Consider the following 240850-nt stretch of genomic DNA (forward strand, 5'->3'; position numbering starts at 1 on the left):
GCAGCAGGAGCTGCAGGCAGCTCTCTGAGGTGCACAGAGATGCTCCTGGGGCTGGGATGTCTCAGCCTTTGGGGCTGCTTTACCATTACAGCTCTTTCTGCCAGGCTGCTTCAGCAGCTGCCCGGAGCAATGAGGCTTTTTCCCCTTCTCTTAGCACTGGCAAGAGCCAGACCTCGGAGCAGGAGTCAGGGAGCAAAAGGCTATGAGGTAGGTGAAGGCAAAACACAATTTCAGTGACTGTGTAACCCTGCCTTTCTCCATATGTGCTTTTTCTTGCTTTTCCTCCCAGCTTTCAAGAATCTGTCACAACAGTTTTCCACTGAAACACCTATCCTGGCAGAAACCTGACTTTAGATACCACTATTTGTATCACTAAGGAAATTCTTAGTAATTTCCTAAGAATATATGCTGACATAAGGACTTGCCTACTTGTTTAAGGTCACTCACCCTGCAGTGCATCTGCCTATCAGTACCAGGGGTGTGTGTAACACACAGAGAGAAATTCTCAAGAACGGGAGCTCGGAAATCAGTCCCACCAGGAAACTGGGACAAAGGGAGATATTACACCTTCCCTCGTTATTGATCAGAGAAAGAAAAAAAAAAAGTTGCAAAGCAGGAAGAGAAAGGGGGTTGTGTGAGTAGCAGAAAAGGAAAAATAATAGAGGGAAAATAAAACTTTTTTAAAAAGTGCAGAGAGAAGGGAAAAAAAGAAGGGGTAAAGGTGGGGGAAGGCAAAGCCACCTGTCCCCGTGGGCGGTGCCCGGGCTCCGTTGCTCCATGGCTTTGCAGCAGGTGCTGCTTTTGATCCCACATCCTGCAACGCCCGCAGGAGCCCTGCCAAGAGCCCCATCCCAGAGTTTATGGCTCCTTCTTGTCCCCAAAGGATCTCTGGGCGTGCAGCCCCAGGGACACGCTGTGTGTGGAACCACCCGTGAGGACAGAGCTGTTCTCCTCTGCTCGGGCTGGCTGGAGAGGGAAAGGAGGGAAATTTGGGAGATTAATGGAATAAAAACGCCCTGTGGGTAAACTCCAGAAATCCCGTGGAGCTTTTTGTAGGATTAGCTATTCCCTCTGCATCATCACCCAGGGACAGATGTGCCAAACCACCACAGGTTACTGTCACTATTGAGGTCACCTGCAGGAGCTACTCCGGATTCCCTCTGATAGCACAAACCTGAGTCTATTCAAGCAATAGAAAATAAGACAGCGCTGTGACAAATTTCTGAGCTACTTCCCCAGTGCTTATCCCAGCCCAGGCATGAATCCCCCACTGCTGCTGTGCTGAGCACACGGAGCAGGGGCTGCCAGGGTGGGCACGGCCAACGTTCAGGGAAAATACAGGAAAATACAAAAGTCTCCAGTGTTTGCCCGCAGGAATGGAAATGATGTTTGTTTTCTGATAAAAAGGTTGGTACTTTGCTCTTTCGAAAGGTGCTTTTAAAAGCAGGTACTCTGGGGAGGGATTTAACTCCTTCCAATGAGCTCAGCCCCTGCCTCTGCCCACAGAGGTGACACAAAACCTCGGGAAGCTCCTGAATACTCCAAGATATCCAAATCCCCTCGCTGAGGGGAAGGAAATGAAAGTCCATCCCAAATAAAAGTCATTACAGCTGAAGCTTTTAGGAGTCTCATCCCTGAGAAAAGTGCTGCTGGGCCTGGTGCCTGTGTCTGCTCTCACATCTCCCCGGTGGGAGGAGGAAGCCACAGGGACCATTTGGGATGCACAGCCCAGCCCAGCCCCACGTGGGGACTGCTTCCATGTGATTCACATGCCATGGGAGGAGTGGTGGTGCCCAAACCCCTTCCTTTGGCTGAGGCTCTAACTGGTTAATCAGAGAAAGTTGACTGGGAAAAAAAAAAAATTATAGCGGTGAGCATTCTTTGCCAAGTGACAGAAAAAAGATGGTGATTCATTTCAGAGGGTAACTGTAGTTCAAAGCTCCTCAGAGAAGGTTAACTACTTGTGACAATATGCCCAGAAATAATTTATTTGGCAGCGGATGAGAAAAGATTAAAAAAAAAACATAAAAAGTGGAATAAACTATTTTTGGATAGTGCTGGGGAACCAGGACCAAGGAGCAGAAGGTACAGATGGGGTGGTGGGTCCCACACACACCTGCACCCACAGAACATTGCAGGGACAAGCAGGACTGGCCCTGCTTGGATCCCTGTCCCTGAGTTTCCTGCTCCACAGTGGGCACAGGGCCAGTTTGCTGGAGGAGCCTTGGAGAAAGAAACCTTTGGCCAAGGGTAAAATTCCTTGGGAAGTGAGAGCTGTCATGGCAGGCAGAGGCAGAGCAAGAAGCCTGTGATTAGTGTTCCTAGAGCTCTGCACTTTTTCACGAGAGAAGCACCTACATTTAGCAGCCAGAGTAAATATCAGGCCTCGATATTGTGTGTTAATAGACTCGCTTCTGCAGCTACTGATGACTGTAGTTTCGGAAAATTTATTGTTGCTATAAAACGAGTGTCTCTCTCTCTCTCTCTCTCTCTCTGCCCTCTCGCTCTCTCTTCTGCTAATTGACAAAGAGGCCCAGTAATTAAAGGACAATAAAAGTTTTCCAGTAATTAGTTTCTGTTGTTTGGTTACAGGCCATCAATTGTTCTTTAATAATACCAATCGTTAGCATGCAGTAGTCAGTGGGCTCTCAAAGGCTTCTGGGGCACAACCACTTACCAACACTACACATTCCATTCCCATGAGGGCATCCTGCATCCAGCGGGAGATTAACCCTCTCCTAGGATGAAGCATTCCTACCCTGCCTTCGTGTTTTGGGGTAAACAGCTCACATAGCTAATGAGCAGGAGATGGCAATTAGGGGAAGGTAATTATCTGTACCTGGGGGTAGAGCAGCTCACGGGGCAGGACTTTGGCAGCCTGGGGTTCTACGTCTGTTGGGAGGTTGCCCTTCAGCATGCCCTGCCCTGCTAAAATTCGTGGCAAAATATTCTTTCAATTCTGCAGAGGGGCGTTCCCACTGATTTCAGCAGGATTAAAGGATGAAGTACTTGAGGGGGTTCTATAGGAAAGATGGGCACAAACTTTTTGGCAGGGGTTGTTGAAGCAGGACAAGGGGAAATGGTTTTAAACTAAAAGAGGGTCAATTTAAACTGGATATAAGGAATTTTTTTTTTTTTTTTTTTTTACAATGAGAGTGGTAAAACTCTGGCACAGGTTCCCCAGAGAAGCCCCTGGATCCCTGGAAATGTCCAAGGCCAGGCTGGATGGGGAACACTCTGGGACAGTGGAAGGTGTCCCTGCTCATGGCAGGAGTAGAATGAGATGAGTTTTCATGTCCCTTCCAAGCCAAACCACTCTGGGATTAAGTGACCATACAGGCAATAAACAAATCCCAGATGATTACAGCTTCATATCTGCCTCCCTCAGTGTTGCATTTTAAGCTTGAGGCTGAACTTTTTGGTGAGATTTGGCACCCATCTGTGAGGGCTGGAGACTGCATTCCCTGTTGGCCTCTCTTCCCTTGCTGGGCCCAGCTGAAGCTGAAATGAGAACAGATCCAGAGAGGGAGGCTCCAGCAGAGACCTCAGCCTGCAAAGATGTCAGGCTCTGATCATCCTACAGCAAACTTTACCATAAAATGAGATCCTAGTATAAAATAAGTGCTGGGAATTCCCTAATGGTGGAAGATCCCACATCCAGATGTTGTCCCTGACAGCTCCTCCTGTCTGCTGCTGGTGCAGGTATCTCAGCAGTCCAGGTGTCCAGCCTGGACTGAGATCCCAGCCAAGCTCCCTACCACTCACCTGCCTAACTTTGGGATAGATGGATTTGAAAGAAGTATTTAACAAGCAAAGAAGAAAGTAAATTTTCCCCCTCCACAAGGTTTTTCACAGGTACCTTGTTTAAACACCTGACTCACAGTTCATTTGGAAGTTGTCTCTCCAATGAAATCCTTGTTTGGTTCTGTGAATGCTGACAATCTCCACTGGCACTGGTGCTGCTGTTTTTTTCATCACAGGAATCCTTTGGAAGCTGTGGCTCCTGGAGCTGGGTCCTGCCTAGCAGTGCCAGCCACCGAACAAACAGAAAAAAAACCAAACAAAAAACCAAACAAAAAACCAAACAAAAAACCAAACGAAAAACCCAACAAAACAAACCAACAAAAAAAAAAAAAAAAAAAAAACAAAAAACCCGAAAAAACCCACTAAACAATAAAAAATCCCAAAACAGACACAAAAAAGCAACAAAGACCCGACCAAACCTGAATCTCAGCATTGTAAATAAAAGATTAAAAATATGGTCTTCAAAATTCAGGAATAAAATTTAAAGCCCCTTCCCATCCTTTATTCACACCGAGGTACAGATAAATACTCATGGATTGTTCCTGTAAGGCAGACCCAGTTTGGGGAGACCCAACTCCCAATTTCTCAATCCTCAGGGTTGCAGTGGAGGGGAATTTTGCACCATGTCCTCAAGCTGCAGCTTTTCCCTAACGCTCACAGCAAGCTGGATTTATTCGTTTGTTCTCATATTCCATTTTCTCCTCCTTGCCTCTCTCAGCAGGTCCAGTGGGAGCTGGGAGAAGCTCTCCAGTGGTTTGATCCCTGAACACACCTCCCTGATGGAGCTTTTACAGCCAACTGCTCTCAGGGATGGGGTAGGATATCAAGGGGAATCCAGTGGAATTTGCTCCCAGGGGGTAAAAGGGATCCCTGTTCCCAAGCTGGAGTCCTCCCTGGCCTGGAGGAGCTCCTGCCCTGCCTCTGCTTTCCATCAGAGATTCCTCAAGTGCCTCAGCTGAACAGCCTGGGAGGCTCCCGTGGAAAAAAAACAACAAAAACCTTGATTTTGCCTAATCAGAATTTTCTGACATTTCCTGGAAGATTCCCAAAGAGCACTCAAACCCTTCAGGAGCCTGGATCCTGGAGATGATTCCTGTCCATAAATAGCCAGGCTGAAGTTCAGTTAAATAATCATGGCATTCAGAGCTTGGCACGGGTTTGTCCCCCTGAGCCAAGCCCAGCGAGTTGTGCTGGGGTGTCTCAGCCTTCCCTCGGTCTCTCTGGCCACCATTCCTGCCCAGCTCCTCTTCCTCACTGTGTCCTTTGGCTCCTCTTTCCCTTCCTGGGCACACTCTTGCCCCAGGAGGTGCTAAGGGACATCAGGCCAGGTTTCCACAGCCCTCCAGGCTTGTGGAGCTGCAGGGTGGTGGATGAAATGTGGGCAAGTGCCATGAAAGGCTCCCAAGGCTGGTTTGTCTCACTGCAGGGCACGGGGGAGATGCTGCTGGGGCACACAGGGCATTACCTTGGGGCACAGGAACTTGGCTCTAGTGCAAAGGAATACCCAGCAAAACCCACACAGACCCCAAAACCTTCTCCATGCAGTCCTTGGCCGTGGATTTGCCTGCAGTGAGTCCAGGTGAAGCTGCAGGGCTGCACACAGACACCTTGTCCATAAAAGCATGTTTCAAATTTAGCTACAACTTCTCCCCTCCTCGTTTCAGGATTCCCTTTGTCACAATGTTCTGAGGGACCTGCTGGTGTCCCAAAATGCTCTGGGCACCACTTGCAGGTGGACACCAGAAGCTCTCTGGGAGGAGCACCCAGAAATGAGCCCAAGGCCACTGTAGGGGACCCTTCATCCTCCTCACTCCAGCCCAAAGAGTGCACAGGTCCTGCTGACACCTCCCAAGGGACTGAGCTGCTCTCCCTCAGCCATGGGAGACTCTTCCAGGTCCTCTTTAAGCACCTGCTTTCCCATCTGTCTCCTACATATTCTGGATTAAACAGGAGTTGAAGATCATAAGCAGAGAAACAACTCTTTTGGAGCATCGTTCTTCCTCTTTTTCAGCCTCCAACAGCTGATTTTTTTAAGGAATCAGTCTAGCTCCATCACAGTTGGTGCTAAGGCATGGAGCCACCCAGCACAACAGATAAATCTGAATGTGCCCTTCCTTGTGCTGTGAATGGATCAACCCAGTAAGATCTTTCTCTGTCACCGTTTTCCTCTGTGGCATCAGATTTTGGGCCTCTGCCAGCAGCTCACTAATGGAAAAGATAGAAATGCAAGGGAACATGGATATATAGTGATGTGTCTGCTGTTACCTGCCTCCCTAAACGCTCCCTGGGAGGGAGCTCATCAGAAATGGGGGGTTGTACTGGTTTGAAAGCAAAACCAGTGAGAGACTCGAAGTCAGAAAGACATTTAATAGGAAAAGAAAAGAAAAATAAAATACATGCAATGGTACAGAAGAAAGCCACTGTCAGAGCCAGAATCCAAGCTGACAGCCCCTAGTCAGGGTGGTGGTGGCAGCCCAGATGAAATGATCTTGTTGAAGGGGTGATCCTGTAGGAAGCTCTGGGAGCTCTTGTCCTCTGGGATGCAGTGGGAAAAGGCTGCTCTGCTGTTCCAAATCTCCCCTTTGATCTGGGTAGGAAATGCTCGGCTCCTGCCCTGGCTGGAGCATCTCCCCATGGGATGATGGAATTTGATCAGCCCTGCCCTGGGACTGCATGGCCATGAACAGGAGAGATCTCCTGGAGGGAGGATGGGCTGTGGGCAAGATAAAGAACCCTGCAACAGCTGGGTGAACAGCTGGGATAGAGCACACACTGCTGGGCACAGCCTGCATTGGAACCCAGGACAGGGGTGCAGATTCTTCTTCAGGCATCTCAGCAGCAACACCCTCTCCTTCTATAACAGCACAGGAACGTGCTTTAGCCAATGCTGAGTAGCCTCAAATCCTGCAGCAAGCTGCCAGGATGGAGAAAAACTTCTGCTGCACAAGACAGGGCCATGCATGAAGCCAAGTGCCTGCCATCACTTCACCTCTATTTTTTTTCAACAAGAGAGATGAGTGTTACAGGCAAGTTTTTCACAAGTGTTTTGCCCAGTTCTGCCTCTGTCTGGCAGAGGTGGGGAGATCTTAGAGACTCAGATTCAATTCTTCTTTCCTGATGCAGTCCTGGCTTGAATCTGTACCTTATCCTTGGTTTCAGGGATTGCAGAGTGAAGGAAGAGTTACCTGTGTGTATAAAGAAATAATTCTCTATTATCTGCCAGCCTGGAGGATGTGATGTGTTCCTGTGGGCAGGGCTGAGTCCATGCACTCCTCTCTACATCTTTAGGGAATTATTTCAATCTCTGTTTAGTCTGAAGGGAGCAGGTTGAAAGGAGAAAACTTTGGTGCATGCAATTATTATTTCATACAATCAGGGAATATCCTTGAGCTGGGAGGGACCCCCAGGGACCCCCAGCCATCACCCCCACCCTGAGCATCCTCCTGGAGCTCTGGCAGCCTCGGGAATGTCACCATTCCCTGGGGAGCCTGGGCAGTGCCAGCACCCTCGGGGACAGGGAAGAACCTTCCCTGACACCCACCCAAAACCCGGGATGTTGATCAATACATGACAATGTGATAACCATCCAGATGCTGTGGGAAAAGGACAATCAGGGCATGAGAAGCTGCTGGCTCAGTGCTGGGGGGCTGCAGAGGGATCACAGAAAGACTGGCTTTCTCTGTTCTCCCTGTTAAAATGAGCTTCCCAATGTCTGGGTTTGGCCTTGCTGCTGGAGCCCTACAAAAAAGGCTGGACACATCCTCAGCCTGTGCAGATGTGGTGCAAAGCCAGGGGAGGAATGTTTTTGGCAAAACCTGAGGCGTATCAGACAATCCATTTCTGAGACATGGGTCTTAGGGAAAATAAGTGTAATTCAGAGTGTTTGAAGCATCTCCTAATGCTTTTTCATGTCATAGCTCAGAAATGGCTTGGCCTAGAAACTTCAGATTTGTTTAATTCAAGAGCCCTTGACGTAATCTAGCACAGATGAGGGCTTCTGAGAGGCTGCAGTGCTTATTTGGAGTTATTCTCTTCTGAATTACAAATATATTAGTGTTTCACCAGCAGCTGTGACAGTGAAAAGTTAAGACAGGCTTTCCAGACTTTGTAAAGCAACCTTGGAGTCCTTTTTCAGGATCCCTGTGTCAGACTTGTTTCACCCACAAAAACAGTGCAGCAAGGCCTGCTGAGAAGCACTGGAAACCAAAGCCAGCCCTGATGTCTACATCTGCCAGACCTCCTCAAACCTGCTTTTCCCCCCAGCTAACAGAGAATTCCTTTCTCCTGATTTCAGTGTCCCACTCTGGTGTCACTGCTCCCTTGCCAGATGTATGCACAGCATCATCCAGAATGGTTTGGCTTGGAAGGGACCTTAAGAAATCATCTTGTTCCAACCCCTGCCATGGGCAAAAACATCTCCCACTGTCCAAGCCCCAATGTCCAGCCTGGCCTTGGGCACTGCCAGGGATCCAGGGGCAGCCCCAGCTGCTCTGGGCACCCTGTGCCAGCCCTGCCCACCCCGCCAGGGAACAATTCCCATCCATCCCTGCCCTCTGGCAGTGTGGATCCATTCCCCCTTGTCCTGTCCCTGCAGGCCCTTGTCCAGGAAATGCTGTAACAGACAAGTTCAATGCTCAGGCAGAACCCAAATCCCTTAGGAGCCCTGCCAAACCTGTGCCACCTTCTTTTCATGGCCCAAAGTTTCCTCTCATCACCCACATCCCATTTCAGCGAAACCTAAATAAAACTAAAAAGTGTCAGACAACTCCTGGCAACAATTCATCTTAGAGAAGGAGGAGTGAGGCAGCATGAAGTTTGGGAAGAGATCTATTTGCAGTAATATAACTAGAAAAAAAAACCCCAAACCCTACTGAAATTCATTTCCTCTCTAATGGCCGGGGTGGCTGGGGAAGCGTGGATTTTTTTTTTTTTTTTTAATTTTTAAAAATAATTATCAGAGCTAAGGAGAGATGTTGCAGACAGGGTGTTAATTAGACCTGATATACTTGGGTATATTGCATTTCATTAGGAGAGTAAATAACCCCAGCAGATTTGAATCCTGCTGGCAGTTGGCCAAGTGCTGCAGAGGGATTATCCTGGAGGGTTAAAAGGAGGCCAAAGAGCTAAAACACCCTTTCACCAAAGGAGAAGGCCAAGGATGCAGGCTGGGAGTGGTAGGCCAAAGCTCTGGGATAATCAGATTGAATTCCTCAGCAGAAAGTAGACTAAAAACGAGATCAGTCCCAATTGCCTCGTTTCTGCAAGGAGGAGGGAGGGGAGTGTGAGCCCTTTGTCAGCTGGGAGGGAAAGGAATCCTGATGTTGTTTGTGTGATCAGCCCCAGGGATGGAGCTGGGGGAGCTCAGCAGCTCTGCCAAGGAATCCTGAGGGCAGCAGGGACCCCCCAGGTGAGGGGACAATGGCCTTGGGGTGCCACAACACCCCTGAGCACAGGGAACGTGTTGGATCCCAGAAATCTGGGATTTCTGAGCTTTCTGTGCCTTCTGGCACTGACCCCCAGGAGAACACTGCTTTGGACCTGAGCCCTTGGAGAAGGCTCCAAATTTGAGTGGTGGAGTTAAAATCACTGGTGTGGAGTTAAATAGAAGTGTGTGATTGCACATGGTGAAGGGTTTGGAATTTGGGGTTTTTATAATACAGTAATAGGTGTGGGACAAGATGAAGGATTTTGGGAGGTGTCTCTTTCAGTGTTCATCTTCCTTCTTCAGTTCTGATGAAATATTCTCATCAGCTCTGATGCAAATATTTCTCAGTTATTAATGAACAACCCCAGCATTCATTGATAACAATGAAATCTGTAGTTTTTATAGCACTTTTCCACATTCATCACTCAGCACCTGTTTTCTTGTCATCTTGAAGGCAGATCTTGCTGAAGTTGATCACCTTGTGTTCACTGTCTGAGGTCAGGGCCCATATCAGCAAAATTCTTCCTATTGGTTTCATTATTTTAAAGCCATAAATGTTTCCTAGCTATCCATATAACCTACCCAGCTTTCAGGCAGCAGTTTTGGGTTGGACAGTCAGTGTCACACTGAGGGTCATGGGAATTTGGTTATTAGGTTAAAAGGATAAATAATATAGGTGTTAATTCTCTATTGGACTGTTTAGCTTTAAGAGACCTTGCAGCAGCTGGATCTCTCTCCACTTTGCTCACTTTTAGCTGGTAGCTTGAAGTGTTGCAGAGCTCTCTGTACTTTAAATAAGATTTAATAAACAACCAAGCCCGAACACGAGAAAATTCATTTCATTTGTGTGTTTTTAAATCCTGACTCTGAGTGAAGACAGAAGAAACTTCAGACAAAGCACAAATTAAGTGATACAAAACACCACCACCATTACAGGAAGAAATCTCCCCATGGAGAGGTCACCCCAGAAGCCTTCCCAGAGGTGTCACACACTGTGTTTGTGACCCCCGAGGGGTGACAGTCATTCCCTGGGGACGAGACACTCAGGGCAGAGCAGCACAGTGACCCTGCTTTGCTTTGGGTGGGATTTTAGGGCAGCAGGCACCAGCCAACAGGGATTTAGTTACTCCTGAGCTTCTCTTGGAAAGGCACACGTGGAAATGAAACCCAGAGGTGAGGTTTTAAATCGACAGCAAAGAGTTCCCAGTCCTACCTGGTGCCTGTGGTGCAATTGCTCAGAAACTGGGGGAGCTCACCCTGTGCTCCCCCTGGATTTATGACAGAATCACAGAAATGGTGTCTGGGGAATCTAAAAAAGGTGTCATTCCCTCCTGGGGCTACTCTGTGCAATTATCCTCACTCACTGGAGAGGAATCTGGGTCCCTTCTCAGCTGCATTTCCATTGAATTAAGCTCTGTCACAGCAATCCAGCCATCCTATCACCAAACTCCAGGGGCTTAAAAAATCATCCTGCTCCAGCTCCTGCCATGGGGAGGGACACCTTGCACTAGTCCAGGTTGCTCCACCAGCCTGGCCTTGTTTACTGCAGCTGCTGCTCAGGAGAGATCGATGGACTGAAAATCAATGGAAAAGGTGCAAATAAAAGGTAAAAATGAGACCTCAGAGCCTTCAGGAAGCAAAAGGAGTTGAAGGAAGGAAAGAGGGCCTGCCCCTGGGTGAACAGCCATGTCCCACTGCTCATCTGCCTCCTTACTGCTGGCAAGTTTTGAATGTAGAAAATCACTGCTGGAAAAAAATCAGGTTTTCAAAACTTATCAGCCTGGAAATGAGGGAGAAATTAATTTTTGTCCTTTTCATTTGGGAGCATGACGTGTAAATCACTTGGAGAGCTGTTTCAGGGCAGGACTGGAGTTTGGTGATAGGATGGCTGGATTGCTGTGACAGAGCTTAATTCAATGGAAATGCAGCTGAATGCTGAGAAGGGACCTGGATTCCTCACCAGTGACAGCAGAGAACTGCACAGGAGGAGCCCCAGGAGGGAATGAAACCATTCTGTGATCCCAGCTGTGGGCAAAGCTGCTCTAACCCTCCTGTGCCCACAAGCCATGGCAGTGCTGGTCCCACAAGGATGCCTTGGTTGGAGAGAAACCGTGGGAAAACCAGTTTGTTAAACAAGTCAGAGAACTGGAGAAGAGCACAAACATCTAAACATCTCCATCCACTGCAGCAGGGATGGGAAGAGCTCACTGGAGAATGAGTCTCTTTGGTGTCTGTGGTTCCTCTTATCCTTAACTAGGCTGGAAATGCTGCTCATGGATCCTAGACTTTATTTAAACCAATACTGCCAGTTTGGATCTTCTCCTCCACCTCTGTTGCAGTGGTCCTTTGGAAATGAGAGGGGGATGAAGCCAACCCAAAGGGAGGAGCAGATAGCAAGGATGAGTTTTGCTTTTATTGAGTGATCAAGCCTAGGAAATTGTTTCCTTCCCACATGGCTGCTCATAATTCCCCTTTGGAGACAGTGCTCGTTAATGCCTAAGAGGCTTCAGTGCCATAGGTGGATGTGAAATACCAGCAGAGCATCTGTTAGGAGGTCTCAAAATACCTTATGTTTCCACATAATCATTGCTTCTAAAACTGAGCAGCAATTTGGAACGTTAAAATTGGGGAAAAGAAATTAAATCTAGTTTCAGCTATGGGAAAGGCCAGATCTCAATGGAAGAGAGCTCCTATTCTGTGCCCAAGAGCATGGCTGATCAGTTCAAAGGGTGTTTGCTATTTCACCATAGGAGACAATATTGCTAGAAACAAAGCATTCTGTTGATTTCTTTCCATCTGTTAATTGAATTTATTTGATACATTTATTTGTATTTTATTCATATGTTCAGATACAAAAATCTGCATTTGTATTTATTTAGAACATTTCTAGGAACGAAATCTTCATCCTGTGTCATACCTGTTACATCTCTTATTCAGGATAACAATCCTCTACAAAACTTGATTTTCGGGATAGTTTTCTGAAACCACCATGATTTAATCACAACATTAAAATTAAGAATATTGAGTGTTTTCCTGTGCCTGACATTGATGCTGCCCATGCCCAGCACTGCTCCCTCGAGCCAAAGGGAGGCTAAGTGGGGCTAGAGATGAGAAAGCATCAAAGCTTAAATGACAAAATCTTTTAAATTATCTACAAGAGACTAAACTATTCATCACATAGAGCTGCTCCTAAAAGCCCCAAACTGAGGTGAAGAGGTGATGGGTGAGGAAGCACAGGGAAGAATAGGGAGCAAACAGCAAGAAGGAGATTTAGGGGCTTTTGGGAGTGGATGACTCAAAACTTTCACCTGTGAGCCCTGACTCAGCTGCTGCTGGGGAGCACTGGGTGGGTACTAAACAGCCAGAGTCTGAAAAGAAGGATTTTAGCAGTGCCCACATAGGGGATAAGGTGTTTCATTGCCCAGTGTTTTAAAAAGGCTCCATCCTTTAAAATATAAGGGAAAAGATATAAAATATTAAAGGGGTTATTTCTCCAGTTTTGTGAGGCGTGTGTGATTCCCTCTCTTGGATACCAGGTAGGTGTAAGTTACTGATTATCTGTTCTTTTGGGGCTTTTTTGCATCTTCTGGGTTTGAGGGCAGGTGATAATACCTGGTCCAGAGAAGGAACAATCAGGCTGCCAGGTGTCATTTAAAAAAGAAAAAAAAAAAATAGAAGATGGAGCAGTAAGTTTGGGAGCAGAGAGCTGAGGGGACAACTTGTTCAGTAAAAAGACCATGGAAGGGAAGAGGCCTCTGAAGAACATCAGGAATGTTTATTCCTTGAAGTGTCCAAGTTGGAAGAATTCCTGCAGCCAGCAGGCAAAACTCTGCTGTTACTGCCAGCCACACATCAGGCTACTACTGAACAATCAGCACTGTTTGCAGGTAATTCAGAAAAAGTTCTCCTGATTAAGGAATTTGGGGCATCTCATTAGAGACAAAACCAAATTCCATGTGATGGAGGGTGTCCAGTCATAATAAAAAAGCAGTCAGGGAAAACCTGCAGCTGAGGTTGTCTGTGTGTCCAGCTTGGCTCATGTCCCAAATTCTGGCCATACCAGGCTAACAGGAACTCAGAGTCAGTGCCCACCTGGTGCCAGGCAGGTTTGAAGCTTTGCTCAGTGGTGGAAAATTCTCCCTCCTGTGGCCTGCCCTGGGTTGGTACTTGGGGTGTGCTGTGGCTGTTGGGCTAAAATCAAGTTTTCCCATAATAATCGACTTGAAAAGGATGCTCAGGAGGAGATGCCACTGGCTGCTGGAGGTGGCACAGGGATGGGATGGGACAGGAGCACGAGCACAGGTCATTTAGTGCCCAGCTTTGCTCAGCAGGGAGCAATTCCACGTTGCCTCCATTGGTTTCAGGATGCAAATGAAGCAAAATGAAGTCAGCTTTCAGATTCCTGGGGATAGATGACATTCATTGACTCTGGCATTCAGCTATTTCTGTTGTTTACATTTGATGCCTCTTATAAATACACAGTTTCTGATTAAGGAGAAATCTCTTTCTAAAGGTTTGCTTAATTTTTCACTTCAAAGTCAGTCTTTAAAAACCTCTCTGCCATTATCAAGCCTGCAATGGTTTCATCCTAATCCCTCTTACTCTCTCCATTCTTATCCTTTGCTGAAGGGAAATGATAAAATTTTTTCTGACATGGAACTTGGATCCAGTGCTGAAAGATAAGCTGTTCCAAAATAAAATCATGGATTTCAATTTCAAGCGTTGGTTAATATTGCCATTTTTATAGATCCTTTCCTGTTGCAGATTGAACAAAGCATATTAGCTAAAAGGCCTTCTCCTGAAATAAGAGCTCATGCTTTTCTAACCCTCCTCCTTCATTCTGAGTTTCCACTTCTAAGCATTGTCTTTCTATAGTAATGAACATCCAGAGACCAAACCCAGCTTTAAAATTAAAAATTCATTCAAAACTAGGTCTGGGAAACTTCCAGTAGGTGAGAAAGCTGGAGGTAAATTTAGGTTTAATTTGTGGCTGGGTTTGTTCTAAGACTATTTTAAGGTGCTTGAAGCTTCCCTTTCTTAAAAACAGGCACTTAGATTTTGTCAGACACATTGACAAAAAGAGATTGGAAAAGGATGCAGGAGTGGCCTTGAGCACTTTGCAAATTCCATGGTGATCCAGGCAGCTTGTGTGGAGTAAAGGCTGGGAGTGCTTCCAGGTAACATCCAACAGGGTCTGCCCAAGGGTTTGGAGAAATTGTCTAGTGCAATGAGCTGGCCCAGTAGGTTTTTGGGGTTTTTTGGGATTTTTTTGATGGATATGACCTGTAATAGTTTCACAAGAGTCAATAGCATCACCAGCTGGGGAGTGCTGAAGCAAAACTCATAGGAAAATGTAGGCTCATAACACAGATTTAGTTAAATGTGCATCTTCTGCTGGAACCAGAGGGGGGAAGGTCTGCTCTGTTTATGCTCTGGCTGTTTTACTTAATTTTGGGGTGAAGCAAAGCATCCCTGACAGTGTGTAAACACACCAGCCATGAGCTGGGCCTACAGGGTAGGATTCATGGCTTAATATCAAATATTGAGTTTGCTGCATCCTTACTATCACCAGGGAAGTGTGAACCCAAGGAGGGAGGGATGGTTCTGGAGTTCCACTTTCCCTCACCCTGTCTCTCCATTCCCTAATGGACACTAACATGGAATTAGGGCCTGCAAAGGGTCAGAGATGAGCCCAGTGCCTCTGGGCTGTTTGTTCCTTGTTCAGCAGCTAAAAAGTCTCTTCAGCAGCTGGAGTTGTCCTGTTTGGATTGCAGCAGGACCGTGCCAAAGCACAGCCTGCCATTAATGGTCCCCTGGGTCACTGGCACAGGGTCCTGCCCACCTGCAGTCATGGAATATCCTGAGCTGGAAGTGACACACAAGGATCTGTGAGTCCAGCTCCTGGCCCTGCCCAGGACAGCCCCAAGAATGTCACCAAGTGCCTGGGAGTGTTTTCCAAATGGTTCTTGAGCTCTTGGCCGTGGCTACAACCACCAAAGCATTCCCATCAATCATCTACCAACTGTGATCAGCAGCACCATATTGCAAATCCAAGTGGGAAATAGTCCTGGAAACTCTTTTCTTTAAATCCAAGTTCAGCTGTGGCCAACACTAGGTTTGTAAAAATCTGGCAAAATCCTGCATTGCTGGGAGCTGTCCTGGTGAGTGCTGTGCACCAAGAGTTTTGTGTAGCTCTGAGGAACATCTCTGCCCCACAAAACCTTCTGAGGTCCCCAAAATGCCCCTGCAGGAGGACAAGAGGGTGTCATGGTTATAAGAGGAGTGACAATAGGGGTGTAACCAATCTGTGTATTCTTCTACCCATTTTCTGACAGATTGTTGGTGATGGGTCAGGTGCAGGAGCACCCCTGACCCCTCAGGCTCTGAGCTGGGTGTTAGATGAGAGAAGGAGGGAGAGGAAAACCGTGGCAGGCAGGGCAGAGTTTCTGTTTCTTCACAAAGAAGGCAGCTGTGAAAACTCCCCCAGGGAAGCAGCAGTCCCACTCTGAGGGGTTCTCTGCTAAAGGGACATCATGGAACCAGGGACAACTGCAACCACTGAGGGCCCCCCAAAAATACCCCCTAACTCCATCATTGCATTGTGAACCCCCCACTCTGGCCCAGGGGGAGGCACTGAACCTTCCTGCCTGAATCTGAGCTGATATAATCTGGATTTTTGGGGTCTGAGGACACCACCAGCAGCACTGGATGGATCCAGAACTTCCACAGGATCACTCAGTTCAGCAGGACTGACCAACAGGGTTGTACTCTGAATTTGTGGGTTGAAGACAATTTTTCTGCATTGCTGCATTGATTGTAATCTTTCCATCAAATTGTAACTCTGACCTGAAATCTCTCTCAAGGTGTTTGTGTGGGTTCATTTCTCCTCCCTCTCCCAGTTGACTTTCAAAGCAGCACAAAGGTCTTTACCAGCTTTTTGGGGTTTAGCAGTGCTGAGGTAGGCAGAGACTAACCCCCAGACCCCAGAAAAATCATATATTCCCTAATAAACCACGGAACACCTCAGGTCAGGTGTCTGACCAGGAACTTGGACCCATGTGATGCACAGAGAAGAGGAATCAAGGACTGTGGGGTTGCTGGTGTGGGACCTGTGGCTGCAGCTTTTTTCCATGGAACTTCATATTCAGGAGAGTCTGAGAAACATGGCTCATTCTTTAAAAATTTTTATATAAAAGTTTAATGAGGGATAAAAAGGGAAAATATCCAGCGCTGAGGTGTTTAGCAATATGCCAAAACCACACCTAAACAATGTTCTTTATATACTGTTACCTCACAGGCTGTACATGAATATTCATACCAGTTTATACATATTCAAACATTCCTGTGAGTTTAGGTGTTTTATGAATTCCTTTGCTTGGTTGTAACCTTTGACTTGTCTGCATGGCATCTCTCAGATTAAATCAATATATTTTATTTCTTCTCATGGTTCCATCCTGTTGTTTTTACACTCCCTGATGACAAGTAAATTGGGTTCTGGTTTTTGTCACTGTTTTCTTATCACTCAGTCTACAAATGCCAGGAATCACCTAATTATTTTGCACTATTCTCTGAGCTAATTACATGAGTAAAAGCATCTTAACATCACAGTCTCTATTTTAATATTATGCTATGGCCTAAGATATATTTGTCAAATTACTATTTACTATTTATATAAGCTATACTGGCATACATAAACTCACAGGTTATATTGTACCAAAAAGCAGTTAAAGGGATTAAATTCCCATTAAATTTCAATTAAAGGGAAATATAAATTGTACCACATCAACATTTTTGTGATTAATAATGATATGTAAAAGCTAATACAGGAATGTGAAAGCCAATACTACATTGTCATTTATAACAAGAGGTAAATCAATGAGGGTGGAATGTCAGGACTTTCAGCTGCTGGTGTGGAAAATGAAGTGTGAAGCCACAGAGTCATTGAAGGGCTTATTTACAATGTGGAGATGCTTGCACAGGAGCCATGGGTGGAACTGTACATCAAGAGCCCCCTTGTCCCATATTCCACTGTCTGTCCTCCCCCAACCTAATTCATGCTCCGTGCTCCCATCTTTGATCCAAATTTTCACTGCTGATCAGAGAAACCTTTTCTCAAGCAAATTTTGTCAGAATCCATATGTTCCTAACATTTAGATGAATCCTAAACGCCTGATTTTTAAGAAGTGTCACCCAGAGCCCCGAGCCCAGGCCCATCCTGATGTTAATGAGTTCTGAATTGTTGCTTTCAAAGCGTGAAATTGGTGGTGATATCTCAGGACTGAAAATGATACACAGGGCAGCGAGCTCGGTTTAGTTTGAGAGGGGAATTATATTTCACAGCATTGATGGGTCTTATTTGTTGTGTTTTGTACATAAAACCTCTCTACCCTTTAATGACACCAGGAGGGGCTTTGTCCACTTGGGTGACTTTTGGGTTTTAGGGGTTATAACCATCAGTTCATCTTTGTTCCCGTCACGCTCCGTGTTTTCTAGTAACCTTTGGGAATTGTTCACTTCAATTTTATTCACCAGAGACAAAATGCTAATCTGCTGGCACTTCACATGGTGAGGGAGAGAAGGAGGGGAAGGAAGGAAGACCTATGTGATCTATTCATTCATTATTCCACGGTGCATGGGAAGTCATCTCTTTACATGAGTGACCTGCCCGGGTTTGATTACAACACACAGCTAACCTTTTCCAAATCTGCTTGTGTCATACAAGAGAAGGGTTGAAGGCTGTTGCCATGGCATTGAGGTATCTCACGAGAAAGAGGAAGGGGGGAAAAAAAGAGAGAGAGAAAGAGAGAGAGAGAGGAAATGATGCTTCTTTACTTCCTAGCCAAGTATAAACAAGAAACACACGCACATGTTTTTGTTTTGGAAGAGCTTTCAGCTTCTTATCGAGTCTCATCTCTCACTGTGTTTCCTTGGGAAGGGAAGGAGGAATTGTCTGCTTTGCACATCAGTGGGAGGGGGGTGACAATTGGAGGGAGGGAAAAAAAAAAAAGAAGAAATCAGTCTTGCCACTATTCATGATTTATTCATGAGACACGTGAGTTTTGCATTTAAATGTGACATTCTCATGATCTCAATATTGTATATGCAAATCTAAAGATTTCTGCATCTCTCCACATGCCCAGCTTAAGTCTCGCCTCAGATCCACAGCTCTGCAAATGTAAAAGCAGAGAGGTTCACACAGCTTCTGCTTCTCTCCCTGTTAGTTCTGTGCCTCAAAGGCTGGAAGCAACACCACACTGCTCTTAACAGCAGAGCTATAATTTAGATGTCATTATTTTTTTTTTTTTCCTGATAGTGAATGCTCGCAGTCAGGAAATTACCTGTGGGTTCATGAATGGTTTAACTTTCTGAGGTCTTGCTTTGCCTGAGCTTTCCTCCTAAGGCAGATCACTTGGGATTAGCACAGAGCAGTGCTGAGCCACCCTGAACAAAGAACTTACACCTTGAGCAGAGCCTGCTTCCGTGCTCCAACAAAAATGTGGCAGTTGTCTCTCAATTAATATGGGAAATGATCTCGTTTGCAGGTTTTTAATTAAGACATGATTGATAGAGTTAAAACAGAAGTACCAACTAAAGGCCATGGACGAGGCTTTGAGCACCCTGGTCTAGTGGGAGGTGGAATGAGATGAGCTTTCAGATCCCTTTAACCCATTCTGTGTCCCTGTGAAATGTGCTGCTGTAGAGAGGACAGGCTCAGTGTGGGACAGAACCTGAACCCTGGTGACATCTCTGTCCCCAGGAAGGCTCTGACTCCAGGGCCACTGCACAGCAGTGAAGGCAGGACTCTGCAAAGCCACACAACCCCTGCTCCCAGCTAGCCCAGGATGTCCCAGCTCCTGCCCAGGACAGACCTCTGGGCCAGTGTGTGCAGGAGTGAATTTGTGTAGGGAAAATCCTGTCCTGGGGCTTCACCTGATCACTGTCACTGCAATGCTGCTTCATGATCTTCTTACTCAGTGAACCAACCAGAGCACAAGTATTTTTATATGTTTTTGGATCAGCTCTGATGCAAATATTTCACAGTTATTAAGGAACAACCACAGCATTCATTGATAACAATGAAATCTGTAGTTTTTATAGCACTTTTCCACATTCATCACTCAGCACCTGTTTTCTTGTCATCTTGAAGGCAGATCTTGCTGAAGTTGATCACCTTGTGTTCACTGTCTGAGGTCAGGGCCCATATCAGCAAAATTCTTCCTATTGGTTTCATTATTTTAAAGCCATAAATGTTTTTTAGCTATCCATACAGCCTAATATCCCATCTCCAACAATGACTGCTTCAGGAAACTGGAAAAGAGACAGTGCTTGTATTCAACGACATTTCACAAGAGTGTTTTCTTAGATTTAGGAAAATCTGGATATAGAGACTTCCTGATGTCATGTATTCAGGTCCAACTAATTGCTTTCAAGAGCTTGTCCCCTTCAAACCCACCTGCACATTTGCTCCTCCAGCGTGGCAATGAGTGTCACAGTTTAATTTCCTATGGGGTGGACAACTACTCAAGTTTGGATAATTTAATGTTGTTGTACTGTTTTTTTCCATTCCAAGAGTTTATAAAAGAGTTGTTCCTGAGCATCCTTCTCCATGCTGCTCATGATTTTAGGAGCCTGTGTCAGAACTCCCTCAACAGTTTCATCTCCAAGCAAAAATCCTTATGTATCTTACCTATCCTATTAGTATCAGCTCACAGCTCTGATGCTTTAAGACTGTCTCTATAAATTTTCTGGTTCTCCAATATCCTTTGTGAAAGGGAACATTAGGGCTGCCTGCAATATTTACAAAGATGCTGCAGCAGGAATTTATGCACTGGCAAAATGACTTTTTCTGTTCAGTGTCTCATGCCATGAACTCTGGCATTCGTGGCACGTTTTTGACCATCCCTGATTGCTGAGCTGATAAAGGTTTTTGGGAGACCCGAGATCTTGGTGACCCATCAGGCACAGCCTGTCTCAGGGCTGGAGCTGCTGTGCTCTCATCTGCACTATGTGGCATTTCTTGCCTCTGAATTCCCTCTGCTGCTGCCTCTTGCTTGGTTATTTGGGAGGCTCTCCCACACCCTTCACCTCCAGCAGCAAAGCTGGGCTAGGGAAACACCTGGATCCTTTGACTTGTGTGCAAACATCTTTGTTTTGGTAATTAATCTCCTTTCCAGAGCAGTGATGAGCACACAGACCCCAGCCCACATCCCTGTGGGGTTCCACTGGCCACCTCTTGCTCAGGTGGGACCATCCTTTTCCCCCTGTCTTTGTTTCCCATCTCCAAACAAATTATTTATCTCCACGAGGGAACCTGCTTCTAGGCCATGCCACTGGCTCAGAGCCCACAGTGTGACTGTGTTTTCCTCTCCCAATGATCTCAAACTTGCATTCAGCAGAAAGGGAAAGATTAGCAGTGGGGGGAGGAAAGTCTCTGGAATTAAAGATTTTTTTAAATGGTGATTTTTTTTTTTTCCATCATTCTCACATCCTCTTATGCCTTGTCTTTAATACTGATACAAGCACCTGAAATAGCACAATTCATAGCTGGCCAGACTGGGAGCCTTGTTTTAGCAGGCAGGGAAAAGAAACTCGTGCAGGGATTCCATTGTTATTTAAAGATATATTATCGGTTTTAGCCCCTATTTAAAGGCTGAGAGAGAAAAACATTACTAAGAAAAAAAACCCCAAAACGTGTTGTCCTAAATTCAGACTGAGTTTCTTCATTTTCTTGTGTTTAGCCTGGATTTAATGGCCAGGGTCTGCAGCCACGGTCAGTGGTGCTGAAACAAAGTGGTTTATTCCTAAAAATGCCCCAGGGATGCATTTCCTCCTGCCCAGGGCTCTCTGCCCCTGAGCAATGTGAGAGCCTTCGTGCTGAGGGTACTGCTGGAACACCTCTGGACATCATTTAGGGCTGCATTTGTGAGGAATCATGAAATCCCACCATGGTTTGGGTTGGAAGAGCTATAAAAGATCATCTCATTCAACCCTCTGCCACGGACAGGGTCAGTTTGCTCAGAGCAAGGATGAAAAGGGACAGGGGAATAAGCAGAGCTCACACCTTCAAACATGATTTCATTCGTGCAGGTGGCATTCACCTTGCTGCATTCACATGGGGCAGGGCTGGGCTCTCCCCACACGTGGAGAATGCAGTGCCTTGCAGACCTTGCTTGCTGTGAATGTAATCAATGCTGTGCAGAGCTGCTGAAACCCAAAACAAAGCCAGAACGACCATTGTGCTAAGTTTGGGCTCCTCATTGTTCATTGAATTACATCAGTGTTTTCTTTAGTTGCACAGTCAGCTGGCAAAGGTTTGTTTGAAATCTCGAGACTCTCCCCTTTCAGGGGAAAACATGAATTTCCGGAGATGTGGGCTCTGCTCTGCATCATGGTGCTGCCAGGGCTGAAAATGCAGCCATAGGACAAAGAGTTCTACTTTTTCTTTCTTTGTATCTAGCTTCATTTAATCTGCTTGGGAAAAAAAATAAATAGTGATTAAAATTTATTTTCTAGAGAATCTCTCTCCCCAGCTCATGGCCAGTGTTTTGTTGCACTGGCATTTTGTTAAAGTGATCCCACGGGGTAAAAACCTTGTTTTCTCCAAAGACTCTTGGATGCAGAGAGTGACAGATGGGTCTCCCTGAAACCTTGATGCCCTGCCTGGTGACATGGTGAATGGCAGTTGTGTCATTGTAATGTGGGAACCACTGAAATTCCCCCAGGAATATCAGGATGGGAATCAGAGAGTGGTTTGGGTTGAAAGAGACACTAAAGATTATTCAGTCTCATCCCCCTGCCATGGGCAGGGACACCTCCCACTGTCCCAGGCTGCTCCAAGCCCCAATGTCCAACCTGGCCTTGGGCACTGCCAGGGATCCAGGGGCAGCCACAGCTGCTCTGGGCACCCTGTGCCAGCCCTGCCCACCCTGCCAGGGAGGAATTCCATCCCAATATCTCATCTAACCCTGCCCTCTGTTAAGGGGAAACCATTCCCCCTTGTCCTGTCACTCCAGGTCCTGCCCAAAGTCCCTCTCCAGCTCTCCTGGAGCCCCTTTATGCCCTGGCAGGGGCTCTGAGCTCTCTCTGGAGCCTTCTCTTGTCCAGGTGAACAGCCCCAGCTCTCCCAGCCTGGCTCCAGAGCCCTTAGAGCATCTTTGTGGTTCTCCTCTGACCCTCCATGAGCCCCTGCAGCAGCTCCACGTCCTTTGGGTGCAGTGCTACAGGTGGGGGCTCCTGAGAGAGGAGTAGAAGGGGGAGAAGCAGCTCCCTGAGCCTGCTGCTCACAGCAGCACACAGCTGGCTTTGGGGAATGCTGCCTGCACGTGGGAAGTCCTCCAGCAGTGCTGGGACAGGGAAGGACTGGATGCTTTGTCTGGCTCAGTACGATGGAGTTTGGGTGTTCCCATGTGTGGCACACACGTGCTGCTGGATGGGATCCACTGCTCATTTACATTTAACTTCATTTCCCTCTAAAACTCTGATTCCCATCATCCACATCCTAACTTCCCCCAGAATCACAGCCCATGCTGTCAGAGCAAACTCTTCTGGAAGGTGAAGTTGCCAGAAGAAGAGCTGCCGAGTGGTGGGGTGTGGCTCTCTGAAAGTTGTAGTTTTGTTTGATCCAAAGGAGGCTCTGAGGGGCTCAGCCTGCACAGCCCAGCTGATTCCAGGCTCTTTGCTTTGCTCAGGGATGGGCTTCTTGCCTTTTCTAACCATGTGGAGGAAAATAGGTGATAAAAATGCAGAATCTGGGATGAAGTTTATTAAGAATCAAAGAAAAATCCATCTCGGAGGAAGCTGTACAACATCTGTGTTTCCTAAGAAACATGCACAATTTAGGAAACTAAGAAAGGAACTTAGTCAGGTGTGGTGATACTGCTTCTGTTTGGGGGGCAGGCCTTGTATAACAACATGGAGAAGTTGGCCAAGGTGGAACTGCAGCTCAGAAAACCAAGGAGAGGAGGCAGGATGGAGAAGAGGGCAGCAAGGGCAGTGAGTAGGGAAAGAAAACCAGGAGCAGAGACTGAAAGGAAGAGCAGGGTGCCCAGAGCTGGGGACCGAGGTCTCTTCAGCTGGGCCTGAAGCTGACAAAGCTCATCCTGCAACACTGGTGGGAAAAGGCACCATTGTAGTGAAATCTGAGCTTACCAAGGGTAGCCAGCTTGTGATTTGTATGAACTCTGCAACTTCTTTCTGTAGAGAAAGAGAGGCGGGGCAAAAAAATTGAAAATATTCAAAATACCTGATTTCACTTTTAAAAATGAACTAGTTTCAGTTTCCACTTGAAAAAAAGGCCTCTGTCTCCTCAGCAATGTAATTATCTCATGATAGAGAGGGCAGGAAGTAACCTGACACTGAGCTGAAGTTCTGTGTCAGACAGGGGATGTTTGGGGGTTAACCTGTGATAATTCCCCTCACCCTCCCTGGCATTGCTGGACTCTTTAGTTCTGCCATTGAAATGAAAATCCATTATTTGTCTGGCTCAGCTAATAACACCAACCAGCATTTCCATGGGCAGCAGAAACCCTGGAGGAAGGCTGCCAAAAGCCTGGGAGTCAGAGTTCCTTTTCATGTTCAAAGCCTCAGCCTCTGAAATGCTTTAGCAATGCCATTACGAGCTCCTAATGTCAGAGCTGTGCCCAGCCTCTCCCCTCCCTCACTCCATTAGCCCTGCAAGGATGATGACAAACCATCTGAGGAGGCAGGAGGCATCCCAGGTCAGGCAGAAAGAGCTCTGCTAATCTCCAGGTTCATTAACATTTTTGGTTTTTAAAAGGTAACTTTCTGTCGCTGGGAATGTGGAATATACAGCAAGTGGAAGCTGGGGGAGGTAATTTTAGCCTTGGTTCCTGGGGCAGTGTGTTCTGGGTTGTGGAGCAGGGGTGCAGCCTGTCTTCATGTGTGGGAATCCAGGCAAAACCATTTTTAAAGTGTAGTACATGTGCTGTACTTCAGCTCAGAGAAATTCCCACCCTGCCCCAAAATGCCCAGTGATGATTTGTTGGGTGAAAGCAAAAGCAGAGACTTGGAAACACAAGAAAAATAAAACCACAGCTATGAAACGGAGCTAAAATACATTCTGACATTTAATCCTAGATCAAGTGGCAAATCTCACAATAGATACTTTTTTTCTTGTCACCTTGGCAAAGCAGAGCCATGGGAAAGTAGCTTAAAAAAAAAAAAAATTAATTTTGAAGATCAGCCACCAATCTCTTCCCTGGGCTGAGGGTGAGCACGGGAGCTCTCCTGCACTGTCGAAATATTGAGTAAGTTTAGAGAAATCCCAACTATTGCAAGCTCAGGAGATCATTTATAAAACAAAAGTCACTCTTTTCTGCATTGAGGAGCCTGAGAGCTGCTCTGAAGAAGATTAATTTTCTGGGTAGAGGAGGGGAGTGTTGGCTTCACCCCTCAAAATGAACTGATGAGATGATTCAATTGCTTCACTTCCCGAGACATTCACTCCCAGCGTGGCTACAAGAAATGACTCCTTTGCTTCAGGAGGAAGAAACTGAAGAAACTGTTAAACTTGGTCACAGTATGTGACATCCTTGAAATCAAAAGCAATACTTCTTCTCGGCGACTGCACGGTAAAATTAAAGATACGAAGCCAAATTCATCTCTGGTGTAATTCTCTTGCCAGTGGCTGGGAAGGCACCTGGGATTAATTTCCTCTATTATACAAGTGGCACAAGACCCTGACAAATTATTTTGAATGTTATTTGTAGCACTTAGTTAACAGAAACCTTATTCACTACGTGTCCCACAGCTGGGAAATGGAATGGCTCTGAATTTGCCTGGCTGAGGATGGGATCTGGGGTATCTCTCTATTCCTGAAATCCTGTTTGGTTTTGGGGTAGACCTTGCAAACTCTGTGTGAGATGCATTTCTGTTCCTGCACATCCATTCCCATTCTTTGCTTAGTTTTGCCTTGGGAAAGTTTCTGTTTTCCTGGAGGAATTCTGAGCAGCAGCGTGGTGTGCCAGTGCTCAGTGTGCCAAGGTGAGAGCTGGGGCAATGCTGCTCCAAAATTCCCCCAGATGGGTCCAGCCTTCATCTGCAAACAGTCCTGGGTCCTCCCTCCTCTGCAGCCACCCTTATCTTGCTGCCTCAGCTTCACAGGACCATCCCTGGCCAGGTCAGGTTTAAACAAGCACAAACCATTCAGAGTCTCTCCTTCATGGAGCAGCACAAGGAAGCTGTTCCTCTTCCCTGGGAGATGAGGGTCTCAGGCAGCCAAACAGGCAAACAATGACCAAAGTCAAATGCAAGCTCAGGACACATGGAAGCACAGAGCCTGAGCTTGGGGTTTTCAAGGAAACCACTGAAGGTGCCTCCCAAGGTCGCTGCTGGCCAGGAAATTCATCTTCTGCCCATCTTGGAGGCTTTGATGCTTTGAAAAATCAGGAGTGACCCTGGGTGTGAGTTTAAGGAGATGAGGTTAAGGACAAGGTTCTCCCCTGTCTCATGTGTTGAAACCTCTGTGACCTTTGGGAAGATCCTGAAGGCCAGGAGGAAGGTTGCCCAAAGAATGTGGTGGCCCCATCCCTGGGAGTGTCCAAGGCCAGGTTGGATGGGGCTTGGAGCACCCTGGGGTGATGGAAGGTGTCTGTGCCCATGGCAGGGGGGGAAATGAGATGCTCTTAAAGGGTCTTTTCCAAACCATTCCATGATTCTATGAAGAATGGTTCCAAGGTTTGCTACATCAAGGTATCCAAGCACTTCTATCATTGTGACCACGAGAAGAAATTTGCTGATGTATTTTACAGTGTTGGGACCTTTTGTCTTTAGCATACTCCTGCTAATGAAGATTTTTTATTTGCTTATATGCATCAGCCAGGTTGGTGTTTGACCAAAGGTGAGATGTTTTCACTCGGGCAGAAGAAAATTGTCAGTTGATGTTGTGTCCTTAATACTTCTCTGTCATGTTTGAGCTTGTTTTGTTTTGTTGTATTTGGGTTTCTGGAATGTTTTATCCTATCAATGACATTAATTATGGAGTAATTGCCTTAGTAGCATGTAACAACTCTCTTCTTTTTTTTTTTTCAAAGAGATTTTCACACAATGTGTAAACTTTGCTGTATATGTGCTACGTTTCTTGTGTCATGAAATAACGTGTAGACAAAATAATGTTTTTCCTGTCAGAAATTCAATGGGCATCTAAAGCAAAGTGACAGGTGGTTAAATAGCTGCATTTAAAGGATGTCAAGAAGATTTTTTGGACAGGTACCAAAACCCAATGCCAAAAAGAAGGCCTAATACCATCTGTTTTGTTAGCAGAGAGATGCAATTTCACATTAGATTTTAAACGACACGAAATGCCAAATTTATAACCTTGATTTGTGGGTCAGATCTAGTTTATCTAAATTGTGAATGTTTCTATTTACCAGCACAGTTCCTGACCCAGAGCCCACACAGGTAAACGAAGATGTTTACAATCAGCCCAATTTTAAAGTCACAGGAAGCTCTTGAGCTGCATTCAATTTTGTTTTGTATTACATGTAAATCCAGATGCAATGTGGATTTAATTAATCCAATTTCACTGCATTTAAATGTACACATTTGCATTGTGTATATTGGCAATTGGGTTTATCCATTTGTTCAGCATTTTTTATGACCACTGAAACTACTGAATATTTAGAGATCCCTCTACTTTCAAATGGAAACAAGGAGTGCAGCTCTGAATTAAATCATTCTCAGCCATAAACTGGGGATAAGACTAAAATGTCAAAATATAGCTGCATAATACAGTGGGGAAAATGATACCAGTATTTTAAAGTAATAAACTGCACCGTGCTAAATTATTTTAAAAATTGTTTTAGCAGGCTTTTTAGATGGTTTGTTGAGAGAAGGAGGACTACTTTGAAACAAATAATGAAACTGATAGATTCTGAGGCTTTTTGCTGCTTCTGAAAGGTGCCTTTGAAATGATGATTGTTCAGGTTTAGCCTAATATTTAGAAATACTCACTGTAGAGTTTTCCCTTCTTTGTGAGGAGTCCGTGTGGCTTAACTGGGATTGCTGAGATAATCACACTCTGCTCTTTCTGTTCCAGGCTAATGTTAGCCATGAAATGTGACTTGTCATGTTGGGAGCTCCTCTTTCAGCCACCCTGCCAAAGCAACTGCAAACGTTCTGGGCTTTTGGGGGATTCAGCTGGGACAAGAAAGGCAAAGATCCTGGTGTTTTCAGTCTGCTGCCTGCTTGGCTCAGCCCTGCTGGGGATCCTGCAGCTCCAGTGGTGTTGCTGGCTCCCTTCAGCCATCCCAGACCGCTCCTGTCGCCTGTGGACACTTCGGGAAAAACCCAAAGTCTTGACCTGTTGTGGTGTCACGGCAAGCCCTGATAACAAATCTGTCCCCCTCAAGTCCCCCTGGAGCTTTCTCTTCTGCCAGCCTGGCTCCAGAGCAGATGTGCTCCAGCCCCGGGACCACCCCCACGGTGCTGCTGATCCCACCTGGAGAGGTGCTGGAGGAGAGCAGGAGCTCCCACAAATCTGCATCCCCCGGCACACTCACATTTGCTCAACAGCAGAGTGCCACGGGGACAAAACACATTGGAACACGGGGAAAAACAGGCTGAGGGAGAAAATTCAGTGAGGCTGGGCAGGGCAGGGGCTGCTGATGCACGGGCAGAGAATCAGGGAGGGAGGCTGGAGGCACCCGTGGCTCCCCAGGTGCTGCCCAGGGGCCAGGTGAGTCTCCACTAGGATGTCTTCTGACAGTCTGAGGAGGAGGAGAAGCACTGGAGACACGAGGGGAGCTGTGAGATCATTGCTGTGATGAGGAGCATTCCTTCTGCCAGCTTCCCATGGCATATAGATGTATGTATATATATATATATATATATATATATATATATATATATATATGTAAGCATTCTGGCTATTAATAGCAATAACACTTTGTGATGCTGGGTGTCTCACATCAGTCTCTGTTCAAGGCCTAACAGAGGCAAAAGAACATGCAAAGTTTGACAGGGCTGAGCAGTGTAAATCTAAGAAAAGAAGGCTTCAATGGGGAAAAAAAGGAGCTTTGAGAGGGTCTGAAAGGGAGTGATGGTGGGGCTCAGGCACTGCAAATAAATCAGGTTCTATCTGCTGCACGTTTGGTGACGAAATGTGTTCATTTTTGTAGGAAACAGCAGAATTAAATCCTGCTTTTATTGGGAAAGTCAATTCTGCCTTAACTGCAAAGCCGCTAGCAATGACTCCACACTATGAGAAATATAATAATTATGATAATTAATAAAGATAATAATACAGTCAAACCTTGCTAATGACTCAGAGGCTGCTTACTAATTACTGAATTTTGTGGATAAACAAGCCAGAATAATGCATCATAAAATATACTTTGTTCCATTATTTTGACATCTCTCGTTTAGTTTTAATTATTTATACTTCATAATATACCAGTCACTCTACTTGGGAAGATTTTACAAAAATAATGAAGCTCTAATAATGTGACATGTCAGTTCAGTATTTGCTGAAACAGGGAGACAGGAAAACCAATTCTTTCGGGGGCTGTGTAAATCAGGAAGGGCACAGATCAGTGGAGCTCAGATATTCAAAGTTTTAATGCAAAATATTAGACATCTCTATTATGCCTTTGACTGGGAGCCCTCGGAGCAGATTCCCTGGTGGAGAATTCCTGAAGCCAACCTGCTTCACTGTTAAATGCAGAAGGATCGATGCTGGTTCTCCAGAAAAATCACACCGTTTGAAAAATAAGAATAAATGTGAAGTAGGTTTTGTGCCCATGTCAATTTTTATCCTTAAATCAATTTTTTCCACCACCACGAGGGCTGAAAGCTTGTTTTTAATTTAAATGAGAGCTGTGATTTTTACATAATCACTCGATTCCTGGAGCTGGCATTCCCTCGAAACCCCAATCCACCTCCCCCCTCTCTGAATTTGGCAGGAATTGGCCCCACTCTTGCAATGAAAGATGCTGGAGGAAGAACTCAGCATTTATTTAGCTCAGTTTTCCAGCTCCAGAGAGTCCTGAAGGGTGCATGTTGGAAATAAGCCTTCAGAGTCAGTCAGGAGGGCTTTTTTTAAGGAAATTAAAAAGAAAAAAAATTAAAATAATAAAAAAAAAGAGGCAACTTCTCTGGCCAGCAAACTGACTCCATCAGCCCTGTCCCAGCTCTTTGCCAGCACGTGGGGCGCTTATTGCGACTTTCAAGCATTTCCCTCTATCTGGGGATGGGATAACACACTGCAAAAACACTCTGTATATAATATTTTCTCCCACTGGGCTGTTTTTCCGGAGGGATCTGTTGGGAGCCGCTGGAAGGGAGCGGCAGAGCGCGGAGCAGGGACCCCTGCACGCCCAGGCTGCTCAGCTGCGAGCATCCTCCCTCCCCACCGCCACATTTGGGATTTCCACGCTGCTGTGCCCTGGAAGTCCCGGCCCATGGGAGGGGGATGGCCGGGAGGGTGCTCATGGATGGAGCTGAGTTATAAACATTGGGATGTGTGGAAAGCCGAGGTGGGGGGAGAATGGGGGTCTCCGTGCCTTGGGCAGCAGGAAGCCAACGCCTGGTGCAGAGGCTGAGCCTGGCTGCTCTCTCCAGGCTGGGAGAGCACGTGGGGAGGCTCAGACCTTCTAGAAATAGGGCCTAATAGAACCCCTAATAGAAAACAGGGGTTCTAAATGAGGGAAATCTTCGGGGTTCCTGCTGGGGTCCAACTGAGGCTGGACCAGCGCGCTGGAGAGCATCCTTCATCCTTCACGGGTGGGCACAAGGTGCAGAGGGAAATGAAGCTGCTGGGCCCCGTCCCGCGTCGGGAGAGGGCACACGGGGCACGGAAGATGTGACAGGGTCCCCGGCGGGCCGTGTTTGGGGGCCGGGCTCCTCGGCGGAGCTGCGGCGGCGCTGCCCGCGGTGCCCGATCCCCCGGGCGGGAGGAGCCGCCCGGCCCCGCCGTGAACAATAGCGGCCCCGGCGCGGGGCGGTGCGGAGCGGGGCGGGCCGGGGGCCGCCGCCCGCCCTGTCCCCGCCCTCTCCCCGCGCCAGAGGCACCGCCGCCGCCGCCGCACCGGGTCCATGCCCGCTGGAGCCCCCGCCTGCCGCCGCCCGCAGCCCCGGCATGGACGTTCGGTTCTACCCCTCCGCCCCGCCCGCCGTGGGCTCGCTGCCCGGCGCGGACCCCACTTGCCTCGGCCCGCTGGATTATTATCACTGCAACAAGGTACCGGCGGCTTCTCGCGGGGGTGCCCGGCTCGGCGCGTCCCGCCGCTGCTCCGCGGCTTCGGGCGCGGGCAAGGAAAGTGCCGGCGGCTGCGGGAGGGAATTTTGAAAGTGGTCTGGAAGCGGAGCGGGGGGAGCCCGAGCCCGGCCGGGAGCGGAGCGCGGTGTCCGTGTGTCCGTGTGTCCGTGTGTCCGTGTGTCCGTGTGTCCGTGTGTCCGTGCCGGGTTAGCTCAACCTGCTCCGCTCCGGGAGCGCTCGGCCCGGAGCGATGCGCGGGGTTGGGGGGGTTGTTGTTGTTGCGGTTGTTGTCGGGTACTTTTTTCCTGTTGTTGTTCGCCGTGTTGTTGTTTTGCACCTTCTCCGCGAGCTGCGGAGCCGCCGGGCCGGGTCGCGGCTCCTCCCGAACGGGGTCCGGCCCCGTCCCCCGGGTTGCCTGCGCGCCCCAGCGCTGCGCTCCCGCGGAGGGGGCGGCCAGCCCCGGCCTGGGCTGTCCGTGTGCCCCCAGAGCCCCAGCACGGCGGGGACACCTCCCTCACCCTCCTCTTCCCCGCTCGCTGCAGCTGCGAGCACCTACAGCACCTACAGCACCCCTGCGCTTGTAACGGGAGGAGGGATGCGCAGGGGATATTTGAGAGCGCGGAGGTGCTGTAGGAAATTTCCCTCACCCTAGAGAAGGCGAAGCGAAGGGGACAGATGCTACTTCAGGGATAAGGAGTTCTCTGCGAGTATCGCCTTGCTCGCTGTGGGTAAACAGCGCTGATGTTTCAGCTACAAAGCCGTGGGATCCAGATCCCTTTGGAGGGACGGGGATCATCCCAGATGTCATCCTTGCTGCCTTCCGGGCCAAATTCGGGTAATTGAGTTGAAAAAAGTTAATAAAAGGAGAAAATGTTCTCCTGCGTCGTGCAGCAGCTCAGGATGCTCTCGGCTCATCTCACTGTTGTGATACTTTGGGATCAAACTCTTAAAACACAAGCAGAGGGAAATGTATGTGGCTTCCCAGACGCGGCAAATTAATCTTTATGTCTGAAGACATGTATTTAACTGTTTCTCTGTCATTGGGTTATTTATCTCTTTTTATTGAGTTGTAGCAAACCTAATAGTTCTCGTTTATTTTGAGAGGCTGGATTATACTGAAAGGAAACAACTTTCATTGTTTTCGCCTGTATCTGCCTAGTGCTGGCTTCGAAGTGTTTTATTATCATTGCCATTGCTCTTAAAACACTATATATGCTCTTAAAATGCTAAGGAGAGCCGGATCACCTGGGAGCAGGACATTTGTCCTGCTCAAACATCAGCCCGTAGTGTGCGAAAGCAGAAATCTGGGATCATGTGAGCCTGAGCCGCTGGCAACTGCGGCTGCCCCCAAATCCTGCTGCCTTTCGGAACTCGCTTTTACCAAGAAGTTGTAGGATGCCAACGCGATTTTCCTTTGCCGTGGGGTGTTCGGTGCTCTGGGTTTGTGGCCGTGCCCGCAGTTGTCTCGGGCTCGGGGCTGCTGGCCCCGTGTCCCCCGGCAGCGCCCGCCCGAGCCTTGGGGCGCGGGGCCCCTCGTCGTCAGCTCATCCGTGGCCTGAATCCCTGAGATTAGTCCCGGATTAGGAGCTCGCAATTGATCCGCGGGCCCTCGCTGCCGCTGCTGCCGGGAGGCTGCGGGCAATGGGCTGTGCTGGGGCGGCAGCGAGCTCAGCCCTGCGGAGCGGCGCCCATGGGTGCTGGTGATGGGACACCGGAGAGGAGCGCCCCAGGTACTGACCACTGCCACCAGATGCTGCTGTTGTCACTGCTACCGAGGATCTAAAGGCAGCGGCAGAAGAAAGGAAGTGACTTACCGTTTGCTGATATTCAGGGCGCTTTTTTTTTTTTTTTTTTTTTTCCCCCTCCTCCCCTTCTTTTCTTTTCTGAGTTATCAAATGACATTTGCTTATGCACAGCCGTGCACGTTTGTCCGTGGCATGAGGCCGCTGGGATGAAGCCAGGGATGGAATGGGTCGAGTCTTTCCCTGGCAGACTGCAGGTGTAACTTCAGCATCGCAGCGTGGCCCCGAGTGGTGCGGGAGGAGGTGACTCCTGCTGCTTTTCCTTTGGATAACTCCGGCAGGTGGGGTGGCATCCAGCCGAGGATCACCAGCAGCGTGCTGTTCTCTTGTGCCTGCCATGCAACAAGAGTTTTCCTGCTTCCTGGAGCCACAGGGATACTCTGGGAAACTCCAGAACCTCGCACCAACCCCAGCCCCATTGCTCCTGCCCGGTGCTGGTGGCTCAGCCCAGGGCTGGGCTGAGACAGTGTCTGCCTCAAAGCATTTCCACTTAAAAAAACTACAGAGGAGGGTAGGGTGGACTGGAAAAATCAGAATTCTCCCGTTATGGTGTGCAGATATCCCAGATAAAATCATTCTCTGGGAAGGACCTAGGCAAGGAGCACTTATAGGCTCTTTGCTGTCCTCCTGCTTCGCTGAGTTTATGGAGCTGCTCTAAAGCCCTTTGATTTAAAAGGCTTGTTTTGTTCCGTTCTGGTTTTTTTTTTCCTTTCATTTATTTATTTATTTCTTTAGAGGGGAGGCAGCAAAGCTGGGCTGTGCAGTGTCACTGTGCATAAATAACTCGCTGGGAGCACGGCAGAGCTTTGCCATTGCCGTGAGCTGCCTTAGCCCAGAGCAGCCTGAAATGTTAATGGAATTGTTTTGTGCACTTACTGGACATGATATTGTTACCAGGAGGTCTCCAATCTCTCCTGCACGCTGCAGTCAGCCACAATTCCTCTTTGCAGCTTCGCAGGGGCCTATTGCACATCAGCATTTCCATTTCTGAAAAGACAAGGGATGTTTAGAGGGATAATGAAATGGGAGTGTGTTCAGCCCAGGCCTCCCCAGAAGGGAGGAATTTGCACCCTTTCTTTAACTGTTTCCACAGCATCCCTGTTTTACCTGGACGGGCTGCCCACTGGGAGGGATAGAGAAGGTGGTGAGGGGCTGGACACCCACGAGTGGATAACAGGAGCCCTCCTGCTCCATCAGGCAGGGTGGGAAGGTGCCTTCCCTGCTGCTGACTGCATTTGGTGGAGAGTTCTGATGGATCAGGAGTGTTGGTGGCACCAAAGCTGGGGAAAAGGGCTCTCTGTGTAAACCAGTCCCTGTCCCTGGTGATCCTGCATGGAGCAGCCTGCCATGGCAGCTGGGGAGAGGAGCCAGCCCCAGACTTCTGGTGCCCAGGGAGCTGCTGCTCGCAGCCTGATGCTCCTTGGCAGGATTTTTAGGGCTGCAGAGTTCTCAGCCCAAGGTGTGGGGGTGATCAGGAGCCACCTGAGAGGACAAACTGCAACGAGCATTTCCCACTCTGGAGTGCTGGCCCCTCCATCCTGAGGGCTGGATGCAGGAGCTGCTCCATCACTGGGACAGCAGGGACACCTCTGGTGTCTGCACAGTGGCCACCAGGGATGGGGAAGGTTCAGCTGAAAGTGTGAGGAGCCCTCATCCAAACTGTGACACCCATCCCTGTCATCAGCCCCCTGAGCGCCACTAAAGGAAACACCTCCCTCTAGTTTGGATTCCTGGCTTAAATTTGGGTCTAAACCCCTTTGTCTGTCCCCTCTGGCCACTGGTATCTGCTGCAGAGCCTTCCTGCTCGCTTGCCAGGAAAGCTCTCACAGGGTTTTGAGCTGCTCGTGTGTGGTGCCGGGTTTGGGGTGAGAGCAGAATGTTCCTCTCCCACCTTAGGGGGTGTTGCTCCCGGGTGGGGCATTTTCCCACCCCTCCAATTGCTTTGAGAAAATGTAGAAGTTTTTTTTCCTGTTGGAGCTCTAGGGAGATTCTGCAGCTGTATTTTGCAGTAAATAAATCGTGGTAAAAAATGTGCGTTTTAGTAACACGGAGGCTCGTTCTGCTCTTAGCACAGCTTTAGTGACAGGCTCTGCTGTGCTGCTGATACACCAGCATGCAAGGGTTTTTCCTAGATCCTAAATTGTGTGTGTGGGTCCACGAAGCTCAGGAGGGTGTTTTTCCTTCTCAGCCCAAGCAAAATTGCCTTGGCAAGGGAGGCTTGTGACAGGAATCCTGCCAGAGCACGATGCTCTGTCACACTGGGTGTGCAGGGATGCTGTGATGCAGGAGGAGTGATCCTGCTCCCCAGGGGCATCTTTGGGGAGTGAATTATCATCTCTATTCTTCCTGCAGAAATGCATTTAAATAGAAATTCTTCCTGCTTGCTTCTGGTGTTACAGCGGTCAGACTGGGTTAGCACGGTGCCCGATTTCCAGCCAGTGGAAACGATGGGGGTTGATGATGATGATGATGATGAGGAGGAGGAGGATTCAGCCTGGGAATGACAAATCCACGCTGCTGTGAGACCCTGGGAGTGCCCGTGGTCCGTGGGAACCCCCGTGCTGGGGGCCCTGTTATTAACCCTGCAGGATTCCTATAGGATTCATCAGCACCACCAAACCTTCTGAATTTTCTTTGTATGATCCTGCAGCTTTGCCTCTCCAAGCACACCCCCTCTCACCTTTTAGCTGATAAATTGACAAAAACTATTTTGCCAAGACACCATTAAAATCTGCTGCTCATGGGATGGGTTTTAATCTGCAACCAATGCTCTCTTCTTTTTAAGAACCTTTCAGAAATGGGATCTGAGCTGGTACAAGCCTGAGTCGATGTAGCAAATCCATGTCTGTGAAATGTTCTGTTTTGACTTTTACAATAAATTGCACATTGCAGTGATAAACATGGTCCCTTTTTCCTTGTTCCAGCACTGCTTTGCCATTCTGGAAGATAAAATACATTCTTTCCCTTCCTAGTTCCGAAGCCAACTCTGTTTTGAAGTAGCATAAATCTTTCTTTGGAGATGGAGCATTTTGGATGGAGAACAAAGTCCAGCAGATTTTTAATTTGGGGCTCATTTCATTCTCATTTGGCAGGCAGCTCCTGTTGATTTGCAAATGTAGATTTTTAATTTTTTTTTTTTTCTTTTAGGCCCTGAATATGGGCAAGGGCTTTGTCTGAAAAGTGGTTGAGTTACTCAGTGGGACAAACCTGTGTTGTCCAGAGTGGTCTTTGATGGGTTGCACAGCAGACACTGCTTGGAACTCCATTTTTTGCTTTGGGCTTTAAGGGACTGGGAGCTAAATAATGAATGTCCATCCATTGGCAGAAAATGTTGTTCTCTCAGACAGGAGGCTTTAATCAGGTTGTTTTGGGAACAATGGGAGATGTTTTGAGGACCAGTCTGACTTGTGTGTTTGTTTGTTTGGGCTGCTTCTGAATAACCTTGTCAAGGGCCTGATTCGTGGAAGTCCTTGTAGCAGAGGAGACATCAAGAGACAAAAAATTCACGACCAAAACTGTACAAGTTTCTCTGATTTACTGATGATTCTTCAAATCAATAATTGTCCCCTGAATCGGTGTTCCAAAGCTTGTGGATGTTACAGCACCATAACTGCAGGGTAAATCCATGAACTGCTCTGCCTTGGACCTCTGAGCCTGCAGCAGGCACCACGATCAGTTTGTGCATCCAGAACAGAATTCACATTCTGTTAATAAACGATATTTTCTTGTACAGACCAGAGCATCCAATAACTTGGAGGGTGCATGGCTGATCCTGGTGCCAGGGCAGTGGGAGAGCACCTGGAACCTTGAGGAGCTCTTCCAGCATTTCCTCCTTGGAAGGATGGGCACTGCCAGCTCCTTGCCTGGGGGTCGTTGTTACCACTGTGATTTTTTCTGAAGTATTGGCAGAAAAAAATCTCTCTTTTCATGCTGCCTTCACTTTGCATCTCTTCCTTGCTGGATACAAGGAGCAGGGGGTGAGGATGCTCCACCACCACAGACTGGCCCCACTGGGAGGGGGGAGCGTTTTCCCCTCAAGGTGCAATTTTTCCCTATTACCTTTGTACTCCTCTGTTTGTTTTTTTTTTTTAATAAAACGATCTCGAAATGCTTTTTACCATAAGTTGGGTTATATCTTGCAGTCTAAATGAAGCATATAATTGTGTTTTCCTAACAGCTCCACATTAAAAATAAGTTATTGTGTTGCTAATGTGTTTTTCCTGACAATTTTCCATCCGGTGAGTGCGAGGTTTCTGTCTGAACTGCTGTGTAGCAGCACCTCTGCCTCCTCTTGAGATCTTATTCAGTATTCCTCAAGTCAGGCTGAAGTGTTAGTGTGATTAGAGCTTTCAAACTATTAATTCCTAATTGGAGGTTTGAGCGCTAATGTTCCACCTTTGTGATTTTACACTCGTTTTAATATAATTAAATAATGCATAATGTATGTTCTATAATATTGCACATAAATTATAGATGGCATATACTGTATTCTAGGGTGTACATCAATTATCTATTATCTAATATACGATATAAATTATGTATGATATATAATATATAATCTATAATATATAATACATAATATATAATATATAATACATAATATATAATACATAATATATAATAGATAATAGATAATTTAATATATAATATATAATAGATAATAAATTATATATAATAAATGATATATGATATATAATATATAATATACAGATATATTTAATAGATAATATTTAATAGATAATATGTATATAATTATAGTGTATAATTAATTATAGTGTATCTTTGGGGATACACAGCTCGGCTTCAGCAGGAAGAAATCTCCCAACAAAACTTACTGGAACAAGCACTGATCATGCCACTCTTTTTAAAAAATAGAAAAAAAAAAAAAAAAAGGCAGAAAACAGCCTTAAATCACCTGATTTTGCAGCTATATGACCAGATCTAAATATCTTAATTGTCTGCCTCCCCCACTCTTTTCCTATTGTTTCCCTCTGGAGGTTTTGTTCTGATGGATGCCATTTCTTCCCTGAAAAATGGCCCTGGCTGCTGCAGTGCTGCAGGCAGAATCCTTTCCTTGTGCCACAGAACCTCTCTCCACCACCCCCATCTTTTGCATGGATTGCTTGACCTCTGCAGATATAATTAAATCTCTTCCTGACGACTGAGAGATTGCAGCTCGGCTCTGTGGAGAAGGGAACTGGGAGGGAAGTGTTAAACGGGGGCCTGAGCCAGGAATTGTTCTTATGGAGAGATTATTGGTTTGTGTTGGTGGCTGCACGTGGTTTCAGAGGAGCCTGATGTGCAGAAATCAGCCCAGCCTTGCTCCGGGCCAGCTCCATGACCTCTCATTCTGGGCTGGACCTGGGCACAGCATGCTGAATTTTGCCAGTGTTTCAAATGTAGAAGGTTTAATTTTTTTTTTTTTTTCCTGTTGCTTTGAGGACTCAGCCCCTTGCTCTCATGCTGCCTTTTCCCCCTGGTTTTCTGGGGATCTAGGTGCTAGGGTAAGGACCTGTGGGATGGGTGGCAGAACTTGCTGCAGCTCTGCTCAGAGCCCAAGGAGCATCATCTTCCAGGCAGCAGAGACCCCCAGCCTGGAGGAGAAGGTGTGGGACAGCCTGTGGTGCTCAGGGGAGATGGAGGATCAGCCCTGCCATGTGCCACCCTCCCCTCTGGTGACGTGCCACCATCTCACTGTCACCCAGGTTGTATTTTCCCCACCACCCCACGGATCCTGTCCCCCCCTCCAGTGGCAAGGAGAACTTTTTGATCGGATTAGCAGGATCACATTGGCAGGTTTCTCTTCCCACAAAATCTGCAGATGAGTCAGAGTTTCCATCCCCATCTGGGCTCGTCAGGGAGGCTCCATCCCCTTTCTCCCCAGCTGTCTGCATGTGCACCCTGCTTTTCCTCTCCACGGTAGAAAAAAACCAATCACCTTCCTCTCCATCTCTGTTCTAGCCAGTGGCCAAGGTTGGGAGATAAGAGCTGTGTCATGCTCTGCCTTTTATCCTCTCCAGGAACTGGCCCAGGTCTCCCTCTCCAGAAGCAGCAGCTCAGTTCAGGGCCCCCAGACATGTGGGGGTTATTGAAAGAATAATTTGAGCCACCCTGAGCACTGAGTATTCCTTGCAGCAGATCCAGGTCCATGGAGAAGTGCAAGCAGAGCCTGGGACATCTGAAATGCTTCTCTCTTCCAAAGATGTGGATTTCCACATTTATACTGATGAAGGAAATGTCACCTTTCCAGCCAGGAATAATATTATTATTCCTAAACATCTCCCTCTCCCTGGGAAGGTGGTAGGGATGTGTCAGCTCTTTAGGAGTTGTCAAGCCTTTTGAAAATCCTCAAATGCAACAGTTTTAGTGGGAGCAGTGATGCTGGGAAGAGGAGAAACAGTTTTCTTGGGTGCTTTTTTGAACAGAGGGGTTTTATACACTGCTTCATCCCAGAATATTGTGCCTGCAGTGGAAGAATGATTTATTTTTAGGGAATTAGATCTGTTGTCCCTACTGTCAGAAGAGGGGCAGTGTACACTGGAGTCCTCAGCTAAAAGAAGAGAAACTTTGACAGCATGGAAATGAAATGTATGAAAACCTTAGTGAATTCCAGCTGAATTATCTCGGTTTGTTTCGACTTATGCAAAGTCCCAAAAAAAGCATTAGAATATTGTATGAAGAAGAAAAAGCAGAAGTTTTGAGAGGGGAGGACATAAAGAACAGAAACTGGGGCTTGTAGCAATGGAAAATATTCCCCCCCCATCGGATCCTACTCTGTTTGTTCATGCTCAACCCAGGGAGGCAACTTTTCCCCTGCTGCATTATCTTGTCTCTAAATAGCGTTCAAAGGAGAAAAAGAATGTGCTGTTAAAAATATCAAACTTTTGGGAATGGCTGGCAGACTCAAGCACTGATAAGCGTTGTTGATTGAAGATCAAACAGGCCTTGAAGAAAAACCTTCCAGCAGCACCGTGGGCCCAGCCCTGCAGCCAGACAGTGAGGTCAGCCTTCAATCCATGGATATTTAGGGACTGACACTGGAATTATGGTCTGGGCTCCTCTGCTCCAGAAGGATGTTGGTGACACAATGGTTTAAACTTGATAAATCTGTCCAAGCTGACACCAGCGTTTATTACATGCCAAGAGTTTGCATTGGTAGGTGGTAGCTTTATATATATATATATATATATTTTATTTTTTCCCTTCACTTAAGATAAAGAGAAAAGGCTGCAGGTCATAATGTGAACTGAAGACTGCTGGCATTTGTTTTTTAATTAATTGACAACCTGCATTTCTGTGTCATGGTGGCAAATTAATAGTGGGTGGCCATCTGTTTGCAAAGCAGATAGTTCTGGCTGTGCCAAACATGTGGAGTATTTAACCATTTGATTTAAATCAGACTAGAATGGTGGTTTTGTGAACACTCTATTAAATTGGGTTTTCCACTTAAGAGTTAGGCTTTGAAAAGGAGAAAAATATTGAAATGGTCTTTTTAGCTTCATAAACTTGCAGGACTTTAAGTGAGTTGTTTGGCATATTTGGCCTTCTTTTTAAGAGAGGCCAAATCCTGGTGGGAATAACAACATGGAGCTTCAGTCACCTGTGGAAGTGGGATACCAAATTTGTGTGAGAGCACCAAAGAAACAAATGCATGTTAAAAATCATAAAGTAGCTCAAGCTGGAAGGGACCTCTGGAAGTATATTTGAACTAATTTAAATAGCACCTTCTGGGATTGAGATGGCAGAAAAGAAAAATATCAATAGACTTTCTGCTCTAATACATTGAGAGTCTCAGTGGTGGTGGCTGCAATCAAATGCTAAATAGAAAGTTTGCAATAAAAAGGGCTTTAGTTAGAATTAATAAAATGTGAAATGCCTCGTTCCTTGGAAAACATGTGGTATTGACTGAGATTTAGGATCTGTCCTGGGAGCAGGGATCTGGATAGCAGGCTCCAGAGCTGGCTTTGGCATCCTCTCCCTGCATGCATTAATATTATTCATTTATTATATTTTTTTAAACTTTATTTTTTGCATGGAAAGGTTACAATGTGCAAGTTTGAGAGGAAATCAGTGAAGAGCTGGAGTCGAGGGTGGCCCTGCACAAAATTCTCATCCTCTTTTCCCACTCCTTCCCCTTCCTGTGCTGTGCATGGCAGGGAGATGTTCTTTAAGGTCCCTTCCAATCCAAATTGGATTCTAAACCAGAATCGTTGAATCTCAGGCAAACCCAAGGTTATTATGGAAACTTTCCTGATTAAGTTTGATTTTTTTTCTGCTATCCAGAGCTGCCCTCCAGAAGCTGCACATGAAGCCACAGATAGTTCCCATTTTCAGGAAAGCGCTGCTTGAACTCTCTGGGAAATGTGGATTTTAACATCCTCTTGTTTTGAGGAATTTTCTTAGGGTGTTCTGAAGCTCATCTGGGACTTCTCGTTTGCTGCCAGAGCTGGAAACCTTGGATAGCTCAGAGGCAGGAAGAGCCTGGTGCTGGATCTGGGGCTTGAGCTTGTGTCACTGTCACCGTGCCATGAGCACGGGGACGCTGCCAGCTTGGAAGGGATGCTGTGCTTGGCACAAGGAGGTCTGGAGAACAGGCTGCTGCTTCCTTGCCTAGCACAGACAGAGCAGGAAGGCTGCAGGACCCACGGGCTGCTGGAGAGCTGCTGGGGCTCTTCCCATCCCTGGGACACCAGGTGCCAAGGGACCAGGAGTCCTCAGAAGCTGTGACAGGGCTGCTGGTTGCTGTCCTGCTCTCTAGGTGTGGGCATGTGCTTCCAAAAACGTGGAGATGTGGTGCTTGGGGACGTGGTTTAAGGGTGGCCTTGGCAGGGCTGAGTTGGTGGCTGGGCTCGATGATCTTGGAGGTGTTTTCCCACTTCAGGATTCTCTCATTCTCTGGTGGCAGTGTGGGACATCCAGCAGGACAGGGGCAAGCTGGGCCACCTGGAACTCCAGGTCTCATCTCTTTGGCCATTGTGGAGCCACTGTCGAGGCCAGTGGGGTGGTCCAGCCTTCTCTGGGGCTTTTCCTGGGTTTGGTTTGGGATTCTTGGGGCTGTCCCATGCCAGGCCAGGAGCTGGACTTTAATGATCCTTATGGGTCACTTCCAACTCAGGATATTGTGTGCTAAACATCCCAGAGTGAAACCCAGCAGCACCAGGCTGAGCTGAGTTAGAAAGGAAGAAATTTGTGTGATTGGAGGTTTTGGAGCGTGGTGCAGTGATGGAGCCTGGCTCTGCAGGGCAGGCTGGCCAGGGAGCTCCATGCCTTGGCAGTGAGCTCCATGCCTTGGCTGGCCAGGGAGCTCCATGCCCTGGCAGTGAGCTCCATGCCCTGGCTGGCCAGTGAGCTCCATGCCCTGGCAGTGAGCTCCATGCCTTGACAGTGAGCTCCATGCCTTGGCAGTGAGCTCCATGCCTTGGCTGGCCAGGGAGCTCCATGCCTTGACAGTGAGCTCCATGCCTTGGCAGTGAGCTCCATGCCTTGGCAGTGAGCTCCATGCCTTGGCTGGCCAGGGAGCTCCATGCCTTGACAGTGAGCTCCATGCCGTGGCAGTGAGCTCCATGCCTTGGCAGTGAGCTCCATGCCGTGGCAGTGAGCTCCATGCCGTGGCAGTGAGCTCCATGCCGTGGCAGTGAGCTCCGTGCCCTGGCAGTGAGCTCCGTGCCCTGGCTGGTTAGGGAGCTCCATGCCGTGGCAGTGAGCTCCATGCCCTGGCTGGCCAGTGAGCTCCATGCCGTGGCAGTGAGCTCCATGCCTTGGCAGTGAGCTCCATGCCCTGGCAGTGAGCTCCATGCCTTGGCAGTGAGCTCCATGCCTTGGCAGTGAGCTCCATGCCTTGGCAGTGAGCTCCATGCCCTGGCAGTGAGCTCCATGCCTTGACAGTGAGCTCCATGCCTTGGCTGGCCAGTGAGCTCCATGCCTTGACAGTGAGCTCCATGCCTTGACAGTGAGCTCCATGCCGTGGCAGTGAGCTCCGTGCCCTGGCAGTGAGCTCCATGCCCTGGCTGGCCGGGGAGCTCCATGCCGTGGCAGTGTCACTGCCTGGGCTCCTCTGAGCTGCTCCTCCCTGGCAGCCCTGGAGCCCCGTCAGGCTCAGCTTTCCCTGAGCGTGCCTGGAGCGCCCGGGTGAAGCTCAAAGCTCCGTCCCGCGGGGGTGGCGAGGAGGTGACAACGCCAAGTTTAATTCCCTGCTTGTCTCAGCCACGATTCAGCCTTGGTTTCCCTCTCCCTCTCTGCTGCCCAAGCGTTGCTTCTGTTGCATTTGTTATTTATTTTCTTCCTAGCCCGGGGGCTGCTGCGAGAGGTGTCTCTTTGCTCTGCCGGCTGTTCCTGATGCTTCCTTTTCCTCGCTAATACCAATTGTTTGTGCCAAAAGCTCTCGGTGGTGTTACGTAAACCTCGAATCTCACGCTAACGCTGCGATCCGGGGGCTCCCAAGGCGCTGGATGGGATTCGCCCCCGCGCCGGCTCCGCTGCCACCAGCCCCGGGCTGTGCCAGGGTCCCTGGGCTGCTGAGCCAAGGGCTGCTTGCCACTGGCCACCACAAACCCGGCCACCTGAGCCAGCACGGCCACTGCCACCCGCAGCTTTGGTGGAGGGCAGGAAAGCTCCCTGGGAGGCGCTCAGGGCTGGGTTGGAGCCGTTTGCAGGGCGGTACCTGCAGGGCAGAGCTGCATTTCTGGCAGTGTCGGTGGATGCCATGGGAGGGTTCTGCTTCCCCTTGGTGCATCTCCACCCCATCCCTGTCCTCAGCCCAGGGCAGAGCCTGCCCGAGCAGTCCCTGTGCTTGCTGATGGAGCTGGAGTTCCTGGGGCATCTTCATGGAGATGTTTTGTCCACTCTTACATCACTTCTCCTCAGCCAGGCAGTGTTCTATCCAAACCAGTTATTTACCTGGAAAGTGATATTAGCAAAATCTTAATGAATTTCCAAGTGCTGCTTCATGTGATTTGGCAGCCAGGATTCTCTCAGAAAGAAAATAAAAGAGAGATAGAGAGAGAGAGAGAGATCCACCATTGCTGTGTGACCAACCTCTTCCCCATCCACTCCACTGCTTTTGAGAGATTAAAAAGAGATTAAATCCTGCTGAGCTGGCAGGTGATGTTGATGAATGTTTGGAGGGGATTAGGGTAAATCCATTCCTCCTTCTGATTTAGCTCAAGATTTGAACTCATTGATAAAATTTGTCCAGGTTTTACCTCTGAAACCTACTTTGAGCCAGTGAAGGTGTAAATGAAGGCCGAGCTTGTTTTTGGAGCAGAGAGGATAATGAATGAGCCTTTGTAAGATTGCTGTGCATCTACAACTATTGCAGTGTCCAGTTAATCCTCACTGCCACAGAATTAGAGGATGCCCAGGCCGGTTCCTTGGCTGGGGGAGTGGGGTCTGATGTGAGATGTGAGATGCTCTGCAACAACCAAGCTGCCTGTGGAGGACACTGTTTCCATGTGGCCCTCGAGTTCTCACCAAAAATAGCCACTTCTCAAACTGGGGATGACATGGAATGGACACAGCTGTGCTCTGGGGCTCAGGGGCTGCAGCCAGCCCAAGCTGTCTGGGTGTTCTGGCACTGTTTGGGTTCTGTGGTGGCATTGCAGTGGGACTGGGGGGTAGAGAGGGTGTTGTGGCAGCCTCCAGCAGCTATTGGACCTTCTGGTCCTCCATGCATCCTACAGCATGGGAACAGGCATGGTGGGACTCCAGAGGGTGTCCCAGCATGCAGAAGATTGGCCTCTGGGAGCTCTGAAACCTGCAGAGTTGCCTTTTGGGCTGGGACTGGCACCAGCAGCATGGGCTGGGTGTCGTGCTGGGGCTGCAGGGGAGGATCCCAGTTCCAGGGACACATTGGGAACAAGGCTCAGCATCAGCACTGAGGGACTGTCCTGGTGGTGGGAGGAATAATCTTCACTGCTCTGTGTTGCCCGTGGTCCAGTGAAGTCCTCGAGGTGCAGGAAGATCTGCAGGAGGTCACTGATGGGCCTGGAAGGGCTCTATAAATCAGGGCAGGGCATTGGTGCCAGAGCTCTGCACTGCCCATGGCAAGGCAGAGAGGGGAAAAGCTCTGTGCAAAGGCACTTGGGTGGTTTTGGGGAAGAGCTCCCACCTGCTGCCCTGTTTGGAGTCCTGCCTTGGACTGCTCCTTCCAGAGGGCATGGCTTGGTCACCTCAGCATTTCACCCCCCTGTGCCCTGTGGGGAAACCACAGAGTGGTAACTTTGGGGTAGCAGCTTTGCAGGTATCTCGGTGCTGCTTAGCAAAACTGCCATTAGAAATCACCTGGATACAGGTGAAGGTGCCAGGTGACTGATGCTGGGTGTGACCTGGAGCTGCAGGCTCTGTAAAACAGGGCTGAACATTCAGAGATGGGCTGAACGAGCAGAGCTGTGGCGTGGAGGAGACCAGGATCAGCCTTGTTCCCTGTGGAGCAAATCTCCTTCCCCTGAGCTGCTTTGGGTTTATGCAGCAAACTCAGCCCCCTCCCAGTCCTTAAGGATGCTGTTGGGGTGGGTAGGAAGCCCGATAATGTCACAGACAGCTGGGAATACTTTCAAGAACATAACTGGGAACAATTTCGAAATAATTTCGAAATAATTTTTTTTTTCAGTGTGTCGTTGGAATGTATGCTTTTCTAGAAAGTAGGAGGAAAGAGAGCTTGAAATTAAATGTATTATTAAATAGACCTTTCTTAACTCTCATTAAGGAAAAGGATTTGGAGGGAAGTGTTTTCCAGTTTCTTTATCATGTTGCTGCACAAGCTGGTGTTTACCAAGCTGGTGTTCTTGACTCCTTCAAGAAGAGCAAAAATGAAAGTTAAATTCCTCGTGTATTGGAAAAGAATATCTGGTATCCGTTGTTTGTGATGATGGTAGTCTGTTTAAAATAAAGTTACCTTTGTATTTGCTTAGTTTGACTCTAAACAGGAAAATAATGGCTTTTGTAATGTCTCTATTAGAGGAATATTGTTTGAAAGCACTTTGGGCTTACATTAGTTGAGTGCAAAATGAATTCCTGCTCTGGAGCAAATAAATCCCATTGGGGCTGGATGCTGGGAGCTGCCAGTGTGATGTGGGGATGTGCATCACTCAGGCCTCTGGGGACCAGTTCTTGATGTAATTCTTCATCCTCCTCATCTCCCCTCCTCCTTTCCCTCACCTCAGTGATGCAGCAGCTCACCCCCACAAACTGGTTTCACATTTCCATCTGAAACTGGGGGCACTGGGCAGTGTGAGTGGGGCCAGGAAGCTTTTCAGTGCTTTAAATAAAACTTCTCCATGTGTCAGCACATGAGTAAACAGGCTTTGCTGAAATATCTTTTATTTTCTCATCTGAACGTGCAGTTTGGGGGATTTCTTGGTTGTCTTTTTTCCTGGCTGTGATGGGGAAATGGGAAGCAGTAGGGATGTGCTCCCTGGTGGTGCTGGGTGTGTCAGGTGTTGTACCTGTGTGAGGTGCCTTGCATGAGCACCAGAGGCTCCTGTGCACCCAGGGGTGCACACACAGGGTGGGAGGCTGCTGCAAACTCGGCACGGCTTGGCTTTCCAGCAGCATCCCATGGTGTGTCTGCCCCCGTCCCTGGCAGTGTCCGAGGCCAGGCTGGGCAGGGCTTGGAGCCACCTGGTGGGATAATGGGAGGTGTCCCTACCTGTGGCAGGGGGTGGAACAAGATGAGTTTTAACTTCCTTCCAACCCAAACCCCTCTGGGATGATTCTGTGTGACACAGCAGGAATTGGGAGAACAGCACCTGGGGGCTCTGCTGTCCCCATGCCCACTGCAGGCACTTGTTCAGACCTAAATGTTCAGTTTAGTCACATAACGGCGTGGCTGGGGACACATGACACACGCAGTCAGGACCAGCTGCTCGCCTCTTTTCCTTTCACATAAAATAATCAAGACGTTTTTGTAAAAAGCAGCTAAATGCGTTAGAAAGAGCAGCCGAGCTCTCTCTGTGCAGAGGTGTCAATGCTTGTATTTAAAGTCTAATGTTGCATTTAGTTTGTAACCTACAAAGTATAAAATGTGGGTGGAGATGACTCTGATGCCCTGCTGGAGGGATTAGTTGCCCACTGTGAGCAGGAGGTGTTTTCTGTGCAGGGCTGGGTGGGAGATGCTGCTGGGGCAGCTCTGGACTCTGGGGCTCTGTCCCACAGCATCCCCCGGGATGCAGCACATCCCAGGGTTGATTGTGGCAATGCTCCTTTTTGTGTTCCAAAGCGAAACAGAGCTCAGAGCTGGTGTGAAGCCATGAATTCGGGTGATAAAATGCTGTGCAAGCTCCAGCTCTTCCATATTCAGTTCTTAAAGGGGGCAAATAAAGATGGGGACAAACTTTTCAGGCAAACTTTTTTTCCTGTTACCACAGGACAAGAGGTGATGGTTTTAAACTAAAAGATGGTTAATTTAAACTGGATATCAGGAAGGTACTTTTGAGGGCTTTTTATTGAAACACTGGCACAAATTGCCCAAAGAAGCTGTGGCTGCCCCATCCCTGGACGTGTTCAAGGCCAGGCTGGGGCTTGGAGTAACCTGGGACAGTGGAAGGTCCCTGCCCAAGGCAGAGGAGGGAAACTGGATGGGCTTTTGTTGGAACCCTGGAGCCTGGGAGTTTTGAGCTTTCTGTGCTGTGTGGCACTGACCCCCAGGAGAACACTGCTTTGGACCTGAGCCCTTGGAGAAGGCTCCAAATTTGAGTGATGGAGTTAAAATCACTGGTGTGGAGTTAAATAGAAGTGTGTGATTGCACATGGGGAAGGGTTTGGAATTTGGGGTTTTAGAATATAGTAATAGGTGTGGGACAAGATGGGGGTTCTTGGGAGTTGGTTCTTCTTCCTTCTTGTTCCTTCTTGATTTCAGGTAGTGGTTTGTGGTTGGATAGAAAATCCTGCAGTGCAGGTCACAGGTGTTTGGTCATTGGGTCAAAAATATAAATAGTAAAGATGTTAGCTTTTAATTGGATAGTTAGGCCTTAAAAGACCTTGTAACAAGCAGAATTCACCTCTATTTTCTCACTTCTAGCTGGTAGCTAGAAGTGCTGTGGAATTCACTGTATTACAGAAAAGAATTCATAAACAAGTGAGTCTGAACATGAAAATCCATCTCTCGTGCTTCAATCCTGAGTCTGAGTGAAGGCAGAAGAAAAAAGAAGGTAACCACTAATACATGGTGCCACTTAAGGCTTTAAGGTCCCTTCCAACCCAAACCATTTCTTGTGGCAAGAGGATTCAAACATCCCTGACTGCTTTGCAGGCAGATGTGTGGTGGTGGCTGTGGAGTCTCCCAGCTCTGCATGAGCAGAGGATCTGGATGAGCTCTGCTGGCTTCCTTTGTGGCTGCTGTGGCTACAAAGCTCTGTTTAAACTCAGGACCTGGGCTGGTGTGTGCTACTGCAATGATGTGTGAGCCAGCAGAGCTTTGAGGCTGCAGCTGTAAAACGTCCTACTGGGCACTTAGGAAAGGATGGTTCCTAAAAAATATTGCTAAGGTGGACAAAGAGTGTGGATGTGTGTGGGTATAAGGGAGAGAGAAGTCATTGTTACCAGGGAATTTCTTCCCAGGGTTATTTCTCAGAAGAATCTGTGAGCTGTGAGCTGTGCATTAGCAGTGTGTGTGACACATGGGACACCAAAGCAGAGCCCTGCCCTGTGCTCTGGGAGAGGTGTCTGACACCAGCCTGCTCCTCCCTGTCCTGGGCAGGGAAATCCTTGCAAGGCTGGGGACATTGCAGCTGGGCTGTGGCCTCTCCCTCTGCTTTGATGGGGAGTTTGCACTCTGGGCAATCGTTAGATGATCATAAGAAAGTACAGGGGTGATGCAGGTGAGAAAGTGTGGTTTAAGCTCAGCTTTAGCTCCAGAAAACCTCTGAGAATGTGGATGCCATCAGCATCCTCCAGCTGTGGTTTTCAGCAGCACTGACCTTGGGACAGGCTCTGAAACAAATGGGACTGGTGGGTTCAAAAATGGGACTTCAGGCATCAAAGAGTCAATTCCACTTCTGAATCCCTGGCCACTGTGGTCAATTAATTTGTGGAGTGGGTTCCTGAGGCGTGTGGTTTTGGTTTTACCAAAATCATCAAAGCTGAAAAATTCATCACACTTATTCCTTCCTCCCAGTGACCACACACTTGGAAAAATTCCCACATTTTTCCTTCCTCTTTCTCTGTGTGTGAGCTGTCCAGCCTTCTCACATGAAGGGCTGCAGAGATCAGGATGCCAGAATGCTCCGTGTTGAGCATCTTGTCTGCTTCTTTTCCTTTTGGAAAACTGTGGAGAAAAATAGTAAAAGAAGAACTTACCCATTTTTGAACTCTTGCCTTGCTCCAGTGGTGAGAGGGTTAATGGGGGAGGTGGCCCCTGGGCTGGTCACCACTGTCCCTGTGGGTTTTACTGAGTTCTTAGCAATGAATTTCAGAGCTGGACTGAGATCCGTGTTGGCAGTGAATGTCAGGGATTGCACAGCTGCCCTGTACCCATAACACCGTGGCTATGAGGAAGGTGGTGCTGGCAGACCAGGGAGTGGCCCAGTGGCTGCTGAGTGACACCAGAGGAGGGTCCCTGGAGCCCCCACAGGGCCAGGACCCGGGTATGGGCTTGGATTGGTGTGTCTGCCTCTGCCTGAGGATGGGGGAGCCGTGCAGGGCAGGAAGGGGTTAAATCAGTGGAATGGCCCAACAGGAGCAAGCACCCGGACACTTCTCTTGCATTGTCCCCTTCCCATACAAAGGAGGGCAAAGATCAGTGGTGGACCAGAGCAGAGACCCCATCCTGAGCCCAGAGCCATCCCCAGGCCTGGGTCTTGTCCTTTAAAGCCTTCTCTGGCACTTTGGGACTCCAGCTCACCTTCCCACCTTCATTGATCCTGAGCACCAAGGAACGTGTGAATGGGAAGGAAAGCAGTTCCAGTTCACCCACATTTGTAAATTTGATGTGAGAACACTTTATAATGAAAAAAAACCAAAAAACCAAAACCAAACCCAACAAACAATCAAAGAAAATCTAGCATGGGTGGATTTAATTGCTATTAAGAGATGTTTGGTAATGCCCAGCTGTTTGTGTTGGTTCAGCTGTGAGGCAGCAGCACAGCCTCACTCCTCTTGCAGCTCATCCCTGAGCTGTGGAGCCCCTTCTCTTCTTAGCAAAGTTTCTCTGGTGTCCCCATCTCTGTCCTTTCCTCTTTGCTTGTCCCACCAGGCTCCAGGAGCCCTGCCAGCAGCATCCACAGGGATGGGAAGGAAGGTTTCCCTGGGATGTCCATTCTTTGGTCAAGATGCCACTTGCTGTTAGACATGAACCTGCAGCCCTAAAGCTCCTGGTTTTGGGGAGTGGAACAGCTCCTGGCACTGCTCCTCCAGGTGCCAGGGGGTTGTGGCCTGAGGTCAGGCTAGGGAACTCAGCTGGAAGTTTTGTGTTCACTGTTTAATTAATCCCTTCACATTTCCTATCACAGCCCTTGATGATGATGATGGTGATGATGATGGTGATGATGATGAATGCTTCTCTCCACCAAGTCACTTTTGGTGGTGAATTAAATCATTGCATTTCTCCCCCTCCCTTTCCAGTATTCAGTGCTCTGAGCTAAATTAGAACAGAAACCTTTTCAAACCGTTCCCTTAATAAAAGTATTTAGTTAATAGATGATGCATAGCTCACAAAGCTTGCAAGAATCTGACATGGGGTATCATAATATTATGATATTTAACAGCAAAACCTACTGCATTATCAACTTACCTCTATAGCATGGAGGAGGCAACAGCTGAGGCATAAAAACTAATGCTTCAGTGTGACAGAGCTAAAATTGAACTTGGCAATTACTGCGTGCCTGATTCGCAGTATTGTGAAGTGAAGCTACTATATAAATCAGCTCCAGTAATCACAGGGTTTAAAATTAGTCAGTTACTATTAACTCTGCCAGTGTTAGCATATGCTGAAGAATTATAAAAGTGAAAGGTATGGAATATCTAAAGTACAGGTTTAAAGTAAACCACTTGAACAAGCTCCCAGTGGGAGGATTTGAAGTTCATGCAGAAGTAAGGTTTTGGATACTCTGACAAAAGGTTGTGGAACACATTTAATTGCACATTGCTGTCTAATCTTTTGAATGCTTAACATCCTTTCGAAAGCACCTTTTCATGTTCCCAAGACTTTCACAGTTCACAGAGGGTAGAGTGATGATTGAATTTAATTTTTCCTCCCCTACAGGATTTTTTTTTTTTTTTTCAGAGCAGCGCAATTCAAATAGTTATCAGAGCTCTTCAATGCCAGGCATAGAAAAAAGGAAACAGCAGGATAATGTTTAAAAATCATTATGGGGAAGTGAAAGGCTGCTCTGAGCACAGCACAGAAATTAGCAACTGCTATGATTGCTAAATTTTTATTCCATGCAAAATTTATGGAATTTGCTGCTATGAAAAATAGGGGAGTCAAGTTGTTTAATAGGATTCTAAATTATGTAGGATGCACAAATATTTTATATGGGGCAGTGAGTTGTGTGTGTTTCTGTAGGAGAGCAGGAGCTGGGAGCAGCTCTGCTGGGGTCAGGGGGCTGTTGCCCTGTCCAATCCTGTTCCCTCCTCCTCCTGTTTCATGTCAATATTTTTAGCTCCATTCTGGAATTAATGCTGGTTTGGTCTCAGGGAGACCTGGCTGTGTTGAGTGTGCTTGGGTTTGTCACCTCTGGAGGCGTTCTAGGAGGGGTGGGGACAGGCAGCTGCCTTGCAGCAGGCTCTGTGCCCTTTGCTGGCTGTGTCAGGGCATGTGGCACACGTGGCACCTCTTCTGATCACAGGGACTCGTGCTTGTGGCTTTTGTTGTCGGGGCTGTGCTGTCCCGGGTGACTCTGAGTGAGTGCATCCAGTGTCAGAGTGATGGAGGGGATGGCACACTCCCCTGGCTCTGTCAGCCTGCCCTGGGCTGTCCCTAAAGGCTGCTCTGGCTCTTGGTGTCATTCTGACCCCTGGGCTGTCCCTAAAGGCTGCTCTGGCTCTTGGTGTCATTCTGACCCCTGGGCTGTCCCTAAAGGATGCTCTGGCTCTTGGTGTCATTTCAAATGCCTCAGAGCCTGATTTCTGCTGCAGTCTGATGGGCTTTCCTAGCTGGATGCTTTTTCTGCCAGTGGATCTATCCCCCCTGTTTCCTTAACTTCCCCACAGCATCCCCAGCACTCCTGCAAGGCAGCTCCACCCCTGGCTTTGCTCTTTTCATGTCTGACCTTCAGATTCCCACATAAGTCAACAATGACTTTTGTGGGTTTTCTTTCCCTCCTTGCCTCCTGTCCACGCTGTTTTGTTCAGTCACAGCCACATCTGCTTTTCCAGAATGGGTACCTTGTGTCTTGTTTCTGACTCCAGTGAAGTGGAAACGTTGCAGCAAATCTGTGCTTTAGTCTTTCTTTACTTTTAGTCCCCCCATGTGTCCTAATTATTTAGTGCAACTTGTTCAGCCAGTGGTTTTGAAGATGCTCCTGCTCTGGCAGGGATAAGGATCAGATGAGACTGTTTTTTCTCTCTTTTCTCTTTTTCTTTTCCTCTTTCTTTCTTGCTTTTTAAAATAGAGAAACCAGAGGAGTGGCAGCAGCTGGACCATGCCATGCTCCCGGGAAAGAGCACACAAATGCTTTCATAATCAAAGTGCAGCCTGAGCAGATGGAATTAGAGAGTCACAGAAAGGTTTGGGTTGAAAAGGACCTTAGGGCTCACCTCATTTCACACCTGCCATGGGCAGGGACACCTGCCACTAGCCCAGGTTGTGGGAGGTGACCTGGCCAACCTGGCCTTGGACACTGCCAGGGATCCAGGGGCATCCACAGCTGCTCTGGGCACCCTGTGCCAGCCCTGCCCACCCTCACAGCCAGGAATTCCTTCCCAATATCCCATCCAGCCCTGCCCTCTGGCAGTGGGAGCCATTCCCTGTGTGCTGTCCCTCCATCCCTTGTCCCCAGTCCCTCTCCAGCTCTCCTGGAGCCCCTTTAGGGGCTCTGAGCTCTCCCTGGATCCTTCTCCTGTCCAGGTGAGCACCCCCAGCTCTCCCAGCCTGGCTCCAGCCCTTGGAGCATCTCCACGGCCTCCTCTGGGCTCATTCCAGCACTTGCACATCTCTCTGACACTGGTGGAGGCAGCACTCGGGGTGGAGTCTCAGGAGAGAGCAGTAAGGGGCAGAACCCCCAGGATGAGCCTGAGGGATGGAGATGTGAACACCCAGGGCTGTTTGGGTGCTGCCCTGCACCTCACCACAGAGTCTGTGCTCTGGGATAAAGATTGAAGGCTGTGAAGGTCACTGTGCACTGATGAGCCTGTTTGCCATCACACTGGGGACTTTGCACGTTGGAAATATTATAATATTATTGGTCCTGTCCTCAGGAAGGCGTCACTTTATCAGCCAGAGTTAAACCTTGCTGCGTTCCATTAGAGGGGTTTGAAATATATATAATTTTCAATTGACTGGTACAGGGTAAATTGCCCCCATTCTCTCTGCCAATAACTTTAAGATTCATGAAGAATTTATCAGTACATTTAACACTTCCACTGAAACTCTATTTCGGAGGTTATGGAAATGAGCTACAAATGAAAGTCACAATTCAGAAAGCAGGAAACATGCCTGTGAGTGAGGAAAAAGCTGTCACTGGCATTGTGAAGAAAGAGAGGTATAAATAGGGCACTGGGTTAGAAAGCAGGAAATCTGTGTGCTGTGGGTTTTACTTGGAATTTCTTCTGGTGACCCCAGATAAGATTGTTAACCCTTGTGTCTGCAGGCAGTTGTACGTGCTCGCTCTGGGCTCTGCTCCTGCCTTTTGGGACTGTTTGAAAGGGGAGCCACTCCATCAATCATGGCCCTGTGGTTTTCGTGCTTAGGAAGGATCACTTCACCCAAGAGAATGGATTTCTCAATATTTCCTGTGCAGTAATATTTAGCTTTGTCCCCACACTGCACAGCCTGGGGACAGTGAGCTCAGGGAGAAGCAGCCAGGGGAGGGTGGGTGTCACAGACATGGGGACAATTCCTGCTGCAGATGAACTTGCTGCAGTTGTTGACCACAACTTCATGTTTGGTTTTATTTTGATAGAGAAGGTGAAATAAGACACTGTTAACCAAGAGGGACTTTCCTTATCTCCATGGTGGGCCCAAGGAGAGGCTCCCATGAGAGCCATGGGTGTCCCTGTGTGCCAGTCCTTGCCTGCAGCCTCCTCAGGATTGAGCAGAAATGGTTCCAGGCACAAGGCTGGGTCCTGGGAGATGCAAAATTCCACTTTGCAGGAAAGGACAGGTTTGTGCCCGTTGTGTGGTGCCCTGCTAAGTGTGTAGTGTATCCACAGAGCATGACCTGGTGTTTGTCATGTCCTTCAGTAGAACTTTGTTAAAGTGTTTGGGTTTTTTTTTCCAGCATACACCAGATATGCTGATAGTCAAGGGGGAGCCATCAAGGTGGAGATGTGGAATGGGAAAGGCACAGAGACAGGAGGGATTATTGCCACTAAACAAGGCACTGTGCAGGTTCCCAGCCCAGGGATGTGTGCACTGTGTTATAGGATCACAGAATCACACAATGGTTGGGATTGGAAGAGGCCCTTAAAGGTCACCCAGTCCAAGCCCTGCCATGGGCACTTCCACGAGACCAAGCTGCCTGGAGCTCCATCCAATCTGGCCTTGAACACTTGGGGTTCAAGGGTTGGGGCATCCTGGTTCATTCTAGGCAACCTGTGGTTTGCTACCCTCATTGTAAAAACTTTTCTAATATTTTACCTAAATGGACCCTCTGGCAGCGTGGAGCCATTCCCCCTGGTCCTGTCACTCCATGCCCTTGTCCAAAGTCTCTCTCCATCTCTCTTGGAACCCCCTGGAAGGGGCTCTGAGTCTCCCCAGAGCCTTCTCCAGGTGAGCACCCCCAGCTCTCCCAGCCTGGCTCCAGAGCAGAGGGGCTCCAGCCCTTGGAGCATCTTGGTGTCCCCTCAGGGGAGATGTGGCCGTGAGAACAGCATCCCACTGTGGTGATTAGTGCCTTAAAACCCATACTGAGACAGAGCTAATCCTGTGAGAAGGGGCCTGGCCTCTCTGACAGCTCTGCCTTCAGTTCCTGGGCTGGCAGCTCCAGAGCCCGTGTAGGTCATGGGGTCGTGCTGGCCTTAAATAAAATGACAAGTGTCTATGATAGCTCTGCCTGTTACCAGTTGTAAATTTGGCCTAGGGAGTTATTTCAGGTTTGTGCAGCCTAAAATTTTCTCACAGCCTGAAATCACATCTCCAGTAGAAATAATAACCTCCAATTGCTGCCATGCCCGTGTGCTCTGTAATAAACCAGTGGTGCTTCCCTGGAGGTGTCACCCCAGGAGCTCTGGCATCGAGGAGTGCTTGTCTCATGGAGGAAATTCAGGAGTCAGGATGCTTCCCATGCAGCTCCTCATCCTGGAGAAGCTGGCAGCAGTGGGTATATTTTGGTCTTGGCTCTGATCTCTGATGGTTAAAACAAAAAGAAAAGTGATGGTTGCTCTGTACCTGGGCAGGGGGGCCTGGTCAGCTCTTGCAAGCTAAGTCTGAGTCTTCCATGGGGAAACATGAAGGATGCCTCATGTTTCTTATTCTTTGATGTCCCTTGTCCCCAGCACCATCTGGCTGTGAATCCCAGTGCTTTCATAGGGATATTCCTTGTGCCAAACCTGTGAACTGGTGACTCCATGCAGAGAATCACTTTCCTGCCTTTGACTACAGTGAAACCCCCAAACCTGAGCATATTTGAAAAGGCTTTGCTCTGCCTGCACTGCCCTTTGCAGAAGGTGTAGCTGGAACTGGTGGGGACAGAGCAGCCACACCCCCGTGCAAGCAAAAGCAGAATTTGTCCTGTCCCTGGAGCACACAAACTTTTGCTCTGTGGGCTCTGCTCTTCTCTGTGCACAGGTTGTTTTGTTTCCTGTGGTGTCTGTGCTGCTGTTGAGGCAGTTCCACGAACCTCCTGTTTCTCCTAGGGCTTGTTTTCGTGGCAGGTGTTTGCTGTGATAAAATATTGATGGGGAGGAGGAAGGAAGGCTCTGTGCTCTGGCTGGCCCTGCCTCTCGTTGTTTTTCAGGTGGGAGGTACAAAAAGGGTCACATGGTGATTTAAAAATCAGCCAAGGTCGGGATGGAGAGTCTGAATTTGTGGAATTTGTATATAACTGGGTTTTGGTGCAGCTCAGGATAACTCTGTTAAATGCCTGCCTTTGCCAGGAGTTGAAGCTGGATTCTGGCAGGTCTGTATGGCCAGAGGGGCAGGTGGCAGAGGCAGAGAGGTGTCCTGTGATGATTTGGGGTGTACAGCAGCACATGCCAACCTGTGCCCCTGCACTGGATGTCCCAGCACTGAGCTCACCAAACGCCTTCAAACGCCCCGAAATGCAGCGTGTTCCAGCTCTTTGTGTCTTTGCTGATGTCCTCAAACTGCCAGAAAAACCGAAAAGGTGCCCTAAAAACCAGTGGGCTCTGATGAGCAGAGCAGCTGCTGCCCTCTGGCCTGCCTGGATCCTCCAGGAGGAGATTGCAGGGTGATGCCAGCCCGTGGCACATGGTGGCCACAGGCTGAGCCCAGCCTGCCCGTGGCAGGGGTGTCTCAGCACCTCCAGTTTGGCAGCAGAGCTGAGGGGATGCTGCTCTGCCCCCCTGCAGGAGCCATTGCTGATGGTGAGGGGACACCCGTGGGGCTGGGACAAGAAGCTGCATTCATTCCCTTTTAGACTCATACGTTGCTTCTTTTGTGTTCTTGTCCAACTCTCTCCTGCCTTTTCTTCTTGCCTGCTCTTCCTGCCAGTTCTGATTTTCTGTCCCAGCAGGCTGAGGCTTCCCCAGCTGTAACTAAAGGTGGAGCACAGCGTGTGTAAAGTGATTTTGTATTGGACAGAGATGTTGAATATTTAATAACCAACCTGGAAGGTGCAAGCAGGAGAGCTTCTCCCCTGCATTGCACATGGCAGGTTGGGCAGGTAGGATCTTGCTCTATCACATTTCTGTTTCTTTCTGTAAGTAAATATTTTGGATGATCCTTTTCCCTTCCCAAGAAAGAGCAAACCCTGATTCCTCTGGACCTCTGGAGTATTGAGAAACATCAGTGGGAAAATTAGTGAAATGGTGAAATCAGGAATGAAAGGAGGAAAACCACATGAGACAAGTGTGAGGGTGGAAAGTTTCCCCTGTCAGTGGAGAGGGGACCATGCTGCACCAAGTGCAAGACTGAATGGGGTTTTGAGGAGCTCTGGGAGAGTTGCACCAGTGAAGCTCACGGGGTGGCTGTTCCCTCAGCTCAGCAGCCTGGCCTTTGCTGTTTTATTTTTAATACACATCTGAAAATAAACCCTGCTTTTGTCTTTATTGAAACAAAAACAGGAGGTGAGTGCCCCAGAATTTTAATGTGCACAAGCTTGAAGTGGCTGTGGTTTTTGTTTCTAGCTACTTGTAACTATCTGATGAACTATTTCTGCTGGGTTTCTTTTCTATTTTTTGTTTCTATTTTCCCTGCATGAAGAAAGGCTGATTTTTTTTCTGGCCAGTGTGTAACTCTGCTATTCCCAGCCTTTGCCATTAGCAGTTGTGTTCATCCTGGGTGTGAGTGAGTGTGTCCCAAATCCACGTGCCAGCTCTGAACATGACCTCCAGGCAGGATTTTCAATGACTTTAAAAGCCTTTCTGCAGCAGTGCAGGTGTAAAACACCCCGGATTTGTTGCCAGCTCTGGCAATAACGTGAGCTGCAGGGTGAGGGCTGCAGTGCCTGAGCAGCTGTGCTGGAATTCCCAAGTGCCAGTGGGATCCAAGCACCTCCACATGGCCAGAAGGCACTGCCCACTCCTCTGTGCCCTGGCTTTGGCTGGGATAGAGTTAACTTTCCCCTCAGTAGCAGGGAGCAGCGCTGTGTTTTGGGTTTGGTGTGCTGAGAACACACTGATGTTGTAGTTGTTGCTAAGCAGTGCTTACCTAAATGAAGGAATTTGCAGTTTCCCAGTCTCTGCCAGCGAGCAGCAGGGACAATGGCCAGGACAAGTGACCCAGCCTGGCCAGGGGGATATTCCAAACCACAGGCCATCATGGCCAGTATAGAAACTGGGAGGAAGTTGGCCAGGAGGGACCCAGGTGACAGATTACTGTATTGGGCATCACTTGTCTTTCTTTGGTTTCATTCTTTTCTCTCTTCTGTTCATTACAATTATTATTACTACTATTAATTTTTGCTTCATTTCAGTTATTAAACTGTTCTTATCTCAAGCCATGAGTTTTATTTCTCCCCATCCCACTGGGAAGGGGCAATGAGGTGGCAGCTCCCTGGTGCTGAGTTGTTCTCTGGGGTTAAATCACCACATACCTGCCACAATTAAATACCTGCTAAGAGTTAAATAAATGTTCACTCACTCTTAGTACTAAGGAGAGACTCAAAGGGACAACCAGTAACTGATCCAGGAGTTTGGGGTTTGTGTTTTGGTCATTACAGTGAACACTTCTGCTTCATAGTTTTTCTTTCTTCATTTCTATGTTCCTTTGGACTTGCTGTTCACTTGTCACTCATGAGCTGTGCTGCCCAGGGACTGCTAAAACCCAGCAAGGGCTTTTCAGAGCTTATCCCCAGAGTTGTTTCAGCCTTTTACAGTTCCTGTATAAGAAGTTTGGGCTCTTTTAATCTTTCCCAGAACAAGGATTCTTTCCAAAGAAACTAACTGGCCTGACGGGCTGCAGCAGATCCCATAGTGCAGGATTCTTTGAAACTACACTGATGTGACTGCTTGGCTAAGTTGGCATTTGGATGTGGAGAGTAAATGCTGGAGCAGGGAGGGAGATCTGGCTGGAAAATGGGAGACACTTCCTCTCTTCAGTATTCTGCTGTTCAACGATGGTAACAGGATGATGCCTTTTACTGGAAGCAAAGGAAATGCAACAAATGTTTACCTGGTTGCAAAACTAGATCTTGTTGAGAAAGGGGATTAGCAGCTTTTGGGGAGTGCAATTCCAGCTGGTTTTTAGTTCTGTGTTCCTTGCACAGTCTCAAAATCACAATACCCAATGACCAGCTTAATAAACCACGGATTAAAAGTGCCTAAGTCCTGTCTAAACCTTTGAACCTGGTAATCAGAGAATCACAGAATGGCTTGGACTGGAAAGAACCTTGAAGAGTGTCTGGTTCCACCCCAGTGCCCTGGGCAGGGACACCTCCCACTGTCCCAGGCTGCTCCAAGCCCCATCCAGCCTGGCCTTGGGCACTGCCAGGGATCCAGGGGCAGCCACAGCTGCTCTGGGCACCCTGTGCCAGGGCCTGCCCACTGTCTGAGTAAAGATTTTCTTCCTTATATGTAATCTCAATCTCTTCTCTTTCATTTTAAAACCATATTGTCAGCAACTGACGGAGCACAGACTCACAGCTTAATATTTCCAGTGCTTGGTTGTGGTTTCTGCATTGTTCTGCTGGGGACGTGCTCAGTGTTGCTCATAACTCGTGGCTGGCATTGAAATAGGCTCAGGGAGGAGCTGCTGGTTGGTTTGGTGGTGGTGAGCAGAGGCAGGGAGCTCACCTCTGCAGCTGGGACATGTCCCACAGCATGGGGACCTCTGTGAGTGCCCTGTACCAGCCCAGCCTGGGGCAGTGTGCTGGGCTGACTCTGCTCTCACCCAAAGACATGCCAGCCCCTGCCAGTCACTGGCATCTCCTTACAGAGAAACGCAGCTATGTCTTATCAGATAGGCATTTCTGATAAAGATATGAAGACAAAGTCTTTTAGATAAGATTTGTGAGAATTATGAGGCCTCTGAAAATAGCTCGTTCTTAGAAGTTTGCAGCCACTCGTGTGATGCAAGACAGAGTCCTTGTGCACCAGTCTGGTGGCAGATGTCAATGCAGGATGTGCTCAGTGACTGTGGGTCAGTGCAGGAGGAGCTCAGTGACTCTGGGTCCATGAAGGATGATCTCAGCGACTCTGGGTCAGTGCAGGATGTGCTCAGTGACTCTGGGTCAGTGCAGGAGGAGCTCAGTGACTCTGGGTCAGTGCAGGATGATCTGAGTGACTCTGAGTGAGTGCAGGATGTGCTCAGTGACTCTGGGTCAGTGCAGGATGTGCTCAGTGACTCTGGGTCAGTGCAGGATGATCTGAGTGACTCTGAGTGAGTGCAGGATGTGCTCAGTGACTCTGGGTCAGTGCAGGATGTGCTCAGTGACTCTGGCTCCCTGTGCCAGCAGAACTGGGCTCCTGGGTGAGGTTCCTGTGCCTCTGGCTCTCCTGGCTGCTCACAGCCTCGGTGTCAATGCCATTGTGTTTCACTGAAAGCGACGCCCTCGAGGTATTGTTTAAGGAGCAGTTCTGTGTGCCTTGCAGCCTGCTGGATGTTTGCAGGCAGTTTGGCGTGGTTATTTATTGGTTTTCGTGGGGCTTGTGCACAGCTGAGCAAACGAATGCTCATTCCTTGGAGGGTTTGCACGAAGCACAGCTTGAACAAGCAGCCTCAGCCTTGCTCTTCATCCTGTCAGCTGTCCTGGGCTGCACCCAGAGGGGAAGGCAAAGTCTTTTCCTGGAAAGGAGAGTGGAAAAAACAGTTGTCTCATTAATAAGTCAATCGGCTTGTTAATGTATTTCTTAAACTTTATTTGAAGGCTTCTGACGCTGATTTCCACTCTGTAGCCCTGTTCTGGTCAGAGGTGTTGCTGCCTCGTGCCCCGAGCTGGGCTGTGGCCATTCCCAGTGGCCAGCCTGGGCTGTGGGGTCAAAGCCAACAGCTGGGGCAGGTCCCACTTGGGGCATCCATCCACTCGTGGGAGCAGAAACATGAATTTCTGTTAATGGAAATACTACTTATTACAGGAGACAAGAAAATAAGAAAACGAAAGGTATTTAGGAGTAAGAAGCCCATCAAATTGTGTCATGGTCACCAAAGGTTTGACCATCCTACCTTGTGGTGAGTCCCACCTTCCTCACAGCCACAGAGCTCTGTGTCTGGCTGGCACACCTCTGGTCCCCCACTCACCAACAGCTCATCCTCCTCCTTCAGAGCTGCCTGTGCCAGCCCTTCCCCTGTTCCTGGGCCACAGTGGGGTTCCCTGTACCCTGCTGGGCTGTTCAGGTGAGAGCCCTGGCAGCAGCTCTGTGCCCCGTGACCCACATTGTCAGCATGTGGTTGTGTTATGTTCTGTCTCTCTCAGTGGGAAGGATGCACCCTGTGAGAGGGGCCAGGCTGCAGCACCTTCATTGTTCTGGCCACCACACACCTCAACCACATGAAGTCGTCACTTGCAGATCGTTATCCTGCACTTCTGTCACATCCTGTAACCACCTTCCTCTTCCCATCTCGAGAGCAGTGTGAGATCTGCAGGGGAAGGGCACTGACATCCCAAACACAGAGGGTTTGAGGCTTTAAACACAATTTGCTTTGATTCTTCTGTTGTGCCACGTGGCTCTGGTCCAGTGGGGGACTCAGAGGGCAGCAGGCCTCCAGCTGGGCAACATTTCAGTGTTGGTTTAAGCCTTTCCATCGGGCATGGGGCATCTGCCATGATCCTGTTAATTTAACAAACCTTTGGGGTGATTACTGCCCTGCAAGTCAGGATAACAGCATCCCTCAGGCAGGCAGGTCAGCACCCAGCCCAGCAGTGGCAGAGCAGAGATGAATGAAATGATGCTAAAAGCCATGGGAGAGGGTGGTGAGCATGAGGGATCCTCCTTGGGCTGGGCCTTGAGTGGGCTCCTGGCACCATGAGCTGGGCTCTGTGTCAGTGAGCTGGGCTCTGTGTCCCTGAGCTGGGCTCTGTGTCAGTGAGCTGGGCTCTGTGTCCCTGAGCTGGGCTCTGTGTCCCTGAGCTGGGCTCTGTGTCAGTGAGCTGGGCTCTGTGTCCCTGAGCTGGGCTCTGTGTCCCTGAGCTGGGCTCTGCATCTTTGAGCTGGGCTCTGTGTCCCTGAGCTGGGCTCTGTGTCCCTGAGCTGGGCTCTGTGTCAGTGAGCTGGGCTCTGTGTCCCTGAGCTGGGCTCTGTGTCCCTGAGCTGGGCTCTGTGTCAGTGAGCTGGGCTCTGTGTCCCTGAGCTGGGCTCTCTCCATGAGCTGGGCTCTGTGTCAGTGAGCTGGGCTCTGTGTCTGTGAGCTGAGCTCTCTCCATGAGCTGGGCTCTGTCTGGATGAGCTGGGCTCTGTCTCAGTGAGCTGGGCTCTGTCTCTGTGAGCTGGGCTCTCTCCATGAGCTGGGCTCTGTATCCTTGAGCTGGGCTCTGTCTGGATGAGCTGGGCTCTGTCTCTGTGAGCTGGGCTCTGTGTCTGTGAGCTGGGCTCTGTCTCAGTTAGCAAAGCCTACAAAGAGCACATGCATTATTTATGCAGCCCGGATCCTGGTGTGACTGTGTGCAGCACAAAAGCTAAAATGACAGTAATTAGAATGGATCTGCACTCAGTGACCCAGGGAAAAGTGAAAACCTGTGAAGATAATCGTGAACGAAAGAGGCAACACACACCACAAAACAGTGATGGTTACAATCTGAATGAGGAAACGAGCTCCTAAAGCAAACTAGCTCCTGGAAATCCCATTAATGCTGACAAATATCCAGCTCCAGGATCCGGGAAGTATCACAGTGAACATCTGTTCAGGTAAATAATGAGGACAAATCCAGTTGCTGTTTGGAAACGCTGCCTGCTCCCCTGCTTGAGGTGAGCCTGTTAATGTTCTCTGCCTGGTAAAAGCACCTGTGCTCATTACAGTGCTAACAATTATAATATTCTCTGTGGTTGGGGATTAGGGAACACCTGGCTCCCACATTAACTGCAGTGCCAGGGATAACCCCCACCCCTCGTATTAGGGATGATGGATTGCCAGAGGAGAGCTGGGGAGTGGTTTTAAACGAAAAGAGGAGAGATTTACATTAGATGTCAGCCCTGACAGAGTTTGCCCAGAGCAGCTGGGGCTGCCCCATCCCTGGAATTGTTCAAAGCCAGGTTGGACAGGGCTTGGAGCAGCCTGGTCGAGTGGAAGGTGTCCCTGCCCATGGCAGGGGGGTGGAACCAGATGAGCTTTGGGGTTCCTTCCAACCCAAACCATCGTGTGATTCAATGAAAATGGGTGAGATTACAGTAAATTCAAGTCTAGATTCTGTTTTGATATGTTCACTGTTCCAGCTGGCTGTTTCAGGTCAGGTTTAAATGTGAACAAATTTTCTCCTCTGATGTCTCTTCAGTCTGTCTTGGGTTTGTTTCCTTTCCATGAGGAGACTCAGCTCACGAGCTGAACAAGTCCTGCAAGGTCCCCTCTGAAGACAACTTTGCCCTCAGTTGGCTGAAGAAGTGACTTATTCAGCATCACCATTTTGCAGGCATCCAGCATAAATAATTTATAGCCATAAAAACAACTCTGGAAAGGAGCCCTTCTCATGCAGGAGCACTGGAGGCATTGCACTGGCTCTGCACATGGCAGCCCAGCTGGACTCTCTGAGGTTTTTGGTTGGCTTTGAGGTTTGTTAAGATAAGTGGAGGTGGATCAGATCTGTGACTCCTCCAGGACATGAGGGATCGTGTGTGCCCTTGGGAGCAGCCTCTCCTCTTGGTGACACAGCACGTGGCACTGTCTCAGCTCCTTCAGTACAAAATTAGGACAATTTGGTGCAAGCTGCCTCTTGGGCAGAGACCAAAGCTGTGGCTGGATGGGGAGAACGTTCCAGGCTGCTCCACATGCCTGGGCAGTGGCAGGGCAGGGTCAGGTGCTGTTCCAGGGCTTTATTCACGTGTGAGGCCCATTCATGTGGAAAGGAAGTTGGCAGCTCTGTGTGTGAGCCCAGTGGTCCTGCCCTGCGCCCCCATGAGAAACGTGAACATTTTTCATGTACTGTAGATTTTCAGGGTGCCAGTGAGAGCAGCAGAAGCTGACTCCTGTTTAATCAGTCATTAATCCCAATGCTGAGGGGCTCATGGTCCATCCTTGTCCATCCCTGGCTTGGTGGTTTTTATCTGGGACAGGCCAGTGGAAGATGTCCTTGCCCGTGGCAGGGGATGGAACGAGGTGATCTTCAAGGTCCCTTCCAACCCAAACCTTTCCACAAATATATGATAAACTGAGTGAGGAAGGGACACACCTAAACAGGGAAGGCTTTTTCCTGAGCTGAGGTGTTTTGGCTGGAGCTTGGTGTGCAGAAACCAGCCCAGAGCCAGCAAGCTGGGGTCACTTTGATCCCCAGAGCATGCAGAGCTGCATTTCCAGGTCCTGGTGCCATCCCTGCCATCCCCCATGGGGTTCTTTGCCTGCAATAGGACACCAGAATTTCTCTCTTGGTTCTATTTGCTCACCAAAGGCAGTGCTGCAGCAGGACAAACTGCAGGAAGGAAGAGTTGGAAGAGATCCTACTTATTTTCTATTGTTTCATCCTTGTAGCAGGAAAATTTTTTTTTTTTTTCTTTTCATGTAAATGCTAAATGTTTCAGAAGTGACAGGGCTGGGCTGGGACCCAGCACATGCAGAACAAAGCGTGTCAGTGAGTCTCTTGTCCCTGGGCTGGCTGACAACCCTCTGTTGTGGCTAATTTTTGGTGTCATCAATCACAGGCAGCCTCGGTGTGCCCTGTGTGCAACCGTGGAGCTCATTGAGTGACCTATTAGTGCTTCCAGTTAATTCTGGTGACATATTTATAGCAGGGAGATCTACAGCACCGATTTCCTACAGGACACATCAGCCTTTGACATCAGATTAAGTTATAGAGTCCCTTTTCCTGGCTGGATCAATAGGCAGAGTCAAACAGAGCCTCGTCTATATGCAGATGAGGAGGATTAGATTTGAATCAGCAAATGGCAGTAATGGCTGTTTTTCCCACCAAGGGAAGAATAGGCAGGGAAAAATTTCCATCATTAATAATTGAAGTTTATAGGGGGGGGGGGGAGAGAAAAAAGAAATGAACGTATCATATACCACTCCTGCAGATAACAGGGCCCTGTTTCTGCTGATAATTCTGTCTGGCAGACAAGTGCTAAAAAATTATTATGATTATCACTGGGTTTCTGAATCTGTTATGAGTCTTCTGCAGTCATGGAATATTTTAACAAATGCCTTTTTGTAGCAGAGCTGAAAATACTATCAGTAGTACAAAAGTGTCCATAGAAAAATACGGACAAATAGTTGGAAAACAGAGTTGGTTCAGTTTGCCAAAATGAGGAGAATAACAAATTCTGATGGAATTCTCTCTGGCTGCAGTGAGTGGCTGTCTCCCTCAGCAGCTCCCAGCGTGGCCAGCAATCCTTCCCTGATCCCAGGGGAGAGCACTGGGGCTTGCTGGGTGTCACAGTGCTGCTCCAAGGGACTGCCCAGGGGTGACAGAAACTTCCAGAGGCAGTTAAAAAAAGAGCCTTTTGTATTTATTTGCAGCACAATGTGTGAAAATGCAGAATTCTTACAGGCTCGAGGAAGACTTGACTGCTCTTTTTTGTGTTTTCAGGGAAGGCTCCAAGTGGTAGCCCAGGGTTTTCATGTGCAAGCCATACCTGTCAACTGTGCAGGCAGGGACCCATCAAGTGTCCATAAAACATTTTGGTTGCTCTTCATTGCTGCTGCTCTTCCTGCTGCCAAGGATTTCTCCAGGCTGCAGAGCACTAGAGGTCGTGGTGCTCTGCAGCAAAGATCTGTGCTCCCTGCTCCCTTGGCTTCCAAGAGCCTCAATCCCAGCAAGCATTCCAACAACAACAGCCCGTGTAAATCATGCAGGAAATAATACATGGGAAGGAGTCAGCGTGAATTTCTAATTAACTGAATTTGCAACTGGTGCACACAAGTTAAAGGGCATGTGATTTATCACCTGTCAGTAAAAATATTGGTTGTAGCTCGTGCTTCTAGAGCTGTGGTGTGTGCAGAGCTCAGCTGGGGAGTTAAAGGGCATCTGATTTATCACCTGCCACGAGCAATACTGGTTAGAGCATCACAGCTGGGGTGGCACAGACACCACGTCCCCATTGTCACCAAAGGGCTGTGGCTTGGGTATTTCTCCAGCAGAGAGATGGGGAAAGCAGGTAAGGAAAAGAGAGAGTGACAGCTGCTTTGTCAGTGCCAGGTGGGGCACAGGGGGCCTGGTGATTCCTCAAGAGTGTTGGTTCCATCCTTGGAAGTGTCCAAGGCCAGGCTGGACAGGGCTTGGATCAACCTGGTCCAGTGGAAGGTGTCTCTGTGCATGGCATGGTTGGAATGAGATTATATTTGAGGTCCTTTCCAACCCAAACTACTCCATGATAATTCTGTAAATTAACTCCTCTTCTTTGTCCTTGGGGGTTTGGGTTTGTTGAGACCAGACTTTAGGAAGCCCCTTTAATTCCAAACTCCTTCCCATGTATTAGGAGCTCTGCTTGTGCTTCCTGGCCTGAGCAAAGCTTAAATTTTTCATACTTTCAAAACTTAGAACCTTCCTATTGCCAGGAAAAAGCTCAGGCTGTGTGTGGGATGCTGTGGCCTGTTCCCTGTTGCATTCCAATGCCATGGGTGCAGATGCAGGGAGTTCAGTGCCATTTGAGCATGACCAGGTCAGCCCAGTTACCTCCCTATGTCAGACCCAGTTTGGAGGGGTTTGTGAAGAAACCAAGGGTTCACTGTGCATGGAAAGTTGGCCAAACTGGATTCCAGCCCTTGGCATCACAGACACTTGGAAGTGTCACTCTGCATTTTTGTGTCTGGGATCTCCTCGTTCTCACCTGCTAGACTCGAGGAAAGGTTTGGGTTTTACCTGCCTTTCTCAAGAATTAGGTGCTGTCTGTGAAGAAGCAGCTGTAGGTGGAAGTGGAATGGATGAGTCCACCCTGGAGCAATGGTCCTGTCAGGCACAGGAGCTGTGCTGCTGGGGAGGAATCCTGTGAAATGCTTCTTCCCAGCTCCCTGCCACCTTCAGCAGGCACTTTGGGTAGCCCATCCCCTCCTGGGGTCTGGTGGGTTCTGCCACATCTCTGTCAGATTTTGGGATCAGTGGTGTGAGAAGTGAGGTCCACCACACCATCAGCCTGGATCACTCTGCCTTTAGCTGTTAAGGTAGTCTGGGGTGAGGTTTGTGTGTGACCTGACAGTTTCTGGAGTCTCTAATGGAAAACCCTGAAAACTTTTCTCTCAGTGTTTGTGTGTGTAGTCACTGCTGTTGGCTGCAAACTCAGAGGATCAGTGAGAAAGCTCTGTGGACCACAAAAACCTCATTACCTAATGTCTGGAAATACAAGATATGTATGAGTTCAAGTAGGAGCTACAGTAAATCACGAGGCTCTTGAGGATGGAGGAAACTCTTTTAAGTGGGTTTTAATTACCGAGCTCAAAAAATCTCCCAGCCTAATGCTGAGTAGCAGTCGGTGCTGACTGGAAGGGTTGGGTGCTGAAATCGGATGTTTTCAGCTGAGTTGGTTCCTGGATGAGGCTTCCAAAAAGCTCTCAGATGATGAGCAGGAGCTCAGGGTGGTGGGAAACTTTTCCTCACCTGCTGCTCCCCATCCTGCAGGTGAGTTAGAGCAGGTCCTGTGAGGGGCAGGGAGTGAAGCCCTGTCTCCAGTTCATCACCCAGCTCTTCTCCTGGGCTCTCCACTGTAGCCTTGCCCTAATTCCACTTTTTCTCTATGTCCATCTCACCTTTAGGTTTGCTCCTTACAGTCCCTGTGACCCACATGCCAAGATTTAGCTGCTTTGGAGTTTGTTTTTTTAAAGTTTTTTAGTCTTCCTCTTGCTTTGTGTTCTGAGTGTTTTGCAAACCTGGGCAATTATTTATCCAGGCAACCAAAGTGCCCTCCTAACAAGGGAAATATTCCATCAGCTTTGTGTCTTTTCTACATAAAAGAAAAGTCTGGTGGGGTCTTCCCCATTCCAGGGTCTCAGAAGGAGTGCAGGAATGAAAAATGGGCAATGCATCAGCGTTCTGCTGCTCCCTGAGCTGAAGGATGGAAGGAATCAAGGCAACACGTTTGCTTGACAGGGAATGTTTTGTGTACTTGTGTAATCCGTTGATCTGAAAATTAAATCACTTTCTTCTTCACCCCCCTGCCATCGATCTCAGTCATTAGTGGAGGTACAAGGTGTCACAGTGACAGGTCCCCAGCCCTCCAGAGCACAGCATGAGCTGCAGGTGCTTTATTGGGGTGACTCACTCTGGGCTGGGCTTGTCCCAAACCACGACGAGGGGAAAAAAAAAGAAGGGTGGGGGGGAGTTGTAAGACTCGTATAAATTTATTCAATTTTCCCTAATAGTTCCCCTTTCCCCTGGTTTTGGAGCTGACTGCCATGCAGTGCTGCCTTCGAGCTGGGCTTTGTGGCTTTACAGTGGGTGCAGGAGGCTCCCACAGCTCCTCATTTCCCAGCTCTGTGCCTGCCAGGCTGCTACAGCACCGAGGGAGCAAATGGAGCCCCCAGGCTCAATGTTAATGTGCATATAATTAACATTATTAATATGCATATAGGTACACGGGTGGGGCCCTTGTGCTCTCTCCATGGGTGCATATAAATATAGAAGTGTATAATAGCAGGCCTGGGTGTGTGAGTGTGCAGAGTATCATTTCATTTCCACAGTATTTTAGCTCAAACTCACTTACAGTTGTACACTAATCACAGAAACAATCAATTTGTGCTTTAGAGATGCAAACAAAAATGAAAATTTGGGAAAGTCCACCAGAGGACTTAAACAATTGCTTTATTTAAATAGTTGCTCTATAAACAGCATTCAAGGTGACCTTATATTTAGATTACATTATACTGAGATTTTTAGATGATTTAGATTAGATATAAGGGAGTTCTTTATGCAGAGTGTGCTGAGGCCCTGGCACAGGTTGCCCAGAGAAGCTGTGGCTGCCCCTGGATTCCTGGAAGTGTTCAGGGCCAGGTTGGATGGAATTTGGAGCAACCAGATTTAATGGAAGGTGTCCCTGCCTTGAGAAGGACAGAGGATGGGTTTTGGACAAAGCATCCCAGCCTTGCCATCCATCATGGCAGGAGTGGCTGTGGGTGCCTTGCCACCACCCTGGGGCTGGCACCCTCTCCCAGCAAGTCCCCACTGAGCTTTCAGAGAGGAATTTTTATGCTGCTAAAGCTGTTATTTAAAACTCTTTTCTGCTGGTTTATTCCAGCTGTGAGTGATCCCTTAAAAGCCACAGGCCATGAGTGCTTTTGGGACAGAGGTGGGACCTGAGCAGGGCCAGGGAGTTCTGTGCTGGGAATGGATTAAAGGAAGGTGTTGAAAACATTGGGCAAAATAACACAGCATGTGGCATTTGGGATTGAGTCCCCCAGCTGCCTTCAGGCTGTTTTATTGCATTTAATCCCTGTCCCACAGGGATGGACATGACCAAAGGTGGGCTCACTCCTCACCGTGCTGCTTCCCCTGCACCCTCCTCCTCCTCCTCCTCCTGAGCTCCCAGGTGGATTTCCTCTGTCCAGCAGGGTGCCAGGTAACCAGGACAGGTGCCAAGAAATCAGCCCCATGCTCCTGCCAGTGCAGAGCATTGTCCTGGAAAGCAGAGCACAGGGCTCGCTGTCTCCCACCACTGGCAGGGATAAAGAGAAGGGAAGATAAAAGAAACAATAATATTTTTACACTTACTGTAACTCAGGTTCAGTTTCATATTTCATTAATTATTGTTTTGTCATGTTAGGAGCCTGGGGAGGAAAATATTAATCACAGGTTTTGCTGAGTGCTGTTTCAGTAAGTAAATTAATTTCAGACAGGAAACTTGTTTGTGGATATTTGGCTCCTTCCCAGTGTCAGCAGGCGAGCTCACCGTGCTTCCCAACACCCTGCCGAGCCCCTGCCACCCCCTGCCCGACTTTTTGGCACATTTTTGCTTCAGGATTCCCTGTCACCACGGCAGGAAGAGATTGCAGGTCCCCTTGGGTTTTGTTTTGCTTGCTTTTGTTTGGTTTTTGTTCTTTAGTAACTTGTGGCAGAAGCCAAGGCCATGGGATGCTGGGTGTGTCTGGGCAGGAGGTGGGAGCAGCTCTGGGATGCTGCAAAAACCCAACCTGGTCTTTTCAAAACTCCTCTGGGCCCAGGCAGCTGTGTGAGAGGAATGTAATGGCCAGGAAAGAGGATGGCCCAAATGACATCCCAAATGACAGCTCACCCTGGCTGCACCCCACATCCCTCCCCATCATCTCTGTTTGCCCACTCGTGGCACTGGGGAGATTCCAAAGACGCTTTTCCATCTGTGTTAATGAATCAAAGCCAGCATTTCTTTGTCAAGAAGGGAGCCCTGATGCAGAGCTGATTGAGGGCACTCAGCAGGTTCCCCTCCTCCTGTCTCAGAGGCAGGCAGGGAGCAGGGTTGGCTGAGAGCAGTTACACCTCAGCTCCTCAAGGCAAACCTCCCAAGGGCTTATTTTGGGAGAGGGCTTTGCATCCTTTCTCACTTCTGGAGTTTGTGACCCCAGGCAAAAATAAATACCATGAAACTGCTCCTGCTCTGGGTTATTTCTGGCAGCAGCACCAAGTAACTGAATTTCAGAGGGCTGTGAGTGTGTGTGTGTGTATAAACCAGTAGATCTCAGTAAGATAATCAATTATATGCAAGAGGAAACCAGAACTTTTTCCATTGGTTTTATCAGATATTGTGGTCAGTCGAGGCAATTCAGAGCAACTCGGAACCCGATTACATTCATTCTTCCTATAATCACTCCATCTCTGTTTACCATATTCAGTTAGAGTGGCTTGTTTGCTACATCCGCTCTGCTGCCAAAATAACCTCATTTACTCCTGCAAACGCCTTCTGCTGCTGCTGCTGGAGTGTTCCTGCACTGCAAACACACACTTGGCCACAGCCCTGAGCTCTGGATCTTTCTGTTCTTTGAATCCTGACTGGGAGTTCATTGGTTGGCAGCTCATTCACTTTCGAATAGCATTTGAATGACAGGAGGCTGGTTTGGGGTTTTTTTTTTTTGGAAATGTGGGCTTTGCTTTCACCTGCTGTGGAGCTGAGCAGTCTCTGAGCTCCAGGCTGCTTCCTTGGGGTGTTGGTGCTTTGTTATTTTTTTTTTTTTTTGTGGTTGCCGTTGTTTTTGTTGAGTTTTGAAAATTGACCTTTGAGCAGAAGAGTCTGTTAAAAATACTCGGGTTGCTGCTCGATGGAAAGTTGGATGCAGAGATGGCAGGAGCCTGCTGCCACTGCAGGGTGCAGGGGAGGGTTTGCACAGCCTGCAGCCTGGGCTCTGTGGGACTGGGCTGCTCTGCTCATTTCCTCCTGCCCCCTGATTTTTTATTTTTTTTGCTGGAATCACGTGTGGGAAGCACCATGGGATGGGTTGGTTTGGTGATGCTGGAAGAGCTGTCCTGTCTGGGGGAGCCCTGCCATGGTTTGGGTTGGAAGAGACCTTGAAGATCTTAATCCCCTGCCATGGGCAGGGACACCTCCCACTGTCCCAGGCTGCTCCAGCCCCAATGTCCAGCCTGGCCTTGGGCACTGCCAGGGATGCAGGGGCTGCTCTGGGCACCCTGTGCCAGCCCTGCCCACCCTCACAGTGAGGATTCCCTTCCCAATATCCCATCCAGCCCTGCCCTCTGGCACTGGGAGCCATTCCCTGTGTCCTGTCCCTCCATCCCTTGTCCCCAGTCCCTCTCCAGCCCCCCCTGGAGCCCCTTCAGGCCCTGCCAGGGGCTCTGAGGTCACCCCAGAACCTTCTCTCCTCCAGGCTGAAAAACCCCAACTCTCAGCCTGTCTTCATGGGAAGGAGGGCAAGGAAAATTGGGCAAACCTTTTAAACCCTGGAATTTTGCCTTGCATCCTCTCTCTTTGCCATGGCCCATGTTGCTCCTCACCCTGGCATGTATGAGCATTGTTGGTGCAAGCACAATTACCTTGCTCCAGCAGCTCCTTGGTTTCCAAGGACCATTGGCCAGCTTGGATAGGGCTCGGGGCAACCTGGGCTAGTGGAAGGTGTCCCTACCCATGGCAGGGGATGGAACCAGATGAGCTTTAACCCAAACCATTCTGGGATTCTGTGGTCTCACCCTGTGCTGCTCCATTTTCTGTCACCACACCTGCCGTGGGGGAAGCAGGTGGTGCTGGGCACCAGGAGCCTGCTTCTCATGGTGGGGTTTTGTGTGGCCTTGCTGGGCACCTGGATCTTGTCCTCTCCCTCCCAGCTGGGCTCAGCCCTGGAAACAAAGACCCCAGAACAGCCCCAGGCAGGGATGGTTTTATGGGGCTTTTGAGTTTCTCACACCTCTTGGCTCAGAATGTGATTTTAGTGCTCTGAAATGAAACTGCCTTGAAAACATTGTGGGGGTTTTTTTTTGGGTTGTTTAGGTGGGTGGAGTGAAACTGCTCATAGAGAGAAATCTAAAGCCAGAGGTGAATTTGTCCCTTTTTGTTTTCCTATAAGTATTACCTTCTGCTTTAAGATATGTATTTTTTTTAGCCTGAAATTCTGCTTTCAGTGTACAGAGCCCTGATTTGTTTCATTATGAATCGTGGCTCTGACCCAGCCCCCGGTGGGAGCTGCTTGTGCATTACAGAACTGGAGACAGGAGGCTGAAGGGGCAGGACAAGGGGATTCTCCTTTCAGTGAACTCGTGGGGCTTTGCTGCTCTCAGGAGCATCGTGAAGTGATTCATTGCTGTACTGGAGATAAACACTTCTCTGGATTTCACATGTGGGGACATTGATAGTTTCTAAATGAGCCCGTTTGGGGCAAGATTAGAGCAGTTTTTCCCAGGGCACTGGGAGTCCCACCAGCTCCTCATGAGACCCTTTCTCAGGAGCAGCACCTCTGCTGGGGACTTGCATCCCTGCATCGAATGATGGGCCAAAATTAAAGATTTGATATGCTGTCATAGGTCTCTGCCACCTTCTGTTTTTGAGAAAACAAATCCTTTTTCTCCCATGAAACACCTCTGTGTTTCAAATGTCTTCTCTCTCCCCAGGGCTTTCCATCTTCTTTCCCTTGTTTTCTCATCTCTGTCTGCTGAGAATGGGGGGAGTGGGACTGAATTCAGCACCTGGAGCAAGTGTGTGCTGACAGTTTGGATAACAGTGTTAGAGAATGTTCTGTGCTCACTTCTGGCCTGTGATTTTTGCACTCCATCATTTTGATATTGCTGTGCTATCAGTGAGGTCTGCATGGGGCAGCTGACATAATGGTTGGTCTTACCACTTACTGCTCAGTGAATTTACTCCCTGCTAAAGCCTAGAGGGATTTCAGACCTCAGACCCCTCCTTCCTGCATGGACTGTTTTGGATTTGTCATTTTTTTGGGTTTCTCCTGCTCTGATGTTCTCTTCTGCTTGGTTAGGTGGCTCAGAAATTCCCAAGACTTCGTCATTTGTAATTAACCTACATAATGTTCTTTTCATCTGCAAACTCTGTTTCAGTCTGCAGCCTAGTTCTCAGGTCATTAATAAAGATACTGAGCAACAGGAGACCTGGTTAAATACTTCTACCCATGTGTTGTTAATTTTTGCCCTCACAAATAAAAGTCCCAGGTTTAGTTTTGTCAAGGCACTCTCAGGTCTGTGTTCAGTGTCACCCACATCTAAAGCCCAGTTTAGTTAAACCAAAGCTCAGCTTGGTATGGGAACTCTTCACACAGTTGAGATAATAATTTAGGTAATAATTTAGGCTGAAGTCAGCTCCTCACAGAGCAGCACTAGAGAAATGAAATTTCAGTTGAGAGCATCCAGAGCAGTGGAAAACAGATCTTTATTGAACTGAGCTGAAACTCGAATGGAGGTGGGTTCAAAGCTTTGTGTTTTCTTTGTTGAGAACTCTGAGAAGAAACCTTGGAAAGCATCAACACACAGGTTCTCTCAGACCCTCACTGCTGAGGGTGAGCCCCAGGATGCTCTCTGGGACCACTGTGATCTCTTACAGCTCCTCTAGCTCTGTTTTCTTGTCTCCAGTGTTCCCCACCCTACCACAGCTGTCCCTATTTTCAGGTTTGCTCTCCAAGTCTCTCTTAGGGCCAGATGTGGCATTTACCAACCCTGAGCTCTTTTTCAGAGCAGCTGTTTTTGCTGGTGATTTTGTGCCTGTCACATTTTATAGGCTCCCTTGGGACTGTTGTGCTTGGAGAGGCAAAGCTGAGGATGCTATTGCTCTGACATGAGGTGGAGGTTAAGCTGGTTATAAAATGCTTGTCCTAATGGGATGTTTGGGGTGGGTGATGTGGATCCTTATCCCCCAGCGTCATTGCAAACCTTGGCTAGGAAGCCTCAGAGAAGGGCAGAGGGATGTGGTTGCTGCCATCCTCCTCACTGCCTGATGGCACGGTGCCTTAGCAGTGGTAGGAGAGCAGAAAGTCGCCAGGAGAGGCTCAGTGGGGTGGGCAGTGGGGCTGGGCACCCACCCCTAAGGCTTCCAGCCTGGCTTTGCAGCCCCTGTTTGGAGGTGTTGGCTGCAGCTGTGCTGGGGGCCAGGATCCATCCCAAGGATAAAATTGTGTTTGTGTGGATGAAAAGCAGACCCAGCAAGTCCACACACAGCATCCCTCAGGTGCCCCACGGTGGGGAAGAGCCCAGCCCTGGAGTCCCTTTGGCTCCTCAAGTGATGTTTTCTCCTGTGCAGAGGGGATGAAGCCCAGGCAGGGGACAGCTCTGACAGCACAGCCCACATGGTCATGGACAGCAATATTCCATAATACCCTTCACAATGGTTCCTTTAACAGGCATTGCTTGGATTATGTATAAGAATTAATAAATAGAGTGGATTTAAGAAAGTGGATTTAAGGAAACCCTTTGGTGTTGGTAATTGTGAGTGGCAGGCAGCACCTCTGAGCACAGCTCCTCTGTGTCCTGGCAGGATGAACATGAGCTTCTTTTCTTGTAAAGCCTGTGCTGGGCTCCTCAGGGCCATTCTGGTGGCAGCTCCAGTGTCACCTTTGTGGTTTCTCAGGCAGGGTAACAGCACTGGAGCACAAGGATTTCAGCGGGGGTTAACAGTTCTTTGTTAGTGTGGTGGTGCTGATTAGTGCCTGCCCCCACACAAGTGACAAACCCATGGCAAACCCACAGCAGGCCCGTTTGGGGGGTGTCACCAACCCCAGAAATCCTGCACGATCCCAGGGTGAGGCTGTGGGAGCTCAGCTACTCAGGGCAGTTTTACATTTTCCCTTTGTCAGCGTGAGCTAATGTTGAACAGGGCAAATCATTCCCCCCAGAAGGAGCCTGGCAAGACCTTCCCTGTGAATATATGAATAGCAGTTGGGTAAACAGTGCATCTGAATTTATGAATGATTTGACACTGACAGGCTGGAACGAACTCTGTAATTTTATTGTGGTAGATTTAGTGGGTCAGACATATACATGCCAAGTCAAAATGACCTAGAAAACCTTTCTAGGTCAAACTATTGCTTGAAAACTTCTCTTTTTCAAAGGCAAGGCCATAAGTTTTCATGCTTACCCTGACACATTTTCCTTCTGAAAGTGTCTTCAGGACAGGATTTGTCATGTCCTACACTGAGAAGAGAGAAAGAAACCTGAAGAAGGGGGATACTAATTTCTTAATGAAATTAGAATGAATGGCCTTTTCTGGCCACCTCTGTTGTCCTGAGATAGAATGAATGTTGGACACCTGGCTGGCAGGAATTTAGGGCAGAATTTGCAACACTGATTGTATTCACACTGTGCTTTTTCCAGTGGTGCTAAAACCTTTCAAACTCCTGGGTCCAGCAGCAACCAGCACCTCCAGCCTGCCTGTGGAGCCCTTCATAAGAGGGGAAATTATTTATGAGGAGCTTTTTCCCCCCTGAAGAGGTTCAGGGGAGGCAGGTGAGGTTTGCATGGGATGGCTCCTCACTGCAGCTTTGGGGTGGGGCAGAGCCACCCTCTGCTGCCCTGGACACCCCAGCCTGGCAGCCACAGGGGTGGGTGAGGTTAGAAGGAGCCAGGACCTCAAAGTTGTCATCCTGAAGCTGCTTCCTGCTCTGCTAACTCCTGAGTGTGAGCAAAGGCAGCTTTTGTGCTGTTAGCAGGAAGCCTGAGCTGCCAATAAAAGCTCAGCTCTTCTTGAGGGTTACTTATTTCATAGTGCAGGCAAAAAATAACAGAGCCAGGGCTTCAACAAGAAGTGCAGGGGGCTCCCCACAACCCTCATTATGTTTGGGGTGGGCTGAAGTGTTTTTGTCCTGTGGTGCTTGTGGCTGTGCTGTGAGATGTGGCTGCTGAGGACCTGGGCTGGGGCTGGACCCAGCTGCTGGCTGAGCTGGCAGCATCCTCAGAAATGCCCAAATCGTGGAATATTTAATGTTGGGAGACACCTCCCAGATCCTGCAATCCAACCTTCCACTGAGTGCCACCACGCTCACTAAGCTGTCCTGGGACATGGCACATCACATCTTTTGTGTGTTTAACACTTCCAGCAATGGAACAGCTCTGCCCTGGTCCCAGCAGGAGCTGCCAAGCAGAAATTCTGCTTCCCAGCTGTGGCCAAAGGCAAGCTGCTGGCACATCACCCCCTGTGGCTTTACTCCCTTGGAGAGTGGGCATCCATCCCACTCCCCACCCCATGCCCAGGGAAAGGTTTCCCAAGCCCAACCATTCCATGGGTCTGTGGATGACCCCACAGCAGGGCTGGGTGCAGGTGGGAGCCATCACAGTGGGCATCCCAGCATTCCCACTGGAGCAGCACCATCCCAGCTCCACAGGCTCCAAACTGATTTTTCAAGTCCTTTTCCTGACCTACTTGAAAGTAGCTTTTGCCATGGCAGGGAAGTGGGTAATGGGAGGCTGCAGTGCCTTCAGAACAATTACAGCTCACAGCAGTCCAAATGAAAATGTTTGTTGAAAACAACATGTGCATAATTAAGGCTTAATGAGCCCTTGTCTGTTTGGAATCTGCAATTAGATTTATAATAGAAAATACCAGCAAATGCCAAATAGCTTTAAAAGAAGACGAGATAAAAGATAATTTTGCTGCAAATCTATAGTAATACTGTAATTTAATGAGCTGGAAGTGGTGCAGAGAAAGACTGTAAAAGCATTGGACAAGTTTGTATTGTGTGTGTTTATCTTATCTGCCCATTTCCCTATCTATAAAGCTGTCAGTCTTGCTTTTAACTGCTTGGAAAAAGGCAGGACTTTGCTAAAATCAGGAAGACTCCCTTTGTTTATTTTTATTTAAGTCATTAATTAGGCAAAGCTGCTTTTTTCTCTTTCTCATCACCATGCTTTAAACTTCTTGTTAGGGTTAATAATAGTAATAATAATAATAGTCATAATAATATCTTTATTCAATTATTTACAGTGAGGCAGGGGCATAATAATAATGATGATCAGAGGTGCTTTTTTCTGATTAGTTTCATTAATTTTAATGAGTTTTTAACTGTCTTTTTAAGATGTTGGCAATTTCCAGCACTAAGGGAGATATTGAATGAGTAAACCTGAGGCCAGCTTGGCTGCAGTAAGCACAGAATACCTTTAGCCCTAATGAAAAAGTTAGAGGGTGGAAAGATTAATAAAGTGAACAGGGAGGTAGCAAAAAAAAGGAAGAGAAGCTGAAATTAGAAGTGCTTGAGGGAGATGGTTGGGGTTCATTTTTTTCATATTTGATAGTTGAGGTTGGGAATGAAGCTTTGGGTGTAAAATGTGGACCAAGGGAGCCAAGGCCAGGCCAGGCCAGGGCAGTGGGGTGAGGGGGCTGGGATGTGTGCAGAGCCCTGGAAACAGCTCAGCAGCTTGGTGTGAGCAGCCTAAGTCAGCTCTTGGTGGAGCAGAGCCACGAGGATGAGCTGTGCTGCTGGGGAGGCACCTTTGCCCCTGTGGGAATCACTGCTGAGCTTCAGCTTCTCTAAAACCCTGCGTGTGCTCATGCTGGGCTCTGTGTGTGTGAGGTTCCAGCCCTGGGGCTGTGTTTGCAGCTTGGGCTCTGCATGTCCAGCCTCAGCCTTGCCACTGTGAGGGGAGCCTGAGCTCACAGGTCTGCACCTTCGCAGCCCTGCCCCATCACAGGATCACAGGCTGGAAAACACCTTTGACATCATCAAGTCCAACCTATCATCCAGCACCTCCTCATCAACTAAACTGATGCCTTAGGATTTTAGCTTTACTATTTTCCATGTATTTGTAACCTTGCAGTTCTTTAGTGTGTAACTCTAAACTCCATATCCAGTGTGAGCTGCTGCTTTCCCATTTTGGTCAGACACAACAATTCCTCTCCAGGCTGGGAATCAAGGACACCTCACTGTCTCAGGCCCCAAGAAATCCAAACAAAAGTGAGTTAGGTAGGAGCAAACTCGGGGTAAATGACTTCATTACCTGGAGCTGTAATTGGAAGATTAACCCCCAATATGCAAATGGACCAAACTTATAAAAGTGTGAAAACCCGTGACCCATTTTTGGGTGTAGCCTCTGGGTGAGCTTCCTCTGCCCTGGATGTACCTGAAGGCCATTTAATAAATATAATCACTTTTTATTCTCTTAATTTTGTCTGGCCTCTGTTTTGAGGTAGTCCCACAAAGGCATCAAACCTGACCTTGAAATTTTGGGAACTACCTTCCTATCATCCTTGTTTTAGGGCTGGGGTTTATTTAGTCTTTAAAGACCTCCCTCATTAGTTTTATTCTTTTTGAGTCAGGAACATGTCCAAACATTGTGAAATGGATTGTACTTAGTCAGCTCTTTTTTTTCTTTTTGTTTTTTTCCCCAAGTCATTCTAAGTACCACTGCAAGAGTATATTTGCATACAAAGTGGAGTGCAGAACCACAGAAAGTAGGTTTTTGCTGGTGTCAAATATCTGTGTGTTGGAAACTATTTTCTAAATGACTGACATGGAAGATCTCTGATTTATTGTTTTTTCCCCTCCCAACTAGCTGATTTTGCATAATGTTCTCCATGGTCTTAAAAAAATCAATTATTTGCTTCCCTTATGCTTTGCAAGAGAAGAAAATAGACAAAATCCTGAATTCTGGGGGGCAGAAATGTACTTTTGCTTGGAAAGAGGTTTGGGTTGGAAAGGACCTTAAAGCTCATCTCATTCCATTCCTGCCATGGGCAGGGACACCTCCCACTGTCCCAGCTGCTCCAGCCTGGCCCTGGACACTGCCAGGGATCCAGGGACAGCCACAGCTGCTCTGGGCACCCTGGGCCAAAGCATCAGCATCCTCTGAGTAGAGAATTTCCTTGTAATATTTCATCTGTGCTGAAAGAGCAGGGGCTGTGGGGTGAATTAAAGCTACTGTTTTTCTTTGTGAATATCAGTTGAGTTGCATGTGATTTTAGGAATTATTGGAGTAAGTTAGGAGGTTCTTGGGATCCAGGCTGTTGACTCATGCAGCTGCCAGCAAGGCATTGGGATTGGAAGGAAAATACATGGTGTTTGAAAAGTGCCCAGCTTTGAGGCATCCCCTGCTCACTCCTCTGACAGCTCCGTTCCTCACTTCGTTATTTGCTCGCTGTGCAGGTGAGAAAAGACAAACAGAGATTTCCAAACCCATCCCTGCTCCAATGCATCAAACCCAGCGGCACCGGCCCCTGCTGCTGCTGGCAGCTGCTGCCTTTGCTCCCTGAGGAATTGCTTTGATGCCATCCAGGAATTCACCTCGGGTGTGTGGCTGAGCATCACTGCCTGTGCTGCACCGTGCCTGGGCAAAGGGGACCAAATTACAGGGTGGGAAAACTTCCCTGCTTAAGGTTTCTTCATTCCCTCGCATCCTTGGCTGTGCCAGTGCCCTGTGGAGCCCCTCTCCTGTGGTTCCTCTGGCTGTTGTTCTGCTGTGGAAATCAGCACTTCCATAAAAGATTCCCAGAGCAGAGCCAGGCTGGGAGCTGCTTCCCAGGCTCACAGGGATCAGCTCCAATTTTATCTCAGCCGCGAGGTTTTATCTTGCAGAAAACAATGTTTCTCAGTGCCTTTGACGCCGGCACTGTTGTAGCACAGACTCTCTTCTTTTAGATCTTTGCATGTTTTCTGCCTCTCTCGGTTTCCTGTGAATTACAAGTGTTGCTGGAGGAGCAGCACAGTGCAGTTATTGCTCAGTTATTTTATTTATTTCACACACACCAGGCCAGTGCCACGATGGTTCTGCATCCCTGTACCCTCCTCTCTCCCCTCACCAGGTTCCCTCAGCTCTCCTGCTCACTCAGCTGCTGATGGGTGAAGGATCTGCTCAGCAAGAGCCTGGTATTTATATATATTTTTTGCATATAAACTCCTGGATCACCTGTGATAAACAGCTCCGGATGTGCTTGTTTGGTTTCAAGAAGGAAGTGATGTACATGGCTGAGCCTTGCAGCAGCAGCGCTGCAAAATCAGCAGCTCTGAGCTGGTCAGCAATGGGCTGGGGAGGTCCTGGCTGAGAGCACTGGGTCCTGCTCACCTCCCTGATGAACATATCCATGCCCAGACTCGGAGAGAAATCAGAGAGGATTTGGGTTCTGGCTGCAGCTCTGGTGAGCTCTCAGTGCCACAGAAAAGGATGGAGGTGTGAGCACTCTGCACCAGCAGCAGCTCCCCCCAGCAGCACTGCTCCACCAGGCTAAAAGCTAAACACAATCATCTGAGCACAGTCAAAATGGATTAGATCAGCATCTGCCCTGAGGAGAAAAACGTGCTCAGCTGAAACCCCAAGCCCTCCTCCATGCACCACGAGGTGGAACCCTGAGTGATTTGGCCTTGAAATTCATCACCTGTTCTCTGAGCATTGTTCTCAGTGAAGCTGGGAGATGGATGATGGATGATGGATGGATGATGGATGGATGGATGGATGGATGGATGGATGGATGGATGGATGATGGATGATGGATGATGGATGATGGATGGATGGATGGATGGATGGATGGATGGATGGATGGATGATGGATGGATGGATGGATGATGGATGATGGATGATGGATGGATGGATGATGGATGGATGGATGATGGATGGATGGATGGATGATGGATGGATGATGGATGGATGATGGATGGATGATGGATGATGGATGGATGGATGATGGATGGATGATGGATGGATGATGGATGGATGATGGATGATGGATGATGGATGGATGGATGATGGATGGATGATGGATGATGGATGGATGATGGATGATGGATGATGGATGATGGATGGATGGATGGATGATGGATGGATGATGGATGGATGGATGGATGGATGATGGATGATGGATGATGGATGGATGGATGGATGATGGATGGATGATGGATGATGGATGGATGATGGATGATGGATGGATGATGGATGGATGATGGATGGATGATGGATGATGGATGGATGGATGATGGATGATGGATGGATGGATGATGGATGATGGATGGATGATGGATGGATGATGGATGATGGATGATGGATGGATGGATGATGGATGATGGATGGATGGATGGATGATGGATGATGGATGATGGATGATGGATGGATGGATGATGGATGATGGATGGATGATGGATGATGGATGATGGATGATGGATGGATGATGGATGATGGATGATGGATGGATGATGGATGATGGATGATGGATGGATGATGGATGATGGATGATGGATGATGGATGATGGATGGATGGATGGATGATGGATGGATGATGGATGGATGGATGGATGGATGATGGATGATGGATGATGGATGATGGATGATGGATGGATGGATGGATGATGGATGATGGATGATGGATGGATGGATGATGGATGATGGATGATGGATGGATGGATGGATGATGGATGATGGATGGATGATGGATGGATGGATGATGGATGGATGGATGATGGATGGATGATGGATGGATGATGGATGGATGGATGATGGATGATGGATGATGGATTGATGGATGATGGATGGATGGATGGATGATGGATGATGGATGGATGATGGATGATGGATGATGGATTGATGGATGATGGATGGATGGATGGATGGATGGAGGGATGGATGGATGGAGGGATGGATGGAGGGATGGATGGAGGGAGGGATGGATGCAGGATTGGCTTCTCTGTGCTGCTCTCTCTTTTTTTGAGTCGCATGAGAAAGGGTTAAGCAGAATTTTGATCTCTGCAATATTTTCATGCTTATACATTCTGTTTCTCATTTCCATGACAAAGATGTAGGAAGAGCAGAATAAGGTACAGAATTTGCAGAGCAATTTTAAGACTGTAATGAGAACAGAAAATAGTAGGGGGAGAAGAATTGTAATTAGAATATGAAATGGGAAAAAAAATTAATCTATTTCCATGTCACTCTTAAGACTAAATTCTGCTGCTCCCTGTAGCTTTCAGTGGATGAGTTTTTTGTGTGTGTATGTGAAGAGCTTGAACTCCTTTGCAGGCTCTGAAAGATCCAGGTAAATGAGTTTAAGGCCTCATTCCCCCCAAAATAATGTAATAACAATAATTTTGTGTGCAGTGTTGACAGAAAGCCAGGCAGTCTCTTAGATAAATGAATGCTGTCACTCGAATAGTGGGGGCATTTCAGGGGAATAAAAGGGGACGCTGGAGATGCTTTTGGGGTGGAAGTCTGTGTGAGTATCACAGAAGCCCCCAAACTCCAAATATTGCCAGTCCTGAGGGACATCTGTGTGTCCTGAGCCCCCCAGGCAAAGCTGGGCCACCCACACGGGGTTGTGCAGCTCCTGGTCCAGCTGAGCTCTGAGTATTTCAGGGATGGAGGTATCCACAATAATATTTAATCACCCAGATGATAAAAAATGAGATTATATCTGCCCACAGAGCTCCCAGGAGCCCACAGGTCAGGGTTTATTACTCATCTCTCATTTGTCCAATTGCTGTTCTGGATCCCTCTAAGCCACAGCATCCTGCAGCAAGAGGTTTTGCTTTTGGGTCCAGTATGAAGAAATTTTCTGGGAGAGTTTAATTTCACTTGCTGATAATCTCAGTGCCTGTCTCCTCGATTTCAGGCTGTTAGAACCCCACTCTCATTTCATTTTTTCACCTACATCTTCACTGAGTCCATCTAACACCTTTATCCCTTCATCAGCCCTTTCTCCTCATCCACACGTGCCATTGCACACCTTGCATCCTCCTTGCAGCTGCCCTCTCTCCTTCTAACAGTACAGATGGCAAAATAACACTTGGTCTTTCCTTGTTTGCTCTTTTCCTGATTGCTTCTAAAACCTGAATTGTGTTTTTGGCAGCTGCTGAGGACTGAAAAAAAAAAAAAATTGGAAGTGAACTCTCCAGGAAAGTTTCTCTTCTGGACAGCAATATCTATTTTAAGGCCCATTGTCATGTCTGTCGTTGGGATTGCTTTTCTTCAGTGCATTACTTTGCATTTATTGACATTAAATTTAATCTTCCATTTCCTCAGTGCCACTTAGTGCAGTGAGAGTCCTAATGCAAAGCTATTCAAAGTCGCTTTTAGTTTCAGCTGGCCTGAATAATTTCTGTCTCATTAATAAACTGAACCCTTCCAGATCAGTTATATACTGAGCTGGATAGATTTTAGTGCAGATGGGTCATGGACCATGATCTTCTGCTTGCTAAAACCTGCTGAGTGTCTTGCTGTGAGCAAGGGAACCTTCCCCTGGGTCCTGTGACCTGTTGGGTTGGGGGTTTAGAGCTGGTTTTTGAGGAACCTTGTGAGAAGTTCAAGCAGAGAGATCAGCTTATCTTTCCTTGGGGTTTGCTGACCCTTCAGCAAGCTCTGGGTGGGCTGTGGGGCACAAGGTCCCTGTCCTGGCTCCCTCTGGGGCGTGCTGGAGTGTGCTGGGGTCACACTGAGGGAGTTGGACATGATGGTTTGGAACCTTCCCCTTCCCACTCCTGTTGGTTTGGGAGCAGAGACAGAAGGTCACACATTGGAAATCAATGAATCCTTCAGGTTGGGAAAGACCTCTGGGATTGCTGGGCCCCACCATTGGCCCAGCACTGCCAAGGCCACCTCTAACTCGTGTCCCCAAGTGTCACATCCGTGTGTCTTTTAAATCCCTCCAGGGATGGTGGCTCCACCACTGCCCTGGGCAGCTGTGCCACAGCTGGACAAGCCTTTCAGTGAAGAAACCTTGCCTGATCTCCAGTTCAAACCTGATGTGGTACCACCTTGAGGCTGTTCCCTCTCCTCCTGTCCCTGTTCCCAGATCCCAAATCCCCCTGGCTGTCCCCTCCTGTCAGGGAGTTGTGCAGAGCCACAAGGTCCCCCTGAGCCTCCTTTTCTCCAGGCTCAGCCCCTTCCCAGCTCCCCCAGCCCCTCCTGGGGCTCCAGACCCTTCCCTGGATGCTCCAGCCCCTCAATGTTTTTGTTGTCATGAGGGTCCCAAAGTTCCCTCACATTGTTTTGGAGCAGGTGGGTGAATATCCCTTGGCCATGGGGGTTCCTCAGGATTTCCTGGGTTGGTTTTTTGTTTTCCTTCTGGCCATCCCAGTGTGAGAGCTTCTCAGATGGGTCTTTCCAAGGGAGATGGTTTAGGAATTTCTGAATACTCACTCCATCAGTGTCCAGGCTGGGCCAGGTCATTCCTTTCTTCCCCTCCAGCCTCTGCCATACCTTGGCCCCACCAGCTCTGCAAGTTTCCTCTTCCTGGTTTATTTGAGAGAAAACTCCCACCAGGTTTTTATCCTGCTTGTAAACTGTTCTTAAAACAAACAAATCAACCAAACAAGCCACTTTTTACTGCAAGGCTTTCAGCCTCAAGACTTCAGCTGTACCAAGCTGCATTTCCCCTGGGGTAATGTGTGAGAATATTCCCTGTCTGGAGCAAACTCAGCCCCTCAAAGCCTCGGTGGCTGCTGTGGATGCTGAGTTTGTGTTGTGCCTCTGACAGTCACCTGCTGTGGGGTCCCTGTTGGTGCCATTTGTCCCCCAAACAAATCCCAGTGCCCGGCCAGGCTGCCTGGGATGGACACGGGCACTCCTGGGGGGGAGCTGTAAATCTCCTGCTGAACTCCTGACCCTCCTGACAGCATCAACCCAGGGCTACCCAGGCATTTCAGCACACACATAAATAATGCTGAGTAGATCACTCCGGGCCAGAGGTTGTGTAAAGACCTTGCTGGGGGAGCTGCAGTTAAAGAGGGGAAGGTGACCTCAGCTGGGAATTCCCTGAAGAGGTGGGATGCTGAATTGCTCCTGCAGGAATTTGCAGTGGCAGCTCAGCCAGCAGCAGCAGCACTGGCAGGGGCAGGGCTGAGGTGAGGATTTCACATCCCAGAGAGGATCCTGAGCAGGAGCAGCATCCCTGGCTGTGGATCCCTCACAGGGATCCCTCACCCTCCTGGTGTGCAGGAACAGCATCGTGGGGATGCAGGGCTTGGAATTAGCATGGCCAAAGTGCACTCACAGCAGAGTGTGCCACCCAGAAAAATTCCTGATAAAAATCAATTGCAGATAAAACTATTTCTGGAACACTTTTTAAAGAAAAGTTATATTTCCCCATGGTGGGAATGGTGCCATTGGAAGCAGCTGAATGAAGCCAAACAACACATGGGCTGCATTTTATTTTCATTTTTTTTCTTTTTTTTTAATGAGGAGTATTAAATACAAATTAGCTGTATTACACAAGTTTTCTTGGGTCCTAACTTTTACTTACTATTAACCTAAAGACATTCCTTGCATGGCTTTACTTTGGGTCACTCTGTCTTGGTGCTGGTGAGAGCTGAGGTGTAACCTGCTGGGAAACAAACCCAGAGCATTCCAAGAATCTCCAGTGAGATGTGACAAACCCAGAGCATTCCAAGAATCTCCAGTGAGATGTGACAAACCCAGTGCACCCAGTTTGGAAATGAGAGGGAACCACTGCCCATCTCCTGGGATGGGTCAGGGAGGCAAAGCAGAGGCAAGTGCATCCAATTTGTTCTTAATTGGTCATTTAGTAGCTCCTTGATGATGTTGGCTCTTAATTATTGCTGGATTTGTATTAACGTTTTCAGGCTTTAGAACCTCAATGGATTTGCAGTGAAGGTGCTGTTGCCAAAAATGAGTATTAAAATTTAGGTAAGACTCCTCCAAAAATAAAATAAAAAACCAAAACGAAAAACAAAACACCCCCGAATAAATAAATACCCCAAACCCACCGCACATAAAATGAAATTAAATAAAAAGTTTGGAAGGCTTTTGAGATCTTGAAAGTATTGCTGGTATGAATTTTGCCCACATATTCTGGTCTAGTGGAAGGTGCTGCCCGTGTCAGGGGGGTTGAACTGGAAGGGATCTTTCAGGTCCCTTCCAACCCAAACCCAATCTGTGATTCCACATTTTCTTACAGAGCTGAAGTTTCCATCTCAGTCCTTGCCTCTCAGGAAATAAAAAGGATGTGATGAGATTCATAATAAAATGGTACAAGCTGGCAGTGCCATCCAGGAAAAAGTAACACCTTCTCGGAATCTTGGCAGGAGGTTTTTGTTTCTTTCCACTGGGCCCTTCCCAGTTAGCAAACATTTGTTCTCCCTGTTTGCACAGAGCTGGAGATCCCACAGCTGCTGCACTTCGGGGTCTGTCCCAGCCTGCTGCCTGCATTTGGTTTTTTTTTTCTTTTTTTATATTCACCTGGTTAACATGAGACCCGTGTGACCTCTGGGCACGTTTACAGGTTTGAAAATAATGCTGTGGAGCAAAAATAACGAACCAAAGTGAGTCCAGAAAAGCAATAAAATTTTAAAAAGTGCTTTGTACAACAACATCTGAATTGAGCTCCGTGTATGGGCTGGTAGAGCAGTGCCAGCTGCAGATCTCCTGGAAGAGCTGTAGTAAAAGAATTATATTTTTAATTAAATTCTCCATTAAAAACTGGATTTCAGAGGGTGTTTTCTCACACTTTTATCTTTTGCTTGGACCCGAAATACTCAGTAGGTTGTCCCATGGAGGGCTGCATTTGTGGTTTGGTCTCCATCACCCTGATGTCCTTGGAGCTCCCTCTCTGAATGGGCTTGGCAGCATCCCTGTCCTTATCCATCAGTGCCAGGCAAAGCCACCTCGAGATGGGCTGGAGTTCTGTCACCAAGGCAGCTCCGTGCTGTTCATTTGACTGCATTGCTGGAATTTGGGGCCCTTTCCCTTCCCTCTCACCCTTTCCCTTCCCCCTTTTTCTTCCCCTTCCCTTTTTCTTCTCCCTTCCCTCCCTGGCTTCATGCTCATTTCAGGCAGGACAGAATCAGCCACAGCCACTCGGTTTTTTTTTAACAGGCTGCTCCTATTAACCAAAGAATAATAAAATGAAGTAATTGTAACCGAGCAAAAGGGTGATTAAGACAGACAACTGCACAAGAGGATGTTCCTTTTGAATTAGGACTTGAAAAGGATCCCTGCCACATCATTCAGTGCAGGCTGGATTTTGGGGTAAAGGAGGGTGATGAATGGCTGTATCCAGGTCTGGAACAGGAGCTAGAGTGAAGGAAAAAAGGGAGAAGGCATTTATAACCAAAGGGAAATATTAAAATTTCTGTTTCGACCATAAATCTACCTGGAATGATGGTGTTGATTGTTTTGAAGTGCATTCCGTTGCAAAACAATAATGAGAAGAGGGAGAGAACATTACTTATCTGCTCTACCTGGCTGCTGCATAACTGGGAAACATCTAATTGAAAAAATATCCTGATGGGAGAATTTCTAATAAATTTGTTTGCACCTTCATAGCCTGGAGGAGAGGGGAAAAAAAATCCAATCAGCAGTGGGGAAATTCCAAAGTTTCCATTGCATTTTGAGTCTTGATTTTCAGGCTCACTGCTCAGCCTGGCAATCAGAGAAATAGTAATTTTGAAAGCAGGATTCATTACAGTTGTTATGAAGGCATCAAGGGCAGAAGGAATTGTAGAATGGAGGTAGGGGAACAGTAGAAAGCCATAAAAAAAATACATTCTGACAAACAGAAGGATGTGGAGAAAGGGGAGGGTTTGTCCTGCTCTGAGCCTCCCCACTGAAGGGTACTTTTGCTTTGCTGAATGTAACTTTCAAGGTAATGTTATTTCCTGGAGACAAAGGTGGTGGCCGGGTGTGGGTCAGGGTTTTCTCGTGTGTAACAAGGGTAGAATGAGAGGAATCAGCCTCATGAGCACCAGGGCAGGTTTAGATTGGATATTAGGGAAAATTCCTTCCTTCCAGGTCCTGGAACAGGTGGCCCAGGGCAGTGGTGAGGTCACCATCCCTGGAGGGGTTTCTGAGAGGTGAGGTGGCACTTGGGGACATCATTCAATGGTGGCTTTGGCTGTACTGAGAGAATGTTGGACTCGGTGATCCTAGAGGGCTTTTCCACCTCTGCTGCCAGTCCAGCTGTGTCTGCTGGGCTGTCAGAGGGGATTTCGGCTGTCGAGCTGGGTCTGGGTTCCTGGAGGCTCCAGCTGTCCTGGCTGTGCACTGATCCTCTGGCAGGTGGGGGAAGCCCAGGTTAGAGGGGATGGTGTCCATCTGTCCTCTGGGGAAGTTTGTCCCAGTGCTCTCTGCATCCCACAGCTCCTGCCTCACTGCTGGATTTCACAGAATCCAGCACTTGCACACGAATCCTCTCCCTCCCTGATGCAGCTGCTGCTGGTATTGCTTGGTGAGTGCCTCAATACCTGCTCCAATTTTGCAGCTTTTAATTGCTTTGCTGTGCCAGAGGACAGGTTGGCAATTAGGGGGTGTCTGAGGCCACGCAGAGCTGTGTTACCCCCACTTGGCTTTACTAACTCTGCTGACTTTAACAGCTAATCCTGCAGCACTCTGAGAAATGGAAGTGTAATTAATTGTCTAGCCTGAAAAATCTTCACCTGGTTTTATTTAGATTTCGCTTTTATTGCTCTTAATATGGCCAATTTCTGTTAAGGCATTACTGGAATCAGCTTCATATCAGAGAGTGAGAGAACAGGCGAGGGGTGAGTGATCTCCAGTTCATCATCCTGCTGGCAAGGGCACGAGGGTTGGCTCTTCCCCTTGTTAAGTGCAAGGTGTCACTCACAGCTGGTACCTCCATCCTCGCCTGGGGAGTGTTTTACGGCACAGCCCGTTTTTATTGCCGTAATTAATTTGTGAACTCAGCCTTGAGGGTCTGCCCCAGCCGTTCTTGGAGCCGGAGACAATCCTGGAGGGCTTTTTTTCCTTCCTTTGAAATGGGAGCGAGTGAAAAGCTCCCGTTGTAGCTAATTAGTGAGAAGAGTTGTAGCTCTCCGTGGGGGTTTAGTGGCCTGATAAGTGGATTAGCAGCTGGGAATCGGGTGTGTGCTGGAGCTGTGGGGACACAGGAGCTTGGGCTGTGCTCAGGCTGCCCAGTGGAGCAGAGTCCTGGCAGAGCAGCAGGGAGGGGATGGATGTGCCAGGCTTTGCACACAGACCCCTCCTGAACGCTCCAGAGTGATTCTGCATTGCTGCAGGAGCTTTGCTGTGCTGTGGAGGGTTATGGTGAGGTGTGTAAGAGGATTGAATAGGACCTGCCCAGGTCTGGACATTTCTCTTGATGGAAGTTGGTTTTTTATATCAGATTGGTGGTCTGGTAGGAATTTTGGCAACAGCTTCTTTGGGGTGATCGTTGCTGCAGGGTGCACCTGTGGCTTCACACATTTGACTTGTTTATTTGGAGTGGTTCATTCCTGATTTCACTGAAAGCATCCCATACTCATGCTCTGTTAGCACATCCCATTGCAGTAACTGGGGTGAAGGTGTGCTCAAACATGCTCAAAAGTGTTCAAACAGCAGCTCAGGGCTTTCCTCTGGGAATTGTGGCTCTTGACATGAAGAGCCAGGAAGGCATTTGGGATGCACAGGAGCGTGGTGTGCAGATGGCATTTTATTAACTCTTTCTTTTGCCTTTCTAGTTTGATGGGGAGAACATGTACATGGGGATGAACGACAACGCCCAGGAGTTTCTATCGGCCAATCAGGTAAGCGTTGTTTTGCCGGGGTGAGGTTTTTAGAGGACTAAAGCACAATTCTGGGAGCTCTCTGTGAATCTGCCCTGCTGGGACATCAGCAGGAGGAGGAGGAGGCCAGAGCCCAGCTGCTGCCAAGCAGCACTGGCTGCACTTGGTGAAGGGATTGGGATGCATTTCCACCCTGCTGCTGGAGCCTGGCTCTGCTGAAAAGCTTTGCCTCAGCATCCCTCACTCAAAAGGAAGGTGCTTTGGTGTTTCTGGTTGCAGTGAAGTTTCCAAGTATTGTGTGTGCAGTTCAGGTGTCTCCTTCCCTCATGTGGACTATTTCCTGTAGCTTAAGAGATCAACAGGGGAGAAAAAGGAATCAAAGGATTCCTGTTTTGGAGCTAGAAACTCACATGTGGGGGACCAGAATAGAAGTGTTCGTGTCTTGCAGGTGCCTGAGCCTTCTTTGGGCTTGGATACACATGGAAAAAACATGGAGTGGGCCCCTAAACCTGTATATAGGTTGGAACAAGGTGACCTTTTAACCCAGCTCTGTGATTCTATAAAGTTAAACCCACATTTAGGTCCTGCTGGGACAGGAGGATTTCAGCACATGCTTTTCTGTCCCCCTGACCTGGAGATGAGAGCTGGTCCCCTGTGCACCCCTCAGGGGTGGCCTGGCATGGTTGGAGGTGCTGCACCCTCAGCATAGAGCATCTCATCACATGCAGCCTTGGGAGGGAAGGTGACAGTTCCTGGCTGACACATCCCGGCATCCCGGTTTTGGTTGTGTTGGGCTGTTTTGTTGACCACAGAAAGCCCCTGGGGTTTGGGACATCACTGTGGATTGCAAAGCTTGTGAGTCATGCACGATGCTCCAATAGCAGCAGGGATTAAACTCCATTCATATCACACTGGGAAAGGGATGAAATGCTCTGTTTGCCTCCTTGGAGCACGGCATGCTCTGGCTCATTGCTCAGGAGAGTTGTTCCTGCTCTGGCAGCTGGCACTGGGAGCTGTCCCCACTGCAGCGTGGGGAGAGGCTGTTCTTGTGTCAGGAGGAATTCCAGGGTGGGGAAGGAACAGCAAACTTCGTGCTACTGAATGATTCAGCAGAAACAAATATGTGTTCAACCAACAACAGTGTGGGGTTGATCCTCAGAGACAGGAATTGCCAGAGGGTGAGTAAATATGGGAAAGAATGGGGTGATGGCTGAGTGCCCCATCCAGGGGTCAGCCCTGTCCCCCCCCAGACTGTGCAGAGCCACATGTTGTGGGTGATCACAGGGCAGTTGTTGTAGATACTTTGCCTTTAAAAACTTCCAAGGGACAAGGATTTCTGTGGGAAGGGCTGGCACAGGGACCAGCCACAGCCCCTGGCCATGATGTGCCTGCAGGACCAGGCTGGATTTGGGCAGAGCCATGGCCAGCATGAACCATTTGTGTTTCCTTCTTGGCATCTATGTCATGCCATTTCCCTCAAGGGTGAGCATGAGGGGGAGGTCAGAAGGGTGCTGTGGGGTAGGGAATGGTTTGCTGCACCTCAAGGAGGAGGGTTGGCTCCCAAAGGAAAGCAGGGATTACCAGGTAGTACAGGATTCATGAATTTGATCCTGGAGAAGGATCAACCAAACCAGCTTAGATCCCTGTAGCCTGGGCTTCATTTGCTCTCTGTTTACTTGCTGACCTTTATTTCCCATTTTGGAATAGCAGTTGAGGATGGAGAGGGAGGAAGGTTCTTAACCCTTGGCAGAGGACAGCATCCACTGCAGGGATGGCTTCGTGCACAGGGGCTGTGCTGCTTTCTCCACCAGCAAAAGCACCATGGAGAGGAACACGGAGAAGAAGTGGGGAAGTTTGCCTTGTTTTGCATCCCCAGTTCCCAGTATGGGACAGTCAGAGAGGAGCTGGGAGTACAGGGTGGCACCTGGGGCTCTGTGGGAGGCTGCAGTGACTCCCCATGACCTCAGCTGGGGTGGCAGGAGTGTAACTGGGAGGGAAGGTGAGGATCCCAGTTCATGTCCGTGCCCTGCAGGGATGTGGCTTCACACCCAGCATGAGCTTTGGCCAAGGAGGATGAGGAGCAGCTTCCTCCTCACCCTCCTTAGTGCATCATCTCCCTGTATTTATCTGCTCATCAGCACTTGTTTACTGGTTTTACAGCCCCAGCCATGACCTCAGCACTAGTGACACAACTGTTATTTAACTGGGGGTTCCAGATGGTTCTTTATTGTTTGCTAAAGCTGTTGTAACCCGAAGGAGTGCATTCAACAGCAGGAGGGGGGTTTCACAATCTCACCTCAGAGGCTGCTGAACCACCACATTCCTTTACAGCCCATGTGGGACATCCAACAGCCCTTGGGTTCCTCCAAGAGAAAGGCAAATTTTATAGAGTCAGAACTGGAACCATCACACTGCAGGTAGGAGAGCCTGGTGGGTTGGGGTTTTTAATCCACCATGATCCTGCAGCTCCTTGAGAGCAGCTTTGTCTCGGTCCCTTGTCTCATTTTTGATCTTAGGAAGTTCTGTTCTGCCCAGGGGAGAAGGTCCAGGAGAGCTCAGAGCCCAAAGGGGCTCCAGGAGAGCTGCAGAGGGACTGGGGACAAGGGATGGAGGGACAGCACATAGGGAATGGCTCCCACTGCCAGAGGGCAGGGTTAGATGGGATATTGGGAAGGGATTCCTGGCTGTGAGTGTGGTAGAAGCCTGGCACAGGGTGCCCAGAGCAGCTGTGGCTGCCCCTGGATCCCTGGCAGTGCCCAAGGCCAGGCTGGACAGGGCTTGGAGCAGCCTGGGACAGTGGGAGGTGTCCTGCCATGGCAGGGGGGTGGAATGAGATGATGTTTAAGGTCCCTTCCAGCCCAAACTTTTCTGGGTTTCTGCAGTTTCTCATGGCAAGAGTGTGGTAAAACCAGGATCAGAGTCCTCCTGCCCCTCCTTCATTATTCCCTGCCTAGCTGCCAGCTTGAGGGGAAGAAGAAACAAAACTCCACCACAAAACCTGTATAAAACCCCCACAAAACACCATCCAAAACATATGGAAGCCAGGTGACCTCTTCCTTCCCCTCATCTTCCTTGTTGGCATGGCTTTAGTGCCATGCCTGCAGCTCCTGTCATCCCAGAGGGGTTGGACTCAGCTGGGGACAAAATGCAGAAATAAAGGAGCCTAAAACCTAATGAGAGCACTGACAGCTCATGCCAGCACAACCTGCTTGGGGAAAAGAATTCCTCTTGTTCCACCAAATAGGAGGGACATTTGACCCCAGAAGTGAGTCAAATGTGAAATGTAATTCAAGCTGCAGCAGAGGCCAGGGTATAAATGCAAGCTGACATCTGATCAAACCACCGTGGACATTTGACCCCCCGAGATGAGTGAGGTATCTCTTGTGTCTTGTGCAGTCAGCACAGCATCATTCCTCACGCCTGTCAATTCTCCTTCTTTCCCACTCCCTTCCCCAAGCAAAGCAAGGAATTAATTAAGTCATTTGAAAAATCCCAAGGAATACACAGGTACGAAGTGCTCTGAAAGATTAATAAAAATGCAACGGTGCTGGTAAAAGAAATAAAAACACCTGCAAAATCAGTGGAAAAAGATATTTATTAAGGTCTTTGTGATAACACCACGAAAAAGGAAAGGTTGGGAAGTTCCAGGGCAGGAATGAGGTTGGTTTTATTTGGAATGGAGACTTTTGCACTTGCAGGAAGAGTCCGTGGATGCTTTGAAAACGTGGATTGACTATGCCTGGGAATCCCCTGTGAGAAGGTGTCATCATCCCACGTGCTGGGTGAAGAAATGCAGGAGCTGCCTTGTCAGGGAGCTGGGGGTGATGTGATGAGGCTGTGGGGACTGCCAGGGCCTGGCATGGCCTTGGGGACCACTGTCCCTTGGCTTTGGGGACCACTGTCCCTTGGCTTTGGGGACCACTGTCCCTTGGCTTTGGGGGTCAGGGGTGTGACTGTGCACCAGCAGTGCAGGGGCATTATGGAACACCTTAGGGAGGGTGTTTGCTGCATTTCACCTCCCTCCATGAATATCTCTGGCTGCTGGCAGGGCAACAGGCAGCTTGAAGGAGAAAAGAGCTGATTTTTTTATCACTGGACAGTTTGGATCCTGTGCTCTGCCTAATCCCAGGAGGTTTCAGTGCTAACTCCAGCTGAGTAACCAGCCTTTTTTTGTCCTAGCAAGTTAATTTGTGTTAATTTCCTCATGGAAGGGCTGTTCAGCACCTCTGTGGTTTGTTCATGCCAGAGAGACTGTACAAGCAGCTCTTTCCTTGTGGAAGTGAGGGCACAGACAGGACCCACTGCTGTGAAGTGTTGAAAATTTGAGAGTTCAGTTGAAAACAGAAGAGTTAAGTGGGCAAAGTTCTTTGCACATCATTTCCTCCTCCTAATGCTCTTGCTGGCAGTCTCATGCTGCCCATCTGTGTGTCAAAAATGTCAAATCTTGGGTGCCAGGTTTACAGCAGCATGGAGCAGCCTGGGGTAGTGGAAAGTGTCCTTGCCTTGCATGGAACTGGGTGGTCCTTAAGATCCAACTCAAACCAGGATTCCAGGATTCTCCAAGTGGAAAAGGAGAATGCCCAGAGAAGCTGTGGCTGGCCCTGGATCCCTGGAAGTGTCCAAGGCCAGGTTGGATGGGGTTGGAGCAGCCTGGGACAGTGGAGGTGGAATGGCAGGAGGTAGAATGGGATGGGCTTTAAGGTCCCTTCCCAGCCACCCATTCTGGGATTCTCTGACTGAAAAAGGCAGGATTTCCCCCAAGCCTGCTGCAGATGACATCAAGTGTCTCACCTGATGTGTAGAGCAGCACAAGGAGCTTTAATTTGGGCTCTGGGCATTGGGGTGAACCTGGGTAACTCGTGGATGGGCTGTTCACACTTATACTGACAGGGATGTGCTTCTGTGGGACTCTGGCTATGTGTAGAACAGAAGGTGGATTTTCCCTGGCTCTGTGTGTGTATGGGGGAGCCCTGCTGGCTGCAGAGGTTTTGCTGACACCCCGAGGGAGATGCAGTTAGGAGAGATGCTGTTTGGCGTGTGTCATGCTCAGCATCTGCCTTCAGGTGTGCTGCAGTGTGACCATGAATGTGGGGACAGCCACGGCCACCCCCTCCTGCCCACGTGGGATCCATCTGCGGTGTCCCCACGTGCCTGCACGTGTGTAAATCAACATTAATCTACTGTATCTATCGCCCTTTATCTCCCTGCCTGCCTGTATCTCCAGGCTGGGGTCTGTACCAGCCATAATGGATACAGGGAGTCACTGATCTGCTGGGTCAAATGGTCAGGGCTCTTTGATCAGCCGTCAGGATCCATTACCACCAGGGCCTCCGCTGGGGCTGGAATTACAACTTACATTTGACTCATTTCTGGGGTCAAAACGTCCCTCTTACTTGATCGAATGACAGAAATTGTATAATTTGTATATATCCCTGAGCCATATGTGCTCTGAGTGCCACTCTAATGTGTTTTATAAAGGCACAGCTGTCTCGGTGACTTATTTAAAATGGGATTTTGAAGTAGTGTTCTTGCCGTTTAATGTCCTCATTCAGGGTTACACAAGGTTTATCAAATAATAAATAACATTTAGAACATTGCTTTTAACATAACAATGGCTTTGCTGGTTATAAGGAACTGGGCGGTCCAATAAAGCTGTGTTTAGTAAATAAGTGATAATGCAGAAAGCAAAGATAGGATAATTAGAAATTAATGATGTGTGGGAAGCTATGGATACCTTCCTCATGTTCTGCTAACGCTCCAGACGAGACACAGCTCGTCTTGGCAGCCTCTGCTATAAAATTTGCCTTCAAACCTTGTCATAACACTGGCAGACGTGTTGTTCCCACCAATCTTGAGTGAATCACAGCAAAATGTCAACACTTGATAAAATAAACGCGGGGCTGGGGCAGCCCCAGTAAGTGCAGGGTTCCCCATCCCCTGGGCACCACGGGGGCAGAGCAGTGTCTGAAGGGGCTGTGGAGCCTGGGCAGGGTGAGGGGCATTGGGTGCTGCCAATGTGTCACTGTAGGCAGAAAGGCACACTGCATTTCTGTTATAACAGATTTTATACCCTCTGCACAGTTTGCACTTAGCCAACATAACATTGATTGGTCTAAAGCCATCTCCACCTCTGTTTTCCATAAAACTTTTCTAAAAAATACTTTTCCCAGCTGCAGGTTTCTTCTTGCTTATCTTCTTCTCTTCTTGGTCTCCAGGCCAGCAGCCTTTGAGAATACTTCCCAAAACAAATCTCATTCATTAACCCTCTCTAGCCCACAGACCAGGGTCCTGCTGTACTAATGAAGGTGTGGCTCACCCTGCCCTCATTTGTGCTCCTCCCTCCAGAGCAGGAGCTGTGAAATGGACCCGAGGTGGATTTTGGTTTTCAGTCCATCAGTGATGGGGCTGCTCTGGCACTGACAGCAACATGCAATTGCTCAGGTGTGAGGTGTCTTCATGGCAGTTGGTCTCTGACCTATCAGATGTGTGAATTTGGAGGAGTTTCCAGCACTTTGTTTGTCCCATAAAGTGCAGCAGGATGCTCGTGGTCACCACAGGCACTGCCCCAAAGCTGGGATTGCTCTGGAAGAAAGGCAGGAAGAGTCCAGGAGATCACACACATGGCTGAGCAATTCCTTCCAGTGGTCCTTCTCCTGAGGCTTAGAAAAAGGTCTGCAGAGAAAATTACAGCCTGTGGTGTGCAATTTCCACTCAAGTCCCATAATAAACTTTGGTGTTTCTAATTCAACCTTTGCACATGAAAAAAACTTGTTTTAACTTTCACAGAATTACAGAATGGTTTGGATGGAAGGCACTCTTAAAAGTCATTTAATTCAAACCCTCTGCAAGGAGCAGTGACATCTCCAATTCGATGAAGTTGCTCAGGGCCCTGTCCATGAAGACCTTGGATGTTCCCAGGATGGGACATCCACAGCTTCTCTGGGCAAGCTGTGCCAGGCTTTACCACCCTCTGGGTCAATAATTGAGGAGACAGAGTTTGGGGGCTCCATGTTCTGTTGATTTTTGGCTTGATCATGGGAACAGATGATATCAGAGGTTGGTCAATGTTAAAGGAAGTCACATAGAAGTGAGGGGTTTAAATAAGGGAAATGTGGCCTCTTTTTTTTTTTAAGGAGGGCATGGAGAGCTCTGGTGCTCCTGAATCTCCAGCAGTCTTGTGCTCTTTGCACTTTACTCTCTTGTGCCTTTGCAGAATCTTGGTCTCTTCCAATCTGCAAATAATCTGTATTTTTGAAGTTTGGAATTGGCCCCATCAGGGGCAGAGCACACCTGAAAGTAAATAACTGATGTCTCCCCAATCCCTTTACAAGGATACATTGCAAATACTGCAAGACCAGGCAGATTTCTGTGTATAAAAGACCCCCAGTGAAGGGAAGAGAAGAGAGAGGTTTGTATAGACTCAGAGTTGAAAGAGGATTACACAGAGTTTGGGAGTGTTGCACTGCAGGCCCCCATGCTAAGATACAGATTTTGCTCTTTCCCTGCTGTTCTTTGAGTAATGCTGTATAATTTCATGTGTTGTGCTGGGGAAGAAAAAATAGAGGGGAGACATTGATAGATACTAAATGCCTTTCTCAGCAGACGATTCAGGAAGAATCTCATGTACTATTTTAGAATGAACAATAGAGTGTTACATGTCATTTATTATAATCAGCAGCTAATGGAAACCCTTCCAGGAGGGGTTTGAGAGTTGAGCACAACTGCAGCTCATGATCCAGGCTTGTGAATTTTGCATGAACTCCTGTGTGACAGTGAAATTTTTGAAAGGTGCAGTCAGGAAGTGATTCCTGTAGCTTAGTCATAGCAAGGGAAGGTTTTACTGCTGCTACAAGGCTGGCTATAGTGTTTAAATAAAATCATAATAAAAAATCCCTTTGTGTTATGAGTTAACATCATCTTCAGCCCTGGGTCTCAAGGGACTCCTAAGTTTTTAGCAATAGAGTGTTTGAAAAACAGCCACCAAGCATCCCAGAGTGAAAAACTAATGCAATTGAGCCACTCCTAGACCAAAATGGATGGTCTCTGCTTCTATTGCACTCACTCTGGGGAAAAAAAGGGAAAAAGAAATAGCATCTCAAACATCTGAAGATGCCTATCAGGTGGCACAGAGCACCTGGAAGGGAGAGGAAACACTGAAACTGCTGTGGTGGCTGAATTTCGTGTGTAGGTATTTCATCAAGGTGATTGCAGATAGGTTTAGGGGCAAAGGCAGGAGGGAGAAGATCCTCAGGTGTACTGGAGGACACACCACTCTTGACAGCCTGAGGGCTGGGCACAGCATCCACCACCCTCCAAGCTCCCCTGGAGTCCACAGCCAGCTCTGCCCAGTCCCAGCAGTGACCTTTCCTTGTCTTTCCTGTGTCTTTCCGAGGTTTTCTGGGATATGAATCAGCTCAGAGAATGTTTTTGACCCAGTGCTAAAGAGTGTCTGTGTAAAGCAGCACATCTTTCTGTAGCCCTTGTTCTGTGAGATGTGGAATCAAAACGTGCCTGAGGATCTTCAGCCAAAGCTGGGATTTCTCTTGCAGTGAAGAGGTCTGTAAACAGCGAAACATTTAAAAATTAATCATAAAAATCCAGTCTGTGCAGGAGATTGGCCCAGGGCTGGAGGCAGCAGAGCTGCAGCTGGGGAGGTGGTGGGAACCTGGGGGTGGCAGAGAAGGAGCAGCAGAACCATGTCCATCCCCTGAGAAACAGCCTTTGCTGCTGCTGCATCTTCATCTGGAGGTTTCCATGTACAAAATACTGATGCCAAGGTGAGTTCTGCTAGAGGATTGGACACGGGTGGTTCTTGGTGCTGAAATTCCATCATGCCCAGCAGTGGGGCTGAAGGAAAGGTGCATCCCAGATCCCAGGAATGCTCCCTGTGTGCTGGAGGGTAATGGAGTGACTGGGACTGCTTCAGGGCACTGGGGGCACAGCTGAGGTCCAGTCAGACTGAGCAGGATCTGCTGCTGTGCAGGGTGGCTGCAGTGGCATGAGGACACATGGCCTGGCTGTCCAGCAGTGCTGCTGGGCTTGTAAAGCCAGAGGCTCATAAAAGAGCAGCAAATGATAGAGGAAGGTGGTGTGCTTCAATCCAAAACGTCACTTTAGCAAGGGTTTCCCCTGTGCTTTTACTGCTGTAAAGGGACTGCACATGGTGTGAAGAGAACCAATGTCTTTGATGGTCAGCATGGCCCAGGGCAAGGTGCAGACCTGCATGGGGACAGCCTGGAGCAGCTCTGGGGAGAGCAGTTCCCCTTTAAAGCCCAGCTCTCATGGTTCTTGTGTGTGCTTTAAACCTCACCAGGGCCCCTGTGCTCAGCTGCTGGGCTGGCTGGGAGTGAGTGGTGGCAGTGACTTCAGCCAAAGGCAAGCCCAGAGCTTTCATCCACAAGCTGTTTGTGCCTTCAGATCCCCCAGCTCCTTGTGCTGAGCCAATTCCTCAGCACTTGTGTCCCCAATTCCTGCTGTGACACAGCGTGACAGGGAGCCACGTCTGTGCATGCCAGGGGCTGATGCTGAGCTGTGCCACTGCAGCCCCATGGCTCTGGGAGCTGGGATGAGCAAGGATTTCCTCCTGTGTCCTGTTCAGGGCTTAGGTTTGGCTCCTGCAGAGGGTGGTTTGCTTCTCTAATGGACCTCTGGGGAGTTGCTCTGGAAAACTCTGTTTATTTGTGGAAATGCAGCTCCGTGGGCCACAGCAGTGTGGAGGAAAATAGCCAGCCTATTGCTCTTGGGGTTTCCTTTCCATCTGATTGATTACTTCTTCCCTGCTCATCAGAGACCCATCCTGAGCCCGTGTTTGGGTCTGCTGTCACAACACCGTGATTAACTGAGGAGCCACTTACTTCCAGCAGGAAAATGTTATTTTCCACTTCAGCATTTGGATGAAGGCCTGGGCAGAAAGGAGAGCCCCTCTGTTTGCTGGTGACAGGAGGAGCCCTTCTCTCTGTGTCAGCTCTGAGGCTGCCCCGGGGAACGTGCAGGGTTGGGCTCCATTCCAGCCCTACAAGGGCAGGGCCATCAGCACAGCATCCGTGTCCAAAACAGTGGCCAAAGGGTTAGGACAGTGATTGTCCCCTGTGCTGGCACTGCTGGGACACCTCGGGTGCTGTGTCCATTTCTCACAAGAAAGGCATTGAGGGTCTGGAGCACCAGGAGGGGCTGGGGGAGCTGGGAAGGGGCTCAGCCTGGAGAAAAGGAGGCTCAGGGGGACCTTGTGGCTCTGCACAACTCCCTGACAGGAGGGGACAGCCGGGGGGATTTGGGGTCTGGGAACAGGCAAATATCAGAACAAGAGGAAATGGGCTCAGAGTGTGCATGGGAGGAATTTCTTCACTGAGAGGGTGGCCAGACATGGGAACAAACTGTCCAGGGACGTGGTGGTGTCCCCATCCCTGCAGGTGTCCAAGGGACACCTGGACGTGGCACTCAGTGCCCTGGGCTGGGTGACACGGTGGCCATCGGTCACAGGTTGGACTCGATGGTGTTGGAGAGCTTCTCCACCCCCAGTGATTCCATGGGGTCAGGGCTCTGCTGGCACTGCAGGGTGATGGGGGCACAGTGTCCCTCCAGCTCCTTCTGCTCAGAGCCAGCTGCTCACTCCACACCCCCTGGGGCCGGGCAGAGCAGGGCACCTGAGCTGCCTGGGGACACCGGGCCACCAGTCCCCAGGGCTGACACAGTGCCACCAGGCCCCAGTGCTCACACAGGGCCACCAGTCCCCAGTGCTCACACAGGGCCACCAGTCCCCAGGGCTGACACCGGGCCACCAGTCCCCAGTGGTGACACAGGGCCACCAGTCCCCAGGGCTGACACCGGGCCACCAGTCCCCAGTGGTGACACAGGGCCACCAGTCCCCAGTGCTCACACAGGGCCACCAGTCCCCAGGGCTGACACAGGGCCACCAGTCCCCAGGGCTGACACAGTGCCACCAGTCCCCAGGGCTGACACAGGGCCACCAGGCCCCAGGGCTGACACAGGGCCACCAGTCCCCAGTGCTCACACAGGGCCACCAGTCCCCAGTGGTGACACAGGGCCACCAGGCCCCAGGGCTGACACAGGGCCACCAGGCCCCAGGGCTGACACCGGGCCACCAGGCCCCAATGGTGACACAGGGCCACCAGTCCCCTGTGTTTCTGGGGACACAGTGCCACCAGTCCCCTGTGCTTGGGGGAAGGCTCAGATCTGCCCCTCTCAGGTGACAACCAGGCCACGCTGGTCAGAGCCAAATTTTGGGAACCAAAAATTTCCCTAATTTTTTGGGAACCAGAATCCAGGGGCTGTTGGGAAGCTTTCCCAGGGAGGTGACCCAGCTGAAGGGTGACTGTCACAGCAGCTCCATGAGTTCCACGTTTGGTCCATTCTCCATCACCTGCTTGGCAGTTCTGTGCTGGGTCTCACCCATCACTGCCACCACTGCCATGATCAGCAGCCTCTGAGCCAGCCTGAATTAAACTTAGCTCAAAGCAGCAAATCCATCAGCTGCCACCAAAAGTGCCTGTTTAGCTCAGGTCTATACATCTGTGTACACAGTAAAGGGCAAAATATGACTTGGCTTTTATTACTTTAATTAAAACATGAGTGAAGAGTATGAGATTCATATTAAATTGTATTTTCCTGGCTGCTGTAGGAAGGAGCTAACTGATCTGATTACCATGAAGATTACAAACTATCAAAGTGAAAAAGAGCTTTTTGCAAGTATTTCATATTAAAACCTTCAAACATAACACTTTAAGAATAATTATAGTTGTATTACTGGAAAATGATTCATGAATTCTGAATAAATATAAGACCCTTAAAGGGAAATGTTCCAAGACCACAGTTTTCATTCCAATCTGATGAAATTTAGTATCATTTTAGAGCTGTAGAATAGAATGAAAAAAAAATGTGTACATAGACTGTATTGAATATATGTCAGACTAAACTAATGAGATTTTTTACATCAACTCTGAGCACGAACGCAGACAAATGGAATAGCCATCCTCATTTTCTATAATAGAAAGCACCAAAAGGGGAGGCAGACAGGATCTTACTGCTCACAAGTCTTTATTCCACCCTTGATTGTTAAATAATATATTTTTTAAGTTCTCATATCTCGCCGGCAGAATGTTTGAACTGACACTAATGGGTATGTAAGAGAAAAGAGTGAGCTCTAAAAAAAAAAAAATAAAAAAAAAAAAAAGAGGAAAGGCTAGGATTGGGAATTTTATCAGTATTTCCAGTGGGCTGTAATAAAGATACTTTTCACACAATACAGTGAATGTTTACAGCAGACAGTTTAGTTTCCTTCCAACAATTATAAGAGAAATTGAATCTCAGGAAATGTTAGTTTTCGCTAAAATTAGACATAACAATAAAGATACCCCTGAAAGTTTATTAAGGAGGGAAAAAAAAAAAAAAAAGAAAAGAAAAGCCATCAGTCTCTGGAAGACCATTTAGCAAATTTATTTTAAGAATTCCAGATGACTTCTAAAGAAAACTGCACACCTACGTGGTGCTGAGGGCTCAGGCTCCCCATGGGAGCTGCTTTTCTCCTGAGAAGCTTTCTTTCCCAGGCTTCATGAATTCCTAGAGCATTTTGGAAGCAAATATCCAAAAGGTGCTCGTTTCCAGGCTGCATCCAGCTGGAGGATTATTTCTGCAAGCTGATTTCTACACCAGGGAGCAGCAGGTCACTTTTTGTGGGTTCAAGTCAGGTTGCTGCAAACCTGGGAACCCACACTGGTACTGAGAGCAAGTTACTGGGAAACTGGAATGCAACTTTAGGAAGGATCTGACCTTGCTCAGACAGAGATGCTGGTGATCCAAAATCAATTTTAAAAAATTTAAAAAGGAAAGATGCTCTGTCAAGTGCAGGAAACTCTGGAGTGCTCTGAGCAGCTCATGTGATGGTGTTTAATTTTTGAAACACAGCGAGTGAAACATGCAGTGGGATTCTGCCTGTCCTGATTTCCAGATTCCTGCATCGAGGAGTGCTGCAATATCCCTGTTAGAGACACCTGCTTTCCTCTCTTTTGTCCATGCAATCCTTGATTTTTGACTTCTTTCTCACTCTGTTTCAATCTGGAAAGAGATTCCTGTTATTTGATATCAAGAATAGGGATGGGAGGAGAAGTGAAAGCTGATGCAGCTTAACTTACACACAGACTTCACTAGTAATCTCCTCAAAAGGTTGTGTCTCATTTTGGCTGTATTTGGGGTCAGACTGGGCTGGTACTTTTTGGAACACCAAGTGGGATTCGAGGTGCCCAGTTTGGTACTAGAATTGGCAATAGAAGCACTTGGCTCTGAGTCATCCCAGGTTTATGGAAATATCTAGGCCTTGTGTGGGCTTGGATTTGACAGATAGCAGCTGCAGCCCTTGAGTACACTGAGAAAATGTGAATTTTTACCATGGGGTTGAGGTTTTGGCTTTGTTATGTGCAGAGCCTCCCCCTCCTCTCCATCAGCCATCTCTCCCTCTCATTTTGACTCTTCCTCTTCTGCCCAGCTTTTTTGGAGCAGTTCAGGTTCTACCTGGTGCTTCTAAACCAGTGAAAATACCAGAACCACCTCTGCAGCTGCTCAGTGAGCAGAGAATTTCAGATGGGTTCCTCTTCTCTTCTGACCTCGTGCCTTGGGTGTTTGTTTGGGCTTTCAGGTTGTGTGATGAGGGTAGGGCAGGTGTGGATGTAAAACCTCCTGCACCTTCTTTTCCTCTGCAAAGCCATTGCCTGTGTCCACAGGTGTTGTCCATGGACTCTAGACCTGCCAGTGCCAGTGCTGGAGCTGGTCCCTGGTGCAGGCTGTGAGCAGCAGATCCATGTCCTGGCTGCCCTCCTCCATGGGCAGTTCAGGCAAACATTGCTATTTTCATTATTTATGTGCTGGTTTTCCTTTTTGCCTTCCCCCTGAAAGGATGGTTCCTACTCTCACTGCTCATTTTGTCCAGGTTGCTTAATGCTTTAGGAGGAATTTGATGAGTGTCTGATTTAGGGCATAGATGAGCCTCTCTCAGCCATGTGTGTGTTCCTGCCTTTTTTTAGATAACATATATAAGCCTGGTTTTATTAAAGAAAAAAAAAAAAAAAAGTTGTTAAAATTGTTAAAGATAAAATCTGTTTGTTTCCTAAAATTCCCATATTGGAGGCTTAAGGCTGAGATTTTCACACCTACACTGGGGATTTGGATACTTGGCCATGCACCACGTTCCAGTTCTCACAGTTCTGTCACAAGTCTCTTGGTGCTTCCTGCTTTCCCTAACAGCCACAGCACCTTTGTGCTCCTGTGACATGACAGCTTCTGCTTTGGATAAGGGAGGAAAAGAACAAAATTCCTGGAGCTGTGCTTGTGAAGGAAGAGTCATAGCTGTGACTGTCAGTAAGGGAGGTAGAGAGAGATGCTGTGTGATTATCAGGACATGCTTTGGGAGGGAAAGGACCTTGAAGTTCCCGTGGAGCAGGGACACCACCCACCATCCCAGGGTGCTCCAAACCTCGTCCCACCTGGCCTTGGACACTGCCAGGGATCCAGGGGCAGCCACAGCTTGACATGGCATGGACTGGGACAACTGGGAGTACTGGGTTCAGGGGGTCAGTCAGAGCTTGGGCTTGATGATCTTGGAGGTTTTATTCAACCTCAGTGATTCTGTGATTTCTGTGATTTCTGTGATTCTGTGATTTCTGTGATTCTGTGATTCTGTGATTCTGTGATTTCAGTGATTCAGTGATTCTGTGATTCTGTGACTGGCACGCTGCTGAGTTGTGCACATTTAGGATCTGCACAGAGTTTGGGACATCCCAAAGCCGAGGCTCATCTGTCACAGACCTGCTTTGGCCAACCAAACCCCATCTCTGCCCCTGGAATTGAGTCCCTGCTGTCTCTGTCCCTCCTCAGGGCTGGCTTTGGCAGAGCTCACTCTGAGGTGTTTGGCTTTGGCACATCCCCCACGTGCCAGAGGCAGCTTTGGGAGGCTCAGGGTCTTTGGGATAATGTGGGGAGCTGATTTATCACCCTGCTGATTCCAGTTAATTTCTTTTCCCCATTTGGGCAACTTCCTGGCAGCCTGAAATATTTGGCAGTGGATGGATGAGTGAAGAATTTCATGCTGCTCTTGGGGGTGAAGAGTAGAGAAGGGAAGGAAGAAGGTGGCATTTTACAAAGCTTTGGTACATTCTTAATTTTAATAAAATAAATGTAAAAAAAAAAAAGGTAAGCAGCACCTCAGCTGCTGAGGCGACAGGAGCTTAAGAAGCACTGAATAAATACATAAAACATATTTGCTGAAGGCATTTGTTGTTGGAAGTTTAAACATTAAACATGCCTTCTTCCTCTGATGCCATAATAAAGCAGGGATGTTCAAAGAGCCATTAGTGGTGCTCTGACTACAGATTTACATCTTCACTCGTGTACCAAGGAACCTGAATTACATCAGCAATGCCTCGGTGAGCTTTGCCCCCAGAAAGGAGGGATTTCAATGTGGGCTCGGGGATTTTTTTATTTTTTTTTTTTTTTGTGGTGTATTTCCCTTTTCCCAGCGATCTGTGTGGATGTTTTGGTTTTGTTTCCCTTGTAAAGTGCTGGGGCAGGTCCAGGGGAGGCAGCAGCTCTGCCTTTGTCCCACTGTCCCCAGGCTCAGTAAGTGCTGGCTCGGGGTCTGATGAGACAAATAAACAGGTTTGTGTATTTAGGTTTTTAAATTACAGGCTAAGGAGGAACACAGATACTCAATCCATTAAGAAATAACTAGGTGGGTGATTCAGTACCATTGTGTAAATGGCACTAACTCTGGTCTGCCTGCACAATTTATTAATACTTCACGGGATGAAAAAAAATTATTTTAATCTCATAATGGATGATGAGCTGTGAAATTGCTTCTGCAGCAGCTGGGCACCCTGGGGGAGGTGCTAGATTGCAGCACATTATGCAAGCCATCCCCACATCCCTGCCTTGCTCGTGCTAATCACACACATCAAATCTGGGTGATGGGCAGGGGGGCACTGCTTCTGCTCGGGTTTATTACTTTTTGATTTTTTTGTCAGTTTGTTTTGGGGTCCCAAGCCTGGTTTGGGAAGCGTGAGGGCTCAAATCCAAGTAGGTTTGTGATGATGTTTTGTACTTCAAAGGAGCTGGTAACAGGAAATAACAAGGAATTGAGCAAAAGTACCAGGTCTGGCCCAGTTGGTGATGATTTCATGTGGCTGATACCCAGATTTGGAAGGGAAGGGTACCAAGAGCTGTCACTGCTCTTTGTGCTGCCTTTACAGGGCTGGGACCATGAGCAGCACCAACATCCCAAGTGCTCTGGATTTCCCACACTGAAAGCAGAGCCTGGGGTTGAGGATTTTGGTTCTGTGTGGGAAGATGCAGCAAAGCAAGGAGCAGGGTGGGGCATTTAGGAAAACATTGAATTTATCCCTTCAGCTCCAGCATGGGATGCTCAGTGATGGTGATGTGCTCTGGCTGGTTTCTCTGTGGTGCCTTGCTGATGTGCTCTGGGTGCTTTTTTGGAAAATGTCTCTTTCCTGATGAGAGAACAAACCCTCAACAGGGTATATTTGAGGAAAAAAATCTAGTTTGCAGATGGGTTGTGTTGCCATTGTGGCTTTGCTGAGGGACCTTGCCACGTGCCACACAAGGACGTGTCTTTTGAGATGAAACTCTGGAAAATGTGGTGCAAAAAAAATCATCCATGTGAAGTGTGGCACAAAGGATTTGTTTAATCCCTTAACTCCACTCCTTCAGTTTTGAGCACAAGGGAAATACTCTCAAACAAAATGTGAAAGGGAGCAAGCATGGTACAGAGTGTAGTTTCCTTCCTGCTCTGGGTCCTTCTGGCTTAGCTGAAGCCAGGTTGAATTAATTTCTTAGAGTGCTTTTTGCTAATTCTTCCTTGCCTGTGCCTGGTTTTGGGCTGCCTTATCTCCTGACCTGCTTACAGTGCATTATACACCATTGTGTAACACACCCCGGGCTCAACACCCCCCACCAAATCCATCCAGCCCAACAATGGATTGCTCTGAGTGCACTGAGCTCATTATGCAAGTTCAGTATGCCATGAGACAAAAAAGCCAATTATGTAAAACCTGTACTCAAATAATTCCCTCAAATGCATGATGTTCTTGAGTAGAATATGATATTCCTTGTATTCATTTCAAGGCAAGATCCTAGGAAAGAAAAGAAATGGATTTATATTTGTCTGGCCTAGTCAGTCTAATTTTAGATCCCATTGGCTGCTGTCTCACTGGATGTACAGTGCATTTAATACATTTTAAAACCAGGCAAAAATCATTATAAACAATTTTAAGGAGGCTGATTGTGAGGCAGATGACAGAGGCTGCTCTTTGGCAGCGTGGAGCAGAGCTTGCACATCTCCTGGCTTTGCCTGGAGCACTGCCACGTTTGCTCTGAGAGGCCGAGGAAGAAGAGCCACGAAAACACAGAGTGAGAGGAAACAGTTCCCTTAGAGAGGGTAGGGAAGGAAGAAATAGGTGAGGTGAGCTGAGCTGCTGCTCTGGCTCATCCAGGAGCAGCTGCACATCAAATGTGCCCCCAGCCCTGCATGGGGAGGTTCAACAAAGGCTTTCCAGAGCCCTGCTTATTGCTGATGTTTGTGTAAACCGATATTGAATTCTTCTGAAAACGCTGGCAGCAGGAATTGAGCCTTAACATCCCGTCTGGATGGGGCTTGGAGCACCCTGGGCCAGTGGGAGGAGTAGAACTGGGTGAGCCCTGAAGGTCTCTCCCAAGGCAGAGCACTCTGGGGTTCCATGACCTGCATGTGTGGGAGGTGCAGGGACACGGTGTTGTCACACAGGGGTGGCACCTGTGGCATGAGGAGGTGGCCCTGGAGGGACAGGTGTCCCAGCAGGCTCACCTGGAGCTCCCTCTGGGACATGTGGGTGCTGCCAGGGCCCTGCCCTGCCCTCTCCTTGCTGCCTTGCCATGAAAGCAAGAAAGGCTGAGATGGCTGATTACATTTTTCTTCCTCTTTATTCCTGGGGGTATCCACTTCCAAAACTCATTTTTGTCTGTGTCACTGGGGAATTAGGGGTCTGTCTGTCTCTGTTTCCTCAGGAGGAGAAGCAGAGCCCTCCTAATCCTTTCTGCACCCCTGCCTGCTGCCCCTTCCATCTGTATCTGCCTTTATGGAAACCGTAACCTTTGCTTGAACCAGAGCTTTTCCTGAACAAGAGCCCTTTGGGATCTGAGTGGGCTTTCCTGGATACATTTTTAATAAACACAATAATTTGACTGCAAACCCATTACCTATCCCCTGTTTGTTCTATGGGATAGTCATTTCCATGCCTGCAAAAGCCACTAACTCACAGGGCAATCAAAGGAGGAATGACAACCAGGATAGAATTGGTCTGTGTTGTGATAAACCCATCCATCTTCACGTCGTGCTCTGGAGCTTTATGTACTGCCTATAAATAATGGCCTCAAAAAGATATTAAATCTTTAGAAAAAAATCGAGCCTAATTGTAACTATATTTTTGTTTTCCATTTTGGTTTATGTACAGTATATGACTTCTGTGGAGACATTTTTATTCCAGGAAAATGACAGGCCAACAAGAAGCCATAATTGCACTGATTTTTAGAAGTGCCTGCATTACTACAGATCTGATGTACTGCAAGACATGAATCAGAAAAATTCTATTAAAAAATCTCTTGAATGGCTGACACAGGAGTATTATCCACGATGATTAATTTGACTTGGTCATTATGAACACAGACAAGTCTGACAAAATTGCATTTCATTCCCCACTGAATTCATAAAATCACTATACACATAATAAGAAGTTAGAGTTCTCTGCTATCCACTATTCTTGACAGGATTCCAGTTCTGGATAAGATACTGATTAAAAAAAAAAAAAAAAAAGAAGAAGGAGAGAGAGAGTTGGGAGCCTTTTTAAAAGCCTACAATAAGGCTGATTTCTTTTGCTATAAATTGTTCACAAAAGTCCGTTATTTTCAGCTTTTTTTGGGGTGAAGTGGTAATGCAGGTCAAGAGCAGCTTGGACAATATCAAACCTGACTGTGAGCTTGTGGTGCCATGGGAAGGGATGGAGCAGAATGGCCAGGCTGAATCTCAGGGATTTTCCATCCTTCAGATAATTATAAATAATTGGTACCTTATTCTTCATTTCCCACCCACACAACAGACAGGTTGAGGCCAGAGGGTCCTGAGAATGTTTTTTCTGGCCTTAATAGCATGGAAAATAACCCCTCCCAAAATGCAGAATTGGATGCAAGCCTCCAATTTTTTTTTTTTCATTTTGGTGTGAACTGAGATTTTCTATTCCCTGTGAATATTGTTCCCTCCACAGCCCCATCCTGCTGAGCAGCACATCACAGCCTTCCCTCTACCAGTGTGGCAACTTCCCAAGGACATCCAAGGTTATTAAGGATAAGCAAGGATGTTTTAGGACCCTCTGTGGACAAATGGTTTTATGAAACACACATTTTTTTGTAAAATGTGTAGAAAAGAGACCTTTCTGAGCTGTCACATTCGGTTGAAACCATCCAGGCTTTGGGAGGAGCTGTGGCTCCAGGACTCCATGGGATCTACAGGAGATGGGAGAAGGTCAGCTCATGTAAATTTAAAGGTATCAACGTCCCACTGAATGAAAGGTGAGGCTGCCCAGAGGAGCTGGGGATGGATTTGTGCTGCAGTTGTAGAGTCTGCATCAGAGCAAAGCCCACAGAGTGGGAGAACTGGGGACAAACAGGGAGTGGGGAAGTTTGGGTTTGATCTTTGGGACAACCAGCACTTGCTTGGGGTTTTTGAAGAGAATAACCTTTGCTCTGAGCCAGGCTGGGAGAGCTGGGGGTGCTCACCTGGAGAGGAGAAGGATCCAGAGAGAGCTCAGAGCCCCTGAAGGGGCTCCAGGAGAGCTGGAGAGGGACTGGGGACAAGGATGGAGGGACAGGACACAGGGAATGGCTTCAAAGCAGGATTTGATGGGATTTTGGGAATTAGGAATTGTTCCCTGGCAGGGTGGGCAGAGGCTGGCATGGAATTCCCAGAGCAGCTGTGGCTGCCCCTGGATCCCTGGCAGTGCCCAAGGCCAGGCTGGACACTGGGGCTTGGAGCAGCCTGGGACAGTGGGAGGTGTCCTTGCCTGTGTCAGGGGGTTTGGAAAAGATGTTCTTTAAGGACCTTTCCAACCCAAACCATTCAGTGATTCTGTGATTTTAAACCCCTCTACTCTGGATATGGAAGAGGAGCACACACAGAGGGAGGAAGAGCCCACTTTCCCTGCTGCTCTGCTGTGCCCCCAATCTCTTGCTGAATATTGTGCAGACACTTCCAGGGCATATTTTTTTCATGGAAGAACTCATTTTTCCCCTTTCAACAGCATTCCTCTAGTAAAAAACCTGAGCATGTGAAAATTAATGTAGCAGGGGCTGGGAACACTTCAAAAACAATTTGTAGATTGTATGTGACTGACTGTTAACAAATACTTCTTTCCAGTATTTATCCACCTCTCCCCACATAATTCATTGACCCTGATACTCCCACAGATCTCTGTGTGTGAGGATGAGGCAAATCAATTTCCATTCCTAAAACCCAGAGCTGCTGACACAGAAAATGAGCTTCACTCCTTGGCACGGGGCTTTGGGAATCCCAGGTGTGAGCAGGAGCCCTGTGCCACCCGTGCCTGGAGAAGGGCTGATGGAAGGGGCAGCCCCCCTGGCAAGCACCCATCCATTTCCCTTGCTGGCCCCAGAGCATTTCTCTGCAGTTTGCAATGTCCCAAGTGGCTTCCACTTTCTCCTGCCACCTCAACTGGCATTTCTGTCCCTGTGGCTTCAGTGCCATGAGATGAGCAGAAAACCCCTCTGGTTTCTGTGCTGGAGACACCTATCAAAATCCCCTTCTTGCAAATAGGATCGTGCCTATGTGAGCAGTGGGTGTAGTGGGAGAGAAGATCAAAGGTTTATGGGGAAATATGGGCGGGTGGTCTTCAGGAAGCTTCAATCTGACCTTTTTCCTTGTGTTTGGACTCTTTGTGTGCCTCAGGGCATTCTGTCAGCCTGCAGTTGTGTTCTCTGCAGTTGGTGTGAGCAGGGGCACGTGGGGAATCTGTGAGATTGTGTAGGGAGTAGGGAATGTGTCTGTATGGCAAATCCATCCGTGTGCTTCTGTGTCTCCTGACTCCAGCTGACACTTCATCCAGCTTTGGAAAAATCCAGATACCCCTAAAACCACCTGGCTGCTTGTGTGCAGCTCCTTCCCTGTGTGGTGCTGGTGGGACAGTGCTCCCCCTGGGATGCTGCCCTCAGCCCTGGGATTGGGGTCCTGCTGGGATTGGGTTGGGGGATTGCCATCACTGCTCCTGGGATGGTGTGGGCACCCCAAAACTTCCACATACTCCATGTGCACACCAGGAGCCCAAGCTGCAGCACCTCTCAGCCTCACTTTGCAGACTTGCCAGGCTGGTGTCATCTCTGAAGTGTCAGGAGGGTCACTGAGCTTTTGCATTAGCTTCAGGAAAAACCCAGTGGGATGAGGGATGGCACAGAGTCCATGGTGGTTTGTGTCCTCTGGATACACTGCAGCAGCCTCCCCGTTTCCTTGCACCTTCCCTATTTCCTTTGTACCTTCCAAATGTTCTCTCTCAGGCTTACATTTACTGCTGAATGCTTTTTGACAGGGCAAATATTTACCTGCAGTAATACTACAAATCTTTCTCCCTCTCACTGTGAAGAACATTTCTCTGAATCAATGCTTGGCTACAACTCCTGGAGCCTCAGGAATAATCACACAGAACATGACTCAGTGGAGAATTGGGGTCACTGGACATTTGCCGCGCTGCCAAGGAGGAGAATGTTTTCCCAGGTTCTGTGATTAATGCCAACATGCAGGGCAGAGCTGCTGCTGCCTGGCTGGGGAGGGTTTTGTGAAGGAGTTCAGCACTTTCCTCCTCTTCCAGGAGGGGAAAGGCAGGAGGAAGCTAAAGGCATCATTTATAGAAATGCTCAGCGTTTGTTCCCTCCCTGCTGAGTCACCTGCATGAGAATCTGTGAAGTCTTTTGGAGCATGGCTTGGCCGTGGCTGTCCCAGCTGGTCCCTGTGACATTCAGACATCTGGACATCCCTTGGCCCATCCTCCTCTTTGCTGCAGTGCTGGGAATGCTCCCCCAGGCTCAGGGAGGTTCTATTATGGGATGTCTGCTGGGAGCTTTATTTACAGTCCAGGTGGAGGTGCAGCACAGGAGCAAAGGGTGGAACAGCAGCAACATCAGGGGAGGGTTTGAGTCCATGGCAGAGGGTCCCTGTGCCCATCAGGCCATAACCCACAGATGTGCTCTGTGCTTGCAGCAGAGGAGCCACCTGCCATCGACTGATGGGTCCCCAAAACTGCCTCCCACCTGAGAGCCCTCTCCTGTGGCTCCTGGACATCCGGGGTGGCTCCTGGCCATCTCTGTCTCCCTCTCCTGAAAAGCCCCAGGGAATACAGCAGGTCTGGGAGGTCTTGGCATGTCCCTGTGGTGGGGAGCAGCATTGGCAGGAGGTGACATTGGGGTGTCCCCCAGACCTGCAGGTGCTTTTGGCAGCTCAGCAGTGAAGGCCAGCCCCTGCTCTTGTGAGGGCTCCAGGAATTCTGCCTTTCCTCTCCAATTATTCTGAATTATTCTGAATATTCTGTGAGCCAGCACAGTCAGGTGACAGCCAGTTTCCTGTTCTGACTCCTCTTGGTCCTGGACATGGCCTGGGTGTCACCTTGCCAGGAACCAGAGCCTTTCTCCCCATCACAACCTTCCCACATCACCTCCCCTCCAGTCCTGTCTTCTGACCCTGAATCTGCAGCTGGGTGGAGATGGTGCAGGGACCCCTGCTCAGACTTGGAGTTCAAGATGGAAAATTTGTTTTAAAATACAATTTTGCTGCTGTTGGAGGTTGTTTGTGCCTGCTTCAATGCCATCCTTTGCAAGCATGGGGCAGAACCAGGTTTATGAGGTGCTGAGCCCCTGGCACAGGGTGCCCAGAGCAGCCCTGGATCCCTGGCAGTGCCCAAGGCCAGGCTGGGTGAGCCTTGGAGCAGCCTGGGACAGGAGAACGTGTCCCTGCCTATAGCAGAGGTTTGGACTGAGATGATCCTTCAGGTCTCTTCCCAGACTATTTTATGGTGCTGTGATAACCCCGGGGCTGCCTCAGGGCAGTTGGATCCTGTCCAACCCCTATAGCTGGAGTACAGGGATACCTGTGGGGCTGAGGGCAAGGGGGACACTCAGAGGAGGGGCAGTGTCCCCTCTCTGCCAGGGCCTGGCTCCATCCTGGGTCTCCACCCCACTGCAGGGCTTCCCTGCTCCAAGCAGCACCCAGCATCTGCCTGGCAGCACCAGCCACGAGAGGCTTTGCAAGGAGAGGCTTCTTGTTTCAGCTGATTCCAGTGTTTTAATTTGAAGAGGAATAATGTGTAATCACAACAACTGTCATCTGTTTGCCAGTGGAAAATCCTGGATCTTTTTTTTTGTGCACAGTAAATGGGCAGCCATTCAGCAGCACAAGCTGCTCCACGCTCAGAGTCCTGGTGGGATGAATGGCTTCAGAGCAGCCCGCTAATCTAATTTGTAATGTAGCCTTAAAACGTATAATTGGCTGTTTAATTTCATTCAAATTAACATAAGAATAGGAAATATAATCTGCCACGGAGCCCACATGGTGGTGGAGAGGAGCATTGGGTGAAGCTGCAGTGGGGTTGAGGGGACAGCCCTGGGCACACCAGAGACCCCTCCTTGTGGGGACAGAGGTGTCACTGGGGACACAGCAACATGCCCTGTGTGTGACAATAAATCACCACATCGCCCCTTTTCCCAGCCTTCCGGTGCCTGTGTGCCTCATCTCCCTTCCTTATCTCTCTGACCATCGATTTCAAACACACTTGGAGTGAGGGCAGCTTGCTTTGGGAAGCTCGGGAGTGACAGGGTGTGAAAGCTGGCAGGCGCCAGCTCTGATTATGTTGATTGGATATTGTCTAATCTGATTTTGATTGTGTACAGCTTTGATTGTAATTTTGATACGTCTGCAAAATGCTGTAGCTATTCGGAAAGCTTTGTGATTTAAACAGGTCTTTTTTTATTTTTTTCTTTTCTCTTTTTTTTCTCCCCCTGGGTTGAATAGAACAGAGGCAGAAACGTGCCTGGGGGTGAGCAGGGTGCTGGGGCTTTGGCACTCTGTACAAAACCACCTCAAAGCCCTCGGGTGAACTGCTCTGCAGCAACACAGGGGACTCGTAATTTTGAAGAGAGCTTTAGGAAACTTTGAGTGGGTTTTACATAATTTAGTTAAGTACAGCAAAGCCACTTGCTTATGTACCTGATACCAAAATAAACCAGTTGGAGGAACAAGTTTGCTGTGCGATGATTTATTTAAATCCCTTTCTGTAAAGCATGGAGAGAAATCCTCTTAAATAACTGGGAAAGAATCAGTGTACCTCGAGGAGCACAGCCCAAATGGAAACCTGGCTACAAGATGTATTAAATGGGATCTCTCTGTCTGCCTTGAGTACATCCCCTCAGCCTTCCTCGTGTCATAGCAATGATAGGCAGAAGCTGAGTGGAAAAGGAGCTGGGCTTTTCCCCTGAGCAGTAGCAGTGGGTGCAGAGCTGTCGTGGCCCAGGCTCTCTCTCGTGTTTCTGTCGTGCTCCTGTTTCCCTACAGCCAGTGGGAATGTCAGGGTTTGGGTCAGAAATCAGAGCCTGCTCTTGAATCACAGAATTATCAAATGGGTTGGGTTGGAAGGGACCTTAAGGCTCATCTTGCGATTCCCTGCCATGGGCTCTATCCCAGGCTGCTCCCAGCCCTGTCCAGCCTGGCCTTGGGCACTGCCAGGGATCCAGGGGCAGCCCCAGCTGCTCTGGGCACCCTGTGCCAGCCCTGCCCACCCTGCCAGGGAAGAATTTTCCAATATTCCATCTACCCCTGCCCTCTTTCAGTGTGAAGCCATTGCCCCTCTTGCTGTCCCTCCAGCTCTTGGAGCCTCTTTAGGCGCTGGGAGGGGCTCTGAGCTCTCCCTGGAGCCTTCTCTGAGCTGAAAATCCCCAGCTCTCCCAGCCTGGCTCCAGAGCAGAGGGGCTCCAGCCCCTGGAGCATCTCCATGGCCTCCTCTGGAGCTCCAGCAGTTCCATGTCCTTCTCCTTTGGGGCCCCCAGAGCTGCAGCAGCCCCATGGGTGGGGTGTGCTGAGAGGAGCAGAGAGGCAGGGTCCCCCTGGGGTCAGCCTGGCACAGGGGGTTCTGAGCTGCCAGGGCACAGGGCTGGCTCCTGTCCAGCCTTTCCTCCACCAGAATCCCCAAGTTCTTCTCTCACAGGGCTCTTCTCAACATTTACCTCTCCTGGTGTGTGCTCCTGCCCGGATCACCCTGGCACAGAGCAGCTCCTCGAGTTTAGATTTGTTGAACCTCGTTAAGTTCCTGTGGCCACACTTGTCCAGCTTGTCCAGCTCCTCCTGGATGTCATGCTGTCCTTCTGCTGTCTCAGCTGCTGTCCTTGTTCCTTTCTGCAGTGGTGAGGGAAGGTGGGAGGGCAGGGTTCAGCTTAGCACAGGATGAGCCTTGTCCAGCCCCAGTTTGTGGGGTGAGGCAGGAGTGACCCCTGCCCTGACACCCCATGGTTCTCCCTGGCACTGCCTTTGCACCAATCCACAGATTCCTCCTTGCTCCCTGCTCCCTCACCCAGTGACTTCTGTACTCCAGTTAAACACAGGCTTTATTTTATTTTACTTGATTTTATTTTATTTTATTAAGGACTTTCTCCCCACAGTCTGCAGTGATGAAGAGCACGAGTCCAGGGGTGAGCTCTGGGACAATGGATTATTAAAGCCTACAGTGCTTAACTGGTTTTTTAACATCTGGGGTTTTGCTCTTAAATCAAGTATTAAGTCCAAATCCAACCATGAAACTAGGTGATCTGGGAAATTTAGCTTTAGCATGTGTGTAATACTATAGCTAATCAGAATTTCATATGCTATAATAATATGTGAAACAGTAGATGTTTAGAATAAGCCTCCTCTGCCAGAGACTCATTATATTCTGCATTGGTAATTAATAATTTTGGATAGATTCACACATCATGAAGAAAAAACGGTTTTGTCTGAAGTGAAAATGATTGCACAGGTGCAATAACATATTTTTATAGAAATGGGAATGCTTAGAAATAAACAAGCCATGAGAAAGCACGGGGAGCACACAGAGTTCCAACAGCTCTGCATGTTCATGTCACCTCGAGGGAGGTGAGGGAATGCTTTTCCAGATGAAATTCGGGAGGGGATACAAGGAAGGACCAATCTCCATGTGTGGTGAAGTCACACAGGATTTCTTCAAAGGGTTTTTTAAAAGTGATGGCTGTGTTTCCAAAGCCCCTCCCTGGTTGTAGCTTCTGTGCTGGAGTTTTGAGGATTCTGAGGGGGTTAGGATGAGAGAAAATGGCTTTAAACTGACAGAGGGCAAGTTTGATTAGATATTAGGGGAAAATGTTTTACTGGGAGGGTGGGCAGGGCTGGCACAGGGTGCCCAGAGCAGCTGGGGCAGCCCCTGGATCCCTGGCAGTGCCCAAGGCCAGGCTGGACATTGGGGTTGGAGCAGCCTGGGACAGTGGGAGGTGTCCCTGCCATGGCACTGGGTGGGCTTTAAGGTCCCTTGTAACCCAAACTGTTCCATAATTCTGTGAATTTTGACCCCAAGTCATTGTTATTTGTACAGCTGTAATTCTCACGAGAATCCCAGCTGTAGGCTGAGAGCTGAGGCAGGTGCCCAGAGAGAGACTTTGCCCCAGGAAAGCAGCAGCTGCTCAGGAGGCAGCCGTGCCCTCCCATGGGCTGTGTTCTGGTGTGCAAGTTCCTGCTGAGGTTTTTGGGACTCCAAGCTGAGGGAGAGGGGAGCAAGGGGATGCCTCAAGTGGCTCCATGGTGTGTTCCTGATGGATGGTGCAGAGCTGCCACACTCCCACTCTGCCTCCTACCCTGTTAGAACCTGGTGTGCAGAACCGGAGGTGCCTTTTTTATTACAACCAACCCGTTTCCACCGGCATCTGTATTTCTTCGAGAAATAATCCTTGCTCTTTGCTGAAGCAGCAAGGCGGTGACACGTTGTCTCTTTGGTGTTTCAGACGTACAGCAGTCAGAACGAGAACAACGAGGACTACGAGATCCCTCCCATAACGCCTCCCAACCTCCCCGAGCCGTCCCTCCTGCACCTGGTGGAGCACGAAGCTGGATACCACTCCCTGTGCCACAGCCTCCCTGCCAACAGCCTGATCCCAGCCTACCCCTACCAGAACATGGACCTGCCAGCCATCATGGTCTCCAACATGTTGAGTCAGGATGGGCACCTCCTCTCCAGCCAGCTGCCCACGGTCAGTGCCTCTCCCCTCTCTCTCTCTCCCTGCCGTGCCAAGCTCTCTGTGCTTCCAGGGAGGAGTAGCTGAGCACAGGAGGCTGTTGCTGTTGAGCTCTTTGCTGTGAGGCTTGGCTTGTGGTGGCACAGGATGTGGTCACCGTGCTCATGCTTGGCTTGGTGTCCTCATTCAGCACTGGGGATCAGGGCAAAGGGCTTCTCCTCCCTGTGTGGAACATCCTCCTGTTGCCTTCTTCCCAACCTGGAAATGAAGCTCGAGATCATTTTAGTAAGGAGATAATATAAAAGAGGATCTTTATTTAAAGGCCTTCAGGGGCAGTTATGAAATCATGTCCACAAAAGCCACCTCCCCACTAGGGGTGAGTATATTCTATAGGTTTTAGGAAATTAGCCTAATTGATAAAAGGCACCAATTAGGAGGACAAGTGGTGATGTAATTCCCCCACAGGTCAAGCCCCATGAAATGGATCTCCAAGTGTTGTTCTTTAGTTTGGTACCCAGGAAGAACCAAGGTAGCACTGGGCTCTTGTGCCCCCCTGGGCCTGGAGCTCTGCAATTTGGTTTTTCTTTCTGTTTAGGGAAAGGCCATGGAAAAGTACAAGGGAAATTATCACGAATACAATTAATAATACAGAGTTACAAATATATGTGTGAAGAATACAGAGAACATATAAAAAAACTGTTGCCTGGAAAGGCTGAGCTGGAACAGAGACCAGACAGAGCAAAAGGAATAAAATCGGGATTTATTGAAAGGATTCACCTGGGGCAGTGCAGGAGCCTGGCCAGGGCTGCACCCAAATCAAATCCAAGCTGGATCCTGGTCACGAGTTTTTACACTTTTATAAGTTTTGGTTCATCTACATATTGGGATATCTACAATATCCAACCCACAATATCCCAATACCCACCCACAGCCCCAGGCTATGAACTCTCAGCCCCTGCCTTGCCCCCTTTCCCTCGCTGTTGTTTCTGATTTTTGGGAACTGGGTGTCCTTGATTCTCCAGCTAGAAAGGAATTGTTTTGTCCAACTCCCCTGTGAAGAGACCTTACCAACACCTAATATGCAGTTTCAGAGTTACACACTAAGCAGCAGGGTATGAAAAACATAAAAGCTAAAACCCAAGGCATCAGAACAAAAGGCAAACCCCAAATGGCATCACTCCCTGAACCAAGCGAGGTGCCCCATCCCCCATGGAAGGTGAGCACCCAAAGCTCAGCCCTGTGTCCTTTCTCCTCCTCCCTGTCACCCGTGTCCCACTGCCAGGTGGCCCTGGTGGCACGGGCAGGAGGAGCACAGACGCTCCCTGATGGATTTCGGGAGGAACTGGATCCCTCCCTGCTCTCACAAACTCCGCCGCCTCCCGGCTCAGCCCTGGGAAGGGGACACCTTGCAAAGTTTCAAATGACTCGTGCAGGTATAAACAGGGCAGGATAATGAAGGAAAGTGAAGCTCTGGGAAGAAACTCCAGGGTTAATTAGAGCTTGTGACGCTTCTGCATCAGCAGCGCTGAGGAAAGGTTGTGACTTGATTTTGACAGTGATATTGAATTAATACTGCTGCTCTTTAGCACCGTTTTCCTCTTTAGCAGCTTTAGCCCCGCGGTTGGTTTCTGACATTGTTTCTCTCTAAGATCATTGATTTTGAAAGACACTGATATCAAACAGAGTTAATTTTACTTAAAGAACATGGCTGGGAGCCTGCCACTGCCTGGCTGGGGAATGCTTGGTGTTGATTGCTTCAATTGATAAGGGCCTGAAAGGTAGTGATATTTAAATATTTAAATGGGATATTATCTCTTAGTCTAGGAAAATCCCAAGGCTTTCTGAAGTGCTGATGAGTATCCGAGTTTCATTGTTAGTGTGTCTAAGAGAAATATCATGTTCTGCCCATCAATATTGAACAGAGGCATATTTCTATGGAATTAAATATTACTTAGGGCTCTGTGTTACCTTTTAGGTTCTTAGGTGATTAAAACATTCATTTCTGAGACAGAAAGAGTCAATTTCAGATGAAATATTTTTTCCCTGGTTTAATTTAAAGCACAGCCCCTTTGCCTGACCCCTATTTTCATAACACGATAATTTTATCCCATGTTGATTGTCTCATTTTTGAGAGGTGATATTGCACTTATAAATCACTTTCTAAAATACCTAAAGAAAAAAAAGAAGAGGGGGATTTATTAAGCAGCTTCTCGGTGTCTGAAATAATTTATTTTGGAGTAGTCCTTGGGAAATGTTCTCTTTCTTACTTTATGGTACTGTTTTACAAATGCAGCACGGTGATGATAAATCAGGGCCGATCCAGAGAAGATAAGAAGGGGACTTAGTGGGCTGTAAATGTAGAATAGAGAGATTAAGATTTGTTTGCCCCTTACCACGAAAATAAAAGTCCAGTGAACCCTGAATTTCCCAGCTGAGAGTGAGCTGAAACTGCTCCGTTTTGGACACGCTCGGAGCTGTGATCCATCTTCAGAGCTCCCAGCAGCAAAGGGATCACAGGAGGGAGCTGTGTTGCAATCTTAGGCCAGAATTAAATCCTGCCTTAGCCTCCCATCACAGCCTTTTTTCCACCTTCTGTCCCTTTTGGTGGGGAACCAGGTCTCCCTTTCCTGCAGCACCAGCCCACGATGGCAGCGCTGCTCCCTGAGCTCACCTACAGCTCCTGGCACTGCTGAGGCCACTGAAGAATCCTGCAGAGAAAACACATTTTAAACTCATCTGGTTAATACCTAATTGCACCTGCCAGTGCCCCAAGGGGCTCCAGGAGAGCTGGAGAGGGACTGGGGACAAGGCATGGAGGGACAGGACACAGGGAATCCCAGAGGGCAGGGATGGGTGGGATACTGGGGAGAAATTCTTCTGTGAAGATGCAGGCACAGGGTGTCCCTGGATCCCTGGCAGTGTCCCAGGCCAGGCTGGACACTTGGAGCACCTGGGACAGTGGGAGGTGTCCCTGCCCATGGCAGGGGGTGGAATGGGATGATCTTTAAGGTCCCTCCCAAGCCAAACCATTCTGGGACATTTTTATCAACACTTCCAGAAGGAGAGGGATTCTTCCACCCAGGCAGTGATGGGAGGCCAGTCTGGGAGTGAGCCTTGCCTGCACAGAGCTCAGAGGGGTGGCTCAGTGTGCACAGGTTTTGGGTTTATTCCAGGAGCAGCATTGCTCATGCACTGCTGCTCTGTGCTGTAGCTCACACAGGTTTTTGCATACACAGCTACATCCTGCCTTGGTTGCCACGTCTGTGTGTGTGAATACAATGAGAAACAACAAGCAGCTCACAGTAAAATGTTTAGACATTGGTCAGAATTCTGCTCTGAAAATGGAACTCGAGCCTTAAGATTTTTTAAGTCAAAAAGAACAAATCTCTAACTGCTGATAAGATATGAACCAGGACTCACCAAGAGCCATAGGATTGGTATTTTTTCCTGAAAGCTCAGAAGTGAATAAAGAAAATCCAGCTGCAAATTGCTGTCCCATGTGTGTCTCTTATACTGGGATATCCTGACATTACCCCCAGTGTATACCCCTGCATTAAACCCCCCAGTGCCTCCCAAGGGCGACCCTGCTGCTCCCGTTGTGCAGGTGATCAGCTCGGAGGGAGTTAAATCAGCACAGCAATTGTCATGGCAGGACAGAGCTGGGGAGTGAAGGTGGATTTGCTGAGTGCCAGCCCTTGCTCCTGGCTCCAGCTCACCCATGGGTGTCAGATGGGGACCCTTGTTTGGGAAACCCCAAATCCAGCATCACTTCTGCTTCCTCACCCCTTCAGCAGCAGCACCCAGAGCTCCCTCCATGGACCAGCTCCACATTTCCATGTCATGACTCTTCATTGCTGCTTCATTTCCCCTTTTTGTCCCCCACCCGTGAGTTTTTAGGGAGTTTTTCAATCCCTGAATGGGGTGCAGGGAGCTGCAGAGCAGGGGTGGATGGACAAGAGTAGGCAAAGAGATGGCACAGGATGTGATGTGTGAAGAACTGCTGGAGGGGGTGTGGGAGGGCTGGGGAGGAGGCAGAGCTGGCTCGTTTGGGGAAGGTTTCTTATTCTTTGTATTGATGACAAGAAACAAACAGAAAATTCTTACTGCAGTGGATTTTTCTTTTCTAGTGATCTCTCTTTTCCTATGGGAATAAAAGGAAGGGAAGAGAAGGGAAAGAGGAGGAATGGCAGGAGGGAAAGAAAATAGGAGAGATGTGACTGTCACTGAGAAATGGGAGTAATTAGGGAAAAGTAATCAAAGTGGAAAAAAACATATTTTCCTTGGGAAGAGAATAATTTTGCTCACTGTGAACATCCCAACTGCAACTTAGCTTCCCGGGGATCCACAGGGAGTCCTGCTGGGCTGAGATCACACTGGGGCTGGGATTTGGGGTGTGGGGAAAGCAGGGGAGGGGGCAAAGATGTTCTGTGGATCAGTGGGGAGGGGGGTGCCCGCTGGGTTAAGGAGCTGCTGGGAATAAATGAGATTTCAGAGTGGATTTGGCAGAGTATTTTTGACAGAAACAAAGGGTGATCAAGGTCAGAGCCCAGGAATCTCCAACGCAGCAAAAATATATTTCCATAAATATTGGATAGCAGCCAAGAGGGCTGGGGGTGCCTCTGCTTGGCAGGGGGGACAGTGCTGGGGTGGGAGCAGCCAGGAGCCCCAAAACTGTGGGGCAGCAGCACCCAGAGCCCTCCAGCACCCCAAAACTGTGGGGCAGCACTGCCCAGAGCCCTCCAGCATCCTAAAACTGTGGGACAGCAGCACCCAGAGCACTCAGCACTGCTCCAGGACCCCAAAACTGTGCTCCCCCCCAGCCCGATCACAGGATAAATCTACACACTCCAGAAAAGCAGCCACCCTGCTTCCTCCTGCTGTGCCGTGGCCGGGGCCCATGTGGGCATTTCTGCACTGGGAAACGTCTCCCTGTGCTGCTCCTGGGAGCCAACAGGAGCTCTGTGGGTGTGTGGAGGGACTGACACCTCTCCCTGTGTCTGCATCCTCCCATTGCTTGTCACGATCTTTGTTGTTCTAAAGGCACAAACATTTCCTTCAGCCCACTGGAGTTACTTCTTTGATGCTCACAGCGAGCTGGTGCCAGGCTTCAGCCACAGCCTGAAAAGGTTTCGTTGCAGTTTGTTGAGTGGAACGGAATTATTTGAAAAAGAAAAATCTTTAAAAGCCTCCGAGGCAAAAAAAAAGAAACATCCATGGTGTAAAATGGCACATTTCCACTGAGCTGAGGAACCTGTTTAGGCAGAGGTGAGAGAATAAAATGGTAAATGGGGGTGAATTGTAGAAGAAAGGTGAGTGCCACTGTGAAATTCCAGAAGTTTTGCAGTTGACTTTGAGTAGCTGCTTCCCAACACAGCAGGGCTTTGGTGTGGAACAGGGAGGAGAGCAGGAAAACAAGCCAGCAGCACCCCACTGTGTGCCCCATGAGCAATGGAGAGGAAAAACCCTTTCCTAGAGCTGGGATGGCCATGCCTGGGATGCTCTGGGGCTCCAAGGATGAGCTTGAGTGAGGTTGTCCTGCAGGAAGATTGCAAGGTCAGAACCCAGATTGCTCCAAACCCCATCCAGGCTGCCCTGGGACACTTCCAGGGATCCAGGGGCAGCCCCAGCTGCTCTGGGCACCCTGTGCCAGCTTTTACCACTCTCATTGTAAAGAGCTCACTATTTCAATGAAATATGGTCACAAAAGCCAAGTGAGCTGTGCCAGTCTTGCCTGCAGGCTGCTGGAAATCCATGATCCCAGCAGGCAGAGCAAATACTGGGCAAATACTTCCAATGAATCAATTTTCAATAATTTTGAGTCACTGGCTACTAAAATAAGTTATTTAAAATAATCCATATCCCAGTGCAGTGTATCCCATTGCCCTTCAAAGCAAGTTCATGCTCTTCAGAAGAGCCTTTCTAAATAAACAAACCAACAAGAGCATTGTTGGGTCACCAGCAGCAAAAACTTCCCTGAGTTCCCCTTGGTTTAAAATTGCAAGTTTTCACTGGCAATTCTGTGTTGTGAGCTTTAAGGTTTTGACTAATTCAGTTTTCTGCTTATTAATGGTTCAGTATTTAAAAACTGAACTCCCAAACATGAGGTGGAAAATAGTAATAACACAACCCTACATGAAGGGTTCTTTGTATTAAGCAGAGCCCTGTTTGCAATTCCCTGCTAGTGTTTTTCTCAGAGGCAATAAATGAAAGAAATATGTCTTTTTAAATTTTATAAAACTCAGAAAAATGGTTTTAAACAGCTTTTCTTCACCTCCTATAATTATTTATTTTCAAACAGTCCTTCAGGGTAATGTTCCGTTTTCTTATTTCACACTCCTTTTTCTCATAAATGAACCATCACTTCAATAAATCATTATGAAAACAGAGACTAACACAAACCCTGAAAGGTTGAAAGATTTATGTAACACATTTATGTTTTCCATTTTCTCATTCTGGTACTCCACTGCTAAAGCTAAGCTAATAAAAGCTGCTATTAATATTTCTTGTTGCCTGGCAACCACAGAGAGGGAGTAATAGCTTTAGCTAGAAAAATAGATGACCGATAAGGAAAAATTCAATTCTTTTATTATCTCAAGGGAAAATGGGCTTTTACTGGAACATTATGATGTACGAGTGTGAAGTTGAATACAAAGGATATTTTTTCAGTTGTTTTTCTATTTTTAATGAACATTATTTTACCTTCACAAACTCGTTTAAGGCATTTGCCCCACCTACTTGTGAGCTTAATTTAGCAACACCCACACGCTTCTGGCTTTAAGTATCTGTTGGCATTTTCACTTGGAAGCCCCTTCCCTCCACACCTCCCCCTGAGCTGGAGGGGCTCGGCCGTAAAATTTTGCTCCAGGTCGGAACCTGAGAGACAAGATCCCCAATCAAAGAGTGAATTGTTCTTGTGTGTGTTCAGAACTTGTTTCCTCAGAGGAAGGGGTTTTGTGTGGAGAGGTGTTTTCTGGAGCTGTAGCTGTCCTGGCTGTGCTCAGGGAGGGCAGGAGTGACTGCTGGTGCTGAGGTGAAAGGTGCAGAGCTGGATCGTGCATGGATCCCTCTGGGAACAGCAAGGCTGGGGATGAACAGATCAAAAACGGCCCTGGGAGAAGGACCTGGGGGTGCTGGTGGGTGAGAGCTGGGCATGTGAGTGTGCCAGAGATGCCCCGAGCCCTGGGCTGAGCCCCCAGCCTGGGCAGCAGGGGAAGGGAGGATTCTGCCCCTTCTGCCCCACTCAGGTGAGACCTCACCTGCAGAGCTGCCCCAGCCCTGGGGCCAGCACAGGGTGGACGTGGAGCTGCTGGAGAGAGTCCAGAGGAGGCCATGGAGATGCTCCAAGGGCTGGGAGAGCTGGGCAGAGAGACTTGGGTTCACCTGGAGAAGAGAAGGCTCCAGGGAGAGCTCAGAGCCCCTGCCAGGACCTAAAGGGGCCTATAAAAAATATGGGGATAGACTTTTTGTCAGGGCTTGTAGCAGTAGGACAGATGGGAAAGGTTTGTAAACTGAGAGTTGGTTTAAATTAGATATAAGGAAGAAATGTTTTACAATGAGGGTGGGCAGGGCTGGCACAGGGTGCCCAGAGCAGCCCCTGCATCCCTGGAAGTGTCCAAGGCCAGGTTGGACATTTGGGCATGGAGCAGCCTGGGATAGGGGAAGCTGTCCCTGCCCATGGCACAGGGGATTGTACTAGATGACCTTTAAAGGTCCATTCCAACCTAAACAATTCTGCAATTCTTTGCATACAGGTCCTGTTCTGTGGGAGAAGTCCTCCCTGGGTTTCCCAGTCATCCTGGACACCAGCAGAAGCTCCCTGTGGAGCAGCAGCCCCTCTGTTCACATGGCTGAGGCAGTTTCTGCGTGGCCCCTTGCCAAGTGCTGCTGTGAGAGAATTGGGGTGATGTGGGTCCCTCTCAGGACCCAGCCCTGTGAGTGCTCAGAGAGCAGCAGAGCTCGTGGGGACTGAGCCTGTGAGCAGGGAACCTGAGGGACCTGGATGGTTGTGTGGTTGGTCTTTAGGTTCAGCCATGGGTATCCCATTTCTGAGATGTGAGTAACCAGGGTGTCATGATAGGCTTTTCACACAAGGGAGCTGTTGTGACAGCTGAGAAGCAAAGCAGATGTGGGCTTTGTTTGGTAATGAAAGAATTTCTCCCTGAACAAGGGAAAGGGAGAAGACAAGGTGTCACTTGAACAGGCAGAGGGTGACTGTCACCTGCCAGGGTGGGAATCTCACATGGGAATATGCCTTATTTCCTGAAAACCATCACAGCCACTCCCTGCAGGAGAGCTCCTCCTCAGCAGGAGATCCCTTCCAACCCAAACCATGTCTGTGTCCCCGAGAAGGGCATGCTGGAGAGCACTGAGATGTGCCCTTACCCACAGCACCTCATCCTACCTCTGTGTGTGTGTGTGTGTGTGTGTGTGTGTGTGTAAGCCTGGCTGCAGATTTGTCTCTGCTGCCTGTACCTCTTCTGGTTTTAGGCTGCACACTTGGTCCTTATCTCCCCATACTAATCTCTTGACCAGAAGGCAGCAGATCTCATCCCCTGGTGTACTTGCTGCTCTCAATGAACCAGCACCTCTTCTTCACTGTTTGCCTTCCTCCTTTGCACTATTCCATGAAAATTCATCCTCCTAAACTTTCTTTTCCTCTCCTTGAGTTGTTCACTGTGTCTCTCTGATGAGCCAGTACCCTTGGGACAGTCCCAGTGGGAGATTCTCCTTATCAGCCACACAATCCTCCAAAGGGGAGGCAGGTCCCAGGTGGGACAGTCCCTCTGTGTCCCTCGTGCTCCTTCTGTGGCACAATTTGCTTTTTCAGCACTTTCAGATAGCTGCTGTTGCTGTAAGGCTAGGGAGCAGAGAGAAAATACAGCAACACAGGCTTTATCCAGAAAGCAGAAGAAGGGATTTATTGTAGGAGTAGACCCATTTTTATAGACTGGTTCGCTGAACCAAGGGCAGAATAAGATCATTGGTCCAAGGAAGGCAACACCTCTTGTAAAGATCAAAACCAAAACATCACGTTCCTCACGCACTCCTCCTGTCCACAACACCAGGTGCTCAACTTTGTTATTCATTCTTTCCCTTCTGTTTTCCTTTGAGTAGCTTGGGAAAACTCAAACTGCTGTTTTCCCTGGCTCTCACCAGCATCCACAAGCCCCGACTGCACTTAAGCCTGAGCTTAAGCAAACTGGCGTGGAGCTGGGATGAGCGCGGTTTCTAAGGCTGGGGAGGAGGAGGAGGAGGAGGAGGAGGAGGAGGAGGAGGAGGAGGAGGAGGAGGAGGAGGCTTGCTCCGAGCAGCATGTGTGTAATTAAAATATCAATTACACCGTGCTGACAGCGTGCCAAGGAACTGCCTCTCGTGTGTGCACTAAACTTCAATCCCTCCAAAGTCTCCTCACAAGACGTGGCGTGGTCGTGGTGCCAAACACGGCCCGAACGCGGCGCTGGTAAAGCGGGGCTGGGATATTATTTTGTGTAATGGTGCCGTGCTCCAGAGCTGGTATCATGTTCTGGAAATTATCTTTTAATGTACAATTTGTATTGCTGAGAAATGTCACTTTACTTCGCAGAACGTCGCGCCGGCGTAAAACCTGAGATTTATTCCTGTCATTTTTTTGTCTCCTCTGTCGTGTTGATAATAAGAAGTCTGCTTTATGTGCGTAATGCCTGTGTCAGTTTGGAAATTTGGGGTTTCATAAAAGGCAGTGGTATAAATAAAACATGATATAAATTAAAAATATAGTGGAAAATAAAATCTCTGAATTACGGGAGCAGATGAGATGAATGCAGCATGAAGGAGATTTTCAGAACAATATCAAATAACTCCAGTTAATATGTTCAAGGAATGGGATGGATCTTTTTTTAAGACCTGATTCTAATCTCAGATGTGTTTGTCTCCAGTGCACAGACATGCAGGTGGATGCCTGTTCTTAGCCCAGTTTTAACCCTTTAGGTTTAGGCCGTTATTCACATTTGGGGTGAAATTTTTTTTCTCCTTCTTAGCAAAAAATCCCACTTCAGCAATTTTCCTGGGTGAGGTTAAAAAAATCCATTTTGCCCCCATTAAAAAAAAAAATCCTGCAAATGACAACATTCAGCATGCTTTGTGAAATGAACTGGAGATTTGGAAGAGAGTTTCTCTGGAGTCTGGGATGTGGCTTTGGGGAAAGAGTGTCCCAGCATGGGCAATTCCCTGTTTTCTGGTGGAGGATTTGTCAGCTCAGCCCCAGGAGCTGGAGTTGGTGCCTGGATGGGCTTTTCCCCAGCTGCTTGGGCTCTGGTGTACTATGGAACCACCTCTGCCACCTTCTTCCTTCCTATCATAATTTGCAAAAACACAGGAAATTATGTCAAAAGTAGGGATGAGGAAAGATAGAAAAATTTAATAGATATATAATGACCAGAAAGTGTTGGGATTACCCTTGTTCATGCTGACTAATCTGGGCATTGTGAAATGTCCTGCCTTTAGTTGCAGCATGAGATAAATTTTGCCAGATGATCTCTGCTGAAAAATTGGTTGTCTTTGATGCAACAGTTTTAGGTGTGTTTGAACCTCAGGAATCCCAATCCCTTTGGGAACAGTAGGTAAAGTGAACAGTGATGTGTTTCCAGGGTCTCTCTGTTTACCAGGACAGGGGTTTCAGCAGCAGCCAGGGCTCTGTGTGTGTGCCAGAACTGCAAAAAGTTCATGTGAGAGCTGCAGGCAGGATCTTCCTCCTTCCTTCAAGTGCTGCCTGGGGTTTGGAACAACCTGTTCTGGTGGAAAGTGTCCCTTCCCATGTCAGGAGAGTGGAACTGGATGAGCTTTAAGGTCCTTTCCAACCCAAACCATTCTGTGATTCCTTTGCCTCTTGCTGAATGTACTCAGCCCTCTCTCAGCTGATTAACCAGAAGCTGCTTCACCCTCCCCAAAATGCTGCCTTTGTCCCTTGTTTTGTGCATGTGACCCAATGGTGCAGGTCATCTGAGGACTTGTTTTTGTCAGGAAAACAGGCATTTCCAGGCAGGAATAATCCCCAAGGCACGTGTCCCTGCCCCTTCTCCTGCCTCCCATTCCTGCTCCTGAGTGTGCCAGCAAAGCTGAGCTGTCATTGCCATGGGAATAATGAGATGTGGGGGCTGTGGGCCTGTGCCAGGGCAAAGAGCCTTCCAAAAGACAAGTGAAGGGTTTTAGTTTTCATCATAACCTCTGCCACACCATCAAGTGTTCATGTTCCCATGTGTGTTCACACCCCACATCATAATGCCACATAAAACCTTCTTTCAAGTGCATCACGCAGTGTAAATGGAACAATTTTTTGCCACTTTTTAACCAGTATCACCTCTGATACATGAAAATCCAAAGTTGCGTGTCTGGCAACTCTTTGCCATCCATCTTGTTCATTTTGGTCAATGTTGCTGCCCATCTTTCATTGCCCTTATCCCCCAGATCAATCATATTTATCTGTAGCTGTCCCTGGGCTCCCCTTTGCAGGTTTCCAGTGTGCATTAACCTTCTCCAGCAGTCACTCACTGCCCGGACATGGAGAACTTTGAGGTTCATTCTCAGCCACACACGTCCTGTGCTTTCCATTGCTTTTCCAGAAGTTTCAGCCCCAAATGGCCTTGCAGTGACTGGTGTTGGTTCCATTCCTGTCCTAGCACAAAAGGATGGAAATTTCCACGGCTTTTGTTTCAGCTGTAGAAGTTATGATGACTGCTCACTGCTGTAGGTGTGTGAGTCTCTTTGTATTATTTCAATGGGAGCCGTTTTTAGAGGCAAATAACAGAAAGTGCTTACAATAAAAATAATGGGCTGTAACAGGCTTTGTTATGCAATGAGGAGATCAAAGAGCCCCATCAGCCACTCGGCTGAGCTGGAGTGACAGGAGGAATGGTCCCTAATTGGTAGGTAAGATTTCCTCAGCTGGTAAATAGAAATGGTAATCCCAGCCCTTTCAGAGGAGTTTTCCCCTGCCAGTGGCCTCGCTGGAGTTTGCTGTGAGTGTGAGTGATGGTGCAGAGCAAGGGAGAGCACAAACAGCAATCCTGGGGCAGATTTCCCTTTCTTCAACAAACACTCCCAATCTCTACCTGCCTTTTGGGTGTGGATCTGGGAAGGCCCAGCTGCCAAATTCAGACCTCATTCCAGAAGACTGAAAGCTCTGAATGTGACAAGCACATCCTGGGAGAAGCTCTGGCAGCCCCTGCTCCTGAGTGGTACAGGCTGAACCACTTCACATCCCCGTAGCCCCGAGAAATCCAAGTTATCATTTAAATGAAGAGTGCTACTTGAGTCCTGCCTCTGTGAAGAGGTGTGGGATGCAATGTCAAGAGAAATTATAATGATTGCTACAGATGCAGCTTGTCAAAGAAAGAGAAAAATGTTTCTGCATCTGATGCATGGCAGCGAGCCAGTTGGTAATGTTATATGTCCGAGTGTTCCACTTGGGCTGTGCTGGCTGGAAAGCATTCCTTAATGCTCTGCCTGGCTGTTCCATTTGTCTCCCAGCTCTGCAGAATCCCATTAGGATCCTTGTGTTTACACCGTGGCGATTGCTCACTGTGTGCTGGGGGCAGTGTGAGGAGGGCTCTGGCTATTGCTGCCATCCTTCACAATTCCACCCCTGCATTTCTCACTTTTCCCTGCTGCCCTGGCCATTCCTCAACAGGGCTCCAGGTGTCCTGGAACCTGCAGCAGGCAGCTGTGGGATACCAGGGTGCTGTTGGGGGGACTGGGATCTGCTCCCTTTTCCCAGGGCTGGCCCCGATGTCTTTTAGTCCAAAGCCTGGGTGTCAATTAGGAGTTAAGGAGTTCAGAGGTGGCTATGGAGGGCCAGCATTGGGCACGTGTCCCACCAGGGCTGTGTTGGACGTGGTTCCCCCCATGGATGGTTCCCCCATGGGTCCCTGTGGAAATGGGCAGCAGGGCAAGTGGAGCTGATGGAAGTGGCAAACTGGGAGGAACATTACTTCTCCTTGTGCTCCTCCTGAGGCAGAGGTGGATAAAATCAGGGCAATTTCAGGTTGTCTCAGTGTGAAAGACAGGTGTCTGCTAAGAAAGGCAGGAGCCTCTTTTTAAAATGGAGAATGTAAATCCCCTCCCTCCAAATCATTATCATTTTGAAATTAAGGGGCTCTCAGGCAAAGAAATAGGAATAGGAATAACAGTTCTTTACTAGGAAAATTAAAATAGAAATCCAGTATTACAAAAAATAACAAACCCAAAACACTGCCAGGGTCAGAATCCAATCTGACACTCTGTCAGTCAGTCAGGGTTGGTGCAGTCCCATTCCATGGTGGCTGCATCCTCCTGCAGTGACAGATGTGGTTCTGCTGGAGCAGGGCTCCTGCACAAGGTGCAGTTTTTCTCCAAAGCTGCAGGGATGATGTGCAAGGCTCTGGTTTTCCTCTGGGATCCAGTGGGAAAAGGCTGCTCTGCTGTTCCAAATCTCCCCTTTGATCTGGGTAGGAAATGCTCGGCTCCTGCCCTGGCTGGAGCATCTCCCAATGGGATGATGGAATTTGATCAGCCCTGCCCTGGGACTGCATGGCCATGAACAGGAGAGATCTCCTGGAGGGAGGATGGGCTGTGGGCAAGATAAAGAACACTGCAACAGCTGGGTGAACAGCTGGAACATGAACAGAGAATATCTACACAGAGATAAGGAACACTGGCCCAGCTGATTTCAACAGATGGGGATAGAATACAGACTTTTGGGCACATCCTGTATTGCAACCTAAGACACAGGTGTTGCCACAGAAAAAAGAACTAGCAAAGTGTCAGGGAGTGGCTGCCCTGAACCAGTAGAGTTTCTGTAGAGAAGAGTTTTTTGCAAATCTCTTCCATGCTTGATGTTATTTGCAAGCACTAGAAAAAGCAGTGATTAAAGACTCGTGCACCTCATGATTTGTAGGGGTCTCTCAAGGTTTTGTCATTACCCTGGATGCTCTGTTGTTTGTGCTTTTGTATTAACGATGCTGAATGTAGGCAGTGAGGGATAAAACTGGAAGGTGACACAAAGAAATTGGACATATTTGGGACAGGAGAAAGGAAATTCATAGGGATGTAGGCATAGGAGGGAAATTGACTGCAAGATTGCAAAGGCAGTTTGCTCAGCATTGATAAATGTGGAATTAATGCATGTTGAGGAGAAAAAGATTCACTATTCATAAAGCTTGCAGTGCTCTGCCAGAAAGCCCCTCAAAAAACCTTGTGCAGGGATAGAGGACAGGAGAAACTCAAGAAGGGGGTGGTTGGGATAGTTGTACACTCTGTGCTGTGTTTGTCATCCCATCTCTGGCAAGAGGGAGGAAAAAAAAAAGAGGCTCAAAGAATAGAAACAAAAATTATTATGGGTATGGAAAGATCCCCTGCAATGGTGGATGCTCAGTTTAAGAAGGAGGCAAATAAAATAATTGAAAGCATAAAAGTGCCTGGAATACCCAAGTGAGAGCAGCTACATCAGAAAACTTCGTGGGAATTGAGATTTGGAATTTCAGAGCAATAAAAGGGAATACTTCTGTCCACACAGGTGACTTGCTGAGAGTGAGGGTAAAAATGAAAATGCCACAACCAAAATTTTCAAAATCCTTATGGATCTACCAAAAACATGGGGAGTTGCTATAGTAGATGTTCAGATGTGTGTTGGCAGAGAGGTAGGAGGTGGCTGTTACTTGTAGGAAATCCAGAGCTGATTTCTGGCTGGAATTAAGCTGAGGCTGGGAGCACCAGGTCCCACCTCACCTGTACCCTGTCTCATTCCATAGGAGGTGTGGTGGAATGGGACCATCACTGCTTTGGGCTCCTGTGAGTACTTTACAAGTACTGGTTTTACCATAGAGAATCGTTAAAAACCAGTGACTGAATCAACTCTGAGTCCAGTGTTACACAGAAATGCAAGCAATGCAAACCTGGATCCTCTGTTCCTTGACAGGGTAGGGGTGGAGATCTGGGCACATTCCCAAATTAAACCTCATGGTATTAATAACTCCTTATTTCTCAAAACATCCACATCACCTTCTCTAACATGGAGGGAAGGTCTGTCCTAGTACCTTTTTCCAATTCCTGCTGCTGCCAGCTCTTTGGGACAGACCAAAGAGGCCTCTGGAAGAGCCCAGCTCTCGTTGTTAGCACAGATTTTGTGCTCTGGTGCAAAACATCCACCTGCCACTGCTCCCCTGCTCCACCACAGAAGGTTTGTGCCCAGTGCTGGAGACAATCCTGCACACAGCTCCGAGTTTCAAGCTGCTTGGGCTTTTTCGTGGCACGTTTCCAGTTCTAAATCAGTTCTCTGTGTCTGTCCTAGAGATTCTCAGATGATTTCAGCCTGTGTTTTTTAGCAGCAGTCTACAGACACTTGGCCATCTGGTTGGTATTAATCTGGGGGAGGAGGAGGCATGTTTACCTGCAGGAAAATCACTTCCCCTGCAAAACGAGTCCTGTCAACTTTCATGTTCCTGTTGAGCTGAACCAAGAACATCCACTTGTGGTGAGAGGAGAAAACGGAATAGCTGGGACACAGACCCTGCCCAGCTGTCCCCTGCACAGGCCAAAGCTGGGATCAGTAACTGAAGTTGAGCATTTGCTTTGATTTCCGTGTCTTGGTGAGGTGGAAGGTACCTGTCCCCTCACCCAGCACGGTGGGGCAGGGCCAGGTCACTGCTCAGCCCCCACAGCCAGCTGAGATCAGCTTGCTTGGTGGTGTTGGCTGATTCTTTTGGGAAATCTGCTCCTTTTTTAGCTCATGTCTCATGGTGGCACAGGGTGGGATTCTTGGGGTTGTCCTGTGCAGTGCCAGGAGTTCAGTGATCCCTGTGGCTCTCTTCCAGCTCAGGATATTCTGTGATAGGATTTGTGGTTACCAAGCTTCATTCCCCTTACAACAAATACATTTGGGGTTGTTTTTCCTCTAACAGAGATGAGGGTACAGTTAGGCCCCAGTGTGGGATGTGGGGGGTGAAGGGTCCCAAAATAAACCACATTGTGGACATCGAGCAAACATTTTCTGGTGACAGAATTGTCTTCATGGCCCGAGAACTTACTCCAGGGCTCTCCTGGAGTGTCTTAGATGCCAGGCAGCTGTCAGGGAAGAAGAAGGTTAATTTTAAGGCCTCCACACTGCAGGCTGAAGGATAGAAAGATTTGTACTTATGGGTCCTCCTATTGCCTCCATCCCATCAGCTCCCTGAGAGGACCCAGCACTTCTTGCTCAGCTTTGTCCTCCTCAGGAGCTTCATTTCTTCTTCATCATCTGCCTGTCCCACCAGAATTTCAGCCCCCTCATGGAGGCCAGGAGATGCTCTACAGCATCTACAGAGAATCTGAAAGTTGTCCTAAGAATTAAACCCAAACAGCAGAAACCAAGACAGAAAAAGAAAAAAGAGGTTAAGTCTTTCCACCAAAGCAAATACTGAATTGGTGGAGTCCTGGTTGTGTAGGAATCCCTACAACCTGTTCCAAGAACATCTCAAGGCAGGTTAGACATCCCTGTCCCCCCTGGGGTACAGCTGATTTTGAGTCTTCCTTGTACAGTGGAGCACACGCAGCTCTGCCATGGCCATGCTGGTTTACAAGGCAGGAATGTTCCTGGGGGAATGGAGAATTTACAGAGTTTTCTGCCCTGGTGAGGAGGCTGTTGGTGCTGAGAGGGAGGATTCCCAGGATTTGTGCATGGCTAAGCAGCACGAGGTGAACATTTCCCCTGCTCACCCTGTGGCTCCTCGTTTTACAGTCAAGGTCTGTCACATTGAGCTGCTTGTGGAAGGGCTCCTGTGTGGAATTCTGCCAGCAATTCCAGCAAGTGGGACTTAACTTTTCAACATGTTTGTTCTCTGGCTTCTCACAATCACAGAGCATTGATGAGATGCAACCTGACAGAGCCTCCCTGATGTGGATTTCCAAGGAATTTGATGGAAAAGAGCCTGGATCTGTTAGGATCATGCAGAGCTGTGTTCCCCAGCTCCTTGCACATGCAAGGGCTGGTTGGTGTGTGCCTGTCTGTACACGTGGCTGTTGTGCACTGATTTCAGGTCTGCTCAGAACTTCTCTCTGTGCCAATCCTGCCTTTTGATTTTATGCTTTGCATCTTATGCCTCAGAAATCCAGGACTAAATGGAGACACCTTTGGCAATTTGGATTTCCTGATCCATAATGGTTGATGGGAGCTGGAATTCTCCTGAGTGACAGTTTGCTTCATTCCCTTTTGCTTTGCTTTCTCACTGAAGTAGAAAAGTCATCTACAGTACAATGACTTTAGAGCAGTCAGCAGCAATTCAGCCCTGCTGATTTATTTGAGCCATTCACCAAGAAGTTTCTGCCCTGCTCTGGAAGTGCTGGTGCCCATGAATTTCATGTTGATTTTTACTATTGCCCGTGAGTGGTCAAAGGTTTTAGTTATTACAACCAGATTTCTTGCTCTTGTGTTCCCTGGGTGATGCTGAACTGAGTAACCCAGCTGTGCTTGGAGGATGCACGGGTGGAAGTGGATCTGGCTGGAGGCTTCTGCAATTTGGGAGTGGGGTTCTTGCAGTGATTTTAAATCATGTTCCATTGTATTTACATTTCTGCAGTGCTTGTATTGTTGTTGCCACACGATCCCTGTAAACAGGTGGAAGGAAACAACCAGTAACATTTTTAGCACTCAATCCATCACTTGGCACACTCAGATGCCATTTACACCATGAATAATAATAACTGGCCCTCAGTTACAGCTCAGGATCACTGGGGACAAATTAGAGGAATAACTGCAATTATGGCTGTAGCAAGATGGCTTCTTTGCAGTCCATCATCTTCGGTAATTTAAAATCGTGGATCATTCAAATCAATACATGTTGCAACCAGAACTTAGGAGCTTGATTCTCCCTCACACAGATGTGTCAGTCTTGTCAAAGCTGGGACTCAAAGTTACAGGACACAGCATCAACTCAGGGGAGGTTGGATTTACCTTTCCTCTAAGAAAACTTCTCCTAGTTCACCTCTTCCTTGTGTTTATCACTGAATAAGAATGCAAATATTTCATATATAATCATAGAATCATGTAGGTTGGAAAAAACCTCTAAGATCATCAAGTCCAATCATTAACCTAACACTGCCATGCCCACCACTAACCCATGTCCCAGAGCACCTCATCTATGTGGGTTTTGTGGTTTTTGAACACTTCCAGGGATAGTGATTCCAACATTTCCCTGGACGACTTTTTCTGATGCCTGACTTCCCTTTCAGTGGAGAAATTCTTCTTCTGTCCCACCTGTACCTCCCCTAGTGCCTGAGGATGTTTCTTCAGCACGGGGAAACTGAGGCCACCAGGTCACTGTACTTATAGGTGACTTCTTCAGTGCCAGAACAAGGAACAGAGAGAAAAGAAGGAGAAATCTCCTGCCCTGATGGAAATTGGGCCAGAGGCACTGAGAACAGACAGAGCCCTTCTTGAGATATGAAAAGTATCTAAGAGATGGCAGCTTACAGAGCCCTTAGAAAAAAAAAAATCTCACTGAACAAAGCAGGGTTTACAGCCAAAGTCAAGAATAAGATTCCCAAGTGCAGTGTCAGTGTTTACTGTAGACTATAAAAATACCAAGTACTGAGCCTGGGTACTTTGCTAGAAACATTCCAAAGGTGTAAAACTCTACATTAATAAGCTAACTTTGTGTTGTGATACCCGGGGTGAGCCTGAATGAGTCCCCCAGGTTTCTTTCACAGTAAGAAGCTCTCCTGGAGTGTGATTCATTGTGTTTGAAATAGCTTCCCTGGGATGAAGCAAATGCTTCTGCAGGGATTAGAGGAGGACCAGACCCTCAGCTCAGACACATTATCCCGTGTTTAGGGTGTCTGTGTTTGCACACATGGTAATTTTTCCAGGATGAGTTTCATGTTGGAAGTGAAGGTTAGTAAAAAATTCACATTCTGCCTTCACAACACACTGAAGAGATGTGAGTAGACATGAGCATGGCAAGGAACAGGTGGAGTTGGGAGTGAAATCCTGGTCCTCAGAGGGCAAGGAGGTGTTGGGGTGGGATGAGCAGGGGCTGAGGTGCAGGAGTGAAGGGGCTGAAGGCACAGAGGATAGCTGTGGTTTGCAACCTGATACACAAGGAAGGAACTTGATAAAATCACAGAAAATTGGGATGATGTTTTAGCTTCCAGTCAGCTGGCACCTCTCTGGATTCCCAAGACTGCTCAAAAATCGTTGAGAGGTTTTGTGATGACATCAGCAGCAATTTGAGGATTCTCCCACAGATTTCAGCAGGGCCCATGGATTTGTAGAGATCGAGTTGGAGCAGCTGATCCTGCACAATTCCAGATCAGCTGTGAGCTGATGATTCTCACAGTCCTGATCCTCCAGCTCCAGGCACTGAGACCCCCTTGGTCCATCATCTGTGTTGAAGACAGAGGCAAAGAATTCATTAAACACCTCTGCCTGGTCCGTGCTTGTGAGGGGACATCATCATCCCCACCCTGGAATCCACTGATGTTATTTCTACACTGCCTTTTGCCATTAATACATTTGGAAAATCTTGGCAGCATTCCTGCTGCTGTCACACAAGGGGGACATTCCTTGGTGCATCATCCCCTGCAGCATCAACTGCAAAGGCAAAGCAGCAGGACAGGACCCTCAGCAGGGGGAGGTTTCCTGTGCTCACCTCGTGGTTCTGAAGGGTTGGGACAGCCAAGAGCCTCGTCCACACCCTGGTGCTGCAGCCCAGCCCTGGCTGGGTGAGCTGTGAGTTCCAGGTATCAATCAATGGGCATCAATCCCATCCAGCTGAGGGAGAATTTTAAAGGGGAAACATTGACACTCGTGTTGGCTGAAATTTCAAGAAAAAAATTCTTCCACGAATCAGGAGTTTCCTTCCCACTTGCTCCTACATTCAAGACGTGCCAGATTTTAGTTTCCAGTGGACTGTCCATCCTCCTCTGCACATTCTGCTCCAGCCATCAGTCTTACCTGGGCCACGAGATGAGGAGATCCAAAGGGAGCACAGTAATGACCCACCCCATGCAGGGTGCTGGGTATGAGGCTCTACCCGCCCCAAATCCTCAGGCCTTCAAGTGACTTTTCCCAGTGTATGTGAGTGCAGATTGCTGTAGGAGCTCAGCCATCTCCCCCTTTGTCAGGGAAGCAGAACGAGCCCCGGATGTGGGAGCATAAGGGAAAACGTGTCTGAATCATGCACTGACATCACCAGGAGTGCTGCAGCTCTGGACTCACGTCAGAGCTCCATTGATATGGTTACAGCACAGTGCGTGGCTTTTGGTATTCTGGGAAAGCTGCTGGTGTGGCAGAGAAAATTATTCATGGATCGAAAAAAAAAATAATAAAAAAAAAAGGGCATTAGCTGTACAAAGTGTCGGGATTGTCTGTGTTCCACCGCGGGGCTGAAATGAGATGCCAGCTGTGGTACAGGAGAAACAGCTGGAAGAAACACCAACAAAAATGCACAGATTAGTCTTGAAAGACCCTTGCAGCTGAAGCCAAGGTATCACTTACTAATTTATGGGGAAGTACAGCGGGTGCAGAGCCCTGAGCTGACTCACAGGAGGGTGATCTGCAACGGGAGGGTTCACAACAGAGGAGAGGAACACTCGGATGCTTTCTGTCACTGGAAATAAAGGCTGAGGTGAACAGATGATCTGCCAGCCACAAAGCCATAATTAAGAGATGCCAAAACAGCCTTTTGTCCTACAAGGGGGTGGAAAAAAGGAATACAAAGATCACAGAGGAGGTGGTGGTTCCTGCCGTGCACACAGGGGAATAGGGGAAGGAATAATCTTCCCCACAAGGAGTCACATTCAGATTCCAGCAAGCAAATGCTGCACAGAACGCCGAGTCCTATGGCAGAGGCATAAGATGGAAAAAAAAGGAGCAGATACAAACTTATCTTAATGCCTGAAATCTTTCAGCAGGATCAGTGGTGGAGTGTTGGGTTTGGCAGGGTGAGTACTGCCAGTGGAGCACCAATCCACTGTCTCCACCGGTGGAAGTAAAACTCTGTGTAAAATACTTGCAGGTGTCTGCAGGATGTACCATGAATGCATTTCAGAGTTAGGAACATCCAAATACAGTGCAGGTGGAAGTAAAGCTCTGTGTAAAATACTCCTCTGGGTTAGGAGCATCCAAATATAGTGCTGGAGGAGAAACACATGTGGACCTCACTTTCCTTGAAACTGGGTCTGAAATCCTTCAAATCATCCCAAGCCACAGAAATTCGTAGGTGCAGAAAAAAACTTCACAAAAAACCTTGTTTCATTAAACTTGTGCGTTTTTGAAGTTGCTCGCTCAGCTGAGCCATCGGTAATTAGCGTTTAAACGCTCTGTGAATATTCATTAGCTTTGCCAACCCTCCTGGCAGAGGGAAATCACTGCTGGCATCCAGGAGGGGTCGGGGGTCGAGGCCATGGCAGGGATGTCTCCGGAGGGAGCTGGAGCTGCTGGGACCCTCTGAGCCTCTCCCTGTGCTCAGCTGGGACACGGAGCCCCAGGGCAGCTCCTGGCCACAGCATCATCAGCCACATCTCCTGCTGGGATAAACTGCTTGGCCTTTGGGCTTTCCTTCATCCACCTGCTAATGAGATTACCCCACATGACACAGGGACAGCAATATTATCCCCTGAGCAAGGCAGCAGGGTTTGGTTTGTCCGAGAGAAATTCCTGGCCGGTGCTCGCTCCAGAAAAAAATTCCTGTTTTTCCTGGAAATAAGGCTACAGCTGCTGTTATTTTCCCCCTGGCTGCTGTTATTTCCCACCTGGCAGCTCTGGTCTGAGAGGGTGGAGGTCAGTGCACAGGAGGGAACATTTGAGTCTGGGGTTTTTCCTGGAGCTCACCACAGTGCTGGGAGCACTCTGAACCTCCAGTACTTCAGTCTCATGTCACCAGCCCTGTTTGCAAGGAGGAAATATTCCCCCCATTGGCAGAGGGGAGGAATATTTTAATTTCTGAACTAACCTTGTGTGTTATGTGGTGCTGCTGAGAAGCCACAGCCAGCGAGTCCCACGATGTCATTTTTACAGTCTCTGGTCAGAGCGGGATCTCACTTTGAAATGAAAACGTTCAGGCTTAAAATAGAAACCCACACAGAATTGTACAGCCTCTCGAGAATGACTTTTTAAGGCTGCTGCTCAAAATGCCCATTTATAGGCATTAAAAGCCTGTAAGGTGCTGCAGAGCCATCAGGCTGCCACATGTCGGGATTTGATGGTGGCTGCGTTTTATTTTCTAATTGTGCTGGGCCAAAGGCCGGAGAGCAGAGAGCAAATATTCCCAGCATGTCCAGGGATCCGTGTGTTTGTACCTCCTGTAGGGCACAGCACAGCTGCTGGGGTGGCAGCTCAGGCTCGGGGTCATCCCACAGGTGTCACCCCAGTTTGGTGTGGCCAAAGCTCTGGTGCCAAAGCTGTGAGGTGGCCACAGGTGCCAGGCTTTGGAATCCTGCCAGTGTTCAAGGCAACCAGGAGGGGAAGCAGAGCCACCCAATATTAATTATGACTTTTGAAGCTTTGCCTAATTACATTGTCTCTCTTAAGACAACGACACAAATATTTATGAGTGGGACTTTTAATTCTCATTGTAATCAGTGACATAAATAGGTAACACCTTTATAAAGAGTTAATAAAAATGTGTCAACACAAGCTCCAGCACAAGCTATCGAGCAGTGTGCAGTAAAACATTCCAGTGTTTATTGTATTGATTGAATATTCATGAGATTGCAATTTAAATTACAGTTCACAACTGTTGCTGTGTCTAATGAATAATTTAAACAAGTGTGGCCAAAGAGATTTCAACGCTGCATTAGCAAACTGCAAGGGATTAAGCAACAGAGAATTTATAATTAGCTTTGTATATCCTATAATAAATTCATTGGAAAGATGGTTTTAATTATCCCACATGTTAATTCAGAATTCAGTGCATTAATTTTCGATTGAAAAGTAACCCTTTCTTCCCAGATAATATATTTGTCTCTTCTTCATCTTCTGCATCTCAAGAAGTGAGAGTTTCAAGTATGGAATGGCTTAATTTCTGCAGCCCTCATCCATCGTGACCCAGCATTTGTACCTGCCCATCTCGGGTCTGGAGCAATTCCTTTTTTCCATTTGCAGCCAGGGAAGCTGAGACCAATGAGATCAAATCCCTTCCTACAAGTTGGATCCCAGAATCCTGCTGGAGCTTCTCCCAGATCTGTGTGCTGCTGCTCATCCTCTTTGATCCACTCGTGGCTACTTGGGCAATATTGTCTGTTCCTGCCAAACAAGTCTGTGACAGTGATAAAAGTTTTTGGCAGTTGTCTCCTCTAAGCAGCTTTAGGGTTTTGTTTCAGAAAGGAGGATGTGTGTAGATAACAAGTGTAAACCCCAGAGTTGGAGCTGAGATTGCTGCATTCTTCAGAGCCAAACAGGGATGGTTTTGTCTCTATTTGGCAAGCTTATAAAGGGCTTTTTCTGCCCTTTAAAGGCTGCAGAGTCTCTGCTGTTTGCCCATACCCAGAGGGAGGAGGGCACCAGCCCTGTGCCTGTGAGAGGCTGGGGCTGCACTGAAAACATGACTTTGACCTTGGGTAACAAGGGGACAGCAATGTCCCCAACAGCAGAGATCCCTGAGCTTCTCATCAGCTGATGCTCAGCCCTTACAAAGCGTGAATATTTTTTGTGTTTTCCCCTCCACCTGATCCCCCTAAGCCATCCTTTCACCTTGCTGGTTGTCCCCAAAGCCTGTCCATATGTACAGACACAACTGTAGCTCTTTGCAGAACCTCAAACTTGTGCTGAAAGTCCCTGGCCAGAAAAAGCCTGGAAATATTCCAAGGAACATCAACCCTCAGAGCTCCGTGCAGCCGCCCGTGCTCCAAGCCTGCCTGCGCAGCTCCGGAGGTGTCTTGTGGTGCACGTCGGGGGGGAAAGCTCTGCCTTTCCAGGTGCTTTTGTTTAATTCCAGGGCAGCAGGTTAATGAGATTGCTGGGATATGTGACTTTATCTGGAATGTAAACACGAGCCTGGCACGTGTCCTCGGTGTCTGATCAGATGGAAATGCAAATGCGCCGCCGAGCGTGGCGCGCCATCCAAAATGTTTTGGTGACACAACGTGCAAGACAAAATAACGATCACTTTTTTTTTTTTAATTGAAATGTCTTCTGTTGCATTTGAGTCCTGCCATATCCATCTAATCAACAGCCTGGCACTGAGGGGGATGTGCCTGAGCTGGAGGTGGAAGCTCCTTCGGGAGCGTGGAACACCCAGGGCTGTCCCGGCTGGTTCAGACTTCCCCAAAGACTTTAATTGGTGCTTTAGTGCCTCTGTCTTCTGGGTGACTGGAGTTACTTAAGGTGATGAATGGGGAGCATGGCTGCAATGCAGTAATGTTGTTGTTGGCACGTATTGATTAAACCTCAAGGCTCAATTGATCAAACTCCCCAGTGCCTGCGTGTAATCCCAGGGGAAAAAATCAAGCCTTTAATGGGGTTATGCTTTACTCTTGCTATACCACTTGGGGTTATATGTTTTGGGAGGGAAGGAAGTGCTTGTGATGGCCTGAATCCCTGCTGTTACCAGGATTAAATGAAGACTGGCAGTAGGAACACTTGTTATTGTGGCAACTCAGTCCTGGGCAAACCCAAACCTCATTTAATATGGCATATCTCACCTCCAGGAACTGAGTGTCTGTCTGGGTGTTAGAAGGAAATAAATGAATCTCTGAGGTGTTTGTTATCCATCATGAGGAAGCCCAAGAGGACAGAGATGTTGCTGGACTGAATATTCTTCCTCTGGCCTCCCTTAATACACTCCATTTAATCTGATAACCTGCATTGCACAGCGCAGGCAGAGCAGCAGCTCAGGTTGATGTTGCTGCTGGATCCTAAGTGAGCACCTCCCATATCTGTATGGCTTCAATTCTGCATTTTTGTGGATTTTGACCTGCCTGTAACTTGGAAGAGCAGCTGCAGTTGTATTGGCTGTCTAAGAAATGAGCTGGGTTTGCCATTGTCAGGAGTCAGAACAGAAGTTCTGGCATTTGGCTCTAGTGGCAGGAGTTGGCACTCAAGTTTCCCTTCCCTGTTCCTTCTTGCAATTAATTTTGTAAGTATAGAGTCATTGGGGCTTTTCACACCTATTTTGAGAGTGATCAGCATTTGCTATAATTAAAGGCAGGAGGATAAGAGCCTGTGCCTGCTGGTAACAGTTTGTGTGATGCAGCAAGGTCATGGCACACCGTGCAGTCCTGGAGCTTCCCCTCTGCAGGGCAGGAACATCACTGTGCTGCTGCAGAACTGGTGTCTCAAATTGCTCCAGCAGAGCTGGGCTTTGTAAATCCTGCAGTTTCCTAACACATATTCAGCCACAGAGCCATCCTCCTTCCCTGCATGCTTGTACTCCTGGTAATAAGAGACTCTCATGAAACACTTATTGACAAACTAACACAATAATCCCACCAAGATTTGGCTGCAGAGGGAAACTGAGCTGGGGCAGAAAGGGGACAGCTCATTGCAGCCCTGCAGAGGAGCTGTGGTTTGTGTGCAGATGTGGGATCAGCCATGGGGACCCAACTCTTTCTAATGCTGCAGCATTTCTTATGGTGCTTGAAAAGGGGGCTGTTAGACTTTGCAATCAAAAAAAAAACCTATTAAAATTCATTCACAGAGTTTAATCCCACTGGGATGAGTTTTCTATCTAGTCTTTCCAGTTTCCTGTTGTGTTCTAAAATTGCTTCTTTTTGCCTTCTTCTCCTTCTCCTTTCTTTTAATGCTCCGTGCAATAAAACGTGGAGGTCTCTCATTACCTGTGAGTCTATTGCTTTATGTGAATGCAATATCTAAAATGTGTGAAAAGAGCCAGGAGAGACATGAAGCAAAGGGAAGCTGGGAGTGCAGAAAGGCTTCACTCAGCTGCACAAGCACAGGGAGGGGGCAGTAAATGCTGGGGGAATGAGGGGCCAGCACTGGGATGGGGGAGTGTTTGCACAGCCGTGGGTGAGGTGGTCCCATGGCAGCCAGGGGTGCTCTTGCCAATGTTTTTATCCCCCTGAGAAGACAAACACACGGATTTACACAACCCAGCATCTTCTCCAGCCAAAGGGAAGCTTCTTGCTGCCCTGCCAGTGCCATGGTTGTCACCAAGTGGTGCCCAGGCTGTCCCTGGGGAGCAGGGTGGGGAAGGGCTGGGTGTGATCCTGCCTTGGCAAGGACACACAGCAGAGCACACTCTGGCCCTGCCCGTGCTTCTCCCACAAAAATTAAATTAAATTATTGGCCTCCAACTCACTTGGAGCAGAACTTTTGTCCATTCCAGCAGTTCAAAGTCTATAAAAAGGAGGCTGAGCTGTAACACGGGGTGTTAAACATCTGATAACATCAAGGATGTGGTAACCCACCAGGAAAAGCAAACTCCTCAAGGAATCTCTGTCGAGCTGAAGATGAGAGAAACTTTCTGTCTCTAGTGTTTTCCTGCTTTCCCTTTTGTTTTTTAATGCCTAAGGTTATTTACATGACACCAGATCTCTGCTTCTCAGTAATTTATTTGTGTCTCAGGTCCTGTCCTGACCTGTGGGATGGCTTTGCTGGGCAGGTGATGGTCCCATGGAGTGCACAGCTTAGCAGGACCCTAAATTCCCATTCATGAACAAAAAGGCACCTCAGACACGTGGCCAGGGACCACCTCTAGCCCCCCTCCACATGTGGTGTCTCAGCCCAGCCTTGGGAAGCAGCAAGTTCTGTTTGTAGGGGAACTTACTGTAGAAGGTTTTAACACTGACCTCTGACTCCGTGCTTCACCAGGGTCTTTGAGATTAAACAGAGAAAGACAGAAATTAAAGAAAATCTGATGGATAAACAGTTCTGATACTGAAAGATATTTTCCTCTTGCTCAGGATGGCTTTGCCTCACCATTACACTAATAATAATAATAACAATAATAATAATAATAATAATAATAATAATGATAATAATGCAACAAAAATACTCCATGAAATGTTTGTCTGCTCCTCCATCCACCTCTAGTGTGGAGACAGAAATCCAGATTTAGGAGATTGTTCTGGATGGGCTCCAGGGCTGGTGCAGACCCTTCTCAGCTCCCAGCACCATCTTGGCCCCCTCAGTCCCTCACCTTCACCCATGAAGGTTTTATTATCTGCCCCTTTTGCTTCTATTCCCATCCATAGCTGCTGCTCCCTGAATTTCCAATGCACATGTAGGGGGTGTGACAATTTGATTAAGTTTTATACCCCCCCATGGGCTATAAAAGAGGGAGGTCTGGGTGTGCTGCAGTTTAATTACCTCCCAGTGCCCATTCCAGGGAATTCTGGCCCCAGCTTTTGGTGATGGTGTTATGGTGTTATGCCTGGATGAGCATCAATTCCCTTCCTCCACAAATGGGTTTTGCAAAATCACTAAATAATGCATTCAGAAAACAGGCTGGAAATTAATGGGATAGATTATTTGCAAACATGTTCACTGAATTATCAGGCTTGTTCTTTATCCGTAAAATAATGTACTTAAAAAGAAATGGAGTTTATTGAAGACGTTATTTAGTGACAGTTCTCCAGCTGAGCACTGCAGGAGCACCAATGGAGCACATGCACAGCCCAGCTGCTCTTCCAGTGCCAGGGGCTTAGGAGGGACCTGAAAAACTCTCCACTTCCAGCCCTGTGCCATGGGCAGGGGCACCTTCCAATAGGATGGGATTTTTCCACTAGATCCCCCCTCTCCTGCTGCCCTCCCTGTGGGATGAGGACACAGTTTGGGTTCAGGGCTGCCAGTGCACATGGGCAGCTCCCAGGTCCTCCCCACAGCTGCTCTCAGTCCATCCCCACACGAACACAACTGGGAGAAGCCCTGGGGGCCCTGTCTGGGGACACTGTGTGCCTTTCAGGGGAAGCTTCATGTTTGAGATCATTGCATTTGAAACTGCCAGCATTCGTTGGAAAGAGCAGGGCTTTATTTAAAGCACTTAAACCAGAAAAGTTTCTTTCCTCATATTTGTCTGCTCAGGTTCCCTCTAAGCCATCAGGCTGAGTTTGTCTGTACATGGCTTCAGATAACTGACTGAGGAACTCTGCTATTGCTGGTATTTAATAATTCCTGGAATATTGGGGAGGCTCTAGGGGACTAGAAAAGAGCTAATGTGCAAATATTTAAAAAGGGAAACAGAACAGCCCTGGTAATTACAGACCTGTCAGTCTGTCATCAATCCTCAGCAAAATAATGGAGTGGCAGATCCAGGCCTCAATTAATAAAGAATTAAGGGAAGGTAATATAATTAATGCCAATCAACACGGGCTGATGGAAAACAAATCTTGTCAAACTAACTTGATATCTTTTTTGATGAGATTACAGGTTTGTGTGATAGAGGTAACAGTGTTAACACAACACACTCAGACATCTGCAAGACATTTGACTTGGAAGCACAAAATCTCTTGAGGAAGTTGAACAATACCAACCCGGTGCTGCACACGTTTGGTGGGCTGCACTGTCACTCTGTCTTGCTGGAGGGTTTTTTATGTTTCTGCCAAAGGAAGTGTTCAGTAATTGCCCGTGGAGCTGGCAGGGGATGATGCAGTGAGCAGGGAGGGAGCAGAGGTGCAGAGCTTTTGGCACGGCTGGGTGAAGTGATCCTCAGTAAAGAATAGGAGTTTGGGAAAGCAGTACTGCCCCCCATGCAGGAGCAAAATAGGAGAGGACTCCTCATAGATGGTGGCTCTGGAAAGAGGTGTGAGATGATTTGGGTGGGCACTGCTGAGGGGGCTGCCCAAAAATCATCGAGAGCAATGAGCAGGGTGGGGAACGGGGAGAGAGTGCAGAGCTCTCAAAGTGACTTTGGCCAGAGCAGGGAGGAGTTGGTGGTGCTCTGCAAGTGCTCTGGGCAAGGAGAAACTGTGAGAGCCTTAAAGTCTGGCCTGGGCTGGGCTGGGAGCTCCAGGGATGGGCTGGGAGCTCCAGGGATGGACTGTGAGCCCCAGGGATGGGCTGATGGGCTGTGAGATCCAGGGATGGGCTGTGAGCTCCAGGATGGGCTGTGAGCTCCAGGATGGGCTGTGAGCTCCAGGGATGGACTGTGAGCTCCAGGGATGGGCTGTGAGCTCCAGGGATGGGCTGTGAGCTTCAGGGATGGACTGTGAGCTCCAGGGATGGACTGTGAGCTCCAGGGATGGGCTGTGAGCTCCAGGGATGGGCTGTGAGCTTCAGGGATGGACTGTGAGCTCCAGGGATGGGCTGTGAGCTTCAGGGCTGAACTGGGAGCTCCAGGATGAGCTGGGAGCTCCAGGATGGGCTGGGAGCTCTAGGATGAGCTGGGAGCTCCAGGATGGACTGGGAGCTCCAGGGATGGGCTGGGAGCTCCAGGGATGGGCTGTGAGCTCCAGGGCTGAACTGGGAGCTCCAGGGATGGGCTGGGAGCTCCAGGATGGGCTGGGAGCCCCAGGGTTGGCAGCACAGCCTGACCATTCTGGGCTTGCTCCAGGGTTCGACCACAGGGTGATGTGACAAATGAATCCTCTCCCCTGAGCAGCTTCTGAGCCCACCTGACAGGGAGGGGTTCCCCACCTCCCTGCAGCCCTCCCCTCTCCAGCCCCTGCTCGTGTGGTGCCCCACAGGCTCACAGAGGTGCTTTAAGATCCCCTGTGCCACAGCCACCAAAATAAAAGCAGGGAGGCTCATGAAAACAAGGGCTGGGGAAAGCTTTGCCTTCAAACCTGGCCCAGGGCATGTCAGTGTCTCAGAAATGCTTTTTTAAAATCATGAATGTGGATTCTTCATCTTTGCTGCCTGGCTCTGTGGTCAGAGATGCTCCTTCAGATTGTGTTTGCAAACTTGAGTCTGTAAAACCGTTTTTTTCCACGGTGTTTGATGAAGACAAACTGTAATTTCAAAATAGATCAAAAAAATTTCCATGTGCCCAAACCCCCAAAGCTGGCACCAGCAGTTCCCATGGGCTCCTGTTGCTGCTGCTGCTGCTGGGCCAGCAAAGCCCCCCCATGGCATCGTGGTGGGGCACAGATCCCCAGGAGCTGGCAGAGGCTGCTTGGTCCCCCTGGGGACTGGACACATCCAGGAGAGAAGTGAAACCACAGCTGGGAACTCCAGTGCACAGAGAAATCCTCTGCCATGTGATAAATGCCCCCCCCCCCCCCCCCCCCACCTCTGCCAAAATAAATTACTTCCTTTTTAAATCCTTTCCAGCTGTTCCCCTCGTGTTCATAATAGGATGATCGGTGGAACCAAAGATGTGGCTGTTACTTTAAAGGATAAATTAGTTTGACTCTTAACTCAATAATTAAAACTGTTATGGCTATGAGCCTGCAGGGATAATGTACTATTATTATAGTCATTTGTTTCAATTAAATGCTTACTGATTTTACAATAGCAGCTGGGCACCTGTGTGAGATAGCTATTACTCTGAACAAGACATCTCAAATTCCAGCAGAAATTTGTCACTGCACTAAAGCATTTTACATAGACCATGAAAGTTTATTAGGAGCAGTTACAAATCGGGAAGAGGAGGGGTGGTAATTGGGGATATATTTTCTTATCAGCTCCTCTCTCTCCTGCTCTCTCTCTTTTTTAAGTAAATCATCTTTAAGTATTTCAGCTATGGTGATGCGTTTACATTGAAACTTCAATACAGAAAAAGCCTGCTGGGAAAACTTTCCTTCAAAGCTGTTCAGCAGATAATTCCTCTCCCTGGTTGATCGTGATTATAATGGCTTGTTCTTGGGAACAAACCCAAGGAGAGGGAAGCTGTGCTGTGGATGAGCCTGGTGGCTGCCCCTGGAGTAGCTGCTGGAGAGGAAGACCCTGGGTGAGGAAGGCTCTGACAGCTCAGCCCAGCTCACCCGTGTTAACTGACCCTGGGAAGGGTGGGAGTCACAGAATCCTGGAAAGGGTTGGGTTGGAAGAGATTTTAATGACATCTCATTCCACCCCTGCCATGGCAGGGACACCTCCCACTGTCCCAGTTTGCTCCAAGCCCAATGTCCAACCTGGCCTTGGGCACTGCCAGGGATCCAGGGGCAGCCACAGCTGCTCTGGGCACCCTGTAAAAAAAAATTTCATTAAAAATTTCTTCCATATATCTACTCTGAATCATCTCTCTTTTAGTCCCTTTGTCCTGTCACAGCAGGCCCTGCTAAAAAGCCTGTCCCATCTTTCTTCTAAGCTCTTTTAGGCCCTGGAAGGGACTCTAAGGTCTCTCTGGACCCTTCTCCAGGTGAACACCCCCAGCTTTTCCAGCCTGTGTCAGTAACAGAGGTGCTGCAGTCTCTGGAGCATCTCCATGGCTTCTGGACTCTCTCCAGCAGTTCCACATCCTTCTGATGTTGGGAACCCCCAGGCTGGGGCAGCTCTGCAGGTGGGGTCTCACCTGAGCAGGGCAGAGGGGCAGAATCCCCCCAGTCCTGCTGCCCAGGCTGGGGGATCAGCCCAGGACAGGGTTGGCTTTCTGGGCCAATGCCCATTCCCAGGTGATGTCCAGCCTCTCCTCCAGCAGCCCCCCGAGGTCCCTGTCCAGGTGGAAGCCTGGTGGTTCTCATGCACTGATGCCCCTCGGGGGGGGTTAAAGCCCAGTGCCCACCCCTGCTCATCTTGCCCACTGTCTTTTGCACATCCCACTTGAGCTCAGGGGGATGCAGTGCAGGGTTGTGTGGCAAACTCCAGCCAAACTTCTCCTTTTGCTGCTCCTTGGGTAACCCCCCCAGTGGTTTGGCTTGGATCCCACTCAGCAGCAGGGCTGGAGCACTTGGAGCATCACTGCTCCACGGGGGAATAACAGAACCCCTGAGCCTGTACTGCTGCCACCACAACCTGCAGTTTGTCCAGGGTATGGCTGAGACCAAGGAAGGTAAGAGGAGGAGGAGGAGGAGAAAAATCCCATGGAAAGCCAAGGCAGAAGATGGTTTTAGGGATGGGGCCTGCCCCAAGGCTGCAGCTGGCAGTTAGGGTTTAGCAGGACATTCCATGACACAGCCATCCCTGCCAGGTCCTGGCCCCTGAGCCCCCTCTCTGCTGCCTGCTGCTCTACCCCATGCTGCTGCAAAGAGCTGCTTTTTACATTAGAATTTTGGGGAGCAGCTCAGTTGAAGCTGGGCTTGACACATTTGAAGCATTATCTGTGTTAGCAGAGCACCCCAGTCGCCAACCAGGCTCTTTTTTATGGATTTGTCACTCACTGAATTCCCCTTCTCCCCAGAAACGGGGAGCATGGAGCATGTGCAGACTGTTTTTCTCTCCTGCTCTGGGTTAGCTGGAGCGTTTATGGGCCTGATATGCATATTCATTAAAAGAATTGAAATATTGTGGGAAAAAAAGCTGTCTTTGAGTTAGCACAGCCTTTGGGAATCTGCTAAGTAAGATGCACTTAATTACTTTAGCTGTGACTACATAACATTGCACTCTGGGCTTCCTCTGAGATGCAGAACATCTTTGCAGCACAGGCTGCAAACCCATCCTGAGCCTTTTGCAGCACCTCGTGGTGAGCTTGTGCTGAATTCCCGGGATGGAGAAGGGATCTGACCAGGCTCTCACAGCCTCTGCTCCTGGGCAGGAGCTGATCACACCTGCAGGGGGGTTATTGAACTCCACATCGGCTTCTGTGGCTCTGCTGGGTGTTTGGGGTGGAGAAAGGCACGGGACAGCCCCAGGGCTGGGGCTGCATCCATCCCACAGGACCAGCTTGTTTTCTTTCACGCTGGGAGTGTTGCATTCATTACCTCCTTTCACTTTGATTTGCCGTGATCACAATTTCATTCATCATTTACTTGCCTAATTAGGCCACTTGCTGCCGGGAATCATCTCAAAATCCTGCTCCTGGGTCTCTGTTTCCTTGGGTCATTTTTGGAGGGGTATCACCTGCTTTGGGTGCCCCTGAAATAGCTCAGTGTCAGCAGGATCCCACAGTGGGAACAGGAATAATCCTTCCCTGGCTGGAGTGAGAGCCATCCTCACCCTTAATCCTGTTTAAGAAGCTGCACACAAACAATTCACCTTCGTTTTCACTCCAAATATTTCACAGCTGGAAAACTCAAGTGGCTTTTCCACCACTCCTGGGGACACCAGGAGCTGTCACCAGGAGTGGTGGGGAGGTGGCAGCCTGGAGTGTTGCTTCCAAAATTGCATTTATAAAAAAACAAAGCAGGGAAGTGGAGAGAAATGCAGTGAGTGGCAAATGGTGGGGGCAGTTGCTGCCTGCCCAGACTGCTCAGTAGGCTGCATGTGAGGAGCTGTGCATGGCCTGCAGAACCTCCTGGGCTGGGGGAGGAGAGATGGAGATGTGGGAGAGGGAGAGAAAAACCGACAATATTCAACTAAAACTCCTTTTTGATCGTACGATTGCAGAATGCTTTGTCTTGGGAGGCACTTTTAGATGCCATCCAGTGCTACCCCTGCCCTGGGACACCTCCCACTGTCCCAGGCTGCTCCAAGCCCCAATGTCCAGCCTGGCCTTGGGCATTGCCAGGGGTCCAGGGGCAGCCACAGCTGCTCAGGAAAATCTGTGCCAGTGTTTTACCACCTTCATTGTAAAAAACTTCAACATTATACCTAATCTAAATCAACCCTCTTTTAGTTTAAAACCATTCTCCCTTGTCCTATCCCCACAGGCCCTGATTAAAAGTCTGCCCCTATTCTTCTTATGGAGCCCCTTTAATAATGTATAGAAATTGGGAGGAGGCATCTGGTCTCAGATGTTCTTGGAGAAGAATGTCCCAGGAAAAATGTTGTGTCTGTGCTACTTAAAAGGGTTCTGTGATGGGGTTGTTATGGGCATGGGGCTTCTGGAGGGGTTTTCTGTGCCAGGTTCAGGTTCCTGGAGTTTTTTACAAATTTTCACAGGCATTTACAGCATGTGGCCCATATCCATAATTGCACTCCTGGACTTGTTCTGCTCTGATGCATAAATAACATGCACTGTAAAGAAAAAGTGTGTGATTACATATTTAATGGATAAACGGAGCTGTTGTGGTCCATTGGCCACATAATAAAAATTTCAGAAAAATTGTCTTAATACAGTGTTTCCTCAGGAGACTACTGTGGCTGAAACGTGAGCAAGCTATTTTAAATTTTAGAATTTTTTAAGCCACATCTCATAGCCTTTCCCATTTCTCCAACACCCGTCTTCTAAATTTTCCCTTCATTTAAATTTAAAATAAGGACAATAAATTATTCTTTTCCTTAGCAGCTGGCAGATCTTCTCCAACATGAAAGGTCTGGATTACAAAACCCAAGACAAATGTACTTTTTTTGGCTGGAGTTTGGGAATGGCTGGCTGCTCAGCAGATGGGTGCTGTGTCCCCACCTTGCACACTCCCTGTCACTGCCTGTCTCACCCAGGCTATTCCCATGACTTTTGCACATTCAGTTGAAATGCAAAAATTGCTTCTCTGGTGCCTCTCTGTGCTGCCCAAGCCTGGTGTCCATCATCCCCATGGCTGCATCATCCTCCATGTCTTGATGACCAGGACAGGCCAGAGCTCTGCAGTAAGAAGATTTCGAGGGCACATCATAAGGTTTTAAGGGCACACAAAACTTGCCACAGTTAATCTCTATGCCCCTAACCAAAGGGGGCTCAACCACAGTTAAGCTCTGTGGCCCCTTTGCCTCCCAGCAAAGCCAGCCCTGCTGCCCCCTTGACACCCCCAAAGGCGAGGGCAGCAATCACTGTGGCCCCTCAGTCAGCCTCAGTCACATCGGGCTGTTGAAAAGCAAGAATAAGTTTAATTCCTGGGAGTTAAATCCCTGCACAATTGATACAGGAAAAGGGAAGATCCAGGGAAAGCTGACACTGCTGCTCTGCTGCTGCAGAGCCCAGAGGAAAGCAGAACATTCTGTCAGGTGTGGTGTAAAGCTCTTGATTCCTGACCTGCAAGAGGAAATCTGGGTTTGTGTTTGGATTTATTTCCTCTGAAGCCTATAGAACTCTCACAGGTCTTGCCTGGGTTTCCTTGTGTGTGTGCTGCTGATGGAGTTGGCAAAGCTCCCCTGGTAACGAGGGATTGCACCTCAGTGGGCTGATCAGGAGATCAAGTCTTTAAACTGGTGTTAGCATTAATCAGATTAATGTTAAAGGGAAAAGTCTGGCAAATGTTTCAGATCGGGTTTGCCTCCCTCCCACTCCATGGCTGGATGAGGCTGTGCAAGAGCCAAGCTCTGCTAGATCAGCAAGGATGGATCCTGGGGAAAATGGGGTTTTGGGGAAAATTATTCAAACTGGAAATGGGGTCTTGATGCAGAAAACAGCAGTGTTTGTCTTCATCTCATCTCATCTCATCTCATCTCATCTCATCTCATCTCATCTCATCATCTCATCTCTTATTTGCTTCTCAGTGTAGAAAGGCTGGAGCTGCTGGAGTGAGTCCAGAGGAGGCTGTGGAGATGCTCCAAAAGCTGGATCCCCTCTGCTCTGGAGCCAGGCTGGGAGAGCTGGGGGTGCTCACCTGCTCAAGAGAAGGATCTGGGGAAACATTAGAGCCCCTTCCAGGGCCTAAAGGGGCTCCAGGAGAGCTGGAGAGGGACTGGGGACAAGAGCCTGGAGTGGCAGGACAAGGAGGAATGGTTTTAAGTTATAGGAGGGGAGGTTTAGATGGGATATTGGGAAGAAATTCTTCCCTGTGAGAGTGGTGGATCCCCTGGATCCCTGCAAGTGTCCAAGGCCAGGTTGGATGAAGCTTGGAGGAGCTTCCCTTCTGGTCATTCCACCATAAACTGCTTGTTCATGAACCTTTAATTCAGACCCCTGATGGGCACCAGCCACCAGCAGTCCCTGAGGCAACCAGGGGCATCTTCTGGGCACACAGCCCCACCTCCAAAGCTGATTTAGCACCTTTCTGTCGGGCTGTGGGCACAGAAACAGGTGCACCGTGCCCTTGCCTTGCTTGGAAGCGAGCTCAAGGAATCCCTGTAGAACAATTTAAATAATAAATCAGATTTTGAATGATTTGGCAGTATGGCAGATAAATAAATAAATGAATGAATGAATGGATGAATGAATGGATGAATGGATGAAGGAAGGAAGGAAGGAGTTGTGTGGTGACCATGCTCTGCTCCTGTCCCAGATCCAGGAGATGGTGCACTCGGACGCCGCGCCCTACGAGTCCACTCGCCAAGTGCCGCTGCTCAACCGGCCCGGCATGCTGGGCGGCCCCATGGGAGCCCTCAGCCAGTCCCAGCTCATCTCCCAGATGGGGATCCGCACTGGGGTCACCCACGGCTCCCCCTCACCCCCAGGCAGCAAATCTGCCACCCCATCTCCCTCCAGTTCCACTCAGGAAGAGGAGACGGAGTCGCATTACAAGGTACGTGGGCACAGCGGGCTGGAGGTGGGATGGTGCTGGCCAGGGAGGGATCAATTGTGCTGAATAAAACCACAGAGTGCTAGGATGGATAAAAGTTTGACAGGAAGGTCTCACAGATGTGTATGTTTAGCAGAAAGATCTTTGAATGTAGAATCTGAAGAAGGAATAGAAATGAAAGCAAGTTTTGAAATAGAAGAATTGCTGAGCCAGCCTTACTGGATAACTAAGAAGGCAAAGGGTATTTGAGTTGGAAAGGAGTTTTTATGGCTCAGAGCAAAGGATAAATCCACCTCAAACAAAAGATGTTTTTACCAAGTAAAAAGATTTCACAGGCAAACAAGAATGCCAATGTTGCAAGTAGACTAAAGGTCTCAGAATTTTCCACTGCAAGAAAACTGAAAAACAACTTCTAGCTTAAACTGCAACGTACTAATTTTTTGTGATTGGAAAACAGTGACATGAATATGGTAATGTTAGTAGTTCTGGTAGGCTATAGGTAATAGTAAAGGTATTGATTGGTTGTTATGTATTAAAAGAAAAGTATAGAATGCATTGTAACCAGAACTAAAGTTGGCTTCAGACAAACCTACAGCTGTGTCTGATAGCTGCAGGCCAGGCTCTTGTCACCCACAACCTGTAAATTGCTGTATCATCTGGATACAATGAACAGCATCCTAAGAGCCATCTGGAGTCCCACATCCCTCCTTTTGGCTCTTACAACAGACTTCTTAAATATAAAAATAAGACTTCTGGTCTTGTTTTGATACTTATAGTGGGAGATTTTCCCAAGGATGAGTGCACTGTTCCCAGGCCCAGCACAGCAGGTTGGCACTCACACAGCAGGTTTGGAGATCAGAGTTGTTCTTCTGCCTCCACGTTTTACCAGGCTGCAGGATTTCCTGGGATGATGATTATGATGAGCAAAGCAGCTTCAGGGCTAAAAGTCTGCAAATGCTTGGGGCTAAATTAGATTCCTGGTGGTGGGTAGAGGAGACTGAAACAGGGAAGGAAAATAAGTCATGTTGGGATTGAACTGAGCTCATTGGACATGGCTTGCTAAGGAAAACAAACAGGAATTTAAAGTCTTGTGCCTTTTAGTTCACCTTTAAGTAGTCAGTGGTGTCCCAAATGGTCTCTGCAGCCAACACAACTGCTGCTGAGGTTGGCACCAACAAATCCAAGGAATTCCTGAGGGTTTGGGCACATCTTGTCCATCTCTCTCCAAATGCACCAGCAAAGCCAAACAACTCGTGCCATGTTCCAGGAATCTGTGGCTGTTACTGAGAGCAAACTGCAGCAACCACAGTGCCTCTGTGGCTGCAGGTGGATTGCTGGGCTCCCTGGGAACTTTGGTTAAAGCCAAGGCACTGGTATTGTAACCTTGTCCCACCCCAGACTGTTGTAACAGGGTTTGAATGTATAACCAGGGCAGCAAACAGTGCATGGGCTAGAAAACTGGGAAAATGCTAGGACTGAGCAAAGACCTTTCCCTCTTCATGGAAATCTAGGGAAATGGATTCCCATCAATCCTGTAGCTCTTCATCCATTGTCAGATTTCAGATTGGGGCATTTCAAAGCAGAGTGCTCATTTGGGGGGAAGCACAGCTTCAGTGAATAAAACTGTAAAAAGAAGGGATACACAAGGTTAAAAACAAATGGAATTTTTCAAACTCTGTGGTTCTGTGTTCAAGGGACACTGTGGGAGGGGTTGTGCTGCTGAATCTCAGTCTGCCACCTCCCAAAGCCTGTGTCACCAAGCTCCAGGCAATGACCTGAGAGCTGAAATATTCAGTTTAGTGACACACCAGGTTCTGTCTCTCTGCCTCCACCAGCATCACCCAGCTTTCCTGACAGCCCCCCAGGAGTCCCTGAGGAGGACACAGCTTTGGCCTTGGATCTTTGTTTTCTTGAGCCAGTGGTGCCCATGGGGTAGGAAGAGTTTGGAGATGTCCAGATGATGACAACTTGCAGAGATTAGAATTTTTCCTAATCCTTAAGGCAATCCCTCTCATTCTTCTGCCCTGTAAACCCCCAGACAGATGGGAGTGATGTGTTTGGAGGAGGAGGAGACCTGAGTGTGAGGAAAGCAGCAGACCCATTGTGGCCTGCAGTTTCTGTTTGCTTTCTCTGTCTGCACAGCTGCTGCCTTCACCCATCAGCCACTTTTTTCACATGACCTTTAAGGGCTTTTCTGCAACAAGTCATCAAAACAACATCTAACAAGCAGAAATTAATCTTGTGAGCAAGAAGGTCACTGGTTTAGGAAATGAGTGATGCCAGCAGGTCCTTCAGGTCCTCTGAGCCAGGGAGCTCTTGGATTTCAGAGGTCTCTGAGCCTCACTGGTGTATTTACCTGCTTCATAGCTTGGGGGGTGGGTGTACATGAATGGGGGGACAGGTGGAAATTCCAAATTCCAGCTGGATTAGTGGTCACTCTCCAGAGTTATTAAAATCAAGGTGTCCATGAGGTTTCAGCTCTTCCTGGTTTCAACATCTGAGAAGGCACCAAGTTTCTGGGGTCACATCATTGCCCCAATCCACATCTGCCACCAAACACGAACATGGTTTGGGTTGCCCAAGACTCTTCTGAGGTCCAAGGCCAGGCTGTTGTCTCATCCCACAGCATCACACATGGAAAACCCCATTAATACCAAATCCTGCTCTGCTCTGCTCCCTGCTGCTGTTCTCCTTAGATTTCCTTAGTGCTCTTTGGTGCTGCCTGAGCTGTAAATCCAGCTGGGGTTGTGCTGCTGGCTTGGTCAGTGGCTGTGTGGGAGCAGGTTCCCCACGGCACTTCACTGAATCAAATGGGATCACAGTTAGTTAAAATACCATCTCACTTCCTAATGGGCTGAAGCCCTGTCATGCATTTTTTTTCCTCCTAATAAGCTGCCCTTTCACCTCCAGGCCTACCATTCAAGCCCAATTGGGCAATTTTAAATTAAATGCAATTCTTGTGGTCTCTCTGCTCATTCACTAATGGTCACTGTCTGTTTGACAAATGTCACTGCGCTGATACTGAAATTAATGACCAGTCAAGAGCTGCAGAGCAGAGAACAGGAACGCTGCTGCCCTTTCCCTCCCTGTGCCTGTGCCTGTGCCAGCTAAAGGGAAGCCTCTTAAATCCTGGCACTGCCAAGCACATGCTCAAATTGACAAATCCATCACGAGAAGAGGCTGTTTGTCCCCAGCTCGGCTGGAGGCACAGTTTCCACAAGATCTTGGTGTTTGGAGCTGTGTCTTTCCAAGTAATTCAAGAACGTGTGCAGCTGATGGCAGTGCCTCGGGCTCGGGGCCTGCAGGTGGAGGGGCTGGTGTCCTCTTTGCCCTCAAGGATGCACAGATCCAGCCAGTGCTTTCACTGTCTGCCATCTGCTGTGTTTAGGTTTTCCTTCACTGTAAAGTAAAGTAATGGTGCTGCCCTGGAGTGTGAGCTTTCACTGGCCACGGTTAATGTGATGAAAGCTTCGATGGGATCCAGGAGTTTTCCAGGGGTCTTTTCCTTTGCACATCCTCCCACGGAGGCTTCTGCAGTCCCCTGTATTCATAGAATCATAGAACATCATGAGTGGACCCCCAGGATCAGCCAGGGCAGCCCCAGCCCTGCCCAGACCCCCCGACAGCCCCACCCTGAGCATCCCTGGCAGCGCTGTCCAAACGCTCCTGGAGCTCTGGCAGCCTCGGGAATGTCACCATTCCCTGGGGAGCCTGGGCAGTGCCAGCACCCTCGGGGAAAGAACCTTTTCTTAGCACACTGCACAGGGCATCCCAAAGGAGATTGATACAGGATCTTCTTCCCATGCTGCCTTCAGTGAAAGCATCCCTGTTTCCAGGCCTTGCTGTTTCATTTCCCAGCCCAGTGGCAGCATCTCGTGCTGAACACCCACAAAGGGCAGCTCCTGTTCCCTGTGTCCTGCTCCCCTGAGTTCCAACACCCACTGGGCACTGAGAGTGGACACAGCCATTCCTGGTCATCCAGCTGCACCCACATCAGTTGGAAGAGTGAAAGCATTTTATCAGTGTGATTAAAATCCTTCAATTCCTGGATATTTTTCTGGATAGGGGTACATGTATGTTAGCAGGATGGAGCAAATTTTGGATGGCCCTGGTATGATGTTTACTGTGATGCTGGTGTTGCTTGGTCAGTGCTCAGAACCCTCCTAGAATGGGGAGGTGAGGGAAGTCAGGAGCAGCTTCAAAGGGACCTTACTGGGATGGAAATCAGAAACCACGTGGAATTCAAGTTTGGAAAATTCATGGACTGCTGAAGTGATCTAGGTGGGAAGCAAGGCATTTGGAGAGGTTCCAGAAGAGGATCTAGGAGTGAGTGAGCTGGGGAGGAGGGTGGGGAAGGAGAGTGACAGAGCACTGGAAAGCCCCAGGTTTGGAGCAGGGAGAAAGGGATGAAGCCAAGCTATGAGCTGGTCTGAGGGGAGGCCCCAGAGCAGGCTCAGACACCCACCAGCAGTTTATGCAATGATCCAGGAGGCTCCTGGAGGACAAAGAGACCCTCAGGGCTGCTGCCCCCCTCTCCATGCTGGGACATCCCCACTTCCCAGGGGCTTGTATCAGACCACTCCCAGCTGACTGCTAAGGTTCATCTCTTGGTTTTGCAGGCTACTGGAGAGAAAAGACCCTCAACAGACCTGGGCAAAAAGCCCAAAAGCCAAAAGAAGAAGAAAAAGAAGGACCCCAATGAGCCCCAGAAGCCCGTGTCAGCCTATGCCCTGTTTTTCAGAGACACACAAGCAGCCATCAAGGGGCAAAACCCCAACGCCACCTTTGGGGACGTGTCCAAAATTGTGGCCTCAATGTGGGACAGTTTGGGAGAAGAACAAAAGCAAGTGAGTTACTGAGTTCTTGATTTTTGTCTTTCAGCTGTTGAAATGTGTATTTCCACAGTGCAGGGCATCTCCCCAGGCATGGCCAGGGGCTTCCACAGGCTGCAGTGCAGGAACAGAGGCTGTTTTTAGGAGCAGTGCTGTCCTGCCCACTGTACAAAATTGCTGTTGTTGCACGGGGGAGAGCAAATTTTTATGACAACTAATTATTCTTGATAAGCTCCTACTCTGCACAGCCATCAGTGGCCTTTCCCTGCCGTGGAGTTTTACAGCTTGAGATGGGAGATGGGTTTGTATTTGCTTATTTACTTACAAGGAGTGACAGCCAACCAGTGAAACACTATTAACTCCCTGTACTGCTGGCTTCAAATCCAACATTCAGGCTTTAAAAGCTTCAGAAGGAGATGTCTGAAGTGGCCTCACAGAGGAAACCTTGCTGCCCCAAAGCTGTCAGCCACTTTCTGTCTGCTTCAAACAGAGAATTCCAGCTCCTGCTTTCCCTCTTTGGCTGCTGCTGAGTCAGTTACAAAAGCCTGTAATTGCTTGTTGCCTATTGAGGGAACCCCAGGGAACACTTGCTGGAGCAAGGATGGCTTTTTATCAGGCTGAGTGAGATCTGACACGGTGTGTGATGTGTCCTGGACCCAAGCAGGCTTTGGCTGGCAGCACTTCTCCTGGAGCCTGGCCACAGCTCCAGCTGGGTGTCCATGGCCAGCACTGGAAGCAGCTTCATCTGGGGAGGGAGCAGCAGGGAGGGAAAAAGCCATTTAACTGGAATTTGTGCTGAGAAATAACCTTGATTTCCACCCCACACTGAGTCCGGAGTAAGAGCAGAGGATGTTCAGGGATGAAAGCCCTTTTGCTGTTCCCTTTTCTGCTCTTTGGGTGGATCACTGTAGGATGATGCAGGCAGAAATTCCTCATGTGAAGAGGGGAGGAAGGTCAGGAGGGTGACCCCAGCCCTGGGGAGATGCAGGATAGGGGCTGGGTTAGTGCTGTTGGTTCAGGCTCTGGGAAATCTTTATGTCACCTCTTTCTCCTGCCTGCATCCCCCCCAGCCTCTCAGCCTGGCCCTCCTTTACTCGCCCAGGCTGCAGAAGTTGTCCCGGTTTGGGCACTGAGCGTGGCTCAGCTCATTGCTGCTGTGACCCTGACTCAGCGCGGTGCAAACGCTCAGCTCTTAATTAACAGCAGGGATTAATCCAGCCCGTTTATCTTCCCTCTAACTCTCCCTCCTCCTCCTCTCTCCTGAGCTCGCAGCAGCCTCGCCATCTCTTTACACACGCTTTCTAAGTGGCTCCGTTTCTCCCTCTGTAATTGATTTAATTAAGTCATTTGTTCCTTGTCTGAATGCTTAAATATTAACTTCCTGGCTTTGTCTCCAGCTGGATACTTCTCTCCCACAACAGTTACCACCCTGCCCAGAACCCCGGCTGGAGGGAGACAATTTCTCTTTGGCTCTGGGACCCTGTGGCTGGTTTGTGTGATGTGGCACGTTCACTCTGCAAGTGTCTGGCTGGAGGAGAGTTTATTTAGCCCCTGTTTGCTTTCCTCTGCCAACATTCCTGGTGAAGCTTTTTTTAGATTCATGAGGCGATGCAATGGAAAGGGAAAAAGGAAAAGAAAAAATTTTAAATGCCTTTAATATGTGAAAACAAGTGCCTGGGCTGTCCTGTAGGTGTTTCCTGCCCAGGGCTGCAGGATATGGTGCACACATTGCCTGGGAAGGCGAGCAGGCATTCCAAGTGCTCTCCTGGCACATCTGGAGAGGGGATGGTGTCCGAGCAGCACAGCCAGGCATCACTGCCCAAAATCCTGCTGCAAGCTGGGAGTCCAGCTGGCCACGTGGCTGCACCAGGCTGAGGGCAGGATTGTGCCCTGGCAAGGGGTGGAAAAGCTGGAGAAGGGAAGCGTTTCATCAGGGACACTGCTTTTAGTTTTGATCACAGCCGTGGCTTCGTGTCCTCACTGCAGAAAGCAGTGCACAGGACAACCTGGAGAAAAGCCAACAAAGAGGTGGCACAGCAGGCAAGCAAGAGCCAAATCTGGGTACTTTGGCTCAATTATGACCAAAGTTTTAGTTAGAGAGCAGTTCCCCCCTTCCTGGCTTGAGGAAGGGTGGATTTGAGGCTGTAGGATCTGTAGGAGCTGATCCCACACTTGGATCTGCAGAGGTGCAGACCCCGGCCCCAGCATGGTACTGAGCAGTTCTTTACATCTCTGGAGTTTGTGTTTCAGAGCACGTTTACAAACCTTATCCTGTGCCTTTCAGTGGGCCCAGGCTGGGCCTGGTCCTGGGGGTCTCTTGGTTCCCACCCCGTGGGAAAGCAGCAGGCAGGGAGCAGCCAGGGAGGGGTCCCAGGGGAGCTGGTCCAGGAACCCCCAGGGCATTCCATGATTCCCCCCACACGGGAGCAGCCCCTGACACATTCCTGCTGTGCCTGCCCCGTGCCCATCCATCCCTCCCAGCTCCATCCTGCACACGAGGGGTGCACACACAGGTGTGGTGGCCCCCCGTGCCAGGGCCAGAAGCCCAGTGCTGGTGGCTTGTAGCCATGCCAGCCAGTGCCTCGGGTCCTGTGCCCCCTCCAGAGCCCCAGCCCCTCTCCACAGACACCTCCTGGAGCATTTCTGCTGGCAGCACTGACATGCCAGCCCTTTGCCAGGTAGCCCTGGCCAGCACACAGAGGGTTAATCCTCTGCCATTTGTGCTGCTAATGATTATATGCACTGTAATATCAAAGCTGGAGCTATTTATTTGCCATTGAGCAGGTGCTGCTGCTCCCACAAAGCAAATTTGCTTTCTCCTCCTGATGAAACAAGGAAAATAAAGGTTGCTCACGTCCCATTTCAGATATGGTTTTTTTTTTCCCTGTGCACCAGCTGAAAGACAAACACACAGAGGGAACCAGAATGCATATTATGCAAGAAACCATATAATCTAGCAAATCTTTGATTTGGCTGCTGCTGTCACAGACATGCATTTCACAGAGAGGCTTTTTTCTCCCCCCTTTCTTTTGTTCTTACTGGTTTATCATTTGTGGCTTTGTCATTTTGTTCCTTCTTCCTCTTCTCTTCTCAGCCTCTTCACAATGAATCTTCATTTTCCCTCTGACACACTTGTATCTAAATTTCCTTATTTCCTGCCTTTTTTTATTTATATCTGTTGCCTGGTGATTTGATCATGCTGTGGAATACAGGATTAGCAATCTCCGTGTCCTTGGGTACTGCTCAAGGACACCTGTTCGGCAAAGCACCATTTTCTTCCCCATTTTAACCCCTTCCAGTGTGGCTGTAGAATAGGAATAAATAACAATACCTTGAATATCCCCAGCGCTGCGTTAGCAGGACGTTGTAATCTTCGTTCTTCAACAGCTGGCGTGGCCCTTCCTAAGGAGCTTACACGGGAATCTGAAGAATGTGACTCGAGAAAAAAAAAAAATAAAATAAAAATGAATACATCCTCTTTGAACTTTGCAAATAGTTTAGCAGCTGTTCCTGTAGAGATAGCTTCGACTTTGCTTCTGAGTGAAATGCTAATTCAGCCATTAGCATCCAATGGGGCACCTGTGAGAGGAATCCTCCCGCAGCTCCAGGTCCCAGCTCCAGAATCCCGTGCCTCGGTGGGAGTTTTTTCCATTAGCAGATCTCAAGCAGCGTTCCCCAGCAAGGTGTAAAAGGGCTGCCTGATTTGACAGAAATTAGAAGAATTTGAGCGTTAGATTGGAGCAAGCTCTGCTAATTCCCGAGGAGGATTTTCCCCTGGCACAGCCAGCCCGGTCCTGGTCTGTGCCACCCGCAGCCCCTTCTGTCTCCACAGGGCCACCAGGGGCCACATCTGCTCCAGCCCTGGTGCCTGTCCTCCTTCTGGGGATTGATTTCCTGGGGGTGATAAGCCTGGAGAAGGATTCACTCTCCTCTGCCCATTTCTGTTCTTCCCCCTGCGAGCACCTCCCTGTTCCCTGCAGTATTTTGGTGAAGAGGAGGTTGGATTGGAGCCAAGCAATGATGGAGACCACAGAGATCAATGCCAAGGTGGCAGTTGCAGAAGTCTCTGGAACCAGTTTCTTTTTGTCAGCAAATCCAGCTGGGCACAACAGCTGGGCTGGTGTTTCCACCACAGACCTCTCAACATGGAGCTCCTGAGCAATCTGCTGGGTAAACCCTTGGCTAACACAGGACTTCCCATCTGAAATGAGCAAAAATTGGGCAAAACCAACATTTTCAGTTGGGTTTCTGAGTCTGGGGACACAAAGGTCCCCAGAGATGAGTTCTTGCTCATGCTTCACCAGGACCAGTTCAGTAATGCTGAGTGACTCCTTGGCCAAATACAAACGGGGTCTTCCCATACAAATGCACAGCATGGAGAGCAACACAGCCCCAGGGATAAAGTCACACTCCAGGGTTAATTATCCAGCAGAATTGCCTGCTCAGCAAAAGGCAATAGATCACCCATTTAATCAGATCCATCTGCTCATTGAACTTGATCCATCAGCTGCTGACAGGACACTGCAGGTGTCTGTGGTGGGACACAGGCACCGTGGGCCAGCTGCAAAGTTGTTTTATGGAAGAGCCACCAGAGGGGAGAGATCCCACTGGAACAGCCGTGCTGCAAACTGCCCAATTCCAGCTTGGTGCCAGGCTGTCAGTGCCAGGGCCACAAGAGATGCCTTCCCTCCTGCAGCCTGGCACTGAGGGGCTGGAAGGAGCTTTCAGCATCTCCTGGGCATCGAGGAAAGCCGTGCACCAGAGAGGAATCAAAGCACCAGTCCCAACCAAGGCTTCAAGAAAGGTCTGGTGGAGGGCAGGGTAATGATGGGGAGAATATGAAAGGTCAAATCTGCTATTGACTGCAGCTCTGTGAGTGGCACTTCTCTACTTGGAGAGCAAGATCGTGGGTTTGGGAGGGGAATGGTGTGTGGTTTTCGTTGGAGGTTAAGGTTTGGATTTGTCACCCTCTTGTTCCCTTTGGAATCTTCAGTGGATTGTCCTCACATGGAGGAGGGAATGACTTCCAGCCCATGAAGTCGAGGCAGTGGAGAGCAGGAATCTCTCAGGATCCCTTAACCAATGGCAATTATTCCTGCTTCATTACAAGCTCTTCCATTCTTTCTCCGAAGGAATTGCTTCACAGCACTGTCTCCAGGTGGATGAAGCAGGAACTTTCCTGAAACCACACAGTTCCCACAGCCAGGATCTTCCCTCTAGGTGTCCTTAGTGATGTTGACCTCAAGACTTACAATCCAGCTGAGTTTTACTCTGAAAGTGTAGCTTGGCTTAGTTGGTTTTAATGGTGGGAGGGATTGAATAAGTCAGGAAGGGGGTACAGAGGGGGGTGAAAGGAGGAAAGGAGGAGCTGGGAAGGAACAAGGATAATGTGTCCATGTTTCCTATTTGCCTTTGCAGTGGCTGTGGTAAGGATGTGTGGGGAGAAGGGTGAATGTGGCAGGGAGGATGTGCTTTGTGTCATCTTTGTGCATAAACCATGAGTTATGGTGATCTCAAGACATGTCATGCAGGAAAGTGTATAATAGTTACAAGAAAAATCCTGCAGATTTACAAGCAGAATAAAACCCAAATTTACACATTTGGGAGAAGAAAAAAAAAAAAAAACAGTCATGGAATCATAGAAAAGAGGGCAAGGAGGGACTTAAGAGGTCAACCAGACCTTACTGATGGCTGAAGTCAGGATCATCTCTGCTTAATCCATTCCTGATGGATGTGTTCCTAATCTGTTCTTAAACCCTCAGTGGTGGAGATTACACATCTCCTCAGGCAATGTCTTAATTATCCTTCCTGCTCCCAAGGCTTCCCAGTGCTTACCAAACATTGCCCTTGGTGCAATTTAAGCCTATTTTGCCTCTTTTCATCACTCCATGCCTCCTTTACTACATTGTGGTGGCTCCTCTTGGTCTTCCCTCCCAGCTTTCCTCCTGGAGACCTTTCCTGAACTTCCCATCTATCCCCTCCTGATGTTCCACCTCTTTTTGGAAGCAAAACACCCCAAACTCCACCTGGGATTGCAGCAGAGACCTTTCCACTTGGGGTCAATGCACCCCTTGATTTTCTGGGGGAGAGTTTGAGCTCTTGCCCTCGTTGCCCAGGATGGGAAGCAGCATTCCTGCAGGAGCAGGAGGGCTGGGATGCAGAGGTTCCAGAGAGCAGCTCTGGCTGTCACTCAGTGCCTGTGTGACACGGAGCCGCTCGTGGGCGTCAGCGGGGTTTGCAGTAATTGTCTTCTCTAATTAACTTGTTATCAAACAAGAACATTTCATTACGGTACAATTAGTGGCTGCTTTGCTGAGACACAGAGGTGTCAGGATTACGATCCCAACATATGCTCCTTACAGCTCGGATTTTTTTTGTTTTCATAATCACTAACCATTTTTGCTCCCTCCCCCTCCCCCCCCAACCCACCCACTCACTTAATGACTAATGAATCCTCCTGCTAATGAGTAAGGAAAATAAATCAGTGGGCCTGGCAGGTTAGGAAGAAAAACATGCAAAATGTTTTGAGGATCCTTAAATCTGATAAATTACTTCAAAATTAAAATCCCTGGGAGGAAATGGGATTTAATTAGAAAGTAACATGGTTTTGTCAATGTTTAAATTAAAATTTTAAAGGTTATAAATGCTGCACTAGAGCTGCCTTTACACAGAGGATTTGTGAGGAGCTTTGTTCAGATCCCACATCAGCGTGGTGATTCCCAGGGGACAGCAGCTCAGTGTCCTTGATGAAGAAGTCCTGTGTGGGTGCAGGGCAGGACTGCAAAATTCCCAACAGGACACCCTTAGGGATGGCTCTTCACAATCAGGGAGGTGGCACAGGGTGCCCAGAGCAGCTGGGGCTGCCCCTGCAGAGAAAACACATTTTAAACTCATCTGATTAATACCTAATAGCCCCTTCCAGTGCCCAAAGGGGCTCCAGGAGAGCTGGAGAGGGAGTGGGGACAAGGCATGGAGGGACAGGACACAGGGAATCCCAGAGGGCAGGGATGGGTGGGATGTTGGGGAGAAATTCTTCTGTGAAGATGCTGGCACAGGGTGTCCCTGGATCCCTGGCAGTGTCCCAGGCCAGGCTGGACACTTGGAGCACCTGGGACAGTGGGAGGTGTCCCTGCCCATGGCAGGGGCTGGATCAGAATGGTCCCTTCAACCCAAACCATTCTGGCATTCTATGATTTAAAAACCCAAACCACTCAGGGATTCTATGATTAAAACCCAGAATAATCCACCAGGAATCTTCCAGAATTTCCAGTTGACCAGAGAACCATCAGGGAGCTCAGTCCCCAGGCTCACCCCATCACCCTTTTTGGCAGCCCTGCTGGTGTCAGGCTGGCCAGGGCTGCTCCAGGCAGCCCAGAGGAGCAATCCCCCCTCCTTTCAGCAGCCTTGGCTGCCCCTTCCCAGCCTTGCTGCACCACAACTCCCCAGCAGCACATCCCAGAGCCAGGGAGAGCCACGTGCTCTAAAAGAGACAAGAACAGGTGAAGAGTGGCATAAAGGAGAAAAAAAAAAAAAAAAAAAAGCAAAAAAAAATCAGGAAAAGCAAGTGATGGGGGGGTGAAGATTTTATTCGTTATTTATTTATTTGCATTGAGGTTTAGGAAGTCTCATTTACCTGTCCAGAAATTGCAGGTTTTTCTCCAGGCAAATCATGCTAATAATTAAATTTGTCTCTGCGTAGCTCTGAATACTTTGTTTTCCCACCATCCCCAGAAAAAAAAAATGTAAAACCACTCTTGTATTTTGCTGTTATAAAGGAAAAATAATTAAATATGTTCTCCAAAGATCAGCATCCAGCTGGCCTGAGATCCAGAAATTCCCATTTCATTGCTGTCAGGGCACCAGGTACCACATTTAAGAGCATCCACAAGCTCTGCTGCTGAACACAATAAATTCTGTGCTGTGATGGCCAAAACCCTGCTCCAGTGGGAGGTGTCCCTGCCCATGGCAGGGGGATGGAACTGGATGAGCTTTAAGGTCCCTTCCAACCCAAACCACTCTTTGATTCTGTAATAAAAGATGTGGAGATTGTAGAGAAAGGTAATAGCTTTTATTAAGGGAATTGATACAGTTTGAAGAAATAGTTACTTTTCACAGGCAAACTCTTCTTCAGGCTGACATTTTGAAAAGTAATTTTGTTCTGAATGGAGCAAATATAATATTTCCTGAATACCATAAAGCCAAAGACAAACGTAGGGAAATGCTCCATTTCAGAAAATTGCCATCTGAGACCTTCAGTGTGTCGAGTCAAAACGTTTCATTACAGGACTCACTGTGATTTAGCAATGAAAATAAGGCTTTCAATCCGTTTTTAATCGAATTTATCTGTACTGGTTTTAAACTCACATTCAGTTCAACTGCTGGAAGTTTGCTCTCCCTTCAGAGGTCGGTGTTGGGAGGGAGTCTGCCATGGAAATTTGCAGGGGGAATGAGCTAAATCACAGAATGGTGGAATTGTTTTAGCTGGAAAAGATCTTCAGCAGCATCCTGTCCAAGTGCCAGCCCAGCACTGCCATGGCCACCACGTCCCCACATCCACAGGTCCCTTAAACTCCTGCAGGGATGGTCACTCCACCACTTCCCTGGGCAACCTGTTCCAGGGTTGGGCAACCCTTTCCATGAAGAGATTTTTTCTCAGTATCCAACCTAAATCATCCTCAGCAGAGAATCTGCCCATGAGGCTTCAGCATTTCACTTGCTGAAAGCTGTTGTCAGTTTTAAAGCTGAATTAAATAAATGCAAATCCGTTCTAATTGAAATCAACTTTGAATGCATCGCTTGAGGAAGGCTTTGGGTTTCCAGTGGAGAAGAGAATTTCTGGGAGTTTCTGCCTTTATCGTGAAATTTTTATTACATTTTAAAATAATTCTCTCCTTTCCTCAGTTTAATGTGTGTAACCCTACAGGGACTCACTGCTGGGCACAAGCTGGATCACACCATTATTACTGAAGGTCTTCTCCTCCATGTGGAGCACCAGGATCCAGGCAGGAAGGGACCAGCACTGACATGATCCAGAGCCATCTCTCATTATGGGGAAAGATGGAAAAACAGACCATCATTCACTCTTCCAAAATTTTTTATTTTTTTTTTTTAGGGAAGCAAACTCTCCTGGTACTTGCGGCTTCCATGCAAGCTCCAGCTCACCAAGTCATAAGATGAGGCAAAAATCTCAGCTTTTATAAGATCAGACAGCAATTCCCAGCTGTCCAGACTCTGGTGAAGAGCTGGAGTTTTGAGCTGTAAAGGATTAATATTGGGAAATCCAATAGTTTAGGAATTCTGGCTGTCTCACATATTTTAAGCTGGTCATCATCACAGAATCATAGAATGGATTGAGTTGGAAGGGACTTTAAAGATTTGAGGGTTTGGGCTTTTGTCTTGCTCTTCCAAGAGCCTGGATCACTCTTTACTCTGCTTCCTGTTGGGAAGGGATTTCACTGAGTTCACCTTATAGAATCAGACTGTCTCTTATAAATACCTGTCTAAACCCACAGAGCACTCTGACCAGAGATGCCTCCAAAAATCCCAGCATGGTCCAGTCCAAGGGCTTCATTTTCTTGGTTTGACATGAACTCCTCTGCAGGCAGGATTGAGTTTTTCCTGCACACGAGCCCCACTGAAGGGAATTCCCACGGAGCAGGTGGGGAGCAGCCAAGCCCAGCCCTGTTCCCTCTAACAATGATTCTCCATCCCTTGGTCCTTTCAGGCATACAAGAGGAAAACAGAAGCTGCCAAGAAGGAGTACCTGAAAGCCCTGGCTGCCTACCGGGCCAGCCTCGTCTCCAAGGTACAGCCACGCTCAGGGGTGGGGTAAAACTCACAGGAACCTCTAGGGAGGAGCAGATTGATCAGAAATGCTGTGTAATTGTGATGTCAGGACTGATAGCAGCGTTAGCACCTTCCCAAGGGGCTGAGAGGGGGGCTCTGCAGCACGGTTAGGGCAGGGCTGGGTGTCATCCACCCTTAGCACCCTGCACTCACACCCCACTCTGGCTCAGCAGCAGGGGAGCTTCCATCAGGTCTTGAACGTGCCTCTCAGCAGTGTGGGGCAGGACTCATGGAGGGCATGGAAGTCATGGAGGCTTGTGCTCTATGGCTTTGGTTTTTTCCCAATTTCTCCAATTGCTCTCCTGCAAAACTTTGTTTTGAGCAAAGCAGCACAGTGTGGTCCTGGCTGCTGGTCAGAAAGGATCAGGATTATCATTACAGGGCCCATCACAGGACAAAACCCTCATTGTCCAACCAAGGAAATTTCCCCTTGTCCTTCTCTCCTTCCTGCCAAAATGATGCCATGATTGTCCCGTGCCTTAGAGACCCACCAGGGCAGCAGGAATGCACAGGATGGGGAAAGCAGAGGGTTCACAGACCCCTTTGTGCTGTGCTGGAAGCAGCAGCTGTTTGTCACCCCCTCAGAGCAGTGAGCTTTTTGCACTGCTCCATTCCCTCCAGGCTCTGCCAAAGGCATGGCTGAGTTCCAGGCTTTCAGTTTTCCAGATCTGGGTGCTGCACCCACCCTGTGGCCACCCAGCTGCTCAGGGCTGCGAGTTCACGTGCTGGCAGGTGGGAGAGGAGCAGGATCCATGGGGAGCTCATCTGCAGGGATGGATATCAGGATGGATCTCAGGATGAATATCTCAGGATGGATATCTCAGGATAGATATCTTGTGATGGATATCTCAGGATGGATATCTCAGGATGGATATCTCAGGGTGGATATCTCAGGGTGGATATCTCGGGATGGATATCAGGATGGATATCAGGGTGGATATCAGGGTGGATATCAGGGTGGATATCTCGGGATGGATATCAGGATGGATATCTCAGGATGGATATCTCAGGATGGATATCTCATGATAGATATCTCGGGATGGATATCTCAGGATTCATATCAATATTTCCTCTTTTCCTTCCTCACCACCTTCCACTCTGTTTCCCCACAGAGCTCTGCCGACCAGGGGGAGACGAAAAGCACCCAGAGCAACGCCCCTTCCAAGATGATCCCCCCCAAGCAGCCCATGTACCCCATGCCCCCGCAGCCTTCCTCGCCCTACCCCGGCCTGGGCTCCTTCCTGTCCCCGTCGGACCTGCAGAGTTACCGTGGCCACCCCCACGCGGGGCTGTCCCGGACCCTGCCCTCCAAGCCCCTGCTGCCCAGTATCAGTGCCTCCCCCCCTCCCTCCTTCCAGATCAGCCCCCCTCTCCACCAGCAGCTGTCCTTGCACCACCCTCAGAGCTCTCTGCTCAGCCAGCCCCTCAGCATGCAGCAGGTCCCCCAGCAGCCCCTCCTGTCCCCCCCCATGGCACTACAGGTACAGCCCCCCATCAACGCCTCGCCCCCCGGACAGCAGGTGGGTGTCAGCGGCTCCTGGCATGGCCACAAGGGAGTCTTCCCAAAGAGGGAATGGAGCCCCAGGAGGGGCTGGGGGAGATGGGAAGGGGCTCAGGCTGGAGAAAAGGAGGCTCAGGGGGGACCTTGTGGCTCTGCACAACTCCCTGACAGGAGGGGACAGCCTGACAGGGGGAGTTGGCTCTGGGAACAGGAACAGCACAAGAAGAAATGGCTCAGGTTGTGCCAGAGAATGTTTAGGTTGAAAACTAAAGAAAGTGTATTTGTTGAAAGGGTGATCAGGCAGTGGAACAGCTGTGCAGAGAAGTGGTGGAGTCATCATTCGTGGAAACACTCAGAAAATGTGCAGATGTGGCACTTGGGGACAGGGTTTGGTGGTGAGCTTGGCAGTGCTGGGTTAATGGCTGCACTCGATGATCTTCAAGGTCTTCTCCAACCTAAATGATCCTGACTTCTCCAGCACAGGGATTGGGCTTCAGCTCTGCACAGGGAGAGTGGCTTCTGTAATTCATTGCATTATAGGGGATCCTCACAGTCACTCATGGGGGAAGGAGCTGTTCCTCAGGGCAGCATCTTGTGAAACTTCATTCCACATAGTTTGTGAATAAAATACAAAAGTTTTAAAAATACCCTCCCATTGCCCTAATTTGGATATTTTGGGAAAAATCATGTCCTTTGCCAGGTAACTATCATGATTCTGGTTTATATACATTGCCTGATGGATATTAGGCACCCCAAAAAAATGGGGAAAACTCTCATCTTTGAAAAGATCATCATGCTCATCTTTCAGCTAAAGCAGTGTCCTTGCTGAATTGCCATCGAATCCCCACAAGGGCAGCTTGTGGGGACAGTGGTGCTGATGTGTCTGTCCCTTGTTCCTGAACGCTGGGGTGGGAAACTCAGGACTGCCAAAAACCCAAAGGCTTTTGTGGCTGTGTGCCCTCCACTGCCATTCCCACCCTGAGGAGGGAGGTCCTGGCACAAAGAGCAGGGCACAGGGATGTCAGAGTCTGCTGCACTGACACATGGGCTGGGCTTGGAGCCCCCTCTGTCCCTGGGGCTCCTCCCCTGCTCTGGACTGACAGGTTTTGGGGACAATGCCTGTAAATGTGATTATGCACCGTTATTAAATCTGCAGTTCTGCTTTGTATGCTCCTCTAACTCTTCTTTTCCTCTGCACCCCACAGGACTTCTCCCATATTTCGTCTGAGTTTCAGAACAGTGTTGGACCCCGTTCACCTGGTGCATCAAACCCTCCAGGGAGCACTGAGTGGGACAACGACTACCCCAGCAGGGAGTGTGGGGTCAACCACTGCAGGCCAGTAGACAAAGTGGCTCATTGCTAGTGCACATCTGGGCTGTGACAGTGACCAACAGCTCAGTGTCTGCCCTAAAATCTGTGCCCAGTTGTGTCAGGGAAGCTCAAGGCTCCCTCATCTCTGCAGGCTCACTGAAGTGATGCTATGGAAGCAGGTAGCTTTAAAATCATGGATAAATTCTTCATTGGACACACAAAGGTCTCTTTTTAAAATTTATTTATTTCCATTCCATGGAAGGGTTAGACACATTTATTTCTGGAGCAGTTTCCCCAGCAGAGTTCCTGGAGGTTTGAAAGCAGCCATGTCCATAAGTCCAGGCCTCAATTTGGCCTTCCAGTACTTACAGAGTGTTATTAAAAATCTGGAGAACAATTAACTGCAAAGGCAGATAGTGATAGGACAAGGGGAAATGGCTTTAAACTGAAAGAGAAGAAATTTAGATTATATGTGAAGAAGAAATTCTTCCCTGTGAGGGTGGGCAGGGCTGGCACAGGGTGCCCAGAGCAGCTGTGGCTGCTCCTGGATCCCTGGAAGTGTCCAAGGCCAGGTTGGGCATTGGAGCTTGGAGCAACCTGGGAGAGTGGAAGGAGGGGAAGGAATCCATCCCCATGGCAGGGGGTGGATTGAGATGGGCTTTAAGTTCCCTTCCAACCCAGATGATTCTGTGATAAGCAATTGCTCTGATCACTGAGGCCACAACCTCCCATACTTGTCTTTACCAGCAGGACCCTTACTATTCCTGGAGTTAGTGTACAAATCCTCAATCCTCCCAAGAGCCACACAATGCTCCATCCCCCTGCACCGTGCAGGAAAGCCCCACTGACATCTGCACAGATCTTCTCCTGATGTCCTACAAGCTCTGGCATGAAGAGCAGGAAGGTCCCTTTAATGCTGCTTGAAATCCCCAATAAATGAAAACATCCAGGTAGCCAAAGCTGGGGAATGGGGAGTGTGTGGAAGCCATTTCCAACCTTGCCTAACCCACTGCTCTTGGCTCAGCTCTCACAGTTTGGAGACCCTGTTGTGCTCTGTAGAACATTCCCGGGGTTCTCTGTGGCAGCAGCTTGGGAAGGAGGCTGGATATGATCAGAGTATGGATTTCCTTCAAGTGCTGGAACACGGTGCTTTCACCAGAAATAATAACCAGGCTTTTGAGAGCACGGCTCCAGTCTGTGCCAGCAGAGCACTCACAGCTGCTGGGCTGGGCACAGGCTGTACAGACATTTGTTTCTCCCAGGGAAATAAAGAACTGCCTGATCCATTAGAATATTTCTGCTGTCTGCCTGCCCGAGGGGGCTCAGGGCCATGGATGGGTCTGACCTTTGTGTGCTCCTTCCTGAAGTCTCTGCAGACAGCCTGAAAGAAGGAACATGATCAGGACATGATTGCAAAAGTTGCTTCACATGTTGTGGGCAAAATGCTACAGGTGCTTGGGGGGTTGTGGCACATGGATCCCAATTTCCAGAGGTGCTGGGCACGTCCCAGGAATGAGCTCCCCTAGAAATAAGCATCACTTCTTATGGGATCAGCTGGGAAAAGATTTGATTCCCTCTGCAAATCCCACTGCCTGGGTCCCATGCACAAAGCCCAGGGCACTCCAGAAGCAGGTGAAATGTTCCCATAGCTGTGGGGACTGAATTCTCTGTTGCTAAAACAAGCTCTGTGACATCTGGCTGCAGTGCCACACTGGAAGCAGAGGGCCATGCAATTCATGATCAAAGCTCATGCATTTCATGCCCTTGTCATAGCAGAGATATCAAATTTCATGGGTTTATCACAGCTTCCTGCAGAAAACAAGTCATTCTAAAACCAGACAGATTATGCAGAGACTTCCAGATAATTATTAGAGTAGATTATAGCAAGGAACTCAGATGGATAGAGATCAGTCTGCAGAAAGTGCTTAGTGCACTGAAAAATATCAGTGTCTGCTGAGGAAGGAGCCATCTCCTGTGAATAAAGGCTCAGGAGCTGCTGGCAGCCCAAAGCTGGATTGTTCTCATTTATTGTCAAGCCTGCTGTGCCAGCAGTGCCCTCACCTCCTGCTTCTGCTGCCCTGGGATTTGCAGCCTCAGTGTCCCCTCTGCATCACCTGGAGCATTCCCAGACATCTGCAGGGCTGCAGCTCCCAGTGTCTTAAGGTTGCTCACAAGCCAAGAAAAGAGATGATCTGGATCTCCTCATCCAGGGCAAGGAGTGATGGGTCAAGGGGAATGGCTTCCCACTGCCAGAGGCAGGGTTAGGTGGGATTTTGGGCAGGAATTGTTCCCTGTGAGGGTGGGCAGGGCTGGCACAGGGTGCCCAGAGCAGCCCCTGGATCCCTGGCAGTGCCCAAGGCCAGGCTGGACACTGGGGCTGGGAGCAGTTTGGGATAGTGGGAGGTGCCCAAGGCAATGAGATGAACTTTAAGGCCCCTTCCCATCCAATCCACTCTAGGATTCCATGATTTTCCTGACTCTTCTCCTTTCTCCAGTGCACTTTGTACCAATTTCCAAGTGACATTCAAAGTTGTCACTGGGCTCCTCCACAGCACATTTTCATGACTGGGTGGGTCCAACCCTCAACAGGTCTTGGGCACAGCAGTGATGAAGGGATGTCTCCATGGGTTTGGTTCATGGATATATTTGAGAAGGCTCTAGATGATGTAATAGCCCATTTCAACCTCAGAAGTGCATTCAGCTTATTTGCAATTCAGGAGAACTGTGAGGAGCAAAATCTGGCTGGAAAGAGAAGGGATTATTCCTTGATGGGATGTGAGTCAGCTGTAGAGTCCCAGATTCCTGAAGAGAGGATCATCCCAACCTCCCAGCACACAGACAGCCCTGTTGGGTTATGAATTTTATTTCATGTCTAACCTTGATATTTCTTTAGCTTCCAACATCTGCTGGCACTGGGTTAGCTGGGGCAAAACCTCCCAAGCCTCGTTTTCTTTTGTGTTTGTCATCCAGATAACTTCTGAAAAACGGACAAGGTTTTCTTTCTGTGCTTCTCTATCTAATAAGGGAACTGTTGTAGGGATTTTTGTTTCCCAGCCTATCCTTGCTAGTTAAAATGCCACCAAATGACACTTCTTCCCTCATGCCCTGCAAATTCTGGAATCCTGTGAGCAGACACTCCTTAATTCATAACTCAGCCATGCTGGAGAGAGAGTTTTAAATGTTTCTTACCTCCTGCTCTCCCTGTTCTTAATGACTTTTTGCTTACTGACTTCCATCCAATTTTCCTGGTTCTTTCTGGGCTAAAGCCCAAGCTGTCCTAGATTGTGAGCAGAGACATGGGGAGCATTTCTCAGCTCCTGCTTGGTGTTTGACTGTCACTTCCCACAAGCGACTGCAGCACTGAACAATTTCAATGCTTTTTTTGCCACCACTTCACAAACTCCTTTCCTAGTCCCTTGTCTCCCTCACCTGACAGCCTGATTCTGGCGTTTGCTCTTTGCCAGGCACTGAATTCCTCTGTTTCACATTGACTCCCTGCAAGAGAGCTGCCTCACCTCCACCAGAGGTGCAGCTTGGTTTCCAGTCACATGCAAATCTTTCTTAATCCCTAGTTCAGTCTTAACTCCTTAAAGCACCTCCCTCGGTTTTTTCTGCCTTGTTTTCTGATTACAATCCTCTCCACACTTTCTTCAGGGGTTGTGTCCTTTCCATCCTAAAACATTCTATGATTCTTTGTCCCCTCACACTTAGGTATTTTTGGGTTAACACTGAGCTGCATTCATTCATTTTCAAGGATGGATTAGGTTCTTTTTGGCTGTCATCCTTTAGCAACTTTTCCCCCCTCTTCCCACTCTCGTTTAAGCTAAAAGTTGGGACCATTACACCTTGTCCAGGCACAAAAAACCACATACAGCCACTAGATCCAGACATTTCTAACCTCCTTGATTCCTTCCAACAATAAAGGGATCCTCTCCAAAGGGGGGAATTTTCCAAATCAGGAGCTAAATGAGCAAACACTATAAAAAGGCAAAGATAACCCATCACAACTGCACTTAGTTTGGATTCAATTATTTATGGTAATATTTTGTAATGAACTGGGAAATGTTCTGTAGCGTGTTGTGTAAAATTAATGAAGTTTTAAGACTGGAATACCTCGCTGCTGCTCAGTGGCATTAAATCTTTTCTGAGTGCAGGAAGGAAGACTCTGCATTTTAAATGCAGATTATAAAATGTGGAGATTAGCAGAGGGTTGGGCTCTTGACTCTGTCAGAAGACAACTCTATCAACAACAGCTTTGCTGTCTGCCTCTTCTCTATTATTCCACCCACAAACACACCCACACCAGAACCTCCCAAGACTTTGAACATTCTTCACCACCTTTTGAGGCCAAGATGTTTTATGGGGATGGAGATGTTTCCTTTGTGTGATAAACCCCAGTGAAAGTCCTGGATCTCAAAGCAAAACCTCCACAGATCATCAAGCAGGAGACTTCAGCCACTTCTCTCCCTACCATGTCCTGAAAAAAAAAAAAGAACATCTGGGCTCCTTCTTTGGGCTCTCCTTATGTAGTGTCAGAATGAGCACATTTGATCCAAAATTAACTCTCTAAACCTCCATGGCTCAGCCTCAGGTGTGGTGAAGATGTGGTGAAGCAGGGGATGGTGGCCCCAGGGCTGATCCCAGGCAGAGCATTCCAACATCCTTCGGGTGGGATCTTCAGGGGCACCCAGAGCTGGCCCTGCCCTGCAGCCTCACCAAACGCAGCAAGAAACTGAGGTTATAACCCACACAGCTTAAATTCAGGAAGAAATAAAATTGCACCCAACTCCTGCTCTTAGGGGGACCTTCTGGCTCTCTACAACTACAGCCTGAAATTTAGGGTTAGAATTGGGGTTACCCCCTAGGGTTAGGGTTAGGTCAGGGCTACCCCTGGAAAGGGGGAGTAGCCAGGTGGGGGTTGGACTCTTCTCCCAGGGAACAAGGGACAGGACAAGCTGAAACAGCCTCAAGGGGAGGTTTAGATTGGGTATTTGGAAACAAATTCTGCAGGGGAAAAGTGGCCAAGCATTGGGAGAGCTGCCCAGGGCAGTGATGGAGACACCATCCCTGCTGGGGGCTTTAAAAGCCATGTGGATGTGACACGTGGGGACATGGTTTGGCAGTGCTGGAGAATGGCTGGCCTTGATCTTAGAGGGTTTTTTCAACCTAAATGATCCTGCTGTGGAGCCTCTGTGTGCAGCCCTTCCTGTATTTTGTGCCCTTGATGCCTTTTTCACCCTGTAAATGAAGCAACACACACTTGGGAGATAATGTTAGTGTAGGAGGTGATATGAAAGCTGGTCTTTACTGGAGGGCAGTTATGGGGAAATGTCCACAAAAACCCACCCCCCATGGGGTGCAGGCAGTTTTATAGGTTCAGTAAATTAGCATAATTGACAAAAAGCACCAATTAGGAGTACAAGTGGTGATGCTCTTCCCAGCCTCGGGTCAATCTCCTTCCTCCTCTCCCCCTCTCACATGGGACTGGTATTTCATTGATGAAAATGTGGCTGAAGAGCTGTTTTGTCACCTCAGCTCCCAGGGAGAACCAAGATAGGGCAAGGGCTTTGAAATACATTTTGTCTCTCTGCCTAAGGAAAGGGCATGGAAAACTACTGGGAAAAGTAGGCACTAATACAATAGGTTACAAATATGTGCATAAAGAATACAGAGAACACATCGAGGCTGCCTAGAACAAAGGCTACACAGAGTTAAAAGAATAAAGTGGGTATTGATTAAAGGCCTTCAACAGATACACCTTGGGCAGTGCAGATGGACAATGGGGTTTTCAGACATATATAAGTTTGGTCTAATTGCATATTGAGGTTAATTGTCGAATTACAGCTTCAGGTAATGAAATCAGATAGCTCCACTTTGCTCCCCCCTCCCCAATTCACTTTTGTTTGTACCTTTTGGGGCTTGAGGCCAAGGTTGTCCTTGGTTCTCAGGCTGGCAAAGGATTGTTTTGTCTGACCAAACGGTGCAGAGAGCTCACTAAGGCTCTCTGAGGAGTTGTATACATTCTCTGTGGAGGGAGTATAACTGTGGGACACATATTGAGAAAGTAAGAAAATTACAGCCTGAAAAATATTCCAGGCTGGAGCTTCTCAGCTCTGTTCCCAGCCTGATAAGCTGGTCTAGCTCAAGGCTAGGGAGAATTTCTCCCAGGGTGATAATTTGGTCACAATAAAAAGGAATTAATAACAAAATCAAACCCCTGTTGTGGTGTGTGCCCAGGCCCTGGCCATGGGGTGTCTTCTCTCTGAACCAATCTCCTTTTCTCTGCTCTGGGAGTTGCAGTCCTGCTATAAAACCAAGTGTGTTTGTGAATAGACTTGGCTCTTTCTTCCTGCCATGACAGACCCCCATGGAGCTGTGCATCTTATTTCCCCTGCATTTAAAGGGTTAAACCCCTTCCCACGGCTCCGTGGAACTCTGTGGAGTTCAGAGTTACACACTAATGCAGTGCAGGAGCTGGAAAACAGAACAGCTAAAAACTTAAGGCATCAATATCAAAGAAAGAAAGGTGCAAACCCAAACGGCATCACTCTGAAAGCTGCGTGTGCCAGCTGTGCCAGCTGTGCCAGCTGTGCCAGCCGTGCCAGCTGCTGCCCAGCCCTTCCCCGCTGTCTCACACCGTGCCTCTGCTTTCTCTTACAGCATGCTGCCAAGGGACAAGGCACTCTACCTCACCTAAGGCTCAGCAGCCCTCTGGAGGAGGCTCAGGACACTTGAGAGGGTCAATCCTACAGCCCAGGGAGGCACGAGCAGCTGGGACAGCGGGACAGCTGCCACCACACCTCGCCACTGCCTTCGTTTCCAGGCTCTGAGAGCAGTTTTCTCCTTTTTTTTTTCTTTTTTTTTTTTTTTTTTAAGCTCTTAAAAAAAAAAAAAAAAAAAAAAAAAAAATGAGGTCTACTTTCCGTGGAAGACCCCCCCCCCCCGAAAAAAAAAAAATAAAAATAACAAAACCCCACCTTGTAAATCGCAATGAACAAAAAAAAAAAATAAATAAAGAGAGAAAATTCCAATAAAAACGATAAAATAAGCGCAAAACCAACAAAAAAAATAATGAAGTTGAACTAAGGACACCGTTTTTCTGCTTGCCATCAGCTTAGCTACAAACTCTTTTCCTAGTGAACTGCTTTTAGATGCAGCATAAACCCAGGTCTGGTGTCCTGCAGCATTAGGCCAGCTCAGTAGGAGGATGCACTCTTTTGACTTGCTAACAGCACTAAACTTTGTGCAAGAAAATGTGAAGTTTGTGTGAATATTGTACATGCAAAGGCCTCGGATGGTCTGGCGAAAAAAAAAAAAAAAATCGCAAAAATAAATAAAAATTATTGCTAGCTAGGTGGGGGAGAGAGAGCAGAAGGCAAACTACGAGAGGACAAATGTGAAAGAGATCATGAAAATATAATTTGTTGGATAGTTGTAAGTAGTTTACTAAGTGTTTTAGAGCTGTGCTAAAGACATCTTTAAGATTTTTTTGTGAAAGAAATTAGTAGTTTACTTTATAGTAAAAGCATTTTATATTAATTGTAGCACATTTTTTAGTTATACATAGAAGGGAGATGTGTATAAAAACCAACAGAAAAAGCCTGCCAAACTTGTTTCTATTATTTGTACAGCAAGAAATGGACAATTTATATCCATGTTGTATGGCATTATTATTTTTTTTCCGGCCATATGTCCATCTATTTAAAAAATTGCTGACAATGATTTTTGTCTATTTATGAAAAAAAATTAGAGAGCATAATTACAGTTTCTCATAAGGTGCATTTTTGGGGTTTTTTTTTATTTTTTATTTTGTTTGAGGGCGCTGCTTTGGCAGCACCTGGCACATTCGGTTCACAATGCTTATCTTACCTTTCTTTATAATAAAACATATGAAAAGTAGAGCTGAAGCAATCTCTCCTTATTCTGGGGGGACACCCTGGAAGTGGCCTCTGCCTTGTCCTCCTCAGCTTTCCAACCTTCTCTCCTCTCCCATCACATTCTCACCTGCCCCACCCTCTTCTGCGATATCAGAGTAATTAATGTCATAATAAATACGCAATGATTAAAATGAGGGGGGGGGGGGGGGGGGAATGGAAATGGAACATTACGAAAACCTTGCTTGAGTTACCATGTGAAGAGATGGGATTTCAGTCCTTTGTGTGTGTGTGGCAGGTGAGCGGCCCCGAGGCTCTGAGGAGGAGGATTCCAGCCCTGGGGAAGGTGTGGCTGGGGAGTTTTGGTGCCTGTGCTCTGTCCTGTCTGAAGGAAGGTGCCACCCACCGTGCCCACCCCCCTGCAGCCCCGGTCTGTCCCCTTTGGGTCGCCGTGACAGTGGATTTGGAGCCCTCTGAGAAGGTTTGTGGGGCAGCAGTGCAGGGAGCCACTGCAGGGTGGCCTTGCCAATTCAGAGGGAACCGTGCAGAGCAATAACCACATTTTTGACGACTTTCTGGCCACCTCCCTGCATTTCTGCAGGGCTGTCTCTGCCTCTCTCAGAGGGCTGGTGGCTGTTCCTGGGCACACAGAGGGTACAGTGACCCCTCTCCAGCCTTGGGCATGTGGAGCCATCTGGACAATGCAGGGCAGTTGGCTATTAGAGAGCCCAGAGCATTAATGAGAAATTGTGAGGCTTCCCAAACCACTTTAATCCCTACTAATCTCGAAATTTGCATGATGGCAGCTGTGCTTAAATGGTATTCCAGCTGTTGGCTAATTGTCATGGGCCTGGAATTGCTCCAGGGCAGTGAGTGGGAGCTGAGCCTCCCATCCACCATCACAGCTGGCTCACAGAGCCACTGAGTGGGTTGGGTTGGGAGGACCTTCAAGCCCATCTCAATCCACCCCTGCCATGGCAGGGACACCTTTTTCTACCCCAGGCTGCTCCAGCCCCAATGTCCAGCCTGGCCTTGGGCACTGCCAGGGATCCAGGGGCTGCTCTGGGCACCCTGTGCCAGCCCTGCCCACCCTCACAGGGAAAAAATCCTTCCCAATATCCCACCTACATTTCTTCTCTTTCAGTTTAAATCCATTCCCACTTGTCCTGTCACTGTCTGCCTTTGCAATTAGCTCTTCTCCATCTTTATCAGCCTCTTCGAGGGCTGGAAGGATGCATCCAGTTCAACAAAGGGGTTCAGCCCAACCTGGAGGGTCAGGACCGGGGTCCCTGGGCCAGGCAGGGATGGTGTGGCTGGGGGAGCTTCCCCCTGCTCTGAACCCTTGGTGTGTCATTAACAGCAGTGGAAAATTCAGTAGCCCAGTCTCAAGAAGCCTCAGGGCAGGGTCAGCTCTCCCTAAACCCTGCCTGTGTGTCTAACCTCTCTTTAAAAACCTTTAAATTCCAGACAGATAATCTAAATCTCTCTCCCTACAAAGCAAATCCCTTGCTTTTGAACACAGGAAGAATTTATTGCTTTCCTTGTTGTGGTAATTTTTTCCATATTTGAAGAAGGATCTTGGCTCCCCTTCACCTCCTCCCCACCTGCCCCAGCAGCTGCAGAGGCAGAGGTGATGTTCCAGGGCAGGGTGAGCTGTGGAGCTCCCAGTTTGAGTCAAAGAGCATCTCTTGGATCCTCAAAAGGCTCTGGAACAGCTTTGAGGCCAGAGTTTGCAGGGCAGGACCAAGACAGGCATTCCCAGATTTTGGGCTGATGATGGACAGGGATGTGAAGAGGCAGGAGCAGGGAGAGCCCTGGCTAATTGACTTTGGATTATGGACACATAATTAGCAGTGCTGTGGGATGTAATAAGGGGCTGAACAAAGCTCAGGAGCAGCATCTCGATGTGTTAACCTTTGGAGCACAGCCCCAGGTGGGTGCCTCTGGACAGCCATGCCTGGCTCCCACAGAAATGGGCAATATCCACCAGCATCCCCCTGCCCCACCGGGACACAGCCTCCCACACAGCCAGGGTGTGTGGAAAGAGCCTGCTCCCCTCCTGTGGATCCTCCCATGGCACAGGGCAGCTCTGGGAGGACACCTGGTCTCTGTTCCATCCGTGTTACCATCACTGCTGTGATGGAATGAAGGGAAAGCAGCCCTGACAGGCAATACTGAGAGCCTCATGCAAGCAGGGTCAAAGGGAAGGATTTCATTTGACAAATCCATGGCTCCTGGCCACTGCAGCACGTGCTGGGAGCAGGGGGCTTGTGCTGGCCTTGGTGAGGTCCTGGTCCCCAGCCAGGGCACACTTGGACCCTGGCCAGTGTCCCTGCTCCCAGAGGTGCTGCAGTCCAGGTGCAGAGTGGTCCATGGTGAGGGCAATGAGCTGTAGCCCTGGGAGCTGCCTCTGGGCAGGGCCAGGCAGAGGTTGGATGTCAGACCCAGAATTGGCTGCACAGCACCTCCAGCTCCTCCTCCCAGACACACCCGTGCTTCACCAGGCTGGGGGCCACCACAACATCCACAGCACCACATCCACCTGTGCCACCACAACATCCACACTGCCACCTGTGCCACCACAACATCCACACTGCCACCTGTGGCATGGCCCAGCCCACAGATGCAAGCACGGGATTATGGAATCACTGAATGGTTTGGGTTGGAAGGGACTTTAAGCTCATCTCCTTTCACCCCTGTCATGGGCAGGGACACCTCCCACTGTCCCAATGTCCAGCCTGGCCTTGGGCACTACCAGGGATCCAGGGGCTGCTCTGGGCACCCTGTGCCAGCCCTGCCCACCCTCACAGCAAACAATTTCTTCCTAACATACAATGGAAATTCCCCCTCTTTCAGTTTGATCCCATTCCCCCTTGTCCTGGCCCTGCAGTTCCTGAGGAAGAGTCACTCTGGTTTCCCTGCAGCCCCTTCACACCCTGGGACAGTGCCCTGAGGTCTCCACAGGACCTTCTCTCCTGCAGGTTGGACAGCTCCATCTCTCAGCCTGCACAGGGAAGGTGCTCCAGTGCCTTCAGCAACTCCATGGGCTCCTCTGGGCTTGCTCCAGGAGCTCCACATCCTCCTTAAATTGCAGACACCAGAGCTGTACCCACCATTCCAGGTGGGCTCTTTGCTGCCTGGAACAAGTGTTGGGATGGAACCTCCTCAGCAGGACCAGCTGTGCTTCTCCTGCCTACCAAACAAACATGGCATGAGGCACCTCTGCCATCTTTCTGTGGACTGGAGGACCCAAAACAGAGCCTGTGTCTCAGGGATGAAGCACAGTCAGTCTGCTCTCACTCCATGTGCTCCACCCTGCAGTGGGAGGTTTGTGAGCCTGAGTCCCAAAAACTCAGCATCCCCTTGGCAGCTCAGAGTGCAGCAACGTGCTTCCTCCAAAACACAGGGAGTGCACAATTCCCCGGTTGAATGATGATTTTTGAAGAAGAGAGAGGCATAACAATTCCTCTGGATGAAACACTGTGCTGCCCAGAAGGGTAATTTCGAGTCAGAGTTGAGATCAGATGTTTTATCACTGTCTCCTCAACTCTTCTTGACTTTCAACTGCAATTTGATAAATCAGCATAATACCTGGCACAGTAATTGCTGGAGATTTTATTCCTAGTGGGGTTACTTTATTACACTGCAAGCACATCAGAGAACTTTCAGTTGCTCTGCCATTATTATTGTGGGGCAGAGGTCAATTAAGCCAGGGCTTAGGAGGTGGTGTTTTTACAGATGATACTGGTGAGCTCGTTTCAGGTGTTTGTGCAGCTGAATGCCTTCAGCAATGCTCAGCCTCTCCCTCTCTGCACCTCCCCAGCTCCTGCTTTGCTCTTCTCTCTGTGTTTATGCTCCCATTGTGGCTCCAAGGCAGCAAAATCTGGGAACACACAGGAAGCCTCACCCGGGGACAGCAGAAAGGACAGGGGATGCTGCAGTGCTGTCCCTCCTCGTGGCTTTTAAGGCCAGCCAGGTGGGGAACCTGCAGCAAAATGTAATTCCTCAGCCTGTGATCCCATTAAAATTTTATGATGAATGAAGCCTCTTACACTGCGAGTCTGTGGGAGAGAGTAACACTTCTACTGCTCTTCAGTATGTAATTAATGCACATTTCATTGCTTCCCAGATGAATTTTTGGTCATGGGAGGTAGCTATGACTATGAAATGACTCTTCTTTTACATGGGATACAGACCAAAGGTCAGTGTCTTCTGCAAAGCCAGGAGAGCCATGTGTGCCCTGGGCCATCCATCTCCCTCAGGGCTGCTGCTTGTGGAGGGAAGGCAGATGGAAAATGTTGGAAAATGTTGGAAAATGTTGGAAAATGTTGGAAAATGTTGGAAAATGTGGATCCATCTGTCCTAGAGGGTCTTCTGGAGTTTGATGTGACTTCACCCTCCTCTAGCACCCCCGTGTCCCATGGTTGAGCATCTCTGTGCATGTTGCCATTGGGCATGCTTCAGCTGCTCCACAAGCAGGTTCCCTCAGCTCCTCAACCCTTCCTGTGGCTCCTGACAAAAGAGGAAATTTAAAATGCCACCTGTTAGCAATCACCAAGCTGAAAATCCTGTTGGTCTCTGAGAAGTTCCCAGGCAAAACCAGGAATTCCCCTCTGGATTCCCTCCTGATCCCCCCCAGGCTGCTCACTGTGGGCACACCTGGGGGATGTGGCTCCCTACATCCCTGATTTAATTTAATTAATCCCTCCATCCCTGATTTAATCCTGCACTTCTGCCCCATGGGAAGCAGCAGGACCATTGGATGCACCCCTGTCCTGGGTTCCAATGCAGGCTGTGCCCAGCAGTGTGTGCTCTATCCCAGCTGTTCACCCAGCTGTTGCAGTGTTCTTTATCTTGCCCACAGCCCATCCTCCCTCCAGGAGATCTCTCCTGTCCATGGCCATGCAGTCCCAGGGCAGGGCTGATCAAATTCCATCATCCCATGGGGAGATGCTCCAGCCAGGGCAGGAGCCGAGCATTTCCTACCCAGATCAAAGGGGAGATTTGGAACAGCAGAGCAGCCTTTTCCCACTGCATCCCAGAGGACAAGAGCTCCCAGAGCTTCCTACAGGATCACCCCTTCAACAAGATCATTTCATCTGGGCTGCTCACACCACCCTGACTAGGGGCTGCCAGGTTGGATTCTGGCTCTGACAGTGGCTTTCTTTTGTACCATTGCATGTATTTTATTTTTCTTTTCTTTTCCTATTAAATTGTATTTCTGACTTTCTCCCTGGTTTTGCTTTCAAACCAGCACAACCCTGCATCTGATGGGAGCAAAAGGGAGCAAGGAAAGCTGACTGGAAAGAGTCACCTGGGCTTCCAGCCCCACCTCAAATGCAGCCAACTTCATCCAACCTCCCTTTGGGCTCCATTCCAGCAGGAATCTGGGAGCTGCATGTCCAGAGTCAGACTGGGCACATGGAACATGTCATCATTTCTGTCTCCTGAATAAGAGCTTGTAACTCCCATAATCCAAAGGAGGCCTGGAAGAAGTCCCAGGGATTTGGGATTTCTCCAGGAGACAGACCAGCTTGGGGGAAGTTAGCAGAGAAACAGGATAAAGGCATTTCAGAACATATTGAACCTTTTTTTTTTTTCCTCTTTCTGGAGTGCACAGACTGTCAGAATATGAGATGCCATCTCCAGAAGCATTACACTGCAAGGAGATTTATTGGCTTGGAGCACAGTTGATACGAAATTTTTTCCTCAAGCAATTTACACAAAATATTTCTGTAGTTATGCAGGGGAGTTTTTATAATTAGAGCTTTATTTGAGTGCTTTAATTGTGGCTGGTCTTTTGACTAGTCCTACCCTTCAGGAAGCTCATCCTGTCTCCCACTCACCTCAGTGAATGTGGGATACAGAGTGAAAAAGGCCACAGGCACTCCCCCAGTTTTCCCACCAACACTCTGGAAATGGCACATGGGGAGGCTCTTCCAGCTTCTAAAATTATCCAAGGAAAAAAATGGGGCAGGATGGGTTTGAAGGCCTTTTCCACCCTCAGATCTCATCTCCTGGGAGTTCTTGTATCACCTCTCTCATGAGCCTGGTGAGGGACCATGGCTTGGCTGCCAACTCTAGGGAGAGCCAGCCTGCAGGGGGAGGATGGATTAATTAAACAAATCACATTGATTACCCTGATGGACACCATGAGTGTCAGCCCACGGATATCACCCAGGTGGGCAAGTCCCAGCTTCCCTCCTGGAGCTGCAGCAGTGCCCACAGGGACTGTTCCCTTCCCTGGAAATCCCAGGGAAATAAAAGCCAGCCACCAAAAAAAAAAAAAAAAAAAAAAAAAAAAAAAAAAAAAACACCTAAATTTTTGAGGGTATTTCTGCCAAAACACCACAAGCACTCGGGGCCTTTCTCAGTGTTCCATCATTCCATTGGAAACATTCACAAAATCTACATCAGGTTTGGGCTCCAAATATCAAGAGGAAATAAAGATTTATTCAAAATCTTATCTTATTTTGAATAATTGAAAAGCAATCTAAAGTCATGTTGCAAAACAAATGCGTGGTTCCCATTTTACACATTAGAAAAATTTGATTTCTTGACACACCCCACCCCCAACAATTCAAACAATCAATCAAAAGTTTCATGTTTTTATGTTGTTTTGGTTTTTTTTCCTTTGACCCCTTCCTAACACTGAATGCATTAAAGCAAGAAATGCCCAAGAACTGTTTTTTTTTCTTTCCTCTGCACTGAAATATCTCAACACTTCACTTTTTCCCTTTCAAGTTGCCATTTTTACACAGTTTCAGGCATTATTTAGAGCTATAGAGCTGAAAAAACTCAAAAACCTGGAGAGACTACGTCTCCTCTTCCCTATAAACATTTGCCATCCATCCCTTTGTATTCTCATTTTTGGCACAGAGGAAGAGAAAGAGAAGAAATGAGAGAGAGCAAAGGCAGGAGCTGGAGACATGAATAATTTCTTCTTTCTCAAAATGCAAAATGAAAGGAATACAGAATGAGACATAAACTTGAAATTTCTTTCTTTCATCTAGGAATTTCCCATGAAAAGATAATAACACACCTCCACTGCATCCTTTTTTCCACACAAATCTCTGGCAGGAAGGCAGGGGAATATTGAGTTTGGGAGTGACCAAAACCCTTTTGGGGGTCTCTGGATTTGCAGAGACATCAGCACCCAGGGGATCTGGGCTTTGCATGATGTTCCAGGTAGGAGAGCCATGCAGATAAATCAGTCCAGCCCTGTGAGCACAAAATGGGTCATTTCTTCCATGCCTGGATGTTGTCCTGGGGACTCTGCTGCACTGGAGTGAGCTGTGTAGTGTTTCCTTTTGGAGATGGAAATAACCAGGTTGTGCTGGATGTCAGCACAGAAGGATGTGCTCCTGGAGGGTTAATGGGTCAGGCTGGGAGGACCTTAAAGCTCAGCTCATTCCACCCCCTTCCACTACCCCAGGAGGCTCCAAGCCCTGCCCAGCCTGGCCTGGGACACTGCCAGGGATGGGGCAGCCACCCTGTGCCAGTGAACACTCCCTGAGTAAAGAATTTCCTAATCTGAATCTCCCTCCTTCACTTTAAAACTGTTCTCCCAGCCCTCTTCAAGGCTGCAGGATGGTGTCCTGAGTCTTCTCTGCTCCATGCTGAGCACTCCAGCACTCTCAGCCTTTGTAGGACCAGCAATAAAAGCAAATGAGGGTTTTATCAAAGTGCCCCGGAAGGAACAGCTGATCCTTAATGCTTTTGGAGGGCATAGATCAAGCCAGCTTTATATTGTGGCATGATAAGGTGTTTTTTAAACTCTGTTTTTTAAACCACCAGGCAGGTTTATTCAGCTGGGTCAGCCCATGATCAACCCACACTCAACCCAGCAAAGCACACTGGTGTTTGAGGGTGTGTGGGCTCGGCTTTGTGGCAGCTCTGGAGCTGAGCACTGCTCAGCATCAGCTCACCCCAGCACTCAGGGCAGGGCATGGCCACAGCTGAGCTCTGCAGCTCCCCTGGGCATCTCTGCACAGTGGTGGAGGAGAAGCAGTTTGTCTGGGGAACAGAGGAGAGGAGAGGAGAGGAGAGGAGAGGAGAGGAGAGGAGAGGAGAGGAGAGGAGAGGAGAGGAGAGGAGAGGAGAGGAGAGGAGAGGAGAGGAGAGGAGAGGAGAGGAGAGGAGAGGAGAGGAGAGGAGAGGAGAGGGCATTCCCACATCCATGCTCAGCACTGCAGGATCCAGCCAGGCACTCAGCCAGGCTCTCCCAAAACAGCCTCACCCCATAATAATGCTCCTGGAGACATGGCCCTGGCCCTGCACAGCACAGGGCATCAGCTGCAGAGATGGCTCCAATGGCACTCCAAGCTCCTTGGGAGCCCTGCCTTGTCTTACCAGGACCTTAGTGTTTGCCCTGGGATAACCTCCAAGAACCAAAGCCCATTAAGAGCTGTCTGTCTGGGAACTGGCTTGACTCTGCCAGGTGCAAGGGAAGAGTTTGGCTGTGAAAAACCAACGTGAGTGAAGGTTTTCCTCGAAGCTGAGCGACACAAATCTCAGCTGGCAGTTCCTGGAGAGCCATGAGAGCCTTCTGTTCCTGCAGCTTTTCACCATTCCTCCTAATGATGATGTTTTAGGCATGAAATCTGCTCTGGGGTTTGAAGCAGCAGTGAGTATCATCCACTGCCAGCACGACACTGAATGCAGAGCAGGCTCAGCAGGGCAGGGCTGGGGGCCTGTGGGACGAGGCTGTCCCAGGAGTTTGGGTAGCACAGCCCACATGGCCACCAGATGTTTCATTGCCAAGTCTCTCCCTTGCTCGTGGTGGGGCAGAGGCACATTCATTTCCCAGCCCCAGCAGTGCATGTGGAGACACCTCAGAGCACCTGGTGTGACCTCAGCAGGGTTTGGTGTGTATTTATAGAATTCATGTCACAGAATCACAGAAAAGTTTGGGTTGGAAGAGAACTTAAAGCCCAGCTCATCCAACCCCTGCCATGGGCAGGGACACTTTCCACTATCCCAGGGTGCTCCAAGCACAGGAATGACCATCCCTGTCTGGTGGCTGTCCAGGCTGTGTTTTGGGGCTGGCACAGCAGAGCACAAGCAGATGTGCAGAACCACATCTGTGCAAAATACGGGTGCAACAGTCTCAGGAGGAAGCCTGGGAAATGCATTTAGCCCTATTTTTTTTTTTTTTTTGGTCTTCTCTCTCTCAAGTGAAAACCCTGAGGAGTTTATGAGGCTCCTGTTAATGCTCTTCCCTCCACACAGGATGGAGAGGGACCAGAGGAACACAGAGACAAAATACTTCAGCAGGACACGTGTGAAAACTGCCAATGTCCCATCCATGAGGGTGTCCAAGGCCAGGGTGGATGGGTCTGGGAACAACCTGGTGTGGTCAAAGGTGCTCCTGCCCATGGCAGGGGGAGAAATGAGCTGAGCTTTAATGCTCCTTTCAACCCAAATCATTCCAGAGCTGGATCAGAGGCGGCCCAACAAGAGCTGGGGGAGAGACAAGACTTTGAGAAACTTGAATAAAAGCTGTTTGCTAAAATAAGTGCGGGTGAGAACTCAGCGAGGAGCTCGACGACAAAAAGAGGCTGGACACGGTCAGGGGCTGGGGCCAGGGGTGAGCAGCCCAGCCCGGTTATGCAAGAGGCAGGACAGAGGTTTCCGGTGATATTTCAGTGGCCCAGGCGCAGGGTCCACCTTCCCCCGCAGACCTTTGCACTCACAGCTCCGCTGCTCAGCTCATTATCTTGCGGTTTGGAACAATACAGGAAGGATGTAGGTGTTTGCAAGAAGAAAGAGGAGGAGGAGGAGGAGGAGGAGGGGGAAGGGAGGAAGGGAGGGAAGCTCACAGGCACGGCCGGGCTGCTCCGGCAGCATCGCGTGCTCGGAGCCGCTCACCCACAGCCGCTGTTAAAGGTGGTGACATTAATTGGGGGCAGAAGAGAGCAGAAAAGGGTCAGGTTCCCAGCAGAGCTGAAGGGGCAGAGGAGCTGTCCCGAGTGTGCTCATTGCAGCCCTGGCTCCTCTGCTGGGATGCGCCGGGAGCGCAGCAGACAGGACGGAATCGGGGAGCCAGAATTGGGGAACTCGAGCTCTGTGCCTCTAATTGAACAGAGGGAAGCAGCACGAGGTGCAGAGAGCCTGGGCAGGAGGATGCTGACAGGAGCTCAGGTCCTGCAGCTCAGCCCCCTGGATGGGGAATATTTGATGATAAAGGGATGGAGCTGGTTCGTGCAGCCCACACAGGTCCCAGGGAACTGAGTCTGCCCTGCACTGGGAACTCCAGGAGTGAAAAATCCTGGAGAGCAGACAGATGTGAGCTCTGCATCTCACCTGGTAACAGAGAACATCACAGGAACAGCAGCAAACAGTTCTGACCCAGGAGCTGTGACATTCCTCCTGGAGCAGAATCGCCCTGCTTCCAGCTGGGATGGAGTTCATTTTCCTCTCAGTAGCTGTCAGTGCTGTGTTCTGGGCTCAGAATGAGAATCGTGCTGATGTTTGAGTCGTTGCTAAGGACTGCTTACCCTAAATCAAGGACTTTGCAGTGTCTCATGCTCTGCCAGCGAGCAAGAGAAACCAGGACAGCTGATCCAAGGGGCCAGAAGGATATTCCACACCATAGAGCACCATGGCCAGGACAGAAAGTGGGGAGGGACTGGCCAGGAGGGGCCATCACTGCTGGGAAATGGGCTGGGCATCACTCAGTGGGTGCTGAGTGACTGTAGTGGGCATCATTTGTCTTCCTCAGGGTTTATTCTTGTCTCTGCTTTTGTTGCTTCCCTTTTAATTGTTGTTGTTGCTGTTGTTGTAGTATTATTTTACTTTATTTCAATTATTATACTATTTTTTCTCGACCCCTGGGTGTTTTGTCTTTCTGGTTCCCCTTCCCATCCCATGGGTGTGGGGGAATAAGTGAGCAGCTGTGTGTGGTGCTGAGTTACCAGCTGGGGTTAAACCACAACAAGAATAAAGCCAAATATTTGGGGTTGTACATTTTGTGTACAACAAGAAACCACACCAGACCAGTGTTATTTTGAAAACTTCACTTTGGAAAAGTACTGAATTGCTTTATGGAAAGATACCCTATTTCTAAAGTATTTTATGACATTGGCATTATGTTACTGTCATATCTAAAGCTGGGCTTGTAGGAAGACAACAACAAATAAGCAAATGAGTAAATTTTTTTTCCCATGAAAACCCTTCTGGACTGCACAGGCTGATCTCCAAAGTGCCAGGTGATGCTGGAGGAGCTGGAAGAGAGGCTAGACAGAGTCAGGAGGAATAAAATGGATATTTATCGAGGAGCCTTCAAAGGCCACACCCTGGCAGTGCCAGTGCCACAGTGATGGCCCTGCCTGGATGGCTCCAGGATGGAAGCACAAGAGAGCTTGGTCAGGAGATCTCACATTTTTGTAGGTTTTAGTCCATTTACAGGCAAGAGTCAAGTGTCCAATTCATAGCCTCAAACCATGAAGTTTCATCCTCCTTGTTTGCTTTCTTGCCCACCCTCCTCTTTTCACAGTTTGTGCTTAGGGACTGAAGTTTGTAGGGGTTGTCCTTGAGTCCCCAGCTGGAATGGGACTGTTTTGTCTTCACTACCCTGTGAAAATAACCTAGTAACCCTTCATATGAAACTAAAAGCTGCACACTCAAGCAGAACAGAGAAACTTAAGGCATCACAGGCACACCATGCAGGCAATTCCTGTGCCCCCCTGCCTGGCAAAGCTGAACCCAAAATGGTTTTCTGCACGGGGCTTTGTCCCAGCCCTACAGCAGGATGACAGAGCAGAGCCGTGGGGTGCCTGCAGTGCCAGCACACAGCCCCTGAAACCAGGGGCAGCTCAGCTGAGCTCAGCACCCTGGCATGCTGCTGGGAGCCCCTGGCACTGGGAAGGGAGCTGGCAGCAATCCAGAGTGGGATCTGAAAGGTGTATCATGACAGGAAAGCTGTTCTCTTGAGCGGCGTTATCTCATCTATTTTGCAAATACAAATGTGATAGAAATCTGCAAAATAAGGAATATGCATTAACTTCTGAAAAGTTTTGACTACATATCATTATCTGTAATTTCACTGCTTTGATTTACATATTCATAAAAGAAACATGCAGCTCGAATGTGTCAAAGGCTTTCAGATGAGCACGAACAAAACCAGCAGCCTCGCAGGCTGGGTGCTGAGGTAATTGCCAAGACACCTTGGCTTTCCCTGCTGGCAGGGTGACTTTGTGTCCCTGGGCTGGCAGAGCCCTCACCAAGCTCCTGCTTGGGTGATGTGCAGAAGAGCTTTGGCTGGGCCTGGAGCTGGAGAACACACTGGCCACAAGCCCCAGCAAAATGGCTCCGAGGGTTTCCAGCCTGGATGCTGTTTGCCCAGAGCAGCTGTGGCTGCCCCTGCATCCCTGGCAGTGCCCAGGGCCAGGCTGGATGGAGCCTGGGACAGTAGGAGGTGTCCCTGCCCATGGTGAGGGTTGGGATGAGCTGAGTTTTAACCCAACCCAACCCAACCCAACCCAACCCAACCCAACCCAACCATTCCATGATTCTGTGCTGCTCTGGCTGGGAGGGGACAGGAGATGCCAGGTGGGTGAGCTGAGCCCAGCAGGGTTGGGGTGCTCAGGTTTGGCCGTGCCTCTCCCCACCTCTATCCAGGGGCACCTTCAGGGCTCTTGTGTTGTGTGTCCCTGATTTTTCAGCCAGGTGACAAAGCCAAGCAAACCTGGAGCTGCTGTCCCTGCGTGGAGGTGGCAGCACGTGTAGCACAGCTGATAAGGAGGTGATAAAAAGTGCTGGTGACTCTTTGAACTTCTTTCCATGCTTTCAAGCTGCTGAGTAGGTGAAGCCACTGCAACTGCCACTGCACCCTCTGTGCTGCTGCTCTCGATGTCACAGCCATGAGATTCCAGCGCTTTGGGGGCACTCGTGGTTCTTATCTGAGTGTTTCAGTTTTATAACACCTGAACCACGCTCTTCCCTTCCTTTTCCTCATCAGAGCAAGAACTCACAGACGTGGGGTCCCTGGGGAGAGGCAGCACCAGGAGCAGCCAGGATCCCAGCCAGCTCCAGCAGCACCCACTGGCTCAGACATTGTCACGCTGCTGGAGCAATGCCAGCTGCTGCCGAAGGAAAGCATGTGTGGCAGCGGGAAAGGGGGAAAATGTTATTTTTCAATTTCCCTCTGACATTTTTTCAGGCGGAGAGCAGTGGGGTTTTTTAACAGCAGAGAGCAAAGCAGAGCTGACAGGCTCAAATATACTCTGGTCTTCAATGTTAGTTTGGGTGGAGAGTGTGAACTTTTGCTTGCAAAAATAAAAGGTTCTGGTTTTGAAAGCTGAACCCTTCCCCCCTCCCAAGCAGCAGAGTTAACCCTCAGCTTGGGGCTGAAACCTTCTGGCACTGAAGCATCTCCTGTCCTAAGAGCATCCCAGGTCTGGAGGGAAGTCCAGACTCTGGCATCACCTCAGGGAATCCATCTGTCACCTCCAGTTGTGTCACAGCTGGGGAAGCCAGTCAGCACCCCCAGGAGCAGCAGGTACCCCAAAATCAGCAGCTGGGGACAGAAAGGTTCCCAGAGGCTGCAGAGCTGAGCCCTGCAAGGGGAAAGGGCTGAGCTGGACCTGCCCCAGTCCAGCTGCAAAGGCTGAGCCCATCCCTGCACACACCAGGGGCTGCTGGTCCCTCTCCCCACTTTCTTTTTCCATGCAGCTGCAAAGTCCCTCCTCTGGCCAGTGCCCTCTTACTTATGCAAGGCAAAAAAAAAAAAAAAAGAAAAAGCCTTTGGTTTTAAAGAGAAGACTGAAAATGGAAACGTTCCACGCTCAGAAAGCAAAACCAAGCACCCAGACCTCAAGATGTGTGGCTGTAAATACAGACATTTCCAGTCATTCACACCATGGGTGGCACAAATGAGGATTGCTGAACATTCATCAACTCCAGGGTACCAAGCTCTGCTTAAAACTGCTAATTCAGGACTGGGCCCAGGGATGTGCCCAATGCACTGGGGCTGGCCTGGATGCAGTAGGGCCTCCTTTGGCTATAAGAAAGAAATTGAGGGGTGGAATGTGTCCAGGGAAGTCATCCCATGGTGACAGGGACACTTCCTTGACACCCCTGGCAGTCCAGGAGCACAAATCTGGCCAGATGGCACATCCAGGTCCTCCAAGTCTGATCCCTGCATCTATTTTGGCCACTCACCTGTTTCTCTTAAAAATAATCACACGTGACATTTTGCAATAAATTACAAAGAAAAGAATTCAAACCCTTTTGTTAAAAAGAACCATTTCTTTCAAATGAAAGAGTGGTGTTTTCATTGAACTTTTCAGCAGCAGAGGGAGGAAAAAAAAAAAGCACATTCAAGAGCTTTTGAAACCAAGAAAGTTCATATGAAAGCAGCAAACAGACCAGGGACTGCACAGTGGCATCAGCTGAAAACCTCCCCTCCATGGGCCCATCCCAGGGACTCCAAAGGCAAAGGTAAGAATTTGGTGTGCAGCTCCATCCTGCAAGCCAAGGCCTTGGGCAGCCAGTGCTCCTCATTCCTACCTGAAATCAGCATTCCTGGGTGCACTTTCCACCTATTTTTACTGTTCTTTGTGTTCTCTGTTTGAGCCTCCAGCACTTCCATCCAGGGCTGCAGTTCATGCAGCAGAAGGAACTGGTCCAGCTGGCAGTGGGAACAATCCAAATTGTCATTTAAAAAATAATTTCCAATTTATTCCCTTCTCTGTGCAGCTCAGATGGGAGTTAAATTGATTTTTTTACACTGCCTTCATTTAATGTACACAGCTCTGTGGCTCTCTCTGCATCACTGGAAGGAACCTATGAAAATCAGCTAAATAAACACATCTGTGCTCAGAGCCCTGGAAACACAGAGTGGGCAACTCCCAGGGGAAACCAGGGGCTTTGCAGAGTCCAGGAACAGAGCTCCCAGCTATGGAGGGGCTGGAGGATATCACAGCCAGAGGAAGTGATAACCCCAACCCTAAATCACCTCCAGGCTGGGATTCACTCTGGGGTCCCCAGCATGAGGAGGACAAGGAGGAGCTGGAGCAAGCCCAGAGCAGTGGATTAGAGGGATTGCTGTGAAGAAAGGCTGAGGGAATTGAAGCTGTTCAGGCTGGAAGGGAGGTTTTGGGGGAACCTACCTGTGATTCCTGTGCCTGAAGGCAGCCTGCAACAAAGAGAAGACTTGTGACCTGCAGTGACAGGACAGAGGGGAATGGCTCCCACTGACAGACACTGGGTTAACTCGGATGTTGGGGAGAAATTCTTTACTCAGAGGGTGGGGAGGGCCTGGCACAGGGGGCCCCTGGATCCCTGGAAGTGTCCAAGGCCAGGCTGGGCACTGGGGCTTGTGAGTGACCTCAGAGCAATCCTCTTGGAAGGGGATAATGCCTGGAACTGCTCCCATTGCCCTGGAAAATCAACCCAAGGTTTCAACCAAAGGCTTGTGGACTTTCCTGCCTGGAGAGACACAGTGACACTTTCTCCATGGGTGCCAACCTCAGGGCACAGTGCAAAGCACTCTAAGTGCTCAGTGCCCCAGGAGCTGGCATCTCCTGAGGGTGAAGGGAAGGAAGGGAGGAAAGGAGAGGGGTGATGTGGGTGGCTGTGGGGACAGCATGGATTGAAAGAAGGAGCTCCAGCTCCAGGGATGGGGCTCTCCAGACACTGCACAACAAAATCACCCCTGGATTTGCCCCAGTGGAACTCCAGGAGTTACACAGGCAATGATGGATGTTTAAAGGGAGTTGGGAAGAGCACAAAAGTTCCTTTTTGGAGTTTGTTTTCCGTGCTGGCTCTCAGTGTTTGTTGGATGAAGACCACGCTCCCAGAGGTATGGACCTAATGGCTCTCAAGGAGCCACCATCTCTTTGCTGATGGCTCATAAAGCTCAGCTATTCAACCACCAGGAAAACATGAACAGAGACTTCATAAAGGCACATTTCCAATGTACAAAAAAAAATTAATGAATTTGTCCTGTGTCCTGCCTGCAAGATACATTAATTTTGATAGACAGCACTCAAGGCTTTAAGAGCCAGTGCTGCAGAGGGTGGACAGAATGAAAGCAAAGGAGAGTAAACAGAGGAGAGATTTCTAAGTGCCCATGACATTTGTTCAAATACTTTATTTCAATCAGCTTAAAAGGGAAACATAAAGCTGAGCTTGCTCCTAGGAAAGGGAATGAAATTGAAAACCAAGTAATGCACTGAGAGCAATTCAAAGGGAGCCAAGAGGCACCATCTGCTGCAGAGAGGCCACGAGCAGCCCCAACAAGGGCTGGGTTTTGCTCTTCTCATGATATTTTTGTCTCCAAACACCATCTCATATTGTCTTGTCTGGAGAAGAGAAGCCACTCCAAAAAGCCAATGTCTGAACATCACTTGGGAAAGTTTCACCTGCACAGACTAAGTGATTTCATGTTTATTTTGCCAAATCCTTGGGGTGAGGGTCCAGGCCAGACCCTGCCCTTCAGGAGACCATCCAGGGCTCAAAAGCTCGTGTTTGATTCAGCCTAGAAACACCAAGGACCATTAGCAGGAAAAGGGGGTTAGGGGTGGAGTGGGGAAAGCAAGAACTGAAATTTCATCTCAGAAAAGGTGGGAAATTCCACTTCAGCACTAAAATTTCCTCTTTCCAATTCTCCAGCGTCTTCCATGAGCACACTGAGAGAGGAGCAGTGTGTGATGTCTGATCTGGGTGCACTTTCCTGGGCAAAACCATCTGGTTCCACTGGGAAGCAAGATTTGGTGAAAGCTGCCCTGATTCCAATCACAATCCCACAATATCCCCTCTCCAATTCCCATCGGCCCCACTTGGCTCTGCCTCTAAGGCATCAAACCACAGCTCCACGGGGGATAATGAGGTGGAAAAGTGGATTTTGGGGCAAAGTGGTACTTGTGCCTTAGTTTCCAAGGAAAGTTGTGATTTTTTTTTGTTTAAAATATAGAAACCCATCAAGCTGATGAAGAGGGAAAGCTGTTTGTGATCACCTTCTACAGCAGCCTGTGGGGTAAAAAGTGTATTTGCTCAGCAATGTAATTTACTTTTAGTAACAGAAGAGAAAGGTGAGGCTATTGATTTATCATTATTTTCTATTTGTTTGTTCCTTTTTTACATCCATTTCACTCCCTGGGTTTCTTTTATCTGAAAGCTGTCTCTGACAGGACCCAATACATTCAGCATTTCTATAAATATGTAAATATAAGATCAGTATGTGTAAACACACCCGCATAAATCAAATGGTAATGATGTGTGTATCTATATTTGTGTACATATAAAAGCTAAATTATCTCCAATTTATCCAATGCCCTTTCTATCTTCTATGTGCTTTAAGTTCCTATGTATATACAGTCTTCATATTAATATGAAAACAGCACCTATGAGGAATACAGATAAAAGACTAAAGAGCCTTCCTGGTGGATAAGTCATTCCTAATTCCTTAATTTCTTTCTGCTTGTTCCCCAGAGCAAGCAGAGGAAGATACACAAATAAGTCTGCACATGTTTATTTAACCTCCTTGTTTAGCCAGTTTTCATGGGGTTTGTATCCAGGATACCTGCACTGATGCCAAGAGGAGTCTGTGGTTATCCCAGGAGCTGCTGGTGATCCAGAGCAAACCTTGGAATTATGAGCAGGAAAATAAGGTTACCTCAGACAAGGTAAAGGCTAAGAGGAATTTAAAAATCCCAGGGAGATCTTGAGCTGAGTGGTCCTTGAGATGAATTTTCCTTGAGCTGAATTTTCCTCGGGTAAGGAGGGTGGGATTCCCACACCCCTGAGCTGCAGAGAGCTGGGGGTTCATGGATATCCCACTGACCCCATCCCACCTTCCCCTTCCCCCTGCACTGCCTTAATGCTGAACCTTCCCTGGCTGCAAGGAAAGTCCAGGAGAGGAGAAAATTCTCTTTCCTTGTTAAAAACTGGGAGATTCCCAGCAGCACCCTGAGATCCAGATTATCTCCCAAAGGGAGTCACCACGGACTCTGCTGCCCCTCCACCCTCTGCTCATCTCCAGGGAAGCTTTTACTGCAGCAAGGAGGAAAGCTCCCTCCACAAGGGGCAGCCCAGGGTGTTTTCTGGGGTGTTTTGTGAGTGTCAGCAAACGCTCAAAGGGCCAAATGCTCCTACTGGAAATGGGCACAAGAACCCAGAAAAACAGAGAGATCAGCTCAGATGATGTCTGAGCATCCCGAGCCTAGAAACTGCAGCTCATTCTGACTCATTTCAGGATTTAGCAGTGCCCCAGCCAGGCTGGAGCTCTGGATTCATCACAGAATCATCCCAGAATGGTTTGGGTTGGAAAAGACCTTAAAGATCATCCCATTCCACCCCCATGGGCAGGGACACCTCCCACTGTCCCAGGCTGCTCCAAGCCCTGTCCAGCCTGGCCTTGGGCACTGCCAGGGATCCAGGGGCTGCTCTGGGCACCCTGTGCCAGCCCTGCCCACCCTCACTGGGAGAAATTCCATCCCAATATCCCATCCATCCCTGCCCCCGGCAGTGGAAGCCATTCCCTGTGTCCTGTCCCTCCATCCCTTGTCCAAAATCCCTCTCCAGCTCCCCTGGAGCCCCTTTAGGTCCTGGCAGGAGCTCTGAGGTTTTCCTGGAGTTTCTCCTCTCCAGGCTTTCCCAGCCACCAGCTGCTTTTGACCTCCCAGTCCGTCTGAGCAGCAGGATCATCCTCAGTGAGACATCACCACCCTCCATTTCTCCTCGCTTTGCTGCAAGATACGAAACTCGGGCCCAGCAGAGCAAATTTCCTGCCAAATTGTGAGCAGGAGTTGGGATCCTGGCAGGATGCAGAGGGATGGATGATGGATGGATGATGGATGATGGATGGATGGATGATGGATGATGGATGGATGATGGATGATGGATGGATGGATGATGGATGATGGATGGATGATGGATGATGGATGGAGGGATGGATGGATGGATGATGGATGATGGATGATGGATGGATGGATGGATGGATGATGGATGATGGATGATGGATGATGGATGATGGATGGATGGATGGATGATGGATGGATGGATGATGGATGGATGGATGGATGATGGATGGATGGATGATGGATGATGGATGATGGATGGATGATGGATGATGGATGATGGATGATGGATGATGGATGATGGATGGATGATGGATGATGGATGGATGATGGATGATGGATGATGGATGATGGATGATGGATGGATGATGGATGGATGATGGATGATGGATGATGGATGGATGGATGGATGATGGATGGATGGATGGATGATGGATGGATGGATGATGGATGATGGATGATGGATGGATGATGGATGATGGATGATGGATGATGGATGGATGGATGGATGGATGGATGGATGGATGGATGGATGGAGGGATGGAGGGATGGATGATGGATGGAGGGATGGATGGAGGGATGGAGGGATGGAGGGATGGAGGGATGGAGCAGCCGCTAGGCACGAGCTCCCCCTGCAGTGCCCGGGGCACAGTGACAAAGCCGGGAACCCAAACCAAAAAAAAAACAAAATAAAAACTCCCCTCGCCACTGACACGGAGCCAAGCCCGAGCACGGGTCAGCCCCGGGGTGGAAGGAGATGCTCGGAGGGTCTGCAGTCCCTCCTCTCTCTCTTTATCCCATTCCCCGGCACAGCTTTTCAGCAGCACCGAAAGGAGAAGAGCAGCCAGAGCTGCGGGCTCTGCTCAGGAGGTCCCTTCAGCGAGGGTGACACGGGGACAGAACAAGCCCCCACATCCCCCCGGTGCCACCAGCCTCCAGCAGCCAGCTCCCATCTTTCTGCTCTGGCCAAGTAGCCAGATTTTTATATTTATATTTATATAAATATATAATATATAAATATGTTTTTATATACATATATATTATGCATTAATATTTATATTTATATTTATATTTATATTTATATTTATATTTATATTTATATTTATATTTATATTTATATCTTTCTTTTAAGTATATAAATATATAATATATTTTATGTATATTTATATTTTTTATTTTATATATATATATATATATATATATATATTATGCCCTGGCCATATTTTTATAAACTGTGCTTATTTTGCACTCTGTGTCGATAGATCTAATGGAAAGGGGAAAAAAAGCACTGATATTTTGGGATGCCTGAAACAGATATTTCCAAAATTTCCAGAGCCCTGGGATCTTTTTGGTTAGAGAGCTGCACTCTGGCCCCTTGCTAGTGGCTTTGGATTCAATTTTGGATTTGCTCTCTAATGGAGAAGAGAGCTATTTATGTATTTATATATTTATAGCTCTGCTGGGCTGTGCTGGGCACTAACACCATCCTGGAGCCAAGAACCTCAATTCCTGCTTTAGGCTAAAATGCCGTGGATATCAGAGACGGAGGAGATTGGAAATCCTGCCCAGAGGAATTCCCCCCTTGGCTGCAGGATGTGGAGGTGGGGCTGGAGCCCAGGTTATGGGGCTGGGATTCCTCAGCTCCCTGGTCCCAGGGTTTGGTGGCAATATGAGCAAAGCCACAGCAGCCCGGGGATGCTGGACGTGCTGCTGCCTGCAGTGCCATTGCCAGGGTGTCTGCAGGAGCCTGTGCTCCTCTTGCTTCCCCCTCAACACAAAGGGCACGGGAATTACCATCCACTCCCTGCTCCCTGCCCTGAGCTGGAATAGCATCCCTGGCATGGGATGTGCTGTGGGGCAGTGGAGCCAAGCTGCAGTGCCCAATCCTTTGTTATCTCTGGCTCTCCAGAGATCCAGATTTCCTCCGAGATATCCGTGGGATGATTCTCCCTGCTGCAAGGATGCCCACGGAGGATTTTCTCTGGGCAGCAGATTATTTCAGCCCCAGGTCTGTGCTCTCCCCTGCAGAGCAGAGGCACAGAGTGCCAGCAGCATCCAGGGATGCCATCATCCTTCCCTCAGCACGCAGGGGAATCCAGAAATATTTCCAGGTAGTTTTTCCAGGAGAGATTTCCTGGCACAGTGCTGCCAGTCTGCCCTGGGTGGGTGTGAGCAGGGCAGGGTCACCACAGGCAGGGTGCAGCAGCAGCAGGAGGGAGAAATAGCAGTTCAGAGATTCATAGGATCATGGAATATCCTGAGGTGGAAGGGACCCACAAGGATTATAGAAGTCCAAGAATCCCCCCGTGTGACCCCTGGAGGCATCCCAGCAGCAGAGGGGTCACAGCAGGGAGGATGCAGCCTGTGGCTTTGGGTCAATTCTTTCCTTTTCTCTGTCCATTCCTAGGTCAGGCTCCCCCCTCCACGTGGCAGAGAGCAGTCACAAGAAGGATTCAGGCTGGGTTACCCCAAGAGGGTGTTTTTACCCCACACTTTCAGCAGGCAGGACCCTGGGATGCCCCAGACTGAACCCCAAAACCCAGAGAGAGCCAAGAAACAGCCCCAAAGCACTGAGCAGCCCCAGCACTCACAGGCTCCTGTGCCTGCCAGGATATCCCTCCCTGCTCTGGCCTTCAGATCTGCCCCTCCATGGACAGTCCTGCAGCCACCAGGACACGAGGGACACCTTGTCCCTTGTCCGGGGGTGCCAGGCCTCGGGCATGGGGACATGGAGGTCCAGCCAGGTGCTCCACACCTGGAGCAAGGTGGTTTTCCCAGGGTATCCCAGCCCGGCCTCCCACCCCAGGCAGGTTCAGACACCTGGATTTTTCCACTGAGAAGGTCACCCCCAGCCTCTTGCTGAGCACAAATCCCTGGGTATCTTGTAGGGAAAAATACAGCTTTTTGCTTCTCTCCCTTTTTCCAAAGTTTCCTGCAAACAATCCCTTTTTTCACCACTAGGGAAATGCTGACATGCCAGCACTGTTTTTTAGCCTGTTTACAAAAACTTAAACCCTGGAAAAGTTCAGCCAACATACTTGTTCTCCGTGATTTTCTCTTTGCCAAAAGCTCAAAGCCTTCCCCATGTGTCCCTGCAGCCCAGGGGATGTGATGCCATGGGCATGTCCCTACTGACACTGGAGCTTTGGCTGCTGCCACCAGACCCCAGCAGGGTCCTGGGGTTCCCCTGCAGCCCCCCCTGCCCTGCTCCAGCCCAGCCCCTCCATCTCCAGCCTTTTCCAATGGATGTGCACGGCTCCAGGCTCAGCTCCTCCACGCTGCTCTCCAGTCACAGGAATGTGGAGGGGGAGGAAGGCAGCGAGTCCTGGATCACAGAATATCCTGAGCTGGAAGGACCCACGAGGGTCAGCAAAGACCAACTCCTGGACGTGGCCATGGGATCCTCCTGCCCAGGCTGTGTCCCCATCCCTGCCTGTGGAAGGTGGCAGAACTGCCAGCATCACTTTCTGGGCTCCTCTGGCTTGTTCTTCGCTTTGCTGTGCAATATTTCATCATCCACCTCACTGAAATGTATATTTCCCTTTTAAGAGCTCTCCTAGAATAATATATTTTTTTATTATCGTGACAGTGAGGGCTCCTGTTGCCATGGCTACATGCCCTTTGCTGGAGCAGGAGCTTTCTGGGTACTGGAAATTCCGCAATTTTTCCTGATCTACATGGTTTCATTTTATTTTATTTTAATTTGATATTTATTCCCATTATCATCTGCTGAAACAACAGGTCATTTATATTGCATATGGATGCGTCATCAGTACAGCAAAGCCTTCAGAAACAACCTTCTGCTTTCAGAAGGAATTATTCTGGGGAGGAAAATTTCTCCCATGTAGCATTGATAATATATAATATAACAAAAACACAGCAACTCTGAATAGGTCTCATCTGTATCTCACCACATCATACATTAAATCCCATTTCTGGACTCCTGAATGAGTGTTATAAAACCAAGTCAAATTTTCTGTGCTTTTCATCCCACTGCTGTAAAACAAACCTTTATTTTCTGGTTGTCAATTGAGCCCAACTCTGGACCTGAGCCTCTTGAAACCTCATCTATTTGAGAACACAGAGAGGGAAATTAAATGGATGCATTAAATGGAGATACAGATGGATAGATAGATAGATAGATAGATAGACAGACAGACAGACAGACAGATAGATAGATAGATAGACAGACAGATATTTAACAATTCAGTTTTTACTCCAGCATTTCCTCATAGACGAGTGCCATAATATTTACATTTGGAAAGGGATCATGCATGGATTAAGGACATTACAGGAACTTTCCCAAAGATTTTCATTTCTTGGGATATTTCATGGTGCAGGATTGTGCCCCTCTTCTGCTGTCAACACCCACTGGGAGGAAGCAGGGATGTGCCCATTATACAGAAAGGGAAACTGAGGCACAAAGCCAACCCAGCCCTGCTCCCAAAGAAGATGAGCAGCAGAGCTGGGGTGAAAGCAATCTGAATTTCTGCTGAAATTTTCCCCAGTGCTTTCAGTAACAGCATCCAAACCATTGCTTCATTTCCTGGTGAGGAGGATGATCCAGGTGTCACCTGTGGGTTCTTTTCCCTGGTTCAGCAGGACCAGGGATTCTGCATGAGGCCCATTTGCTTCCCTCCCTCTGTAGTCTTGGCTTTTATATTTTTTTTTTTTTAACTAAAAATAGTAGAAATGAGTGAAAGCAGACTAACACCACATAGAAACTCCAGAGAGAGCATTTAGTCCAGAAAATTGAAGATTTGCCTACAGTAAGGCAAAAGGGGTCTTATTAAAGTCTTAAAAGGAAGGAGATGAAGTGAGGCACTGAGGGGATTTAGTTGGAGCACACAGAAGAGTCCTGGGAGGGGAGGTAAAGATGTGTGATGGCAGCTGGGGAAGGGAAATAGGGCCCAACCCAGGAAGAATTGGGAATGTCCTCACCTGGTGATGGGAAATGAGGTAAAAGGTGTTTACATTCCCACCTCCAGCATCTCCCTGCCCACACCAACCTGCTCTGTGTCCCCCCAGCAAGGAGATTCCCACCCCAGGACACAGCTGAAAACCTCCCCCACCAGCTGCCCTGCTCTTCTGGGGGGAGAGTCTCCCTGAGAATGTCACAGGTTAAAACATCTTCCCCCAGTTTGCTTTACCTCTAATTCCAACAGGAGAAGAGGGTTATCCATGACCCATTTCTCCTGCCATCCAGGAGATTCCACATCGTGTCCTGTTCCCAGGGAGATGTCACATGAGGCACCTGGAAGGGACCCAGCATCCACTGGGGAGGCAGAAAAGGAGGAACAAGAGTTTTCCAGAAGGAATGAAAAGAGCAGAAAAAAACACGGGAGAAAGCAGCAGCCCAGTGGGCACAAGGGAAATTATAAATTCTCAGATCCTATCATCCCTGGCTTCCAGCAGCACCCACGGAGCAGGATGGGGTGTTTGGGTGCCCCAAGCACCAACCCACATTTAAAGTGCAATTTTTAGGTGCAATTTGATAAAGGTAAGAAATAAGCCTTTTTTTAAAAAAAAAATATTGCTTTTCATAGACTCATGGAATATCCTGTGTTGGAAGGGACCCACAAGGATCATCGAGTCCAACTCCTGGCCCTGCACAGGACAACCCCCAGAAGCTGTGGTTGCACACACAAATTCTGATCCCAGTTCTCATGTCAAATCCTAATGGGATGTCCCTGCACAGAACTTTGGTTCTTCAGGAAAGCAGCACATGGAGCAACACTGGGAAAATACAGCAAGAGTGTTTTGGATAGCTCGAGTTCTGCCATTAAAACAAATACATTAATTTATACAAGTAGTGTATTAGCAAAGGAAGAAAAGACTCCGGGTATTTTGGACTGTTTAAGGCTGTTTCTGGGATGAGGCTGTTCCCAGGCAGGGTTTGCAGCACTAAACATCATGAGCAGCAGTGTGGGAAACCTTGTCCAGACACTCAATGGATTTAACTCCATAAAGTGGGAAGCTGTCCCTTGGGAGAAGGGACACTGCATGAGGACAAGGGGGATGGATACAGGACCCGGGGGTTCCCAGAACCCGATGTCCCACAGGCTTTTATCCTCACCAGGCAAACACTGGCTTAGTTCCCCTGGAGAAAGGTCAGGAAAAGCTCATCCCTGTCCAGGGAGTGCACGAGGATGGCACAGCCAAAGTGACACCGTGGGGACATGTGGGGCTGTGGAGCCAGGGGTGTTCCACAGGGTGCACTGAGGGATGTGCCATGGGATGCTCTGAGTGCTCACTTTCCAGGCAAGGATTCAGCCGAGGCTGAACGAGAGAAAACATCCTCATTACAGCCTCGGATCGCTAACATTTAACACAGCTTCCCCACCGCCCCAGGGCTCCCTCCTGGGGAAGATCTCTCCTGTTTACATCCATCAAATGCCAAATCCAGTTTCCTCATTTCCTGACGGGGCGATGTGGGTGGGATCACACGAACTCCAGGTGAATATTGACTTTCCAATGACACTGTTCTAGCCCAAACACCACCCAGCCGAAGGGGGCCGGCATGCCGGCGGTCCAGCAGAGGAATTATTTGATTCCCCTGCCCTGCAGCATGCTGTCTGCCAGGAAATTTTCATTTGGTCTCTCCAACTCGAGAACCAATTGTAAATGTCAGCGCTAAACACTCAGATTTAAGTGTTGGGTTGTCTTGTTTGATTACGGCACTGAAAGGTCAGAGCTGACTAATGGAAGTACAAGCGGTGTCGGGAGGGAAACTGTGTTCAGCCGGGGGTGAGCAAACACCTGGGGACAACCTAATCACTCTTCCCACTGCATCTCTCTCTTCCCTCTCCAGCTCCTTCAGTCAAGGCTGTTTTTCAGGTCTTACAGCCTGGAAAAGCCATTTCTGGGGAAAATTCCTGCTCGTGACGTTGCTGCCGGGGATGCCGACAGCACTGGGCTTCCCTGTGGAGCAAACAGAGCTCACCTTGCCACGGCCTGGCTGGGTGTTCTCCCAAAGGGGAAGGAAGGGATTGCAGCACAGGTGGGCTGCTGTCACCCCCACTGGCATGACCCAGCCCTGTCCGTGCATGGCTCAGGCTTTGATGCCAAAGTCTCTGTGCCTCCACTTCCATTCCCCATTTCAGCCCTGTGCTGGCAACCAGTATCCCAAGAGCTCCACACAGAGGGCAGAACAGGGCAATTTTCCCTCCTCCCTTCCCATTCCCCACCACTGACACACACCTTTCAATTCCCCTTGCCCTGAGCTGTTATGGTGACCAAATAAAACTCCAGCTGCCTCAAAGCGACCGAGCTGAGGAAATCTGCTTTAACCTGAGCCCATTCCCATCATTCCAGCTCTCTAAGAAGAGTTCGTTCATTATATTTATTTTAAATCTGCTTTTAGTCTATCTGCCTGGCAGAATAAAACCCTTAGGAGCTTATACTCCTCTTCAGGTGGTCCCAAGCAAGAATGTTCATCACTCCATACAGATGCCATCCTGCACTGGGATCCAGGCCCTGCTGCCAACCCCAAAATCTTCCCTGGGCAGAGAAACCTAGTGAGTCCAGATGTCTGAATGTGTCTGGAATGGTTAGGGAAGAACTGCAATGCTTTTTCCCCAAGACTCTGGGGTCTGTGATGAGCACTGGCTTTGGTTTTATGGAACCAGCCTGGAAAAGAGCCAGGGTCCCCAGGGTGCTCACAGCACCTGTCCAGATATCCTCCCAGGAATCCAGGATCCTGCTGGGCTTAGGGAGACATCTCTCTCTACCTGAACCTCCTTTTTCTCCAGGCTGAGCCCCCTCAGACCCCCCGGTGCTCCAGGAGGAAATTGTTTTAATCACAGGCCCCTTTGCAGGAGCATCCCTGGGGAAAGGATCCTGTGAGGCGATGGATGGTGCCAGAAGGGTGAAGAGGCTGAGCAACCACCATAAAATGTAGAAGGGGAAAATACCCACATACCATCACCAAATGCAAAGAAAGCCAAGAAAATAAATATCCAGCTCCAAACTGAGCTATTTCCTCCCCGGCTCAGGCATGAAGCAGCAGCACTGGGAAAGTCAAAGCAGTTTGTGGTCCATAAGATTAATAGGAAATCTGCTCTGGATTGGGAGCGATTCCCTCTTTTATTGCAATGAACCCCAAAGACTAATGGCTGCAGGGCAAGAGGAGGAAGGTAAATTGCAGTAATAATGTGTTTCCTTGTGCTGACATGCTTTTTATCATAGAAAAATACACCATCTGTTTCTAAATTACTTGTTGTATTGATTTAACAGTTAGGAATGGGGGCGGAGGGGATATCTTTTTTTTTTTCTTTTGCAAATTCATTTTGCGAGGTCTCCTGGAAATCTGACAGTTATGTGCAATAAAAAGTAAGGGCTTGTTCATTATAAAAGATTCCTGCTGCCAGCCATGGGGCTGTGCTGGGAGGAACAGGACATCCCCTTCCTCTCCATCACCCTGTCCTGCCAGGAGCTGTGAGCTGAGTGCTGATGTACCCAATAGGAACAATTTCTTACACCAAATAAACTCTGACTGTGCTGCTTCTTCCTTGTGAGAGGGGAGAGGCTCTGGCACAGGGCACCAGCTGTGGATGCCCCTGGATCCCTGGCAGTGCCCAAGGCTAGGCTGGACAAGGCTGGGAGCAGCCTGGGACAGTGAGAGGTGTCCCTGCCCATGGAATGAGATGAGCTGTAAGGTCCCTTCCAACCCAAACCCCTGATCTTATGGTTCCTTCCTGCCCACACCACACATACCTCACTGCCCTTGTGGCTCTCAATTTCTAGAGATTTCCCTTTTTTGCAACTTCTCCCCCTATGCCACAAAGGAGCCCTGGGGAGCAGTTCAGCAAATGGAAAAAGCACTTGTGTCACTCCAGTACCTCCCTCAAGGCTCCCCCTTCACAGGGCAGCAGGATACCTGGCATCACTAAAAACCACAGAATCTCACCATGGTCTGGGTCACAAGGGACCTTAAAGCTCAGCTCGTTCCACCCCCTGCCATGGGCAGAGGCACCTTCCATTATCCCAGGTTGCTCCAAGCTCCATCCAGCCTGGCCTTGACCTCTTCCAGGGGCAGCCACAGCTTCTCTGATATTATTTTGCTGCTGATCAGTTGTTCCTCTGCCTGCAGCCTGAGTGTTATAGTCCCTGGCTAATGGCTTTCCTGGGAGACTCCAGGTGGCCCCATGGACAGGGCCAAAAGGAGAAGGTTAACCCAGAACTTGGCACTGCAGTGATGCAAACAGGGCCCTTTCCTGTTGTCCCAGCAACTTTCAAGCCTCTGCTGCTGCTCAGCCAGGTAGCTGCTTTTACTGGAAAAATATAAAAAACAAAACATAATTTTCTTGAGTTTGGAAATGATGCCCACCCTCCTCTGAGCATCCTGGAGTGCAGGGAATCCAAACCCATGTGATATCACCAAAGCTGGTGCTGGCATCAGCATGTTCCTCTCTGCCACTCCCAGCACAGTCCTGGGCACCTTAAAGATTTTCTGTCCCCACCTGAACCCCTCGCAGTGTCCCCAACACCACCAGCTCACAGCAGCCTCCAGGCAAATCCCTTCCCTCCCCTGGTGGAAAACACCCCAAAGCTCAGCCCAGGCACCACCCACAAACTGATTTTCAACTTCTCCAAGTGAAACCAGGAGACAGACCTTGGCTCCTGCTGGTTGTGATCTGCAAAGTTTATTTAACCCCCCCAAAAATAGGCATTTTCATGCAGAATCTTTTGGTTCATGAAAGGAGTCATTCTGCAGCAGCCACCTGACAACCCTCCCACCCAAACCAAGAAATAAAGTGACCCCAGAGTGCACAAAACCAAACGAACCGTCCAACTCCAACAGAGAAAAGTGGTTCCTATCATTCCATACAATATGGAAAATTTTGGCAAATACAACTGATCTTGCAGTTCCTGTCCCTTAAGCACTTTAGAGCTGGTTTGGCCTCCAGCCCTTGGGTTGCCTGTCTGGAAAACAGACACAGGGCCTTGTGCTGCAGGACTGGGGACTCTCCGAGGGGTCCAACCCAGCTGCAGAAGAGCTGCCACATCAGCGTTTTGAAGTGGGCAATATAAATATAAAACATGGATATAAATGGGTTCTTTGTACAGAAAATATCATCTCTCAAGGCACTGGGGTGATGGCCACGTGTCCACTCATGGGCTCCCAAGAGGCTTCTCCAGCTGCCAAGGAAGGAGGGGAGGAAGGCACCGGGGAAGTCCTGGTGCTGCCATCCAAGAGGGGTTTCACCCCACTGCTGCCCCAAACGCCCAAGAGGGGCTTTTCCTGGCTGGATGGTGCTTTTCCTTGGTGGGAGTGATGGGATCCCATGGGGGCTGCAGTCTCCATGGGATGGCTCGGGGCTGGGTTCAGCCAGGAGGGAGGTGCATAGATGGGCCAGGGGCTTGGGCTGCCCCGGCCAGTGCTGGGCTCCCTCGTCATGCCAGCAGCCCCAGCCGGGTCACCTTGGCCGACAGGAAGGAGTGGATGATGAAGACGATGGTCTTGGGGCAGGAGTGAAGGTCCAACTGCTGCAAAAAAGGAAAGGAGGGATGTTTGCAATGGGGAGAGCTGTTCCTCCATCAGTTGACTTTCAATCAGGGACCACCCAGAGCTCCCCAAACCCACCAGTTTTACTGGGTCCTGGGAAGGGGTGTACAACCCTGTCTGGGGCGGGCAGACGGGGCCATGTATGACCCCCACGCCAGGCAGGATGGGTGCCGTGAGCAGGGTGGGTGCTCTGCTCCCCCTCTGCCCCTGGGAGACTGGGCGGGGCTGCTGAAGGAAAAGCCAACTCACGATCTCTCCCTCCGGTCCACCAAAGTCCAGGTAGAGCATCTTGGTGCCATCATCCGAGGACATCTGCAGCTTCTCGAAGGGCTGCTGGAGCAGGATGGTCCTGCTGAGCCCGGGCTCGCTGGTGGAGATGGTGAAGCCCTTGTCGATGTGGACGGTCAGGGTGCAGTCCTGCCCCTTCCACGTGCAGGCTGGGGATGGGGAGAGAACAGGGGTGAGCCGGGGGTCCCGCCGCACCCTCCAGCCCCCCCGGGCCCCCGCTGACCTGCCGAGACCTCCTGGGCCAGCTCGGCGGCGCCGTGGGTGCCGTCCACCAGCAGGCGCGTCCACAGAGCGAGCTCCCGGGGGCTCTCCAGGCTGAAGAGATGGGTCTGCACGCCCAGGCGGCTGCCAGCACGCAGCGCGAAGGAGCGCTCGGCCTCGTACAGCGCCGAGCCCTTGGCCGGCCCCGAGTGCACCAGCCTGCGGAACGGCCAGCGCTCAGCACCGCGCCCCGCAGGCCCCCGCACCGCCACAGAACCATCCCAGCACCGCATCCCGACCCTGCATCTCACCCCGCACCGCCACAGCGCCATCCCAGCACCGCATCCCGACCCTGCATCTCACCCCGCACCGCCACAGCACCATCCCAGCACCGCACCCGGACCCTGCATCTCATCCCGCACCGCCACAGCACCATCCCAGCACCGCATCCCGACCCTGCAGCTCACCCCGCACCGCCACAGCGCCATCCCAGCACCGCACCCGGACCCTGCATCTCACCCCGCACCGCCACAGCACCATCCCAGCACCGCATCCCGACCCTGCATCTCATCCCGCACCGCCACAGCGCCATCCCAGCACCGCGCCCGGACCCTGCAGCTCACCCCGCACCGCCACAGAGCCATCCCAGCACCGCATCCCGACCCTGCAGCTCACCCCGCACCGCCACAGCACCATCCCAGCACCGCGCCCGGACCCTGCATCTCACCCCGCGCCCCGCACAGCCCCGCATCCCGCACGGCCCCAGCGCCTCACCCCGCTCCGCTCCGCGGCGGGCGCGCAGCGAGGCCGCCAGGGGGCGCTGCAGCCCCGTGGATGAGGCCCCGCACGGCCGCGCCGGAACCGCCCCAGGCCCAGAACCCCGCCCCGAACCCACGCCCTCCGCCCCAAAACCCGCCCGAACCCCGCCCCGAACCCACGCCCTCCGCCCCAAAACCCCGCCCGAACCCCGCCCCGAATCCCTCCCTCAATCCCCGCTCTGAAAACCCTCCCCGACTCCCGCGACTCAGCACCGCTGTGCCTATGGCCCTGACAGTAGTCCTGGACACTGTCACCACCCCCGCCCCCGGAGCCCCCGCAGTCTGCCACCAACCCTTGGACACTGTCACCATTCCCACTGCTCTGACGCCACCCGTGGACTCCACCATCACCTCAAACGCCTCTGCCACCACCACCAGCCCCTGCTACCACCCTGGAGTTCTGTCCTGACCCCCAGCCCTTGACACCATCCCTGGTCACTGTCACCACTTTGGGGGTCTGACAGCAGCCCTTGGGTTCTGCCCTGACTCCCAGACCCTACCACTGCCCCCCGGGACTGCCACCACCCTATCCCTGAGCGGGGCAGGAGGGCACCGAGCTGGTGGCCCCTACCTGGTGGCAATGAGAGGGTAGCTGTGCGTGGGCTTGCCCAGGGCGTCCCGGCTCTGTGGCAGGCTCCCGTACAGCAGCAGCTCCTTCTCTGTGAGCACGGCCAGGAGGTTCCTGGTGCCGGCGCTGGGGAGCTGTAAAGGCACTGGGTCAGGGCCACAGGCAGCACGGTGGCCCGGGGTGGCGGGGGAGCGGGGGTACCTGCTCGGTCAGCCAGCCCACGTGCTTGATGTCCCGTCCGGCCACCGTGCCAGCCCCCGCCAGCTGTGCCCGCAGCTCCTCCTTCACCCGCGGCAGCAGCGCGGCCGCGTTGGCCTGGATGGCACCGAGCCACGACTGCGCCGTGGCCTCGTCCTTCGCCCGCAGGAAGAGGGCAACGCGCCCGTCCGCCGAGCACACCTCCAGGTACCTGCAGGAACACGGCCCCCATGAGTCCCTGCCCGGCCTCGGCTCGCCGGGACACCGCGGTGCCACGGCCGGCCCCAGCGCCAGGCGCTGACCTGTGCTCCGGGTCAGTGGGGAGGCACTTGCGGGACACGTAGCACATCTTCAGAGGGACACTGCGGCTCTCCCGGAGCTCCCGAGAGGGCAGGAGAGGCGATGATCGCTTCTGCTGGGCAGCAGGAGACGGGTCCCAGCTGACTGTCGCCCCCGCCGAGGAGTTCTTGAAGTAGGGCGAGATCTCCTTCATGTACTTCACTGCAAGAGAGGCAGCACCTGCTGAGGACGTGGCACAGGCCAGGGCAGCCTCATCCTACCCTGCTGAAACCCACTGCATTCTCTCTGTATTCAGAGCTGGTGGCCCCTCCGTTAGCTCCCCAGAGCTGCCACCCATGCTGTGGGTGCCCTGCCCCTCTGCAGGTGTAGAGGTGGCATTGGTGGGCAAGGTCACACAGGAAGTGACACAGAATCACAGAATGGTTTGGGTTGGAAGGGACCTTAAAGACCATCCCATTCCAACCCCCCTTATTCCATTTATTGGGGATTTCAAGCAGCATTAAAGGGACCTTCATGCTGGCACATTCATGCCAGAGCTTGTAGGACATCAGGAAAAGATCTGTGCAGATGTCAGTGGGGCTTTCCTGCACGGTGCAGGGGGATGGAGCATTGTGTGGCTCTTGGGAGGATTGAGGATTTGTACACTAACTCCAGGAATAGTAAGGGTCCTGCTGGTAAAGACAATTATGGGAGGTTGTGGCCTCAGTGATCAGAGCAATTGCTTATCACAGAATCATCTGGGTTGGAAGGGAACTTAAAGCCCATCTCAATCCACCCCCTGCCATGGGGATGGATTCCTTCCCCTCCTTCCACTCTCCCAGGTTGCTCCAAGCTCCAGTGCCCAACCCGGCCTTGGACACTTCCAGGGATCCAGGAGCAACCACAGCTGCTCTGGGCACCCTGTGCCAGCCCTGCCCACCCTCACATGGCACCCGGAACCCTCCCAGTACCTCAGCCCCACCATCCCAGCCTGGGGAGCTCTGCAAGAGGGGTAAAAACGGCTTTTCCCCTCTTTTCCCTACCCTTTAACCCAGATCCAGGCCTGAGCAGTTCCCTGAGGCAGTACACACAGCCAGGGGTGGGAAATGGGAAAGAGTCCCAGGCCAAAATTACACAGTCCAAGCTGTGCTGGTACAGCCAGTCCCGCTGCCAGCTGAGGAGCAGCTCTCAAATACCCTGGCTTGGCCCCAGGAAAAGCCTTGGAGAGCGTGCTCTCTGCTCACACAGCCCTGCCCTGTGAGCCTCAAACCAGGGACAAGAAAGCAGTCCCCAGCGAGCCTGGCTCCAGAGCCAGAGCCCTCCGAGCCACGCTGGGATGGCAACTGGCTCCAGAGGTTTAGGGGAAGGGGGAGATGAAAGGCACCAGAAATTGATGGGGCCCCACAACCACATCCTGCAAATAAGTTTGGCAATGCCGGCTGAAAAACTCCAGCTGAGCAGGCGGGATGCCAGTCCTGGTCCTGCCCTGGGGCAGCAAGGGACCAGCTACTGACTCCAGGGAAGGGTTTCCCTTTGGAGGCCCTTAGGAAAACACCACAGGGACAGACACGTGCCTGCAGCCATGTCCCCAACCATCCTGGCTGGTTCCACTCCAGGTCCAAGCCAGCAGAGTGGGTGGCAGGATGGGGGATACGAGCTTGGCTTTGAAGCCAACACTTGTAGGTGGCCGGGTGGGCCCAGCTCCATCGCTTTAGCCAAGCCACAGCAGCCTGGTGTGCTGCCAGAAAGGAGCCTTTTTCCCACCAGGAAAGAGTCTGCACACAGAGCCACCCACTCCCAAACTTCACCTGGCCACCACCACCCATCTTCCCCCGAGGTCAGAGCCCCAAGGCTGCCAGAGCTCCAGGAGTGTTTGAAGAATGCTCTCAGGGATGCACAGAGTGGGATTGTTGGGATATCTGTGCAGGGCCAAAGATGATCCTGGTGGGTCCCTTCCAGCCTCAGCCTCTTCTGTGCTCTCCCCTTTCCTACCCATCCCAGTGAGCTCCCTAAAACCCTAAATCCTGATAGCCCGGCAGGAGCTGCGGGTGTTCTGCGGGACGCGGCTATAAATGGCCACGCTGCTGTGCCACGTGGGCCGGGTCAACCCGCGGTGGCCCCGGGGCCAAGGCGGCGGCGGGGGGCCACCAGCCTCGTGCCCTGCGCCTCCCGTTACAAAAATAGCCACGTTCCCGCAGGCATCCGAGCCACGCTGGATCTGACCCGAGCCATTAATCTTGGCAGCGGGGACCTGCCATTATCCCGGTGCCTGGGAACTAATTGGAGTTCAGAAAGATGCCATTGAGCCGCTGAAACCCGAGCGGCGTCCCTGCGCCAGCCCCTGGCTCCCCGAGCACGCGGGGGACGTCACCGGCATCAGCTGGGCGGTGGCGGGGTCACGTCCCCAGGGAGCCGCGCAGGACAGGAGCAGTGCCCAGTGCGGGACAGGGCACGGACAGTGAGGCAAAGGCAGGGCGCGTGTCTCGGGTACGCGGCTTTAAGGAGGGTTTCAGGCTGTTGGCGAAGCACGGGGGTCCTGAGCCAGCACGGGGAGCTGGGAGGTGCTGGAGGCTGCGGTGCTTCCTGGCCAAGGCCAGGTCACCATCCCATGGGAGCTGCTGTCCCCTCCAGTGACCCCCGCACTGGCTTCACTTACCACTTCTGCCAGTCCCTTCAGAGCAGTTGGTATCGAATGGATTAATTAATTACCTCCATCTCATTAAAGCAAACAACTCACACCTGATCATGCATCACCTCTGCTAGTAGTAACTGTAATTCTTTAATTGTTTTTTTCTTCCTAATTAGCACCTTGCAGTGCTGGGGCTCCTGCCTGCTCCCTGTCAGCCTGCACCCTCCAAAAACCACTGGGTAGCAAAGCTGCCTGGCTGCTGTTGCCTTAAAGCCACCTATAGCAGGCACACAGCCCAGAGTGGCTGCTGGGCTAATCCACACGGCCTCCAAAGCCACCTGGGCTCTCCAGGGAAAGAGCCTCTCCCACTGATCCTCTCCAGAACAGAGGACAGGGGACAAATAGGACCTGTAACTGCTCAGGGCTTTGAACTAAGGAAAACTTTATTTTAGGGTTTTGGGGAACAGCAAAAGTCTCTGGGTATGTGGCCACCCATCCCATGCCAGGACAGTGCCTCTGCAGGGGACCAGGTGGTGGCACAGGAGCTCCAAATCACTGCAGCATCCCATGTGTCCTGAACCCTGGAGTGAGCTGCACCAGGGACATGTTTAACCAAAGGCTCTGGGTCTGCCTCTGTGTTGCAGCTGTTTTTTTGTTTGTTTTTCTTTTTCTCCCAGCATGCCAGAAAGGGGCAGAACCATCAAAATTCCTTGGTTTTACTTCTTGGGTGGAAATTCTCCCTCTCCATCAGCCCATCCCTCACAAGGATGGAGAACAATCACAATCACTTCTGGCATCCTGGATCCTGAGTCAGCACAACCTGCCCCACACATCCCCATGGCTCAGCACAGCTCAAAGCCAAGCCTGACCCCACAGAGCTTCACTGAGGAGCCACAATGCTTCCTCCAGGCAGGAAAACAGACATGGACACCCAGAGCAGGTTCAGGAACACCCTCCCTCCAACTGCTTGGGTCACCAGCACACTCTGCTGCAGCCTGGAGATCACAGGGTAGATTCAAAGAAGAGGTTCCAGACTCCATTCCTGGTCAGGAGTAGGATGGTGCTGCTGTTGCTCCTGCCAAAATCTTCCCAGCAGCATCTACATCTACACAGCTCAGCAAGGCCATCACATCAGGAAATCTTCCACAGAGCTCCTGGAGATCGAGTGCTGGCCCTACAGAGATGCTAATCCCACCTCCAGCTGGTCTCTCTCTGCCTCAGGATTACTGACACAAAATTGGCACATTAAACTGGGGGGCTGAGCAAACATACATCCCAAAGAGACACCCATAAAATGACCTGCCAGCTCCAACCTGATGCTGTAACGTGCTTCCAAAAAGGTCAAGGCAGACCCCAGCATCCCACCCTGGGACCATGCCCTGCCCCTGGCTCCAGGCATGAACACAATACCTGTCCCAGCTGCCTCAGCTCAAGCCCTTGTGCCCCAGGGAGGAAGATGCCACGGGATGCTGCAGGGTGAGGCGCCACTGCTGCTCCTCCTGCCCCGGGATCCCATCCCAGCACTCAGTGTCACATTCCATTCCCAGCTCTTTGCTAAACATTCCCCTGTGCTGCACCGTCAGCAGGGAGATCATGGGCCAAGCCTCCGGGTTTCCAGGGAGGAGAAACAAACCCAGGAAACTCCCCAGGAAAAGCAAAGCTTCAGAGCAGCGAGGTGTGGAGGTGGCAGATGTGCCCCATCAACTCTTGGCATCATCCCCAGGGCAGATCCAAAGCTTTCCTTCCCATGGTTATGGCAACCAGCACCCCAGAGAATCCCCAGCCCCACTCTCTCCCAGCACTCATTTTTCTGAACTTCAAACTTCCAAGCAATTACTTGGCCAAGCAAGTCCTAAAGAGCAGAGGCAGCCCCAGGAGCATCCTTGTGGCAAATAAGTCACGAATGTGAGATGCCCACAGCTCCCAGTTCTCCCCCTGTGACAATACAGCACAGGGGCCTCACCAGGAAAACCACTGCTGTGCCCAGAACCCTTCCCAGGGCAGCTGGAAGGATGTTTATCAGCCTTCCCCCTGCCATGGAGAGTCTCTGGATTCCAAGCAATGAAAATAAGGAAAAAAAACAAGGGAAAAATAAGGCAAGGGAGAGCAACTCTCCCTGAAATAACAATGTAATATAAATACAGTCCAACTCCTCTTGCAAATACCAAGAGAGTGGTTTGGCACATCCAAAAAAAATCTTGGCAGGACACACGGAGAGGTATCTGCATGTCCTCACGCCTGGGCAGCAATGACATCCAGGAGCCTGAAGCCAAGCTGAGCAGCCCAGGGTGAAATCCAGCACGTGGAGCCACTGCTGATACTCACATTAAAACGCATCACCTCCCAGCTCTGCCTCTTTGGGGAGTCTCAACCCAGCTCACTGCCCTGGGACGAGGTGCCAACTCTCCCAGTTTTGCTGCAATGCCACTTGCAAACCACCCTAAAAACTCTGAATCCCAGGAATGACTGCAGCCAGGAGCAGCAAGGAGTGAACAGACACTGGCTGAGCCAAATACTCTGGTTTAGCACTCAGAGCACCATCAGGAAAGCTGGAGTCCCACCTGGCACATGCAGGGAACCAAAAGTGTCTAAATAATGTTAAGGTGCTCTTTTTTAAGCTCTGCCTTCTCCAAGCAGGAGAAGGCAGCAGGGAAGCCCCTGGTTTAAAATCCTTCAGGCACTTTAAGGCCAGCCCCTGCCACTCAGCCCTGCTACCTCTCCCTGGGGCAGGGTGTTTGGCCAGCCAGCTCCTGGAGAGACACAGGGCTGGCAGGTACAAGGCAGGGCCACCACCTCCACAGGGCAGTGACAGCCTGACCATGGCACAGTGCCAGCCCCACCACCCCCATGGCAGAGCTGCACTGTGCAGCAAACCCAAAACCAGGGAGGGGATGGCGATGTACCACGTTTATCAGTGACATCAGTGGTCAGAGGAGTCGTGGAGATCCCTTCTCTGCTCTGGCTGGACCCCAAAAACATCAGATACAAACTCATCCCAGAGCTCCAGAGTGCTGTAGTGGGAGCCAGCCCAGCCCCAGTCTCCTCCCAAGGAGGTACCTGTTGGGAGTTTTAATTAATTAAGAAACCCAGCAGGTCATACCTGAGCTCAGCAAGCTACTGCAAAGGTGCAGCTGCCTCCCAGGAGGGGGACCTGGATCCCAAAGGATGGAGGAGGAGGGGTCCAGGGAGAGAAATTTTTCTCTCCAGAAAGGACAGCTCCTCTCCACCTCTGGCAGGAGCTCTGGCAGAAAGGAAACCCACACCAAAAGATGAACAGAAAATAACAGAGAGAGGGTGGTCCGAGAGCAGCAGCTCCAGGGAGGAATTTCGCACACTCACAAAGAAAGAAGCTCTTGTATTTCTCTTTGGTCAGAAAAAAACAACAAAACCACCCCACCACCAACCCTATCTGCTCCTAGCAGCTGTGCAGAGCAGCACATTCCTCCGGCTGAACCGTGGTTCTGAGGCTCCCAGGAGAGGAGGAACCCACAGCAGAAAAGGCTGAGCAAAGCTAAAAATGAAAATCTGGAGCTGAGACAATCTGGGGAAGGCACAGGAAAGCTGGAGCCGTGGTGGTCGCTGGCAGCACACCACACAGAACTGCTTTGTCCAGGGACAGCCCCAAGCACTGCCCCCACATCAAACCTCCCTTTGGGATCCGGGAAGGGTCTCTGGTGCCAAGATCCCCCCCTGTTAAACAGGGTGACCCCAAGGACTGGCTGGAAGTGAGGGGAGGGGAAGGCTCCTTTCCTAAGGTTAACCAGAGAAAAATGGGGTCCCTCCCTCAGAACTCCCATGGTTCCAACCCATCAACCCTCACTCAGTCCTCAAGTAGGGCTTGAGGTGCTCCTGCAGTGTGCCAGCCCTCTCAGGGCTGTGAGACACCAGGGATGATCAGCCTGATACTGAGAGGGAGCCTGTTCCCAGAGAACAGCCTGCTCCAGGGTGGTGAAGGCTGCATACCTGGTATGTTTGGAGCCCCAGCTTCCACGGATTCCCTAGGTGGGCAGCATCCCCTGGATGGGTAGTTCCTGAGAAGGCCCTCCCTCCCCTTCCACCTGCCCAAAACCCACCCAGCAACCCCCAAGGTGCTCAGCAGGAGTGGGGGGCCAGTGCACCCCCTCCCCACTGGCATAAATCTACACCAGCCAGGGATGTGGGTTTAAATTAAAACCACAGGAAAACCAGAAAATGTTTTCTCTTGCCCCAGGAACTGCAGACGTGGGGGTGATGCTGTGCAATGAAAGAATCCCAAATCCCAGAAACTTGTCCCACACCTCCCACTGCTGCCTGCCCGAGGTCCCACAGCAAGGAGACAGAGCCTCTGGGCATGGAGCACTGGCACAATATTCCTCCCTCTCCAGAAGGAGACAGGGAGATCCCAACAGTTACATCCAGCTCTCTGGATGAGCAGACAAATTACTCTGCATATGCTGTTTTCCATTTGAAAGAGTATGCAAATGCAGCTGCAGATGATATCCCACCCTTGTGCCATCCCAGTACAGGAGGACCCTTCTGCCCCCATCACATCCTTGTCTCCTACCTTCTAAGATCACTTCCTTGCCCGTCTTCTTCAGGGCCTGCACGGCCTCATCGTGTGTGGCCTCGGACAGGTCGGTGCCATTGACGGCGAGGATGGCATCCCCCACATACAGCGCCTCGGTCTGATCCGCTGCCAGCCCCTTGAAGATCTTGGAGATCAAGATGGGCATTTTATTCTCTCGGCCACCTTGAAACAGAAGAGACAGGGAGCAGTTGTGGCTGTTGGAGCACTCGGAGGAGTGGGTGGGGAGGGGGATGCTCTAGCACAGATGGTCCCAGCAAGGCAGAGCCTTTCTGCTGGTACTCAACGCACTGTGCCAGGTCAGCCCACTGCCCCCTCCCCCAGATACCCACAGGACACCTGTACCAACCACAGCAGCCAAAGTACCATGAAGCTTTACAGCTGACGAAGTGATTGCTCCAAAACCACTCAGATTGGTCATAGATTATTCACAGAGAGAACACGTAACCTGGCCATCTCCCCATCAGTTTTGGCAGGAAAGTGTATCTTTATTTGCATTATTAATCACGTGTGCTGAGCAACTATCCTGGCTCCAAGGACTTCATGATCTCAACAGATTAGACAGCTGAATGTTTTTGGAGAGGCCAAAGAGCCAGGGAGAGGTGAACCAATCTGGCTGCGTGTTCCTGTCCACACAGCAGCCCTATTTACCGGCTGCTCCCCGCTGTCCCGACTAAAAGAATGCTATTCAAACTCCCGGCGCCTTCAGGAGATCAATTTGCACATTGACTTTTGAACCCGCAGGGAGATCCGAGCTGCCTCCGTGCCAGGGCGCAGGGATGCAGCAGCCAGTGCCCGTGGCAGCCGGGGATCAGCAGTGCCCGATGTGCCCCGGGACAGCCTGTCCCGAGGAGTCTCCGAGAGATGATCCTCATCCCAGAGGGAGATGCTGAGCCCAGCCCGCTGTCGCTGGCGGCCCCGGGCTGCTCCCAGCCAGTGCCACAGGCATTTCCTCGCTCAGCCGCCTGCCAAGCCCTGCGAGGGCTCCGGTTATCAGCTGTCAGAGGCCCTGGCGGGGGCTGCTCCGTCCTTGCAGCAGCAGCAGCTCCCCGCCCGGCTGCCAGCGCTGAGAGCCCTGCCAGGGCTAAGAACCTTCGCCAGCTCGGCTCTCGCTAGGCTCCCCGCTGTCCTGTCAGCCCCAAGCCACGTCCCGTGGCAGGACATTCACCCCCGAGTGGCACCCAGCGTCCCTGTGTGAAACACGGCTGGCACATGAACAGTCAGGAGCCCGGTGAGGAGTGATGTCCTGCCCTACCGAGGCTGCCCCACCCTCCACGACAGCTTCCACTGCCCAGTTTTGATGGCAACTACTTCTTTTCCACATACGTCACTGCAAAAATAAAGTTTAAACTGAACCAAGGGAAGTTTTTCCTTTCCTGGGAGAGCCACAGAGCAACCAATAACTTGGCAGCCAAGGGGTGGTTACGAAAGGGGGTTTGTGCTTCCCAAAAAAAGGGCTGGCAGGCTGGGGCACCCTGCAGACACGGCCAGCAGTGTCGATCCAGTTCCAGCACCCGCACATTCACATTGCAAAACCTCGCCACTTCCAGAGGGAGCCGGAGGCTGCGTCTGTGTCCCCTCTGAGCGGCGAGAAGCCACGTCAGGAGGCGAGAGCTGCCCTGTCACTGCCCCCGGGGCTGCCGAGCCCGCTGCCTCTCACAGCCACGCTCCGTGACAGCCCTGTCCCTGTCACCCCGCTGCCCTTTTCATCCTGCTTTCACAGTTTCCAGCACGCTCGGAGCCGCGTGAAAATCAAAGGCAGGCAGAAAAGCAGGAACGCCATCCCTGCCCTAAGAAGTTTCCAGCCTGAAGTTCAGGCGAGCCACCGAGGAGCGGGACAGCTTGGGAAGGAAAACAGACATTAAACAGGGAGGCTGCCCGTAGCCGCGCTCTCCGGGAGCACACATCGCCGAGCCCGAGTGCTCCGGGTTAACACCCCACCAGCGCCGGCAGATCTCCAGGGGCTTTATTTACATCGCTCCCTTCGTTTTGCTGACAGTTTTAAAGGGGCATTTCCCGGCTCAGTAAGACAAGGACACGCCGGCTCACCCCTTCCTCTGGCTGCAAAAGGACGATTTTGGTGTAACCGGGTGCGCCCCTGCACCCCAGAGCCAGCACCCCATCCGTGGGTGCGGGGGTCAGTGGAAGCCCCCTGGGGCTCACAAAGCCTGGGATCCCTCAGCTCGGCCGGGGCGCGGCAGGCAGGCACTGGCCGGTCACTCCGCACCCCAAATCATCGCTCTTTCCGTAGGCTGGGAACGGTTCGGGTCCCGTCACTGCCACGTGTCCCCATCCTGAGCTGAGGCCGGCGGCCGTGGGGACCCCGACCCCAGCCCCGCTCCCCGCGGGGTTCGCTCCGAGCGAGCCGCAGGACGGCAGCAGCAACAAGTCCCGGTGCCGGTGCCCCTCTCCCCTCGCCGCCCCAGGACCCCCGGGCCCGGCCTCACCTTTGATGCTGATGCCGAGCCCCCCCACATCCTGCTTGACGACGCGCACGGTGCGCCTGATGTTGGCGAGCGCCTCGGGCGCGGCGGAGCCCGGCTCGCCGCCGTTCAGCTGAGCCGCCGGGGCCTCGGGGCCGGGCCCGGGGCTGTCTGCCGGGCTGACCCCCAGTACGTCCTCGGCCAGGGTGAGCAGGACGCGGAGCCACTGCCCGCTGGGGCCGCGCAGCTCCAGCAGCCCGGTGCGCGGAGCGCGCCTGCCCGCCGCCATCTTCGCGCGCTCCGCGTCCCACACCGCTCCGCGCCGCCCCTCAGCGCCCCGCGCACCGCCTGTCCCCGTCCCACACCGCCCTCAGCCCGTCCCGCACCGCCCCTCCGCCTGTCCCACACCGCCCTCAGCCCGTCCCACACCGCCTTCAGCCTGTCCCGCACCGCCCTCAGCCCTTCCCCGCACCGCCTGTCCCCGTCCCGCACCGCCCCGTCCTGTCCCGCACCGCCTCTCCACACCCGGCACAGCTTCTCCGCGCACTGCTCCGCACCGCCTGTCAGCGCCTCGCACCGCTCCGCGCCCCGTCCCGTCCCGCACCGCCCCGCCGGACCGGCACCGAGCCCTGGGAGAAACCGGGACCCCGGCCCCTCCCCATTCCCTCCCGGGACGGGACACCGGCATGGTCCTCAGTGCTCCCCAGTGCTCCCCGCACCAGCCCTGGACGGGACACCGGGAAGAGACACGGCTCCCCGGTGCTCCCCATCATGGAACAGGACACCGGGAAGAGACACGGCTCCCCGGTGCTCCCCACTCCATCCTGTGACGGGCATTGGGAGGACACGATGCCCCCCAGTGCTCCCCAGTGCTCCCCAGTGCTCCCCAGTGCTCCTTGTTCTGGCCTGATACAGGGCACCAGGAGGACCTGGTGGTTCCCAGTGCTCCCAGTCCATCCTGGGAGTGGCACGGGGAGGGACACAGTGCTCTGTTGCTTGTCCCAGATGTGGCCCTGGATATTGTGGGTGTCCCTGGACTGTCACAGGAGGAGCAGAGGAGCTGAGCACAGAGCTGTGGCTCATCCCAGCACCACAGCCAGGGCAGGAACCTCCCAACAGTCCCAATGGGTGTTAAACAGGAACTGGGCAGGGGGAGATGGTGTCTGCAGACATTCAGAAGAGTCTGCATTGCTTTTTTCTTACTTGCCCTGAATCTTGAAAACGGGAATATTTTAATTCCTTGGCAGACACCCATTTTTACTGCATTAATTAGGAGTATAAAATATCTCCAGGAGTAGCAAATCACTCTTGGTGCATCCCCTCTGCCCCTTGCGGAGTCCTTTAAGCAGCTTCAGGAGCCTCTGGGACAGGACTACTGAGGTCTCAGCCCTTCTGGAAAGCAAAAGGATTTATAAGAATTCCATAACATTTATGGCTGGCTGGGAAGAGGATGGAGAGAGGCTCTGGGCACCTGAGGCAGGGGGGCTGCAGCATGTGCTGCTCAGCACAACCCTTCCTGGCCAAGGGCTGCAGCCAGCCCTGAGCATCAGCCTCATGCAGAGCAGAAAAATGCTCCCCGGGCTCCCTCCCACGCAGTAGCAGCTGTGGAATTTCTTGAGGTTGCAGCAGAGGAAACCCTGAAGGTTATTCCTTTGCAAAACAGATACTTTACATATTGCTGATTTTCTCTTCGCTAAAATGACTGAGGTTTAGGTGACACGTTGCCTTTGCAGTACGGTGCTGCTCACTGTGGCAAGCACTTCTACACCACCCTAAGGATATTCCTCTCTGACCCCATTCCCTGTCCAGCCCCACTCTGGCTGCCAGTGCCTCTTGGTTTGGAAACAGCAAGGGGAATCCTCGAGTGGACACAGAGCTCATTCCCCCAGTGCCACATGCCCTGAGAGTACTCACTTTATTTTCCAGTCAGACAGCTGCAATCAGCAATTTGTCCAGCTTTTTTTCATTCCCAAGAGCTGCTTTTGATAATTCCAGCCTCTAAGGGCCCATTCCCATCTGAGCCAGCAGTGGGATCACTAAACACTGCTCTCAGTGCAGCAGAAACGGCACCGTGGTTGTTCCCTTTCATTTCTCAGCTCTGTGCCCCAAGGCAGGGATGCTGATAAGCATGGCCTGGATGCATGGAAGCCATCCAGATGGTTCCAATGCCTTTCCCTACCTAGCCTGCTGCTTGGGATGGAGAAAGCACCATGGTCCTTGTGATGCCTTAAGGTTGAGCTTTCATATTTTCCAGATTCTGTACTGCATTAGTATATAACTCTGAACTTCATAAAAAGTGTTAGCAAGTTCTCTTCACAGTTTAGTTTGACAAAACAATCCTTTTCCAGCCCGAGAACCAAGGGCACCACTGCAGCTTCAGGCCCAAAAAGTACAAACAGCAGAGAATTGAGGAGAGCAATCTGGGAGGATGGGACTTCATAACCTGGAGCTGTAATTGGACCCATTTGTTGCAATTATAATTTTTGTTAACCCCAATATGGAAACAGACCAAAACTTATAAAAGTGCAAAAACTCGTGACATGCCATCCATCTGGGGCGGAGCCATGGCCAGGTTCTTGTACTGCCCAAGGTTTATCCTTTGAAGGCCTTTTTAAAAAATCCCTACTTTACTCCTTTAACCTCTGTTCTGTGTAGCCTCTCAAGGCATCACTTGGATCCAGGTCACAGCACTCTGACTTCACTGAGCAAGGCTGATGCTCAGTGAGCCCCAGCACAGAGCACGTCCCACAGCCACCACTTGTGCCTGGCTGTGGGACCCCCTGCTTCAGCAATTAATATTCCTGTGACAACTTCTGTGGGATAAAGACCCCAGACAAGTACTGCAGGTAGTGTCTTCTAATGGAAACAGGGAATGCAAAGTGCCCTTAAGACCCTGGTCCCAAACTGAGAGGCTCACTCTGAGCAGGGAGTCCATCAGGAGGGGACAAACAGGGCTGACAAACTGGGGAAGTGCTGGGGGCTTGGCTCCAGCACTGGGGGGCTTGGCTTCAGGTTTAATCAAAGACAGAAATCATTTGCTGTCTCCTCTGCACAGCTGGGCCTGGCAAGAGCTGTGGCCTGAGAAACTGGAACGTGCCAGGATGTTCTTGGAGGTCTCAGTGTCTCCCAAGGAGAGGTGCTTCTGGTTTGGGGTTTTACCAGAGGCTTGGCTCCTCCAGGCTTCCCCACTTCTTTGTAGCCTTTTCCTGTCCCAGGGTGAGCACCAGGAGCCCAGCACACGGAGTGGTCCCAGCTGGATTTGACCCTCACAAGATACCACGAGCGTAATTCCCGTGCCCTGGAGCTGTAGGACAGGCGCAGGGATGGGAGGGCGCAGGGCGCAGGCTGGCACGCAGGAGTGAGCTGCAGCTTCCAGGCATGCCAGTGGCGTTCGTCAGGGCTCCTGTGAAAGCGAGCAGGCGGGGGAGGAGTTGGTTGAAAAATTGCTATTCACAGAAATAGAAACTTCCCGCAGAAACACGCGTGCGTCGGTGACAAAAGCCCAGCTGGGAATTTCTCCTGGCAGCAGGAGCAGTGGGAGGGGAAGGGGTTGGGGAGTGCAGGAGGCTGAGGTACAGGACTGGGGGTGCTGCCAGGGCCCTGACCTCGGCCCTGAGGGAAATTGCTGCTTTTTAGCTGGAAAAAGCATCTCTTGGCTCCATCATCCTCCAAACGGTCCCCAGGAGCAGTGTGGCAGCACTGGGCTCCGTGCCCCCCACTCTGAGCCATCCCCCCCAGCACAGCTTCCTCGGTGGATTTTGGGATACTGCAGAGAGTGCTGAGACCCCGGCACAGGGTACCCAGAGCAGCTGTGGCTGCCCCTGGATCCCTGGAAGTGTCCAAAGTCAGGTTGAAAAGGGCTTGGAGCAACCTGGGCTACTGGAAGGTGTCCCTGCCCATGGCAGAGGGTGGGATGAGCTGAGCTTTAAGGTTTCTTCCAACCCATTCTGGGATTCTGAGATTTCACTCAACTTTCATTTCAACTTTCCCAGGTGATTTTCATGGCAGGTTTAAGCCATCCTGGCATTTTCTCTGCCTATTCTCTCCAGCCCCCTGCACCCCCTCGTTTAGCAGCTATTATTAGTCCCATTTCTTGGCACAGCCAGGAGCTGTGTCAGATCCCACCAGTCTATTTATAGAGGGTTGTGAGCTGTTTTGTTACTTGTGTTAATTGAATTAATCCCTTCTGAAGAAAAGACCTGAAGAGCTCAAGTTCAGTCAGCATTCCCAAACCGGAGGGATCCAGGATTCAGGAAAACATTCCCAAACTGTGGGGATCCAGGAAACATCTCAGATCGCTGCATGCCCTGAGAATCCTTAGCCCTCAGCAGCAGGGAAGGGCTGCTCTGCTCAGTGTTCCCAGGAATTCATGGAAGGGGATGACAGCAACCCTACCTTGCAGGACTGAGACTCATGAAACCCTGCAAGAGATGGAAGGAAAATAGATTTTATCATCTAGAATGATTTTAGTCTAGATATTAACAGATTTAGATATGCAATATGTACTTAACAGATGGATTCATCCTTCACTATGCAGGAAACACAGCAAAAAAAGTGTATCTGACTTTAGAATCACTGGGATCTCCAAGTCCTTTCAAAGTGCTTCTCTCTGCTTTGGGACATAATTAGTCCTTACAAAGTTTCTTCCATGTCATGCAGGCCCTTCCCTCATGGATCCCTGTAAGATAACCACAGTCAGCTGGGCTTTCACAGTGGGAAAATGCTTATGCCACTGCGTGGCAGCTCATTCAATCAAGGAACAAGAGACTGGATGGGAAAAAGCAGCACCTAGAAGTTAAAATAATTTTGTAAAGGCAAAAGTTGTTGTGCATTAAAGCCGAGTCGCTACCGCCTGCAGCTTTGGCTCTCTGATGCTCTCAGACTAAGTGGTATCAGTGGTAGGGATGTCAATCCGATAATAGATATAAATTAAAAATAAAATCAGCACATGAGCTGCAGATTGTAAAACCCATCATCATGTTTGCAGTTTGACTAGGCCATTTTTCAGTTAATTTTCAGCTTGCAAATGAAAATGCTATTTCCTTCTTGCCTGGCGCTGAGAATAAGCATCTCTTGGACTGCACGGCTGGTGGACACACTGCCCATGATTCTGGATTCTGCAGCTCTCCTGGAGTTTTTATAACTCAACAGGTAGAGCTTTGATAAATGTCACTTCTCTCCGCTGCTGTCAGCTCTCTCTGATGGCCTGTCAACATAGCACCACCAAGGTTGTGGACACCCCATCCCCAGAAGTGTGCAAGGCCAGCTTGGATGGGGCTTGGAGCAACCTGGTCTGGTGGAAGGTGGACCTGCTCATGGCAGGGGGCTTGGAACAGGATGGATTTTAAGATCCCTTCCAACCCGAACCATTCTATGATTTATGATTCCAAGAGGTTATCTGGAGCACAAGGAGACCTTGATGGATGTGATTTCATTCCCTGACTCAGGGGACGTTGCAGGAAGAGCTTCCTGTGCTAAGCCCGTAACAGAGGCACAGGAGGGATGGGAGAGCCTTGTATCCAGGAAAAGGCTGTGTTTGAAGCCTGAGGGATGCCTTCCCACTTTTAGCTGGAAAGCCACCTTCGGCATCATGGTTTTGAGTTAAGTGCATCCTTCTGTGGGACTTCACCTTCCCTGCAAGAGCCACATCCGTGCGGGGCGCTCCTGGCAGGTGCTTGGCTGAGATAGCCACGCTCCCAGGGACCTGCTCCTTCCCAGGGCCGAATTCCAGCGTGGCTCCCTGGAAGGGCTGCAGGATCTCCCGCTGTCAGCAGATGCCAGCAAAGAGCCGCTCTGCGGCCACCGGCGCTGCCGCGGGCCGGGGCTGGCCGGGGACCCCCACCCTGGGCTCCGGGACACCTCCTGCCCCCGCCCCACCGTCCGGCTGGGCTGCCTGCCGACGGACAGAGCCTTGCGGGGATCCGGGGGGGCTTTGCCACCGGCTGGGAACCCCCAGACTCAGCTCACGAACTGCAGCACCTGCGGCTGCTGCGGAGCTGGTGGCACCGAGCGGGGGAACGGGACGGGATGAGCTGGCTCATGTCGGCATGCACGGCTTCGTGCCACACGCGGGGCAGGGGACACTGCCTGCTCAGCCTGCTGGGTATGGTATCACAGAGTGGTTTGGGCTGGAAGGAACCTTAAAAACCATCTAATCCAACCCTCCTGCCATAGCAGGGACAATTTTGCTAAACCAGGTTGCTGGAAGCCCCCATCCAGCCTGGCCTTGATGCCCAGCTCTGGGGCATCCACTTCTTCTCTGGGAAACCCTGTCCTGTGTCTCATCACTGCGGTTGTAAAAATATTCTCTCTTTATCTGGGCTAAGAGGGCACGGAGGAGGAATCCTCACCTCTTCTCACTGCTCAGTTATTCTGGGCTCTGGGCTCGCCCCAGCGCCAGTTTTTGGGGGGCGGTGTCCAACAGGATCCACCCACATGCCCTGACTTTCTGCTCAGCACCCGGGGCACCCTCCTCTTAACCCACCCTCCCCTTCCTCACCCAATTCTTCTCCTGAGGACTTGGGAGGCACCTTCTGCTCCCTCCCAGCTTGGCAGGCGTGTGTGATGCCCGTGCTCCACAACAAGAGCTATTTTTACCCTTAAAATATTCATGCTCCCCCGGCTCAGCCTCGTGCACTCCCCGTGTCCCCAGTTCCTGGCTGGGCCCCGCTGCAGCTGGGATCAGGCTCTGCCTGTGTCCCCAAGCACCCTGCAGCCAGGGGGGATGCAGGAGGAGCCCATCCACTGCCCCACACAAAGCTCTTTTTCCAGCCCAACAAGTAGCTGGAATTTGTTTTACAGGAGGATGTACACATACACATGTGGTTCCTGCTATTTCTCCTTCCCTCCCTGCTATTTTCCCCTTCCCCATGGTCTTCTCAGGTCTGTCAAGTCAGCTCAGGTCTGCCCAGGGGAGCAGTGCTGGCAGCTTTGACAGGTTTTTTGATGGTCAGGGAAGAGTGCTGGACCCGGAAAAGCCTCAGTTCCTTGCATTTGGGTGCCAGGAAGGGTCTGTGATCACTCCCCATCCTCTCCCGGGCTGCTGGACGCAGTGTGCCTCGAGGAGCTCAGCACAGTCCCAAGCCCTGGGGTGCTGCTGCCCACGGGACACACACTGCCCATTTCAGTGCTGCTTTGGGGGCACCCCAAAAACAAACACCAGGGCAGAGGCTTGAACCCACAAGGCTCCAGGAAGGCTGAGCAGGGAGAGCCATCCCTCCGTATTCCAGGGTGGATGCTCCAGGCACGATCCTTAGGGGTCTCTTTTAGGGGCTGGAGGGGCTGCAGGAAGGAAATGGGGGGCATCATCCCTGCTGTGAGCTCCCCATCCACCTCATGGATCTCATCTCCAAAGGAGCCCCCTGGCATGAGGGGATGGCAGGGATGACAGCAGTAGACCCCCAGGGGAAGGAGAGCCATGACCATCCCCCCCTGCTCCAGGCTGGCCCCTATTCACCTCTGCTGCAGCCCTTTGCTCCTCTCCAAAGGGAGGTTTTAATTTACCTTCTTGGCTGGCGAAACCCTATCCCGAGCAATTCCCCAGCCGTTCCTCCGAATCGCAGTAACTACCTCATTACTTTGATATTAATAGAATTCATATGGCCTGGAGAAGATAATTGAAATTAGCCCTGTGGCGATGGGGATCCGAGGGGTGGGGGGAGCTGAGCTGGGTGAGGGGCTGAGCTATGGCAGGGGGTGAGCCCTGACCCCTGGCTGGATCCTGGCCTCCAGAGTGGGTCCTGGGGCCGGCAGTGCCCACAGGGATGAAGCACTGCCTGCGGTTTGTCCGTTGTACAAAACTGGGAAGGGGGATGGATGCTCATCCTGGTGACTGCGAGGATGCCCGGCCAGCCCTGCCCCGGCTCTCAGGCCATTGACCCTCTCGTTGTCCCCTGTCTTGTCCCCAGCTCCAGGCCAGGGCACCCAATAACCCCCATCAGCATCTCCTGCCATGGGGCCATTGCCATTCTTTCTGGGGGAAAAAAGGTTCATTATCTGCAGAAGCACAAAGGCAGACGATGAATGGCTGTCACAGGCGATGCCACTGCCCGGCAGGATCATGTCAGAGCCGTCCTGCCCCGGGTCCCTGCGGCTCCCACCCCACCTGCTCCCGTCAGATGGGAGGTGACCCCACAAAGGCCTGGGCTGCGTCTGCCACCCTTGGGCTTTGCCCTGACACGTGTCACCTTAACCTCTTCCTTGGGACCAGCTGCTGCCAGGGCACCCTCCTTTGTGGAGTGTCCCCATCTGGCCGGTGAGACCTCGTCTGTTGGAGACCCCTGCCCTGGCTGATAACGGCATTAACCTCATCCTGCCCCGCTCCCACCCCCTCAACTGTCACCGAGCGTCCCGGGTCCCCAGGCTGGGGACAGACTGCATCCCACAGGTACTTACCACATGCCTCACCCACCCCTGGCACCTCACCAGGACCCGGGGATCCCTGGCTGCACCTCTGACCCTGCCCGAGGTTATCCCGGGCATCCCCTCCTGCATCTCCAACCTCCCTCCTCTGTCTGCACGGATCGGGGCAGGCCAAGGCAGGACGAGGAATTTGCCTCCAGGGGCTTCAAAAATTCCTGCACACCTGTGACTGCAGGTGGGGTGAGTCCAGCCCTGGGGCTCAGGACCAGCACAGGGGCTCCATCCCAACCCCCTGCCACTGAACCAAATCTCTCTGCCCCTTGTTTGGTGCAGCACTGAGCTCCCGTGGGAAGAGGGGGATGCTGCGGCACCCTGGGTGCCTGGCAAGCAGGAGACCATCGGGGATGGGATGTGAGGAGCAGCAGGGTCAGGCTCTGGAGCACGACAGGTGAAGGCACAGGGGAGTGACAGGATGAATTCGGTGAAGGAGCCGAGGCAGAGGCTGGCATTCCCTGGCTGCCCCATTAGCAAAGTCCCCAGGCCAGGACAAGGCGAGGTGAGACTCCCCCAGCGCCCCTCCCTGCCCAGCCAGCCATCCCTGAGGAGGCCTTATCTGCCGCTAATGCTTCGCAGCAGCCTCCCTCCCCAAAGCTTGCGGGCTTGGCAAGATGCTCCGAGACTGCATTTGCTCCAAATGGATTGTATCAGGGCGAGAACAAAGCACTGGAGAGTTTTCAAAGCCGAGTTGTGATCGCAGCCCGCAGCAGAGGCGGCCGGTCCCCTCTGCTGGCACCTCACAGGGGACCCTCTGTGCTCCAGGCTCGGCCCCAAAACCCAGCAGCAGTGGCTGCTGCCCCTCAGCTCAGTGCCCCAGCCCTGGTTCTGCCATTCCCCACTGGTGGCCGGGCAGGGGCCATTCAACAAGTGCTGGCCAGAAGACAACAGCTCCATTTTCACCAAAAAATGTTCTGCTGCAAAATCTGGCCTCGCTCCAGCTGCAAATGAAAAAATCAGGTTGTTTTTTTTTTCTTTTTCTTTCCTGCTGCAGAGTTTCTTGGAAAGCTGGTGTGGAGCAGGCATTGGAGCAAACGCTGACCTTGGCATCATGCCCTTGCCCACTTGTCTCCCCATCCCTGGTTCAGGAAGCTCCAGGCAGAGCAGCTGGCAGACCAGATTTTTTTCTCTAACACCCTCAAGAGCTTGGGGAGAAAAAAGGAAATATTCTCTCCTCTGTTGATGTGAGCATAAATTGCAGTCACAGTCAGGAGGGGTGATAGTGTGGAGCTTCCCCTGCCCAGCCTGTGCTCCAAGGTGATGCCAAGACTGGCCCAGGGCACCATGGCCACATGGTGCATGAACCAAGGTGTGCTCTGTGCTCATGGTGAGGTGGTCCCAAAAAAGCACTGGCACACAGGGAACCATGCCTGTCAGGAAGGGCTGGAGCAGAAGGAACCAAGGAATGAGACCAGAAATTCATGTTAGCTTGGCTTTCCCTCAGATCCTCAGAAAAAAATGGTGTCAGCAGTGAGTAAGTTCCTGGAGGTATGTGAAATCTTAATTGAAGAATGCTGAGAAAACAGCAAAATCCCACATTAAAAAAAAATTGTAGGGGAGAAATACCCCAAACAAACTCTAAGCAAAAACAAATGTAGATCTCAGAGCCTTGGTGATAGGCAGAGTCATGAAAGAGAAGGGGTTCAGCAACTGGACACATTTCAGGGAGCAAAGGGATAACTGCAGGATTGCATCGGGGATGAGGAAAAAGAAAATCCTGCCCAATCTTGGGGCAGTGGCTCTCTGCTGCAGGACAGTCACAGGGCACCACAGGGCCTCACAGCAGTGGGCAGGAGGGACACACAGGAGATCCCAGAGGCTCTCCCAGTGCATTCCCAAGCCGTGGGAAGTGTCACGAGGCATGAGGACTCCTCTGGACAAGTGTCACAAGAGGAGAATCTGGGGAAACAATAGAGCTGCCCGAGGCCAGGCTCTGTATGTGCCTGGCTCATGCACTGTCACATCGCGAGGGACAGAATCATCTGTGCCACTTTAGCCCCAGGGACAGGAGCCAGGAGGCTCTGACATCCCCATGGCCACGGCAAGAGAGATGCAGAGCAAGTGAGAAACCTTCTGCAGAAGGCATGGGGTGGTTCACTGAGAGCCACAGGGGAAAGAGGGGGAAAACCAAGCAAAATGTGACAAATTCAGAAGCTCAAAGGAAAAGGAGGTCTATGTGTGCTGTGGGGAGAGGCTGAGAGGGGAAGAGAAGCTCGGGGGGGCAGTGCTGGATGGTGGGGTTGGGGAGAGGGGTCCTGCCCATCGCTGCTGGGGATCAAAACCAACCCCAGCCTTCCAGCCCTCCTGGAAAGGCCCAGACACCTGGCCAGGGAGGGGACTGGGACCAAAGGCTGGGATGTGCAGTCCTGGTGAACATGCAGGAAAATGTCAGAGCCAGACTCCAAGCAGCAGAGGAATGGCAGCAGAGTGAACTTTGACTGGGCTGTGAAACCTTCCCCTGCACACTGGAGAGAGCCAGAGGGGAGGGAAAAGGCAGATGGAAACTCAGCATAAACCCAGCCCATGTGGGTTCCACAGGTACCAGCAGGGCCTCGGGCTTCTGCCCCATCACAGCAGCACCATGAGCTGCATCAGTGAGATCAGGGCACAGCTGGGGATGGGAATTCATCCATGGAGACACAACCTCCCCTGCTCTCTGGGACAGCACCTCGTGCCTGGCAGTATCTCCATGGAGTGTGAGCTGGGCACCAAACCATGGCTGAAGAGACCTAAGTGGGAACAGGGACTCTGTGCTGGGAGCCAAACAAGTGAAGCAGCAACAAAAAAATGTTATTTTGTTATCCTAGATAAATCAAATAATCCACCTCGTTCAGTGTACCCTTCAGAGGGTGTGCAGTGCATCAGACAGAAATGATGGCAGAAATAAGGAATAGCTGTGCCAAAGGGGCTCCCAGCCCATGCCAAGGGCAAGCAGAGGTAGGAGCACCATAAGCTGCACTTCCCGTGGGTGAAGGCCCTGCAGTGGTGATACTGCACAGTGACAGCTGTCATTGAAGGGACACTGCTCCTGACACATTCCCGGTGCTTCCCTTCACAGGTGGACACTGCCCACAGCTCTGGGAAGGAGCAAAGCCCCTGGCAGAGCTGGGCTAAGCTTTGGCTTACTGCTGGGTCCTTGCTGGGCTCCCAAGAGCTAAAAGCAATGAGGAAATGCCTGTAGGGACTGTGGGAGTCAGGGGACATCCTCCTCTGGTGGCTGGAGCCCCAGTGTCACCATCTGTGCGGCTGCAGATTTCCCCCCCAAACTGTCCTGGCCCCACAGAGCTCTTTGCCCTTGACAGGGAGGATGAACAAAGAGGTTTTACATAATCCCACATGATCTGCATAATGCACAGCCCCAAAACCTGCTGCTCTCACCCACCACGGCACAAGGAGCCACTGGATGTTCCTGTCTCTTCCCAGCCTGATTCCTCTTCCCCGGTGATGTATCACTGCCAGGAGTGAAATCCTGTGCTGAGCAGCTCTGCCAGGCCCCCAGGGGTGGGTGCCCACAGCCCAGCATGTTTGGGGTGCTGCTGGAGGCACCCACATCCCGACAGGAAGCTTTTGCTCCTGCTGTGAACACCACACAGTCAGCTGGGGAGAGAAAAAATATGAAAGTGTGTGGAGACATTTCACAGGGACACTTTGAGGGTGCCCATGACTCATCCTGCAAGGTCTCCATCTCCACTCCCCCCCATCACCTCTATCCCACCCCCAGGGAAGGAAAATCCTGCTGGAGCTCAGGTGCTGAGCTTTAGCTGGAGCTGAGCATTTCAGAGCCACAAAATCCTGCTGCCTGGAGCGAGGAAAGAAACCACCTCTGGGTGATTGCTGATTCTGCTTAAAAATACAAAAGCAAAGCAAAAATTAAGGCCTGGCAGTCCCTACAGGCGGTGGCTGTGGTGCAGTGCTTGGATATGTTTGCAGGGCTGGGAATGGCAAATCTAGCACAGCCCTTTCCCTCAGCACCATCCACAGTGATGCTGTGACAGATACACCATGCAGTGGTGCCACATGGAAGTGGCCAGGCACAAAATCACCAGAAATCACCCCAAAGGAAGTGTCCATCCAGTTAGGAATCACCTCGGGATTCTCCCAGGCTCCTGCTCACCACAGGATGGGCACAAGCAGAGCTGGCTGCATCTCAGCATCTCCAACCGACTCCAAGGGCACCACCCGTAGGCTCCAAAATGTTGGGGAAAAAATAAATATAGCTCAAAGGAGACTCAGAGATCGAAGGGAAATGGCCATTAGCAAGCCTCCATCTGCAGTAAAGAGCCAGCCATGTCCGGCACTCCGGATCTAATGGGTTTTTAATATTCTCGTGGCACGCACTGGGGTATAGATGGGAAGAGACACTTGGAGGTCTTGCATGAGCACCAGTACTCGGGGGGCTGCTCACAGAGTTCAGGCTCTTCCTTTCCCTGCCAGCTGCCTCAGAGATGTAGATGTTTCAATTATTCTGTCAAGCTGCATATTCCAAATTGAGGCCAGAGAAGTGTCTCTGTCTTATATAGAAAGAAAGGAAAAAATATATCCCTAAAAGGAAAAGAAATGAACTCAGAAATTAATAAGGCTGATTGACAATGCTGCTTTGGAAACTCTGGTACCATATGGCATCCTTGAATGGCTGCAGTGCTGTTAGGATGGAGCTGACCAGCTGGAGAGTTACTGTGGGTTGTTTGTAATTGTAATAATGGATATCAGATGGCTGGTGTGGAGCAGTTTATAAATGAGAACAGACAATGAGCCGCACTGTTTGTCAGGAAATCATTGCTGATATGGGCTTTGTGCTCCCCACCACTCCCGGGTGGAGCTGGCTGCTCCCAGGGCACCCTGTGCTGCCTTGGGTCCAGCTCTGGCCGGGAAAGGCACGATCCCAGGGCAGGTACTGCATCACTGATCCGGGAGGGTGGTCCAGCCAGAACTTCCAAAAAATCCCCCTCACCCTCCTGGCACTATGGGCAGAGCCCCAGATGCCACTGGGAGATGGCAGCGAGTCTGATGTCCTTCTGCAAAAGATGTGAGGTGCAGCCAAGGGGCCTCTCTGAGGAAGCCAAAGCAAACGGGGACCAGTCCAGGATCCACCAGAGCCTCTGGAGCCAGTCAGGATCCCAGGGCTGCTGGGGGCTCGATACTGACACTTCCAGATTGGTTTTTGTGCTGAACAGCCGGAAAAATAATGACATTTCAGAATTTGCCAGTTAATGGATTTTTTTTTTTTAAGTCAGTAACAGTGAAATTCATTATTTCAACTTCTGCTGATCTCCAACTCCACGGTTTAGCACATAAAGTGAAGCCTGAGTTTGGAACGAAAATGTCACACACTTGTTCACTCCTCTTTTCCAGAATAAACTTCCATCCAAATTAACAGAGGACATTGCCCAGCTGGAATGTCCCCTTGCTCCATCTAAAGCCATCCTGTGCCACATGGCCCAGCAGCCTGGGACAGAGAGCCCCAGTCCAGAGGACTCCCAGTCCAGGAGAAGGCTGGGAGAGAAAGCTGCCTTCAAGGCTCAGCTATTACAACCATTGTTAATTCCTTTGTGGTCCTGGATTGTTTTTTACCTTAAAAGCTACTAAAAATGAAGTGATAACCGAACTGTGTTGTGCATATTCCCCCATCACTGAAGCTCTTTGGCAGTGCCAGGTGATGTTGGATGGGCACACCCACGTGTCCTTTCCCACTCAAACCCAAAACAGCCGGGTGCTGCAGGAGGTCTTATTTCAGGATCCCCGGCCCCTGGGCAGGGATGGAAAGGGTCCTGGCACTGCTGGGCCTCCTCCCTGCTTGTCTTCAGGCTGATGGCATCTCTGGTGAGGGGCTCAGGGCGCCGTGGGGGCTCTGGGAGCGGGCAGCAGGCAGAGCTTTCTAGGAAAGCCATCTCCGTGGGAAGGAGGCCAGGCCTGGAGCTGCAGCCATGGCTCGTGCCAAGTGCCAGGCAGAGCATCCACGAGCTGCCATGCCCCTCTGCAGGGCATCTCTGCAGCCTGGAAACGCTCCCACCACTCCTTCTGGCTGCACGGAGACACTGCGGGTACTGTGGGTGGTCTGGGAGCCCCCCAGCCAGGACAGCAGCTGCCCTGTGCCCTCCCGTGTCCGGGGACACAGGGAAGGGTGGGCAGAGGTGCTGGAAGTGCAAGGGAACTGCCTGGGGGGGGATCATATCCAACTCGTCACCCTCAGCAAAACCCCTCCCTCAGCTCCATCATTGTCAGCCCTCGCTACCTGTAACAGAATTGCTGCTCTCTGGTTTGGTTTGGATAAGAAATGAAATCTCGCATATATATATATTTTTTTTTTCACATAAACTATATATTCATATTTAAATGTTTTATATTCATATATATAAAGGTTTTTTTATACTATTCTTCTGTAGTATAAAAATATTCCTTGGAAACTCCAGGGTGCACAAATCCTCGCACAAAACCATTGGTGAAGCTGGACACAGGCAGAGCAAAGTGACTGAAGTCCATGGTCAAAATCAGCAAGCAGGAAACCTTCCTTTAATCCATCACCCCTAGCCGGGCTCTGTAGTTAATTCCCTGGGGAAATATGGAGTCCTGCTCCCTGCCAGTTCTGAAAACATCCCTGTTTATATGGGGCATGGCTCTTCCTCAAAACTCCAGTATTTCTTTTTTCCAGTTCAGAGAGAATTATTTTAATCTGCCTATTTGCAGCCTTGATTTTTAGGCTTTCATGCAAAATGCAACTTACCCATTCATTTTAATAGCGGAGATTGCAAGTCTGTCTTATATATATCAGCCACTACTTAAGGAAAATTAGCACCTTATTACCATGTACCAAACATAATAATTAAGTCTTAATTTATTTGTAAAGGGGTGCTGTGGACGCTAGAGTGTTTTGGACACCCTCTCTGGAGCCGGGCGTGGGAAGCAGGAGGGCTGATGGCATTCCAGAGCCACCCATGGTGTCCTGTCCCCATGTCCCCACAGACCTGCCAGCGACCCCATCACATCCTCCCAGTTTTAGCATGAAGTTGTCACTCAGAAGAAAAAAAAAAAAACCTCTTTCTTTAGCTCAACTTTGGCTGACCTCATCAGCAAACTGGACTAATTGTAGGAAGGGAAGAGGGGGAGCAGCCCTTCCTGCCGGGGTGACGGCTGTCACCGTGTTGGTGACATCCCCAGCGCTGAGCCGCAGCTCCCCGTGTGACTTGGGCGGCGCAGATGAATTTCTTACCGCTCGCTATCACCTTTTAAATCACCGTGACTGCAAGCCCCGACAAGCACGGTCAGCACTTCCAATGCAAAGAGGATTTGGTTTCAAAAAAAAGAGGTATTCAAGGCGAACCCGTACACAAACACACTCGTTTTTCCGGCACAGCCACTCTGGAAAGGCTGAGCAGCCCAGGCTGGGTGCAGCCCTTCTCTGGCACCCGAGCATCCCACTCTTCATGTGGTTTAGTGAGCTCAGTTTGCCTTGCCGTCACTTTTGGGGTGATGTGTTTGATCAGTGCCCATCACCCCCGTGCCCGTGGCGGGGCCCCATCGCAGCCGGGCTGGCGTCGTTGTTGGTTTTTGTTTTGCAGGGGGAACGGAGCCTCCCCACATCCTCCCACCCGCGCACTGCCGGTGTCAGTGGGTTTGCTGTGCCCTGCCTGGCAGGTAACGGCCCCCAAAAGCGCTGACACTTTGTCATCCCACGGCCGTGGCAGCCCCGTGTCCCCTCCCATTGCAGGGTGCAATGTTTGTAGGATCTGTGTGCTCCTGGAGGGATGGATTTGGGATTCCCAGCTCAGCTCCAAGTCCTGGTGCATCCATAGCCCATCAGCATCCCAAGCCTCCTTTGTCACCTTCCATGGGAGGTTGAAAAATCACCAAGAATCTGCTGGAGGAGTTGAAAATCCAAAGTAGGAGCCAGCTGAGCACCAGGACAGGCACATGGTGGCTGTGAGCATGGACCCTGCAGAGCCACGTCACCCCAAAATCCTCTGGGAAAAATGGACCCAGAGGCAGGATCATGAGGGGATCAGCAAGAGAGAAGAGTCATCCCGAGCTGGGAGGACGAGGATGGAAGCACAGCACCAGGGATGAAGGTGCATTAGGAGCAGAGGGCTGAAATAAAATCCAACAGGGGGTAATGGTACAAGTCGTGAGCTGCAAAACACACCAAAAATTCCTTCTGCTTCAGACATTTATAAAAAATATCCTATTAAACCCAAAATCAGGCTCCTACCCCAGCCTCTTCTCATTTGCTGTTTACTGACAGAAACCTCCACGGTGGCAGCTTTTTCTTTGTGTCTGTGGCTGCTCACATCCCATTGCTGGAAAGTGATAAAAAATGGTTTAAAATAGCATAGCAAACTCCAAAAAGTGCTGGGTGCTCGCATGAGGACGGCCACGATGCCTTCATGGAGGAGCAGCAGAAGCTGGGCTGTGTGAGCAACATCCCCAAGCCTGGCTGTGCTCTGACAGGGACTGTGGTTGTGATTTGCAAAACCATCACTGCTTAGGGAAATGATGGATCTACCCCACAGGTGCAGGTCTGGCTGGAAGAGGAGGACAACAGCCAGGCTGGTGGCGATTCTGTCACCCAAGGAGCCACCACAGGACAGCCCTTCTGCCTCCCCAGGGCTCCTCTGGACACGGGACTGCTCCGAGCATCCCCAAACCCTTCACCCCCAGCCCATCTGCCGCTCAGATGCCGCTCCCCGGCTGCGGCTCGGGGCGGCTCCCACTCCTCGTTAGAGGTCGCAGCCCCTGAGCAAAGATTAATCTGGCACTTGTGCGAATTTATCAGCTTGAAAAGAGAGGGACTGGCTCTGACCTCACAGTCTGGAGGCTGGTGGGGAGTTTGCTGTCCCCTGAGCTGTCAAGCCAATTCCCTGCAGTACCAAGCTGTTGTTCTTGGCATCTGCTAGGCAGAAAGGCTGTGAAACACCCCAAATATCTGTTTGTTTTAAAAGGTAAATATTAATTTCAGGATGCTGTTTACATAAGCAGACTCTTGGAGCTTGAACTCACTGCCTTTTGCTGGTGTCACATGGCATTAGTGTGTATTTAACATTTATTTAACTCTCCTTGGCCCTGCTTGTGCCAGATGGCAGGCAGCCTGCACAGCCAGGCAGGGCTCAGCTCGGGGCTGCTCCAAGTGTGACAAGAGGCTTGGGTTGAGGCTGCAAAGTTAAAAGTTTGAGCAGTTTTATGGCTGCAGATTCCTGTGAATGACACTAAAACACACTGTGGGTTTGTGTCCCCAAGGCTGGGTGGTGTCCCTGCCCCAGACATCAAAAGCAAGGCGACCAGGGGATCATCCTCTGACGAGTCCAAACCAGTGCGAGGGCTGGGCTTTCCTCAGCTCTTGCCGGGCACTGGAGTCTGATCACCTTGGCCTGATCGTGCCCAGCACTGAGCTCCCACACTGCTCCCTAGGGAGCAGATCTGTGGTTCCCAGCAGCCATCCCAGTTTGGATGCACTGGGAGGGACACTCAGAGCTGAAACAAGCTGGGGGGTGCCCAGCCAGCCGGTGACGTGGACGAGCTGATGACACGGCACAGGAGTTGATGACACGGCACAGGAGTTGATGACACGGCACAGGAGCTGCTCACTGGCCCCCAGGACCCTGAACAACAAGTTTGCTCCTCTCAGTGAGTTGCTGAGAGATCTCCTAAAGCAATGCACAGTCCTGATGCACGGCTCTGACTGCTGAGTGCTCACACGTCTCCTTTTTGCCTCTCCAGTCACTCACTCTCCCAGCACAGGGCATTTTTTGGGCAATGCAGCACTGACAGTGTCACTGCTTCCTCAAACAATGAAGAAATGCAGCCAGATGGCCTCTGGAAAACAAATAAGATATTCAAAACAGTATCAGCCTCTTTATGGCTGCAGCAGGCACCCATCAGCTTAAATATACAAATGAGGAAGATCCGAGATGGTTTCAGGGACAGGATTACAGCTTCTAAGCTGGGCTGGACACCCTCACGCTCAAACATTCGTGTTTGAAGAAAGGGACCTGCATGATAAATAATGCCCAAGATTTTATCACAGAATTATTGTCTGTTTGGGCTCGACAGCCGCTGTGTGCTCTGCCTTCCACCTGCTGGACAGCTCTCACGCCACCATCCCCTCCTCCAGAAGTTTTTGCTCAATGAGATCCCATCCTCTCCCACTGGACACACTGCCCCTCCAGGCAATGCTGGCCACTCACACTGTGCCAGGAGAAACACTGACCGGACACAGGACTGACCTTGGGAAACTCCACTGACCTCCAGACCTCCCTTCTGGCACCATCTGCCTCACTCTCCTTTCACTCAGTTCTCACCCTTGTTAATGATGCCTGTACTAAGCTTTCTATTTTCCTTGTTTGGAAAACCAATTCCCAGCAAAGGAAGCAGGCAGAGTACTCTGGCCTGCCCTGTGAAAGAAATCCTTTATCTCATTTCCCACTCATTTCTATGACAGTAATGTCTTTTTTTTTCAGCATTTTTAGAGCTACAAATACCTGTGAGATGAGAGATTTCCAAACAACATTCTCTCTTGCTTTGTGTTTGCTGTTCTTTGACCAAAGCCATTAATCCTTGCCACCAGATCTGCCCTCACTGTAGAGGAAATGGAAAGACTGAGCTGGTATTGGAACTGGGAGGGGGCAGCAAAAGGGTGAGGAAGAAGCAGGACAAGGCTGTGGGGAGCAAGCCTGGCCATACATCTTTGCCACAGTCATCAGCTGAGACCTTCCCTCCCTCTAGCTCAGCAGCCTGCAGCCACCTTTGTCCATCCTGTTCTCTTTGGTAGAATTTTGCATGAGCTGAAGGAGCACCATTCCTTCAGGATGGGGACCAAACCCAGAAAGGAGCTTCACATGAGTGCTCAGGTAGGGGTAAGGATGTGACAGGACAGCAAACAGAACTGAAAAAAAACCCCTATCTTGAGAGCACAGCTTGCTCAGCATGGCACAAGCTGAGCTATGGGGTGGCAGCAAATAACCAGAGCAGAGGCCAAGCACTTGCTCATACAGCAAACACCATTCCCTGTGCACCTGACAGAGAATTCACGATGGAAAAAGTGTCTGTGACTCGACTGCTTGATATCCAATTAAATATTCTAAAGAGAGTGGGAGCACCTCGACTTTTGGAGGGCATGTACAAATATTTTGGAATATGGTGGTTTACTGGCCATAGAAACATACCCAGTATAGTGGCTGTGTATTTATAGTCCTGAAAATGCTGTTTGCAAACTGTGGCTGTTCACTCGGGTGTGATAGATGTATATAAATACTGAGACCTATATATCCACCTCTCCAGCACGTGTGTCCCCACACACTGCACTGGGCTGAGAAGCCTTCTTCTCGTCCCAAATACATGATGTGGTCGGGTGATACAAAGAAAAGAGTTCCAAATGAAGTCCACATGCCTGTAGAGCCTCCTCTCTCATCCACCAGCCTATTTCAAGGACATACAGCAGCATCAGCTGAGTGAACAGGTGTTGCTCAGTTGGACGCAGCACAGAAATCCAGACTCATAAAGGCTGGGTGGGTTTTTTTTTTCTCTTGGAGCAAATAAACCCTGCTCTGTCTACCAATGTACCAGCAGAGGAAATATTGCATCTGACGCCTTCGTTTGATGGCTGTTGTTCCACAGAGCATGAGACAAGCTCAGCTCTCTGTAGGGCTTAAAATCTGGGGGGTGGAGGTGGGGAAGGAGAGCTCCCTGCAGGGCAGGGGGTGGCAGAGGGTGTCTCCATGTGACATGTTCCCCTTGCTCACAGAACATCAGGGTCTGGAGCTCATCCTCCCTACAAGACCATGCCCACATCTCACCCACAACCTGGCACCACTCGTCTCACATCTGAGGAAGAGCACAGAGATCCCATTCCCTGCTCACACCAGTCCCTCTCCCTAGAACACACTTGCTGGAGGAACAGAAGGATGGCCAGATTTCAAACATGATCCTGTTTCTGCTGAGAAGTCACATAAACCTATGGAAACATTCCCAAAACTGCTGTCATGAACAGCTTCATGGCACCCTTCATCAACACTGAGTCCTGCCAGACCAGGCTTTGTGTGTACCTTTCCCTGGTATTCCAGGGGTATTATTTAGACAACCCTCTCCTCTTTGGGGTTTCCAAAGCAGCTGCTCCATCTTTAGAAACCAAGCAGCAATGCAGACCCTGTCATGGAGCTGCCCCGTGCCCACCATGGCTTCACCTTGGACTCCATCAAAGCTGTGGAAGAGAAAGGAAGATGAAAATACATTTGTTGCTGTTTCAAAGCTTTCCCCAGCACATCCCAATGCTCTGCTTTGCTCTCTCAGTCTTCATCACCTTCTCATCAATCTGAGCAGTGACACTTCATGCCAGGGCTCACCTCTCAAGGTTGTGGTGCTCTGGACGGATGTGACACAGAGCAGGGCAGCAGCAGCCTCACACTGTCACCACAGCAGCTCCATCTCCTGTGCCCTCAGCACAAAGAGGGCTCCCTGGGTGGGCCTCAGGGAGATGCCAGGCTGTGACTGGCACATTCAGGTGTCTTGGGAAGCTGCTCCCATCACGGTGGGCTCTGACAGAGCCCGGTCTGCCACTCTCCAAGGAGCCTCACAGGCTTTAAGGACCAGCTAAATAAAAACAAAGCCCTTATCAGCGCCCCACACAATGGCCCTTTCTGCTTCAGCGGTGTCAAACTGGCTCCAGTGAGGCTGTAGATGACACAGAAATGAAGTGGTGGCAAACACAGGCCAGAGCCAAGCTGCAGCCAGCGCGGCAGGAGATAAGAGGAGCCGAGCGGGGGATGCGGGCTGTGACAGAGAGGGGCCGGGCAGGAGGCAAAGCCACAAAGTTTAAACCAAGACAATGGGACTGGATGGATGGTCCTGTTTTTAGTCAAAATTTGGATCTGCTCCATCCTGGCACATCTGGGTCCAAGAGATGCCTGTTCCTGGCCAGCAAACTCCAACGGAGCCTGTGGCTCACTGAGCATCAGGAGTGAAACACGGCTGAGCTGCAGGGCTGGGCTGGCAGCAACCACCAGCCCAGGACTGGGGCAGGTCAAACCCGGTTCGCTGGGAGCCTGGTCCTACTGGAAACGGCAGCCCTGAGCCCTGTGCCCTTTTTCCTCTGAGGAGGGATCACAGATCTCAATGCCTTGTTTATACAGGCAGTGACTTGAGGGCACGGGCAGTGCCTTAGGGCAGCCAGCTTGGATCTCCTGCCACATCCCAAGACTCTTTCTCTGGAGTGAGCTCTTCCTAGGCTGAAGCAGGGCATCCATAGCCACTCTGGTACCAGCATGACTTGGTAACTGGTGAGGACATCTCCCTAGGGCAGGAGACTGTGTCCTGGCCCTGCTTCCAGAACCACATATATATTTTATTGCTGGGAAGGGAAACCCCAGCTATAATCCAATTTGCTGGC

General features: G+C 49.7%; 2 protein-coding genes across 3 annotated transcripts; one reads left to right on the top strand and one right to left on the bottom strand.

Annotated features, from left to right (window-relative positions):
- The first annotated feature begins 30230 nt into the window (after positions 1-30230).
- Positions 30231-177810, top strand: TOX2 (TOX high mobility group box family member 2). Its single transcript, XM_014876082.2, has 9 exons — positions 30231-30425; positions 88788-88853; positions 115935-116180; positions 152184-152423; positions 157040-157267; positions 166977-167057; positions 168211-168618; positions 169805-169935; positions 176572-177810. Exons 1-9 carry the CDS (start codon positions 30324-30326, stop codon positions 176606-176608), a joined length of 1539 nt encoding a protein of 512 aa, XP_014731568.1. The 5' UTR covers positions 30231-30323; the 3' UTR covers positions 176609-177810.
- A 28406-nt stretch (positions 177811-206216) lies between these two features.
- On the bottom strand, positions 206217-219401 carry SNTA1 (syntrophin alpha 1). Of its 2 annotated transcripts, none has more exons than XM_014876133.2 (8): positions 219088-219384; positions 216620-216805; positions 209471-209669; positions 209172-209379; positions 208974-209104; positions 207607-207803; positions 207345-207532; positions 206217-207076 (listed from the first exon to the last, which is right to left on the bottom strand). In XM_014876133.2, exons 1-8 carry the CDS (start codon positions 219350-219352, stop codon positions 206984-206986), a joined length of 1467 nt encoding a protein of 488 aa, XP_014731619.2. In that variant the 5' UTR covers positions 219353-219384; the 3' UTR covers positions 206217-206983. The 2 variants fall into 2 exon arrangements, with proteins under 2 accessions (XP_014731619.2, XP_088031273.1); XM_088175147.1 differs by having other exon boundaries at positions 206843-207073; positions 219088-219401.
- Positions 219402-240850: the final 21449 nt, after the last annotated feature.

This window comes from Sturnus vulgaris, chromosome 17 (genome assembly GCF_052056855.1).
Source record: "Sturnus vulgaris isolate bStuVul1 chromosome 17, bStuVul1.hap1, whole genome shotgun sequence".
NCBI lineage: Eukaryota > Metazoa > Chordata > Aves > Passeriformes > Sturnidae > Sturnus > Sturnus vulgaris.

What these genes read in the sequence shown, in the direction of transcription:
- TOX2 (XM_014876082.2), top strand. Translation starts at nt 30,324, where the DNA reads ATGGACGTTCGGTTCTACCCCTCCGCCCCGCCCGCCGTGGGCTCGCTG. An exon ending in ATTATTATCACTGCAACAAG is followed by an intron (nt 30,426 to 88,787) that starts GTACCGGCGGCT and finishes TTGCCTTTCTAG; the next exon opens with TTTGATGGGGAGAACATGTA. An exon ending in TGTGGGGTCAACCACTGCAG is followed by an intron (nt 169,936 to 176,571) that starts GCCAGTAGACAA and finishes TTTCTCTTACAG; the next exon opens with CATGCTGCCAAGGGACAAGG.
- SNTA1 (XM_014876133.2), bottom strand. Translation starts at nt 219,352, where the DNA reads ATGGCGGCGGGCAGGCGCGCTCCGCGCACCGGGCTGCTGGAGCTGCGC. An exon ending in GCTCGGCATCAGCATCAAAG is followed by an intron (nt 216,806 to 219,087) that starts GTGAGGCCGGGC and finishes TTCTGTTTCAAG; the next exon opens with GTGGCCGAGAGAATAAAATG. An exon ending in GGCCCAGGAGGTCTCGGCAG is followed by an intron (nt 207,533 to 207,606) that starts GTCAGCGGGGGC and finishes CCCCATCCCCAG; the next exon opens with CCTGCACGTGGAAGGGGCAG.